This window comes from Phaenicophaeus curvirostris, chromosome 32 (genome assembly GCF_032191515.1).
Source record: "Phaenicophaeus curvirostris isolate KB17595 chromosome 32, BPBGC_Pcur_1.0, whole genome shotgun sequence".
Classification (NCBI taxonomy): domain Eukaryota; kingdom Metazoa; phylum Chordata; class Aves; order Cuculiformes; family Cuculidae; genus Phaenicophaeus; species Phaenicophaeus curvirostris.
The window spans coordinates 1342283-1630640 of NC_091423.1; positions in this window are offsets into that span (position 1 = coordinate 1342283).

Genomic DNA, 288358 nt, shown 5'->3' on the forward strand with positions numbered 1-288358 from the left:
AGCATGTTGCTAGTTACTTGTGTGCTTGTCTGATGTGTTCCCGAGCTCCTGTGCAGTCCAGGGCAATCCTTAACCAATTGTAACAGGTCTTTCACCGGCAATTTTCTGCTCAAGAGCCCACCTCAGTCATCGACACGTTTGGACACTGAGCAGTCATGTGAGAAAAGCAGATTTAAACATATATCTGAGAAACCATTGATCAGGATAAAGCACATCCACTCCGCTCTGCCCAGGGCGATTCCCCCATAGAGCTGGCAGCATCCCGCAGGCTGCAAACATAACACCCTTCTGAGGCTCCCACACGTTGTTCCAACCCAAAACACTCATGCAATTGGTTTTGTTAAATCTTAAGCAATTATCACAGGGCCTACAGCCTTCAGAGGCTGTGAAGGTTTTTGCAGGCCGAAGGACACAGGGAAATGGAGGCTGTCCTTGAAAAGACTTTGGTTGAGAGAAGGAGAAGCAAAGTAACAAGAAGAAATACCACAGCGCATTAACAGTTAATCTTAGCCAATAATATTCCTGACCTAGGTGGGGGAACAAGTAGCAAAACCCAATCACTGTAAAGAATACATCGCCTGTTCTCACCAGTTAACATATGTAAAGGAGCCATTAAGCCTAAATAAAGGTCTTTGCTCATCAGGCAGTAGTCCTTGCAGCAATCCCCTCAAGAGGCCAGTGCTACTCCCCCTGAGGGAGTCCTGACTCCAGGCATTTCACAGGTTCAGCAGGAGCATGGAAGCTGGCAGGGTCCTCATGCCCTTGTGTTCTGCCCCGGTCTTCCCCCAGCACTGTGGTTACCCGTGGTAACTGGGATGGAAGCTGACTCCAGCAAGATCCACCACCTTCAGCAAAGGTTATTTATATCAGCCTACTGCAGATCAGGACTGCAATGTCCCACTGGCAAAATATGCTTTCTTCTTCCCCTAGCAGAAGGAAACCACTGCCCCCCCCGCAGCCTGAAAGGACCACAGAGCCCAGTCACCAAGGGGTCTGGAGGAGGTGGAGGCAAGCCTGTTACAAGCAGGCACCTTCTGCAAACGTCACATCAAAAAGCAAAGAGAAGGGCAGGAAAAGGCTACCTTGTGATAAGAGGCTTCACTCATGTCTCGAAGCTGGGTAATCCGGGGCAGCTTCGCCTCCTGAGTACGGGCCGGCCTCTGCTTGGTGGTGAGAGACTTCTCCTTCATGACGGCAGAAGGAGTGGGCTGAAACACAAAACAGCAGCTCAGCAAGAGCTACAGAAATTGGTCCAGAAAGGCTTTACTTGTTCAAATGCCACCGATAGATAAGTTTGGAACCTCTTCTATCTGGGACCAGTCATGTCTCCAAGTCTTCAGCCAGAGTTGGAGCAGCCCACCACACGCCCAGCTCCTGGAGGTCTGGTACAGCTGGAGCAGCACTGGCCTGTGTGCCAGCAGGGCAGCAGATATCACTGCCCACCCACAGAGGATGGAAAGAAGTACACTCTCATGCTCCAGCTGGTTCAGCTGAACACCCAGGAAAATCATTTAACTCGGCTCCAGTGGCACATTCAGGCAAGACTCTGGACTTGCCCTGAAGCAGCTCACAACCCAAACCTCACTGCACCACGAGAGCCACCTCCGACAAGCACAGTGGCACAGATATGGGAGCCCACGTCCAGCTTCCCAGTGCTGCTGGACAACAGGAGAAGAGGGCAGAGGAGGGACACAGGGGAACTTCGCAGCCCAAACACAGCTCTTACCTGGTCTGTACTGACAGTCAGAGGCTTCTCTGCCCCTCTGCCCCGCTTCCCATCACGAGATGCTGCCACTTCGCTCTGGAATCCATCAGCCCTCTTGGGAAGCCCCACAGGCTGGTGGCTCCTGCCAGCGGCCATGACTCAGTCACCTGGAAAAAGCAACAACGGGACTTTGAAAATCTAGAATCTCATTTGTGGCAGATAGGATACCCCTGTGTCTCCAGGCTTTGGCATCCTTCCTATGTGAACAGGGGGCCTCCCCACCCTGTTTCATGAGCAGACTACGTTAAAGCTGCGGAGTTGAGATTCATAGAAGGAAAACCCTGAGTTATTTCCCCGCTTCAGCCAAGCAGCAAGGCTGGACAACCTGTGACAAGCGATCTGTGCGCTCCTGAAGCAGTCTGAGATGTTCCCACTCCGCACGGGACACGGTTTGGGACACACAAAGCAGCTCCACTGTCAGTGGGCTACTGCCCTTGTCCCCTGGCAACGGGGACTCCTAGCCTGCCCTGACCCACCCGGCATCGTGAGGTCACAGAGAGGGAGGCAGGGCTGTGGAATGTGATGCCAGACACGGAGGGGTGCTCAGCGCCCACCAGGTCCCCGCAGAGGGGTGGTGCCTGCCCACAGCCCCCCTGATCCAGAGCAGTGTCTGTCAGCTCAGGGGAGGGGAGGGAGATCGCAAACACGTCCCAAGAGCCCAGGCCTCCCAAAAGGCTGCTAATGCCCACACAGCTCCGGCAGGGAGTTCCCATCCACCTACTGCAAATTGTGAAATAACTCTCTCCAAGAAGATGACATCTGTTCATCTTCCCCACACCTCCCTTAGGTCAGAACCGCTCATGAGTCAAATAGGTAAACTGAGGCACACATCTTATGAAGCACCATTATTTCTTCATTTATTCGTGATTGCAATTGCAGGAGCAGCTCCCTCTGGCAAGCAGGAAAGTCCTCAACCTTTATGGAAAACTGAAGAAGTTTATAGACCGTATCTTTTCAGGGCAACACCACCCTCTCCCCAAATGTACAGCCTATCACAAAGCTATTACAAGGCAGTTACTCGGCTGCTTTTAATATATTAGATTTCTCTACCCAATCTGTTGTATATAAGTTCTTAAATTCCTAAGCATATCTTGTACTGTGCCAGAAAGGTACCAGGAGATAACATTTCTCTTCTCCAAAATACTTGCTCAGCCATTTCTTGGTGAAAAACAGCTCATGCAATCATATTTTGCAGGAATATTACAAGTTCAGTTCAGCAAGGCCCTCCATCTTAATGCTAAAACTTCCATTTTGTAAAAACACAAGTAGCCAAACTCTCACACATACCAAGGCCCTGAAGTCTCTTTTTGATTGCCCTTGGGCTGTGTGTTGCAGCTCCATGAGATCCCACATGGACGAGCAGGAATGGGCAATAGCACAGGGCTGTACCAGGCTAGGAACATCCTAGGGATGCCCCTAACCTGGGACCCAAGGCGGCAGCAGACTTCCCGAAGGGGAGGGTCTGTCTGGCATATCAGACCCTCTGTTCTGCTCGGAATGGAGTCCTCTGCAACTATAACCTGTCTTTTCTTCCCCATAGAGGTGGCTATAATATGGAGGTAGGGTCTGTCTGACCGTGGCCACATCTCTGGGGTAGATGAGCTGCCATCCACATCTATTGCCTGACCTTCCATCTCCAGAGCCTCCCAGCTGCTGTGCAGAGGAAGCTGGGAAAGCGAGGCGGGCAAGGAGGGGCTTGCCCTGCCACCCTGACTGTGGACTGGCCCCCACTCACTCCTCAGTGAGGGGGAGGGTGTAGGATCCTCTTCATCCTGGCTTTGTGTTGGGGGCTGCTCCTCTTGATGTCCTGGGGAGGGCAGAGCAGGGCTCCATGGCCCGTCCCTCAGATTCCCTGGTTCTAAAACTATCTCCTTCCTCAGGCTGCTCTGCCACCAGCACCTCATCCTGTTGCCATCTCTCTCCCAGCCGCTCTGTCTGCTGCTGTCACTTCTCAGGGACAGGCTCTGGCATTCCCTGCAGCCTGGGACCTGGGTGGCTGCACTCAGTGTGGTGAGCACAGAGGATGCAGCTCTCTGCCGGGTGGACGCTCCAGCCCAGCTCCTTCCGAGAGGGCGATGATTCCCCCTGGACTCACTCCCTGGCTGTACGGTGAAGCCACCCGCCCTGCACTTCCTCTCCTGGCTGAGCCAACACCACAGGGTTGTAGCCAGCACTAATGATCTGCACCCTGAGCGTCCAAAGGGCCTCTTGAGCACAAACACAGGCTTATGGTCCTCTAAAACCAAGAGTCACCAGTGGAAGGGCTGTGTTTATACACACAGGCTCAGCTTCTGAAGATGCACGCTGACTTTGTTTCTCTTCTGCCTGGAGCAAAGCGAGTCACGTTCCAGTTGAAATCAAATAATCCGAGAAAATCCGTGAAACTTTAGACTTTCTGGAAGAGTTTTGGAATATCCACAAAGGCAAATAGAGAGATTTTGAGAAGCATTCCAGTAGTCATATGAAAATGATTTGGGGGAAATACACACAATGCAAACCACTCTAGGGAATATGAGTCTTCCAGCAAATAATTCTTTCAGTTTTGCATTTCTTGGATAAAAGACTACAAAAATAGGGAAGTATTATAATCCCATTTGAGGGTTATTCGTTCTGACTGAGAGGGGTCATGTAGGACAGGACGTGCTGGAGCTTGTCAGTCGGAGACCCTGGGAGGAGTGAGATAGGGTTTTTGTTTAGAGAGGAATGGAGACTGCTGGCTCCGTGCGGATGAGCACGGGCGTCTGTGGTTGCGAGGCAGTGGCCTTGATGAGAGGAGCTGCTGCTGCTATTGCTGAAAGCAAGCAGATAAGAGAAACTGCTGTTGTTGCTAAAAGCAAGTAGATGCTTAAAAAAGGCTCATTTGTATTAACCAATCCGTGATTACTTAGTGTATTGTAAGAACCAATTAGTTTGAAACACGCTTCTTGTAATCACTATAAAAATGTGTTTTAAACGCAATAAATCTGACACTTTTGCTTGTATCAGGCTGTTGTCCCGTCTCTCAATCGCGGCAAATTGGTGACCCCGACGTGATACGGATGAGATTACCAAAGGGTTGGAGAACCACGAGGCTCAGTGGCAGGCTGCGAGTCCCACACAACGTTGAATGAGCTGCTGAAAGGAAACAGAAACCGGCCGGTGAAAATCCCTCTGAAGCATAGAGGTGAGCTGTGGGAAACTATAAGATGGGGAATCAGGTGTGTTCCCCTGAAAGAGACGTATATGAACTTATGAAAGCCCTCCTTCAAAAGCATGGGAAAAATATTTCTGGGCATGATCTCAAAGTAATACTTAAATGGGTACAGGCGAAAATACCCACTGTAACTGCGTCCACTATCTTTACGCGGGAACTCTGGGATGAAGTGGGGGTGAAACTGTGGGATGCAGCAACTACAGGGAATGCCGAAGCACAGCGCATGCTTCCGTGGTGGAGAAGTATTTTTGAGACTTTGAAAGTGCAAGAAAAAAGTCACCAAGATAAGGCAGAAGGAGAGGAAGACTCTCCTGCAAAGCCTTCACTTTTGTCAGAGAATGGGAAACCTACTATGCCGCTGGGGGTGTGCGCTGCTGGCTATCCTCCTGACGAGGATTTCTTTGATCCAGGACCGGAGGATCCTGAAAAGGAACCAGACCTCTACCCCCCCAATCCACATGATGTGTGGACTAACATAAAGCGCCAAGCCTTAAAAGAAGGGGAATTAGAAATCGCAAAAACCATAGTGGCCCCTGTTATCTATCAAGGTCGGGGGGCTCAGTGGGAGGCTCTTTCTTTCTCAGTTGTTAAGGAGTTGCGCCGTACGGTAACCGAACATGGACTTTCTTCTCCGTATTTTGCGAGTTTATTATCTTCTGGTTTTGATACCTATGTAATGACTCCACATGATTTAAAATCTCTGGCACAATTGTTACTAACGCCTACACAGTATTCTTTGTGGGAAGCTCACTGGAGGAGGGGATTACAGGCACTTCTTTTGACTTATGGGGGTCATGATAATGCTGATATAGCCACGCTAACTATAGAACATCTCACAGGCACAGGCCAACATGCTAATCCTGCGGATCAGGTTCGGATCCCACGGGAGGCCCTTCAGGCAACCCGTGAAGAGGCTAAAAAGGCTTTCTTGAAAGTCCCTGATTCTCAGAAACCGCAAAAGGCATTTACTACTATTACCCAGGAACCCCAAGAGCCTTATATGCAATTTATAGACAGATTAAAACAGGCTCTTGAACGACAAGTAGATAATGTACAGGCTCGGGAAATTTTATTGTTGAAATTAGCCATTGAAAATGCTAATGCGGATTGTAAGAAACTGTTAAAGTCTCTCCCGAACCCGAATCCTACATTAGTTGAAATGGTAGAGGCTTGTAATAGAATTGGCACTATGGATCATAAATATGAAACTATGGCTGCAGCTTTCGCAGCCATGCGTACCCCGAAAAATCAAACAGAACCAGGGAATTGTTATGGTTGTGGTAAACCTGGTCACTTGAAAAGAGATTGTTTAAGTACTAATGCTGGAACTCGATTCCAAGCACCTGAAATTTGTCCCTTATGTCGGAAAGGGCGTCATTATGCTAATCAATGTCGCTCCAAGTATGATTTTCAGGGACGACCGATACAGGGAAACCGACCACGAAGCGTGGGGCAGCGACGCGTGCGGACACAAATACCGCGGCCAACTTTTCGAAACCCCCGGAGGGCGACAGCACCACCTCAAGTCTTCACCCAGCAACAGCAGGTAGTGCCGGATTGGACTTGGCAACCTCACACACAATAACATTATTAGATTCCTCAGTTCACTTATTATCGACAAATGTTTCAGGACCTTTAGCCCCCAGGACACAGGCACTGTTGCTAGGAAGGTCATCCACTACTTTGTCAGGACTTTTTGTATTACCAGGGGTCATTGACTCTGACAGCGTTAATGAAATTAAAATTATGGCATGGACCCCATTTCCTCCCTGTACAGTACCAAAAGATAGCTGTATAGCACAATTGGTGTTGATTCCCATGGGAACGGATCCCCCTGACTCTTACCAACCCAATCAAAGGAAGGGAGGGTTCGGATCTACAGGGGATCCACAAATTTTGTGGGTGCAATCTATCTCTCAAAAACGACCCCTATATCAATGTACTCTCATTCATGGGAAACAACAAATAGTGCTCACTGGGATTATCGACACTGGAGCTGATGTTACTGTAATATCACAGGCCAAATGGCCACCACAATGGCCTTTAACCAATGTTTCCCAAACATTAGCTGGAATCGGTGGGACTGGTAGCAGTCACCAGAGTCTAGAATTAATCCAAATTCAAGGTCCAGAGGGACACATAGCCACCATTAAGCCTTTTGTATTGCCTGTCCCCATGATTTTGTGGGGGCACGATGTGTTGTCCCAGTGGGGAATGTCTATTCGAACCCATTTTTAGATGGGGCCATTGAAGTGCGCAACACCCTGAAAATAACCTGGAAAACTGATACCCCCATTTGGGTGGATCAATGGCCCCTTCCACTGGAAAAGCTTCGTGCCCTTCAAGAATTAGTTGCTGAACAATTGCTGAAAGGACATATTGTGCCTTCTACCAGTCCTTGGAATTCACCTATTTTTGTCATCAAAAAACAATCTGGCAAATGGCGCTTGCTCCATGATCTTAGAAAAATTAATGACGCTATGGAAGACATGGGGGCCCTACAACCCGGCCTTCCGTCCCCTACTATGATACCTCAGGATTGGCATTTGACTGTTATCGATCTCAAAGATTGTTTTTTCAATATCTCCCTGCATCCAAGTGATGCTCCTAAATTTGCTTTTTCTGTTCCATGCGTTAACATGCAAGCTCCGTTGCAAAGGTATCAGTGGGTTGTGCTACCACAAGGTATGAAAAATAGTCCTACAGTCTGTCAGTGGTATGTGGCTAAAGTGCTTAGCCCTGTCAGGGCTGCTGTGCCCAATGCTTTACTGTATCATTATATGGATGATATCCTAGTGGCTGCACAACACCACGAGGTCATGGAGAAAGCCGTAGCCCTTGTCATGACTGCCGTCGATTCGGCAGGTCTTTGTATTGCGCCGGAAAAAATTCAAAAAACACCACCATGGAAATATTTGGGCTGGCGTATAAGGGCTCAATCCATAATTCCGCAACCTTTACAGATACGAACAGACGTAAAAAATTTACATGATGTACAGAAACTATTAGGCACAATCAATTGGGTCCAGCCACTGTTGGGAATTTCTAACACGGATTTAGGCCCCTTGTTCAAACTGCTCAAGGGAGATACTGACTTGTGTTCCCACCGCAGTCTTGGCCCTGAAGCCATTAACTCCTTACAAAAGGTTGCTACGGCAATCAGCTTTAAACAAGCATATCGGTGGGCTCCTGAGTTACCTTTTTACCAGATCATTTTAAATCCCACTCAACAGCCTCATGCCCTGATATTTCAATGGGATTTTAAAAAATCAGACCCACTGTTAATTATTGAATGGATTTTTTTGCCGAATCAATCGTCAAAAACTATTTTGACTCAGCACGAAATGTTTGCCTGTTTGATAATCAAGGCCAGACAACGTTTGCTAGTATTATCAGGAGTAGACTTTACTTGTATTTGCTTACCTGTAACAAATATGTATTTACAGTGGCTCTATCAACAATCAGATGCCTTTGTTATGGCACTAGCTGACTATGCAGGCCAACTTACATCCCATCCACCATCACATAAGTTACTTAATGCAGATTTTCATTTAATGCCTAAGCCAAAAAGGAGTGATCAGCCATTACAGGCCCTTACCGTGTTTACAGATGGGTCTGGAAAAACGCATAAGTCAGTCATTTTATGGTGGGATGTCCAACATGAACGATGGAACTCAGACATAGACACCGTTCTTGGATCCCCTCAAATAGTAGAACTGACTGCAGTAGTTCGAGTTTTCTGGAGGTGGACCACACCACTTAATCTTGTCACTGATTCTGCTTATGTTGCAGGGATCGTAGAGAGAGCTGAAGCATCTTTATTGCGTGACCTCTCACATCCTAACTTATTTGCCTTGTTACAGGAGCTTATTTTTCTTTTGGACTCTCGCCCTCACCCCTATTTTGTTATGCATGTTAGGTCACACACTTCTCTACCTGGCTTTATTGCAGAAGGGAATCGACGGGCCGATTTATTGACATTACCAGTACAGGTATTGCCTGATCGCATAGCACAGGCTAGACTTAGCCATTCTTTTTTTCACCAGAATGCTGGAGGTCTCAAACGACAGTTTGGCCTCACCTCTCAGCAAGCATCTAATATCATTGCTGTATGCCCTGACTGCCAAAGGCATTCTTTTCCATCAATAGCAGGAGGAGTTAATCCCAGAGGACTACAAAGTTTACAGTTATGGCAAACAGATGTAACTCACTTTCCGGAGTTTGGCAAACTGAAATATATTCACTCTTCTATAGACACCTTTTCCGGCGCCTTATTTGCTTCTTGTCACACAGGAGAAAAAGCACGTGACGTCCGTAAACATTTGATGCGTGCCTTTGCCACTTTGGGTATACCCTCTCAAATAAAAATGGATAATGGACTTACTGCACTGTTAATTGCATCATCATCTGTTACAAAGATTGCTTGTTTTACCAGAATTGACTGATGCCAACTTTACGAGAGTGATGCAAGTAATAGTTTGGATGCTTATGCCTTCTGACTTTATATCAAAGGGCACTAGAATCACTCATCTGATTTGTTTTTTAGCAATTGTACCCCAAGAAGAGACAGAGGCTGTGGTTCAACTGACCAGTTCGTGATTCTATCAATGCAGAAACTACAAAAGACTACCATAAGTGAAATATTTGTTAGACAATTGATATAAGCCTTATTAGATAATGCATGTACATATTTTAAGTGTTGTATGTTCCCGGTACTGTGTGTAATTTAAATATCCGTAACATGGAAGAATTTTGGATCCAATAGTAATAACCAACATTGTATGAATGTATTCAGCTAGCTGAGAAATGAGTGGTTGTGTGTGTGTGTGTGTTTGAAGTACTTCAAACGTTTGTAAGACTGAAAAATTGGTTTTAATCAATCTTGAAAATACATTTCTGGGACCTTTCAATCTCAAATGTCCACTAAGCCGGCAAACAGGTAAATTTACCTGGGGATCTTTGGAATGAAAGGCTCCAGAAGGAAAAGTTTTAAAATACCTAGCAAAACATGCAGCTGTATGTGTGTGAATGCACTCCCCCCACCTCCTTTTTTCTCCTTCCTTTCTAAGTCTTTTTTTTTCTTCCTTTCAGCTTTGCAGCATTCTAAAGGAGTTAATGGTGTTATCTTTCTAGGAAAATGTTGTGAGAACACTCTGCATTCCAATGTTACTCGTCAGCAATTGCTGGGTCCTAGTGCAGACAACCTTTAGGGATAATTGAGGCAATAATAGAGGAAAATTCAAAAGCTTCATTACGAATTATTGAGTGGATATTTTACCACACTAACCCCCCAAAAAACCATACTCACTAAATTTGAAATGATTACAATGATAATCACCGAGAGAAGAAAAAGAGGTCAACAATCATTTATATCCCAATGACAAAAGAATGTGCTAAGTGGTGCATGGTAAATATTTTGAATTTACAAGTAGATCTAATAGATTATCCAGAAAGTATATCCATTCACCAAGTCATGTCATTATTGAACGTACCCATCAAGTAATAAAAACATTGTTAGCAAAACAGAAAAAGGGGGGAATCAGGAGAAACACCAAGGAGCAATGGAGCAATATGCAATGAATTTTTTGCAATTAGCAGGAGATAATCAAATTGTGTCGAAGTTGAAGCATGTACAAACTATGTCATCAAAATTAGAGCAAGTATAAGACAATGTGAAAGTGCTATTGAAAAACAGATATTATGGGCAATGGACAGGTCCGTATAAGCTACTAACATGGGGACGAGGTTCTGCTTGTGTTTTAACAGATACAGGACCATTTTGGGCACCTGCGAGGCAGATCAAGCCCGCATTGCTGCGTGACAACTGTTGAGCCCCAGCCACGAAAGCAGTCGACAAGAATGAGGAGGACGTTAACATTATGGATGCTTTTAATCTTATGGGTGGTAGTTAAAGGATGTCCCTGGGTGATCGATTCTCGAAAGAATAGGTGGATAAGATTCTTGTTGTGCAACAGGAAGGGGGAGATGTAGGACAGGACGTGCTGGAGCTTGTCAGTCGGAGACCCTGGGAGGAGTGAGATAGGGTTTTTGTTTAGAGAGGAATGGAGACTGCTGGCTCCGTGCGGATGAGCACGGGCGTCTGTGGTTGCGAGGCAGTGGCCTTGATGAGAGGAGCTGCTGCTGCCATTGCTGAAAGCAAGCAGATAAGAGAAACTGCTGTTGTTGCTAAAAGCAAGTAGATGCTTAAAAAAGGCTCATTTGTATTAACCAATCCGTGATTGCTTAGTGTATTGTAAGAACCAATTAGTTTGAAACACGCTTCTTGTAATCACTATAAAAATGTGTTTTAAACGCAATAAATCTGACACTTTTGCTTGTATCAGGCTGTTGTCCCATCTCTCAACCATGGCAGGGTCGCAATGCACTGACAGGTGAGGTAAGTGCTATGTGGTCTGTTCACAAGCAGAGAACGGAGCATAGGCTTCTACATTTCTGTTATGTACATTCATGCCTCTTTCTTTTCCCTCCATGTGTCACTATTCAGCTACCTAACCAGCAACCCACTTGGTTCTCCCCTCAAAAATAGCAATATAAATAGGGAATAATCATAGTGAAATCACTAACTTAAGCCAGTTTAAGCAGAGAATCAGGCCTCAAAAAGTAATAGTGAGTTTTGAATTTGCTTTTCCAGTCACAAGGCAAATTCAAAGGTCATGCAATGTACTGTTGGATCAGAGGAGTCTGAAAGCCTCTTTTCACTGCAAGTAAGTAATATGCAGAAAAATCAGACCCCAGCATCCTCACAAAAGGGAAGAGTGTCTTGATGTGGCCTTATAAGAATCTTCCTGTCCAACTACAGAGCTCTTACACACATTAAACCGGAAGTGTTAACAAAATGGGGTGCGTTCTTAGTGAATTTGTTGCAGGCAAACAACATCCGAACGTGGAAGTGAGCCAAGAATTCTTTGGTGGCCCATGTGAAATGAGCTCTTAGTTTCATTCTGTTTTCTAAGTTGATACGTGTCCACATTAATGACATGCAAAATATTCATGCAGAAAGGGGTGTAGGCTCACAGTTCCAGGATTTTTCTTTTTCTTTTGGTTACAATTTTGAAAACCAGTTCAGTTTGGCAAAAAACAATCCATTCTGTATAAAAATCTGTTTAGCAGAAGTGGATTTCTTTCACAGAAAAACCTGTGACTCACATAGGCCAACTATGTATCACAAAGTGACCTTCATCACTAGGCTAACTGGTCTTTAATCCTAATTTACTCGGAAGCTAGAAGTTTTAAACAGTATTTGGGAGATAACTGAAGCTAAACAATGACATGCTCCCTAGATTAGACCATGCATGGTCTTTCTGCAAAGCACCTTATCTAAAATAATTATTCTTTTGGAGGGAAAGACAATACACCATGGCTTTTAGTTTCTAATTTACTCTTTGTCTCATTCCTTCCTGTGCACTAAATAATGGAGACTTCATCTCTTCTGTACTGAAAGGAGAAAACCTTGCAACTTTAAATCTCACTTCTGTTCCCAAATTGCATTTTTAAGCAGTCTGAACATCAGAGCTTTCACTTCTGGTGACACTGCCTGAAAAAAGAGGCTATTCCACAAAAGAGGAGCAAGGAACTTTTACTTTGATTCTGCTTGAATCTGTTCCACCTTGCAGACAACATTTACAGTTCTTCAGTTACACAAATGAGCGGGTGAGGATGACCTGTTGCCCTGTGACTAGAGAAGGAAATCAGATCTTGATGGCTCTGCCTACTAGAGAAGATGACAAAAAAGAGCAACAGCTCATATAGAAAAGACCCTTTTTCCAAGGTTTTGAAGAGAGTGAGATATAAAACACAGCCTGTCCCCAGCATTTCCTGACTTATTGGAGGTGATAGTTTCCTGCACAGAGCTTCCCTGCCCTCGTCTCTATTCTGGACAACCAAAGTCTTTCCCTGCAGTGTACAAACATCACTTAATTCTGCATTCTCAACCCTTCTGGAATTTGGGTCATGATACCTACTGACAGAAAGGACTTTAGAGGACACAGCTGGGAGAAAGATTGCAAGAAGCAGAGGTAAGCTGCCTTTCAAGTGTAACCAGAGTTCTTATGATGTAACTAAAAGTCTGCTCTGGCTCCCAAAACTCATGAAACACTTCATCCTCACAGTGTTGAGACATGACACACATTAGCCAAGGTCTCATTTAATCAGCTTAGGGACCTGAATAATGCTGACAGTAAAAACAGCTCATGGCAGTCTGCTCTCCAGAGTTGTAGCTTTCTAAGCAAACCAGAAAAGTTCTTCCCCAAAACCTCATAATCTGGCAAGAAGGATTTATCAAACACACAATTTTAAAACTGTACTTCTCAGTGGTAAGTGCAGCAGTTTTAGCCCCTTCATTTCAATGGACACCTCTTCAGGATATTCTAGGTCATTCAGAATTTACCTTCTATGCCTCTAGGGCCAGCAGAGCAGGAGCCTCACCAGCCACTGAGTAAGGTAAGCAGGATAGGAGAGGTTCAACCAAGAGTCCTAGTCACCAGTAAGCTCCTAGTGATGAATCAGGTTTAAGGAGAAGCCAGGAGCAAGTACAACCTAGAATTAATTTTTCTGATGGCAAACATGGTCAGACACAGCCCAGCGACGGCAGATGGGTCCATAGTGACAATGCAGAATTGAGGCCAACCCAGGCACTCAGTGGATGGTTCAGGATCCACATCAAAGAGATCCATGGCTGAGCTACAAACCACCAATGCTACAGCAGAGCTTGAACTAGGAGCAAGGTCTCAAGACTGAGTTTAAATCCCACAGACAGGGTGGAGGCCTCAGGTGAGGCTGGTCAGGGCCATTAAGGCTATTAGTGCTCTCTGGCCTCTCACACCCTCCCAATTCACACTCATATTTCTTCCTTTTTATTTCTCTGTTTTTCTTCTTTTTCTTTGCGAGGGGAGTGTACAGTGCTTATAGAGGGACATTGTTCTGGTAAGACCTTCTCAAACAGGTGGGTGGATCTTGCATTGAGAAATGAAAGGGGCCAAAATTAGACACTAGCTGATCTCCACAGGGAATAGTCTCAGTGGTGGTGGCCTGACACCATCACACTTTGCTCCTGGGGCTCAAGGGCTGGAGTCAGAGCTAGTCAGTGGAGTAGAACACAGCCTTTGAGGAAATCCAGGCCCAGGCTTTTGGATATCTTGGTTCAAGAACAGAACAGAGTCTTCTGAGCATCAGCTGTGGCATTGCTGAGTTACTCTGTTCAGTAAGCAGGCTACAGTCTGCTTCATCAACAACAGTTCCCCAGGGTCAATCTGTCCAAGGCAGCCTGCTTGGTTTTGCTGCAGCATCACTGTCGTGTGGGGTGGTGGAAGGAAGCAAGTGAGGTTCAATGATGCGAAAGGAGCACCACAGCAAAGCCCTTCTCAGCTTGTGTGAGAAACACCTTAAAATTTTGTGGGGTTAGCATATTGATCACACGTTACTATGCAATTTGTACGCTAAATGCAACACAACAAGCTTTCACACTGCGCCAGAGCAGAAGTCAAGTATGCACATCTGCACAAGCTCATGTTTCCTCAGCAGTGACAAGTAGGGGCTGTGCGTATGTGCTGAAGAGCAAAGGTGACTGTAATAGGGTTTGTTTACCAAACAGGCCATGGAAGTAGCGTAACCAAGACCCAGTGAATCCTCATGGAATTAGGGCCCTAATTCCTTTATGCTTTTTTGAGGACACCGAACATTAACAAATTATGCGAGATGACAGCAGCAGCATTCTTAATCAGTGAGTATTCCCACTGTGTTTTTCTATTCTCGCAGATAAATTTTGTCTAGGATGTCACCCGTGCTTTAATTCACTCATGTATTTCCCTCTGGAAAAAAATACTTCATTAACGTTCTGCATTCTTAAAAACTCCAAAATGAACATCTAGGTGTTTTAAAGCTGATCCCTAAACCAAAACAGACAGACCACAAAGACAGGACATTTGTAACCAGGGTTTTCCTACACAGTGCAATCCATCCTTCCCAAGGAAAGCTCTCTGGCTGGCTTAGTACAGCTGTGTCAGCCAGCCCTGGTGAAGGAACACAAGTAGAATCATACTAGCGTGGCAACCTCTTACTAAGCTCTTTGCACACCTCTGCAGTGTGCCGTTTAGATAGCCAGCATTTGTCTTTAGCTCATAAACTTAGATCTTGGGAAGAAATGCTTTCCTGTGAGGGTGGGGAGACACTGGCCCAGGTTGCCCAGAGCAGTGGTGGCTGCCCCATCCCTAGATGGGTTCAAGGCCAGGTTGGATGGGGCTTTGAGCCCCCTGACCCAGTGGGAGGTGTCCCTGACCATAGCAGGGGGTTGCTACTGGATGAGCTTTAATGTCCTTTCCAACACAAACCATTTTCTGATAGTTCTGTGATAAAGGTACAACTCCAGCCTCAGGAGATTCCTCTGTAGTCACACAGGCTGTGGTTATAGCACCAAATGGAACAGGATGAGTCAAAGGGTTCGAGCTCTGGTGGTTACAGTCAATACCATGCCAGTCTTTGCTGTCTCCCATGCATAGTTGTGACCTATGCTCCCTAGCAGTCTTCAGAGCAACATCTAGACCCGGTTCTGGGATAAACAAGTTCCAGGGCTTATGGGTAACATAGGAAAGAGTGCACCAGCATGGTTTCTTTACCTTACACTGTCCAGGAGACTTTACATCCTGAGAAATTCCCAGTACACATTCATGGTACGTCCCAAGGCATGCAGCATCTTTGTACTCATAACATGAAACCACCATTTTGATGGGCTACAATACAGATCTTGCACTATTTCCAGCATCTTGAACTGAGAAAAAACAAGAATGAGAAAACTAATAACTGTGTGTTAAGAGTCACACAAACAGCGCAGAAAACACAGCTCCGTGAATGTAGCCAGCCTGCATCCTTTGGCATGTGGATGAGAAAGCTGTCCACGATTTATTTAGCAAGGAAGAACAGGCCCAAAATCCAGGAGTTTACACTCATACATAGCCTGAACCTACAGCCTGGTACTATAGCAAGGTATTCAGGACCCCAGAACAACAGGTAAGATTCTGTCCACATGTCCAGCCCCTGTGTCGCTATCCCATGGCTTAGGGAAACAGGCTTAGTCAAACAGTAAATATAAATATATATATGTGTGTGGGTGTGTATTTACACTGACAGCATATGTTCGTATCTAAAAATGCACTCAGACTATCCAACATGTAGCTGTCAACAGACTTCTTACTACAAATGTATGACTAACAAATCCCCACGCAGACATCCCAGACTCGTATGATGATACTGAAATCCCATTAGGAGCAGCTTAACACATTGACAAGAACCACAAGGAGAGCAATGTTCTTCGCACATGTAAAACCAGAATGTATGTGGGATGAAAGGAGGAGAGGGGAATAAAAGAACTTTTTCAATGCATATGAACCCACTAATAATAGTAATATTACTTCACAGGAAAGAATACTTATGATATCAGAAACCACCAAGACATCTGTTTATTTTAATATTAAAGAAGATCTTCCCTAAAGGACATGCAATTGTGTTGCAAGGACTCCCAGACCAACTTCAGTGGCAGCAAGATACGGTTACTCAACCACAGATCGCCTGCAGACAGTGAATCAGACTGCAGAGATTCCCAGTCAGCAATCCAAAGAGCGATGAGCATCAGATCCGCTAGCTACAGTCAAACCGTGCATATGGGAAACATTCTGGGTCTCCGAGGACTCGATATGTCTGGGCTGTGACCTAGACAGAGTGTGGAGCCATGCATACTAGTTCTGATGCCAGAATCTTTGTTGCTAATGCTAAACGAGGATAAATGGATGGTAATTGTAGATTATACGGCTGCAAGCTGGTGATAACTGCCACCCGCACAGATCTATGCTCTGCTGTAGTCTGAAGTGCTCAGAGGGGATCCAGCAGGGCATAGTCCCACTCAATCTTATGGTACATTAACATCCACATGTCTCTAATCTGTTCATTCATCTAGCAAAAGGCATAAATAGGACAGTTTATTCCTAGTATGACTTGAATTCAGTCCGGTCATTCCATGAATGAATTTAGCCCTGACCTGCAACAGACACTGGTGCAAACACTCCCTTCAGATACTTAGACAGAACTTCCGCTAAAGCCCTCACATCACTGGTATTTAATAAAACAGCTGGTAACAGAAAGATTTTAAATCCTTGTCTTTTAGGCAGAAAGTCAGTCCTTAAACTATAAATCTGCCTGTGCTGGCAGTGAATAGTTTTCATGGCCACACGGCCAGGTTAAGTGAAAACTGTGCAGCTCTGAATGTGCAAAACTTGTATGGCACGAGGACAACGACTTAGTGCTTCAAACAGACAGCGATGACAAGCTGTAGCCAGAAGGCACTTTCTCTGTACAGGATGTTACAAAAACATCTTTCTTGTGATCCTAAACAAGAGAATAGTTTAAAAAGAGAGATGCTACTAGCAGCATCAATTATTGTTCCTCCTTCACTCCCTGGACATTTAGAAATAACTGTGGTCACGCCTGTGCTCCGAGGCAGACTGACAGAACACAGTCAGACACCCGCTCTGGTGCCTAGCACAGCTCCACTGGCAGCTGTGGATAGAAAAGGAAGAAAATCTTAAGAAAGTTTTGCTGATTTATGCACGAACTGGAATGGGAAGTAAATATTTAATGGGTAAAGATAGAGAAGAGAAGCAATGCTTTGGTCACTGCTGTTCTGTTCTGCTGTTATTGCACTTTCATTTTACAAAACAGTTATTTAAAATAAAACCCACTAAAAGGATTATAATTTGGGGTTTGTTCTTTGAAAATTGTGAAAATTTACTTTGGAAAGAAGAGACAAAACAGATGAAAGAACACACCACAGATATTAGTCAAATTGGTTAATACTACGGCTATGAGCATGACACAGGAGAGTCTGTGATCTCCAGGCTAAGTTCATTAGCTTCGATGTCTCCCGAGGGCAAATAAGCAGAACAAGGCTCACCGTTGATATAACTTGAATTCAGGATGTTAATCTGTTGGATTCTGGAAATACATTTATTTTTGCATGAAACGATGCACACACCACAGTCAGCTGTGGTGTGATGTGCAAGATTAAAGTTTGCAAAAAAGTACTTTTTAATTAAAAATGTATTGCCAATATCCTCAGAATTTCCCAGTGGAGAACACTAGACAAATACAGTCATAGGTCTCTGGCAAATGCCTGAGAATTTACATATCCCTTTTGAATTAGACAGCATCCAGGATTCGCATTATTTTACACAGAGGATTTTTTTTTGTCCAATATTTCTTATATTTACAGCACTTCAAAACACCCTGTACTGTGCAGATAGAGAGCAGGGCCACACAAACAGCAGGTGTTCTCTTGGCCCCTTCATATACATTCAGCTTCCTCTTGTGCAGGAGGAATCCAGCCAGGTTTATGCTTTCTATAGGCCACAGTTTTTCCATTTGGTCAGCTTAAATATGCAGCTGAGGTTTTTGTTTCTTTGACTGTTTTTCAGAAGCATGCAGAACCTGAGCTCAAAAGATGGACAGTTGCATGGTTTTGAATACTAAAGTCTTATTAATCTATACCTGTCAGGCAGCTGTTGTCTCCCTACAATCTCTTTTTGTACTGTAAGAGCTCCACTTCATTCTCGTAGCTTGGTGTTTTAAGTTAACAGATTCAATTTTTCCATAGTGCCACTTGCCATACACACATTTGAGCCTATTAACTGTACAATGGTCATGAAGGCTGAGAGGATAAAGTCATCGTTTATGAGATGCTACTGTGATGAAGGCAACCAACCCAAGGAACCATGAGTGGTTATAAACTGGAGAGGAGCAGATTTAGACTAGACATAAGGAGGAGTTTCTTCATGATGAGAGTGGTGAGGTCCTGGAACAGGTTGCCCAGGGAAGCTGTGGATGACCCATCCCTGCAGGTGTTCCAATATGATGCAACTTTGGGGTTGCTTTTTTTTTTTACTTTTTGTGGTTTGTCTTCTCTAAAGTGAGCAAGACTGGGAGAACCCTGAGGGTTTTGATTTCAAAAGTCAAAGTTATTCTTTTTATGGTGGCTTGTAGGTCAGCAGGAGGAGAGAGGACACTTCCATTTAGCCTTACGACCCTTCTTTCTGAAGGACACAAGCATAACCATTTCACAGCTGAATGTCTAACTCTATGCATGCAGATTCGAGGTACAATGTCCACACAGGTCTGCAAGAGCCAGCAATTGTTGTTTTCAAACATAGGTGTATAATTTAGTATTAATCATTTTGATATGCCTGTCTAGTTAATAGAGATCATCCTTTTCCATAAGGGAAATAATAACTTGGAATCCAGAGACATGCTAATGTCTTAATTATCTTCATAGAATCATAGAACGGTTTGGGTTGGGAGGGACCTTAAAGCCCATCCAGTTCCAAATCCCCTGCCATGGGCAGGGACACCTCCCACTCAATCACATTCCTCAAAGCCCCATCCAACCTGGCCTTGAACATCTTTTCAATCTATTTTGTATCAGCCTTGTTCCCTGGTGATGCCGGTCTCCCTGGTATTTTGAAAGACCTTACCAAGACAACCTGTGGACTCCGGGAAAACAGCTTCTTGTTTCCAAGACAGCAGAAACATGTCCCAGGAGTGTGAAAAAATAAACTCACCTACAAAAAATATCAAACCCAGGTGGAACACGTTTTACTTTAAATGGGGATAATTAAGGCAGGAGTGAAAAGACTACACACTGGGCTGAGAGTGCTCTGTGTTTTTCTATTGCATCAAAGATGTAGTAACATTTTCGTTTGCTGAAATAATCTAGAAGATCAAAACCCTCACTGAATTCACAGATCTATGACAGATGAGCTGCTGGGACAGCACTGAACTCTGACACCAAAGACTTGCAATCACGTCATTAAAATTGAAGAGGAAGCCGTTATGGGGCAAACCTGTCCATTGCATAATATCCTAAGAAAGAGCTATTCATTATCTTGGAGTCTAGAATCACCTGAAATAAAGGTATTTGTGCCGAAAACATTCAGACATGTAACTATGTCACAGCATTTTTTAGAAGCAACATCAGCTCATTGAGCCTATCCTTATTTTCATTGATAAAAACCGTCAAATGTATTATGAAGGCTAAAAAGCCTTGTGTTGCAAGGACAAGAGTCATGGTACGTGCAGTGAAAGCTTGGGAATGAGGGGGATTTGGACTTAGTGGGGAAAAATGTCAAGAGACAAAAACTGACAATGAAGTGTTGGATAAGAAATGGCACGAGAAGGAGATAGCGGGGGACAAGGGGAGGAAACTGTAAGGAAATATCTCCACATAAACTTTATAGAAGGTTTTAACTAGCAGAAAATATGAAGCATAAATGAGCACAGCTCCTCTCTGACTTCAGTGACCTCCTGACACACTACCTGGATTTCATAAATGAAAATGAGGTAAAATGACATGAAATCCTGGCTTCACTCACATCAGTAGAAGTTTTTACATTATCTTCTCCTCAGAGCAGGACTTTTAAGTTTCTTGGTTTTGCATTCACCAGGAGAAAGGGAAATCTGGCAGCAGAACGCACGGCCTTAGTACCCCATAGCCAGATAAATCATCTACGTCCTGTAAAGAATTGACAGATAAGCTTATTCCCAGTGGAGAGGACATGTTGGAATAGAGTTAATAAGCACAAGATTTTAGGCATTGCTTAAGCAGGTAATAAACCCTCTGGGACTTGTTGAAGATGTTGCCAGGTAGAGCACAACAAATATCATCTGCAGAGGCTGTTCAGGATGTTGCTTTGTGAAGAAACATGGTCTGTTCTGAGGGTTATATCTACCAAGTGTGAAAACAAGCAGAGGCATACTGTAAAGAAAATGTGGTTGTTGAATATATATCCAGGGTAGCAGGTAAGTTGTTACGGCTGTCACTGTTACAGCTTTTTCGTTTGGATTCCACTAACTAATTGGATTATAGCTAGATGAATCGTGTTTCTCTGTTCATGTTGCAGTTGAATCTCCCAGGTGCCATGTCCTACAGCCAAGCTTACACTGGCTTCATAAAGATGAGAGCAGGAGAGGCTTATCAAGCTTCACTTTCAATTGAAAATGGACTTCTTATAACAGGAATTAACAGAAAAACAAGTGAACAAGAATGTAGTAAACAAGCAAGAGCACATAGTTCATCACAGCAACCTGAAGCGAGCACTGAGCAGGGCTCACACACTGAGCTCTGGAACACAAAGCTGCAAGAGCACAAAGACCAGAAAAGCAGGGTTATTTTCTAAAGACACAAGGTGAAACATTGCCTTTTATTTGGCTACCAGCTTTACTACTTCCTAAAGGCAGTTCTTTGCTAGCCTGGCTTGGTCAAAAAAAAGTATCTCTCTAGACAGAGAGATCATCCAAGACTTTATGCACCAAGTGAGGACAGTATGTCCCAGAACTACCACAAAAATATTATTGTTTACAATACTACAGTGAAAGGGAATGCAAAGGAAGAAATCTGTGGGCAACTCTCCCACTTTCCAGCCCCAGCAAATTTTCGCAGACCTGTGTTGTGTGTCTCATTCACCTCAGACTGCTTCGCTTTAAAGGTTCTTATGAAAAACACCTTCTGCAGAGGCTGCTCAGGATGCTGCTTCTGGATATGTGATACTGCCTAGACAAGCAGGGCTGCTGTGAGTGACTGCTGTATCAGATTTAATTAAAAACTCAAGGCTAGCACACACAAAACAGCAATGAGGAATTCTCCCAACTGCAGACACCAAGTTTGGCATGTCAAGATTTGTTACCAAATCTTATAATCATTCTAGGCTGGTAAATAGTTTCCTTTCCAATCTATATTCGGGAATTACTGCAGAGAATTCAAAGACAATGGAGAGATGGGGTAAGGAAAGCAGATGGCAATTAGTTTTGTGTTAAATAAGAATGTGTTTTGAAAGGTATAAGAATAAATGGTCTTCAGATGCAGCTTTAGAAATTGCAATACCAGTAGAAAAATAATCTCTTAAATGTTATTTTCCCTCCAGAAAAGTGAGCATTCATGCTGGCTGCTTCATTTCATTCCTTCTCCTGACTTCCAAGCTGAAATGTCAGCTCAAACTCTATTTACAGTCCCTCACTTTAGACTTTGCTATGTCACTGTTGAGGTAACATTTGATTTTCCATTTCAACAGCTCAAAGAAAAACAACTCCAAACTTTGGATATACAAGATACAGGGATTAAAACTGTAGACTGCTTACATGTCTCCCAGTTGTTTTGTCTGAAACAAAAGGGTTGGTTGGGTCCATAATTCTGTTGTGTGTAATATCTAAGCTATAAAGTAACACTGAGACTGGACCATACTCAGAAAAGTTAATCAAGGATGTTTGCCTGTAGGATATTTACCTGAAATCATGTCACTGCCCTTACCTGCTCTACTTCTTTCTGACTATGGTATAAGTCACTTAGTGAGGCTACAGCACCAAAAGAAACATTTTGTAGCTTCTCTGCACAAATACTCTAGGTGTATACGTTCATCTTCTACCGCAATATTTTTAAAAGTTTACAACCTCCTCCTAGTTTTTGTGCTGGCATCCATGCTCTAAAGCAAATAAAAGAAATCATCTGGGTTAAGAGCATCTTTGATAGCTTTTATCTAAAGTCTGGTCACTTCCCTGATCCACTTCCCTCATAACCTGCAGCAAAGGCACATCTGAGAGGTGGCAAATTCTGAACTTTAAATAGAGTTGAAAGTATCCCAAGATTTGAGGCAGATAGTTTTAAAAACAAGCACAGAAGTTCCTAAGTTGCTCTAGTTTCATTGGAGAGCAGATCACCACTGCTCTTAGGATACCTCGGTTTAAACTCAGAGCCATCCAACTCCACCTTGAAAATGTGTCCAAATCTTTTTCAGGAGTTAGTCTGGTGGTCCTAAGATATTAGGACGTATGCGTAGCAACTCTCAGCTTAGAGTGAGATGGAGTTAGTCTTGTCCTGTGACTCTCAGTGTACTTGTCTAAGTCGGGATGGCATCAAGAAAACTGTAAAACATCTGTATCAACTGGTAAGCCAATGGCTTTTAATTTAGACTCCAGGCTGTACTGATAATGCTGAATAGGGAGGACCAGGAACTAATACCTAGTTCTAACACCAGATTTTACTTACCAGCTCACACCCGCACTGCCTGCAGCTGGCATTTTGTAGAGCAAACTTATCTTAGACACTGTTGAAGTGGTTGAAACGAGAGTCCAAAGAAACTGAACAAAAAAAGCATTATGGACAACCAGGAGTCCTACTTTAATTTTTCTCCCTTATTTCCTGGACCTCTTTTATTTGTCAGGACAGACCTGCTGACAGTGTACTCATGATACTCATATGATTTCAGGTGTTACTGAAACAAATCAGTAGCCAGCTCTTCTTAGTGAATCATTAGACACCAAACCTTGTCACATTCGTAGCAACAGTACCTAAACTAACATTTCCTGTAATCAGAATGGCTCTCATTACACTTTCTGGAAAGTATGGCACTAAAGGACGACCTTTACTTGTCAAGCCATTCCCAAAGAAACACATGAAGGTGTTTATTGGAGCTGAGGTCAATTAAAGGGAAGCTCAAGCTTCTAAAACAGCTAAAGCATTAGGACTGAGTCTCTGAAATATGCCAGTGCAGAGTAGTTTAAAAATAAACAAGTACTCAAAAAAATTAAAATACCCATGTTTCTCATAGCAACACTAAATTACAGCAATCACTATGCACTAACGAGAACCGCTAAAGCAGCATTTCATCATTCTTGTAGATTTTACCACCAAGGATGGCCACTACACAATCAAGACCATTTTGTTTTCCACTAAGGGCCAAACTCTTGACTCTTTGGATTGTGTCTTGGGAGCAAGGATTCCACTGGCAAGAATTAAAGCATCCTTCCTGAGTTTCGTTTGCCTGCTAGTAAGGTGGCGGTGAAAGCCCTGCAGGGTTGGGATGTAAAGGCACTTAAGGGGTTAGTCCCTGAATTTGGACTCGAGATTAGAGTCCCCGGCTTTGGCATATCATCAGGATTTTGGGGTCACAGTCTCCAGTTTCAGCATATAATCATGATTTTGTTTCAGTTTGCCTGCGATTCATAACTGTCTGTGTGATTGTCTGTGTGAGCAGTCAAGAGTTCCAATTTGTTTAAGTTTGGGAAACTGACTTTGGCATGATTTGTTTTGTCTAATGTCTTGACACTGCAGGGGTAATTGCAATTTATTTTGGTTGGTCTGTCCATAATTGACTGTTTATAATATGGGTGTGGGATCATTGCAGAGAAATCCCTTTTGGTGTGTGTTTTAATGCATTGGAGACAACTCAGTGGACCTCCAAATCAGGTGGTAGCTAGAGAAAATCTTATTCAGTATTTCAATACGACTTTAGATTCTAATACTTTGCTGCAGATGATGTTTTTGTGAAGGGAACAGAAGTGGCATGAGGCAATATATGCTGATATGGTTTTCACTTTGCAGAATCGCCCAGAGCGGCCAAAAGAATGGGATCTTAGCACCTGGTAATCCCTTTCTCTTAGCCTTGGAAAAAGATAAGGGAAAGACTTTGAAAAGATATTGCTCTGCTTGTAGTATTGGACAAAGATGTTTGGAAGTTTATGAACAACAAAAAGTGGTGGACCTGAGGACAAAACTGATTTATTGATCATTTCTGGACACCACCTTAGAGGGTCTCACAATGAGGGATGAGAAGTAGATGAATGAGAGAATGATGCTCAGGGTGGCTGATCATTAATGGGAGCAGAAGGCTTCAGTCCGATAGCGGGACGAATGAGAGGTAAACAAGGAGAAGTTATACAAACTCCCTTATATCAGGCTGTGGGAAATGAAGAACAAGTGATTATAAAAGTCCCTTTTCTTATTACTGATTTGAACAATTGGAAGTTAACAGTGGGAAATCATAGAAATAATCCAGATCGGACAGTTAGCACTTTTGAGATAATGATTAAAATGCAAGACACTGACTGGGAAGACATTATGGTGATTAAGCAAGTAATGTTTGATGGTACAGAGAAGGAGCGGATTCATAAAGCAGGCATTGGGAGTTTTATGGGGAATAGTGGCTCCGTTGTTTTACAAGGAGCTGAGCACGAGACTCAGGAAAATTACTGGATGTTGCTTGAGTGGCATACAGAAATAGGGAGAGAAAGAGATTATTAGCAGTGCTGGAAGGGAATGCTTGTGGAAAAGGAGGGTATAAGGGAAGACACAGGGGAAGAGGCCAAGGCTCAAATAAGATTTGGGCAACAGGAAACTGAGGTCTATATATCAGAATCCAAATATATCAAACGACAGCTTTGTTATTACAGGATGTCAGCTTTCAAGGAAAAGTAATCCCTTGAGAGGCTGAAGATGCTGTGGTCCTGGCAGTGCGGGCTAGAGAGACAGCTGGAAGGTCCAAGTAAACAGAAACTGTAAGGAGGCGATTTGAGACCAGGATTGGTCCCAACAAGAATTAAAAAATATCCTACAAAACTGGAAGCTAGCTTGGGTTAGCATCAGTAATTCAGAAATTCTTGAAATATAAGTTGTTAGTGGAATGTGAGTCACAATAGAATACTCTGATTTTACCAGTTTAAAGGCAAATGGTAAGTGTCACCATTTAGTATAGGATACATCCAATGGTTGTGAATCCATACACTCTTTTAACAGGTTTAACTGAAACACAGGGTTGGTTTACACTACTAGACTTCTAAGATGCCTTTTTCTGCACTTCCCTTGAAAAGGGAAGCAAAGCGCTTTTTGCTTTTGAATGGGAAAGCCCCGAAACTGGCAGAAAACCTCAGTATGCATGGACTGTTCTACTCCAAGGCTTTAAAAACAGTACAATTCTGGGGAATCAATTAGCTGAAAAACTAGAAACATGGAAAAAAGAAAAAGATGGGGGAACAATATTACAATATGTGGATGATATCCTCATTGCTACAACTGCTAGAGAGGATTGTTTGCAACTGATCATAAGTCTTAAACTTTTTGGGTCTACGTGGTTACAGAGTTCCTAGAGAGAAGGCTCTGCTGGCACGATGAACTGTGACTTAGCTTGGATCTGAGAACAAGAACAGCGGCAATTGGGAACAGAAAGAAAGGAAGCTATTTATCAACTCCCAGAGCCCCGTACATTCCACAAGTTGAGAGCCTTTCTTGGGATAGTGGACAGTGTTGGCTTTGGATTTCAAATTACAGACTTTTAGTAAAGCCTTGGTACGAGGCATTAAAGATATCTCCCCCTGAGCATTTGGACTGGACTGATAACAGCAGAGCAGCCTACAAATATTTAAAATTGCCTCTAATTAAAGTACCAGCACTCAGGCTACTGGACTTAATAAAGCCTTTTGAGCTTTTTCACGCATAAAAGACGTGGGGCGGCCCTGGGAGTACTATCTCAGTTTCTGGGAGAACAGTGACACGTAATGTCCTGTGTCTCAAAAGAACTGGATAACATCAGCCAAGGATGGCTGGGCTGCCTGAAAGCAGTTGCCACTACAGTTATGTCAATCCAGGAAGCTCGCAGATTTACAACCCCCAGAAAATGTCAGTGTATGTACCACACACGGTTATCGCTGTCCTGGAACAAAAAGGACGACATTGGCTCTCTCCTACTTGAATGTTAAAGTACCAGGTGGTATTTTTGGAGCAGGGTGATGTCCTGCTTAAGATCACTTCAGCTGTTAACTCAGCAGTGTTTCTTTCTACTGACCATGTAGAAGGGACTCCTGAGCATGATTGTTGGCAGACGACTGAAGAAGTATATTCCAGCCACCTGGACCTTAACAATCAACCACTTCAGAGTGCAAATTAGGGATTATTTACAGACAGGAGCAGCTCTGTGCAAGGAGGAAAGAGGTTGTCAGGGTATGCAGCTACCACAATAAGCTCAGTAGTGGAAGCTTGTGCTTTGCCATCAACCACCTCTGCTCAGAAAACCAAATTAGTGGCCCTAACCAGGGCCTTGGATTTAAGTCGAGACAAGAAAGTAGATATCTGGACAGACTCCAAACATGGGAGTTGTGCACACCCCTGGAGCCACGTGGAAGGAGAGGGAGCTTAACAGAACAAGGGACTGGAATTAAGTATACAGAACAAATGAAAAAATTACCAGCCAGCATTCAGCAACCTACAGAAGTGGGTACTATGCATGGTAAGGCACATCAGCTGGAGAAATCTAATACCATATTGTGAAATCAATTAGCTAATAAAGCTGCAAAAGAGGTTGCAGAAACAGGCATCGTGGCCTTAGCACCAGATAAGGGCATAAAATTGCCAGAAACAGTTCCTAGATATGATGCTTGAATTGATTAGGACACAACAGGCGAAGGAGCAGGCGAAGGACTTTGTCATACCCCCTGGTGGTAATGCCTCCTATTCCTTTAAGGGAATTGGCCAAATAGAGCATTATAAAGTACACTGAGGAACAGAAAATCTTTTAGAACACTTAAAGAAAGTAGTTACAGGAAAAGCCATGACAAAAGTTGTTCCTTCTGTGTGGAAAAGTGTGGGGTATGCCAAAGAAACAATCCCGATCTCAATAATCGAGTAATACTTGGGAATGTTAAGGCAGGAAATTCCCCTGGAGAGTGGCAAATAGATTTTACTGAGTTAGTCCAAAAATAAGGATATAGACACATTCTAGTTTTAGTAGAAACCTTTTTGGGCCAGACAGAGGCTTTCCCATCTCACACCGCTAAGGCAAGAGAAATGGTAAAAATTTTACTTAAATAAATTATTGCAGGGTTTGGGGTGCCTTAAGAAAGGTCTTCAGACAGAAGTCCTCATTTTGTGGCAGAAGTAATCAAACAAATAAGCAGTGTCCTAGGAATATCTTGGGATTTGCATATGCCTTACAGGCCTCAGTTTAGTGGGAAAGCAGAGAGAATGAATTATACTTTGAAGTTGCAGTTGGGTAAAACATGTCAGGAGACTTCTATGACCTGAGTAGAAGCTCTACCTTTAACATTATTAAGAATTTTAATTCAACCTTGGATTGGATAAGGAGGCCTTATCCCATGAGTTATTTTACATGGAGATGCCACATACCCCAGGAGATATCACCACTCAAGGGAACTTGGACATTAATAACTATTTGCTGTCTTTAGGAAGGACTCTCTAGGAGTTGCAGAAATTAGTGACTGCTAACAAATTCCAGGCCTTGATACGCCAGCACATCCATTCCAGCTTGGAGACTTGGTGTATATCAAGTCCTGGGCCTCCGAACCCAGGTGGAAAGGACCGTACAAAGTACTTTTGACTATATACAGAGCTGTGAAGTAAGCTGGAAAAGGACCTCGGATTCATTATTCACCGACTAAGAAGGTTGCTGCTACATGGACTGCAGAACAGCAATCCCCAACTGCTCACCACATGGGAATCAAGGAGGTACAGAGGCCTGAGGGGAAAGCCCAGCTGGGCTAACAATGTTAGTGTCATTCTGCTTTGCTTGTTATCTTGTGGGGAGAAAGGTGTGGACCTTTAGATGAGAATCAACGGGTCCAAAAGAAAAGGAGGGATATGATGCAAGAAGTAGCAACTGTTGCAAAACTGGGATATTCTGGTTTGAGCTAATGTAGAATCAGTTTTCTAACTTCATTTAAGACTCATCCAAGTAACTATTTTGTTGAAAGCCAGCTGCTGCTTTTCAGACAGCGTGTCTCCCAGCATGTTTGTCAGACACTGTTTTCGCTAGGAATAACACCTTGTGTTAGGTATATTACGTGCTGGACAGATGTGTCTTATGTTATCATTTCCATTTGTTTATAGGTTCTCCTTACCTAAAGAATACACAGTTGAACAGACAAGGGAACTGGTACAAATTAGGGGAGATTTGCCTTTTGTGAAGTTCATAATGATATTAAAATTAATTCTTGGAAGTAACAGAATATGCATGAGATTACTGGGAAATGTTATACATATGCAGGCAGATGGGAAATCAATTCTGCAACAAGCTTGCGTCGTTAGGCACAATCGATGGAATTATTCCTCCATGCATCCAACACTGTAATCAAGGATGCTTGCTTTCTAAAACTCCATAATGAGTCTTAGAGAGTTTATTTGCCAGCATTTTCAGTATCATTCCTAGTAAGAAATAACAAATGTAGCTGGAAGGACTCACAGTGGATAACAGAGGAGGTTGAGAGCTACTAAGACAGCAAAAGGGCACTCCAGGAGAGAAATACAAAGGAGTAATGACCAAGAATCCCTCCTCCTGGAACTAAAGTGGGGTGGTTGTTTCCCAGTAACAAACCCAGAGTGATGGTCACATAAAAGAACAGCCACCCTCTTCCAACAATTGCATGGAAACCTACAGCAGCACATAAGCCTCCAGCTTATCAAGGTTCTCAAAGGTTCCATTCTGCAACGTCATTAGGTTTATAGTCAGTAACCTCTCATAAAGGCAAGTTGTTTGCTCCCCAGAGCTGTTTCACAGCCTGTGAACCCATTACAGAACAGCTGTGCCTCAGCTGGCACTTCAGATCCACTCTTGTGTCAGAAATACCTAGATAATTTTAGCTGAAAAGTGCCAGTTCCACATGGATAGGAGTCCCTCCACTGGTAACATCCTGCTACATCCAAGTCTGCCAGGTCACACGCAAACTAATATACAATAGCCCTCCTTCCACTTGCACTTTGAAAGCCTTTACAAGAGATACATTAGAATCATAGAATCACCAGGTTGGAAGAGACCCACCGGATCATCAAGTCCAACCATTCCTATCAAACACTAAACCACATCCCTCAGCACCTCGTCCACCCGTCCCTTAAACCCCTCCAGGGAAGGTGACTCAACCCCCTCCCTGGGCAGCCTCTGCCAGTGCCCAATGACCCTTTCTGGGAAAAATTTTTTCCTGATGTCCAGCCTGACCCTCCCCTGGTGGAGCCTGAGGCCATTCCCTCTCGTCCTGTCCCCTGTCACTTGGGAGAAGAGCCCAGCTCGCTCCTCTCCACAACCTCCTTTCAGGTAGCTGCAGAGAGCAATGAGGTCTCCCCTCAGCCTCCTCTTCTCGAGACTAAACAACCCCAGCTCTCTCAGCCATTAGCATTCTTCTTTTTCATAAGACTCACAGAAGCATAAGCTACATAATATCAGTCAACATGAACACATGAGCAGAACTATTAAACATTCTGAGGGCCTGAAATGGTCAAAAACAGAATAATGAAAGCCAAAAGCCTGGAGAGCAATATTCTGTCTGGCCTGAAAGGGTCAGGAACAGAATATCATGCCAACAACAAAAGCTGCTCCTCCTGAAAGGGAGGATGTGGACTATCAGGGCTCTTGGCAACACGCTTAGTTTCTCATCGTTCCAGGGCCCAAGTTAATAAATATATTTCAAGAACACCTGCAGGTCTAAGATAAGACCAGCACAAACAGAATAATGTGTGAATCCTTGGACAGACACGTAGTCCCTCACTTGTAGAACTTGCAGAACTTGTATTCTCACGGTAAGAATAGCAGTAATGTAAACAGTGCACTCAAGCTTGGTAGGAACTGACAAGTTCTCACAGGAGAGTATAAAAACTCTGGTTGAGAAATAAAGAATTGCTACTTGCCACCAGAGCAGTAGTCCGTCTGTCTCTCTAAGACGTCCCTGTGAGCTGGTCTCCGTCAAACACATCCAGACAGGCTTGAACAGAGACACGGCATTAGCCCCGATAAGATATACATTCACTAAAGAAATTAAATCCCAGGTTTAGCAATGCTATTCCATGTTATAGAATATAAGAAGTGTCCCACCAGAAAAAAAAAACAAAAACAAACAATAAAAAAAGTCTTTACTGCAATGAATTCTATCAGCATTCCTCAGCAGCAAGGCAAAACAATGTCAGAACAATTATTACTTTAATGGGAGAAAGTTAGTTCTAAGTACCATTCTTGTTGTGTAATATGGAACTGCTAAGGAATACTATTGTAGACTTTATATTTATACTTATATTTTACCTTTATTTTCAGGTTTTTCTTTTCTTCCAACACAGCTTCATATTTTAATTGCATCTCTGCCACTTCCAAGCAAAGTGTCTCTATTTCTGGATTCTCAGGAACTGAAGCTCCCAGATGATGCTTCAGAAAGCTGATGTTCAGATGTTAAGTATTTCTTCAGTTAGACAGCAGAACTGCATTTTAGTTTTCACACTTACAATGAAGTCAGTGCTGCAATATGCATGACCAAAATTGCATTAAACTGCTCAAGATTACTACATTTTTTTTATTCTCCAGGAAGAAGTTACAAAAATAAGAAAGCTTTTCAAGTTCATTGGTCCCTAAGGAAAAAAAAAGAACAAAAACAGGACATCAGTTGACACAGCAGAAATTCTCATGTTTCACTACACCCTCCTCCTCTTTTCCTCTCTTAAATGTAGAAGTTTTGAAGTTACAAGGAATAAACAAGAAATAGAAGCGAGAGCCAAAAAGGGATGCTGCTTAAAACCAGCAAGAAACACAAGATGTTCCTTTCTTGTCCCTCTTGTATCATTAAAGACTTCAGAAGCCACAGATACTGTAAATACTCAAATCTAATGCTACAAGTCATTCTGTAACGGCCTATAACTTAACATTGTAATTGCTGGCGCACACACAGTTCTCTTGCATTCTGTCAAACTTTGTTAGCTTGTAAGAATGCAATTATTGGCTAAAAGACATCCATAAAAGCCATATTCTCAGCATACGTCTTCTAAATCAGCCTCTTCAGCTCTTCTACGAGTCAGTAGCAGTATTGCTGTTTGGCGTGAGATCTCTATGAACCATTCACAAGGATAAAAAGGATACTCCGGTGCATTACTTGGTTCCTCTGGTTCTTCATATAATGCTACCAACCCTGCAAACAGAAAATATTCAACAATTGCAAGAAGTTCATGCAACTCCAAAGTTTTTAAAACATTTACCAGCAGTCAAAAGGCATACATGTTGCATGCCACATTTGTAGCACAATTTCCTGTTTAACAAGTTTCTCCTGTCTACTTTAGCAGGAAAAAAAGAGGTCTGGAACAGAGCATCCCAGCCAGTAACAGGCAGACAAAAGCTTTGCTCCCTCCTAACCACACCCTCTGGCTATTCTAGCACAGAACACCAAACAACCGGGATAATTTTCACGTATTCCACACGCAACCCTAGTCCTGCCTTTTGTCAGAAAAATTGAAATGCAACTATTTTGGATTCTCCCTTCATAAACTATTACTTCCACTTATGCTCCATCTTTGAACTGCAGCACTTCCATAACTTTCAGCATAAAAGCAAACCTCCTTCGAGCACTCGTCTTTATGGATGGGCTCCAGTGGCCAACAGAGAGCCAGAGAGGTCAGGCACAAGCAACAACACCCTGAGAGCTTAACTGAAACGAGCTGTACACACCCCAACTCTAGATCTGGAGAACTCAGCCACATGATTAGTCAGAAAGCTCCCAAACTTCACCACTACCTGCTCCCCCCAGGGGCACACACAGGACTATAGAAGACATCTGCTTCCACAAATACTCAGATGGCCTTCTCCCACTTTCAGATGTTCAAACTGCACAGAGGAATTGGTTTCAAGCTGAACACCTCAGTCCAATTTGCTCACAGGGGTTACAACCGCACAGGTGTAAAAATTCAAATCAATCTGCAGGCTTTCTGGTGGATGAAGTCATTCAGGGGATGAAGGCCTTCAGGTGAGCTGTTGGAGAAGTGGGAAGGTTCAGTTAAACATTTTACTTTCCATAAGGCTAGGAAACCCCAGGCAGCTCCTGGTGGAGCTCCAGGAATAGCTGCGTCTGCATGAGCTACATTACATCTAGTGATCCTCCTGCAGTTCTGCACCCTCGGGTTTTACAGTCCCATTTTAGTCAGTTCCCATTCTGCAAGCTTTGCACTTCACTTAGATTACAGATTTAATCTTTAACTCTGGTGCTGCTAGCCATCAAGGAAAATCACATCCAAATTTCATCCATTTCTGTTGTAAATTCCTGTAATGTTAGGCCAAGTCTTAATTAACTTGGAAAATTAAATAATACTGTCAGGGCACTCCAGAAAGATAAATATTTTGCTGTGTGTAAGAATCAAATCCAAAGAAATTGAAATAAAATCCTTCTTGGAGAAGAAGAGAGACTGAACTTGAGGAGGCTAGAAAACCTGAGGGAAACTACATTTGTTCAGGAGTCCTGAATTAATTCCTCATCCTCCAGCTGGTTATGTCCCACTCACAGTTTTGTTCGAATACCTCTCTTTCTCCAGGGATGCTCAAACGCCTGAAATTCAGTAGAAAACTACCACCAGATGGCAGTGGAGAATGAGAGACGCTGAGGTCACACTGGAGGTCAATTCAAGGCAAGCATCCACAATTAGGAGACCTGGAAGTGAGAAAGGTAAAGGGTGAAGATCCTGCCTCCTGGGCACAGGCTGAGGACAGAGACTCGGTGTGTGGAGGCTCATTTCTTCCCTTTGGTTGCACCACAAAGCCCTCTCCTCTTACTCACAGTTTTCCCAAAGCTTATAGAAAGCAAAACAACGTAATTTTTGCAGTAACCCTTTAAATGCAACGAATAACTGAGTGAAGACTTAAATATTTCATTCAGTGGCAAAACGATGCATTCTGTATATTTATGAACACTTTTACACAAGCTCAGTTTAATTTCCACAATGTTTTGATCCAGTAGCTTACCATTTGTAGGACTTTGCTCTCTTTAGATCTCATGGGACCATTTCACAGAAGGAACATGCCAGAATTTGCCTACACAGTAACTATGTTTTAGAGGAAAACTTGTTTTGTGACTGCAACATTCAATAGTTCACATCTTACATCCCTGCTAACACCATCTATCTAGAACCACATCTTGTTTTGTGCTATCTTCACAATGAATGAATGAAACCAAGAGAGAAATCTTGGGTCAAGTTGAGTTTGTTGTCCATACAGCATACCTAATCCCACCAAAACAGTTTTCATAGAACCCTCTTTAAATTAGTCAAAAGAACAGGTTATTAATAAAAATGACAGCACTGAACAAAGAAGACCTTTTAAAAGGCAATGAAGACTTTACTACCTCACATACCTTAGGCTGAACATTAGGAAGGAAAAAATGTTTCATGGAAAGGGTCATTGGGCACAGGCAGAGGCTGCCCAGGGAGGGGGTTGAGTCATCTTCCCCGGAGGCGTTTAAGGGACGGGTGGGCGAGGCACTGAGGGACGTGGTGTAGTATTTGATAGGAATGGTTGGACTTGATGATCCAGTGGGTATTTTCCAACCTGGTGATTCTATGATTCTATGATACTTTCTAAAAACTTTTGTTTAAACTGATCATATCTACCACTGCACTTTCTAGCCTCCCTGACCACATAAACATCCATACCTCTTAAAAGGCATATTGTGAGACAATAAGTATAGGAACAGAAACTGTGCAACCAAGAGTGATTTTTGAGGTACATGAGAACACGGTAATAAGCATAGTAGAAAAAATCCAGTCGCCAGGTGGTTTGCTGAGTAATTAAGAGCCATCCAATTATTCAGACACAAATTGTATAAAAATGGGACTAACAGTTTTTTTCTCTTTTACAAGAGAATATAAATATATGCTGGAATATAAATAAATTGCTTATGAGGTGGCTCCTACAGTACAGTAAGGAGAGGGGGAAAAGTATTAAAACTAGGAAGCTGAGAGAGAAACACTTTTAGCAGTGGTGCCAATCTTTTGGCACTTGTGAAAGTATAACAAGCAAAGTCCTTTTTTTAATCAGTAGGAAGGCTTATGGTTTCTGCAATTCAAAGAATAAAAAGCCTCACAGCTCGTTTGCAATAGCAGTTTCATATTTTTTAATTTCTCTTAAAAGGAGTACTATGCAGCATTTTAATTTTGATGCTACTGTGAAAAATGCTCAAGTTCTAGGTTTTCTAGACTTCAAATACAGAAGCACACTTCTGGTTCTAACCACGTGGTTTGTATTTTTTGAGTATGTCACTGCAGCTGAGGACAGCCTTAGCCCCGGCAAAGTGACAGGGGACAGGACAAGAGGAAATGGCCTCAAGCTCCGCCAGGGGAGGCATCCTAAATACCACACCTGCGTACACCCTATCTATGACACAGAGGGGAGCAAACCACGTGAATGCAGTGGACGTCATGCCTACACTAACCGTGGGCAGCTGTGCTACAGCCCAGTCCCTATCCCACTGTCTGGGCACCCTCTGCCATGCTCCCTGTGAAGGTATGTTTGCTAATGTAGGATGGCTGTCACAGAATCACTGGGTTGGAAAAGACCTCTAGGATCATCGAGTTGTGGGGGAAGATGGGTAGGCAGAAGAAGGATCAAATCAAATCTCATCTTCTTTAACAGAGTGAGAATGTGTTAAAAAGGAAGATGATCAGAACATCATTTAAATGTCTTCATGGCTGCTGTGTTTGCAATGAACCATTTCTGAAGGAAAAGCAGAAAAAGTCCAGAAGGGAGAGGGGAATTTGGGAAAAAAAGTGAAAAATAAACCAAAAAATAGCAACTCAAAACCCCCACCACCTGCTCTTCTGGTTGGCAAAATAAAATATTTTCTTTCTTAGGTAGCAGCTACCACAGACAGCAAGAATAAACAAAAGTAACATAAAATCCAACAAACACTTCTGACTAACAATAGAGGTGGCAGATCAGCAAATCTCTTCTGCATTCAAAATCGTTCCACTGCTTCAGGGATCTTTTCCCACTTTGCCCTGAATCCCTTATTCTATTGCTTTGCAATCTAGTCAGGCCATAAAGCCGCACACACAATTCCTTTCTTAAATCTCAAAAAGGGATGTATGCACTAGTTCTTAACAGACAGATGAGTATGCTCTATTACTTTGTTCCCACAAATGCTGGCTTATATTTATCCAGCTACTTTGTATACTTTTACAAGCATTTAATATCGCTGATACATAATCAAATAGCAATTACCAAATATATTGTGGAATTGCCTTCTAAAGAACATCATAGGCATCAATGGGGGTTTTTTGCAATACTCCGTTTTTGTATAATTTTTTTACCTAAAAGAGCTTTAAATACATTCTATATAGGACCAGATTAAAAAAAAATTCACTCTAAAAATAATAATAAAAAAAGGGGCTAGGGGTGCAACCGTGACTTTCTGTGTCATTGTCCTCACAGGTTGATATCTCTCACATCTGCGGGAGTGCTGGCCTGGTCCAGTTCATCCTTTGTCTTAGGAGGAGTGCTTTGCTGTTCCTGCTGCCCACCTTGCCTGTGGCACCTCAGTCTGTTCTTGACAAGCTGTAAGGTGGTCCTAGAAGACAGAAAGCAAATTGAACTATTAGTGGAGATCCTAGAATCATAGACTCATAGAATCACTAGGTTGGAAAGGACCCACTGGATCATCCAGTCCAACCATTCCTATCAATCACTAAACCATGTCCCTCAGCACCTCATCCCCGATGATAGGGTTTCTTCCTTACTGAACTAGTAGAACTAAGAACATCATTCTGGTACTCCCAAGGAGTGTCTGCTGTGACAGAAAATTACCTTGAATTCTCACAGGTAATCCTTCTTCTCTTCTTCTTGCATGCTCATTCTGATTACTGTGATACATCACCACTGTTTCTCCTCACTTATAACACAGACGCAAAAGAGCAATTACGTGTGTCAAATTTTAATTTACACTGAAATAAATGTATGTTAAATTACTGCATCTAGTAGATTTACATTATAAGCACTCAGAATGAGAGATGTTCTTTTTTCTGTGCAAAACCCAACTCCTATCTAAAGAAATGTGAAGCCCCAGAGCTGCACTTGCAAATTAAGGTCAATTTGATTAAAAGAAAAAAACAGAAATAGCAGAATTCTTCCCTTTTTGTTAAACTGGACTATATTCCTTTTTAACGGAAACACAGAATATTTGTTGGAAAAAACAAACCTTCTCTTGGCAATGTTATCACAGATCTAATAATTGTACTGTGTATTTATTTACTCTGCAAAATAAAAGTAATAAAAAGCTTTATAGATAGCATATGTTAAGAATGATACATTGGAAACTGATACTCCTACAGTAAAAAAAAAAAAAAAAAAGCATTATCTTATTAGCGACCCGCATTTCAGAAAGCCTCATGCATTTTCTTTCCATTTGGGTGAATTTCATCACAGCAAAACCTAGCCTGGAGAAGAGGAGGCTGAGGGGAGACCTCATTGCTCTCTGCAACTACCTGAAAGGAGGTTGTAGAGAGGAGGGAGCTGGGCTCTTCTCCCTAGTGACAGGGGACAGGACGAGAGGGAATGGCCTCAAGCTCCCCCAGGGGAGGTTTAGGCTGGACATTAGGAAAAATTTTTTCACAGAAAGGGTCATTGGGCACTGGCAGAGGCTGCCCAGGGAGGTGGTTGAGTCACCTTCCCTGGAGGGGTTTAAGGGACGGGTGGACGAGGTGCTGAGGGACATGGTTCAGTGCTTGATTGGAATGGTTGGACTCGATGATCCGGTGGGTCTCTTCCAACCTAGTGATTCTATGATTCTATGATTTTATGAAGATGCCACTGCTCTCATCGAGACTCCAGCTCTGTGCACAGCACTTGGATCCACCCCACTGCTGCCTCTCAGCTAAGCAACCTCAGCCCTCTCTTGCTCTCTTCCAGCTCCAGAGATCCAGGGCACAACCAGGATCTTCTGCCCTGCTGAAAGGCAAATGCTGGAACCCAACCACCGTGCAGGGAGGGAAACCAACCTCTTACCCCAGATGCACCTACCACAGGGCACTCAGCCTTTAGTTACCAAATAGGGACTGAGTCATTTTAGTAACTATTCATCCAAGAACATCAGGGTGATTCAGTAAGTCCTAAAGCATTGCAGAGTTGGGGTCCAGACCATTTCCCATCCCTCCAAGTGTTAATCAATAACATGGATGCTCATGTCCCATGTCTCCATCCTCTCAGGAAGCTCTGAGTCTCTCCTACACTTGCTCAGTGGGTGTAAAGAGCATTTTCTCTGTTTTATAGGGTTTTATGCCCTGAGGCTTAAGAAAAGTCAGATGATCAGAGGAACTTTGTGCCTGTATACGTGATATTATCATAATAGATGACAGATGGCCAATTTAGCTAACAGAAACCGAACTCCTGTAATTTCATTTAAAGTTCTGAATGCCAGTCTGAAGCAGTGTGTATTTACTATGGGCATGTAGGAAATTACCTATTTAAATGTACCTTGTGAGCAACCCACAGGAGGCAAGCTGGAGGATATGCCTCCAGGAGCACAAAGGTTCACTGCAAGAATGAGAATAATTTCTAAAGAGTAAGCTTATCCTAAATTAGAAATCAAGCTCTTGACCATTGCACAAGCTGGACTAGAATGTTTTTCAAACTATTTCTTAGAGAGTGTAATATTACAACAGAACTTTTTAAGAGAATGGAAAGAGGATCATGTTGTAGGAATAATGACCTTACCAGAACAAGGAAAGAAACAAGGAATATTTCAAAACTCATAGAATCAAATGTAAATTAAGTGCTGTAACACTGATGATAGCAGAATATTTAGAAGTTAAAATTATAAATATAGAATCATGGAATCACAGAATGGTTTGGATTGCAAAGGACCTCACAGCCCATCCAGTCCCACCCCCTGCCATGGGCAGGGACACTTCCCACTGCATCAGGGGCTCCAAGACCCATCCAACCTGGCCCTGAACCCCTCCAGGGATGGGGCAGCCACCACTGCTCTGGGCAACCTGGACCAGGGCCTCCCCACCCTCAGAACAAAACATTTCTCTCTAAGATCTCATCTCAGTCTCCCCTCTTTCAGCTCAAAACCATTCACCTCATCCTATTTCTGCATTCCCTGATCAAGAGTTCCTCCCCAGCTTTCCTGGAGCCCCTTTCAGCTCTGGAAGCTGCTCTATGTTCTCCCCACAGCCTTCTCTTCTCCAGCCTGAACAACCCTGCCTCTCTCACGCTGTCTTTGTATGGGTGGTGCTTCAGCCCTTGGATCATCTCCTTGGCCTCCTCTGGACTCGCTCCAACAGCTCCATGTCCTTCCTGGGCTGAGGACTCCAGAACTGGACACAGGCTCCAGGTGGGCTCTCCCCAAAGCAGAGCAGAGGGGAAGAATCCCCTCCCTCCCCTGTTGGCCACGTTGCTTTGGATGCAGTTGGTTTTCTGGGCTGCAAGTACACATTGTCGGCTCATGTTGAGCTTCTCATCCACCAACACCCCCAATTTCACATGAGTATCATTTATATCCAAATTAATAAAAAGTGTATTATAAAATGTTTTCCTAGAAATCCACTTGCAAAAATTCCCCAGTTTTACTGACACCAGGTGTTTTGTGGTAACTTCAAGTCTCTACTTATTAAATGGAAAGTACAGCTGGAGAGGCTTCAATAATAAACATCATTTGGTTCATTTCCAACTACACCATTAGCACAGCAAAAAAAGATTCCTTCATCTGGCTTTTGATGATTGGGGAAATTTCTCTTTTGAAGGGAAAGGATTTACGTGGTTGGCAAGAATCTGGTTTCCTCACCTCATCTAAGGCTCACCAACAGTTAATTAAACACTATAACAACACCTGGTCAACTTTGTGCTCCCCACACATTAAGGACAATAATTCTCCAAAGAGGGACTACTACGGGATAAGCCAATGTTCTCATGCCAGCTTGCGATATTGAATTATGCTGTTTCTGTACCTAAGCAGTGATTCATGACATCTCATTCCAAACACGCAGCAGTAGGGAAAGTTTATGCACTCTTTGTTACCTGTACATTCCTGAAGAAATTCAAAATACCATGAACAACATCATCCATTTTCACATGTTGCAAACAACAGAGCAGTATAGCCAGAAATTTAGCTTTTACGCTCAAAAATAGCTGCTGTTGCACAACACTTGGGTTCATATTCTTCACAGTAACACAGGTTCTCCATGCACCTCTGCTCAGCTACACTTTATCACTGCCAAGATGCAGAAGTTTAGGACACCACATAACACACACAGTGCTGGAAGAGCCAATATTGAGGAAAGAGCTCCTCAAAGATAAGCAAGACCAAGAAACACATAAGCCAAGATCATAGAATCATAGAACAGTTTTGGTTCAAAAGGACCCTCACTGCCCAATTGGCCCCCCAAATCCTGCCTCTTGCCCCCCAGTTACCCGCCAGGAACCCTAATTGCCCCTCCAAATTCCCTCCAGGAACACCAATTTCCCCTCAGTTGCCCCCCAGCATCTCCCAAACGCCCTTCCTCCCCCCAGTTGTCTGCAATTGTCACCCAGTTGCCTCTCAAGAACCCCAGTTTTTGCCCCCCCAAGTCCCCCCTGGGGAACCCCAGTTGCTCCCCAATTGCCTCCCAGTTGCCCCTCAAGAATCTCAATTCCCCCCCAGACCCCAACCAGGAACCCCAATTCCTCCACTAATTGCCCCCTAGCCCCCCCAAAATGCTCCCCTAATCCACCAATTGCACCTCAGGAACCCCAATTCCCCCCCAGCTGCCTCTCAGTTGCCCCTCAAGGACCCCAATTGTCTCCCCAGATCCCACCCAGGAACCTAAATTCCCCCCAGGTTGCCCCCCAGCTACCCCAATCCCCCTCCCCAATTGCCCTCAGCCCCCCCAAATGCCCTTGCCCCGCCCCAATTGCCCCCCAGGAACCCCAGTTGCCCCCCTTGCCCCTGAATTGCCCCTCAGGAACCTCAATTGTCCCCCCAAATCCCCACCAGGAACTTTAATTCCCCCCCAATTGTACGCCAGCCCCTCCTAAATGCCCTTGCCCCCCCCAGTCACCCCCCTAATTGCCCCCCAGGCACTCTAATGACCCCCCAGTTGCCCCTCTCATCCCCCAATTGCCCCCCAAGAACCCCAACTGCCCTCCAGTTGCCCCTGAGGCCCCCTCCAATTGCCTCCCTCACCCCTCAATTGCCCCCCAATTTCAAGGGGACCATGAAAAAGAAAACAGATCAATAAGTTTTCCAGACAACAGACTAGAAAAATAAAAGTCCCCTTGATAATCAAATGCAATTTCCAAATAACCAGGAACGTGTTGCTGGTTATTTGTCCTCATGGGTCGAGATCTGTGACTTAAACGAGGTAACAGTAAAGGTAGAGAGAGATTTGGATAAAACCTTTCCATAACAGCAAGAGGTTTTTGAGGAAATCAAGAAATCTTTATCCAATCCTAAATTAGCAACAAAAAAATAAGAAAATCTATGAAAACCAAATAATCTAAAATTCTATGGAAGTTGGTGCAGGCAGCCTGGTTGAAAAATCTGTTTTTCTGTATATGAATGAGGGCAGTTAATATTTCCCCAAAGTTTCACGAATGTGAAAGCCTGAAAAGAGGAAAAGGGGAATCCTGTTTCAGGCTTGTTGGCATTTTCAGAGGCACCCGAGATCACTAACAATCATTCTGCTTCTGTTTTCGCAGTTTGTATCTTTCTATGCCAACACTCAATTTCATAAGTAAATTGTGCACACAGAGTAGTTATTCAAATAATGAGATAGAGATAACAAAACACACAGTTAATATTCAAATACTAGGATAGAGGTACCAGAGGTTCAAAATGAAAGGTTAAAAAAAAAAAATCCCCAAATGTGTCAAAGCACTGAAATTTTGCAATTCATTTTTTCAAAAGCAAAGAGCAGATGAAAAGAAGATTTAAAGAAAATCTCCCTTCAATTGGGATGAAATATTTCATTCTACTGAAGTGGTTTGGAGCCGTTTAGGTCCAGATCCCCACTTGGACACTGCATTCTCACCAAAATCAATTTGGATACCAAAATAATGCTCAATTGAGGTAATAATAATAATTAAAAAAAAAGATTTATTCCCATCAGAAACAATTTCTGGAGCTGCTAGGATGTAGATTTGCCCACAAAGTCACTCATGAGCTGTTCCAGAAGAACAGGTACCGGCCAGCATCCTATTGAGATGACACAAAGGTAATAATCTATTTCTTGGCACAGATTATTTATCTTTAACACAAGGCTGTGAGGCACAGACATTGGGACCACTCAGAAAAATCCCTGAGAAAGATTTTTAGACAGAGAAGGTATCTAAGAAATAAAGAGTTCCAGTCCTCTCTGAGCATCCCAGCTAGACACTATTCAGACTACTTGCCAACCTACGTGTAGCATCCTTTTATCCTACCAGCTCTACTGCAAGGGATTTCTGGTTTCCATAGCTCAGGAGAGCAGAAGCACTGATTCAGACTGGCATTAAAAAATAAACTAAGAAAAAAATGGAAGAAGAGATTCACACACAGAATAAGAAACACGCAAAGAACTTACTTTAGGAAATTACTACAGTGAAATGCTAATCTGTATACAGTGCTACAGTAAGATAAAATTATACACCGTGGGCTTTTTTAGATAAATCATTGTTTTGAAAATTGTTATATTTCTTTTGAAGAAAAAGAAAAGTGGCTGAAAAGCCTATAAAAACCCCCAAGGAAACAGCTTTTGAGCTACAAGCCACCTCCAGTGTTGATTCCGGATGGCGACTCTTGCTTATTAGTTGCCTCTTATCCCATCAAGCTGCCCGTGGAGCCTCTTTGAAAAGGAGTTGGGGACCTCTGAGAGAAAACATGTGTTGCAGTTAAGCAGTTAATTATTTTTGTTATGAGTTGTTGGGAGCCTGCATCTACTCTCAGTGATCCAGATGAGATCTTGTCCATAGATTCCCTCAGTGGGGATGGGAGATCACATTGTCGATTAAAAACAGCTGGGTTAGGGGCATAAGAAAAAGATACAATATGAAAATCAAGTAAGGCAATCAAGACATCATTGTAATTTATTATTGTTGTAATAAAAATTAATTAGCAAACTCATGTGACCAAAACCAGGGAGATGCAAGAACAAACCTTCAAAAGGGCTCAGGATATTTGCCATTTTCCAGCAGTGACCAACAGGAGGAAAATGTAGGAGTTTTCATTCTCCTTTAGGTGTTCGCTGGGACAGAGCATCTTCAAGTCTGCCCAGGGAAAGGGAGGAGTGAAATTTGGGTCTTCAATAAGCCAATTCAATTTATTTTTAAATCACAGTCGTGCATCAGAGACACTGAAGATGCTCATGATGGAAAGCAGCCAAAGTGAAGCAGCAGATGGGATCAGCCGTGGTCACAAAAGACCAAAAGGGATGGTTTGGCCATTTTGCTCATGAGAAAATCAAGTAGTAAGATGATGCAGGTTGGAGAAGATAAATTAAAGCATTTACTCTCTATACACACTCAGAAAAGGAGAAATGACAACAAGGGGTGGAGGAACAAGGTCAAAAGCTGCTGCACTCTCTCCTGTTGATGTTCTTACAGGAGTTTTTTCAGTCCAAAGCCAACTTTAGGGGAGAAAATTAAAATGACAACATTACACTTTTTCAGCTCTCTCTGCCTCTGAGTGAGGTGCCCAGGATCCAGTCGCATGTTATTCCGTAGGGTATCTCCAAGAAACTTTTGTTGATTTTGGCTCTTACACTCAAAATGCAGACACAGACGAATCCAAAAGAAAAACTTGGGTCTGAAAGCCATAGCAAACCAATTTCTGTGTGAGAAATGAAGCAAATTAACCCCAAACCAAGAAGAAGCCAAAGCAGCCATACAATTATCACAACATTTTTAACTCATAAACGACTGAGAAGGATTGAGAAGAGGAGCAAACACACCCTAGAACAGCTCCTGCAATAGCAGCTGGTAACCCAGGGCCCTGTTTCCAGTAGGAACTCGAGGTGAGCATGAAATGATCCTCAGGAGGTAGTTGTACACCTGTAACTTAGATCCTGTTAAAAATTTCCAACAGTATCAGTTTTAAATAATGATAATATAAAAATATCAAAATTCAGATAAGATAAACAGATAATTTGCTTGTAGCCAAAATTTAAAAATACCAATAGGAACAACTTGAGTAATTCTTGATATAAATCACTTCGATGAAAGTTCACAGTGCGCATTGCAGCTAAATGAAAAGAACATGAAGAAGCTCTGTAACCTCACTTTTATTAATAGTCTTGCACTATAGGTCTATGGGATCGAAGTAGAGTAAATATATTAAGCTGTTCTCTTTCAGATATGTGAAGAATGCTTATTCATTAGGAAAAAAGGATGAACTGAGCCAGGAGACACACGGTGACATTTTTTGAGGCTGGATCAAGAGCAAAGAGAGTAAAGAAATTACCTGTGAAGCTTAACTGCCCCCTTGTGATTGAACATTGTAATTCAGGTAGGATTTAGGGGTACAAAAGCGTTTCTATTAGTCTCCCACTCCCAAAGCTTCTTCAACCTTTGCAGAAAAGATTTGAAGGCAAAGAATGATTTTCCTTGGACCTTCATGAAACCCAAATGAAACCGAGAACCCCATAAACATTTCTGGTCCTTAGGAATCTTCCATTTGATCAAATTTCTGAACAAGGACTGCACTTTCTACTTCATTATTCGCACTTCACTGTTCTGTTATTCACCTACCAACCATGAATTACCATAACTAATTTTTTTTTCCAGAATATTCCTTTCCCTAAGGAATTTCTCTCATTGTCCACAAATACGACACGGTTATGTGTAGGAGCGAACAGTCCTTCTGCTCACAAATAAAAGCACTAAGAGGATAATGTTTAATGGGTTCAAATACAGAATTGATAAACTATTATATTCCTAGCACGCATTATGAAAAATGTTACTAAAAGTTCAGGGAAATCTCTGTCTGTTACTGTGCATTTTATTGGAAATTCTCTTTTCACGCGAAGACAGTGAAACCCCAGAGACGCATTAAATTATTGTGAACGAAGTCCTGGAGGATTTCTAATTTAACCACCCTTTCTGCTAAATCCTCCTGTGAGAATAGGACCAGGACACCTGGATTTCACACTGTTGGGGCACATGGAGCCAGCGGCTCTGGGGCCAAACTTCAAGTACCCGGGGGCGATTGATCAACACAAACACCTTCCCCCCCGAGGCACTCACGAGGCCCCAAAATGGCCGCTCGGGGTCCCCCCCGAGGCGCAGCTGACCCGTTCCCAGCCCCGGCGGGTCCCGGGCGCGGGGGGGGCGGTTGGAGCCGTTGCCCCGTTGGGCGGTTCCAGCGGCCCCAGTGTCCGCGACCGGTTGGGCGCTTATCGGGCTGCGGGAGCGGCGGCGCCGGGCAGCGCTCGGTGAGCGCCGGGAGCGGGGAGGGCGGGGAGCGGCGGCGCCGGGGAGCGGGGGGAGCGGCCCCCGGGGGAGCTCGGACCCGCCCGGCTCCTGCCCGCAGCCCCCTCTGCGTCCCGGGGCTCCCGGGGCCGGGGAGGAGGAGGGAGCGGAGCGGGCGGCGCGAGGGCCGGGGCCGGGGGAGCGACCGGGGCTGGAGCTGGAGGGAGGGGGCGGGGGCGGCGGCCGCAGGCGGGGGAGGAGGGGCGGGGAGCGGCCAGATATCATAGAATCATAGAATCGCCAGGTTGGAAGGGACCCACCGGATCATCCAGTCCAACCATTCCTATCAAACACTAAACCATGTCCCTTAGCACCTCGTCCACCCGTGCCTTAAACACCTCCAGGGAAGGTGAATCAACCCCCTCCCTGGGCAGCCTCTGCCAGTGACCAATGACCCTTTCTGTGAAAAATTTTTTCCTAATGTCCAGCCTAAATCTCCCCTGGCGGAGCTTGAGGCCATTCCCTCTTGTCCTGTCCCCTGTCACTTTCTTCATATATAATTTAGTTTTTTTTAACTCTCTCACTTGTATATCTGTTTGGGGGTTGAAATGAATCACGAGTTATGTACAAGGCTTATAAATAATTAAAGAAAATGATAAAATATTAAAACTTTTACAGTACAAGCTGATTGCAGCCCTAGAAAATAAGAAAATAAATGCAATGTTGGTGGGACACAATAGACAGCTAATTACCGTAGATATAGCCATAAAGACACACAGAAACAGGACTGAGTATCAGTAGAGGAAACAACTCTGAAATGCACATTTTCCAAGTGTTCCATACTGACACAATGCAACTGGCTGGTTTTAAGGGTCCTTTTTCATTTTGTGTTTTCATTCTTTTAACTCTTACCTGGCTTTGTTTTGGTTTGGCTTGTTTTGTTTACATTTTAAAACCTGTAATACAGCATCGTGAACTACAATATTTAAACATAATGTCTTATTGTTCAAAGTCAGCTCCAGGTCAGCGAATAGTTCTTTTCTGGGAAAAACCCTGGGGCTGGAAAAAATACCAAGTTTTATGAATCCAGTTTTGGTAGCCCTATTTTTATCCTTTTTGTTATCTTAAGAGACACTTTATGTAGATTAGTGTGAAAATTCGATTTGAAGTTATAAGTTTCCTTATAGTGAAGGTGGGAAGGAAATAAAAATAAGAGACCCCTCTCTATAAGTATAAATCAATAAGTATTGACTTTATTAATCTAGACATTCGTAACTTTGTTGTTACACCTGTTCTTTTTAACAAGACTGAATTACACCATGAAATAAGCAAACCTTTAAGAATCCCCTACGGGATTAGAAAGTTACAGTCAAAAGAACAGCATTTTCTCCGTCTTTACCCACAAAATTGTTGATAATAAACACCTCCGTGCTTGTGTGGACACAGTGAATTAAACACTGCCAGACCGTGGCCTGTGGTTTTTCTTTTAGATCAAAATGGATTGAGTAAGTGGGCAAAATACGAGGTGTGTATTGTCCCTCGGTCGATATTGTCCCCTCCCGTAGTCTGACAGTGCAGACAAGGACTTCAACTCCCCACTGAGCTTCTCGGATGTGGTCCCTCAGTCTCCCAGTAGCTTTGCACGTATGTAGCTCAGTGCACTTGCCCTGATTATAGCAATCGGTAATTTATTCAGGTCACACAAGCTTGGCCACTGTCTGTGCTCCATCGCCCCTACGGTCCCTCAGGCTCCTGGTGGGTTAAGTTAAGCAGCACTTTGCCGTCTCTTCCACCTGCTCCTAACATGTTGTCTTTGAAATCTGCTAGTCCTTTAAATTAATTAATGCTGCTAGAAACTTACTCGCTGCCATCAAATCGTGGAAGTTCACTATGTACTGCATGAAGAAGTCGTCGTTTTCATCTCTTTGAAATCCACATTCTTAATTGATTAATGAAACATCTAGTTTCATTAAGTGCCCTTTGCTCTAACAGTACTGGTTTGATGAATAGTTTTGCAAGCTTGCTCTCCAATACCTTCATGATTTTGTAAACTTCAATCATATCCCTTCTCAGCCTTCTCTTGTCCAAACTGAGTCTCTGCTTCTAAAACGTAAACCCCTCAACAATTGCCTGTGTCTGTGATTTCTACAGCCCTGCTCTGTTCTTCCACACTTGCACAGACAGAAAACTCAAGAAATGGGCACTAAAAGGCAATAAACAGAGGCAAAGAAATGCCCACTGTTTTGTTTTTAAACCTCATTCCTCTACAAACTCTCGTATTTCAGGGCTAAATCATCTTTAGGACTAATTGTCAATTTTGTTTGTACACGTGTGAATTGATGTTTTCTCCTTCATACAAGGTCATGTATTTTTCTTCTTCAGCAATTTATCACAAGTCACTATTGCATTCCTTCTCCATTTTGTTTTTTAATTTTTTTTGCAAAGAAAGTAGCCTTTAAATATCAGTTAGGAAAAAGGAAAATGTCTTATGGACTACAGCGCCTAGTTTTTCAGCAAGAACGAGTTCACTCTCAACTGACATAACATAATCCTCCCCTCCCTTTTGGGAGAGCTGTGGGCTTCTGAAGTTTTCTTCCTTACCTATTTGTATCCTAAATATGAGCAAAATATGTTATAAGCCCCAGTTTTCTGTCTTGTGTCTGCACAGGGGAAAGTCCCAAGATGACCTTGCAGGCAACTTGCAAGGGATGCACTAAGGATGCAGAATATTTATAAAACCTCTGCTGAAATGCAGGGCATTTTCCCACCTTATTCTGTTTTTAAAGAAAATAGGTACATACGTCGTTCCACATTGGGTGCAGGTGCCCAGCCTTCCACAGGGGGTGGTTGAGCCCCATAGCCAAGGTGGTGGTGCCTTGGGAAAAGGGGATTTGTAAAAGGGCAAAAAATGCTGTGCAAGAGTGTGTGAGAAAGAGGAGTGAAGGAAAGAAGCGTGAGGAAAGAATCTTGATAACGCCAAGGTCAACTCAACATGAATGTCTTATGGTGTATATAATATCGCTATTAGTTTGAGACTGGAGCACTAAGAATTCCATGAGGATGTAATTAAGAGATTTTGGAATATATATAGGAAGGTGCATAAAAATGTCAGGAGGCTATACAGGAATTATCCCTCAAACCATAAAAGCTTTTAAAATACATTTCCCTTTGTGATGATTTTATGCCATTAAAATCTCTGCAATCAAAGAAAATTGAAATGTTTATTTGTAAGTAATTTCTCTTTACTGTCAGAATGAGAAACTGGAATTGAAGAAAATCCAGCCAGCCTTTCCCTCTCCTTCAGGGGAGTGTCTGATTTTATATTCTCACAGCAGATGCCGATAAATTAGCACCGTTACTACCTCAGGAATAATTGCAGCACTGTCCTCGTGCCTACATATTTTAATCCCAGCAGTAGAGCAAGCACTTCCCTTTCAATTCATCAAAAATAACATTTGCAAGGGTGTTTCTGACCTCAGTAGGAATGTGAGGGGGAGTCAAAACTCATGTTTTCAAGGAGAATTCACGCAGGTTAATGACTGAGTAGCAGGCAAAGTTTTCTGCAGCTGTGGCAAAGTCTGAACTTGAATTAGCAGGGAAGAAATCTGAACTCAAGTAAAGAAATAGAAACAGAATCACCATTTTGAGGCATATGGCAAAACTGAGGACCTGGATTATCTGTTTATTTTAAACCTTATCCTTTCTCATCACTAACACTTCAGTTTCCCGATCTCCCTGCTGTAACTCCCACTCAAAATTTCATAATTCTTTAAAGTGGCCACTTACAGTGAAATCTTTATAATGCAATCGCTGTGAATTTGTCACAGGTAAGAGGAAAACCAGGATGTTATTCCATGTCTTTCATCTATTTGGCCATATAGACCTTCTCTTTGTGGTCATGACAGAGAAAAAGTAATCGTAACATGTGAATGTCAAATGGATCCTCCTAAATGAGTTAAAAATGTGTGATCTAATAGTGATAAAGTCTAGATGAATGTGTTAAATGTGTTCTCTAATTGTCTAATTTTCTTTCCCAGGGGTGATTCAAGCTAGTTATCAGTTTAGTCCACGGAGATTCAATGCAATATTATTTCAATTACTAGACTAGACATGTACCTACTTCTATCTGTAATGTTAACAACAACTGGATAAGTGTCCCCAGTTAAAAATTGTTAGGTTTTTTTGCATCTACTGTCATATGATACGTCTTATCTCATTTTTACTTCATCAAACAATGTTTTCATTTGTGTCTGGATTCATCTTGAGAGATGCAGTGTTAGAAAACTGTTGGAAGAGGATGTCTAAGGAACAGTGTTAGTCATCGGCTGATTTTCGGTTTTTGTCTTTTCTATTTTAAGGTAAAGAAAAATCACATTTTTAACATAGTTGTGATACATTATTAATGACTACTAAAAATAGATTATTCCATCCCTCAATCCAAGTAAATTTTCTCTGTGTTTTTGCATAATATGTGTGACCAGGATGTTATTAAATAATAAATCTTATGATGAACAAATGCTTATTTATTTTGTACAGTGGATTTACATTTCTGATAAATAAAGTGTAATCAATCCATGAAAGATCTGTAGTTCTGGCCTAGGACAATGGTAGAAGCTTGGAAGCATTTTTTCAGATGCTCTTAGCACAGCTTAAAGTCATATTTCTGCCTACAGGTAGGCATTAAATACGTGTTACTGCTTGCACAAATCTTAAATACAATCGATTGTCTCTTCTGAGAGCTCTTCCATGTGGCCTGATACAAGACAATCTTTCCTTAGTAATAAAGACAGAATGCATTGTTCTATTAATGGCTAGCATCATGTATTATTTTTCAAAAGATTCTTTTATGGAAGGTAGTTATTTATATTTGTTTATGTTAATTAAACTAAATTTAGGCTTTTAGCTTAAAAAATCTCTGTGCATGCTGGCTTTATTAGTTTATTTTGCTAGTGTCAGCACTTGAAATGAATTAAGAGCTTAAGATACTTACTGTAGTTGTGTCTTTGATACTAGTTATCTGCAGTCACTCTCGCATGTATGACATCAGGGTAAATTATCTTTTATTTCATATTAGAAGAAAGCTGTTCAGACTGATTATTTGCTTTTCCATAAGCATTCCCATGATGCATGGTATATGCTTGGAATTATGAAACACACTTCATATTTGTTTATTTTTCCATGATAAAGTACAGGTGATTTATTTAATTTAAAGAAGAAGTTATCTTTTTTTTTTAATTCATTTTGATTTCAAAAACAAAAACCAAACCCAAACAAACAGAAAAACCCATAGAGGACTGTTTCGGTTCTTTATGGCTTTCAAGGTTTTGCAATAAGGAAAAATAAATTGTCAAGCCCTAGCCAATTCTTTGTGCTTGTCCTGTTCTGGTGAACAATCTAAAGAACATTCTTATTCATTCTGTGACTGGAGGTTAATAGTGTTGATTTTGTCTCTCATTGAAAGTTTTTAATAAAATAACATAAGTAAAGAAGATCATCTCTACACTTAGGCTGGAAATAGACTCAAACCTTTATTAAGACCTTTCTTTCTTTATTAAAACCTTTAGTAAGACAAAAAGTTGCTGTAGGTTTAGAATCTGAAATAAGCAGTGACAGATTGACTTTAACACGTCTCCCTCAGTTCTGATGTTAATATCTCCGGACACTAGAAAATAGAGCAGTTTACTTACTTCAGTGGTGATTTCAGAGGTCATGCTTCTGTCAGCCTTTGTGACTAATGAAAAATAATCTGATTTTATGAAACCTCAGAAGGGAGGCTTGCTTATAAATACTAATTCCATTCAAAATGACCTCACAAAACTGAAAAGGAAATAAGACTGAAAAACATCTTAACAGTGACAGAATATTTTATATTTCACTGAACTGCGTAACCAAGCCGTATGTACCTGACACAATGGAAACCGTGATGCTTTTGGAGAAACTATTGGCCATACAGAGCCGACTTTGGAAGTGTTGTATAAGGATAAACTCATATTTTTCAGATATTTAGATAAGGTGTCCAGTTCAATGCTATTATTTGTTTTCCACAAGGTGTATGATGGAAAAGACAGTTCTGCGCACTCTCTGGGAGCCTTCACCAAAAGTGACTTGATGGGAGTTATCCTGAATAGCACCTCTAACCATTTGTGGATAGAGAATACCAACAGATCTGATACTGCCCAAGGATCTCAGCTCACTTACACAAGTAAGTAGCTCACAAAAATATTCTGATCGACTGTTAAGTGGGGAAACGTGTATTTCCAGCTGCAGTGATTTCTCATGGAATGGTAAAGATAATATCCTAGAACGTACTGAAGTTCAGAGTCTGAATTTTACTTGTCTACACGTGTGGATAAGTTTCAGTAATTAGAGAGCATTACTAAAAGAAAAATTGTAACCTTTCAAATATAGAAAGCGTTGTTATTTTGAGGATTTAGCAGTGGGGTTTGAATAAGAGTGAATCGTGACATCTGTGGGTTGAATATATTAGTGTTGTACTGTAGCAGATGCAGAGCCAGGTATTAAAAATATAACGTTTAATTCCTGCAGACAAATTTAAAAATATAAAAGAACAAATGAGAATAAAAAGAATGCAGTGTGCTTGAGTGAACACTCTACATGTCTGCTTGTCAGGATCAAGGTGAAGTTTGCTGGAAGAAGAGCTGAGTAAAAAAGTTTTGACAAAGGGTGCACTTGTCCTACAGCTTGGATGTAATTAATTTAAGTACTTAAGCTGGCAAAACAATGAGTCTTTTGGAAAGGAAAACTATGGGGAGAGCTAGTTTGTTTCCAACACACATAACAAAATTTTGTCCACCTTTCAAGGAATCTTCAAGTTCCCTTTGCCTTCAATTTGTCGTCTTTGATATCAGTTTCCGTGAACCTCTACTAAATCCTTCAGAGCAGAGCAGCACATCATAATGTGACATAGAAATGGAATCACGGCTGTTTCTAATACATCTGCTGATTTCCCTTTGGATTGGAGCCAGCTGTGGAATAAGCAGAAATATTTTAATAATGTGGAATAAGCAGAAATAATAAGCAGTGTGCCCAGGTGGCCCAGAAGGCCAAAGGCATCTTGGCCTGTATCAGAAGCGGCGTGGCCAGCAGGTCCAGGGAGGTTCTTCTCCCTCTGGACTCAGCACTGGGGAGACCGCTCCTCGAACCCTGTGTTCAGTTCTGGGCCCCTCACCACAAGAAGGATGTTGAGGCTCTGGAGCGAGTCCAGAGAAGAGCAACAAAGCTGGTGACGGGGCTGGAGAACAGGCCTTATGAGGAGCGGCTGAGAGTTTTGGTGTTGTTTAGCCTGGAGAAGAGGAGGCTGAGGGGAGACCTCATTGCTCTCTACAACTACCTGAGAGGAGGTTGTAGAGAGGAGGGTGCTGGCCTCTTCTCCCAAGTGACAGGGGACAGGACAAGAGGGAATGGCCTCAAGCTCCACCAGTGGAGATTTAGGCTGGACATTAGGAAAAAATTTTTCCCAGAAAGGGTCATTGGGCCCTGGAACAGGCTGCCCAGGGAGGTGGTTGATTCACCTTCCCTGGTGGTGTTTAAGGCATGGGTGGATGAGGTGCTGAGGGACATGGGTTAGTGATTGATGGGAATGGTTGGACTCAATGATCCGGTGGGTCTCTTCCAACCTGGTTATTCTATGATTCTAAGAATGATTTTTAATGGTATTATAAGCTTCTCTACAGCCATATCTCCACTGAATTGTACTAGTTTCCTTGTCTGCCCAACTATACATTCCTCAGAGAAGGAAAAACTATAAACAAAGAGGAAAGGATAACAGGAGACCCGTCTGCTCAGCACATACTATAGCTGGCACAAGATGTTCACTTTCCTAGTGAGAAGACTGGCCGAAAAACAGAGGTGTCAGGGAGGTCCAGCCCAAAGCCAGGCTCCAGAACCTGCTTCTGTCTCACAAGAGCCAGCAGAGAAGTGTCCTCTTTCTGCCAGGGCTCCCTTAGGGGAGGGTTGGGCCCTGCAGCTGTGGGAAGCACCATACCAGGGACAATGCCAGAGTGGCCAAGGGGGATGTTGCTCCTACATGGGTGCCAGGATCCCTTTTATCCCTTCCCACAAGGGTCTCACATGGCAGAAGTCGCCTTCCCCATCTCTTGCTGCCTTGTGCCTGGATGCTGGCTGGGCGGCACAGGGAAGCAAAACCTCACACGCTTCTGCAGCTTCTTAGGAGCCCTCGATCTGTCTATAACAATGAGCTGGAACCTAGAATGTAAACAATGACACGGGAGTGAGGAAGGGTGACCCCTGCCCTCTGCAGCTTCCCACCACTAATCCTCCTTTTCCTTTTCCTGTGTGGCCATGCACAGGTTTTATCGGGAAGCTCCCCCAACCAGATGTTGGAGCTTAAAGTCCTCTCTGTGCGAGTTCTCTGTGAGAATTCTCTCTGATGGGAGTGGTGATGGGCTGGGCATCAGCTCAGAGACACAGTCGGCGTAAAACTGCATGCAGAGGCCATTGCCTTCACAGCAGAGAATGCCCATGTCCCGGAAGGGGAAGGCAACGTGCTGCCTGTTCCTCAGCTGGAAATGGTACAGAAGGATGGTCTTTCACATGCAGCTCTCCAAGATGCTTGTCGGGGAGGAGGTGGCTTGCAGGAGCCACCAGAAGTCCAGCAGCTTGATCCTGACATCGACCGGCGAGGAGGAGGAACATCACCAGCACCTCAGCAGCCACGGTTCCATCTAAGATTCACAGAATCACAGAATAACAGAATCAGTAGGTTGGAAGAGACTCACAGGATCATCGAGTCCAACCATTCCTATCAATCACTAATTCCTAACACAATGTCACAGTGAAGGTTGTTTGCAGAAAGAGTTGTTAGGGGTGGGGTTTGTTTGGGGGAAGCTCAAGCCCTGCCACGACCTTTGAAGGCAATTTTTGACTCTAGCATTTTCCAAGGAGCAGAGAGCAGACATCCCCCAAGAGGTGGAGGGGGAAAGCGGAGGGTGGCCGCTGCCTTCTCACGAGGGATGAGCACTGTGGGGCACGCCATCTCCCACAGGCAGAAGTTACCCATGTCCAGCTGGTCGTCAAAGCACATGCACCTTTTCTTTTATGTAGAATTGCTCCTGGAGCACAACGAAGGTGCCGAGTCCTGCGACCTGGACCCCTTGCCCAGGAAAAAGACAAACCGGCCACTGGGGAATACACTGGTTGTTACTGGTGCTTATTATTGTTAGGGTCCAGAATCTAAGAACGAGACGGCATGGCAAGCTGGTACAAAAATAAAGTACAGAATTTATTCTCTTGCGCAAGAGGTTAAAAAAACAGACTGGCCGCCAGGGACACTCTTCAAGGGGAGCGACCCCGGCTGTACCTGTGGAGTTACATTTATAGTAAAAGTAGGCACATACAAAATTGTTAGTTGCAACCTTCTTGGCTGGTCTAAGGGTACATTCAGTGTATTCGTGTTACATTCTGATGGATTCCAGCAATCTCTTATTGTCTGTGTATTCTTACCCCAGGGGGTGTATGCAGCACCCTCCCATCCGAGCATCATCTCAGGGGGCAGAGATGTGCCAGCAGCTGCCAGCCCGGCCGCCCCCTGCCAGAATGGCTTTCACATTCCTTCCTTTTCTTTGCTTAAGGACCCTCACAATTATTTCTCACGGGCTGCAGGGAATGCCAGAGCCTGTCCCTGAGAAGTGACAGCAGCAGACAGAGCAGCTGGGAGAGAGATGGAAACAGGGTGAGGGGCTGGTGGCAGAGCAGCCTGAGGAAGGAGATAAAGCCTGGAGACACAGGGGTGTCCTGTCTGCCACAAATGGGATTCTAGATTTTCACAGTCCCGTTGTTCTTTTTCCAGGTGACTGAGTCATGGCCGGATTACCCAGCTTCGAGACGTGAGTGAAGCCTCTTATCACAAGGTAGCCTTTTCCTGCCCTTCTCTTTGCTTTTTGATGTGACGTTTGCAGAAGGTGCCTGCTTGTGACAGGCTTGCCTCCAGCTCCTCCAGACCCCTTGGTGACTGGGCTCTGTGGTCCTTTCAGGCTGCGGGGGGGGCAGTGGTTTCCTTCTGCTAGGGGAAGAAGAAAGCATATTTTGCCAGTGGGACATTGCAGTCCTGATCTGCAGTAGGCTGATATAAATAACCTTTGCTGAAGGTGGTGGATCTTGCTGGAGTCAGCTCCCATCCCAGTTACCGTGGGTAAAGCGCAGTGCTGGGGGAAGACCGGGGCAGAACACAAGGGCATGAGGACCCTGCCAGTTTCCATCCTCCTGCTGAACCTGTGAAATGCCTGGAGTCAGGACTCCCTCAGGGGGAGTAGCACTGGCCTCTTGAGGGGATTGCTGCAAGGACTACTCCCTGATGAGCAAAGGCCTTTATTTAGGCTTAATGGCTCCTTTACATATGTTAACTGGTGAGAACAGGCGATGTATTCTTTACAGTGATTGGGTTTTGCTACTTGTTCCCCCACCTAGGTCAGGAATATTATTGGCTAAGATTAACTGTTAATGCGCTGTGGTATTTCTTCTTGTTACTTTGCTTCTCCTTCTCTCAACCAAAGTCTTTTCAAGGACAGCCTCCATTTCCCTGTGTCCTTCGGCCTGCAAAAACCTCCACAGCCTCTGAAGGCTGTAGGCCCTGTGATAATTGCTTAAGATTTAACAAAACCAATTGCATGAGTGTTTTGGGTTGGAACAACGTGTGGGAGCCTTAGAAGGGTGTTATGTTTGCAGCCTGCGGGATGCTGCCAGCTCTATGGGGGAATCGCCCTGGGCAGAGCGGAGTGGATGTGCTTTATCATGATCAGTGGTTTCTCAGATATATGTTTAAATCTGCTTTTCTCACATGACTGCTCAGTGTCCAAACGTGTCAATGACTGAGGTGGGCTCTTGAGCAGAAAATTGCCGGTGAAAGACCTGTTACAATTGGTTAAGGATTGCCCTGGACTGCACAGGAGCTCGGGAACACATCAGACAAGCACACAAGTAACTAGCAACATGCTGCAGCCACTGGCTTCAGCATGACCAGGTTCTCTGTGGAGGAGCAGGGCACCCACCTGTGCCTTTAGAGTGGCGACAACGCAGCTGCAAGTGGGGAGAAAAAGCAGGGAGGAATATTCTGATGAATGCCTCTGTCAACACTTGGTGTTAGTGTATGTCTTCAGACATGCTTCTGCAGTGGCATTAAAGAAAACAGCAGTCATAGAATAAAAATAAATCATCCATTTAAAGTTTATGGAAAAGGAGATGCCAAGCCCACTCTTACTCGTAGCTTAGGTGCAAAGAGCTGAATCTTACCACCATCCAGCATTCACCTCACCTCTCTTTTCCCTGCCGTGAGTGTTACCTCCTGGGGTGCTGGTTTCTAGGCTCTGTATCAAAAGAAATACTGAGGGCCATGTGGGGCTTGGTGCCTCGGTCTCACAGTAAAGATCATCCCAAAGTTGTCTGCCGTGGAGCAACTTTGACTTGCTCCATGAGTGCTTGTGGCTGTTTCAGTAAGTGCTCTGGAGCTGTGTGACCACATCAGTAGAGGGCTCAGCTGGAGGTAGGCTCTGCTTTGCCTTTTTGAGAAGGAAGCCTCTTGGAGAAATGCCTACTAAGGAGATTCTTAGTTTGAGCCTGCTTGAAGTGGTCCAGAAATTATTGATCAGCTCAGAACATGGATGAGGAAGCTCCTGTTTCCCCAGAGTGAGCCAGGCAAATGTGCTTCCCAAGGGGCACTATACTTCTGTGGAGACCAGTCTTGGATTCTCATTCATGAATCTTCTTCCCAGCAGCTGAACCACTCACCACTGTCTGTCTTGTGTCTCCAGTTCTCAGCAGCTGACCGGCAAAAGAGCTTCTTCCAGCCTTTCCCGGCGGAGTTGGTATTTCAGAACTTCGTCGCCCCTGAGGTCTATGAAAAGGCGGTGGTTCTGAGAAACAATGACAAGGTAAGTGCTGAGACATGAAGGTTTGATCACAGAATCCCAGAATGCTTTTGCTTGGAGAAGACCTTTAAGATCATTGAGTCCAATCATCGATCTAGCCCTGCTAAGTCTGACAGTAGACCGTGTCCCCAAGTACGACATCTACTCGTGTCTCTGTTTTCCTGTGTTCCTCCTTTTTCTCTTCTTAAGCTTGCTTTTATTCCCAGTAAGGCCATGGTGTCTGTGGTCTCCTTCTCTTGCTGCTCTGCCTGCGTGGCTGTGTGGCACCGCGGCTTGACTGCCTCACTCACGCCCGGTCTGTTACAAGGGACTTTTTTCCTTCCTCCAGGATAAGAGATACTGTTTGACCTTCAGAGAACGCATTCCCCCTTTGGAGGTGTGACTGCATGGATGTGTGTAGGCAGAAGCAAGCAGGGTCTTTGGGCTGGTTGATGGTGTGACTGTAACTCCGTACTGCTGGTGTCTTCCCTGCTTGGCGCTTCCTTCCCAGAGAGGTGTTGCCCGTCTGCCTCTGGCCTAGAGCTGTTTGCCCAGGCAGAAGGGATTTGAGCCCACCCTTGTGTGGTCTGCACACTTACCTCTGGAGTGAAAGGTGCTCTGGCAGGGAGGCTGAGGAAGGATTTTGCCAGGGTGTGTCCGGGTCTCTTCTTGTGTTTCCATGAGTGGCAAAATTATAGTTTCATGTCTTTCCTTCAGGTTCCTCGGCTGGTGAAGGTCACCACGGAGATCTCACCATATTTCAAGTTGGTCAATCACGATCTTGCCTGGCACAAGGTACCACCTGGCAGGACTGCAACTTTCCACATCCTTTTCATCCCTGAGGAGAACAAGGTGAGAGTGGAGGTCCCAGGAGGGTCGTGCCTTCAGTGGAAGATGAACCTCCAGGGCTGGCTTTGGAACAGGGCATCTGGTTTTGAGGAACTGCGCTGGTTTTAGTGGGGTGGTACTGGATGTAGGACTGGGGGAACCTCTGTCCGTGTCGTGAAGAGGATGCTCTCGCAGTCTGAAGGCTCTTCAATGTTTCAGATTGCTTTTATCCTTCAGTGCTGGGCCATGTCCTTAGCTCCAACGAGGTTGCTGTGCTGCTGATGGCTTTGAGATGCCTGCCAGGAAGAGCGTGTATAGGAATAAGTAGGCAGACACATCACCCCAGAGCCTGAGGGCAGCTGTCTTGCTGTGCCTGTGTCTTCATGCACGTAATTGGGGTTGCTCTGCCTACAGGCCCCTATTCCATGCCAAATGCGCATTGCTTTTGCTCAGAGGTTTGACTGTCAGTGCTGTGAACCTTGCGTGTCTGAATCTCAGTGCTGTGACGTGAGGGGTCAATGCTGTTCTCTTGGCCAGTTACCGGAGGAGGATTTAGTACAGGGCATGGAAGGGAGGAAGCATTGCAGGGGAACAAAACCAGGCAACATCCTGCTACCTCTTAGCATGGCTCTGTTGGATAACTTTGAGCCAGCAGATGTTTCTGCACCAGGCCACAGGGGCAAGATCTCTTTGGGCATACCTGTTTTCTCATCTTTCATTTGGTGTTTAGATTTAGTTTTGCAACTTGTGCTACCCTCAAACAGCATGGATATGGAAAACTAAAGAGAAAGTACCCTGTGATCTCTAGCTCCCCATGCTTCTGGCATTATCTGTTTCTTTGGAGAGACTGAGAAATGATTGAACATCATTAATATTTAGGGTAAAAATTATGCTGGCTTAAGGGAGTTCTGCAAGCAACCAAGTGACACGAGCTTCATCTCACTGAGACAAGCTTTGCCAAATACACTGGTGCCTTTAAAATATGATTTATTAGTAACAAATAGTGTTCATTTTTGGGGTGGAAGAGAGAAATCGGTGTCCAGGAAAGGCAAAGTGCCGCTCTTCAAGTTTAGAAAGGCAGCAGAGCAACATATGAACATCGCCACAAACAGAAGCAGGGCGAGGCAACCCCAGAGAGCACTGATGTCCAATACTTTGTCCCTTATCTTACCCTTGAGCGGGTGAGTGTGTGGAGTAGGGAGCTCTGCCAGTGAGAGCTCCTCTGCACAGCTTCCGCCACACTAGGCGGTTTCTGCTGAGGAGCACGAGGGAACTGACAGTGGAATAGAAATGTTGGATAAATTGAATACAGTTTTGTCTTGTTCTTGGTGGAGTGTGAGTCACTGCAGTACCAGGGTGCTGCAGCTCGGCTGGAAGTGCATCAGCAGCGCGGTCAGGAGGGGCACAGCGCCTGCAAAGCCTCCTGTGCTGTGCATGCAGTTGCCTGTGTGCAGAATACCTGCTTTTCTTTGTGGGAGGTGTCCGAGTGCTGCCTTTGAGCTTTCTCTGCCTCTCTGCTGTTGTATCATCCCCAGGGACTGTGGATATCCCCATGAACTGGGATGAAGGTACAAACTCCTCCATCATGGCTGGAGTCCTCCTGCTGTGGGGTTGATTTACAGAATTCTCTTGCTTTGAATTTGTTCTTCCCTCGGGTAAATCTGACTTCAGCTGCCGGCTGCAAGGACTTGAGAGAAGTATTTAGGACTGGTTATGCAGCAAAATGGATGGCAGTTTGCTGGTGTACTGGGCAGCTGTAAGGGTCCCAAGCCGAAGCCCGGAGGGTTTTGTTTGGAATCCCCCAGATGATATAAAAACGAGGTCAATTGCTGTAAATCAAAAGGGTTTTCTTTATTGCAAAAAAGGCGGAAGATGAAAGGCAAGGTAACATGAGCAGTGATAGGAAAGTGAGGAACAAAGATAGAAACTCAAGCAAGAGTTCAGAATAGGATTGCAAAAATAGTTACCACCATGGGTCTTCAAGGGTCCATGTCTCAGCAGCCTGGTGAAAAGTCAGGGCTCCCGCGAAGAGTTAGTGGTAGGCAGAGGTGAGCGTGCGAGTTTTTTGGATGCTTTTATAGCTTCGTCAGTCCAAGTTGTCGTGTCTCCACAGCTTCACCCATCTGGGCCTGGGCATTGTCACGCAGTGTCTCCAGCTCAAGTCTGCGTCAGCTTAGCAACAGCAGCAATCCTTGAGGCAATGATGTTTTAATCTGGCTTTCTCACAGCAGTTAAGGTTGTTGTCGCTGTGACAATTATTATTGTTAGCCTGTGTTTGCAAAGAGCCGGAAATGACATGTTTTTTCAGTGGGTGCTCATTCAAATGTCAGTGGTGTCACTTGGAAAGCCAGAGCTCATAAGTGACTGCTTATCAGATGTGAATAAGAGAAGAGGAGCCTTGTCCCTGTAATGCTGTGGGGAATACGCGTGTGCCTGACACTCAGCTGACATTAAAACAGTTACCGTGTGCAGCTTTTTCAGTATTACCAGGGCCTGAGTGTTGATTGTGCACGTGAGAAAGTCTTTTTGAAAATGAACCTGAGCATCCCCTGCCAAGCTTCAGTGATGCTGCTGCATTTCTGGGATAGGATCCAGTGCTGTGCACAGCTAGGTTCTTAATGGTGCCTCTGATAGTCTGCAGTGGGGATCGAAGCTGGTTTTGTTACTGCTGTAATCTCCCACATGAAATGACTCTGGTTTGGTGCCTCAGAATCGAAGTATCGGTTTTGTCTGGTTCTGTCAGCTTGCTTCCAGAGCAGGTGGATGGACGGGGTTGTTTCTTCCTTGTGAGCTCACAGCCCTGTGCAAGTCCTGCTGCTGGAATGAAACGTCATTAAGGTAAAAAGTACCATTGCGCTACGCGGATGGTACCAAATGCCAAGTGCTGAGACTGTTTCTTTCCCTGCAGGATTATTTGCACGAGCTCATCTGCATCACAGAAAGGGGAGAGTTTATTGTGCCAATTCGAGCTATTGGTGCTCGAGCTGTCCTGGACTTCCCTGCCCACCTGGACTTTTCCGTCTGTCCAGTCAACTACAGCACTCGGAAGACACTGCTGATTTGCAATGTTGGTAGTCGGGAGGCCCGCTACCGCATCAGCCCTCGGAGGTAACAGAGCTTGTTTCTTCTGTGCAAACTACTGTTGTGTGATAAACAGTAAACAGAAACCAAAAGGAACCAGAGCGTGGGAGCTGCTCTGTTGCCATAGCTGGAAGTGGGCAGGATGGGGGTTCTGCAGTTCCTTACAGTGTTTGAAGCATGATGCACCTCCTGACAAAACTCTGCAAGCTGCAGTGATGTCTCCAACACAGCATGCAGCAAGACTGATTCTGTTAGATTGAAAGGGAAAACATAGGAAGGCACCTCGGCTGCCTTTGGGCTGTCTGAGATGCTGCATGGCAGCAGCAGCTCTGGGAGCTCGGCTCAGGCAGACCAAATGCCGTGTTCAGAAGCAGGTAAGCTCCGAGCTACTGAAAGAGACATTTAAGACGGTGTCATCAGCTATGTCTGTGTAAGCAAGTGCAACCAGAGATGGGCAATCAAAGTAATTGGCATTGAGGCCCTGACAATAACGCTTAGTGGTCTAGGAACTTTGTTTTGCAAACAGAATAAATAGTGCCTTTGATTTTTACCCTGGGAGTGATCTTATTAGCCTCTGGATTGCCACACAGCTAAATGAATCCACTTCCCCCACCCCGAGTCAGGCCTGGATGTGAGCGTGTGGCTCCGGGGCCCAGGGTGTGACAGTTGGTCTGGCCCCTGGGACCAAATATTCTTAAGCAGAATGAGCTCGAAAGTGGAGCTGAGCGGGCACTGGCTTCAAAACTGCACTGCAGCCTGAGAGCAGAGTGCTAACGTGGGCGCAGGCAGAATCATAGAATCATAGAATAACCAGGTTGGAAGAGACCCACCGGATCACCGAGTCCAACCATTCCTATCAAACACTAAACCATGCCCCTTAGCACCTCGTCCACCCATGCCTTAAACACCTCCAGGGAAGGTGAATCAACCACCTCCCTGGGTAGCCTGTTCCAGTGCCCAATGACCCTTTCCGTGAAAATTTTTTTCCTAATGTCCAGCCTAAATCTCCCCTGGTGGAACTTGAGGCCATTCCCTCTTGTCCTGTCCCCTGTCACTTGGGAGAAGAGGCCAGCACCCTCCTCTCTACAGAAGATGCAGCAAATGCCTGGTGCACAGGTTGATGGCCTTTTCTTCCAGAGCTTTGTCTCTCCCAGATTTCCTGGAGAGTGCTGGAATATGCTAGTAGCTGGCTTGCAACCTCCTGTCCATAAGTACCTCCAGAAATGCTTACAAACCTCTGCCAGCCAAACATGCCCATTCTCTGGGGTCACATGCACATGGTTTCCCCACGGTCCCCTCATCAAATGCCTGGCGTGGGCTGTGTTGTGGGCAGCCTGTGTTGCTCCTTTTGGTCTCAGAAGGCAGTCACCAGTTTTCCAGTTTGCTGGCCTGGAAATGGTAATGCTTTGTTGACACCACATCTGCAAGGAAACCAGTTCAGCTGGCTGGTGATGAGTGGAGAGTTGCTTAGTCCCAGAGGTCTTGGTGTCAGAGCCAAGGTCAAGACTGCAGCAAAGACCCTACGGTCTGACTGGGGCTGCCTGAGTTACCACAGTTTCTTCTCCATCAAAACAAGGCTCAGAAGAGGATTTGACTTTTCTTCTGTGAATTGTGAGGGTCCAAGAGAAGCTTCCCCCAAAGCCTGGCAAGGCAGTTGAAGCAAACTTCTAGGATGCTCTTTGAGCAGGCTGCTGCTTTTCACTGTGGGAAATACATAGGCAGGAACCTGTCAATCACTCCACAGTTTTCCTCTGGGATTTCCGGATCTCCTTGTCACCACCAAACTAAATACCCAGGACATGTTTTTAAGGTGTTTTGCTGTAGCCTCAGTACTGGTTCCCGTGGGAAGGAAAGCTGGTGGGGAAAGCTACTTTCTCAGACCTTTGTAGCCTGAGGTAAACACCACCCTGGTGAGGGGAGTTTCTACCTGTGAAACTGCATCGCTGTTCATCCATCCCTGTGCAGGGAAGGTCACCCGGGAAAAACCTTGTTCCTGCACGTGGCTGCAGGAAGGACAAGTCACGTGTGACCTCTTGGGGGGCAGAGTAGAGCCTCTAAATCCAGAAATGAGAACCAGCCTTAAGTAAAAAGCTACAAAGCTAAAGATAAATATTCATTTAGGATCATATCCTTAAAGGCAAAATTCCCAGCTGGGAATGAGGCATCCGGGTTGCTCTAACAAGCCTGCCTTGTTTGTCTCTGGGGGAAGCCTTGCAAGTGGGGACAGTGACAGCAGGTGTGGTTTGAGTGTGTCTTCCATGTGGCTTTAGAAACACCAACAGACTTACTGTGAGCACGTCTGAAGTTTAAAGCCTGGAATGTAATCGGAGTCACCTGGGGATGTTTGTAGATGTTAAGCTCCATGCTTTTTACTGATAGATGTTGGTCAAACTATAAACTCAGCTCTCCTTGGCAAAACGAGCCGCTGAGCTGCTCTCCTGAATCATTTGCCAAACTGGTGTCTTCATGGTAGTGGGAGATGGGGCAGGTTCTTCAAAGGGCATCATTGGTGAAGCTTTGCAGTTGTCATTTAGGTCAGCACAGAGAAACGCTTACAGCTGGGCGAGTGAGTTAGAAATTACACACAAAAGCTTGGGTGACTTGTGACATTCTTGTGTGACTTCTCAGCCTTGGGTGGATTTAGGTCTCTAGGAGTTAGTCTGAACCCATCATGGTTAGGAAACTGTCCTAAACTTGCGTGATATTTTTCAGGGCTTCTGAGCAAATAAGGTTCAGTGTAATTAGGTCAGAAATGCCTTGAAGGCCAAAACAAGTTTTCCACTGCTCTTTATTTTTAATTACCCAGTGCATGGCTTCCGTGGAATCTCAGTGTGTTAAAAGAAAACCTCTTGAACTTCTCTTGATACTTCCCCGGGCCATTCCTTTTCCATCTCTTCCTACCTGCCTATGTCTCAGAGTGGACCCTGAGTGATCCTCTTTCCCCTCAAGAGCAACCAGGTTTCCCCACAGTAGACATTGACCCTTGTTGTTTTTTTTCTAGTTACATTTGATCTTGCGCCAGTTTGTCCCCTCAACACTGACCAGGAGGTTTTGTTCTTCCTTACTTGCAATCTTAGGGATGTCCATAGCTCCAGGGTGACTGTCCTGCTCTAAGAGAAACTTTTGAGGTCTTGGAGCAGGGCGGAGGCAGTGTGGGACTCTGCACTAGGATGTGACCCAAAATGACCTGGATTGTTATGAGGTCTGCCCAGGGATTTGCTCTGTCTCCCTCCTGCAGGACTTTCTGGCATGTAAAGGTGGAATTATTGTCTGTGGATGGGTTGAGTTGAGGGTTGTCCATCTCAGTGACTGGAAGCCCTCCCCATGCACAGCATCGTCTGTCAGCCCTGGAGAAACGTTTCCCATTGCACTGCCTGGGAGTGAGCCAAAGTGAGGGGTTTTGGTGTTGGTGACAGCATTTGCCCGTGGCTCTGTGTGCAGCTCCATGGCTGCGGTTCCTTTCTATCTGTGTTTGAATTCAGCTGGGTAGCGATCGCTATCCTGTTCTTACTGCTGCGCCTCCATCTGCTGCACATGCAGCCTTCCAGTTATCCCTCAGAGATGTCTCCTGCTGGTTATTCACGGCCAGGGGACGGGCGTGGGAAGGGAGGACAGCAGTATGCCAGCTGCGCTGCAGCAGTGGTCCCTTCTCTTCTCTTGGTTGTGAATGATTTCTGCTACAACTAGCAAGTGTGGGAGAGATCATCTGCATCAAAGCTCTGCGTTGAAGGCCAAAAAGGAAAAAGAAAAGGTGGTTTAAGGCTAGAATGAAGTGTCTGAATTCAGAGGTGATGCCCCTTCCTTTCTCAGGGCCTCTGTTTTCATGCATATAACCCCATTAAATTTCACCAAGTCGTTGCGATACCTGAATACATTCATTTGCTTTTCGAGTGTTCTGGGATCCTGTGCTGGAAGGCAGAACTTGTAAGTGTGGAGTAAAACTGCCTGCCGTGCCAGAGGGCAGCAAGTGGCAGTTGGATCCCTTGGGACCCCGTGGCACAGGGTCAGCCCCTTGCTGAGCTGCTGCTGTTCCTCCTCGAGTGCGTCGCTGCCCTTGTGCTTACCTGATGGTCACTGCAAAGATGTTGCTTATTAAATGATCTGCTTGGTTTGTCTCTCCCTGCAGGCTGTGCCGCGGCTTCCAGAAGCAGAGGGAGAAAGTGCAAGGAGACTCCCTGCTTTTCTCCAATGATGTTTTCACCATTGACCCAGTGGTAAGTGATAGCTGAGAAGCTCCCTTCCTTCTCCTTCTCCTCCTCCCCCTTCTCCCTGACAAGGTCGCTTGGCAGATCCCACATCAGCTGTTTGGATGTGCTGAGAAAGAAGACTCCGGGTTTCTCTCATGGGGCTGGGAGAACTTATTGCAAAAACCATTTCTGAACTGCGGGCATCTGGCAGGCGGTCAGAGCTGCCTAAAGCTGATCTCTGTTGCGAGGGCTATAAATTGAGGGCACTTAAGTGTCCTTACAGCCTTCAGAGGTATCAGGGTGCATTATGTACTTCTAGGTATCTGTGCAGGGGCAGGGTGTCAGTGCAGCACCTTTGCAACCTAGAATGGAAAAATACATTTGATTTGCTCGATCTTTTCTCATCTAAGTCAAAGCGTTTGTGTAGCCATAGTGGCACAGGGATACAGTGGAAGATTTGGAGGAGAGAGGTCCCTTAGACTGCCTGGTACTTCTGAAGAAATCCTGCCTGATTTGCTGGAGTATGAGTCAGTTTGGTTCCTTCTCTATAGCCTGAATTTAACCAAATGCTTCTCCCAGGTGCTGGTAAAGGTGGGGGACTTAGAAAGTTTATTTTGCAGCTTATTCCAAATGCTGTTATAAATTTTGGTGACAGGTGTTGTTGGCTACTTTCTCTGCACTGATGCTCTGAGTAAGTGCTCCAGGTGCGGAGCTGAAAACAAGAAATGTAATATTTGAAGATGCATGATTTGTCTTGTGTTTTAGGAGGGAGATGTCTTGCCAGATTCTTCGGTTGAAATTAACGTGATCTTTAAACCCCAAGAAGCCAGAGTCTATGAACAAACAGTCTACTGCAACATCTCAGGTATGGCTCCTTCGTCTTCTGTCAGGCACAGGGAAGGCGAGGCACAGTCTTCCAGCTCACTCTGCTCTTGTGTAATTGCTAGGAAGGGTCAGCGACCAGCAGGGTTGTGCTGGCACGTGCCCACTGTCCCTGTGGTTTCCAGGTAGCCTTCTGTCCAAGACCAGCCCTCAGGATGCCTGGCTCTAAGCTTGGATCACTGATCCCAGAACCATCAAAGCATGAATTTGCCAGGGCTTTGCCAGCATTTGCTCTCCTGTGAGGTGTCTGTGAAGGCCAAAGAACTACAGAGCAGAAGAGCTTTAATGGACAAGTACGATGCTCCTGTAGCCCATTTCCTTCCACGATGAGTCTTTATTACGCAGATGCATCATCAGACTACTGAGGTGGTAGGAGCTGAGTTACCACTGTGCTCCCAGGGCCCAGATCACCTCCCACTGCCCAGACGCTGCCAGACCTAAGGTGTCTGAGCCCTGCTGAGCACAGGGTGTCTGTGAAAGGACCTCCTCTGGCCAGCACATGCTTCTCTCCCTGTGTGGGCGTTGTCACCTTGTAGCTCTGAGTCCATGGTGCGTATGGGTAGCATTGCACAGGGCTGGCTGTGAACAGCAGGGTGAGCACCCTTCCTGGAAATCAGAGTTCAGGTAGTCTGGTAGACAAGCTTTATGTTCATCCCATCTTTCAGAAGTGCTGTCAAGTCTTTTTCTGGGAGCAGTTGTCATTGCCCTACCCAGCTTCGCCCCTCACAGCAAGCTGTGTGATTCAGGTTACTTTGTCCTTCCCCTGCATCTCTGCATGGTGCTCCTATGGGTGGTTTTCAAGAGCGGGGCATGGCTGTCTAACTTCCATCCAGGGAACGTGATGGTTTTCCCCATCTGAGAGGAAGAGGTAAGAGGCCCGTGATCCTCAGCTCCCATTCTGGAAGGTGAAGAAATTACTGACCCAGCTGCTTTGTTTCTTTCCTGACTGCTCCAAGCTGACAGATACAAATGTGATGGAGCAGCTTTAAACAGTAACTGTGCAGGGTTTACTGGGCAAAAGCTCCCTGTGGTAATTACACAGGGCTTGTGTCAACAAGAAGTCTTCCTGCCCACCAGCTGCAGTTGTTGGGGCTGTGGAAGGAAAGGGTTGATTTGAAAAGATGCTCCCAGGCGTTCCTCACTCAGTGCTGTGCTCCTGGCTCTGAGGTTCTTGTACTGGTGATAGCGGTGTCCCTCACATTGCTGCAGGGCTCTCTAGGGGTTGTGGCAGGAAAGCTTTTTTGTTGCAGAGAAACAGGAAAACTACTTGTGTGCAAGCTTATAACTGGTCTGGGAGTCACAAGAAATAGAGCTGGGTAACTGATGTGTGTTTAGCAAGAGGAGCCTGTTCTTGAGAAACCCTGATGGGCCCTGGGGAGAGGTGAACTCTTCCACTGGCTCCTTGGAAGAGGACCTCTAGCTGGTCATTTAAACGACGTGCCTGCCCCTATCCCTTACAAAATAGAGCTGATCCACTCGATTGTCAGGCTGGAAACTGTCCTAGAGCCGAGGTGCCTGGTACAAAGAGTTTAAAGAAGAAAATGATGATCTTTAACTAGAGGATCAATTAATTCTGCTTCTTGGCTTCTCTCACTGCCTTGTTCATGCATTTGGGTGCCAGTCACAAATCCCTTTGGAGCATGATGTGCGGGTGGCATGCATGCCTCTTGCTGGGATTATCTGGCAGCTTTGCTGCAGTTGCAGTACTGTGAATTTTGCAGCTGGATCTCCTGCCTCACTGGAAAGGGACTTTGCTGGCCTCAGCTTTTTTTGCAGGTCCTGCGCTAATGACTTAGCAGATGCTTCTGGATTGGTTCTTTACAGAACTGATCAGCACTGGTCACTTGGCAAAACTGGCAGTTAGGCAGTGGTCTGAAATTTGCTCTTGGAAAATATTTAAGCTCAAAATGAACTTTCTTAATTATTCATGCAAATAAAGCCGTGGCTCTTGGGCGCTGGGAGGGAGCAGGCGATGTGGGGCTCAGCTTCTGAAAATTCATTTTTGTGTTCGTCTGTACACAGAACTGCAATTGGTTAAACTTTTAACTGATTGGTTAAAAATTAGGCAGCAGCCCAAGGGCGTACCTCCTGCGGGTCCTGTATCTTCTCCTGGAGCATCTAGAGCTGGTCCCTTCCAGCCTGGAGTCAGGGACTAGCGTGGAGGCAGCGTGGAAAATCCAGGATGACAGAGGGAAATATTGTACTGAAATAGAAATCTCTCCCCAGGCCGTGAAGCCAGGCTGCCTCTCCACATCAAAGCTGAGGGCATTGGGCCCCAGCTCTGGTTCAGCTACAAGCAACTGGACATTGGGGACGTTTCTGTTGGATCGGCCCGCAGTTGTGAGGTGAGCAGTAGGGGTACACAGGAATTGGGGTGGATCCTGATGGCTTTCTGGGCAACTGTGAGCCTTGTGGACCCACGGGATTTCTGGCAACACAGGCAGTTGTGGTCAGGGAATATTGACATAACAGTCAAATGGTGGTGGTGGGGGGGGTGGTGTCAGAGAATGTGGATGCTTTTTGATGGAGACCAAAATGTGCATGTGTTGTTCATGAAGCCCTAATCCCTGCCTTTGGGCAACCTCCCTTTGAAGTCAGCTGGGAGGCTTCATGCAAAAAAAACCCAGCACCTTGACACAAAAGCAACAGTGGACCAAAAAGCCACTTGAGTCTTGGGACATCTCTGGCTCTAAAGAGAGCAAAACATTTCTGGAAAGAAGCAGAGAACTGTCTACATATTTGCAAATTTGCCCCTCCTCCCCCCACTGTCAAGACTTTTGCAAAAAAACCAAGATAGAGCAAAGAAAAGAGGTAGAAAATGAGGTGATACACCATGCCAGATGCTTTCAAAAGATGGACTCTGGCTGGCGAGGACACATTAAGGTGTTTTCTTACCAAAACATTGTGCTCTCTGCATTTTTAATGCTGGTACTTTATTGACTCTCTCTGTATCAATTTATCAGTATCATTAACTGAGAAAATATGAATAAGTAGGTGATGTTGTTAGTGCCACACTGAGCAGCAAGTGGCAGGGCTTGCCCCTGAAGCAATTAGGAACATTCCAGCTCGGTTCTGTGTGGGCTTCTTGGTGACAGCATGCAGGCAGATGTGGGCACTCCTTCCCTGACATGGAAAGAAGTTCATCTTAGCAAATGCTGCGGGATTGTGTCAGTTGTTCAAGGCAGCTGATCTACTGAGTGTTCAAGAAAATAGGCGTGGTTCTGAATTTGCAGTTATTCTCGCAATGGTAAATTCATTTGCGGTGGCTGTATTTAGGGAGGAGAAATTCTTTGGAGTAGATGGAGCAGCTCTGCGCCTCCCGCTCCTCCTTTCCTGATGTATCAGTCTAAACAAGGATGGAGAAACTGTCACATTGAAGTTAAAATTAAAAAAAAAACCCTGACTGATGTCCTGTAGCAGAGCTGGAGAGCTTTCCTGAGGTTGGTTTTAGTGCAGCCCCAAGGTATCTGCTGCAGGCAGTGACCTTGTCGGCTGCAGTGGAAGCTGAACGTATTCTGCCTTTGGCAGGACCAGACTCACCTGGGGCAGAAGCTGTTGTGGGTGAGTCACACACGAGGCTGCAGTTGGCCTTCAGGGTTCTTAGGGACAGGGCTGCATTGACGGGGTGATACTGTGCAGCTCCTCTGCACTGCAAGTCGAAGCAGACTGCTCTGTGTCAGTGGGCTAAACCCAGAGTGATTCTGTTCATGTGAAGTTATCACTGCTTTGCTTGAGAAAAAACAAAGGCAGAACTTGTCTTGTTTGTATTTTCTTTGGCTTCAGCGAAGCACAGCCCATCAGCCTTCTGAGAAATGGAAGATTTCTTAATGTATTTCTGTTTTGCATTCTTACTGCTGCAGGTGTTCCTGTTTAACGAAGGAGACATCGATGGTGCCTTCAGCCTGATACCTCCAAGTACAGCTCTGGGCTCCTGCTTCACCTTTCGTCCCCAGAAGGGCATTGTTTCACCGCATGGGTTCCAAGTCATCAAGATCTCCTTCAGTTCCACCACCCTGGGGAAGTTCACGGAAGAGTTCAGGTTCCGGGTGAATGGATCTGCTGAGCCTCTGAATTTGACTATTGGGTAAGGAGGGGTGTAGGAGCTCTTTGGGCACATCTGTAGCCACCTCTGGATAATCATCTCCCACCAACCTCATTTTGTGATGAAGCAGAGGTGTTGTCTAAGGTCTTAGTGTGGGGCGTCTAGGATCAAGACGAAGACGAAGAGCCAAGGCTTTTTAACCTTCACTCCAGTTTGAATCCCGCAATTCCAGCAGCAAATGAAGTGCGGTTCTTTATAAGGGGAAGTGACTGTGCCTCTGATGCTCTCAATACCCAGTGTAGCTCTGAAAGCCGTGAGTCCCTGTGGGAAGCAACTTTGCCTTCCTGGTGGGTTGCTCTGCAATTTTCCGAGATGCTGTGTGCATGGAATTTGGCAGCAGCGGGTTCTTTCTGTGACCCTTTGCTACCCCTGTGTGAGACCCCCAGGGCTTGAAGTGATTTCCGTGATGGGAAAGAGTTTGCCTGAAGGGGAAAGGTGTGGAGTTGCCTGCTGCCCAGCCCGGGCTCCAAGGACCTGGAGTGATTCCTTCCTACAGGGAGCTCATTCCCCCGGGGGCCCTGGCAGACAGTGGGATGGTATCAGCTCTGGGCAGCGATGGTCAGAGACGTCCCACCTGAACACACAGCAAGGCCAGCAGGGCCTGGGAGGTGGCTGAAGGCTGGGCCAGCCTGGGGCGATTCTGCAGCCAGAAGCAGTGGTTTTAAAATCCTCTGTTAAAAATCCATACAAAATGGGAAGCAGCAGCCTCGGCTTCATCTCTCATGCTATAAGCTGTCTTCCCAGCGCTTGTGCAGCGAGAGCTCCGGAGCCTCCTTTCTGCAGACAGAAAAGTGCTGATGTGGGAGTTGGGAAGCCCAGCAGCAAATGCTGTCCCAAGGACTTGGGTATCATCCCATGGGCTGGTGCCATTGCAAAAGAAAACCCTCGCCAAACAAGGGGGAGAAGGGGAAAAGAACAACTGATGATAGGAGTGGCAAAGCTCCTTTCTCGGGATCCAGGCAGCCTGCGAGCTTGTCACAGTCAGTCTTAAGCATGGGCTGGGGGACAAAGTGGTGTTGGCAGGAAAGCTGGTGCTGGATGCTCTGGAGCTCTGGGGCTGCCTGCGCCTCCTCAGCATCCAGGCTGCCGGGCTGCTGCTGTTGGGAGGCACTAGATCAAAACAGTAAAGAAATTAAGGGACTCCATGGTTGATATGCAGTGCTATAGACCTATGCAGTGCTACAGGCTAGAAGTCTGGCTTGAGAGCTGCCTGGAGGAGAAAGACCGGGGGGTGTTGCTTGACAGCCGACTGAACATGAGCCAGCAGTGGCCCAGGTGGCCAAGAAGGCCAATGGCATCCTGGCTTGTATCAGAAACCGCGTGACCAGCAGGTCCAGGGAGGTTATTCTCCCTCTGGACTCAGCACTGGTGAGACCGCTCCTCGAATCCTGTGTTCAATTCTGGGCCCCTCACCACAAGAAGGATGTTGAGGCTCTGGAGCGAGTCCAGAGAAGAGCAACAAAGCTGGTGAGGGGGCTGGAGAACAGGTCAGCACCCTCCTCTCCACAACTTCCTTTTAGGTAGTTGTAGAGAGCAATGAGGTCTCCCATCAGCCTCCTCTTCTCCAGGCTAAACACCCCCAGCTCACTCAGCCGTTCCTCATAAGGCACAGAGCCATCATTTGTTCAGGGTCCTTCATGGGGCCAGCAGCGACCTGAGGGCCAACCCTGCCTAGCACAGAGCTCTGAGTCGCATCGGTGGCTCTCAGATGCTTTGCCTGGGCTGCCTCCTGTCCACGTGGATGTCATGCTGAGCATGACGGTGACTGGTTGATTTGAAACTCACCGTGGTCCTGAGACCAGATTTTGCTGATCTGAGTGGTAATGCAAGCTGAAAGCTTAGCACGTCCCTAACCAAGCTAACACTTGTCTTTCTCCTCACAGGGGCTGTGTCTTTGCACCAGCTGTTCATTTTGCTGTACCTTCCCTCGATTTTGGTGATGTCCCCTTTGGTGAGTGCACCCCGGGCTGGGACCTTGAGTTGAGAGGTCTGTGTGTGGCCAACATGGAGCACTGCAGCATGAGAACATCCATCACTTGTGTTCCTCCTCAGCGGCCTTTGGGGTGTTAAACCAGGGCTGCTGGTTGCTTAGGCAGTATTCAGCCGCCATGAGATCAAAGGGGACCAAAGGAGTAGAAAGTCAGTGTGTCCTGATATCCCTCGTATCTGTCCAGCCCCAACCTCGTGATCCTTGGTGGGAGAATGACTGTGCAAGCCCATGTCCCAGAAGGGCCCAGGGCGTGGGACTGCAGGAGAAAGGAATTTACGCCACATACGAGCCTGTAGCTGCTCTGGGTGAATGTTCCTGATGCAAAGCAAGGCCACAATTTCCCACCTGACCTTCAGCGTGAGATGTTATGCAGCACTGCAAGGGCACCTTGATATCACCAGCCATCAAATATGCCCAAACGATGGCTCTTCATCAGGCACTGATGTCCTTGGAGATGTGGGCTCCTTCCCTGCTGACAGAGCCGATGGCTGAGCAACCAGAGCATCTCCACTGAAATGCAGATTCTGGTTTTGCATCTCAGTCTCAGAAAAGGCTTTTTACTGAGATGATCTCCAGTTTAGGTGCAAAATCACTTGTGGATTGATTGAAGGGCCGTTATCATTCTGTGCCCAGGGTGCTTCTGTTCATGGACCATTTAACAAATCGAAGGTCAAGTGGCTTCTTGTGGAGTGGCCTGCAAGTTGTCCCGTGCTCGGTCTGGTTGACAAAAACATGAGATGCCTTAAGGATCCTGCCTAAGGAAACCGCATTGGAATGCTTTTCATCATGCTGTAGTTCCCAAGCTCCTCCATCCTTTGTCTTCCTGTAGCTTCTCCTCAATGCCAATACGCTACTTGTTCACAGAGTTAAGAGGGGATTTTATGGATTCAATGTTCAGAATAAGTGGTCTGTCTGGGTGCGCACTCATAAGTGAAATATAATTCCTGCTGTTTTGGGTGGGGGTGTGAGAGAGCTCCTCAGTTAAAGAGAAAGAAACTTCTTGTGTTCAGCATTGCTAAGAGCAGGCATTACCAAGGAAGCAAGCTCTGTGATCAGTATCAAAGGGAACTTCAGGGACAATTAATTACTTGCCTAGTTTCTCAAACTGGCTGTAATTCAGATAGAAAAGAGCTGAACTCCAAGCACAGTTTTATCATAACAGGGTATTCACACTAGGATTCCTTGGATAGTTGGGTACATAAATTCATACTTGGGTTGTTTTCCTAGGCTTCCCTTGCACATTGTCCTGTCGCCTCATTAACACCACCTTGAGGCCCATGACCTTCAACCTTCGCATTCCTGGGGACGGCTACGGAGCGTCCAGTGTCACCAGTTATGCTCTGATGTCGGACGACACTTGCCTGTCCTGGAGAAGTGGAGCTCAAGTGAATATGAGGCCAACTGAATTTACCATAACTCCCTGCAGAGGGACCATCCATCCCCAGGAATTCTTGGATATCCAGGTATGGGAACAGTCTAGCCGTACGTGCTGGAGCAGGTGGAGCTGAAGCTTTGCTGTTGTATGAGAGGGTTTTGGTGCTGCTAGCATACACAAGTCAGATATGTGCACTAGTGTTAGGCTTTTCTTGGCTGGGTTACTCTGGGGCATTTCTGCAGGAGCACCATTTTCTCTCCAAAATCATAAGCTGAAGGTCTTGTACTGTATTGTCAAGGAGAGAAGCCATTCGTGTTTTGAGAACTGCTTAGAGCAGTTTCTTTGATTTACTGTGGGCAGAGGAAAGATGAGGACAGAAGGTGGCTGTTATAAAAAGAGAGATGTCATTGCATGAAACAGTTTGTTTTTCTGCTTGGTCTGATTTTGCATCTCCTGTTGAGCAGAAGGAGCTGTATTCACTGCAGAGATCTCCAGAGCAGGCGGAAAAAGCTCTGGGACCTGTGAACTGCACAGTGTAGCTGGGCCACGTTTTGCCCTCAGCTTCCCACTGTAAAACTGAGCTCATTTTGGTGATGTCAACAGTTTTCCTCTGGTTTTACGTTATTGTAGTTGAGATTAAAAATTGGTCCCTTAATTTTAATGCAGTATTGAGTAGAGCAGTAGCCCAACTGTGTTTTGATTTAGCTCATATGTGCTCTGATAACTGCACGGTATATTTAATGAAGTAGCTATTGTCAGAAGACTGTTATCACTCCTTTAGACTGTGCTCTACGCATGGACCAGTAGAAGAATTAGGGCAAAATCCTCCCTTTCCTTACCATGGAAGGAGAACTGGAGGACACCATGCATAGCCAATGGCTTTTGGGAGTGATGAAGCATTTGCTGCTCTTCTCTTCTACCAGGTCACTCTGTGTTCCAACACTGTGAAGAGTTACAAACTGGCACTGATGGTGGACGTGGAGGGCTTTGGCAGGAAGGTGTCATCATTGCTCATCACTGCCAGGTATCTTTACTTTCTTTGCAGCTCATTGTCTCTCTTTGTGTGTTCACCACCAGCACGCTGCCTTGCACAAGCTTTGCTGACTGCAGCTTCCAAGAAGCAGCACTGCCTAGCTAGCCAGCTCTGCTCAGCCAGATGTGAGAGCATCAGTGCTTTGAAAGCAGCCCATGTTGTGAAGCACCTGGGCTCCAGTGGGCAGGCACGGCCCTGAGCCTTCTCCTAAATGGAACAGTAATTATAGTCATTATTGGCCTGGATTTTGGTGCTTGAGGTGTAACAAATTTCCAAAGGGCCACCTCTCCTCCTTTGTGCAAGTGCTAGAGTTGTGCTGGGTTGCAATCAAAATGCAAGTATTGTTTGGGATGCAGTGAGCCTGCTGAAAGCTGCTGTCTGGTTCAGTTAATGAAGGTGCATGCAGGTGGGGAAGGGGCTTGTGGCAGGGCTGGTGAGGGAAAAATCGAGGTAAGATCTCATGAAGGGGGAAGTAGTCCTTGTTGTGGAAAGTGAGCTCAGGTTTTTCTGCTTCCCTCTGGTTCTTTTGAGCATTACCATACTCGGACTTAAGCTGAACCTGCAGCCAGGTTCAGTCCTGTTGTGCTGCAGTGATTATCTTTTTGATTACAAGAGGGATTAGTTTTCCTCTCCCAGACATAGCCATTCAGTCAGTATCTGGGCTGCAATTTTGTAAAAGTAGTGCGGATGGGAAGAGACGGTGTATGGGCCCATGGGGGTGGAATTAGGAGACGGCGATCACCCACTGCATAAGGGCAGGTGGTGGCAGGTGCCCTGGAACCCTTCAAGGTGCTAAGCCCATGCTGGTTTTGTATTTGCTTTTGTGCCTTTCTGCTTTGTCCTAGAGGTTTTTTAATATGTGTTAATTGCTGCTGTGGTAGTTGTCAAGAAGTTTAGTTTCCTCTGAAGCTGAGTTTGATTCTGTCCCTTACAGGAATACAAGGATGCTGCTGCTGTACAGTACTCCAGCCTCATGCCATGTGGGATTATCCAGCCACACAGCTGGGTGCAAATCCCATTTACACTGCAAACACGGGTGATGGGAGAGCAGGACACTGTTGCTCGTGTCATGATGATTGGGAGGGAAGGATCTCCACTGGTGAGTGCTAGGGGAGATGCATGGGCACTTGTGCTGGGGGGGCCTAAAGGGTACAGAGATTCTTCCTGAGGAAACAAGGACTTGTAACACATGGCTGGTGTGGACAGGGACCAAGAGGATTCACAGCATGAGCAACAGCCAGTACCTCGAGAAGAGGAAAGATGGCATCCTTTTAGATGATGAACTGAGTGTCTGACACAGCATTTAATGATGGATCTATGAGAAGGGATAGCAAGCCCAGTCTGAAAATCAGCAGAGTCCCTGGGTCTCACACTCTGCTGCATTATTCGATAGAGCAACTGCTGCTTCCTTGGGACTTTGGTTGAGGAGCACACAGGGAAATCCCTGAAGCCTGCTAAAGCAAGCATTGTGTAAGAAACTGTGCTGATAGTCACATCTGAGAAATATCCATCACATCTCTCTGTCAATGCCCCAGCCAAGGCCACGGGCCCGGAGCGGTGGAAAAGCAAGCGTGAGAAACCGGGCTTGTTCATCTGCTGCTGATGGGAGCCTGTGGCTTTCAGACGGATTCACTCTAGGTCCCACACTTGCTCCAGGCTTTCTTTTTCGGTCTGTCAACACTGCAAGCTTCAAAGAGCTGTAATTATCCCTCAGGCTTGGAGCACTCAGAGCTGTCTGACCTTTTTAAACTTTCCCTGGTTTTTTTTTTGATCTTTCCTACCTGCTTCCTGGAGCAGGAAATCCATCTGGTGAACTTTGGAGAAGGACCAGTTGTCTGCGTGCATCCAAGCAAGATAGATTTCGGCAGTATCCAGGTCCTACAAGATGTTTCCCAAACTCTCCACCTGTCCAACCAGTCTCGCACCCCTGCATCCTTCTGGGCAGAGATGGTAGGTATCTGTGGGGCTAATTTCCAACAAAAGTGACTGGTCCATAGCAGCCTGTGAATTAATTTTTATATACAACATTTTCTGTCAGAGAGAAAGCAAGCTGTTCCACCACAGTGCAGCAAGAGGAGCCTGGCTCTGGGGGCAATTTTACCTGGAGCAGTCCTCAATAAAATAGGGAGTTTGCATGGCTGTTTGAGCAGAAATGAGCCTGGATCATTTTGACAAGTTCTTCCTTTATTTTGTGGAAAGGGCTTAGCTCTGACAATCATGCTTTTGGAGCTCCAGGAGCTCAAGAGAACCCTGTAGCCCATTGCTGCTGAGAGGGCATGGGTTCCCCTCTGGTTTCCCTGTTCTGTCTGCTTTTGCTTTGTGTCACATTCCTGTTAATGACAGAGACCAGGGTGTGGATGCTCTCTGAGGAGAGGTATGGCTTGGCAAAGTACAGCTGCACTTTTAATGCTGAGTTCTGCCTCCTCTTTCACTTGTGCAAGGCCAGAATGACCCAATCATTTTAATTAACCAACCCTAAGTAATTTCAAGAAAATGGAATGTGGTGGCTTGTCAGCCGTCCCTTAGGTCAGCATCCGTCCATCTCTCAGATGCTGCTGGTGTCTATTGTAAGCAAACTGTGGTAGCTCTTATTCCCAATGCTAATCTGTCCTGGTTTCCCTCCTCAGCTAGTGTCTGGCTTGTCTTACAGGCTGGCAAATGCTCATGCTGGAGGATTGAACCCAGTAAAGGAGTGATCCCCCCCAACGCCGAGCTGTCTGTGGCTGTCACAGCAAACTTGGATGACACTGAAATATTTAATGATGAAGTGAAGGTGTTCATTGAGAACAGCTGTAGCTACGTCATCCCCGTCCAGGCTGTTGGCACCGGCATCACAATTGGCACCGACAAACCCATTGTTCCGGAGCTCGACTTGGGGCCCCACTTCAGGTAGAGTATGTCTCAGCTCCTGCTCCTCCCGTGGGCTCAGCAAGGAGGCGTTTTGCCATAGTCCTTCAGCTCGTTCTCCTTCTGCACTCAGGGTCCCAGCGCCATTTCACTGACACTACAGGAATTCTTTTAGAAACATTTTATGGCCACGTGAATGTGGGTTGAGATCCTCAAAAGGCACCAAAATGGAAACCAGTTGCTAAATCATCTCTCAGTTACCCTTAATTTTAATGCTCTGTCCACTGTGACTGAGATGATGTTCTTCAAAAAGCTTTCCCTTGCTGTCCACACACAGACCAGCTGCTGGACGGGGATAAGCTTAGGGGCAGCCAAGGTCTGGCTCTTGCTGCAGGTTGGTGCTAGGTTGCTAGGTCAGCCTTTTGGGAGGTGGCTTTCTTGCCAAATGCACAGTCAGATAATGGCTTTGGGGCATTGAAGCTGGGTGACTGCTGTGAAATAGCAGGTCCCATGACATTTTCGATCTGTGCTTCTCTTCTAGCAAAATTCCATTCTGTTACCGCTTCAAGGTAACGAACAAAGGAAGAAAGACCCATTTGCTCTATTGGACAACCGAAGGGTTTTCCACATTTCAGCAGCATCATTGTCTCGATGCCCTCAGTACCACCGAGGGCGAGGATTCCTCCCAGAACCCCAAATCTGCCTGCCCCATGTTAAAGCTTCGACCGCTGAGCATGGAGCTGATGCCGGGCAAGAGTATGGAGATGGTGGTGGAAGGCTTCTCCAGCACTCCACAGGTGAGGTCCCCCATGAGGGCTGAGTCCTTCCCATTGGATCACCTCCGCTGGGACTTTTTCAGCGGCCCCTTGATATTTGCCTGAGAAGAGAGGCAAGTGCTTTCAACAAACTGTATAAGTGCCAGAAGTTACCACGGCAGCACCAGTTGCTTTCCTTGCTGGCCACCATCAATTGCTAAGGCTTTTCCATGTTTCTGTAGCTACCGTAAACCCAACTTGTTGATACCCAAATTTGATCTGAAGGAAGCATCAGTGCTTCAGGGGCAGACAACGGGTTACGAGGTGTCCTGTGCTGAGGCAGAAATGAAGGGCAGAGAGTTACGCTTAGACTAGGAGTGCAGGCAGAAAGTGAATTAACAAAAGCAAGGTAATTATCTGGGGGAAGCAGTGAGTGGACCAAAATCCCTTGGGAAGGAAGGGGAGTGTACGGGAGCAGCATTGATTTTCCTCTGTAGACAAAGACAAGCAGCGGGCTTGTCTAGCACTGAGTCCTGGAGGAGAAAATCCAGCACAGTGTGTCAGCTTTAATGATCAATGTGATGTTCTCCCTGTGGGAAACTGTTGCCAAGGATCATTATAATTGACAGCTTGATAGCTCAGCCCAGCCTCTCAACCAGCCCTGCTGTCCTAAGGGCAGCCAGGTCTCGCAGCGCCCCTGGGTGGCAGCTCAGAGGAGGAGAGTTCAGCACGGTCACTGGGTGTCCTCCTCCCTGGACCCTTCTTCCCAGGGGAAACGCAATGCTGTGGAGAAGCTGCCAGCTAAGCCTGGTGTGCATTCCCTGTCTCTGGAATCACTGGGCACAGATGTTTAAGCGAATGTAAGATAGGTATGCATTAAGCTCCTGCTGATAGGAGTGTTTTGGAAGGTGTTTTAAAGGGTTGCCTCAGTGGTAGTTTGAGGAAGACTTGACTGTGATGGGACTGTCCCTGTGCATTTCTGAGCTCCAAGGGTTTGCTGAAGAGGAGAACAAGATTCCAGAAAGGAAATAAAATGGTCTGGGCTCTGGTGAGGGTGTCTTGCCTGGAAAGCCAAAAGGGTGTCTGTGAGTACAGCTGGCTCCCGCAGTGAAAATCTGGAGGACTTCATGCTCTTCAGGCTGGTCAGAAGCCCAGCTCCCTGCACTGCACGTGCAACACAGATGACTTTGAAGACTGTAGGCTCTGATGAGGAGCTGGGTTGTGGCACTGTACCAGAAGGAAGAATGAGAAATGAAGGGAGGAATTTGGGGAAGTAAAACCATGAGAAATTGGGAAAAGGTGTTGAATAGAAGAGCCTCCAGCTTAAGCAGAGAGTTTCCCTCTGAAGTGCAAGACAACCTTTTCCTAGGGAGATTTTTCTTAAAACCATCTCCAGGAGGGCACAATTCACCCTTGGAATGAGTGCTGCCACTTTACTGGAAGGCAGGCTGGCTGTTTGGAGTTTTCCCATGTACCTTTTCCACTAAGCTTCCAAGAGAGGGTTTGCTGGCATTGGTCCTTCTGCCACCTATGTCCTTTAATATGGTTACATATTTTTAAATTGGTTCCTGCAGCTTTCTGTAAGCATTATGTTAGCAGCGGGGTACATCAAAGCATTAGTCATTTGGGGCAGTAGTTATTAGAGCTGTAGACAGCACCTGGCTCACAAGTGAATTTGTGGCTGTTAGGGTGTAGCGGTGTGGGCATTTGAGTGCAAAATAAATAGGATGCGGTATAAAAGGAAGCAGGGCTGCTGAGGAAAGCAATGGCCGTAACTTTAGGGCAGTACTACCTGCTGGTGGTTGATGGCCAAGTTCCCATGACACAATTTCATGCAGGCTATCAGAATCCGTTATGCCTCCAGTCAGGTGGTGAGCACATGCCGTGTGTTTTCTGGGTGCCCTGGTCACACCTGCTGGGTAACGTGCAGCTCTCGCACACGGGTGGTGAAGGAGCGGCTGCTGTGGCACGCCGTCGTGGGGAGCAAGGAAGAAAAGGTGCAGGTGATGCAGGTGGATGTCACGTGTGAGTTCATTGCTCCTGTTCTGCAACTGTCCTCCACGGAACTCATTTTCCGGGTCGAGAAGGTAAGGCTCTGGATTGCATGCTGGCAGTTAATTGTGTGGCTGATGACTGAAAGCCTGTGCGGGGTGTGTGAGACTGTGTTCAAAGGAGGAAGCTAAACAGCTTCTGCCAGTCTCTGGGGCTTTGCTGATTGATTTGAGTGGGACCAAGCTTTTGCCATTAGCACAGAGATGGGGCTGGGGACAGTCTTGCCAGGTCAGTTCTACTTTTCTTGATGCGGAGACAGAATTGAGCTGCTGAGCCAAGGGCATGAGGTGAGATGTGTGGGACCCACAAGAACATTGTGGGCTTTGCACAGGCAGTGACTGTGGGCAGGAGAGCAGATCGCTGCAGCTCAGCGACACTAAACCCATCCTGAGGTGCTTTGTAAACTCATTGAGCTTGTTTTTGGAGATGCGACTGCTTTTTAACTTCATCTTGGTTTTATTTCGGTGACAGCTGATCTGTCAAAGGGGATCATGGCCACCTCTAGAGAGACACACTCATAGAGGGACATTTGCAAGGATGCTTCAAGGCCCAGTGAAGTCTGAACACCAATCACGCAGGGCAGCTGAGAAAAACTAGTCAGCTCTGGATTCCTGTCAGCTCCCCAGGCTGATGAGGAAAACCTGCCATCTCTTGTCTCTCTTTGCCTTCTCTGCATTAATGTGGATGCAAGCTTTTTGCATTTCCCTCAGCCTTGCTTTCTTCAAAGGACCTGCAGGAGTCCTTCTGCAGCAGTGGGAACACCAACGCAGAAGCCCTTCAGTCTGTGGATCCTGACTCCTGCATTATCACCCTCTTCCTCGAGGTGTCTAAAAGAAGAGAGGCTACTTCATTGTTTAGTTTCTGTGTTTTCAGGTCTCTCCTTTAGTTCTTAGGCGTCCAGAGAAGCACAAAATGCCATGAGCAGGCAGTTCAGGTTTAATTAGAAGGTTTTCAGCTATCCCTGATGTCTGCCTGTGGTCTCTTTGGTGTCGTGCACTCTGATTTATTGAGTGCTATAACACTGCAGCTGTTTGATACCAATACATGCAGAACTAGTTTTGCAAGCACTCTCTAATTTATAGAAACCATGCAGGAAGCCCAGAGCAGCGCATAACCAAGAAGAAACAGCTTATGCTTTGCTTAGCTTTGAAGCCACAGACGCGCTGTCATTGCAGCAGGGGCATCAGGAGTCATGTTGCAGCTGGACTGCCGAGGTTTCTAGCTGGCTGTACATGCATGTAGAAGTTCAAAACTAACCTTCAGCTACTACAGGCTCTCCTGTCTCCTCTGACCAGCTTCACTGCTTTTGATGAGGCTACGAAAGATAATGAGGTTGCAAGAAATTGTTGTATGGGAGTGAAAAACATCTTGTGCCATTCTACCCAAGAGAAGATAAAAACTGCAGACAGATGATCTGGGTTCACTTTCTGGGTTTGATATTGTTCAAGCAGCTGCCTCTGCTCAGGGTCCCTTTCTCTGATCTGTGCATGAAACTGTTGTCCTGTTCCCCCAAGGGATACTGTAGTTTCTAATCATGAAAAGCATCTGATATATTTAGACTTTTAGAAGCGTACAAACTAATAGAAATAGTAAATAGAGATGAAAATTCAAAATACATCAGAAAGGGAACGAGGTCCATGGCCGGTTCAGGCTGTTTTCTCTCATTTTCTGTTTCTGTAGCAACCGAGTGACGTCTTGACTCTTCAGTATAAGCCCTTTTCTTTAAAAAAACACCTGCCTCCTGCCACTCAGCGTGTTCTTGGCCTTAGAGGAACCCTTCTCAATCTTCCATGCGGACCGGCAGCCCTTCCCTGCAGATACTGAGGTGAGCAGCTCTGGAGCTTCCTGCTGGTGGGGACTGAAGAGGAGACGCGTGGTGGTGTGTTTCTGTTGGGAGGCCCTCCAGGAGAGAATTTTTCTCTTTGGAGTCAGCAGGAGACTGGCCTGGACTAAATGACTGAATCATAGAATAGTTTGGGTCAGAAGGGGCCTTAAATCCCATCCAGTTCCACCCCTCTGCCATGGCAGGGCCACCTTCCTGTGGATCAGGTTGTGTAGAGCCTCATACAACCTGGTCTTGGACAGTAGATTTGAAGCTGCTGAAGGTCCTCTGAACTGGGGAAACGCATCTTGGCTCTAAGACATGAAGAGAAAGGAGCAGGCTGCTGGGTCTGGGCAAGCCATGTGGTAAAGGTGTCTCTTGGAAGCAGTCCTAGTGCTCCAGCAGCCATCGTCAGATAACCGCAAGAGCTGCTTGGTCTCTTTGAGGGCAGGCCTTCCTTCAAGAAGGCTGACGAGCCTGGCACCTGCTCTATTGCTAGTGGAAGGCGTTGGACACCGTCTCTGCTAAACGTGTTGTTGTCGGCACAGCCACCGCTTCTGTGCTGTGCCTGTAATTGGCCCCAGCAAGAGTGGGGATGCAATGCCACGGGGCTTGTGTTGAGCATGAGGGTAAAGGAGTTCCTCTGGGGTCAGGGCAAAAGGCCCTGGCTTGCCAGGGTGCCAATTTGGTTCTGTATCTAGCACACAGCTTTTGTAGGTCCAGAACTCAGTAGAACAAGATTTATTTCCCTCTTGTACTGATGAAGAGCACAGAGGTATTAGCCTAAGATGGTGTCAGACGCTAGTCTCGTGGTGCTTGCGGGCAGGCACACACTGTAAAGGATGTGAAGGATGAACTGAGAAGCCCACATGGAGGGCCAGCTTTGAGCATTAAGATATTTTGTGCCATCAGACCTTGGGGCTTCATCACACAGTGGTTAATACCCTTCCATCTCCTTGCAGCCTGTGAAGCTGGAGGCAGGGGAGGAACGTCATCTCTCCATCAGATTTAATCCTGCTTATGAAGAGGGTTTGACTAGCAGGGAGGTGGAGAAGGTTCTGAAGATACATGTTCTTGAGCACCCTCATAAGGAACAGGTCACTGTTCGGGGAGAAGTCTACTTTCCGAACCTCCATATCCAGACCACGGCCCTGGACTTTGGCTGCCTCTTGAATGACACTGAAGAGATTGAGAGTTCCATTGAGATAACCAACTGCAGCCCAATTCCTGTGCAGCACCGCTGGTTCCTGACAGAGAGCCCGGCAAGCCAGATGAGGTATGTGCACCTTTGCCCTTTCCTTGAAGCTCCTCTTCCTGATGTGGTTTTTTCTTTGGAAAGGCTTAGTCTCTTTTCCTGGGATCTGACAAACTGCTTTCAACTTTTGCTTGTGGAAAGATTGCCTCCCATCTATGGTCAGTGTAGATGCTTAGGGAGCAGGTGATCTCCACCAGTTTGATGCTAGGAAGGAGGAGCTCTGGAGCTTTAAAGCCCCTTTTAGGCACCTGGAAGGCAGATCTATAGTGACTTCTTCTCCTTCCCTGCCAACCCAGTTTGTTGTCATCTCATCCTAAGAGCCTACTCAGGCACTGCCACCGGAATGATTTGCTGCTGTCTCGGCTTCTTGCTGCTGTTTTGCTGTAGCCTCAGTACTGGTTCCCGTGGGAGGGAAAGCTGGTGGGGAAAGCTACTTTCTCAGACCTTTGTAGCCTGAGGTAAACACCACCCTGGTGAGGGGAGTTTCTACCTGTGAAACTGCATCGCTGTTCATCCATCCCTGTGCAGGGAAGGTCACCCGGGAAAAACCTTGTTCCTGCACGTGGCTGCAGGAAGGACAAGTCACGTGTGACCTCTTGGGGGGCAGAGTAGAGCCTCTAAATCCAGAAATGAGAACCAGCCTTAAGTAAAAAGCTACAAAGCTAAAGATAAATATTCATTTAGGATCATATCCTTAAAGGCAAAATTCCCAGCTGGGAATGAGGCATCCGGGTTGCTCTAACAAGCCTGCCTTGTTTGTCTCTGGGGGAAGCCTTGCAAGTGGGGACAGTGACAGCAGGTGTGGTTTGAGTGTGTCTTCCATGTGGCTTTAGAAACACCAACAGACTTACTGTGAGCACGTCTGAAGTTTAAAGCCTGGAATGTAATCGGAGTCACCTGGGGATGTTTGTAGATGTTAAGCTCCATGCTTTTTACTGATAGATGTTGGTCAAACTATAAACTCAGCTCTCCTTGGCAAAACGAGCCGCTGAGCTGCTCTCCTGAATCATTTGCCAAACTGGTCTTCAGACAGTTTGGATTTGGAGACATCTGGGGAGGTGATCATGCCATCAGCAAGTGCCACATCAGTTATAACCTTGCTCCAGCAGAGCTGCTGCCCTTTTAGCATGAAGTGCTGTTGGAGCTGTTGTTTTGCAGCCAGGGAATATCTGTAGCACAGCAGGGAGCTGGATCTTATCGTGATCTGCAGTGTATTGGTTAAAAGCGGCCAAAGCTTCCTTCCCCAGAGTATGCGTCACCGCTGCTTTGGCGCCTACCAGGGCTTGATGGGCTGCTTAATTGTGAGTCTCTGCCTGGAGCTGCTTGACATGTCTTTCTGTGTTGCTGGTGGCCTTGCATGTGTGAGGGTGTCCCATGTTGGGCTCTGCGGGTGCCCTTGAGTGGTGCTGGGCTCTCTCTGGCCAGGGCACAGCCGTCTGGGACTCCATTGTGGCTCCTGCCTGATCACCCTTGGAGAAAGCCACCATCACTGCCACTTGCTTGTGCTGACCTGCAGGTGCAGGGAACTGTCAAGGGAAACATTCGGGATAAATATCCAGCACAGCTTCAGAATTACTTACTTTGGCCCTCTGGGTGAGGGAAGGGAAGTTCCACGGATGTGGGTGTTTTCAGGAGGATACTTACAGGTGGGTCTGTACTAGCTCATCTGTCTGGATCTGCCCTGGATGTCTCAGTCTCACTATCTTGCACAAGCTGTGTCTCTTTTCCTTTCCTGCTGCACTTTTGACCTCCCCACATGGTGTTCACCTCTGTCCTCTTCTATTTCTGGTTGCAATCAGTTGCCAGATTCCTGCACCACCACTATAGCAGCATTGTCCTTGGGCAGGAGCCCCAGGCGCTGACCTGCTCCATCCTGGTTTTGGAGCTGCTGGCTCAGACCCACTGCTGAGCTCCAGTGCCCACCCAGGAGCCACGTCCTGCTGAGGAGCAGCTCGTGCAAGCTTCTCTCCTTCCCACTGCAGGTCTGTGATCAAAGTCAAAGTTAAGCTATTTTCCAGGTTCAGCCCTCCTGGAAGTCAGCGTTTCATCACACCCCAAGCACCACAGGAGATCACAGCCCAGTCACAACACTCAGCATCTGCAGAGAGCAGCCCCAGGGAGGAGGCTGTGGAGGAGCCAGCCAAAGGCCTTGGAGCAGCAGGAGATCGTCTCCAAAAGCCAGCAGATGCAGATGATTCTCTGGAAGCAAAGGTAGATTTTCTTCTATAGCCACAAGAGTGCTAGGCAGCAGGGCCAGTGACTGGACATGGGGCTTCTGCAGGGGCGGAACACGAAGCTTAGGGACAAGCTTCCTTTTGAAAGGTGGCACCTCTGAGGTTAAACATGTGTACTCAGCTGCTGCAAGACAGAAAAAAATATCTCAGCTGCCTTCATCAGGAATGTGCCTTTTGAGAGGAATGCCCAAGCAGAGACCCTCAGCTGTCCTGCACAGCTGGGTGCGTGAGATGAAACCTCACCACCATCTGAAATGGAAGGGTCATCTCAAGCGCCTTCAAAGACCTTACTTGCCTGGTTTTAATACATTTCCCTTGCAGCTACGTTTCTCTTTTTGTCACGGAGAACCGAACCTCTCCTGGCATCAGGTTCCTAGCATGTTCCTTGGGCAGGGGTGTGTGAAGCCAGGCTGGTATGAGGGTGCAAAATGTCCTTGAGATCTCTGCCGGGACTGAGTGCTGGGTGCATCCAAGTTGCCTGGGAAGCTTGAGAATAGGAAGTGCAGACGGCCCCTGCGGCTCATCTGTGGGTGGGCTTGGACCCACACTCAGCTGAAGGTGCAGACAGACCCCTGCTTGAATTGCACCCAGGTCCCATCTTATCTCTTCCTGGCTTGATAGGTGATGGCACCTGCAGCAGAGCAGTGTTGCCCAGACCAGCCAGCTGCTTGCTGCAGCCCACGATCCTTGTTTTCCAGCCACCCTGTGGCTCCAAGGGCTTTCACCTCCAGGTCTCGTGTTTCTCTAGAGGAAGCAAAGGGTGTCTTTAAAGGCAAGTTTTGCAGCAGAGAGAATCCTCTGCTGTCCAAATTGGGCAGTGCCAGGAAGAAACTGTCCAGTTGCACAGTCAGCTGCAGGTTCCCATCAGTGAGCCTGTGGAGAAGGTAAAGCACAGACAACGTGTAACATGTAACTTCTTGGTTGCATTTTCTGTGGCTCTTTTGCCTTTTGTGCCCCTGTGATTGCTTGAGCACTTGGCCTATAGCTTGTTCAAGGATGCTTTTGAGGGTCCAGAGCAAGGCTGGTTCACCTGGACCTGTTCATGAGGTGATCCTTTGCTTCTCTGCCACCTTCCCCTGTTGCTCGTCTTCTAAGAGCAGTGCCTTCCCAGCTGCTCGCCCTGCATACGTGTTTGCTGTCCGGTTCCAGGCCAGTGGTGTCCATGGCTGCTTTGAATATGGATGCTCTTGGCACCGTGACAGCATTTCAGAGTGACGCAGGAATGAGGGTCTGTCCTCCCAGACCAAGGAGACCTGACACCGTTGGTTTTTCTGCTCAGGTGGACAAACGTGTGACAAGGAACGTGGAAGAGAAGCTGCTCCAGGACTTGACTAGCAAGCTCCATGTTTTCACTGCGCTGCCCTTGGCTGGAGCCCTCTCGCCAGGACAGCGATGCAACGTGCAAGTCGGGTTTTCACCCACAGAAGAGGTGAGATTGGCGATTGTCATTTTGGGAGGTCTGGCAGGGCAGGGTGGTAGTGAGAGCCCAGTCTGGGGAGCAGGAGAAGAGGTCTGCTGCCCCGTGGAGCTTTCTGCAAGCCCCATACCCACGGTGCCTCAGTTTCCCCTGCAGCACCCTCTTCTGAGAGGCGTTTTGAAATCCCCTTGGGGAGCTTGCACAGAGAGCATCAGGGCACTGCAGTGTGGCTCCCTCTCTGCACGCGGGGGGAAGTCAGGCTGTTTTCTCTCCTCTTCCTCCTTGTGTGGGTGCATTTGCAGGCTGTAAGCCCCTCGTGCAGAGCAGCTGGTATGCTCCCAGGGGATGGTAACCTTGGGAGGGCTGTGCTCGGCTAATCCTGCTGCTGGTACCCACAGACACAACGGCCACCAGACACTGTTCTGGGCATGGCAGAAGAGTCACCCGCAGTGGTGCGCTGCCAGCAGCCCCTGTGGCGATGGCCCAGCCCACCTGCACACTCCCAGGCAGTTCAGGAGTCAGCAGAAATGATAGAGCAAGTGTTCCCAAAGGCACTTTGCATGTGGCCACAATGACTTGGAAAGTGGCAGCATGTAACAGTGTGGACACAAGTGTTTCCATGCCTTGGAGAAGTCCCAGGGATGTTTTAACTGCTGGCAGAGATGTAAACATCTTGTCTCTGGCTTTGACCAGGGATGGGGCATCTACCTCATCCCCGGGCAACCTGTTCCAGTCTTTCACCACCCTCAGCGTGCAAAACACACAAAACCCCGTGCTCCAGCAGAGCTCTCCTGGGCCTTACAGGTTGTTGACACAGTGCAGTCCTGGCTAGCATGGCTGCAGGATGCTGCACCGGGGGCTTACAAGCTTGTGTCCGTGATGGCCAAGGGATGTGACCCCCAGAGCTGTCCCCTGGCGCTGCTGGCCTGCAGGTCTGGTCTGGTCTGGTCTCCCACTAGTGAGATACCGCCAGGCCTTAGGTACTCATTGGCAACCAGACTTCCCAAAGAACCAGCCCCCCACAGGAATGCTCCGCACACCGGAAAGCTGTGAGCCTTCATGAGAGGCCTTTCTACCTGCATTGCCATGCCCAGGCCCTTAGCAACAAGGGACTCTCACTGCAGGATAACAGCAACCCATGAGATAAACAGGGTAGGAAAGCTTGGGAATCCACAAACGCTTGCCAAGCAGGGGAAGCCATGGTGCAAACAGCTGGCAGAGACAAGGACTCATGTGTTGTCTGCCAAAAGGGTTTAGGAGAATGGTCTAAGTAGTGTTTGTTTCTCCCTGCCCCAGGTTTCAGATGCAGAAAAACTCCTGGGCACTGCTTCCAAAGTAGAGCTGGAAACTGGCTCTGGAGGAGGCTGATGGGGACCTGGGATGGGGGCAGGGGACAGAGACAGAGGTTGGCCTCTTTGCAGTATTTAACAACCCTTCCCCCGGCTACAGGTGATTGATCACAGCATCTCTGAAGGAGACAAGATCACCTCTGTCATCCCGATCCAAGAGTCAGCAAAACCTGCATTCAGCGAGTACAGAATTTCCCCCGCCTCCTTCATCAACTTTGGTTCCATGCTGAGGGGCACCAAGAAAACCTGCACCTTCACCCTGGAGAACAAAGGCGTCCAGGCCTTTAAATTCCACATCTGCCGAGTGCCGCCAAAGCCGAGGTGAGAGAATACCTGCGCCCCCCTTCCTGCTGAGGAGGCCCTGTAGCATGGCTGCGTGGGAGAGGCAGCCAGGAGACCTAGGTTATTGTCCGCTCGTGTCACTGGCTTGTGAGCAGAACACCTCACATGTGAAGGACAGAGCTGGCGATACTGCTGACCTCTCTGTAAGCTACAGCAATGGGTGCTGCAGGCAGTCTGGGAGCCGTCAGGAGCAGGAAGGCTTTCCTCTGTGGGGAGGAAGGCCAGCTTTGTCCTTAGAGAAAGGCAGGGCGAACTCAGCATGACGGATGTTTCCTGCTTTCTCCTCTCAGTGCACATCAGTTGAAACCTGCCCACCCCTGCAAGAGTAAAGACACAAGGACTGTCTTTGGCAAGAGAAGCAAGCCCTTGCTGAAACAGGATGCAGGCCCTGTCATGGAGGTAGGTGGCTCCTGCTCCCCAGCGTGTGCTGCTGCAGGTGGCGTGAGAGGACGCTGCTGTGCGCAGGCTGGGGGCTCATGACCATGGGGTGGGACGACGTCTGCATGACGGACGTGCTCTGGCTCGGACCTGGAGTTGTGGGGTCAAGGGAAGGGAGCAGGTCCTGTGTTTGGTAGCTGCTAGCCAAAATAGGTCTGTGAATGCCACAGATGAGAATGTCCCTGTTTGAACTCCCAGTCCATAGGTATCAGGAGACTTGGCTTTTTCTTATTTCCAATCCCCTCTCTCCTCTCCCATCGTTTCTGACAGCTCTTTCCGCTCTCCTGTATTACCCATAGAGTCTGAAGGATCCTAGCTACCGCCTTCACCCTTTACACCCAAAGTCTTTCCTCTATGCCACTCAGAACAGGCCTGGAGCTCCTCCTGGCTTGTTCTTCCTGTTCTGAGGCTGCCACTGGGCTATGGAGTCATCTGTCCCTGCCCTGGAACTGGGCTTGGGCCCAGCCGGAGGGCCAGGAGCGGCATGCTCCTTGCTGAGGATGCTCAAGGTAAGGCTGTTGGACATCAGTCTCTCCTGGGACTCTTTCTGCAGACTCGCGTCACTGTCGGCATGTTCACCGTGTACCCTGGCTTTGGATCCATCCCTCCTGGGGGCCAGAAGACAATCACGGTCGAGTGCTATGCAGGGATGCTGGGGAAATGCAAGGGGCAGCTCTCCATCGATATCCAAGGCAGAGCCCCCACGGACAATCCCCATGGCATTCCCTATACCCTGTTTGCTGAGTCCTGCCTCCCAGGTAAGCCTCATCCACAGGTTCCGGTAGCCAGACCTTCTGCTGATCAGACCTGAACTTTGATAGAGAGGTGCCCTGACCCTAAATTCCTCTCTTGAAATGCTCAGAGGTTCCAGTTACTTCCAAGTCCGCCAGTGGGGGGAGGCTCGGGGAGGATGCTTGGAAGGACAAAAGGAAAATCATGCCCTTTAAGGCTGAGGGTGACTGAGCCTCCATCCTCACAGCCAATTCCCTTACCCAACGCTGGGCTTTGCAGTGACTTGGGCAGAAAGGGCTTACTGAGCCTTCTGAGAGGCCAGCGGGGCTCCCTCTGACTTTCTGGAAGAGGCTTTTGTGGGAATGTCTGCTGGTCTAACGATGTGGCCTTATCAGGTTTCTAGGGATAAGTATGGAATACATCAAGGTCAAGAAGCAGCTGCAGCGTGACCACAAGAAGGCCGTCTACATGCAAGATTATTTCTACAAAATCTACTAGGGGAAACTTTGGGCTTTAGACAAGATGTCAGAAAAGTACAAAAGGCTTGCTCGCTTGCTAATAAAGGACTTGATTTCCAGTCATATTGATTGTCTGTGATCTTGTCCGGGTTACGTGCACGGGTTCAGTCTCCCACAAATGGTGACCAGCGACGTGATAGGAGCGCCGTGGTAGGTCGGCAGTGTGGAGCTACACTGTCCAAATTGGAGATCAACAAGGCAGGTGGAAGGGCTGCTGTAGTATTTAGTAGGAAGAGGAAGAGGAAGAGGAAGAGGAAGAGGAAGAGGAAGAGGAAGAGGAGGGCCAGCGAGATCGAAGGGCCGGTGGTGAGCAGCCATGGGAATCGCAGTATCCACGGAAGAAAAGTCGGTCCAAGACATCTTGATGAAGCTTGCGACTCAACAGGGCGTGAAATTGAGCCCAGTAGCACTGTCCTGACTTTTAATACGGTGCAGGGACTTTTTTGTGTGTCCTAATAACATTTTCAATTTCATAGAATCATAGAATAACCAGGTTGGAAGAGACCCACCGGATCATCGAGTCCAACCATTCCAATCAAGCACTGAACCATGCCCCTCAGCACCTCGTCCACCCGTCCCTTAAACCCCTCCAGGGAAGGTGACTCAACCACCTCCCTGGGCAGCCTCTGCCAGTGCCCAATGACCCTTTCTGTGAAAAATTTTTTCCTAATGTCCAGCCTAAACCTCCCCTGGGGGAGCTTGAGGCCATTCCCTCTCGTCCTGTCCACCCAGGAGAGTGTGCGCCTCTCCAGGCCAGAGGTGACAGTTTCTCAAGCAGAATGCTGTGAGAAACTGTGTCAAAGGCTTTACTCAAGTCCAGGAAGATCCATCCACAGCCTTTCCCTCATCCAGCAGCCGAGTCACTTTGTCATAGAAGGCGATCAGGTTAGTTTGGCAAGACCTGCCTTTTGTGAACCCGTGTTGACTGGGCCCGATCACCCGGTTCTCTTGCATGTGCTTCATGATAGCATTCAAGATCACCTGCTCCATGACTTTCCCTGGCACTGAGGTCAGACTGACAGGCCTGGAGTTTCCTGGGTCCTCCCTGCGACCCTTCTTGTAGATGGGCACAACATCAGCCTCCAGTCCAGTGGAACTTCCCCAGTCAGCCAGGACAGTTGGAAGATGATGGAAAGGGGTTTGGCCAGCACATCCGCCAGCTCCTTCAATACCCTTGGGTGAATCCCATCCGGCCCCATAGACTTGTGGGTGTCTAGTCGGGCTAGCAAGGCTCTGACCACCTTCTCTTGGATCATGGGAGCCTCATTTGGCTCCTCTAGCTCCTGGGTTTGTATACAGACGGAACGACTTTCTTTACAATTAAAGACTGAGGCAAAGAAGGCATTAAGTACCTTGACGGAGACCAGCTCACAGGGACGTCTTAGAGAGACAGACGGACTACTGCTCTGGTGGCAAGTAGCAATTCTTTATTTCTCAACCAGAGTTTTTATACTCTCCTGTGAGAACTTGTCAGTTCCTACCAAGCTTGAGTGCATTGTTTACATTACTGCTATCCTTACCGTGAGAATACAAGTTATGCAAGTTCTACAAGTGAGGGACTACGTGTCTGTCCAAGGATTCACACATTATTCTGTTTGTGCTGGTCTTATCTTAGACCTGCAGGTGTTCTTGAAATATATTTATTAACTTGGGCCCTGGAATGATGAGAAACTAAGCGTGTTGCCAAGAGCCCTGATAGTCCACATCCTCCCTTTCAGGAGGAGCAGCTTTTGTTGTTGGCATGATATTCTGTTCCTGACCCTTTCAGGCCAGACAGAATATTGCTCTCCAGGCTTTTGGCTTTCATTATTCTGTTTTTGACCCTTCCAGGCCCTCAGAATGTTTAATAGTTCTCCTCAGTACCTCAGCCTTTTCCTTATCCCCTGTCACTGTTGTTCCTTCTGCGTCCAATAGGGACTGTATGGTCTCCCTAGTCCTCCTTTTATTATTTATATATTAATAGAAGGATTTTTTGTTATCTTTCACAGACTTTGCCAATCTGATTTCTAGCTGAGCCTTAGCCCTTCTGATTTTTTCTCTACACAATCTCACTTCCCTCCTGTAGTCTACCCAAGAGGCCTGTCCCCTCTTCCAGACCCCATAAACATTTCTCTTCTTCTTGATATCACTCAAGATCTCTCTGTTCAACCAAGCTGGTTTTCTCCCCTGCCGGCTTTTTTTCCGGACCACGGGGATGGCTTTCTCCTGAGCTGCTAGGATTTCCTTTTTGAAGAGCTCCCAGCCCTCATGGGCTCCCATGCCCTTAAGGACTGTCTCCCATGAGACTTTGTGCCAACCAGCCTTCTGAGGAGTTCAGAGTCTGCCCTCTGGAAATTTAGTGCTACTGTCCTACTAACCACCCTCTTCACTTCACCTAGAACAGAAAACCCTATCATCTCATGATCACTTTGTCCTAGACATGTCACACACCATGTCTATGTTACGTAAATGCCACGTACACACCATGCATACACCATGCACAAGCCTTGCACACAGAAGCAACGTGCCACACTCGTGCCTTGGACACAGAAGCAACATGCCACACCGTGTTCATGTTATGTACATGCTGTGTACACACCATCCACATGCCTTGCACACGCTAGCACACGCCAATAAGATGACGCACCAGCCATGCACACACCATGCACATGCCATGCATACACCACTGTGCCCATGCACACGCTGTGCACATGCCAGGCTTGTGCCACAACCACGCCATCCACATGACACGCACACGCCTTGCACACACAAGCAACGTCACACATGCCATGTGCTTGTTATGTTTCTGCCTCGTACATGCTTACACACACCACAGACACGGCAGCACGCTGCCCTCCCGCCGGCTGCAGCCAATGGGATGCAGGCTGGGACTGGGAGAGGGACAGTGCCCCGTGTCCCTCCCGTCCCCCCGAAACCCTCCTGTCCCTGCCCGGGGTGCTGCGCGAGGCCGGGGGGAGGGCCTTTCCTCTTATGGCTGCTCACTTTTTTAGTTTCTCTATGACAGCTTTATTGGACTTGACTTTTAGCCTCATGACTGTGCGTAAGACGTGGCTGAATGTGACGGGAAGACTGCTGGGGAAATGGCAGAAGAGGATCGACAAGAAACAGTGGAACATGCCCTTTAGAGTTTGCTGCTTGTCCCGCTGCTGAGAAATGAGAGTGTCTCTGAATTTGCTACTGCGTGAGACATATTAAAGACGTTTAATAAAAGTTCAGTTCTATCTAAATGGTAGATGGGACTATGCTTATGTAAAGCATATTGTATGTAACTGTAACCCATACGCTTCAAAGCACTGTATCTCAGCAGCTAGAACATGGAAGGAATCTTCTAATCTCTACAGGTTTTTAACAGTGATAATTGACATTTAGGGTCTTAATAACATCTATAATTTTATATCATTTCAATCAAGCCTGGCTGTCATACATTGAAATTTCAGTAAAGCCCCAACATTTTATACTTAGGAGTAATAACAGAATAACAGAATAACCAGGTTGGAAGAGACCCACCGGATCGAGTCCAACCGTTCCCATCAAACACTAAACCATATCTCTCAGCACCTCATCCACCCGTGCCTTAAACACCTCCAGGGAAGGTGACTCAACCACCTCCCTGGGCAGCCTGTTCCAGTGCCCAATGACCCTTTCTGTAAAGAATTTTTTCCTAACGTCTAGCCTAAACCTCCCCTGGCGGAGCTTGAGGCCATTCCCTCTTGTCCTGTCCCCTGTCACTTGGGAGAAGAGGCCAGCACCCTCCTCTCTACAACGTCCTTTCAGGTAGTTGTAGAAAGCAATGAGGTCACCCCTCAGCCTCCTCTTCTCCAGGCTAAACAACCACAACTCTCTCAGCCGCTCCTCATAAGGCCTGTTCTCCAGCCCTTCCACCAGCTTTGTTGCTCTTCTCTGGACTCTCTCCAGAGCCTCAACATCCTTCTTATGGTGAGGGGCCCAGAACTGAACACAGTATTCGAGGAGCGGTCTCACCAGTGCCGAGTCCAGAGGGAGGACAACCTCCCTGGACCTGCTGGTCACGCCGTTTCTGATACAAGCCAAGATGCCATTGGCCTTCTTGGCCACCTGGGCACACTGCAAATTTCTTATTACTCATCCTAAGTGGGATGCTATAGTTTTGCTGTTAAAAGGGTGGGTCTTGTTCAGAAACCTCTGCAGGTCATAGTTGGGTTGGTTAAGTCTGTGCCACACCTGTGGTCAGCAACTAGGTACAGGTGAAGAGTTTGCCCCTTAAAAGGCCTCTTGATTTAGAGCTTCCTCTCACCTGCAGCTCGAGCATTCAGTGAAGGAAGGGGCTACAGAAGCCTGCCTTTCTTCCTTTCTTTGCTGGGTTTTGAGCAGTCGTGTGGTTTTCTTTGTGGGGTATTTGAGCCTACTGTCATCGTTTCTTCTGTGAGTTTCAGGTAATGATTTTGCTTGTGGGTTTGCTTTTTAGTCTTAGAGTAAAATTGGTTTGCAATGTGTCAGCTTCAGAAAAATGTTACCACAAACCTTTGCAGTCAATGTCATCTTTCTTTGTTCTTGTTTTATTAGTAGAAGTAGGGTTTTTTTTTTTAATCTGTTGGGGCTCTAAGGAGTTAGGCTCAGCCTAAATAAGGTTTCCAGTGTAGTTTTAGCGATAGCTGCTACTGTTTTTCCCAGAGGTGGTTTGTTTAATTTGGGGTTTGTGTCGTAAGCAGTGGAAAATTATATTTGCCCAGAGCTTTTTGACGAAATGCCCAAGAAAACTGTTAGCTTGCCTGTATTGCCAGGATTTTTTTTTTTCTTAATCTGCATCAGTACCAGAGGACTCATAGGAGGTGAATATGAGAGCAGAATTAAGAACACTTTCTAGGGGAGAGTTAGTAAACTATTCACCAGTAAGGCTGTGACAACTGTGCTAGCAAGTTATTGGAAATTGTAACTAAGAATGGAATTAGAGGGTTATGGCTAAGTGTGGGGTTTGGGGTTATCCTACCGCATGCACCTGTCAGAGTTTTTTGAGGAAAACTGCAATCATGTTAATTAGGATGATTTGGTTGACGCTGCTTTATCTACTGTTTAGATGATGTTTTCTCAAGAGGAGGAAGAAAAAGCTATTCCTGTCCACTAGCTAAAGCTACGTATGGATTTTTTTTGCCGGCAGATAGAACTGCTGAGTTCTGTTGACTTACTGAATGAGAGTATTGGGTGTGTGGGTGTGTGTGTTGAATTTCTGCCCTCTTTTGTGCTTTTCTGTTGTTGCTTAACTCCTGCTCAGAACTGAAAATGTTTTGAGTAGAGAGAAGTAAGAGGTTTTAGATGTAGTGCCTACTTACACAAGAATTGTACTGTTATCATGTTTTTAGAAAATGTTTTCATCTATGCGATGACTGTTCCAAGTAGTTTTATGTAGAAAGCCTTGTTTAAAAAGCAATGAATAGTGAGCTCTTGCAGGGGAGTTAAGGTTGTTCAGACAGGGTAGATGAATGTGGTCCAGAAACACTGCTTTTTGGTCAAGTGAGTAAAATAGAAACTGAACGATGCTCTTCCTTGCCAAGCTGTGTGCGGCTGTGCCATCATGGAATTTCCTGTTGTGTGTTTTCACTTTAGGAAAACAGATAATTTGGTTTACGCTTTGATAAAATACTTTGCTGCGCTGCTTTTCTGATAGTACTCTCGGGATAACAATTGCGAGGTTTTATTTTTCATATTTTATGTGTTTTATTACATGACATTTCAGACTGCAGTGCCAAACAAAACTGCTGCGATTTTACTGTTAATATAGCTCAGCCCTAACTCGGTCTCTGCCATTTCTAGAAGTTGTTCCAAAACCATCACGTGGCTTGGCACGGTTAAATACAATTGGCAGTCTCTGTTCCGTAAAGGTACTTAATGGAGCCATTGTGCAGGGTGAACTGGTTTTCACAGTGGGATGCAGTGAGGTTTATGCAAGTTAGCGCAGAGGGCACTGCCAGCCCTGTCCGCGTTGGGTCTCTCTCAGCTGGAGTTGCTGTGTGTTGCCTGGAAAACGCCCTCGGTTTGGTTCTGGCTTCTGCAGTACATCCTCACGTAAAATTTCACACAGGGAGTAACCGAAACAATTGTATAACTGGAGGGAAGGGATAATGCAAGCGCCTTCCCATGGAGCTAGGGAACTCCCTCTGTTAACCAGGCTCTGTTTTCCTCCCCTGCATAGTGGGGAGGCCTTGCTTCTGTGCCTGACTCCTTTATTGATGTGAGGCCGGAGATTATCATAAGATCAGAATGTGGCTGTCTGCAGAAGCAAGAATGATAATTAAGGCCAGATATTGATCATCTGCCCATGTCTTGTGTCTTTAGTCACTGAGGAAATGCCAATCTAAAAATTCCTACTTGCCAGTCCATAGGAAGAATGTTTTCTCCGCAGTGGCTGTATTAATATCAAGTGCATCTTTTTTTTCTTCTTTGATTTTTAAGGCAAAGCTTCTGGAATCCATACAAACAGGTGGGAGGGGAAGGAGCCCTCTGTCTGACCAGATATATGCATCTGCATGACCTAGGCATGTTTCAAACTCCTTTTCCCCTCGAAGTGCATAAAGGCTCTGTGCGTTTCATGTCATTTCTCAGTATCCCTTTTATCAGTACAGCTTTTTACTGTTTGAGCATTTGTCAGTTTGGCTTAAATTGCAGGCATTGAAGGGCTTAGGCTGGAAGTTCTCTTTTGGAAGCTTAGTGTAGGGCATCCCATAGTCCTGTAAGTGCAGTACAGCTCAAAGGAATGATTATCTGAGTGATGAATGCTGTACAAGGCAGTTATTCTGACAGTGCTTCCCTGGAATGCCACCCGCCTCTGGCTTAGGTAAGCAAAGCCCCAACCGTGACTTGCTTTTGTCTTTCTCACTAAGTGCCGTCTTGAAGATGATTCAAAAAATTAATCTTGAGGGGAAAAACCATCTACTGCTATTGATGTTGTTTATGAAATGTTTATGATGCTGAAAAGGCAGCACACGTGAGCGTTAGGCATACCTGAATACTCTAAGCAGTCACTACGGAAGCTTAAAACATTTGAATGCATAAAAGTAGTAGGAGCCACTGGGAAAGGTCTATTTTTTTATTGTGTGTTTAGATTTGTAAGACTTGTTTTATGGATTTAATGGTTCTGTACAGTTCAATAGATCTTTGTCTTATAATGACTTTTGAATGGTGCAAGGTATAGCCCATGTGATTTAAAGAAAGAAGAGGGGAGGGAGAATACATCCACAAAAACCCTAGCACTGAAACATGAACCCATTAAAACTGTTTTTGTGAATTAGTCCTTTCTGCTGTGCTTTCTTCGACGGTACTTCTCTAAGGAATGTAATTCATATTATTCCACAGAGAATTAAAGGTCCATCTGATTATTTCTGACCTGATGAACTGTTTTCTGAAGCAATGCTCGCTCGGGGGTCGAGGTTCACAACTTGAAATATGTTAGTAACTCCAATGGAAAGACAGACTTTATGGTTGTGCACTTCTAGCTGTATAGCATGTTTTATAAACAAAATACTCGCAAATACTGTGGCCTTAACTCTAGTGTGACTAAATGCAGGGAGGAATATGACCTTGCAATTTCAGTCGTGGTATTGCTTGTTTAAACAAACCAATTATGTCACATCAAATAAATATTTTGTCTGTACTTTCCATGTCTTTATTTTTACTTTATAAAGTAATCTTTATACTCTAACTTACTTCAACATACACAGGAAAAAAAACACTTAAGCACTTATGAAAAGCAAATAAAAAGCTTCTTTCAAAAGCTTTTCAAAGGGAAGTCTTAACTGACTTAGAAGGTTCAAAATTCATTACTGTGTTTTTTCTCATTGTTACTGACATAATGAAAATAAAATAATTGAATTTATATCATAGAATCATTTGGTTGGAAAAACCTTTGAGATCAGAGTCCAACTGTATCTGTCCACCACCGTATCCCTCAGCACCTCATTTTCCCTGAGTGGCTTCTTCTGGTGCCTGATACCCCTTTCCGTGAAAGGGGTTTTCCCAATATCTAATCTGAAACTCCCCTGGTGCAACTCAAGGCCATTTCCTCCTGTCCTATTGCTAGGTACATCTGCCTTGCTCCAACCTCCTTTCAGGGATCTGCCGAGCACAATGAGGTCTCCCCTCAGCCTTCTTTTCTCTAGGCTAAAGAAGTTCCCTTGGCTGCCTCTCATAAGGCTGATTCTCCAGCCCCTTCACCAGCCTCAGTGCCCTGTTCTTGATACGCTCCAGCTTCTCAAAGCCTGTCTTGTAGCCAGAGGCCCAAAACTGACTCTAAGCCCAAGCATGCCCAATAAGGCCAATGGCTTCCTGACCTCTATCAGAAACTGCTTGGCCAGCAGGACCAGGGAAGTGATTATGCCCCTCTACTCAGCACTGGTGAGGCTGCACCTCAAACACTTTGTTCAGTTTTGAGACCCAGGAGGGTTGAAGAACCTTAAACAGGAACCATGTGCTACAAAAACTTAATTTATATCTTTTATTTTTGTTTAAAAAGTTCTGCAGGTTCTATAAATTACAGAGCACCTCACTACTACTTAGCAATTCAGAGGTATGGATGTAGTAAGATGGATGAGGTAGGAGCTCATCAGTGACATTGAGATCGGGGGCAGCCTGGACTGTGGTGGTCGCTCACTGGTGCAGTTCAAAGTGCTGAGGGTTATGTTTTAGGTTCATGAAACAATTACTATACCTTGAGATAAATGAGCTCAAATGCCGAAGGTCAAGGAGTTGATTATCCCTGGATAAAGGTATTACCGTATTTAAGAGAACACTGGTAGGGTTTTTTTCCAAAAGATTACACTTGCACTCGCCATCTTCCCCTGTTAGCTACTAAAACTTTTCTGCTCTGTGGGTGGACAGGTTTTCAAAAACTGCTCATCCATATTTCTTCAAATACAGCTTTAGCAAATTTTACCTTGTCGTTCTGCCTTGTCAGTTCAGCTAATAGATACACTTATTTTGTTACCTTTAAATCCTTTTTTTTCACAGAGTAAAATAAATTGCTGTTTCTTCACTTTGAGAACTTAAAGTCAATGAAGATTTCAATGGCTTTTGTACCTCAAGAAAGGTAATTTCCATATGCTCTCAATATGGCTAGGATGACACCTTGACTGCTTGTATGAAGCTTTAGTGCAACTGTTTGGACTTAGACTAACTTCTCTATGCTTTTCAGGTAATGTGATTTTTGTCCCTTGGGAATATAGCAGAGTTGACTGAAAGAAGCCACTCGATAGCTTAGCGGAAGAGAAAATAGAAAGCCTTGTCTTGCTGTAAGCCAAGCATCCTCTGACAGCAGAGGAAGAATTCTTCTGCAATAGCTAAGTAACTAATGGGGCAATAACATAGTCTCTCAAATACATGCAGAGAAATGTTTTCTTCAGTCAATTTGTGCCACAAGATTTTTCTTTCATAGCTTATGATTTGGATCTAAACAAAAAGATTAACAAAACCCCCTCCAGCTGCTCTGAATTCTCTTGTGATGGTAGATCTCCTGCCTAGAAATCCACTCTCAAGCCTTGCAGTGTATGACACTTGGTTTCCCATCAGTCTCAAAGCTTTCTGAAATCTCTAGAACATTTTGGGCAGCAGCTGTAGGCCTGGAGCAGTGGAGGTAATCATACCAAGTCACAGCTTGCAGTTTTCAATTCCTTGTCAGTCTGTTTTCCCAGCAGGAAAGATCTCATTGGCTGCTCTTTTTCTTCTCTCTTTTCCCCCCTTCAGCTGTTAACTGATGCACTACTTGAACAATCTTTTGCTGCTCGTAGCCCTGAAATGTGCGTGTATTATTGACTTATTTGTATGTGGCATCAAGATTCAGTCTGCACTCTGAAATAAATAAATCTATTGTGTTAGTAGGGTATTAAGTCCACGTACTGAGGGATCCGTACTTTTCCACTTGGCAAATTGCAAATAGCTGTAGCGTTAGACAGGTCCTCGGTACTGGTACTTTGGTTCTTGGCCCAAAGATGTATCGGTTGCAATTCTGGAGCTCAGTTGGTTCTGGAACAAGTCCTAGTGACTTGGATGCAAGGACCCACTCTGTGAAGCCACGTGGATTCAGCAGCAGTTTGTGTGACTGTACCAGTCGACTACTGGAGCCCTTTTGTTTACTACTACAGATGTCAACTAGTGAAGGTTTACTCCAAGTTTGGGCTAAAGCCCATTTCTTTCTCTCTCTTTGCAGAGACAGCTTCAGCTCTGTCTCTGTTGCTAGGCTTAAGAAATCTAATCATTAGATTCACAGCCAAGCAGTTGCATGAAGGGGGAAGTTCAGGCAACGTATTAGTAATATTGGGGTAAGAATTCCTCCAGATTGCTGGCAGATGATGCAAAGAGGTTTGGCAAGCCCCTCCACCAGCTCTCAATACCCTTGGGCGAATCCCTTCTGGCCCCACAGACTTATGAATATTGAATTTGCCTAGCAGGTCTCTAGCCCTTTCCTCTTGGAACCTTGTTCTGTTCTTCCTCCCTACCTGCAGCCTCATCAGGTGGAGTATCCAGGGTACATCTTGCCTTACTACTAAAGGCTGAGGCAAAGGCGGCCTTAAGCACCTTATCCATCCTCATCCTTGGTCACTGTTGTTCCCCCCTGCATCCAGTGAAGGAGGGAGATTCTCCTTGGTTCCTTCCTTCATTATCAATATATTTTAAGAAGGTTTGTTTTATTATCTTTCAGAGAATGGGCCAATCTGAGTTCTAATTGGTCTTTAGTCCTTCAGATTTTCTCTACACGATCCCACTCTGTCTTTGTAGTCCTCAGGAGTTACCTGCCCCTTCTGCCAGAGTTTGTATATTTTCCTCTTTTTTTCCTGGTTTCCAGCCAGAGCTCTTTACTCAGCCAGGCCTACAATTAATACAGCGCGTGTGGGGGACACCTGCACAGGGAGCACAAAAATAGGAGTAGAGACACAAAGAAAGAGCACAGACACCCACAAAACAAGCCCAGAGACAACAAAAATGGGCACAGAAATCCCAAAACCAAGTCTGGAGACCCAAACCCCAAACCTAAGGCCCCCCAAATGGGCTCAGAGATCCAAAAAACCAATTCCCACAAATGGGCTCAGACTCAAACAATGGGCACAGACTCCCAAAAAATGGGACCACAGCCCCTCCAGGTGCACAAAGACACCCTAGAAGAAGTACAGTGGTCCCCAAAATGGGAACAGAGACACAAAAAGCAAGTACAGAGACCCCTAAAATTGGCCCAGAGACCTCAACACAAGCCGTGTGACCCCTAAAACAAGCCCGGAGTGTGTGTGTTCACTTCAGCACTGTCTGTAGAAGCATTTTGAGTGATAAATTCTGAAAGAATTGTTCTTCTTGATGCCCCTTTCTATACACATTGCTAGAAATAGTGTATTTTAATACTAAGAGGGTGCCTCGGCTTCTTTTCTATGCCAAACTTTCACAGGAACGATTGAGAACAGCTTAGCACATGGCGTTTGTATTTGGTGAGACAAGAGTTTGGTTTAAATAACTGTTAATCATGTACTAATAACATGGTTAATTGTTTAGTAATGTAATGACTGTTTATCATGTACAAATAATAGAGCACTGAATTAAATTGGGTTCTCCCTGGTTATTTGTAGATCTTAGTGCAGTGATGCTGTTTACAGCCTTGCAAGTCCTAACTTTCCTTGTGGTTTCTGCTCAGGTGCACAAGTGAAAACGTTTGCCCCTAATTTGAAGGAGCTTCTCTTATCTTTGTTTGGATGTGGGAGTTTGAAGGGCAGAGAAGGAAAAATCGGTGGAGGGAAGCGCAGCCGGAATTGATGAACCCGTCTCTCTGCTGCTCCCGGGTGACCGAAGCGCTGTACTGCAGCCCGGGTGCCGCACGTGCAGTGGAGCGAGAGCTGAGCTCTCTGCTGCCCCGGGGAGGCTGAAGGGAGATGTGTTGGGGGTTAATGAAAGGGTTTTATGTAAGTAGCATGGCCAGGCTTGATTTCAATGATATAAGTTAACTGCATATACATTATTTATCCATAAAGTATCAATAATCCTTGTTAAAAACTTGTCCAGAGTACAGTGTATATTTTACACTGAGACACGATTTTAAGAAGCAGATCAATAAGTTCCATACAACACGGGTTTATGAAAGGCAGGTCTTGCCAAATAAACATGATCGTCTTCTGTGATAAAGTGACTCGGCTGCTGGATGAGGGAAAGGCTGTGGATGGATCTTCCTGGACTTGAGTAAAGCCTTTGACACAGTTTCTCAGAGCATCCTGCTTGAGAAACTGTCAGCCTCTGGCCTGGACAGGTGCACACTCTCCTGGGTGGATAACTGGTTGGATGGCTGGGCCCAGAGAGTGGTGGGAAATGGAGTTAACTCCAGCTGGAGGCCAGTTCCAAGTGAGGATCCCCAGGGCTCAGTGCTGGGTCCAGCCCTATTCAATGTCTTCATCAATGACCTGGATGAAGGCATCGAGTGCACCCTTAGCAAGTTTGAGGGTGACACTAAACTGGGTGGAAGCGTGGATCTGAACAGGCTGGACCGCTGGGCTGAGTCCAATGGGATGAGGTTTAACAAGGCCAAATGCCGGGTCCTGCACTTGGGGCACAGCAACCCTGTGCAGTGCTAGAGACTGGGAGAAGTCTGGCTGGAAAGCTGCCTGGAGGAGAAGGACCTGGGTGTGTTGGTTGACAGCCAACTGAACATGAGCCAGCAGTGGCCCAGGTGGCCAAGAAGGCCAATGGCATCCTGGCTTGGATCAGAAACGGTGTGACCAGCAGATCCAGGGAGGTTATTCTCCCTCCGTACTCTGCACTGGAGAGACTGCTCCTCGAATCCTGTGTTCATTTCTGGGCCCCTCACCACAAGAAGGATGTTGATGCTCTGAAGCGAGTCCAGAGAAGAGCAATGAAGCTGGGGAAGGGGCTGGAGAACAGGCCTTACAAGGAACAGCTGAGAGAGTTGTGGTTGTTTAGCCTGGAGAAGAGGAGGCTGAGGGGAGACCTCATTGCTCTCTACAACTACCTAAAAGGAAGTTGGGGAGGGGAGGGTGGTGGCCTCTTCTCCCAAGTGACAGGGGACAGGACAAGAGGGAATGGCCTCAAGCTCTGCCAGGGGAGGTTTAGGCTGAACATTAGGAAAAAAAATTTCCAGGAAAGGGTCATTGGGCACTGGCAGAGTCTGCCCAGGGAGGTGGTTGATTCACCTTCCCTGGAGGTGTTTAAAGGATGGGTGGATGAGGTTTAGTTAGGGGCATGATTTAGTATTTGATAGCAATGGTTGGATTTGATGATCCAGTGTGTCTTTTCCAACCTGGTCTCATAGAGTAGCAAAACCACAGACACTGCTATTTCTCAGCAGCCGATGAAGTAGCAAATTCTAAAGGGCATTTTCAACTCTTTGTTATTGATCCTCTCCTTGCCCTTCTCCCAACAGCCTTACCATGCATATAGCCACATCTTTTATGTAGTCATCAGGCCAAAATGTCCAGGCTGAGAAAAACAATAAAGCTGTCACAGAGAAGCTAACCGTAATAGCAGACCCTAGACATAAGAGGAAAGGCTGTGAAACTCCTATATTTACATCAAGGACAGAGACATCCTGTGTTTTTATCAACTGAGCTGTGGCCCTTCCTCTCACAGAACTGACTCAATACAGTCACTGCTGCAACATCATTAGTCAGGCTCCAGTTGCAGGGGCCTGTGAATCCCAGGCACATACAAAAAGCAAGTCAGCTAGGGTCCCATCCCTCTGAGTTACAGAGCGCTGGGGTGGGGAGGGGGAGAGGGGAAGAAAATGCCCTAAAGCTCTACTACTTCAGACATCTGGAAGATATCAACACACGGATCTTTTCAGCAGTAGAAGCTTAGAGGAACATTTCAGCCTAGGGGTCTTATAAAGCCACGTGTGTACATAAAAAAGAGCTTGACTTGTTTGAGAGGAAGTAGGAGCCCTACAGACTGACAGAGGATTATAAAAAAGGGCAGGGACTAGCCCAAAGATTCAGAAACAGCAAGAGGAGCAAAGAGGAGTGTCAAGATACAGAGTGAATTTAAAAGCTGGAACAGCAACAGTGAGCAGTGCAAAGAGATAGAGGAAGAAAGAAAGAGATGGAAAGAGAGAAAGAAAAGCAAGGCATTTGCAGGTACAGAGGAAGAACAAACTGCAAGGATCAAGCCAGTGAAATTCTGGGGGAAAAGAATGAGGAATGCAGATTAGAACAAAGATGGAAAAGGAAAAAAAAAAAAAATGGGATGATTTGGTTTTGTTCCTCATTCTGTGTGGGATGATGCGTTGGCCCTAGGGCTCTGCAGTTTGTAACAGGCACCTCGTGGGTGATAATAATCTGGAATTAAGTTTGTTGGCCTAGGGTAGGAAGTAGAGTCTGTGGGCTGGTGGAAGATAGAAGGGGCCAGGGGAAGCTTGGGAAGGGCTCAGAAGCACAGCTCCCAAGGAACAGCAACACAGAAGGCTCAGGGGGGTTAAAATATAGGGCAGGTCCTGTTAGGAAGGAGCAGGGTTCCTTCTCTGACACTTCAGGGGTGGAGAAGGGCTTTAATGGTTTGGGGAAAAGGAAATGGGTTCATCAGTCTTTCTTGGGTCAGTTTGGTGGTCAGATGCAAGTGCCATTCAGGTGTCAGTTGTTCTAGTCTGTCTGTAGCCAATGAGGTAAGGATGAGGTTGAGACACAAGTTGAAAAGTATCAGTTACCGTGAAAAATGTAATCTCTAGGGCTCTGAGATCTCTGCTCCCTATACCTTCCACTTATTGTGTTCCTCAACTAACTTTGTGTCCATCCTGTCTCCATCCATCTGAATGTCCAAAGAAGAGCTGGTGAGGGGGCTGGTGAACAAGCCTTATGAGGGGTGGCTGAGAGAGCTGGGGGTGTTTAGCCTGGAGAAGGGGAGGCTGAGGGGAGACCTCATTGCTCTCTACAACTATCTAAAAGGAAGTTATGGAGGGGGAGGGACCTGGCCTCTTCTCCCAAGTGACAGGGGACAGGACAAGAGGGAATGGCCTCAAGCTCCGCTAGGGGAGGTTCAGGCTGAACATTAGGAAAAAATTTTTCACTGAAAGGGTTATTGAGGACTGGCAAAGGCTGCCCAAGGAAGGGGTTGAGTCGCCTTCCCTGGAGGTGTTTAAAGGATGGGTGCATGAGGTGCTGAGGGGCATGGTTTAGTGATTGATAGAAATGCTTGGACTCGATGATCCAGTGGGTCTTCTCCAACCTGGTGATTCTTTGAATATCAGAGACCTTGCTACTTAAAGGTACGGACTCACTGCCTATCTACAGTGCAGGATTCTGCCCCTTGTTTCACTTGCATTTCTTAGGGAAGAGATTGGATATTATTTTGGCTTGTAACAGTTAGCAGCTGAGCAACTCTTCTTCATCTGGTCTGTGGGCATGCAAGCCTCCCTTATTTAGTAGAGTTTTGGATTTTTCCTGAACTTACCAGTGAGGTTTGCTCTATTATTGCTCACAGCAGTTGTTACCTTGTCCATGTTATCCATTGTGTTTTTTTACGGTCATTGAGTTTCCAATTTAGGTCTTAGAGCAGTCAAATCCCACTGTTGTGAGTTTTTCATTGGCTGACTGCCTCTGTAATTCCAGTCTCCATTGCTGTGTGGTGAGTGTCCTGTGTTTTTTAGGTCTTCTGTGTTAATAACCTTTACTGGTTTTCGATAAGAATGTTTTTTCAAGGTCTTTTTGTTCACTCCTGTGACTAAAGTCTGGTAGCTTCCTAGAATTTGGATCTCCATGGCTCATCTTCCTTTTGTCCTGGGTATCACCCACTACTGGTCCTACAACTTAAGTGGTGAGGAGGAGAGGAGAAGTAAGCAGACAGCACAGAATTTTGGGGCGCTGGTGGGGTAGTCAGGCTTATTCTCATCATTGTGGGGCTGATGGTGAGGAGGAAGTTGAGTATGTCTAGAAGAGCAAAGTATTATTTGGCAACATAGTATTTACTTTTGGTTTGGCAGGCACTGTGCAGGCCACCTTGGGAATGGGAAGAGCATTTGAGATGAGCTGGGTAGTAGGGAGAAGGAGCATGGGGCAGACTTCTCAGAGGTGTGAGAGTAATTCTCTTAATTTAATTACCCTGGGTGATAACAGCTGCAGCATCTGACATTAGAACTGCTGTGGAGCAAGTGAGTGGAAGAACATGGCAGTTAGGCAGAGCAAGTTGTCATGTAAGGTGCTGACATTGATCAGTGCAATGCTGGCTGTTGGCACTATTTTAGTTTTCCCTTTGGTTTTCTTGCAGATGGCAAAGCGGAACCTGGCAACTGTGGGATCATCCCAGGGAGCTGATGCTCTTGGAGGTTTTTTTCTGCTGAGGAAGCCTCCTGGTGGTCTGAAAGTTAAGTTGAGGGGTGGGGTGTGACAGAGGGGAGAAGGCTGGGGATGGCAGGGAGGGGTTTTAAAAGTAGCCTAGGGGAGAGGGCTGTGTGGGAAGTGTCCCCTTTGGGCAGGGAGAGCTGGAGGGTGTTACTTCTCAGCCCAAAGCTAGCATGTTCCAGGCAGGGCCGTTCCAGCTTGTCTGTGCCGTGTGCTTTATATTCTGTTTCATGTTTCTTAAGCCTTGATGTCCCCTTTGCTTTGAAGGAATGCAGCATATGACTTGAGCAGCATCTCGAGGGACTTGAATGCCTGTACTCATGGGTACAATACCAATTAGGCACCATTCTTCTTGCATCATAACCTAAGGGTGGATTGGCTTCACATTTTCAGAGTTTCTAGTCAGCCATCTTTTCCTGTGGCCTTGCAGCCTGTGTTGGCGGCCACAATTGCTAGTCATATATTTTCAAGGATCCCTGTTGACCCGAGACTTCTTCCATGCATCTTATACCCTTAGGCATTTAAACGGTGATTCTTTCACGTACATCCTCCCAGTCTTGGCCACATGCCGTTGTAATGAGGGATCCTTTACAGCATGCCGGACATGCCTCGAACACCATATCTAGGGTCCTGAATGCTCGTACCCATCAATGCACTGTCAATCAGGCGCTGCTTTTCTTGAATCATGCTCCTAAAGCCGGGATCAGTCTCGTTTTGGCACTGTGTATTTCTGTTTGTTTTCCTTGCAGATGCTGAAGAGGAACCCAGTGACTGCAGGATTATTTCTGTTAGTTGATGTGATTTGAGCTTCTTTGGCCAAGGACAGATTCAGTTGTGGCCCTCTGAAAGCTAAGTTGGGGGACCAGAGGTGGGTTGGGGATAGCAGGAGGGGTTTTGAAGGTAGCCTAGGCTGTGCAGGGAGAGTCCCCTTTGGGCAGGTGAAGGCAGAGGGGCCTACTTCTCAGCCCAAACCCTGCATGGGCAGGGCAGTTCCACCCTGTATCTGTTGTTGTCTAGTTTGTGTAGTCACCGTGCCGTGTCTGAAATTTTCTGCAGGTCTTGATGTCCTCTTTTGTGCTCAAGGCATGGCGGTTATGCATTGGGCACCATGTCTAGGGTCCCAAATGCTCGTACTCATCAAGGCAGTGTCGATGGGGCACTGCATTTCTTTCTTTGCATTTCTAAAGCATGGAAGCACCCGGTCAGTTGTCTTTTGCTGCGGCCTTGCAGCCTGCCTCGCCAACCGGGATAGTTAGTCTTCCGTTTTCTTGGATCTCTGTTCTGGGACTTGTTCCATGCATCCACTGCATCTTTAGAACTTTAAAAGGGCTTCTTGCCCGTTGTTCTTGCCAGTTGCGGCCGCATCTCTTTGGAACCATGCACGGTTCTTCATTTTTCCAGGGCTGCTGTAGGTTCTTCCTCAGGGCCCTGTCCATTCCCTTGCCCATTGGCATGTGTGGTCCAGGAATCCTCCTTGTTGCCGCTACTCTTCTTTTGTCCCCGGTTCACGACATCGGTCTTGTGTGTTGGTGTTCTGTGTGTATTTGTGTCTGGTTGGAGCTGCTCTGCCAGGTGTGTAGAGGAGGTGATAAGAGTCAGCTGAGGTATAGTGGCCTGATTGTGACCTTAAAGATTTAACATGACTAGATGTTGAAGTCTAGGGGCATCCATTACCTTGCAGGACTAGCAGCCCTAGGTGTGGCAGTTTCTGCTAGTCTCTGGAACCATGGAGGGGACGCAGGGAAGTACCCCAGGGAAGCTGCTAAGATCAAATGCTAGCTCTGGTTGGAGTCTTCTCTGGATGCGCTTTCACTGCAAGCTGCATAAACGCAACTAACAGAAAGTTTTAGTATAGGGTACTGAATTGTGATTTATCTGTGCTTATTAATGTGCTTAAGGAAAAGTGAGAATCTCCTGCAGGGAAGATGCTAGCATGGAATGCTGCTGCTTCTGAATGTCTTCTTTTAGAGCGCTTTCACTGCAAAGCAAGACTTGTGGAGCTTTCAGTCTAGGCTTGTGTACTGTAACATCAGAATGTCTATTGAAGCGTCATTCAAAATTTCAGGTCATTCAGCACAAGTACCACAGGGAAGCTGCTACGATCAAATTCTGGCTCTCATTAGAGTCTTCTCTGGAAGCGCTTTCACTGCAAGCTGCAAAGCATGACTAACAGAAGGTTTTAGTATAGGGTACTGAATTGTGACGTAACTGCACCTATTAAGGCACTTTAGGAAAATCTAATAACTCCCGCAGGGAAGATGCTATCATGGAATGCTCCTGATTCTGAATGTCTTCTCTAATAGCGCTTTCACTGCGAAGCAAGATTGTAGAAATTTCAGCCTAGGCTTGTGTACTGTAACATTAGAATGGCTATTAAAGCGTCACTTCAAAATTTCAGATTGTTCAGCACAAGTACCACAGGGAAGCTGGTATGATCTAATGCTGGCTTTCATTAGAGTCTTCTCTGGAAGCGCTTTCACTGCAAGCTGCATGAGCATGACTAAGAGAATGTTTTAGTATAGGGTACTGAATTTATATACTAAAATGTTCTGTTAGTCGTCCTTATGGATGGAGAAGACGTACAGAAGCAGCAGCATTCCATGGTACCATCTTCCCTGTGGGAGATACTCACTTTTCCTAAAGCTCATTAATATCATCTGTTAAGCCACAATTCAGTGCCCTATACTAAAATGTTCTGTTAGTCGTGCTTATGAAGCTTGCAGTGAGTGCACGTGTGGACAAGACTGAGAGCCAGCTTTGATTTTAGCTGCTTCCCTGGGGTACTTCCCTGTGTCCCCTTCATGGTTCCAGAGACTAGTAGAAACCACCAAACCTAGGACTGCTAGTTCTGCAAGATAACTACACAATAGGCACAGATGACACAGGCATTGTAAATTACAATAATGTAACAATAGGCACAAGCATTGTAAATGATGATGATGTCACAAAAGGCACAAGCATTGTAAATGAAGATGATGTCACAATAGGCACAGGCATTGTAAATGTAGATGATGAGACAATAGGCACAGGCGTTGTAAATGACGATGATGTCACAATAGGCACAAGCATTTTAAATGACGATGATGTCACAATGGCCACAGGCATCATTTTAAATGAAGATGATGTCACAATAGGCACGGACAACACAGGCACTGTAAATGACAATGATGTCACAATTGGAACAGGCATAATTGTAAATGATGATGATGTCACAGTAGGCACAGGCATCGTAAATGACGATGATGTCACAGTAGGCACAGGCATCGTAAATGACGATGATGTCACAGTAGGCACAGGCATCGTAAATGACGATGATGTCACAGTAGGCACAGGCATCGTAAATGACGATGATGTCACAATAGGCACATGCATCGTAAATGACGATGATGTCACAATAGGCACATGCATTGTAAATGACGATGTCACAATAGGCACATGCATTGTAAATGATGATGATGTCACAATTGGAACAGGCATTCTAAATGGCGATGATGTCACAATAGGCACAGGCATTGTAATTGATGATGATGTCACAATTGGAACAGACATAATTTTAAATGACGAGGACGTCACAATAGCCACAGGCATTGTAAATGGCGATGATGTCACAATAGGCATGTGCATTGTAAATGGCGATGATGTCACAATAGGCACGTGCATTGTAAATGGCGATGATGTCACAATAGGCACGTGCATTGTAAATGGCGATGATGTCACAATAGGCACGTGCATTGTAAATGGCGATGATGTCACAATAGGCACGTGCATTGTAAATGGCGATGATGTCACAATAGGCACGTGCATTGTAAATGGCGATGATGTCACAATAGGCACGTGCATTGTAAATGGCGATGATGTCACAATAGGCACGTGCATCGTAAATGACGATGATGTCACAATAGGCACGTGCACCGTAAATGACGATGATGTCACAATAGGCACGTGCACCGTAAATGACGATGATGTCACAATAGGCACGTGCACCGTAAATGACGATGATGTCACAATAGGCACGTGCATCGTAAATGACGATGATGTCACAATAGGCACGTGCATCGTAAATGACGATGATGTCACAATAGGCACGTGCATCGTAAATGACGATGATGTCACAGTAGGCACGTGCATCGTAAATGACGATGATGTCACAGTAGGCACGTGCATCGTAAATGACGATGATGTCACAGTAGGCTCAGGCATCGTAAATGACGATGATGTCACAGTAGGCTCAGGCATCGTAAATGACGATGATGTCACAGTAGGCACAGGCATCGTAAATGACGATGATGTCACAGTAGGTACTTAATGCCTTCTTTGCCTGAGGTACTTAATGCCTTCTTTGCCTCAGTTTTTAATTGTAAAGAAAGTCGTTCTGTCTGTGTACACACCCAGGGAAGAGGAGCATAATGAGGCTCCCGTGATCCAAGAGGAGGTGGTCAGAGACTTGCTAGCCCAACTAGACAGCCACAAGTCTATGGGGCCGGACAGGATTCACCCTAGGGTATTGAAGGAGCTGGTGGATGTGCTGGCCAAACCCCTTTCCGTCATCTTCCAACAGTCCTGGAAGACTGGGGAAGTCCCACTGGACTGGAGGCTGGCTGATGTTGTGCCCATCTACAAGAAGGGTCGCAGGGAGGACCCAGGGAACTACAGGCCTGTCAGTCTGACCTCAGTGCCAGGGAAAGTCTTGGAGCAGGTGATCTTGAGTGCTATCATGAAGCTCATGCAACAGAACCGGGTGATCAGGCCCAGTCAACATGGGTTCACAAAAGGCAGGTCTTGCCAGACTAACCTGATCGCCTTCTATGACAAAGTGACTCGGCTGCTGGATGAGGGAAAGGCTGTGGATGTGGTCCTCCTGGGCTTCAGTAAAGCCTTTGACAGAGTTTCTCCCAGCATTCTGCTTGAGAAACTGTCAGCCTCTGGGCTGGACAGGCGCTCACTCTCCTGGGTGGAAAACTGGCTGGATGGCCGGGCCCAGAGAGTGGTGGTAAATGGTGCAAAATCCAGCTGGAGGCCAGTGACAAGTGGGGTTCTCCAGGGCTCAGTGCTGGGTCCAGCCCTGTTCAGTGTCTTTATTAATGACCTGGATGAAGGCATCGAGTGCACCCTGAGCAAGTTTGCGGACGACACTAAGCTGGGTGGAAGTGTCGATCTGCTGGAGGGTAGGGAGGCTCTGCAAAGGGATCTGAACAGGCTGGACCGCTGGGCTGAGTCCAATGGCATGAGGTTTACCAAGGCCAAATGCCGGGTCCTGCACTTGGGGCACAACAACCCTATGCAGTGCTACAGGCTAGGAGAAGTCTGTCTAGAAAGCTGCCTGGAGGAGAGGGACCTGGGGGTGTTGGTTGACAGCTGACTGAACATGAGCCAGCAGTGTGCCCAGGTGGCCAAAAAGGCCAATGGCATCTTGGCTTGTATCTGAAATGGTGTGACCAGCAGGTCCAGGGAGGTTATCCTCCCTCTGTACTCGGCACTGGTGAGACCGCTCCTCGAATCCTGTGTTCGGTTCTGGGCCCCTCACCACAAGAAGGATGTTGAGGCTCTGGAGAGAGTCCAGAGAAGAGGAACAAAGCTGGTGAGGGGGCTGGAGAACAGGCCTTATGAGGAGCGGCTGAGAGAGCTGGGGTTGTTTAGCCTGGAGAAGAGGAGGCTGAGGGGAGACCTCATTGCTCTCTACAACTACCTGAGAGGAGGTTGTAGAGAGGAGGGTGCTGGCCTCTTCTCCCAAGTGACAGGGGACAGGACAAGAGGGAATGGCCTCAAGCTCTGCCAGGGGAGCTTTAGGCTGGACTTTAGGAAAAAATTCTTTACAGAAAGGGTCATTGGGCACTGGCGGAGTCTGCCCAGGGAGGTGGTTGAGTCACCTTCCCTGGAGGTGTTTAAGGCACAGGTGGATGAGGTGCTGAGGGGCATGGTTTAGCGTTTGATAGGAACGGTTGGACTTGATGATCCGGTGGGTCTCTTCCAACCTGGTTATTCTATGATTCAATAGGCACAGGCATTTTAAATGACGATGGTGTCACAATAGGCAAGGGCATTGTAAATGACGATGATGTCACAATAGGTGCAGATGATATAGGCATTGTAAATGATGATGAATTCAAAAGAGGCACAGACGACACAGGCATTATCAATGACAATGATGTCACAATAGGAACAGATGACACAGGCATTGTATATGATGATGATGTCACCATAGGCACAGGCATTTTCCATGACAATGATGTCACAAGAGTCACAGGCATTGTAAATGAAAATCATGTCACAATAGGTGGGGACAACACAGGCAGTGTAAATGACGATGTCACAATTGGCACAGGCATAACTGTAAATGACTATGATGTCACAATGGGCAGAGATGACACAGGCATGGTACATGACGATGTCACAATGGGCGCTGACTAGAAAGGCATTGTACATGATGACGATGTCACAACGGGCCAGATGACACAGGAGTTGTACATGACGGTGATGTCAAAATTGGCACAGACGACAAAGGCATTGTAAATGACGATAATTTCATAATGTGCACAGACGACACAGGGATTGTACATGACGATGATTTCACAAAGCGAACAGAGGATGTAGGCATTCTACGCGACGATGATGTCAGAATGGGCACAGAAGTCATAGGTATTGCAAAGGATGATGATGTCACAATAGGCGCAGGCATTGTAAATGACGATGATGTCACTATAGGCACAGACGGCACAGGCATTGGAAATAATGGTGGTGTCACAATAGGCGCAGACATTGTAAATGACGACGATGTCACAATAGGAACAGGAATTGTGAATGATGATGATGTCATAACAGGCACAGAAGACATAGGCAGTGTAAATGACGATGATGTCACAAATGGCACGGACATATATGTAAATAGCGATGATGTCTCCATGGGCATAGACGACACAGGCATTGCAAATGATGATGATGTCACAATGGGATCAGGCATTGTAAATGACGATGATGTAAAAATAGGCACGGAAGACACAGGCTTGGTAAATGAAAAAGATGTCACAATAGGCACGGACGACACAGGCACTGTTAATGACGATGATGTCATAATTGGAACATGCATAATTGTAAATGACTATTATGTCACAAAAGACACAGGCATTGTCCATGACAATGATGTCAGAATGGGCACAGGCCACACAGGCATTGTTAATGACGCTGATATCTCAATAAGCACAGACAGCAGAGGCATTGTGAATGATGATCATGTCACAATAGGCACTGGCATTGTAAATGATGATGATGTCACAATAGGCACAGGCATTGTAAATGACGATGATGTCATAATATGCACAGGCTTTTTAAATGATGATGATGTCACAATAGGTGCAGGCATTGTAAAAGATGATGATGTCACAATAGGCACAGATGACAGTCATTGAAAATGACGATGATGTCATAATAGGCACAGATATTGTAAATGAGGATAATGTCACAATAGGTAGAGGCATTGTAAATGACGATGTCACAATAGGCACAGGCATTGTAAGTGAAGATGATGTCACAATATGCACAGGCATACTAAATGAAGATGATGTAACAGTAGGCTCAGGCATTGTAAATGACGATGATGTCACAATAGGCACTGGTATTGTAAATGAAGATGATGTCACAATAGGCACAGGCAATGTACATGACGATGATGTCACAATAGACACAGAAGACACTGGCATTGTGAATGACGATGATGTCACAACAGGTACAGACGACAAAGGTACTGTAAATGACGATGATGTAACAATAGGTAGAGGCATTGTAAATCGATATAATGACACAATAGGGACATGAATTGTAAATGATGATGATGACACAATAGGCTCAGGCATTGTGAATGAAGATGATGTCACAATAGGCACAGGCATTGTAAATGTCCATGTTGTCACAATAGGCACAGGCATTGTATATGTCGATGATGTAACAATAGGCACAGGAATTATAAATGACAATCATGTCACAATGGGCTCAGGCATCTGTGTGAATGACGATGATGTCACAATTGGCACAGACGACACAGGCATTGTACATAACGAAGATGTCACAAAGGGAACAGACAACGAAGGCATTGAAAATGACGATGATGTCAGAATAGGCACAGGCGACATAGGTACTGTATATCACGAAGATGTCACAATAGGCACAAGTATTGCAAATGACGATGTTACAATACGTACATACGACACAGGCATTGCAAATGACGATGATGTCACAATAGGCAAAGGCTTTTTAAATGACGATGATGTCACAATGGGGACAAGCAATATTGTAAATGATGGTGATGTCAAAATAGGCATGGAAGACACAGGCATAGTGAATGAAGATAATGCCACAATAGGCACGGACGACACAGGCACTGTAAATGACGATGATGTCTCCATGGACACAGATGACACAGGCATTGTACATGAAGATGATGTCACAATGGGCACAGATGACACAGGCATTGTAAATGACAATGATGTCACAATAGGCACCTACGATACAGGCAATGTAAATGATGATGATGTCAAAATAGGCAAAGGCATTGTAAATGACAATGATGTCACAATAGCCACCTACGACACAGGCATTGTAAATGACGATGATGTCTCAATAGGCACAGGCAATGTAAATGACGATGATGTCAGAATAGGCACAGGCATTTTAAATGACAATGATGTCAAAACATGCACAGGAATTGTAAATGATGATGATGTCACAATAGGCACAGGCATTGTAAATGATGATGATGTCAAAAAAGGCACCGACGAAAGGCATTGTAAATGATGATGATGCCATTAGAGGCACACAAGACAGAGGCATTGCAAATGTCGATGATGTCATAACATGCACAGAGGACATAGGCATTTCACAGCATCACAGAATAACCAGGTTGGAAGAGACCCACCGGATCACCGAGTCCAACCGTTCCTACCAAACACTAAACCATATCCCTCAGCACCTCGTCCACCCGTGCCTTAAACACCTACAGGGAACGTGACTCAACCACCTCCCTGGGCAGCCTGTTCCAGTGCCCAATGACCCTTTCTGTAAAGAATTTTTTCCTAACGTCTAGCCTAAACCTCCCCTGGCGGAGCTTGAGGCCATTCCCTCTTGTCCTGTCCCCTGTCACTTGGGAGAAGAGGCCAGCACCCTCCTCTCTACAACCTCCTTTCAGGTAGTTGTAGAGAGCAATGAGGTCACCCCTCAGCCTCCTCTTCTCCAGGCTAAACAACCCCAGCTCTCTCAGCCGCTCCTCATAAGGCCTGTTCTCCAGCCCTTTCACCAGCTTTGTTGCTCTTCTCTGGACTCTCTCCAGAGCCTCAACATCCTTCTTGTGGTGAGGGGCCCAGAACTGAACACAGGATTCGAGGAGCGGTCTCACCAGTGCCGAGTACAGAGGGAGGATAACCTCCCTGGACCTGCTGGCCACACTGTTTCTGATACAAGCCAAGATGCCGTTGGCCTTCTTGGCCACCTGGGCACACTGCTGGCTCATATTCAGTCGGCTGTCAACCAACACCCCCAGGTCCCTCTCCTCCAGGCAGCTTTCTAGACAGACTTCTCCTAGTCTGTAGCACTGCATAGGGTTGTTGTGCCCCAAGTGCAGGACCTGGCATTTGGCCTTGGTAAACCTCATGCCATTGGACTCTGCCCAGTGGTCCAGCCTGTTCAGATCCCTTTGCAGAGCCTCCCTACCCTCCAGCAGATCGACACTTCCACCCAGCTTAGTGTCATCCGCAAACTTGCTAAGGGTGCACTCGATGCCTTCATCCAGGTCATTGATGAAGTCATTGAACAGGACTGGACCCAGCACCGAGCCCTGGGGAACCCCACTTGTCACTGGCCTCCAGCTGGATTTCACACCATTTACCACCACTCTCTGGGCCCGGCCATCCAACCAATTTTCCACCCAGGAGAGTGAGCGCCTGTCCAGCCCAGAGGCTGACAGTTTCTCAAGCAGAACGCTGGGAGAAACTCTGTCAAAGGCTTTGCTGAAGTCCAGGAAGACCACATCCACAGCCTTTCCCTCATCCAGCAGCCGAGTCACTTTGTCATAGAAGGCGATCAGGTTAGTCTGGCAAGACCTGCCTTTTGTGAACCCATGTTGACTGGGCCTGATCACCCGGTTCTCTTGCATGTGCTTCATGATAGCACTCAAGATCACCTGCTCCATGACTTTCCCTGGCACTGAGGTCAGACTGACAGGCCTGTAGTTTCCTGGGTCCTCCCTGCGACCCTTCTTGTAGATGGGCACAACATCAGCCAGCCTCCAGTCCAGTGGGACTTCCCCAGTCTTCCAGGACTGTTGGAAGATGATGGAAAGGGGTTTGGCCAGCACATCCGCCAGCTCCTTCAGTACCCTAGGGTGAATCCTGTCCGGCCCCATAGACTTGTGGCTGTCTAGTTGGGCTAGCAAGTCTCTGACCACCTCCTCTTGGATCACGGGAGCCTCATTATGCTCCTCTAGCTCCTGGGTTAGTACACAGATGGAACGACCCTCCTTACGACTAAAGACTGAGGCAAAGAAGGCATTAAGTACCTCAGCCTTTTCCTCATCCCCTGTTTCTGTTGTCCCTTCTGTGTCCAATAGGGACTGTATGGTCTCCCTAGTCCTCCTTTTATTATTTATATATTTGTAGAAAGATTTTTTGTTATCTTTCACAGACTTGGCCAATCCAATTTCTAGCTGAGCCTTAGCCCTTCTGTTTTTTTCCCTAATTAAATTACATTTAATTAATTTAAATTACACTGATATCACAATACGCACAGACAACAAAATCCTTGTAAGTGACGACAATATATGAATTCGCATAGACATTGTAAATGACGATCATGTGACAATAGGCACAGACGACACAGGTATTTTAAGTGACGATGATGTCAAATTAGGCACAGACAACAAAGGAATTGTAAGTGATGAAGATGTCACAATAGGCACAGGCAATTTAAATTATAATGATGTCACAATTGGCAGAGGCATAATTGTAAATGACGATGATTTTTCCATGGGTACAGATGACAGAGGAATTGTATATGATAATGATGTCACAATGGGCACAGAAGATGCCGGCAATGTACGTGATGATGATGTCACAAATGGCACTGGCAACACAGGCATTGTACATGATGATAATATCATAATGGGCACAGAAGACACAGGCATTGGACATGATGATGATGTGACAAAGGTAACAGACGACACAGGCATTGAAAATGACGCTGATGTCACAATAGGCACAGAAAACACAGGTATTGTAAAAGATGATGATGTCAGAATAGGCACAGGCTTTTTAAATGACGATGATGTCACAATAGGAACCTACGACACAGGCATTGTAAATGATGATGAAGTCACAATAGGAACAGGCATTGTACATGACGATGTTGTCACAAAGGGAGCAGACGGCACAGGCATTGTAAACGACGATGACATCACAATAGGCACAGACATTTTAAATGAAGATGGTGTCACAATAGGCACAGGCATTGTAAATTATGATGATGTCAGAATAGGCACAGGCATAGCAAATGACAATGATGTCACAATGGGCACAGGCATCATTGTAAATGACGATGATGTCAAAATAGGAACGGAAAACACAGGCATTGTAAATGAAGATGATGTTAAAATAGGCGCAGACGACACAGGCACTGTAAATGAGGATGATGTCACAATTGGTAAAGGCATAATTGTAAATTACGATGATTTCTCCATGGGCATAGAAGACACAGGAATTTTACATGATGATGATGTCACAATGGGCAGAGACGACACAGGCATTATATATGATGAAGAAGTCGCAATGGACACAGACGGCACAGGAATTTTAAATGACGATGATGTCACAATTTGCACTGAAGACACAGTCATTGTACATGACGATGATGTCAAAAAGGCAACAGATGACACAGGCATTGTGAATGACGATGATGTCCCAATAGGCACAGGCATTGTAGATGACAATGATGTCACAATAGGCACAAGCACTGTAAAAGCCACTGGAAATGATGATTATGTCACGAAAGGCTGAGGCATTGTAAATTACGATGACATCACAATAGGCACAGGCATTGTAAATGACGACAATACCACAATAGGCACAGTCTTTGTAAATGTAGATAATGTCACAAGAGGCACAGGCATTGTAATTGTAGACGTTAACACAATTGGCACAGGTATTGTAAATGACGATGATGTTACAATAGGCACTGGTGTTGTAAATGACAATGATGTCACAATAGGCACCTACGACATAGGCATTGTAAGAGACGATGATATCACATTAGGCACAGGCATTGTACATGACGATGATGTCACAACAGGCACGGGAATTTTAAACCACGATTATATCAGAGTAGGCCCAGATATTTTAAATGACGATGATGTCACAATAGGCACAGGCATTGTAAATGATGATGATGTCACAATGGGAATAGGCATCACAGTAAATGACGATGATGTTACAATAGGCAAAGGCATTTTAAATGATGGTGATGTCACAATAGGCAGAGGCACTCTAAATGACGATGATATCACAATAAGTACGGGCATTGTAAATGACGATGATGTCACAACAGGCACAGGCATTGTAAATGGCGATGATTTCACAATAGGCACAGCCATTATAGTAAATGATGATGATGTCACAAAAAGCACACATGACACAATCATTGTATATGAAGATGATGTCACAATAGGCACAGACAATGTAAATGACGATGACATCACAATAGGCACAGGCATTGTAAATGACAGTGATGTAACAATAGGCACAGGCATTGTAAATGACTATGATTTCACAATAGGCACAGGCATTTTAAATGATGATGAGGTCAAAATAGGCACAGATGAAAGGCATTGTAAATGACGATGATGTCATAAGAGTCACAGAAGGGCACAGGCATTGCAAATGTCAATGATGTCATAACATGCACAGAGGACATAGGCATTTTAAATTACGTTGATATCACAATAGGCACAGACAACAAAATCATTGTAAATGACGACGATGTCACAATAGGCACAGACATTGTTAATGACGTTGATGGCATAAAAGGCAGAGAAGATACAGGAATTGTAAATGACGATGATGTGACAATAGGCACAGGCATAGTAAATGACGATGATGTCACAATAGGCACAGGCATTTTAAATGACGATGATATCAAAATAGTCATCGAAGACACAGGCATTGTACATGAAGATTATGTCACAGTACGTACGGAAGACAAAGGCACTGTAAATTACGATGAGGTCACAATTGGCACAGGCATAATTGTAAGTGACGATGATTTCTCCATGGGCAATGAAGACATAGGAATTGTACATAACGATGATGTCACAATGGGCACAGATGACACAGGCACTGTACATGACGATGATGTCACATTTGGCACTGGTGACACAGGCATTGTACATGACGATAATATCATAAAGGGCACAGAAGACACAGGCATTGTATATGACGATGATGTCACAATATGCACCTACGACATAGGCATTGGAAATGAAGATGATGTCACACTAGACACAGTCATTGTAAATGACGATGATGTCACAACAGGCACAGGCATTGTAAAACACGATGACATCACAGTCGGCCCAGACATTTTAAATTACGATGATGTCACAATAGGAACAGGAATTGTAAATAATGATGATGTGAAACTAGGCACAGACGAAAGGCATTTTAAATGACTATGATGTCATAACAGGCACAGGTATAGTAAATGACCTTGATGTATCTGTAGACGCAGGCATTGTACGTGGGAATGATGTCACAATGGGCACAGGCATCATTGTAAATGACGATAATCTCAAAATAGGCACGGACAACACAGGCACTGTAAATGACTATGATGTCGCAATTGACACAGGCATAATTGCGATGATGAATCCATGGGCAGAGACGACACGGGAATTGTACATGACGGTGATGTCACAATGGACAAAGATGACACAGGAATTTTACGTGACGATGATGTCACAATTGGCACTGGCGACACAGGCATTGTACATGACGATAATATCATAATGAGCACAGAAGACACAGACGTTGTATATGACGATGATATCACAAAGGGAAGAGACGGCACAGGCATTGTAAATGACGATGATGTCAAAATAGGCACAGGCATTGTAAATGACGATGATGTCACAAGAGGCACAGGCATTTTAAATGATGATGATGTCACAATAGGCACACGCATTGTAAATGACGATGATGTCACAATAGGCACAGGCATTGTAAATATAGATGTTGACAAATTTGGTACAGGCATTGTAAATGACGATGATACCACAATAGGCACAGTCATTGTAAATGACGATGATGTCATAATAGGCACAGGCATTGTAAATGACGATGATGTCACAATAGGCGCAGGCATTGTAAATGTAGATGTTGACACAATTGGTACAGGCAATGTAAATGACGATGATGTCAAAATAGGTACAGACGTCACAGGAATTATAAATATAGATGTTGACGCAATTGGTGCAGGCATTGTAAATGATGATGATGTCACAATAGTCACTGGCATTGTAAATCACGATGATGTCACAAAAGGCTCGGATGTCACAGGCATTGTAAATAACGATGATGTCACATTAGGCACAGGCGACACAGGTATTGTAAATTACGGTGATGTCAAAATAGACACAGGCATTGTATATGACGATGATGTCAAAATAGGCACAGAAGACAGGCATTGTAAATGACGATGATGTTACAATAGGCACAGGCACTGTAAATGATGACGATGTCACAATGGGAACAGACATCAAAGTAAATGACGATGATGTCACAATAGGCAAAGGCATTTTAAATGATGGTGATGTCACAATGGGGACAGGCACTCTAAATGACGATGATATCACAATAAGTACAGGCATTGTAAATGACGATGATGTCACAATAGGCACAGGCATTTTAAAAGATAATGATATCACAATAGGCACAGGCATTAGAAATGACGATGATGTCACAATAGGCACATGGATTGTAAATGTAGATGTTGACACAATTAGTACGGGTACTGTAAATTACGATGATATCACAATGGGCACAGGCATTGTAAATGACGATGATGTCACAATAGGCACAGACGACAATGGCATTGTAAATGACAATGTTGGCACAATAGGCACAGGAGATACAGACATTGTAAATGACGATGACGTCACAATAGTAACTGAATGCACAGGCATTGGAAATGAGGATGATATTAGAATAGGCACAGAAGGCAATGGTATTGCAAATGACGGTGATATCACAACAGGCACAGGCATTGTAAATGAAGATGATGTCACAATAGGCACAGGCATTGTAGAAGATGATTGTGTCACAGTAGGCATAAACATTTTAAATGAAGATAATGTGAAAATAGGCACTGACGGCACAGGCATTGTAAATGACGATTATGTCACAATAGGTACAGACGGCACAAGCACTGTAAATGATGATGATGTCACAATAGGCTCAGGCATTGTATATGACGATGATGTCACAATAGGCACAGATGACACAAGCATTGTAAATGACAATGATGTCACAATAGGCAAAGGCATTGTAAATGTTGATGATGTCAGAATAGCAATAGGCATTATAGAAGACGATGATGTCAAAATATGCATAACCATTGGAAAAGACGATAATGTCACAATAGGCACAGGCGAAACAGGCATTGTAAATGATGATGATGTCAAAATAGGCATTTATGGCAAAGGCATTATAAATGACGATGATGTAAAAATTGGCTCAGGCTTTCCAAATGATGATGATGTCACCACAGGCACAGGCATTGTAACTGGCCATGATGTCACAATGGGAATAGATGACTCAGGCATTGTAAATTACGATGATGTCACGATAGGTAAAGACGACTCAGGCATTGCAAATGATGGTTATGTCACAATAGGCACAGGCATTGTAACTGACGAAGATGTCACAGTAGGCACAGTTATTGTAAATGATGATGATGTTAAAATAGCTACAGGCATTGTAGTAGATGACTGTATCAGAGTAGGCATAGGCATATTAAATGACGATGATGTCACAATATGCACAGGTATTGTAATTGATGATGATGTCACAGTAGGCACAGAAGACAGGCATTGTAAATGACGATGATGTCAAAATAGGCACAGATGACACAGGCATTGTAAATGAAGGTGGTGTCACAATAGGCTCAGGCTTTGTAAATGACGATGGTGTCACAACAAGCACAGGCATTGTAACTGGCGATGATGTCACAATATGCACAGGCATGTTAAATGACGATGATGTCACAATAGCCATAGACATTGTAGAAGATGATTGTGTCACACTAGGCATAGGCATATTAAATGACGATGATATCACAATGGGTACAGGCTTTGTAATTGATGATGATGTCACAGTAGGCACAGAAGACACAGGCATTGAAAATGACGATGATGTCACAGTAGGCTCACACTTTGTAAATGACGATGATGTCACAGTAGGCACAGGCATTGTAACTGGCGATGATGTCATAATAGCCACAGGCACTGTAAAAGATGATGATCTCACAGTAGGCATAATCATTGTAAATGACGATGATGGCACAATAGGCACAGACCACATAGGCATTGTAAGTGACGCTGATGTAAAAATAGTCACCGGCGACAAAGATATTGTAAATGATTATGATGTCTCAATAGGCAAAGGCATTGTAAATGACGATGATGTCACAATAGCCCCAGGCATTTTAAAAGATGATGATATCAAAATAGGCATAGGCATTGTATATGACGATGATGTCACAGTAGGCACAGGCATTGTAAATGACGATAATGTCAAAATAGGCAGAGACGATGAAGGCATTGCAAATGATGATGATGTCACAATTAGCACAGTCGAACCAGGCATTGTAAATGATGATGATGTTACAATAGGCAGATGCATTGTAAATGTTGATGATGTTAAATTACGCACAGGCATTGTAGATCACGATGGTGTCGCAATAGGCTCAGGCATTATAAATGACGATGATGTCAGAATAGCCACAGGCATTATAGAAGACGATGATGTCAAAATATGCATAACCATTGGAAACGACGATAATGTCACAATAGGCACAGGCGACACAGGCATTGTAAATGATGATGATGTCAAAATAGGCACTTATTGCAAAGGCATTGTAAATGACGATGATGTCAAATTTGGCACAGGCATTGTTAATGACAATGAGGTGAGATTAGGCACAGGCGTTGTAAAAGACAATGATGTCACAATAGGCACAGTGTACAAAGGCATTGTAAATGACGGAGATGTCACCATAGGCACAGAGTACAAAGGCATTGTAAATGACGGAGATGGCATTATACGCAAAGGCATTGTAAATGACGATGCTGTAAAAATATGCACAGATGACACAGGCATTGTAAATGACGATGATGTCACTATAGGCACAGAAGACACAGGCATTGTAAAAGACAATGATGTCAAAATAGGCAAAGATGACTCAGGCATTGTAAATAACAATGATGTCACAATAGGCACAGACGAAAGACATTTTATATGACGATGATGTCACAATAGGCACAGGCATTGTAGAAGATGATTGTGTCACAGTAGGCATAAACATTTTAAATGACGATTATGTCACAATAGGTACAGACGGCACAAGCACTGTAAATGACGATGATGTCACAATAGGCACAGGCATTGTAAAAGACGATGATGTCACAATAGGCTCACAATTTGTAAATGACTATGATGTCACAGTAGGGACAGGATTCAAAGATATTGTAAATGACGATGATGTCAAAATAGGCACAGTCTACGAAGCATTGTAAGTGATGATGATGTCACAATAGGCATAGACGACACAGGTATTGTATATGACGATGATGTCACAATAGGCACAGGCATTGTAAATTACTATAATGTCACTACGGGAACAGGCATTGTAAATTACAATGATGTCACATTAGGCACAAACGGTGTAGGCATTGTAAATGATGAAGATGTCACAATATGCACAGGAGTTGTAAATAGCGATGATGTCACAATAAGAAAAGAAAACAGTCATCTTAATTTACGATTACGTCACAATAGGCACAGACGACACAGGGATTTTTATTGACAATGATGTCACAATAGTCACAGACGACACGCATTCTAAACGACGATGATGACACAATAGGCACTGGAATTGTAAATGATGACGATGTCACAATAGGCACAGGCTTTGTAAATGATGATGATGTCACAATAGGCACAGACGGCAAAGGCATTGTAAATGACGGTGATGTCACAATAGCCAAAGGCATTGTAAATGAAGATTATGTCACAATAGGCACAGGAATTGTAAAAGAAGACGATGTCCCATTAGGCACAGACAGTAATTGTAAAAGACCATGATGACAAAATAGGCACAGGCATTCTAAATGACGATTACGTCACAATAGGAACATTCATTGTAAATTACGATGATGTCACAATAGGAACAGATGGCACATACAGTGACACAAGCATTGTAATTTATTATGATGTCATAATAGGCAGAGACAACACAGTCATTGTAAATGATGATGTTGTCACAATAGGCACAAACGACACAGATATTGTAAAAGACGATGCTGTCACAATATTCACAAACATTGTAAATGAAGATTATGTCACAATATGCAAAAGAATTTTAAATGACGTTGATGTCACCATAGGCACAGGCATTGTAAATGATGATGATGTCATATTAGGCACAGAGGAGAAAGGAATTGTAAATGACGATGATGTCACAATAGGCACAGCATTGTAAATAACGATGATTTCAGAACAGGCACAGACAGCAAATATATTGTAAATGACGATGATATCACAGTAGGCACAGACGAGACAGGAATTGTAAATGACGATGATGTAACAATAGGCACAGGCATTCTAAATTACGATGATGTCACAATAGGGACAGGCGACACAGGCATTGTAAAAGACAATGATGTCACAATAGGCTCAGACGACACAGGTATTATAAATGATGGTGATGTCACAATAGGGACAGAAAACAGAGGCATAGTAAATGAAGATGATGTCACAATAGGGACAGGGGACACAGGCATTGTAAATGATGATGATGTTACAAGAGGCACAGGCGACACAGGCATTGTATAAAAGGATGATATCATAAGTGGCAAAGATGGTACAGGCATTGTAAGTTACATTGAGTTTAATAGGCACAGGCATTGTAAACGGCAATGAATTCAAAATAGGCACAAAAACCACAGTCATTTTAATTGACGATGATGTCACAATAGGCACAGATGACAAAGGTATTGTAAATAACGATGAAGTCAAAATAGGCACACGCATTGTAAATGATGATGATGTCAAAATAGGCACAGGCATTGTAAATGACGATGATGTCCCAATACGCACAAACAACACAAGCATTGTAAATGATGATGATGTCACAATAGGCACAGGTATTGTAAATGACGATGATGTCAAATTTGGCACAGGCATTGTTAATGACGATGAGGTGAGATTAGGCACAGGCGTTGTAAAAGACAATGATGTCACAATAGGCACAGAAGACACTGGCATTGTAAATGATGATGATGTCACGATAGGGACAGCTGACACATTTATTGTAAATGACGATATCACAAAAGGCACAGAAGACACTGGCATTGTAAATGACGATGATGTCACAATAGGAAAAGTCATTCTAAATGACGATGATTTCACAATAGACACAGGCATTTTAAATGGCGATGATGTCACAATAGCCAGAGGAATTGTAAATGAGGATGATGTCACAGTAAGCACAGGAATTGTAAATGACGATCATGTCACTATAGGCAAAGAAGGCATAGGCATTGTAAATGCCTATGTTGTCACAATAGGTGCAGGCATTGTAACAGACGATGACGTCACATGAGGCACAGACGACGCATTCTAAATCATGATGATGATACAATAGGCTCAGTCTTTGTAAATGACTATGATGTCAAAATAAGCACAGTCATTGTAAATGACGTTGATGTCACAATAGGCAGAGGCGGCACAGGCTTTTAAATGATGATGATGTCACAGTAGGCACAGATGACACAGGCATTGTAAATGATGATGATGTCACAATAGGGACAGGCGACAGAGTTATTGTAAATGACAATGAGGTCACAAAAGGCATAGATGACACTGACATTGTAAATGAAGGTGATGTCACAATATTCAAAGGCGGCACGGGCATTGTCAATGACGATGATGTCACAATAGCCAAAGGAATTGTAAATAACGATGATGTCACAGTGAGGTATGGCATTTTAAATGACGATGATGTCACAATAGGCAAAGGCATTATAGATGACGATGATGTCACAATAGTCACAGAAGACACAGGCATTGTAAATGAGAATGATGTCACTATAGGCACAGACGACACTAGCATTGTAAATGACAATGATTTCACAATAGGCACAGACGACGCATTCTAAATCACGATGATGACAAAATAGACGTAGTCTTTGTATATAACGATGTTGTCACAGTAGGAACAGTCATTGTAAATGACGATGATGTTACAATCGGCAGAGGCAGCAAACGCATTGAAATGACGGTGATGTCACAAGAGTCACAGATGACAAAGGCATTGTAAATGAAGATGATATCACCATAGGGACAGGAGACACTGTTATTGTAAATGAAGATTATGTCACAAAAGCCACAGATGACACTGGCATTGTAAATGATGATTAGGTCATAATATGCACAGACGGCAAAGGCATTGTAAATGAAAATGATGTCACAATAGCCACCGAAGTCACAGGCATTTTAAATGAGGATGATGTCACAATAGACACAGGCATTGTAAAAGGCGATGATGTCACAATAGGCACAGGCAACAAAGGCATTGCAAATGACGATAATGTCACAATAGGCACAGGCACTGTATATGACGAGGATGTCAAAATAGGCACTGACAACACAGACATTGTAAATGATGATGGTGTTACAATAGGCACCGATGACAAAGGCATTGCAAATGATGGTGATGTCAGAATAGGGACAGACGACCCAGGCTTTGTAAAAGACTATGATGTCACAATAGGCACAGAAGACAAAGGCATATTAAATGATGATGATGTCACAGTTTGCGCAGACTACACAGGCATTCTAAATGGCGAAGTTGACACAATAGGCAGAGTATTTGTAAATGACGTTGATGTCACAATAGATAGAGGCCTTGTAACTGACGAGGATGTCACAATAGGCACAGGCATTGTAAGTGAAGGTGATGTCTCAACTGGCAAAATCATTTTAAATGACGATGATGTCACTATTGGCAAAATCATTCTAAATGATGATGATGTCACAATAGCTACAGGAATTGTAAATGACGATGATGTCACAATAGCCAGAAGAATTGTAAATGATGATGATGCCACAGTAGGCACAGGCATTGTAAATGTTGATGATGTCACTATTGGCAAAGGCATTGTAAACGATGATGATGTCACAATAGTCACAGACGAAACAGGCATTGTAAAGGACGATGATATCAGAATAGGCACAGGTATTGTAAATGACGATGATGTCACAATAGGCACAGGCATTGTAAATGACGATGATGTCACAAGAGGCACAGGTATAAAAATGACGGTGACATCACAATAGCCACAGGCATTGTAAATGAAGATGATTTCACAGTAGACACAGGCATTGTAAAAGACGATGATGTCACAATAGGCACAGGCATTGTAAATGACAATGATATCACAATAGGCACAGGCATTGTAAATGACTACGATGTCAAAATAGGCAAAGACAACACAGGCATTGTAAAAGACGATGGTGTCACAATAGCCACAGGCATTGTAAAAGACGATGATGTCAAACCAGGCACAGAGGACACAGGCATTGTAAATGACGACGATGGCACAATCGGCAAAGACTACACAGGCTGTGCAAATGATGAAGAAGTAACAATAGGCACAGGCATTGTAAATGACGATGATGTAGCAACAGGCACAGGCTTTGAAAATTGCGATGATATCATAATAGGCAGAGGCATTGTAAAGGATGATGATGTCTCAATAGGCACAGATGATACAGGTAATTTAAATGACGATGATGTCACAGTAGGCATAGGAGTAATTGAATTTGTAAATTACGATGATGTCACTATAGGCAAAGGCATTGTAAATTACGATGATGTCACAATAGGCACAAATGACACTGGAATTGTAAATGACGATGATGTCACAATAAGGAGAGGTGACAGGCATTTTAAATGGCAGTGATGTCACAAAAGGAACAGGCATTGTAAATGACGATGTCACAATAGGCACAGGCATTGTCACTGTCGATGATGTCACAAAAGGCACAGGCATTGTAAATGACGATGATGTCACATAAGGCACAGGCATTGTAAATGATGATGATGTCACAATAGGCACAGGCATTGTAAATGACAATGATCTCACAGTAGGTACAGGCATTGTAAATGGCGATCATGTGACAATAAGCACAGACATTTTAAATGACAATCAGGTCAAAATAGGAAAACACGGCCTAGGCATTGTAATTGAACATAATGTCACAATAGGCGCAGGCATTGTAACCGACGATGACGTCACAATAGTAACATACGTCACAGGCACTGTATATGATGATGATGACACAGTAGGCACAGACGACAAAGGCATTGTAAATGACAATGATGTCACAATAGGCACAGGCACTGTAAATGATGATGATGTTGCAATACGCAAAGACGACACAGGCATTGTGTATGATGATGATGTCACAATAGGCACAGGCATTGTAAATGACGATGATGTCACAATAGGCAGAGACGAGACAGGTAAATTAAATGACGATGATGTCACAATAGGCATAGGCGACACTGGCTTTGGAAATGATGATGATGTCACTATACGCAAAGGAATTGCAAATGAGAATGATGTAACATTTGGCACAGAAGACACTGGCATAGGAAATGGTGATGATGTCACAATAAGGACAGGCGGCACAGGCATTGTAAATGATGATGGTGTTACAATAGGCACAGGCATTGTACATGACGAAGATGTCAAAATAGGCACTGGCATTTAAATGACGATGATGTCACAATAGGCACAGGCATTGTAAATGACGATGATATCACAATATCAACAGGCATTGTTAATGAGGATGATGTCAAAATAGGCACTACCATTGTAAAGGACGATGATGTCACAATAGGCGCAGGAATTGTAAATGACGGTGATGCCAAAATAGCCTCAGGCATTGTAAAGAAAGGTGATAACACAGTTATCACATTGTAAATGCCTGTCACATTGTAAATTTCCTGTCACAAAGGGAAAAGACGTCATAGGTATTGTAAATGACGATGATGTCACAATAGGCACAGCAGGCACAGGCATTGAAATGACGATGATGTCACAATAGGCAGAGGCATTGTAAATGACGTTGATGTCACAATAAGCACAGGCATAGTAAATGATGATGATGTCACAATAGGCACAGGCTTTGTAAATGACGATGATGTCAAAGTAGCCCCAGGCATTTTAACCGACGATGACGTGACAAAAGGCACAGACGACACAGGCATTGTAAATGCCTATGATTTCACTATAGACACAGATGACAAAGGCATTTAAATGATGATGATGTCACAAAAGGCACAGATGACAAAGGCATTGTATATGACGATGATGTCACAATAGAGACAGGCGACACAGTTATTGCAAATGAGGATGATGGCACAATAGGCACAGATGACACTGGCATTGTAAATGACGATGATATCACTATATGCACAGACGACAGGCATTCTAAATGACGAAGTTGACAATATAGGCAGAGTCTTTGTAAATGATGTCACAACAGATACAGGCATTGTAAATGATGATGATGTCAAAATAGGCACAGGCATTGTAAATGACGATGATGTCAAAATAGGCACAGGCATTGTGAATGAAGATGATGTCACAGTAGTCAAAGGCATTGTAAATTACGATGATTTTGCAATAGGAACAGACATTGTAAATGTCTATGATGTCACAATAGGAACAGGAATTGTAAATGACAATGATATCACAATAGGCACAGACAACACAGGTATTGTAAATGACGATGATGGCAAAATCAGTACAGACTAACAAGGCGTTGTATATCACGATGATGTCACAATAGGCACAGGCATTGTAAATGATGATGATGTCAAAATAGGCACATGCATTGGAAATGACGTTGATGGCATTATAGGCACAGACGACACAGTCTTTGTATATGAAAATGATGTCACAATAGGCACAGAAGACAAAAGCATTTTACATGACGATGATGTCACAATTTTCACAGACGACACAGGCATTCTAAATGACACAATAGGCACAGGCTTTGTAAATGATGATGATGTCAAAATAGGCACAGACGACAAGGCATTTTAAATGATAATGAGGTCACAATAGGCACAGACGACACAGCGCATTGTAAATGACGACGATGTTACAATAGGCACAGGCATTGTAAGTGACGATGATGTCACAATATGCACAGGCATTGTAAATGACGTTGTTGTCACAATGCCAAAAGCATCATTGTAAATGATTATGATGTCACAATTGGCACAGGCATAATTGTAAATGACGATGATGTCACAATGTGCACAGACTACACAGGCATTGTAAGTGACAATGATGTCACAATAGGCACAGATATTGTAAGTGACAATGATGTCACAATAGGCACATGCATTGTAAATCTCGATGATGTCACCATAGGCACAGGCACTGTAAATGACGATGATGTCACAATAGGCACAGACATTGTAAATGACGATTATTTCACAATAGGCACAGGCATTATAAATGACGATGATGTTGCAATAGACACAGGCATTGGAAATGATGATGATGTCAAAATAGGAACAGAAGAAACAGGATTTGTAAATGAAAAAGATGTCTCAATAGGCGCAGACGACACAATCATTGAAAATGCCAATGATATCATTACAGTCACAGAAGATACAGGCATTGTAAATGACGATGATATCACAATATGCACAGGCATTGTAAATGATGATGGTGTTACAAGAGGCGCAGGCATTGTAAATGGCAAAGTTGTCACAATACCCACAGGCATTGGAAATGACGATGATGTCATAATAGGAACAGATGACACAGGCATTTTAAATGACAACGATGTCACGATAGGCACAGGCATTGTAAATGATGATGATGTCACAATAGGCACATGCCTTGTAAATGACGATGATGTCACAATAGGCACAGATGACCCACGCAGTGTAAACGGCGATGATGTTACAATAGGGAAAGGTACTGTAAATGATAATGATGTAAGAATAGGCACAGACGACACAGCCACTGTAAAAAGAGGATGATGTCACAATACGCACAGGCATTGTAAATGACAGTGATGTCACAATAGGCATAGGCATTGTAAATGACGATGATGGCACAATAGGCACAGGCGTTGTAAATGACGAAGGTGTCATAATAGGCACAGGCATTGTAAATGACGATGATGTCACAATAGGCACAGGCATTGTAAATTATGATGATGTCACGATAGGCAGAGGCATTGTAAATGACGATAATGTAACAATAGTCACAGGATGTAAATGATGTTGATGTCAGAATAATCACAGATGATAGAGCCATTGTAAAAAGAGGATGATGCCACAATAGGCACAGAACAAACTGGTGTTGAAAATCAAGATGATGTCAAAATAGGCACATATGACAAAGGAATTTAAATGACGATGATGACACAATAGGCAAAGATGACACAGGCATTGTAAATGATGGTGATGTCACTATAGGCACAGACAACACAGGCGTTGTAAATGACGATGATGTCAGAATATGCACAGACGACACAGGCATTGTAAATGACGATGATGTCAAAATAGGCAGAGATGACACAGGCATTGCAAATGACGATGATGTCACAATAGGCACATATGACAGGAATTGTAAACGCCGATGATGTCACAGTAGGCACAGACGACAAAAGAAGTATAAATGACGATGATGTCACAGTAGGCATATGCATCTTTAATGACGATTGTGTCACAATAGGCATAGGCGAGACAGGCATTGTAAATGACGATGATGTCACAATAGGCGTATTCATCTTTAATGACGATGATGTCAAAATAGGCACAGATGACACAGGCATTGTAATTGACAATGATGTCACAAAAGGCAAAGGCAGAGTAAACTCCGATGATGTCAAAATAGTCACAGGCACTGTAAATGACGATGATGTCACAATAGGCACAGGCATTGTAAATGAAGATGATGTCACAATAGGCACAGGGATTGTAAATGACGATGATGTCACAATTACCACAGGCAACACAGGCATTCTAAATGTTACAAAAGGAACCTACAACACAGGCATTCTAAATCACGATGATGTCACAATAGGGACAGGCATTGTAAATTACGATGATGTCAGAATAGTCACAGACGACACAGGCATTGTAAATTACGATGATGTCAAAATAGGCACAATCTTTATAAAAGACGATGATGTCACAATACGCAAATGCATTGTAAATTACGATGATGTCACAATAGGCGCAAGCGACAGGCAAAGTAAATTACGATAATGTCGCAATACACAGAGATGACAGAGACGTTATAAATGACGATGATGTCACAATAGGCATAGACGACACAGGCATTGTAAATGACGATGGTGTCACAAAAGGCACAGACGACACAGGCATTGTAAAAGATGTTTGTGTCACAGTAGGCATAGACATAGTAAAAGAAGATGATGTCAGAATAGGCACAGGCATTGTAAATGACGACGACGTCACTGTATTGACAGGAGACAGATATTTTAAATGATAATGATGTCTAAATAGGCACAGGCAACAAAGCATTGTAAGTGACGATTATGTTACAATAGGCACAGATGGAATAGGCATTGTAAATGATGATGATGTCACAATAGGCACAGGCATTGTAAATGACGATTATGTCACTACGGGAACAGGCATTGTAAATGACGATGATGTCAAATTTGGCACAGGCATTGTAAATGACGATGATGTCACAAGTGTCACAGGCATTGTAAATGAAGATGATGTCACAATAGGCACAGAAGACAGGAATTGTAAATGAAGATGATGTCACAATAGGCACAGAAAACAGTCATTTTAATTTACGATTGTGTCACAATAGGCACAGACAACAAAGTTATTGTAAATAACTATGAAGTCACAATAGAGACAGGCATTGTAAATGACGATGATGTCACTACGGGAACAGGCATTGTAAATAACGATGATGTCACATTAGGCACAGAGGGCATAGGCATTGTAAATAACGATGATGTCAAAATAGGCACAACCATTGTAAAGGACGATGATGTCACAATAGGCGCAGGAATTGTAAATGACGGTGATGCCAAAATAGCCTCAGGCATTGTAAAGAAAGGTGATAACAAAGTAGGCTCAGGCATTGTAAATGATGATGATGTCACAATAGGCAAAGACAACACAGGCATTGTAAAAGACGATGATAACACAATAGTCACAGATGACACAGACATTGTAAATGACGATGATGGCACAATCGGAACAGACTACACAGGCATTGTAAATTACGATGATGTCACAATAGGCACAGGCATTGTAAATAACAATGATGTCACAATAGGCATAGACGAGACAGGTAACTTAAATGACGATGATGTCACAATAGGCATAGGCGAGACTAGCTTTGTAAATGACGGTGATGTCACAATAGGCAAAGGCATTGTACATAACGATGTCAGAACAGGCACTGGCATTGTAAATGACGGTGATGTCACAATATGCATAGGCTACACAGGCTTTGTAAATGATGATGATGTCACTATAAGCACAGGCATTGTAAATGACGATGATGTCACAAGAGGCACAGGCATTGTAAATGACGACGATGTCACAATAGGAACAGACGACACAGGCTTTTTAAATGACTATGATGTGACAATAGGCAAAGATGACAAAGGCATTTTAAATGACGATGATGTCACAATTTGCGCAGATGACACAGGCATTCTAAATGGTGAAGTTGACACAATAGGCAGAGTCTTTGTAAATGACGTTGATGTCACAATAGGCACAGGCCTTGTGAATGACGATGATGTCAAAATCGGCACAGACGGCACAGGCATTGTAATGACAATGATGTCACAATAGGGACAGGCGACAGAGTTATTGTAAATGACGATGAGGTCACAAAAGGCACAGAAGACACTGGCATTGTAAATGATGATGATGTCAAAATAGGGACAGGTGACACAGGCATTGTAAATGACGATGATAGCACAAAAGGCACAGAAGACACTGGCATTGTAAATGACGATGATGTCACAAAAGGCACAGATGACACTGGCATTGTAATTGACGATGATGTCACAATAGGAAAAGTCATTCTAAATGACGATGATTTCACAATAGACACAGGCATTTTAAATGGCGATGATGTCACAATAGCCAGAGGAATTGTAAATGAGGATGATGTCACAGTAAGCACAAGCATTGTAAATGACGATAATGTAACAATAGGCACAGGCACTGTATATGACGATGATGTCAAAATATGCACTGAGAACACAGACATTGTAAATGATGATGGTGCTACAATAGGCACCGATGACAAAGGCATTGCAAATGATGATGTCACAAGAGACACAGGCACTGCAAATGATGATGATGTCGAAAGAGGAACAGGCATTGCAAATGAAGATGATGTCAGAATAGGGACAGACGACCCAGAGTTTGTAAAAGACTATGATGTCACAATAGGCACAGAAGACAAAGGCATATTAAATGACGATGATGTCACAGTTTGCACAGACTACACAGGCATTCTAAATGGCAAAGTTGACACAATAGGCAGAGTCTTTGTAAATGACGTTGATGTCACAATAGGCACAGGCATTGTAAGTGAAGATGATGTCTCAACTGGCAAAATCATTCTAAATGACTATGATGTCACTATTGGCAAAATCATTCTAAATGATGATGATGTCACAATAGCTACAGGAATTGTAAATGACGATGATGTCACGATAGCCAGAGGAATTGTAAATGATGATGATGCCACAGTAGGCACAGGCATTGTAAATGTTGATGATGTCACAATAGGCACAGGAATTGTAAATGACGATGATATCACAATAGGCACAGGCATTTTACATGTTTATGAAGTCACAAAAGGCAAAGGCATTGTAAAGGACTACGATGTCAAAATAGGCAAAGACAACACAGGCATTGTAAAAGACGATGATGTCAAACCAGGCACAGAGGACACAGGCATTGTAAATGACGATGATAGCACAATCGGCAAAGACTACACAGGCAGTGCAAATAATGATGAAGTAACAATAGGCACAGGCATTGTAAATGACGATGATGTAGTAACAGGCACAAGCTTTGGAAATTGCGATGATATCATAATAGGCAGAGGCATTGTAAAGGATGATGATGTCTCAATAGGCACAGATGATATAGGTAATTTAAATGACGATGATGTCACAGTAGGCATAGGAGTAATTGAAATTCTAAATTACGATGATGTCACTATAGGCAAAGGCATTGTAAAATACAATGATGTCACAATAGGCACAAACGACACTGGAATTGTAAATGACGATGATGTCACAATAAGGAGAGGCGACAGGCATTTTAAAAGGCAATGATGTCACAAAAGGCACAGGCATTGTAAATGACGATGTCACAATAGGCACAGGCATTGTAACTGTCGATGATGTCACAAAAGGTACAAGCATTGTAAATGATGATGATGTCACAGTAGGCACAGGCATTGTAACTGTAGATGATGTCAGAGTACGCATTGGCATATTAAATGACGATGATGTCACAATAGGCACAGGCATTATAAATGACGATGATGTCACATCAGGCACTGGCATTGTAAATGACGATGATGTCACAATAGTCACAGATGACAAAAGCATTGTAAATGACGATGATGTCACAATAGGCTCAAGCATTGTACATGACGATGATGTCACAATAGGCACAGGCATTAAAAAAGACGATGATGTCACAATAGCCACAGGTATTGTAAATGAAGATGATGACACCATAGGCACAGGCATTGCAAATGACGATGATATCACAAAAGGCACAGGCTTTGTAAAACCTGTCACATTGTAAATTTCCTGTCACAATATGAAAAGACGTCATAGGCATTGTAAATGACGATGATGTCACAATAGGCACAGACGATACAGGATTTGTAAATGACGAAGAAGTCAGAAGAGGCACAGGCATTGTAAATGACGATGATGTCACAATTGCCCCAAGCATTGTAAATGATGATGAAGTCATGATTGGCAAACGCATTGTAAATGACGATGATGTCACAATAAGCCAGGAATTGTAAATGACGATGATGTCACAAAAGGCACAGATGACACAGGCATTGTAAAAGATGATTGTTTCGCAGTAGGCATAGACATAGTAAAAGACGATGATGTCAGAATAGGCACAGGCATTGTAAATGATGATGATGCCATAATAGGCACAGATGACACAAGCATTGTAAATGATGACGATGTCACAATAGGCTCAGGCTTTGTAAATGACGATGATGTCACAACAGGCACAGGCATTGTAACTGGCGATGATGTCACAAAATGCACAGGCATGTTAAATGACGATGATGTCACAATAAGCCAGGGATTGTAAATGACGATGATGTCACAATAGCCACAGGCATTGTAAATGACGATGATGTCAAAATAGGCACAGACAGCAGAGTATTTTAAAAGACAATAATGTCACAATAGGCACAGACATCACATGCGCTGTAAATGACAATGATGTCACATCACAGGCACAGTCATTGTAAATGACGACGATGTCACTATTGACAGGAGACACATAATTTAATTGATAATGATGTCTAAATAGGCACAGGCAACAAAGCATTGTAAGTGACGATTATGTTACAATAGGCACAGATGGAATAGGCATTGTAAATGATGATGATGTCACAATAGGCACAGGCATTGTAAATGACGATTATGTCACTACGGGAACAGGCATTGAAAATGACGATGATGTCAAATTTGGAACAGGCATTGTAAATGACGATGATATCACAAGTGTCACAGGCATTGTAAATGAAGATGATGTCACAATAGGCACAGAAAACAGTCATATTAATTTACGATTGTGTCACAATAGGCGCAGGCACTGTATATGACGATGATATCACAATAGGCACTGACAAAACAGGCATTGTAAATGGCGAAGTAACTCTTTCCACAGAAGATGCAGGCATTGTAAATGACGATGATTTCACAATAGGCATAAAATTTGCAAATGACGATGATGTCAGAATAGGCACAGGCATTGCAAATGATAATGATGTCACAATAGGAACAGGCATTGTAAATGACGATGATGTCACAAAAGGCACCGGCATTTTAAATGACTATTATGTCACAATAGGCACAGGCATTGTATATAACGATGATGTCATAATCGGTGCAGACGAAACAGGTATTGTATATGACGATGATGTCTAAATGGGCACGTAAGAAACAGGCATTGTAAATGACGATGATGTCACAATAGGCGCAGGTATGGTAAATGTAGATGATGTCAAAATAGGCGCAGACGACACAGGCAGTCTACATGACGATGACGTCACAATAGGCGCAGATGACACTGGCAGTCTACATGACGATGACGTCACAGAGGGCACAGACGACAGGCATTGTACATGACAATGATGTCACAATGGGTACAGACGACAGGCATTGTAAATGACGATGATGTCAAAATAGGCACAGAAGACAAAGGCATTGTAAATGACGATGATTTCACAATAGGCACAAGCATTGTAAATGACGATGATATCACAGTAGGTACTGGCATTGCAAAGGACGACGATGTCACAATAGGCACAGATGACAGAGGCATTGTAAATGAAGATGATGTCACCATAGGCACAGGAATTGCAAATTACGGTGATGTCACAATAGGCACTGACGTCACAGGCATTGTAAATGATGATGATGTCACAATAGGCACAGGCAACAGAGGAAGTGTAAATGATGCTGATATCACAGGAGGCACAGGCAGTGTAAATTACGATGATGTCACAATAGGCACAGGCATATTAAAAGGCGATGATGTCACAACAGGCACAGGCATTGTAAATTACGATGATATCATAATAGCCACAGACAACCAAGGCATTGTAAGTGACGATGATGTCACAATAGGCACAGTCATTGTAAATGACAGTGATGTCACAATAGGCACAGGCATTGTAAATGACGATGACGTTACAATAGGCACAGGCATTGTAAATGAACATGATGTCACAATAGGCACGGATAACACAGGCACTGTAAATGACGATGATGTCACAATTGGCACAGGCATGGTAAATGACGATGATGTTACAATAGGCAAAACCGATAGATGTATTTTAAATGAAGATTAAGTCACAATAGAAACATGCATTGTAAATGACGACGATGTCACAGTAGGCAATGGTATTGTAAATGACGGTGATGTCACAATAGGCACAGGCATTGTATATGACGATGATGTCACAATATGCACAGGCATTGTAATTGACCATGATATCAAAATAGGCAGAGACAACACAGGCATTTTAAATGACAATGTCAAAAAAAGCACATGCGACACAGGCCATGTGATTTATGATGGTGTCACAATAAGCAAACAGGACACAGACATTGTAATATACGATGATGTCAAAATAGGCAAAGATGACACAGGCATTGTAAATAACTTTGATGTCACAATAATCACAGAGGACACAGGCATTGTAAAGTATGATGATGTCACAATAAGCACAGACGACACAGACATTGTAAATGACGATGATGTCACAATAGGCACAGGCATTGTAAATGACGGTGATGTCACAACAGGCATAGATATTGTAATTGACGATGTTGTCGTGACAGGCACAGGCATTGAAAATTACGATGATGACACAATAGGCACGGGCACTGTAAATGACGATGATGTCAAAGTAGGCACAGATGACACAGGAATTGTAAATGACTTAGATGTCACAATAGGCACAGGCATTGTAAATGACGATGATGTTACAATAGGCACAGGCATTGTAAATGAAAATGACGTCACAATAGGCACCGGCATTGTCCATGACGATGATGTCATAATAGGCACAGGAATTTTAAATGACGGTGATATCGCAATAGGCACAGGCATTGTAGATGACGATAATGTCACAATAAGATCTGGCATTGCAAATGACAGTGATGTCAAAATAGGCACAGATGGCATAGGCATTGTAAATGACGATGATGTCACAATAGGCACAGTTATTGTAAATTACGATGTTTTCCTAATAGGCAGAGACGACACAGACAATGTAAATGAAAACGATGTCACAATAGGCACAGGCATTTTTAATGACAAGGATGTCACAATAGGCCCAGGAATTGTAAATGATGATGATGTCACTATAGGCACAGACAATGTAAATTACGATGATGTCACAATAGGAACAGACGACACAGGCGATGTAAATAACGATGATGGCACAATAAGGAGAGGTGACACAGGCATTGTAAATGACGATTATTTCAAAATAGGCACCGGCATTGTAAATAATGATGATGTCACAATATGAACCGGCATTTAAAATGACGACGATATCACAAAGTCACAGGTATTGTAAATGAAAATGATGTCACAATAGGCACAGGCATTGTAAGTGACAATGATGTCACAATAGTCACTTGCATTTTAAATGACGGTGATGTCACAATAGCCGCAGGAATTGTAGATGACGATGTTGTCACAATAAGCATAGGCATTGAAAGTGACGATGATGTCAAAATAGGCACAGACGACAAAGGCATTTTGTATGATGATGATGTCACAATAGGCAGAGATGACACAGGCTTTGTAAATGACGATGATGACACAGGAGGCACAGGCAATGTAAATGATGATGATGTCACAATAGGCACAGGCATTGTAAATGACGATAATGTCACAATAGGCACAGGCATTGTAAAGGACGATGATCACAGAATCACAGAATAACCAGGTTGGAAGAGACCCACCGGATCATCGAGTCCAACCGTTCCCATCAAACACTAAACCATATCCCTCAGCACCTCATCCACCCGTGCCTTAAACACCTCCAGGGAAGGTGACTCAACCACCTCCCTGGGCAGCCTGTTCCAGTGCCCAATGACCCTTTCTGTAAAGAATTTTTTCCTAACGTCTAGCCTAAACCTCCCCTGGCGGAGCTTGAGGCCATTCCCTCTTGTCCTGTCCCCTGTCACTTGGGAGAAGAGGCCAGCACCCTCCTCTCTACAACCTCCTTTCAGGTAGTTGTAGAGAGCAATGAGGTCTCCCCTCAGCCTCCTCTTCTCCAGGCTAAACAACCCCAGCTCTCTCAGCCGCTCCTCATAAGGCCTGTTCTCCAGCCCTTTCACCAGCTTTGTTGCTCTTCTCTGGACTCTCTCCAGAGCCTCAACATCCTTCTTATGGTGAGGGGCCCAGAAATGAACACAGGATTCGAGGAGCCGTCTCACCAGTGCCGAGTACAGAGGGAGGATAACCTCCCTGGACCTGCTGGTCACACCGTTTCTGATACAAGCCAAGATGCCATTGGCCTTCTTGGCCACCTGGGCACACTGCTGGCTCATATTCAGTCCGTTGTCAACCAACACCCCCAGGTCCCTCTCCTCCAGGCAGCTTTCTAGACAGACTTCTCCTAGTCTGTAGCACTGCATAGGGTTGTTGTGCCCCAAGTGCAGGACCCGGCATTTGGCCTTGTTAAACCTCATGCCATTGGACTCTGCCCAGTGGTCCAGCCTGTTCAGATCCCTTTGCAGAGCCTCCCGACCCTCCAGCAGATCAACACTTCCACCCAGCTTAGTGTCGTCCGCAAACTTGCTCAGGGTGAACTCAATGCCTTCATCCAGATCATTGATGAAGACATTAAACAGGGCTGGACCCAGCACTGAGCCCTGGGGAACCCCACTTGTCACTGGCCTCCAGCTGGATTTCACACCATTTACCACCACTCTCTGGGCCCGGCCATCCAACCAATTTTCCACCCAGGAGAGCGTGCGCCTGTCCAGGCCAGAGGCTGACAGTTTCTCAAGCAGAATGCTGTGAGAAACTGTGTCAAAGGCTTTGCTGAAGTCCAGGAAGACCACATCCACAGCCTTTCCCTCATCCAGCAGCCGAGTCACTTTGTCATAGAAGGCGATCAGGTTAGTCTGGCAAGACCTGCCTTTTGTGAACCCATGTTGACTGGGCCTGATCACCCGGTTCTCTTGCATGTGCTTCATGATAGCACTCAAGATCACCTGCTCCATGACTTTCCCTGGCACTGAGGTCAGACTGACAGGCCTGTAGTTTCCTGGGTCCTCCCTGCGGCCCTTCTTGTAGATGGGCACAACATCAGCCAGCCTCCAGTCCAGTGGGACTTCCCCAGTCTTCCAGGACTGTTGGAAGATGATGGAAAGGGGTTTGGCCAGCACATCCGCCAGCTCCTTCAGTACCCTAGGGTGAATCCCGTCCGGCCCCATAGACTTGTGGGTGTCCAGTCGGGCTAGCAAGGCTCTGACCACCTCCTCTTGGATCATGGCCTTTTCCTCATCCCCTGTTACTGTTGTTCCTTCTGTGTCCAATAGGGACTGTATGGTCTCCCTAGTCCGCCTTTTATTATTTATATATTTGTAGAAAGATTTTTTGTTATCTTTCACTGACTTGGCCAATCCAATTTCTAGCTGAGCCTTAGCCCTTCTGATTTTTTCCCTACACAATCTCACTTCCCTCCTGTAGTCCACCCAAGAGGCCTGTCCCTTCTTCCAGAGGCCATAAACATTTCTCTTCCTCTTGATATCCCTCAAGATCTCTCTCTTCAACCAAGCTGGCTTTCTCCCCTGCCGGCTTTTTTTCCGGACCACGGGGATGGCTTTCTCCTGAGCTGCTAGGACCACCCTTTTGAAGAGCTCCCAGCCCTCCTGGGCTCCCTTGCCCTTGAGTACTGTCTCCCATGAGACTTCACCAACCAGCCTTCTGAAGAGATCAAAGTCTGCCCTCTGGAAATTTAATGCTACCGTCTTGCTAACCACCCTCTTCACTTCACCTAGAACAGAAAATTTTATCATCTCATGGTCGCTTAGTCCTAGGCGTCCACCTACCGCCACATCCCCTACAAGGCCTTCTCTGTTCACCAACAGCAGGTCCAGGAGGGCACCCTCCCTTGTTGGTTCATTCACCAGCTGTGCGAGGAAGTTGTCTCCCACGCACTCCAGGAACCTCCTAGACTGCTTCCTTTCTGCTGTGTTGTACACCCAGCAGATATCAGGCAGATTGAAGTCTCCCACCAGAACGAGAGGCATCGATCTAGAGATTGACCACAGCTGTTCATAGAAGAGCTCATCAGCTGCTTCTCCTTGGTTGGGTGGTCTGTAACAGACTCCCATCACAAAATGTACCTTCTGGTGGGCTCCTCTGATTTTGACCCACAGGCACTCAACCTCCTCATCTCCACAATCCATCTCAATGGAGTCCAAGTCCTCCCTTACAAAGAGGGCTACCCCGCCTCCTCTCCTACACTTCCTGTCCCGCCTGAAAAGCTTATACCCCACCATAGCTGTACTCCAGTTATATGAGTCATCCCACCACGTTTCCGTGATGGCAACGACATCATAGGCCCCTTGCCCTACGACAGCTTCCAGCTTTTCCTTCTTATTTCCCATGCTGCGTGCATTGGTGTAAATGCACTTCAGCTGAGCTGCCGAGCCTTCAGCCCTCCTAGAGGGAACATGGTTCGTTCCCAACTGCCTGGTAACTGGAGTAGTTGACACCAGAGTGCCTGCATCTCCCTTAGCACCCCGAGGTGTGTTCTCCCCCACTTTCTGTGCGGTGAGGTACTGGTGGTCTTCACCCGGGCACCCTCTCCCAATCACCAATTCCCCACGTCCAGGCTCGTTCCTGTCTAGCCTGGGCTCAACCCCCTCCCCCTTCACATCTAGTTTAAAGCTCGATTTATGAGCTTGGCTAGGTTTCTAGCAAGGGCTTTAGCCCCGCCAGGAGACCCATGTTTCCCGCCCTTAGCAAGAAAGCCTGGGGGTGCGTGAGCCCCCCCATGATCAAAAAAGCCAAAGCCCCTCTCCTCGCACCAGGCTCGGAGCCAGGTATTAATCGAATTCTTCATCCTGGCTTCCCGCTCCTCTCTATTTAGCATTGGGATGGAGCAGAATACTACTTGTGCCCCAGAGCCCTCCATCATTCTCCCAATTGCCCTGAAGCCATTCTTGATGGCTTTGTAGTCACAGGCCTCGTAAATGACAATGATGTCACAATAGGCAGAGACAACACAGGCATTGTAAATGACGATGATGTCATAATAGTCACCGGAATTGTAAAAGACGATGATGGCACAATCGGCACAGACTACAGAGGCATTGTAAATTAAGATGATGTCACAATAGGCATAGGCACTGTAAATGACGATGATGTCACACTAGGCACAGGCATTGTAAATGACGATGATGTCACAATAGGCAAAGGCATTTTAAATGAAGATGATGTCACAATAGCCACAGGTATTGTAAGTGACGATGATGTCACAATAGGCACAGACTTTGTAAATGACGATGATGTCATAATAGGCACAGGCATTGTAAATAACGATGATGTCAAAATACCCACAGGCGACAAAGACATTTTAAATTATGATGATGTCACAGTAGGGGCAGATGACACAGGCATTGTAAATGACGATGATGTCACATTAGGCACAGGCATTGTAAATGACGGTGATGTCACCACAAGTACAGGCAGTGTAAAAGATGATGATGTCACAATAGGCACAGACGACACAGGCATTGTAAATGCCGATGATGTTACAATAGGGATGGACGACACAGGCATTTTAAATGACGACGATGTCACAGTAGGCACAGACGACACAGGCATTCTATATGACGATGATGTCACAATAGGAACAGACGACACAGGCATTGTTAATGACGATGATGTCACAATAGGCACAGATGGCACATGCATTGTTAATGACAATGATGTCAAAATAGGCACAGATGGCACATGCATTGTTAATGACGATGATGTCACAATAGGCACAGATGGCACATGCATTTTAAAGGACGATGATGTCACAATAGGCACAGATGGCACATGCATTTTAAAGGACGATGATGTCACAATAGGCACAGATGGCACATGCATTGTAAAAGACGATGATGTCACAATTGGCACAGAAGACACAGGCATTGTAAATGATGGTGATGTCACAATAGGGACAGACAACAGAGGCATTGTATAAAACGACGATTTCACAAGAGGCACAGACGGTAAAGGCATTGTAAATGATGATGATGTTAATAGGCACAGGCATTGTAAAAGACGATGATTTCACATTTTGCACAGGCGACAAAGGCATTGTAAGTGACGATGAAGTCACAATAGGCATAGGCATTGGAAATGGCGATGATGTCACAATAGGCGCAGGGATTTTAAATGACGATGATGTCACAGTAGGAACAGATAACACAGGAATTGTAAATGACGATGATGTCACAATAGGCACAGGCATGGTATATGACGATGATGTCACAGTAGTCACAGGCATTGCAAATGACGATGATGTCACAATAGGCACAGATGACAGAGTCATTGAAAATGACGATGATGTCATAATAGGCACAGACATTGTATATGATGATGATGTCACAATAGGTACAGGCACTGTAAATGACGATGATGTCACAATAGGCACAGGCATTTTAAATGACGATTAAGTCACAACAAGCACAGCCGACACAGGAATTGTAAATGACGATGGAGTTTAAATAGGGAGAGAGGACACTGGCATTGTAAATTACGAAGATGTTACAGTAGGCTCAGGTATTGTAAATGACGATGATGTAAAAATAGGCAAATAAGACAGGTATTTTAAATGACGATGATATCACAATAGGCACAGCCGAAACAGGCTTTGTATATGAAGATGATGTCACAAGAAGCACAGACGACACAGGCATTGTAAATGACGATGATGTCACAATAGGGAGAGGTGACACAGTCATTGTAAATGACGATGACGTCAAAAAAGGCACAGGCATTGTAAAAGACTACGATGTCACATTAGGCACAGACGACGCAGGCATGGTAAATATGGATGATGTCACAATAGAAACAGATAACACAGGAATTGTAAATGACGATGATGTCACAACAGGAGTAGAACAACAGGTGTTGTACATGATGATGATGTCACAGTAGGTACAGGAGACACAGGCATTTTATATGACAATGATGTCACAAAAGGCACAGTGGACACAGGCATTGTAAATGACGATGATGTCACAACAGGCAGAGACGGCAAAGGTATTGTAAATGACGATGATATCACATTAAGGCACAGGCACTGTAAATGAAGATGATGTCACACTAGGAACAGACAGCTCAGGAATTGTAAATTACGATGATGTCATAATAGGTGAAGGCATTGTAAATAACGATGATGTCACATTAGGCACAGACGACACAGCAATAGTAAATGACGATGATGTCACAACAGGCACAGGCATTGTAAAAGACGATGATGTCACATTAGGCACAGACGAGAGGCATTATAAATGACGATGACGTCACAATAGGCACAGACGACGCAGGCATTGTTATGACGATGAAGTCACAGTAGGGACAGGAGACAGATATTGTAAATGACGATGATGTGAAAATATGCACAGGAAACAAAGGCATTGTAAATGACGATGATGACACAATAGGCACAGATGGCCCAGGCATTGTAAAAGATGATGTTGTCGCAATAGGCACAGGCGGCACTGGCATTGTAAATGACAATGTCACAATATTCACAGGCATTGTAAGTGACGATGATGTCACAATAGGCACAGTCATTGTAAATGACGATGATGTCACAACAGGCACAGATGATGCAGGCATTGTAAATAAGGATGACGTCACAACAGAAACAGATGACACAGGAATTGTGAATGACGATGATGTCACAATAGGCACAGAGTACAAAGGCATTATAATTGACTATGTTGTCAAAATAGGCAGAGAAGAAAGCCATTGTCAATGAAGATGATGTCACTATAGGCACAGACGACACAGGATTTGTAAAAGATGATGATTTCACAATACGCAGAGACGACAGCCATTGTCAATGGCGATGATGTCACAATAGGCACAGGCATTGTAAATGACGATGATTTCACAATAGGCAGAGACGACAGCCATTGTCAATGACGATGATGTCACAATAGGCACAGGCATTGTAAATGACGATGATGTCACAATAGGCACAGACGACACAGGCATTCTAAATTACGATGATGTCACAATAGGCAGAGGCATAGTAAATTACGATGATGTCATAATAGGCGCAGAGGACACAGGCAATGTTAATTACGATGGTGTTGCAATAGGCACAGACAACACAGGCATTGCAAATGACGATGATGTCACAAAAGGGAGAGGCGACACAGTCATTATAAATGACGATGATGTCACAATATGCACAGAAGATTCAGGCATTGTAAATAAGGATGATGTCACAGTAAGCACAGACGACACTGACATTTTAAATGACGATGGTGTTATAATAGGGAGAGAAGACACAGGCATTGTAAGTGACGAAGATGTCAAAGTAGGCTCAGGTATTGTAAATGACGATGATGTCAAAATAGGCAAAGAAGACAGGCATTTTAAATGACGATGATATCACAATAGGCACAGACGAAAAAGGCTTTGTATATAAAGATGATGTCACAAGAGGCACAGACAACACAGGCATTGCAAATGACGATGATGTGACAAAAGGGACGGGCAACACAGGCATTGAATATGACGATGAAGTCAAAATAGGCACAGGCAAAACAGGCATTGTAAATGACGATTATGTCACAACAGGCACAGACGACACAGGAATTGAAAAAGATGATGATATCAGAATAGGCACAGACGACAGGCATTGTCAAGGACGATGATTTCACAATAGGCACAGGCATTGTAAATGACGATGATGTCACAATAGGAACAGACGACAGGCATTCTAAATGACGATGATGTCACAATAGTCACAAGCATTGTAAATGACGATGATGTCATAATAGGCACAGGCATTGTAAATGACGATGATGTCAAAATAGGCACAGGCAGTGTAAATGAAGATGATGTCAAAATTGACACAGAAGACACAGATATTGTAAATGACACTGATGTCAAAATAGGCACAGGCAACAAAGCATTGTAAGTGATGATGATGTCACAATAGGCACAGACGGCACAGGCATTGTAAAAGACGATGATGGCAAAATAGGAACAGAGGCAAAGGCATTGGAAATGACGATGATGTCATATTAGGCACAGATGGCACAGGCATTGTAAATGACGATGATGTCACAATAGGCACAGGCATTGTTAATGAAGATGATGTCACAATAGGCACAGGCACTGTAAAAGACTAAGTTGTCACATTAGGCACAGACAAGACAGGCATTGTAAATTTCGATGATGCCACAATAGGTACAGACGACGCAGGCATTGTAAATATGGATGAAGTCACATTAGAAACAGATAACACAGGAATTGTAAATGACGATGATGTCACAACAGGCGTAGAAAAAACAGGTATTGTACATGATGATGATGTCACAGTAGGGACAGGAGACACAGGCATTGTAAATGACAATGATGTCACAAAAGGCACAGTGGACACAGGCATTGTAAATGATGATGATGTCACAATAGGAACAGACGGCAATGGTATTGTAATTGACTGATGACACAATGTGCACAGGCATTGTAAATGACGATGATGTCACAATAGGCACAGATGAGACAGGCATTGTAAATAAGGATGACGTCACAATAGAAACAAAAGACACAGGAATTGTGAATGAGGATGATGTCTAAAATTAGCACAGACAACCCGGCCATTGTTAATGACGATGATGTCACAATAGGGACAGGCCACACAGAAATTGTAAATGACGATGATGTCACAATAGGCACAGTCGAAACTGGCATTGCATATAGCGATGATGTCACAATAGGCACAGATGGCAAAGACATTGTAAATGACATTGATTTCACAATAGGCACAGGTAAAAGAGGTTGATATCACATTAGGCAGAGGCGACACAGGCATTATAAATGAAGTTGATGTCACAACAGGCACAGGCACTGTAAAAGACTATGATGTCACAATATGCACAGGAATTGTAAATGACGACGATGTGACAATAAGCACAGGCGTTGTAAATGACAATGATATCACAATATGCGCAGGCATTTTAAATGACGATGTTGTCACAACATGCACAGGAATTGTAAATGGCGATGATAACACAATAGGCACGGGCGACAAAGGTATTGTAAATTACAATGATGTCACAATAGGCATAGGCATTATAAAATACGTCAAAATATTAATAGCCATTGTAAATGACGATGATGTCACAACAGGCACAGACGATGCAGGCATTGTAAATAAGGATGACGTCACAACAGAAACAGATGACACAGGAATTGTGAATGACGATGATGTCACAATAGGCACAGAGTACAAAGGCATTATAATTGACTATGTTGTCAAAATAGGCAGAGAAGAAAGCCATTGTCAATGAAGATGATTTCACTATAGGCACAGACGACACAGGATTTGTAAAAGATGATGATTTCACAATACGCAGAGACGACAGCCATTGTCAATGGCGATGATGTCACAATAGGCACAGGCATTGTAAATGACGATGATTTCACAATAGGCAGAGACGACAGCCATTGTCAATGACGATGATGTCACAATAGGCACAGGCATTGTAAATGACGATGATGTCACAATAGGCACAGGCAGTGTAAATGAAGATGATGTCAAAATTGACACAGAAGACACAGATATTGTAAATGACACTGATGTCAAAATAGGCACAGGCAACAAAGCATTGTAAGTGATGATGATGTCACAATAGGCACTGGCATTGCCAATAAAGATGATGTCACAATAGGCACAGGCAATGTAAATGACGATGATGTCACAACAGGCACAGACGACAGGCATTTTAAATGACGATGATATCACTATACGCACAGACAAAAGAAGCTTTGTATATGAAGATGACGTCACAAGAGGCACAGACGACACAGGCATTGTAAATGACGATGATGTTACAAAAGGCAAAGAATACAAAGGCATTTTAAATGACGATGTCACAGTAGGCACAGAAAAACATGCATTGTAAATGACGATGATGTCACAGGCGACACAGGTATTGTAAATGACGATGATGTCACAATAGCCAAAGGCATTATAAAAGACCATGATGTCAAAATAGGCACAGACGACACAGGAATTGAAAAAGACGATGATGTCACAATAGGCACAGACGAGAGGCATTGCCAATGACGATGATGTCACAATAAGCACAGGTACTGTAAATGACGATGATGTCACATTAGGCAAGGACGAAGAAGGCATTGTACATGATGATGTAGTCACAGTAGGGACAGGAGACAATGGCATTGTAAAAGATGATGATGTCAAAAATGCACAGGCGACACAGGCATTGTAAGTGACGATTGTGTCACATTAGGCAGAGGCATTGTAAATGATGATGATGTCACAAAAGCACAGACAGCACAGGCACTGTAAATGACGATGATTTCACAATCGGCACAGACGGCACAGGAACTATAAATTAACATGATGTCATAATCGGCGTAGCCATTGTAAATGATGATGATGTCAATATAGACACAGGTATTGTATTTGAGAATGATGTCACAATAGGCACAGGCATTGTAAATGACGATGATGTCAAAATAGACCCAGGCATAGTAAAAAAGAATAATGTCAAAATATGCATAGCAATTTTAAATGATGATGATGTCACAATAGGAACAGACGACACAAGAATTGTAAATGACTATGATGTCGAAGTAGGCTAGGCATAGTCAATGACGATGATGTCACAATAGGCACAGAAGACACAGGCATTGTAAATGACGATGATGTCACAATAGGCACAGACGACAAAGGCATTCTAAGTGACGATGATGTCACAATAGGCACAGGCATTGTAAATGACGATGATGTCAAAATAGGCACAGAAGACACAGGCATTGTAAATGACGATGATGTCACAATAGGCACAGGCATAGTAAATTACGATGATGTCACAATAGGCATAGACGACACAGGCATTGTAAATTACGATGATGTCACAATAGTCATAGGCATTATAAAAGACGATGATGTCAAAATATTAATAGCATTGTAATTGACTATGATGTCACAGTAGGCACAGGCATTGTAAATGACAATGATTTCACAACAAGTACAGGCATTGTAAATGACGATGATGTCACAATAGGCACAGACCACACAGGCATTGTAAATGATGTTGATGTCACAACAGGCACAGGCATTATAAATGACGATGTTTTCACATTAGGCACAGATGGTAAAGGCATTGTAAATGACGATGATGTCACAATATTCACAGGCATTGTAAATGACGATGATGTCACAATAGGAACTGGCATTGTAAAGGGCAATGTTGTCACAATAGGCACAGACGACACAGACATTGTAAATGACGATGATGTCACAATAGGCGCAGGCACTGTAAATAATGATGATGTCGCAAGAGCCACAGGCACTGTAAATGAAAATGAAGTCACAATAGGCACAGATCACACAGGCCTTGTAAATGCCGATGATATTACAAAAGGGACTTATGACACAGGCACTGTAAATGACGAAGATGTCACAATAGGCACAGAAATTGTAAATGACGATGATGTCAAATTAGGCACAGACAAAAGAGGATTTGTTTTTGAAGATGATGTCATAAGAGGCACACATGACACAGGTATGTATATGACTATGATGTCACAATAGGGAGAGGCGACACAGTCATTGTAAATGACGATTATGTGACAAAAAGGACCAGCAACACAGGCATTGAACGTGACACAGGTATTGTAAATGATGAAGATGTCACAATAGGCACAGGCATTGTAAATGACGATGATGCCACAATAGGCACAGGCATTGTAAATGACGATGACGTTACAAAAGGCACAGAATACACAGGCATTTTAAATGATGATGATGTCACATTAGGCACAGAAAAACATGCATTGTAAATGACGATGATGTCACAGTCGGCAAAGACAACAAGGCACTGTAAATGATGATTATGTCAAAATAGGCACAGGGATTGTAAATGATGCAGATATCAAATAGGGACAGAAGACACAGGCATTGTAAATGATGAAGATGTAAAAATAGGCACAGACGACACTGTCATTTTAAATGATAATGATGTCTAAATAGGCACAGATGACACAGGCATTGTAAATGCAGATGATATCACAATAGGGAGAGGTGACACAGGCATTGTAGATGACGATGATGTCACAGTAGGCACAGGCGACACAGGCATTGTAAAGGACGATGATGTCAGAATAGGCAGAGACAGCACAGGCATTGTAAATGATGATGATGTCAAAGTAGGCACCGGCATGGTAAATGACGATGATGTCACAATAGGCACAGGCATTGTTAATGACGATGTCACAATAGGCACAGGAAATGTATATGACGATGATGTAACATTAGGCGCAGGCATTTTATATGACGATGATGTCAAAATAGCCACAGGCATTGTAAATGAAGATGATGTCACAATAGCCACAGTCATCCTATTGTGACATCATCGTCATTTACCATGCCGGTGCCTACTTTGACATCATCATCATTTATAATGCCTGAGGCTACTATGACATCATCGTCAGTTATAATGCCTGGGCCTAATGTGACAGCATCGTCATTTACTATGCCTGCGACGATTGTGACATCATCGTTATTTACAATGACTATGGCTCTTGTCAGATGATGTCACAATAGGCACAGATATTGTAAATGACGATGATGTCACAATAGGCACCGGCATTGTAACTGACGATGGTTTCACAATAGGCACAGGCACTGTATATGACGATGATGTCACAATAAGCAGAGGCATTGAAAATAACGATGATGTCACAGTAGGCACAGGAATTGTTAATGATAATGATGTCACAATAAGCACAGCCATTGTAACTGACGATGGTGTCACAATAGGCACAGGCATTGTAAACCACGAGATGTCACAATAGGCACAAGCACTGTAAAAAACGATAACAGTAGGCACAGGCATTGTAAATGGCGATGATGTCACAATAGCCACAGGCATGGCAATGACGATGATGTCACAATAGGCATAGAAAACACAGGCACTGTAAATTATGATGATGTTACAATATGTACAGGCATTGTAAAATACGGTGATGTCACAATAGACACCAGCATTGTACCTGACGATGATGTCACAACAGGCACAGCCATTGCAAATGACGATTATGTCACAATATGCGCAGGTAGTGTATATTACTATGATGTCACAATAGGCACAGGCCACACAGGCATTGTAAATGAAGATGATGTCACAATAAGGACAGGCATTGTAAATAAAGATGATGTCGCTATAGGCAAAGGCATAATAAATGACGATGATGTCACAAAAGGCACAGGCATTGTAAATGACGATGATGTCACAATAGGCAACGGCATTGTAAATATCGGTGGTGTCACAATAGGCACAGGCATTGAAAATTACGATGATGTCACAATAGGCACAGGCATTGTAAATGACGATGATGTCACAATAGGCACAGACGAGACAGGTAATTTAAATGACGATGGTTTCACAATAGACATAAGTGACACTGGCTTTTTAAATGACGATGATGTCAATAGGCACAGGCATTGTAAATGACGATGATGTCACAATAGGCACAGGCGGCATAGGCATTGTAAATGACGATTATGTCACAAAAGGCAAATATGACACTGGCATTGTAAATGACGATGATGTCACAATAGGCATAGGCGACACAGGCATTGTAACTGACGATGATGTCACTATAGGTAAAGGCATTGTTAATTACAATGATGTCAAATAGGCACAGGCGATATCGGCATTGTAAATGACACAGATGACATCACATTAGGAACAGGCATTGTAAATGACAGTGATGTCACAATAGGCACAAGCATTGTAAATGACGGTGATGTCACAACATGCACAGTCGACAGGCATATTAAATGACGATGATGTCAAAATATGCACGTGTCAAAATATGCTTCTAGAGCCCCTCTGGACCCATCTACAGGCCCCCAGACCATTCTAGAGACCCCCAGGATCGTTCTAAAGGCCTCCAGACTCTTCTACATCCTCCCTGAGCCCTTCTAAAGGCCCCCAGACCATTCTAGAGCCCCCAAGACCCTTCTATAGGCCCCCAGACCATTCTAGAGCCCCCAAGGCCCCTTCTAAAGGCACCCAGACCTTTCTAGAACGCCTACTTAACCTTCTTTAGGCCCCCAGACCCTTCTAGAGCCACTCATGTCCCTTCAAAATGGATCTAGACAATTCTAGAGCCTCTCATGTCCCTTCTGAAAGCCCCCAGACCATTCTAGAGACCCCTACGGCTCTTCAAAAGACTCTCAACCATTCTAGAGCCTCTCGGGACGCTTCTAAAGGCCCCCAGACCCTTCTAGAGGACCTCTGGACCCTTTTGAAGGAGCGCAAATCCATCTAGAGACCCCGCGAGCCATCTAAAATCACCCAGACCCTTCTAGAGCCCCTCTGGACAGTTCTAAAGGCATCCAGACACCTCTAGAGCCCCCCAGAGCCCTTCTAAAGGCCCTCAGACCCTTCTAGAGCCTCCCAGGGCCATTCTAAAGGCCCCCAGACCCTTTTAGAACCCCTCAAGACCCTTCTAAAGGCCCCCAGACCCTTCTAGAGCCCCCATGAACCCTTCTAAAGGCCCCCAGACCCTTCTAGGGCGCCTCTGAACACATCTTAATGCCCCCAGACCCTACTAGAGGCCCTCAGATACCTTCTAAAAGCCCCCAGACAATTCTAGAGCCCCCTAGAGCCATTCTAAAGGCGCCCAGACCCCTCTAGAGACCCCCAGAGCCCATCTAAATGCCCCTGGACCCTTCTAGAGCTCCCCATGGCCCTTCTAATAGCGCCAAGACCCTTCTAGAGCCCATCTGGACCATTCTAAAGGCCCCCAGACCTCTCTAGAGCCCCCCCCGAGCCCTTCTAAAGGCCCCTGGACCCTTCTAGAGCCCCCCAGGGCCCTTCTAATAGCGCTAAGACCCTTCTAGAGCCCATCTGGACCATTCTAAAGGCCCCCAGACCCCTCTAGATCCCCCCAGAGCCTTTCTAAAGGCCCCTGGACCGTTCTAGAGCTTCTCACGTCCCTTCTAAAAGCCCCCAGACCCTTCTAGAGCCCCCCAGGGCCATTCTGAAATACCCCAAACCATTCCAGACCCAATAAGGTCTCTCCTAAATGCCCTCAGACCTTTTTAGACCTCCTCTGGACCCTTTTCAAAACCCCCAGACCCTTCTAGAGCCACTCATGTTTCTTCTAAAGGCCCTCAGACCGTTCTAGAGCCCCTTATGTCCTTTCTAAAAGCCCCCAGACCCTTCTAGACCCTCCCCCCAGGGCCATTCTAAATACCCCCAGGCCCTCCTAGAGCCCCCAGGGCCTTTTTAAAGGACTCCAGACCATTCTAGAGCATCCCAGGGCACTTCTAAAGACCCGAGACCCTTCTAGAGCCCCCAAGGCCCCATCTAAAGGCACCCAGACCGTTCTAGAATGCCTTCTTAACCTTCTTTAGGCCCCCAGACCCTTCTAGAGCCGCTCATGTCCCTTCTAAATGCATCTAGACCATTCTAGAGCCCCCAAGGCCCCTTCTGAAAGCCCCCAGACTATTCTAGGGCTCCTCGGGACGCTTCTAAAGGCCCCCAGACCCTTCTAGAGACACTCTGGACAGTTCTAAAGGCACCCAGACCCTTCTAGAGCCCCCCAGAAACCTTCTAAAGGCCCCCAGACCCTTGTATAGTCCCCCAGGGCATTTCTAAATGTCCCCAAACCATTCTAGAGCCAATAAGGTCCCTTCTAAATGCCCTCAGACCCTTTTAGAGCGCATCTGGACGCTTTTTAAAACACCCAGACCCTTCTAGAGCCTTCCAGAGCTATTCTAAAGGCCCCCAGACCCTTCTAGAGCCCCCACGGGCCCTTCAAAAGGCCCCCAGACCCCTCTAAAGCCCTTTCGAGCCCTTCTAAAGGCCCTCAGGCCCTTCTAGTGGCCTTCTGGACCCCTTTTAAGGCCCCCAGGCCCTTTTAGAGCCCCCCCCAATCCATTCAAAAGGCCCCCAGACCCTTCTAGAGACCCCCAGGATCATTCTAAAGGCCTCCAGACCCTTCTAGAGCCCCCAAGGCCCCTTCGAAAGGCCCCCAGACCCTTCTAGAACGCCTACTTAACATTCTTTAGGCCCCCAGACCCTTCTAGAGCCCCTCATGTCCCTTTGAAATGCATCTAGACCATTCTAGAGCCCCTCATGTCCCTTCTGAAAGCCCCCAGACCCTTCTAGAGGCCCTCTGGACTCTTTTGAAGGAGCCAAATCCATTTATAGCCCTAACGAGCCCTTCTAAAAGCTCCCAGACCCTTCTAGAATCCCTCTACACAGTTCTAAAGGCCCCCAGACCCTTCTAGAGAACCTCTGGACAGTTCTGAAGGCCCTCAGACCCTTCTAGAGGCCCCCAGAATCCTTTTAAAGACCCCCAGACCCTTCTAGAACATCTCAAGACCCTTCTAAAGGCCCCCAGACCCTTCTAGGGCGCCTCTGAACACATCTTAATGCCCCCAGACCCTACTAGAGGCCCTCAGAGCCCTTCTAAAACCCCCAGACAATTCTAGAACCCCCTAGAGCCATTCTAAAGGTGCCCAGACCCCTCCAGAGCCCCCCAGAGCCCTTCTAATGGACCCCAGACCCTTCTAGAGCTTCTCACGTCCCTTCTAAAAGCCCCCAGACCCTTCTAGATCCCTCCCAGGGGACTTCTAAAAGTGGCAAGACCCTTCTAGAGCCTCCCAGGGCGCTTCTAAAGGCCACCAGACCATTCTAAAGCCCCTTTGAACCACTCAAAAGGCCCCCAGACCATCCTAGAGACACCCTGGGCCATTCTAAAGGCCCCCAGACCATTCTAGAGCCCCTCTGGACCCATCTAAAGGACCCCAGACACTTCTAGAGACACCCAGGATCGTTCTAAAGGTCTCCAGACTCTTCTACATCTCCCCTGAGCCTTTCTAAATGTCCCCAGACCTTTCTAGAGCCCCCAAAGGCCCTTCTAAAGGCCCTCAGACCCTTCTAGAATGCCTTCTTAAACTTCTTTAGGCCCCCAGACCCTTCTAGAGCCCCTCATGTCCCTTCTAAATGCATCTACACCATACTAGAGCCCCTCATGTCCCTTCTGAAAGCCCCCAGACTATTCTAGGGCCCCTCAGGACGCTTCTAAAGGCCCCCAGACCCTTCTAGAGGCCCTCTGGACCCTTTTGAAGGACCCCAAATCCATCTAGAGCCCCCATGAGCCCTTCTAAAGGCACCCAGACCCTTCTAGAGACACTCTGGAGAGTTCTAAAGGCCTCCAGACCCTTCTAGAGCCCCCCAGGGCCCTTCTAAAGGCCCTCAGACCCTTCTAGAGACCCTCTGGACAGTTCTAAAGGCCCTCAGACCGTTCTAGAGCCTCCCAGGGTCCTTCTAAAAGCCCCCGGACCATTCTAGAACCCCTCTGGACAGTTCTAAAGGCACCCAGACCCTTCTAGAGACACTCTGGAGAGTTCTAAAGGCCTCCAGACCCTTCTAGAGCCCCCCAGGGCCCTTCTAAAGGCCCCCAGACCCTTCTAGAGAATCCCAGGGCCCTTCTAAAGGCCTCCACCCCCTTCTAGAGACCCTCTGGACAGTTCTAAAGGCCCTCAGACCGTTCTAGAGCCTCCCAGGGCCCTTCTAAAAGCCCCCGGACAATTCTAGAACCCCTCAAGACCCTTCTAAATGCCCCCAGACCCTTCTAGAGCCCCCATGAACCCTTCTAAAGGCCCCCAGACCCTTCTAGGGTGCCTCTGAACGCTTCTTAATTCCCCCAGACCCTACTAGAGGCCCTCAGAGCCCTTCTAAAAGTGCCAAGACAATTCTAGAGCCCCCTAGAGCCATTCTAAAGCCACCCAGACCCCTCTAGATCACCCCAGAGCCATTCTAAAGGCTTCCAGACCCTTCTAGAGCTTCCCATGTCCCTTCTAAAAGCCCCCAGACCCTTCTAGAGCCCCCCAGGGCCCTTCTAATAGCGCTAAGACCCTTCTAGAGCCCATCTGGACCATTCTAAAGGCCCCCAGACCCCTCTAGAGCCCCCCAGAGCCTTTCTAAAGGCCCCTGGACCGTTCTAGAGCTTCTCACGTCCCTTCTAAAAGCCCCCAGACCCTTCTAGAATCCGACAGAGCCCTTCTAAAACCGCCAAGACCCTTGTATAGTCCCCCAGGGCCCTTCTAAAAGTCCCCAAACCATTCTAGAGACCATAAGGTCCCTTCTAAATGCCCTCAGACCGTTTTAGAGCTCCTCTGGACCCTTTTCAAAACCCCCAGACCCTTCTAGAGCCCCTCATGTTTCTCCTAAGGGCCCTCAGACCGTTCTAGCACCCCTCATGTCCTCCCTAAAAGCCCCCAGACCCTTCTAGAGCCCCCCCAGGGCCATTCTAAATTCCCCCAGGCCCTCCTAGAGCCCCCAGGGCCTTTTTAAAGGACTCCAGACCCTTCTAGAGCCTCCCAGGGCCCTTCTAAAACCCCCAGACCCTTCTAGAGCCCCCACGGGCCCTTCTAAAGGCCCCCAGACCCCTCTAGAGCCCTTTAGAGCCTTTCTAAAGGCCCTCAGGCCCTTCTAGTGGCCCTCTAGACCCCTTTTAAGAGCCCCAGACCGTTTTAGAGCCACCGCGAGCCACTTAAAAGGCATCCAGACCCTTCTAGAGCCACCCCCGGGCCATTCTAAAGGCCCCCAGACCCTTCTAGAGACCCCCAGGATCGTTCTAAAGGCCTCCAGACCCTTCTAGATCCTCCCTGAGCTCTTCTAAAGGCCCCCAGACCCTTCTAGAACGCCTACTTAACATTCTTTAGGCCCCCAGACCCCTCTAGAATGCCTTCTTAACCTTCTTTAGGCCCCAAGACCCTTCTAGAGCCCCTCATGTCCCTTCTAAATGCATCTAGACCATTCTAGAGCCCCTCATGTCCCTTCAGAAAGCCCCCAGACTATTCTAGGGCCCCTCGGGATGCTTCTAAAGGCCCCCAGTCCCTTCTAGAGGCCCTCTGGACAGTTCTAAAAGCCCCCAGACCCTTCCAGAGACCCTCAGGATAGTTCGAAAGGCCTCCAGACCCTTCTAGAGCCCCCCTGAGCCCTTCTAAAGACACCCAGACCCTTCTAGGGTGCCTCTGAACACTTCTTAATGCCCCCAGACCCTACTAGAGGCCATCAGAGCCCTTCTAAAAGACCCCAGACAATTCTAGAGCCCCCTAGAACCATTCTAAAGGCGCCCAGACCCCTCTAGAGCCCCCCAGAGTGCTTCTAAAGGCCCCCAGACACTTCTAGAGCGTCTCACAACTTCTCTAAAAGCGCCCAGACCCTTCTAAAGCCCATCTGGACCATTCTAAAGGCCTCCAGACCCTTCTAGAGCTCCCCGGAGACCTTCTAAACGCACCCAGACCCTTCTAGAGCTTCTCACGTCCCTTCTAAAAGCCCCCAGACCCTTCTAGAGCCCCCCAGGGCCCTTCTAAAAGTCCCCAAACAATTCTAGAGCACATAAGGTCCCTTCTAAATGCCCTCAGACCCTTTTAGAGCGCCTCTGGAACCTTTTTAAAACACCCAGACACTTCTAGAGTCCATCACGTTTCTTCTAAGGGCCCTCAGACCGTTCTAGAGCCCCTCATGTCCTTTCTAAAAGACCCCAGACCCTTCTAGAGCCCCCCCAGGGCCATTCTAAATTCCCCCAGGCCCTCCTAGAGCCCCCAGAGCCTTTTCAAAGGACTCCAGACCCTTGTAGAGCCTCCCAGGGCCCTTTTAAAGGGCCCCAGACCCTTCTAGAGCCCCCACGGGCCCTTCTAAAGGGCCCCAGACTACTCTAGAGCCCTTTAGAGCCTTTCTAAAGGCCCTCAGGCCCTTCTAGTGGCCCTCTGGACCCCTTTTAAGAGCCCCAGACCGTTTTAGAGCCCCCCCGAGCCACTCAAAAGGCCCCCAGATCCTCCTAGACACTCCCAGGGCCCTTCAAAAGGCCCCCAGACCATTCTAGAGCCCCTCTGGACCCATCTAAAGGCCCCCAGACCCTTCTAGAGACCCCCATGATCGTTCTAAAGGCCTCCAGACCCTTCTAGATCCTCCCTGAGCCCTTCTAAAGGCCCCCAGACCCTTCTAGAGCCCCCAAGGCCCCTTCGAAAGGCACACAGACCCTTCCAGAACGCCTACTTAACCTTCTTTAGGTTCCCAGACCCTTCTAGAGCCCCTCATGTTCCTTTGAAATGCATCTAGGCCATTCTAGAGCCCCTCATGTCCCTTCTGAAAGCCCCCAGGCCATTCTAGAGACCCCTACGGCTCTTTAAAAGCTCCCCGATCATTCTAGAGCCCCTCGGGATGCTTTTAAAGGCCCCCAGACCCTTCCAGAGGCCCTCTGGACCCTTTTGAATGAGCCCAAATCCATCTAGAGCCCCCACGAACCCTTCTAAAAGCTCCCAGACGTACTAGAGCCCCTCTGGACAGTTCTTAAGGCCCCCAGACCCTTCTAGAGACCCTCTAGACAGTTCTAAATGCCTCCAGACCCTTCTAGAGCCCCCCAGAGTCCTTCTAAAAGCCCCTGGACCCTTCTAGAGCCTTTCACATCCCTTCTAAATGCCCCCAGACCCTTCTAGAGAGTCCTAGAGCCTTCTAAAAGCGCCAAGACACTTCTAGAGCCCCCGGGGCCCTTCTAAAAGTCCCCAAACCATTCTAGAGCCCATAAGGTCCCTTCTAAATGCCCTAAGACCCTTCTAGAGCCCCTCACGTTTTTCTAAGGGCCCTCAGACCCTTCTAGAGCCCCTCATGTTTTTCTAAGGGCCCACAGACCGTTCTAGAGCCCCTCATGTCCTTTCTAAAAGCCCACAGACACTTCTAGAGCCCCCCCAGGGCCATTCTAAATTCCCCCAGACCCTTCTAGAGCCTCCCAGGGCCCTTCTAAAGGCTCCCAGGCCCTTCTAGAGCCCCCCAGGGCCCTTTAAACGGCCTCCATACCCTTCTAGAGACCTCCAGGATCATTCTGAAGGAGTCCAGACCCTTCTAGATCCTCCCTGAGCCCTTCTAAAGTTCCCCAGACCCTTCTAGAGCCCACAGAGACTTTCTAAAGGCTCCTGGTCCCTTCTAGAGCTTCTTACGTCCCTTCAAAAAGCCCTCAGACCCTTCTAGAGCCCCCCAGGGCCCTTCTAAAGGCCCCTGGACACTTCTAGAGCTTCTCACATCCCTTCTGAAAGCCCCCAGACCCTTCTGGAGCCCCCCCAGAGACCTTCTAAAGGTCCCCTGACCATTCTTGAGCTTCTCACGTCCCTTCTAAAGACCCCTGGAGCCTTCCAGGACTATTCTAAAAGTCCCCAAACCATTCTAGAGCCCATAAGGTCCATCTAAATGGTCTCAGACCCTTTTAGGGCGCCTCTGGACCCTTCTAGAGAACCTCTGGACAGTTCTAAAGGCCCTCAGACCCTTCTAGAGCCACCCAGGGCCCTTCTAAAGGCCCCCAGACCCTTCAAGGGCATCTCTGAACAATTCTTAATGCCCCCAGACCCTACTAGAGGCCCTCAGAGCCCTTCTAAACGCCCCCAGACAATTCAAGAGCCCCCTAGAGCCATTTTAAAGGACCCTGGACCCTTCTAGAGCTTCTCACGTCCCTTCTAAAAGCCCCCAGACCCTTCTAGAGCCCCCCAGAGACATTCTAAAGGCCCCTGGACCCTTCTAGATCTTCTCACGTCCCTTCTAATGGCCCCCAGACCCTTCTAGAGCCCCCCAGGGCCCTTCTAAAAGCGCCAAGACCCTTCTAGTGCCCATCTGGACCATTCTAAAGGCCCCCAGACCCTACTAAAGCCCCCCAGAGACATTCTAAAGGCCCCTGGACCATTCTAGATCTTCTCACGTCCCTTCTAATGGCCCCCAGACCCTTCTAGAGCCCCCAGAGCCCTTATAAAGGCCCCCAGACCCTTCTCAAATGCCTACTTAACCTTCTTTAGGCCCCCAGACCTATCTAGAGCCCCTCATGTGCCTTCTAAATGCATCTAGACCATTCTAGGGACCCTCATGTCCCTTCTAAGGGCCCCCAGAACCCTCTAGAGCCCTTTAGAGCCCTTCTAAAGGCCCTCAGGCCCTTCTAGTGTCCCTCTGGACCCCTTTTAAAGGCCCCCAGACCGTTTTAGAGCCCCCCGAGCCATTCAAAAGGTCCCCAGACCCCTCTAGAGCCCCCAAGGGCCCATCAAAAGGTCCCCAGACCCTTCTAGGGCGCCTCTGAACACTTCTTAATGCTCCCAGACCCTACTAGAGGCCCTCAGAGCCCTTTTAAAGCCCCCAGACAAATCTAGAGTCCCTAGAGCCATTCTAAAGGTGCCCAGACCCTTCTAGAACACCCCAGAAACCTTCTAAAAGCCCCCAGACCCTTCTAGAGCCCCCCAGGGACCTTCTAAAAGTCCCCAAACCATTCTAGAGCCCATAAGGTCCCTTCTAAATGCCCTCAGACCCTTTTAGAGCACCTCTGGATGCTTTTTAAAACACCCAGACACTTCTAGAATCCATCATGTTTCTTCTAAGGGCCCTCAGACCGTTCTAGAGCCCCTCATGTCCTTTCTAAAAGCCCCCAAACTCTTCTAGACACCCCCAGGGCCCTTCAAAAGGCCCCCAGACCATTCTAGAGCCCCTCTGGACCCATCTAAAGGCCCCCAGACCCTTCTAGAGACCCCCAGGATCGTTCTAAAGGCCTCCAGACCCTTCTAGATCGTCCCTGAGCCCTTCTAAAGGCCCCCAGACCTCTCTAGAGCCCCCAAGGTCCCTTCTAAAGGCACCCAGTCCCTTCCAGAACGTCTACTTAACCTTCTTTAGGCCCTTTAGAGCCCTTCTAGAGCCCTTCTAGAGCCCCTCATGTCCCTTCAAAATGCATCTAGACCATTCTAGAGACCCTCATGTCCCTTCTGAAAGCCCCCAGACCCCTCTAGAGCCCTTTAGAGCCTGTCTAAAGGCCCTCAGGCCCTTCTAGTGGCCCTCTGGACCCATTTTAAGGCCCCCAGACCGTTTCAGAGCCCCCCCGAGCCACTCAAAAGGCCCCCAGACCCTCCTAGACGCTCCCAGGGCCCTTCTAAAGGCCCCCAGACCCTTCTAGAGCCCCTCATGTCCCTTCTGAAAGCCCCCAGACCATTCTAGAGACCCCTATGGCTCTTAAAAAGCTCCCCGATCATTCTAGAGCCCCTCGGGATGCTTTTAAAGGCCCCCAGACCCTTCTAGAGGCCCTCTGGACCCTTTTGAAAGAGCCCAAATCTATCTAGAGCCCCCACGAGCCCTTCGAAAAGCTCCCAGACCCTTCTAGAGACCCTCTGGACAGTTCTCAAGGCCCCCAGACCTTTCTAAAACCACTCAAGATCCCTCTAAAGGCACCCAGACCCTTCTAGAGCTTCTCACGTCCCTTCTAAAAGCCCCCACGCACTTCTAGAGCCCCTCGGGATGCTTTTAAAGGCCCCCAGACCCTTCTAGAGACACTCTGGACAGTTCTAAAGGCCCCCAGAGCCCTTCTAAAGGCCCCTGGACCCTTCTAGAGACCCCTAGAGCCCTTCTAAAAGCCCCCAGACCCATCTAGAGCTCCCCAGGGCCCTTCTAAAAGTCCCCAAACCATTCTAGAGCACATAAGGTCCCTTCTAAATGCCCTCAGACCCTTTTAGAGCGCCTCTGCACCCTTCTTAAAACACCCAGACCCTTCTAGAGCCCCTCATGTTTCTTCTAAGAGCCCTCAGACCGTTCTAGAGCCCCTCATGATTTTTCTAAAAGCCCCCAGACCCTTCTAGACCCCCCCCAGGGCCATTCTAAATTCCCCCAGACCCTCCTAGAGAACCCAGGGCCATTCAAACGGCCTCCAGACCCTTCTAGAGACCCCCAGGATCGTTCTAAAGGCCTCCAGACCCTTCTAGATCCTCCCTGAGCCCTTCTAAAGGCCCCCAGACCCTTCTAGAGCCCTTTAAAGCCCTTTTAAAGGCCCCCAGACCCTTCTAGAACGCCTACTTAACCTTCTTTTGGCCCCAGACCCTTCTAGAGCCCCTCATGTCCCTTCTAAATGCATCTAGACCCTTCTAGAGCCCCTCATGTCCCTTCTGAAAGCCCCCAGACCCTTCTAGAGTCCCCACGGGCCCTTCTAAAGGCCCCCAGACCCCTCTAGAGCCCTTCTAAAGGCCCTCAGGCCCTTCTAGTGGCTATCTGGACCCTTTTAAGAGCCCCAGACCGTTTTAGAGCCCCCCCCAGCCACTTAAAAGGCCCCCAGACCCTCCTAGAGACCGCCAGGATTGTTCTAAAGGCCTCCAGACCCTTTTAGATCCTCCCGTAGCCCTTCTAAAGGCCCCCAGACCCTTCTAGAATGCCTACTGAACCTTCTTTATGCCCCCAGACTATTCTAGAGCCCCTCATGTCCCTTCTGAAAGCCCCCAGACTATTCTAGGGCACCTCGCCTTCTAGAAGCCCTCTGGACAGTTCTAAAAGCCCCCAGACCCTTGTAGAGACTCTCAGAACAGTTCTAAAGGCCCTCAGACCCTTCTAGAGCCTCCCAGGGCCGTTCTAAAGGCCCCCAGACCCTTTTAGAACACCTCAAGACCCTTCTAAAGGCCCCCAGATTCTTCTAGAACCCCCCTGAGCCCTTCTAACGTCCCCCAGACCATTCTAGGGCGCCTCTGAACAATTCTTAATGTCCCCAGACCCTACTAGAGGCCCTCAGAGCCCTTCTGAAAGCCCCCAGACAATTCTAGAGCCCGCTAGAGCCACTCTAAAGGTACCCAGACCCCTCTAGAGCCCCCCAGAGCCCTTTTAAAGGCCGCCAGACCCTTCTAGAGCTTCTCAAGTCCCTTCTAAAAGCCCCCAGACCCTTCTAGATCACCCCAGGGCCCTTCTAAAAGCACCAAGACCCTTCTAGAGCACATCTGGACCATTCTAAAAGCCCCCAGACCCCTCTGGAGACCCCAAGACCCCTTCTAAAGGCCCCTAGACCGTTCTAGAGCCCCAAAGGCCCCTACTAAAGGCCCCCAGACCCTTCTAGAACGTCTACTTAACCTTCTTTAGGCCCCCAGACCCTTCTAGAGCCCCTCATGTCCCTTCTAAATGCATCTAGACTATTCTAGAGCCCCACATGTCCCTTCCGAAATCCCCCAGACTATTCTAGAGCCCCTCAGGATTCTTTTAAAGGCCCCCAGACCCTTCTAGAGGCCCTCTGGACAGTTCTAAAGGCCCCCAGACCCTTCTAGAGCCTCCCAGGGCCCTTCTTAAGTCCCCCAGACCCTTCTAGAAACCCTCAAGACCCTTCTAAAAGCACCAAGACAATTCTAGAGCCCCCTAGAGCCATTCTAAAGGCGCCCAGACCACTCTATAGCACCTCAGAGCGCTTCTAAAAGCGCCAAGACCCTTCTAGAGCCCATCTGGACCCTTCTAAAGGTGCCCAGACCCTTCTAGAGCACCTCAGAGCCCTTCTAAAAGCGCCAAGACCCTTCTAGAGCCCATCTGGACCATTCTAAAGGCCCCCAGACCCTTCTAGAGCCCCCCAGACACCTTCTAAAAGCCCCCAGACCCTTCTAGAGAACCCCAGGGCCCTTCTAAATGTCCCCAAACCATTCTAGAGCCCATAAGGTCCCTTCTAAATGCTCTCAGACCCTTTTAGAGCGCCTCTGGACCCTTTTTAAAACCCCCAGACCCTTCTAGAGCCCCTCATGTTTCTTTTAAGGGCCCTCAGACCGTTCTAGAACCCCTCATGTCCCTTCTGGGGGACCCAGAACGGCCTGGGGGCCTTTAGAAGGACTCTGGAGTGCTCTAGAAGAGTCTGGAAACTTTAAGAAGGGACATAAGGAGCTCTGGAATGGTCTGGGTGCTTTTAGAAAGGCTCTGCAGGGCTCTAGAAGGGTCTGGGTGCCCTTAGAAGGAACGTGAGGGGCTCTAGAATGGTCTGGGGGCATTAAGAAGGGTCAAGAGGCAATCTAGATGGGTCTGGGGGCCTTTAGAAGGGCTCGTGGGGGCTCTAGAGGGGATGTGGGGGGCTGAAAAAGGGTCCAGAGAACATGTAGAAGCGTCAGGGGGCCTTTTGAAGGACTCTGGGGGCCTCTAGAATGGGCCTGGGGAGCTCTAGAAAGGTCTAGGGGCCTTTAGAATGGTCCAGAAGGGCTCTAGAAGGGTCTGGGGGCCTTTAGAAGAACTCTGGGGGGTTTTAGAAGCGACTGGGGGCCTTTAGAAGGGCTCTGGAGGGCTCTAGAAGGGTCTTGGAGCCTTCAGATAGGCCTTCTTGGGCTCCAGAATGGTTTGGGGGCCTTAAGAAAGGCATTGAGGAGCTCTAGAAGGATCTGGGAGGCTTTAGAAGGGCCCTATGTGGCTCTAGAAGGGTCTGGGGGCTTTAAGGAGGGACATGAGGGGCTCAAGAACAGTCTGGGGGCCTTTAAAATGGTCCAGAGGGGATCTAGAGCCCCCCAGAGTCCTTTTTAAGGCCCCCAGACCTTTCTATAGGCCCTCTGGACAATTCTAAAGGACCCCAGAGCCTTAAAGACCCGAACCCAAACCCTAACACTAACCTTTACACTAACCCCTAATCCTAACTGTAACCCTAACCCCCTAACGCTAATTCTAACCCTAACCCAAACCATTCTAGAGCCCCTCAGGTTTTTTCTAAAAGCCCCCAGACTCATCTAGAGCCCCCCAGGGCCCTTCTAAAGGCCCCTAGACCCTCCTAGATCCCCCACAGGCCCTTCTAAAGGCCTCCAGACCCCTTTAGAGCCCTTCTAAGGGCCTTCTAGTGGCCCTCCAGACCCCTTTTAAGGCCCCCAGGCCGTTTTAGAGGCGCCCGAGCCACTCAAAAGGCCCCCAGACCCTTCTAGAGACCTCCAGGGCCCTTCAAAAGGCCTCCAGACCGTTCTAGAGCCCCTCTGGAACAATCTAAAGGCCTAAAAATCTAAAGGTCTAGAGACCCTTCTAGAGACCCCCAGAATCGTCCTAAAGGCCTCCAGACTCTTCTAGATGCCCCCTCAGCCCTTCCAAAGGCCCCCAGACCCTTCTAGAACACCTACTTAACATCCTTTAGGCCCCCAGGCCCTTCTCGACCCCCTCATGTCCCTTCGAAATGCATCTAGACCATTCTAAAGCCGCTCATGTCCCTCCTGAAAGTCCCCAGACAATTCTAGACAATCCTACGGCTCTTCAAAAGCCCCCCGACCATTCTAGAGCCACTCAGGATGCTTCTAAAAGCCCCCAGACCCTTATAGAGTCCCTGTGGATCATTTAGAAGGACTCTAAACCCATCTAGAGTCCCCACGAGCCTTCTAAAAGTTCCCAGACCATTCTAGAGCCCCTCTGGACTGTTCTAAAGGCACAGACATTGTAAATGATTTTGATGTCATAATACGCACAGGTGACACAGACATTTTAAATGAGGACAAGATCACAACAGGCACAGGCATTTCAAATGACAATGATGTCACAACAGGCACAAGCATTGTAAATGAATATGATGATACAATAGTCACAGACAACACAGGCATTGTAAATGAAGATGATGACACAAGAGGCACAGGCATAGTAAATGATGATGATGTCACAATAGGCAAAGGAATTGTAAATGACGATGATGTCACAATATGCACGGGTGACACAGGCATTGAAAATGATGATGATGTCACAAGAGGCACAGGCATTGTAAATGACGATGATGTCACAATAGGTACAAGCATTGTAAATGACGAAGATGCCAAAATAGGTACAGGCCTTTTAAATGACAAACATGTCATGACAGGCACAGGCCTTGTAACTGATGATGATGTAACAATATGCACAGGCATTGTAAATGACGATGATGTCACAATAGGCACAGGCCTTGTAACTGACGATGATGTCACAATAGGCACAGGCCATTGTAAATGATGATGATGTCACAATAGGCACAGGCATTGTAAATGACGATGATGTCACAATCGGCACAGGCATTGTAAATGACGACGATGTCAAAATAGACACAGAAGGCATAGGCATTGCAAATGACGATGATGTCACAATAGGCGCAGACGACACAGGCATTGAAAAGGACAATGTCACAATAGGCACAGGAATCGTTACTGACGATGATGTCACAATAGGCACAGGCATAGTAAATGACGATGATGTTCACAATAGGCACAGGCATCGTAAATGAGGATGATGTCAAAATACGCACAGAAGACACAGGCATTGTAAATCACGATGTTGTCACAATAGGCACAGACTACACAGGCGTTATAAATGACGATGATGTCGCAACAGGCACAGGCCTAGTAAATGAAGATGATGTCACAATAAGCACAGATGAAACAGGCATCGTAAATTACAATGATGTCTAATTACGCACAGAGAGACTTAGGTCTAGTAAATGATGATGATGTCACAGTAGGCACAGTCATTGTAAATGACGATGATGTCACAAAATGCACAGGCATTGTAAATGATGATGAAGACACAATAGGCACAGGAATTTTAAACGACGATGAGGACACAGTAGACAGCCATTCTAAATGACATTAATGTCACACTAGTCACAGGCATTGTAAATCACGATGATGTCACAATAGACACAGACGACACAGACATTATAAATGACATTGATGTCACAATAGACACAGACGACACAGGCTTAATAAATGACAAGGATGTCAAAATAGACACAGACTACACAGAAATTATAAAAGACTATTATGTCACAATAGACACAGACGAAACAGACACAGACGACAGATTACACAGACATTATAAATGACAATGATGACAAAATAGACACAGAAGACACAGAAATTATAAATGACAATGATGTCACGACAGAGATGGCACAGATGACACTGATAGTATAAATGACAGTGATGTCGCAATAGACAAAGACAACACAGACTACATAGACTGCAAAGATGACTCAGACTAAAAAGAGAGTATAAATGAAAATGATTTCACAAGAGACGCAGACGACAGACATATATGACAATGATGTCACAATAGACAAAGACGACGCAGACGACAGACATTACATATGACAATGATGTCACAAAAGACACAGATGACAGACATTATAAATGACAAGGATGTCAAATATATACAGACAACACAAACGACACAGATATTATAAATGACAATGATGTCACGATAGACACAGACGACAGACATTATAAATGACAATTATGTCACAATAGACAGATGACAGGCGACACAGACATTATAAGTGAAAATGATGTTACAATAGGCACTGAAGACAAAACGACATTGACAACACAGACAAAACAGACAACAGAAACATTATAAATGACAATGTTGTCAAAATAGACACAGAACACAAAGACGACAGTGACATTATAAATGACAATTATGTCACAATAGACATAGACAACACAGACATTATAAATGACAAAGATGCCACAATAGATACAGACGACAGACAATATAAATGACAATGATGTCATAATAGGCATAGACAACACAGGCAATATACATGATACTGATGTCACAATAGACACAGACTAAAAAGACGACACATAAGAAACACATTATTAATGACAATGATGTCACAATAGACACAGAAGACAAAGGAAACACAGGTGTCACAGACGACACTGACATAAATGAAAATAATGTCACAATATTCACAGATGACACAAACGACACAGACATTATAAATGAGAGAGATGTCACTAGAGAAAGAGACGACAGACAACAAAGACATTATATATGACAACGGTGTCAAAATAGACACAGACGACAAAGAAATAATAAATGACAAAGAAGACACAGATGACACAAACATTATAAATAACAATGATGTCACAATAAACACAGATGACACAGACATTACCAAAGAAAAAGATGTCAATATAGACACAGACGACAAAGACTTTATAAATGACAATGATGTCACAATAGACAGACGACACTGACGACACAGACATTATAAATGACAATGTTGTCACAATAGACACAGACGAAACAGACATCATAAATAACAATGTTGTCAAAATAGACACAGACTACACAGACGACAGACATTATAAATGACAATGTTATCACAATAGACACAGACGAGAGAGATGACACAGATCACAGAGACATTATAAATACAATGATATCAAAATAGACACAGACAACACAGACATTATAAATGACAATGATGTCACAATAGACACAGACGACACAAACATTATAAATGACAATGATGTAACAATAAACACAGACTACAGACACAGACAACACAGACATTATATATGACAATGATGTCACAATAGACAGAGACGACACCGATGACACAGACATTATTAATAACAATTATGTCTTAATAGACACAGATAACACAACACAGACATTATAAATGACAATGATTTCACAATAGACATGGACGACAGAGACATTATAAATGACAATGATGTCACAATAAACACAGACGACAGACTACAGAGACGACACAGATGACACACACATTGTAAATGAAAATGATGTCACAAAAGACAAAGACGACACAGACATTATAAACTACAATGATGTCACAACAGACGCAGATATTATAAATGACAATGATACCACAATAGAAACAGATGACACAGATATTATAAATGAAAAAGATGTCACAATAGACATAAACGACACAGACAACAGACAACAAAGAAGACACAGACGTTGTAAATGACAATGCTGTCACAATAGACAGAGACGACACAGAAGACACAGACATTATAAATTACAATGATGTCAAAATAGACACAGACCAAACAGATGACAGACATTATAATTGACAAAGATTTCACAGTAGACAGAGATAACACAGACTACACAGACATTATAAATGACAATGATGTCACAAAAGACACAGAAGACACAGACTACACAGACATTATAAATGACAACGATGTCACAATAGACAGACTACACAGACGATACTGACAACACAGACGAAACTGACGACACAGACATTATAAATGACAATGATGTCACAATAGACACAAACGAGAGAGACTACACAGACGACAGAAATATTATAAATGACAATGATATAATAGACACAGACGACAAAGACATTATAAATGACAATTATGTCGCAATATACACAGACGACAGACATTATAAATGACAATGATGCACAAGAGACACAGACGACACAGACATTATAAATTATAATGATGTAAAAATAGACACAGACAACACAGACTTTGTAAATGAAGATGATGTCACAATAGACACAGACGACAAAGACATTATAATTGCAATGATGTCACAATAGACACAGACGACAAAGATGACATAGGCATTATAAATGACAACAAAGTGATAATGGGCACAGACGACACAGACATAGTAAATGAAATTGATGTCACAATAGAAACAGACGACAGACGACACAGACATCACAGACTATAAATGACAATGTCACAATAAACAAAGACGACAGAGATGACAGACGACAAAGACGACAGAAGACACAGACATTATAAATGAAAATGATGACTCAATAGACACAGAAGAAACAGACGTTGGTAATGACAAAGATGTCAAAATAGACACAGACGACACAGACTTTATAAATTACTATGATGTCACAATAGACAGACGACACAGATGTCACAGACAACATAAATGACAATGATGTAACAATACACATAGACGACACAGACGACATAGGCTTTATAAATTACAATAATGTGACAATAGGAAAAGGCGACAGAGATGACACAGACATTATAAATGACAATGATATCAAAAAAGAGACAACACAGACATTATAAATGACAATGATTTCAGAATAGACACAGACAACAGACATTATAAATGACAATGATGTCACAATACACATAGACGACACAGACGACATAGGCTTTATAAAGTACAATAATGTGACAATAGGAACAGGCGACAGAGATGACACAGACATTATAAATGACAATGATATCAAAAAAGAGACAACACAGACATTATAAATGACAATGATTTCAGAATAGACACAGACGACAGACATTATAAATGACAATGATGTCACAATACACATAGACGACACAGACGACATAGGCTTTATAAATTACAATAATGTGACAATAGGAACAGGCGACAGAGATGACACAGACATTATAAATGACACTGATATCAAAAAAGAGACAACACAGACATTATAAATGACAATGATTTCAGAATAGACACAGACGACACATTATAAATGACAATGATGTCACAATACAAAAGACGACACAAACATTATAAATGACAATGATGTCACAATAGACACAGAAGACACAGATATATATGACAATGATGTCACAATAGACACAGAAGACACAGATATTATATATGACAATGATGCCACAATGTACACAGACGACACAGACAATATAAATGACAAAGACGTAACAATACACATAGATGACACAGACGACATAGGATTTATAAATGACAATAATGTGACAATAGGAACAGGCGACAGAGATGACAGACATTATAAATGAAAATGATATCAAAATAGACAGAGACAACACTGACATTATAAATGACAATGATGTCACAATAGACACAGTCATTATAAAGGAAAATGATGTCATAATAGACACAGACATAATAAATGACAAAGATGTCACAATAGACACAGACATTATAAATGACAAGGATGCCACAATAGACACAGATGACACAGACGACAGAGACATTATAAATGACAATGATTTAACAATAGAAATAGATGACACAAACGACAGAGAGGACACAGACATTATAAATGAAAATGATGTCACAATAGACACAGACGACACAGATATTATAAATGACAACGATGTCACAACAGACACAGACGAGACAGACGACAGAGACATTATAAATGACAATGATCATAGAATCATAGAATAACCAGGTTGGAAGAGACCCACCGGATCATCGAGTCCAACCATTCCTATCAAACACTAAACCATGCCCCTTAGCACCTCATCCCCCCGTGCCTTAAACACCTCCAGGGAAGGTGACTCAACCACCTCCCTGGGCAGCCTGTTCCAGTGCCCAAAGGCCCTTTCTGTGAAAAATTTTTTCGTAATGTCCAGCCTAAACCTCCCCTGGCGGAGCTTGAGGCCATTCCCTCTTGTCTTGTCCCCTGTCACTTGGGAGAAGAGGCCACCACCCTCCTCTCTACAACCTCCTTTCAGGTAGTTGTAGAGAGCAATGAGGACTCCCCTCAGCCTCCTCTTCTCCAGGCTAAACAACCCCAGCTCTCTCAGCCGCTCCTCATAAGGCCTGTTCTGCAGCCCCCTCACCAGCTTTGTTCCTCTTCTTTGGACTCGCTCCAGAGCCTCAACATCCTTCTTGTGGTGAGGGGCCCAGAAATGAACACAGGATTCGAGGAGCAGTCTCACCAGTGCCGAGTACAGAGGAAGAAGAACCTCCCTGGACCTGCTGGCCACGCCATGTCTGATCCAAGCCAAGATGCCATTGGCCTTTTTGGCCACCTGGGCACACTGCTGGCTCATGTTCACTCGGCTGTCAACCAACACACCCAGGTCCCTCTCCTCCAGGCAGCTTTCTAGACAGACTTCTCCTAGCCTGTAGCACTGCACAGGGTTGTTGTGCCCCATGTGCAGAACCCGGCATTTGGCCTTGTTAAACCTCATGCCATTGGACTCAGCCCAGCGGTCCAGCCTGTTCAGATCCCTTTGCAGAGCCTCCCGACCCTCCAGCAGATCGACACTTCCACCCAGCTTAGTGTCATCCGCAAACTTGCTAAGGGTGCACTCGATGCCTTCATCCAGGTCATTGATAAAGACATTGAACAGGGCTGGACCCAGCACCGAGCCCTGGGGAACCCCACTTGTCACTGGCCTCCAGCTGGATTTCGCACCATTTACCACCACTCTCTGGGCCCGGCCATCCAACCAGTTTTCCTCCCAGGAGAGCGTGCGCCTGTCCAGGCCAGAGGCTGACAGTTTCTCAAGCAGAACGCTGTGAGAAACTGCGTCAAATGCTTTACTGAAGTCCAGGAAGACCACATCCACAGCCTTTCCCTCATCCAGCAGCCGAGTCACTTTGTCATAGAAGGCGATTAGATTAGTCTGGCAAGACCTGCCTTTTGTGAACCCATGTTGACTGGGCCTGATCACCTGGTTCTCTTGCATGTGCTTCATGACAGCACTCAAGATCACCTTCTCCATGGATTTTCCATGCCAATGGCATCTTGGCTTGTATCAGAAATGGTGTGACCAGCAGGTCCACGGAGGTTATTCTTCGTCTGTACTCGGCACTGGTGAGACCGCTCCTCGAATCCTGTGTTCAGTTCTGGGCCCCTCACCACAAGAAGGATGTTGAGGCTCTGGAGCGAGTCCAAAGAAGAGGAACAAAGCTGGTGAAAGGGCTGGAGAACAGGCCTTATGAGGAGCGGCTGAGAGAGCTGGGGTTGTTTAGCCTGGAGAAGAGGAGGCTGAGGGGTGACCTCATTGCTCTCTACAACTACCTGAAAAGAGGTTGTGGAGAGGAGGGTGCTGGCCTCTTCTCCCAAGTGACAGGGGACAGGACAAGAGGGAATGGCCTCAAGCTCCACCAAGGGAGGTTTAGGCTAGACGTTAGGAAAAAATTCTTTGCAGAAAGGGTCATTGGGCACTGGAACAGGCTGCCCAGGGAGGTGGTTGAGTCACCTTCCCTGGAGGTGTTTAAGGCACGGGTGGACGAGGTGCTGAGGGATATGGTTTAGTGTTTGATAGGAACGGTTGGAGTTGATGATCCGGTGGGTCTCTTCCAACCTTGTTATTCTGTGATTCTGTGAATAGAGAGAGCCGACAGATATTATAAATGACAATGATGTCACAACAGACACACAGGACACAAACATTATTAATGACAATGATGTCACAATGTACACAGACGACACAGACCACAAAGTCATTATAAATGACAATGATGTCATAATAGACACAGACGACACAGACATGATAAATGACAATGATGTCACAACAGACACAGACGACAGAAACATTATAAATGACAATGATATCGAAATAGACACAGACGACACAGAAGACAGACATTATAAATGACAATGATGTCACAATATACACAGACGACACAGACAATATAAATGACAATGATGTAAAAATAGACACAGATGACAGACATTATAAATTATAATGATGTAAAAATAGACAGACGACATGCATTATAAAATACAAGAATGTGACAATAGGCACAGACAACACAGACTTTGTAAATGAAGATGATGTCACAATAGACACAGACGACAAAGATAACATAGGCATTATAAATGACAAAAAAGTGATAATAGGCACAGACGACACAGGCGACACACATTGTAAATGAAATTGATGTCACAATAGACACGGACAACACAGACTATAGAGACGACACAGATGTCACTGATGTTATAAATGACAATGTCACAATAAACAAAGACGAGAGAGATGACAGATGACAGACGTCACAGCCATTATAAATGAAAATGATGTCACAATAGACACAGACGACACAGACATTACAAAAGACAATGATGACAATGAAAGAGATGACAAAGACGTCAGAAGACACAGACATTATAAATCAAAATGATGACTCAATTGACACAAAAGAAACAGACATTGGGAATGACAATGATGTCAAAATACACACAGACGACACAGACATAAATGACAATGATGTCACAATAAAGACGACACAGACGACAGAAATAATAAATGAAAATGAAGTCACAATAGACACAGATAACACAATACACAGACTTTATAAATTACAATGATGTCACAATAGACACAGACGACAGATATAAATGACAATGATGTCAGAGCAGACAGACAACAGAGGATACAGACATTTAAATGACAATGATGTCACAACAGACAGACGACAAAAGGAAACAGATGACACAGGCATAATTAATGACAATGATGTCACAATAGACACAGACGACAGACATCATAAATGACAAAGATGTCATCATCGACGCAGGCATTATAAATGACAATGACATCACAATAGACACAGACGACACTGACTATAGAGACGACAGACAATATAAATGAATATGACGTCAAAAAAGACAGATGACAGACAACACAGACATTATAAATGACAACGATGTCACAATAGACACAGATGACAGAGACATTATAAATGACAATGATGTCACAATAGACTCAGACGACACAGACATTATAAATAACAATGATATAAAAATAGACACAGAGGACACAGATAAATTACATTGATGTCACAATGGACACAGATGACAGACGACAGACATTAAAATGACAATGATTTAACAATAGAGAGACAACACAAACGACAGAGAGGACACAGACATTATAAATGACACTGACGTCACAATAGACACAGATATAAATGACAATGACGTCACCATCGACACAGACGACAGAGGCATTATAAATGACAATGATGTCACCATCGACACAGACATTGTAAATGAAAATGATTTCACAATAGACACAGATGACAGACGACAGAGACATAAAAATGACAATGATTTAACAATAGAGAGACAACACAAACGACACAGAGGACACAGACATTATAAATGACACTGACATCACAATAGACACAGACGACAGACATAAATGACACTGACGTCACCATCGACAGACAACAGAGGCATTATAAATGACAATGATGTCACCATCGACAGACGACACAGACATTGTAAATGAAAATGATTTCACAATAGATACAGATGACAGACATTATAAATGACAACGATGTCACAATAGACACAGATGACACAGAGGACACAGACATTGTAAATGAAAAATATATTAAAAATGACAACGATGTCACAACAGACACGACAGAAATTGTAAATGAAAACTGTCACAATAGACACAGATGACAGAGATATTATAAATGACAATGACGTCACCATCGACACAGACATTATAAATGACACTGACGTCACAATAGACACAGACGACACAGACTACAGAGATGACACAGACGACACAGACATTATAAATGACAACGATGTCACCATAGACAGAGACGACACAGACATTATAAATGACAACGATGTCACCATAGACAGAGACGACACATGCATTATAAATGACAATAATGTCACCATAGACAGAGACGACACAGACGACACATGCATTATAAATGACAATAATGTCACCATAAACACAGACGACACATGCATTATAAATGACAATAATGTCACCATATACACAGACAGAATACAGAGACGACACAGACATTATAAATGAAAAAAAGTCACAATAGACAAAGACTACACAGATGACAGATATTATAAATGACAATCATGTCACAATAGACACAGACGACTCAGACATTACAAATGGCAATGATGTCACAATAGACACAAACATTACAAATGACAATCATGTCACAATAGACACAGACGACACAGACATTACAAATGACAATGTCACAATAAACAAAGACGAAAGAGATGACAGATGACACAGATGTCACAGCCATTATAAATGAAAATGATGTCACAATAGACACAGACGACACAGACATTATAAATGACAACGATGTCACCATAGACACAGATGACACAGACATTATAAATGGCAACGATGCCACAATAGACACAGACATTAGAAATGATAATGATATCACAATATACACAGATGACAGAGACATTATAAATGACCATGATGTCACAATAGACACAGACGACATGGACATTATAGATGGCAGAGACGGCATTGACATTATAGACGGCACAATAGTAACATACTTTACAGGTATCACTGATGTCAGAATAGTCACAGATGTCACTTATATCAGAATGGTAAAAGAGGTCACAAATTTCTCTAATGTCAAAATAGTCACTGACATCACAGACATAACCGATATCACTGATGTGACAAAAGTCACAGACAACAGAGATGTCACCTATGTTACAATAGTCACAGACGTACAAAAATGTCACTGATGTCACAATCCTCACAGTTGTCACAGATGTCAGTGATGTCAAAAGTGTGAATGACATCACAGATGTCTCTGATGTCACAATTGTCACAGACATCACAGATTACACTGATGTCACAGTTGTCAAAGACGTTACAGATATCACTGATGTCACAATAGTGACCGACATCACAGATGTCACTGATGTCACAATTGTCACAGATCCTCAGAAATTACAAACGTCACTGATGTCACAATAGTCACTGACATCACAGACTTCACAGATGTCACTGATGTCAAAATAGCCAAAGACGGAACATAGTACACTGTTGTCACAACGGTCACAGATATCACTAACATCAAAAGAGTCATAGACGACAGAGATGTCACTGATGTTACAATAGTCAGAGATGACACAAATATCACTGATGACACAATATCCACAGATGTCACAGATTTCACAGATCTCACTGGTGTCACAGTAGTGACAGGCGTGACAGATGTCACTGAGATCACAATAGTCACTAACATCACAGATGTCATATGGCACTGATGTCACAATCGTCACAAACTTAAGATATGTCAGTGATGTCACAATGGTCAATGACGTCACAGATGTCTCTGATGTCAGAACCGTCACTGATGCTACAGTGGTAACCAATGTCACTGATGTCACAATCCTCATATACATCACAGATTACACTGTTATCGCAGATATCACTGCCGTCACAATAGTAACAGATCCACAGAAATCACAAGTGTCACTGTTGTAACAGTAGTCACTGGTGTGACACATGTTCCTAACGTCAAAATAGTCACAGATGACATAGATGTCACCGATGTGACAATAGTCACTGACATCAAAGACGTAAGAGATGTCACTGATGTCACAATAGTCAAAGACATAACAAATGTCACTGATTCCACATAAGCCACAGACATCACAGACATTCACAAATGTCATTAATGTCACTATATACATAGATACCACAAACATCACAAATATCACTGATGTCACAATATCCAGAGATGTCACAGACGCCTCAGATGTCAGTGATGTCACAATAGTCAATGACATCACTGATGTCACAAACGTCACAGATGTCACAATCGTCAAAAAAGTCACAGACTACACTGATCACAGAATCACAGAATCACAGAATAACCAGGTTGGAAGAGACCCACCGGATCACCGAGTCCAACCGTTCCTACCAAACACTAAACCATATCCCTCAGCACCTCGTCCACCCGTGCCTTAAACACCTCCAGGGAAGGTGACTCAACCACCTCCCTGGGCAGCCTGTTCCAGTGCCCAATGACCCTTTCTGTAAAGAATTTTTTCCTAACGTCTAGCCTAAACCTCCCCTGTCGGAGCTTGAGGCCATTCCCTCTTGTCCTGTCCCCTGTCACTTGGGAGAAGAGGCCAGCACCCTCCTCTCTACAACGTCCTTTCAGGTAGTTGTAGAGAGCAATGAGGTCACCCCTCAGCCTCCTCTTCTCCAGGCTAAACAACCCCAGCTCTCTCAGCCGCTCCTCATAAGGCCTGTTCTCCAGCCCTTTCACCAGCTTTGTTGCTCTTCTCTGGACTCTCTCCAGAGCCTCAACATCCTTCTTGTGGTGAGGGGCCCAGAACTGAACACAGTATTCGAGGAGCGGTCTCACCAGTGCCGAGTACAGAGGGAGGATAACCTCCCTGGACCTGCTGGTCACGCCGTTTCTGATACAAGCCAAGATGCCATTGGCCTTCTTGGCCACCTGGGCACACTGCTGGCTCATATTCAGTCGGCTGTCAACCAACACCCCCAGGTCCCTCTCCTCCAGGCAGCTTTCTAGACAGACTTCTCCCAGTCTGTAGCACTGCATAGGGTTGTTGTGCCCCAAGTGCAGGACCCGGCATTTGGCCTTGTTAAACCTCATGCCATTGGACTCTGCCCAGCGGTCCAGCCTGTTCAGATCCCTTTGCAGAGCCTCCCGACCCTCCAGCAGATCGACACTTCCACCCAGCTTAGTGTCATCCGCAAACTTGCTAAGGGTACATCGATGACGATGTAACAGTCATCACAGACTTACATCAGTGTCACCTGTAACCAACAGTAGAAGACCTCACAGATGTAACTGATGTTATGTAAGACACAGAGGACACATCTACAACTAATGTCACAATAGTCACAGATTCCAAAGATCTCACTGATGTCACAATAGTCAGAGGCGTGAGAGGCGACACCGATTACACAATAGTAACAGACGTCACAGATGTCACTGATGTCAGAATAGTCACAGACATCACAGATTTGACTGATGTCAAAAAAGTCACAAAGGACATAGATGTCACTGATGTCACAATAGTCAAAGACAACATAGAAGACCCCAGTGTCACCATCGTCACAGATGCCACAGTTTTCACAAAAGTCACTGATGTCACCATCATCAAAGATGTTACAGATGACACTGATGTAAACAATAGTGACAGACGTCATCAATATCACTGATGTCGCAATACACACAGACATCTCTGCTTTCAAAATCGTCGCAGATGAAATAAATATCACCAATGTCACAATAGTCCTGATGTAACAATAACCCTAACACTAACCCTAACACTAAACCTAACCCTAACCCCCTAACCCTGACCCTAACCATAACCGTAACCCCTAAGCCCTAAACCTAATCTTAACTCTAACCCCTAAAACCTAACCCTAACCCAAACCTTAAACCTAACCCCAACCCTAACTCTAACCTTAACCCTAATGACCCTAAGCCTAAACCTAACCCTGACACTCAAGTGAAACTGATATCACAATCATCACAGTTGTCACATATTTCAGATTATCACAATCATTACAGACATTAACAGACATTACATATGACACTGATGTCACATTAGTCACAGATGACACAGATGTCACAAAAGTCACTGACGTCACAACATTCTCACATGACACAGATTTCACAGATGTCAATTTTGACACAGTAGTTACAGGCGTGACAAATGACAGTGATGTCACAAGAGTAACAGATGACCCAGAGGTGACTTATGTCTCAGCAGTCACAGATGGCACAGATGTTACTGATGTCACAACAGTCAGAAATGTCACAGACGTCACTGATGTCATAAAAGTCAGAGAGGACAGAGATGTCACTGATGTTACAATAGTCACAGACATCATAGATGTCACAAATGTCAGTGATGTCAAAATAGAGATGTCACAAATTACATTAATGTCAAAATCGTCAAAGATTTTTCAGATGACACTGATATCATGGATGTCACAGATGTCACTGATGTCACAATAGTAAAGGCATGACAGGAGTCACTGATTTCACAATGTCAATGATGTCAGAAGAGTCACAGACTTCACAGCTGTCACTGATGTTACAATAGTCACAGATGACAGATGTCACTGATGTTACAATAGTCACAGGTGTCACAAATTTCACTGATGACAAAATATTCACAGATGCCACAAACATCACAAATTCCACTGTTGTCAAAATATTTACAGAAGTCACAGATTTCACATATTTCACTGATATCACAATAGGTCAAAAAGACTTAAAATTTCCCTATTATAACAATCGTCAGAGACTTCACAAATGTCACTGATGCCACAGTAGTCACTAACATCACAGATGTCAAAGATGTCACTGATGTCAAAATCATCACAAACATCGCAGATGTCACAAATGTCACTGACGTAACAATCGTCAAAGACATAAGAGATGCCAGTGATGTCAGATGTCACTGATGTCTCAGTAGTCAATAATTTCAAAGATGCCTCAGATGACACTGACCCTACAATAGTAACAGATGTCAAAAATGTAACTCGTCACAATCGTCACAGAAGTCACAGATTTCACTGATGTCACAATAGGCACAGACGTCACAGATGTCACTGATGTCACAATAGTCAGACGTCACATATGATACCGATGTCACACTAGTCATACTCGTGACAGATATCACAGTAATAAAAGACATCACCACTATCAGGTATGTAACAATCATCACAATCTTCACAGATGTCACTAATATCACAATAGTCACAGGCATCAGACACATCACAGATGTCACTGATGTCACAATAGTCACAGGCGTGACTGATTTCAGTGATTTCAAAATAGTAACAGCCATCACAAATGTCACTCATGTCACAATAGTCACAGATGCCACAGACGTCACAAACATCACTGATGTCACAATAGTCAAAGACATCACAGATGTCACTGATGTCATGAACTTCACAGATGTTATAGGCTACACTGATGTCAATCATCACAGATGTTGCAGATGAAGCTGATGTAACAACAGTAAAAGACCTCAAAGATGTAACTGATGTCAGAAAAGTCACAGAGGACATAGATGTCACTGATGTCACAATAGTCACACACAACAAACATGTCACTTATGTCACAATAGACACAGATGCCACAGCTAATACATGTCACTGATTTCACAAGTCACAAATGTAACAGATTACACTAGTGTGAAAATTGTCACAGATCTTACAGAAGACAATGTTGCCACAATACTCACAGATGTCACAGATGTCACAGATGTCACTGATGTCACAAGTAAAAGACGTCACAAATTTCACTAATGTCTAAATCGCCACAGACTTCACAAATGTCACTGATGTCACAATCGTCACTGACATCACAGACGTCAGAGATATCACTGATGTCACAATAATCACAGACGACATAGATGTCACCGATGTCACAATAGTCAGAGATGCCACAGTCGCCACAAATGTCACTGATGTCACAATCGTCACAGATTTCAAAGGTCAATAATGTCACAATGATAAAACACGTCACAAATTTCACTAATGTCAAAACAATCACAGATTTCAAAAATGTCATTGATGTCACAATAGTCACAGACGTCATGGATGTCACTGTTGTAAGAACATTCACAGATGAAACAAACATCACATATATCACTGATGTCACAATAATCAAAGATGTCAGATTTCACAGATGTCATCAATGTCATGATTGTCACAGGCGTGACATATCACTGATGTAGCAATAGTTAAAACGTCAAATAATTCCATAATTTCACAATCAGAGACATCACAAATGTCACTGATGTCACAATAGTCACTAACATCACAGACGTCACAGAGGTCACTGATGTCACAATCGTCACAGATGTCAGAGATGTAACAATTGTCAGTGACATCACAGATGTCTCTGATGTCACAGTCATCACAGACTGTACAGATGACACATATCACAATAGTAAAAGACCTCACAGATGTAACTGATGAGACGCATAGAGGACATATATGTCAATGATGTCGCAATAGTCACAGACAACATAGATGTCACTTATGCCACTGTAGTCACAGCTGCCACAGACATTACAACAGTCACTGATGTCACAATAGTCATAGATGTCACAATCATCGCAGTCGTTACAGATGACATTGATGTCAAAGTCGTGACGGACATTACAGACGTCACTTACGTCACAATAGTCACAGATATCACAGATGACACTGAATTCACAATAGTATATGACCTCACAGATGTACCTGATGTTACATAAGTCACAGAGGACACATCTGCAACTCATGTCACAATAGTCACAGATGTCACAGATTACACTAATGTCACAATCCTCACAGGTGTTACAGATGACACTGATGTTAAAATAGTGACCAACATCACAGATCCACAGTAATCACCATTGTCACTGATGTGACTATTGTCACAGGCATGACAGACATCCCTAATGTGAAAATAGTCACAGAAGACATAGATGTCACTGATGTCACAGACGTCACAGACGACATATATGTCACTGATGTCACAATCATCACAGACGTCACATGTTACACTGATGTCACAATTGCCACAGATGTTACAGATGACACTGATGTCACAATAGTAAGTGACTTCACAGATGTAACTGGTATCAAAGTCGCAGAGGACATAGATGTCACTGATGTCACAATCATCACACACAACATAGATGTCTCTTATGTGACAATATTCACAGATATCACAGACATTAATCACGTCACTGATGTCACAATAGTCATGGACATCTCATATGTCACTGATGTCACAACAGTCACAGACGTCACAAATTTCAAAATAGTCATAGATGACAGATGTCACTAATGTCAATGTAGTTACAGACAACAAATATCACTGATGTAAAAATAATTACAGAAATCACAGACATCAGAGATGTCACTGAGGTCACAATATTCAAAGATGTCATACTTGTCACTAATGTCACAAAAGTCACAGACATCACAGATGTGACTGATGTCACAATAGTCAGAGAAGACATAGATGACCCAGATGTCAAAATAGTCACCAATGCCACAAATGTGACTGATGTCACCATCATCAAAGATGCCAACATTGTCACAAATGTCAGTGATATCACCATAGTCAAAGACGTTACAGGTGACACTCATGTCACAATAGTGACGGATGTCATCGATATCACTGTAACATAACAATAGACACAGACAACACAGATGTCACTGCTTTCAAAATAGTCACAGACAAAATAAAAGTCACTGATTTCACAGTAACCCTAAACCTAACCCTAACCCCTAACCCTATACCCTTACCCTCAACCTAGTCCTAACCCTAAACCCTACCCCTAACACTAAACTTAACCCTAACTATAACCTTAAATCCTAACACCTATACCCTAAACCTAACCCTAACCATAACCCTATCCCCTAACCCTATACCAAACCCTATCCATGATGTCTCTGATGTCACAATATACAAAGACATCAAAAATGTCATTGATATCATAACAGTGCCAGATGTCACGTCACTGATGTCAGAACAGTAGCAGACATCACAGATGTCTCTAATGTCACAATAGTCAGAGACATCACAGACGCCTCAGATGTAACTGATGTAGAAATTGTCACAGACATCACAGATATCACAAATGACACTGATGTCACAATTGTCATAGATGTCACTGATGTCAGTGATGTTACAATAGTCAATGACATCACAGATGTCACAAATGTCTCTGACATCACAATCGTCAAAAAAGTCACAGACTACACTGATGACATAGTCATCACCGACATTACAGATGACACTGAATTCACCATAGTAAAAGACCTCACAGATGTAACTGATGTTATATATGTCACAGAGGACATAGTTGTCACTGATGTAAAAATTGTCACAGACATCACAGATGTCAAATATGTCACTGATGTCACAATCATCACAAGCGTCACTGATGACAGTGATGTCACAATAGTCAATGACATCACAGATGTCACAAATGTCACTGATGTCACAGACATTACAGATGACACCAATGTCAAAATAGTAAAAGACCTCACAGATGTAACTGATGTTATTATAAGTCACAGAGGACACATCTGCAACTGATGTCACAATAGTAACGGATGTCACAGACATTACAAAAGTCACTGATGTCACAATATTCACAGCCAACATAGATGACCCTGATGTCACAATAGACACAGATGTCACAAATGTGACTGATGTCGCCATCGTCAAAGATGGTACAGATGACACTGATGTCACAATAGTGACAGATGTCATCAATATCACTGATGTCAAAATAGACACAATGCCATAGATGTCACTGCTTTCAAATTAGTCAGAGATGAAATAAATGTCACTGTTGTCACAACAGCCCTGATGTCACAAAAAACCTAACCCTAAACCTAACCCTAACCCAAAGTATACTAATCCTAACCCTAACACTGATCTAACCCTAACCCCTAACCATAACCCTAACTTCGAACGTTAATCTGAACCCTAAACCTAACCCTAACCCTTACTATAACACTAAATCTAACCCTAACCCTAAGCCTAACCTTAACCCCCTAACCATAAGCCTAACCCCAACCCCTAACCTTAAACCTAACCTCAATGACCCTAAACCAAACCATAACCCTAACCACCAACTCTACTCTAACCTTAACCCTCAACCTAACCCTAACCCTTACCCTAAAAATAATCCTAACCCCTAACCCTAATCTAGCCCTAACCATAACCGTAACCCCTAAGCATAAGCCTAACCCTAACGACCCTAAACAAAACCCTAACCACTAACTCTACTCTAAACTTAAACCTAACCCTAAACCTAACCTTAACACTAACACTAACCCTAACCCTAAACCCCACCCTTACTCTAAGCATAACCCTAACCCTAAACCCAACCCTAACACCTAACCCTATACCTAACCCCTTTCCAGGATGTCACAAAATTCAGACATCAAAAATGTCATTGATATCATAACAGTGCCAGATGTCACGTATGTCACTGATGTCAGAATAGTCACAGACATCATAGATGTCACTGATTTCACAATCATCAGAGACAAAGCAGGTTTCACTAATGTAAAAATCATCACAGATATCTCAAATGTCACTGATGTCATAATCATAACAGACATCACAGATGTCACAAAAGTCTGACATGACAATCGTCACAAAAGTCACAGACTACTCTGATGTCACAGTCACCACAGACATCACAGATGACACTGATGTCAAAATAATATAATATCAGTTACATCTGTGAGGTCTTTTATAAGTCACAGAGGACACATCTGCAACTGATGTCACACTAGTAACAGATGTCACAGATTACACTAATGTCACAATCCTCACAGGCATTACAGATGACACTGATGTTAAAATAGTGACTGACATCACAGATGTCACTGCTGTAACAATTGTCACAGATCCACAGTAATCACAATTTTCACTGATGTGACAATAGTCACAGACTTCACAGACGGCACTGATGTCACAATAGAAAAGACATCACTGATGTAACTGATGTCACAATAATAACAGATGACATAGATATCACTGATGTCAAAATATTCAGAGATGCCACAATCGTCACAGGTTACACTGATGTCATAATCCTCACAGATGTTACAGATGAAACAGATGTCACAACAGTAAAAGACCTCATAGATGTAACTGATGCCAGAAAAGTCACAGAGCACAGATGTCACTGATGTCACAATAGTCACAGATGCGACACACATCACAAACAGCACTCATGTCAAAATAGTCAAAGACATCGCAGATTTCACAAGAGTCACTGATGTCACAATTGAGACAGATGCCACAGTTGTAACAATTGTCACTGATTTCAGAATTGTCAAAGACATCACAGGCTACACTGATGGCACAATCGTCACAAATATTACAGATGACACTGATGTCACAATACTAAAAGACTGACATATGTAACTGATGTTATAAAAGTCAAAGATTACATAGATTTCACTGATATCACAACAGTCACAGAAAATATATGTCACATATGTCACAATAATCACAGATGCCACAGACATTACAAATTTCACTGATGTCACTATAGTCATAGATGTCAGATCACACTAATGTGACAATTGTCACAGATGTTAAAGATGACACTGACGTCACAGATTCCAAAGATCTCACTGATGTCACAATAGTCAGGTGTGACAGGCGACACTGATTACACAGTAGTAACAGACATCACAGATGTCACTGATGTCAGATTAGTCACAGGCATCACAGATGTCACTGATGTTATAAAAGTCACAGAAGACATAGATGTCACAGACATCGCAGATGTCAAGAATGTCACTGATGTCACAATTGTCACAGGCGTAACAGATGTCAGTGATGTCACAATAGTCAATGACATCACAGATGTCTCTGACGTCACAATCGTCACTGATGCCACAGTCATCATCAATGTGACTGATGTCACAATTGTCACATATGTCACAGATTACACCGGTATTGCAGTCATCGCAGATGTTATAGATGACACTGATTTCACAATAATGACCATCATCATAGATGCCACTGCTGTCACAATAGTCACAGGCGTGACAGATGTCCCTAATGTAAAAATAGTAACAGACAACGTAGATGTCACTGATGTTACAATAGTCACGGACATCACAGGTGGCACTGATACCACAAGAGTAAAGACATCACTGATGTAATTGATGGCACAAAAACCACAGATGACAGATGTCACTGATGTCAACTTAGTCACAACTTAGATGCCACAGTCGTCATATATGTCACTGGTGTCACAACAGTCACAGGTTACACTAATGGCAGAATCCTGCACTGTAGATGGGCAGCAAGTCCATACCTATAAGCAGCAAGGTCTCTGATATTCATAGAATCACCAGGTTGGAAAAGACCCACTGCATCATCAAGTCCAACCATTTCTATAAAATACTAAACAATGCCCCTCACCATCTCATCCACCCATCCTTTAAACACCTCCAGGGAAGGTGACTCAACCCCCTCCCAGGGCAGCCTTTGCCACTCCCCAATAACCCTTTCTGTGAAATATTTTGTCCTAATGTTCAGCCTAAACCTCCCCTGGCAGAGCTTGAGGCCATTCCCTCTTGTCCTGTCCCCTGTCACTTGGAAGAAGAGGCCAGCTCCCTCCTCTCCACAACCTCCTTTCAGGTAGTTGTAGAGAGCAATGAGGTCTCCCCTCAGCCTCCTCTTCTCCAGGCTAAACAACCCCAGCTCTCTCAGCCGCTCCTCATAAGGCCTGTTCTCCAGCCCCCTCACCAGCTTTGTTGCTCTTCTCTGGACTCTCTCCAGAGCCTCAACATCCTTCTTGTGGTGAGGGGCCCAGAACCGAACACAGGATTCGAGGAGCGGTCTCACCAGTGCCGAGTACAGAGGGAGAAGAACCTCCCTGGACCTGCTGGTCACACCGTTTCTGATACAAGCCAAGATGCCATTGGCCTTCTTGGCCAGCTGGGCACACTTCTGGCTCATATTCAGTCAGTTGTAAACCAACACCCCCAGGTCCCTCTCCTCCAGGCAGCTTTCTAGACAGACTTCTCCTAGTCTGTAGCACTGCATAGGGTTGTTGTGCCCCAAGTGCAGGACCCGTGTCAAAGGCTTTACTCAAGTCCAGGAAGATCCATCCACAGCCTTTCCCTCATCCAGCAGCCGAGTCACTTTGTCATAGAAGGCAATCATGTTTATTTGGCAAGACCTGCCTTTCATAAACCCGTGTTGTATGGAACTTATTGATCTGCTTCTTAAAATCGCGTCTCAGAGTAAAATATTCACTGTACTCTGGACAAGTTTTTAACAAGGATTATTGATACTTTATGGATAAATAATGTATATGCAGTTAACTTATATCATTCAAATCAAGCCCGGCCGTGCTACTTACATAAAAATCTTTCATTAAACCACCAACACATCCCCCTTCAGCCTCCCCGGGGCAGCAGAGAGCTCGGCTCTCACTCCACTGCGCGTGCGGCACCCGGGCTGCAGTACCGCGCTTCGGCCACCCGGGGGCAGCAGAGAGACGGGTTCATCAATTCCAGCTGCGCTTCCCTCCACCGATTTTTCCTTCTCTGCCCTTCAAACTCCCACATCCAAACAAAGATAAGAGAAGCTCCTTCAAATTAGGGGCAAACGTTTTCACTTGTGCACCTGAGCAGAAACCACAAGGAAAGTTAGGACTTGCAAGGCTGTAAACAGCATCACTGCACTAAGATTTACAAAGAACCAGGGAGAATCCAATTTATTTCAGTTCTCTATTATTTGTACATGATAAACAGTCATTACATTACTAAACAATTAATCATGTTATTAGTACATGATTAACAGTTATTTAAACCAAACTCTTGTCTCACCAAATACAAACGCCATGTGCTAAGCTGTTCTCAATCGTTCCTGTGAAAGTTTGGCATAGAAAAGAAGCCGAGGCACCCTCTTAGTATTAAAATACACTATTTCTAGCAATGTGTACAGAAAGGGGCATCAAGAGGAACAATTCTTTCAGAATTTATCACTCAAAACGCTTCTACAGACAGTGCTGAAGTGAACACACACACTCTGGGCTTGTTTTAGGGGTCACAGGGCTTGTGTTGAGGCCTCTGGGCCAATTTTAGGGGTCTCTGTACTTGCTTTTTTGTGTCTCTGTTCCCATTTTGGGGACCACTGTACTTCTTCTAGGGTGTCTTTGTGCATCTGGAGGGGCTGTGGTCCCATTTTTGGGAGTCTCTGTGCCCATTGTTTGAGTCTGAGCCCATTTGTGGGACTTGGTTTTTTGGATCTCTGAGCCCATTTGGGGGGCCTTAGGTTTGGGGTTTGGGTCTCCAGACTTGGTTTTGGCATTTCTGTGCCCATTTTTGTTGTCTCTGGGCTTGTTTTGTGGGTGTCTGTGCTCTTTCTTTGTGTCTCTACTCCTATTTTTGTGCTCCCTGTGCAGGTGTCCCCCCGCATGCTGTATTAATTGTAGGCCTGGCTGAGTAAAGAGCTCTGGCTGGAAACCAGGAAAAAAAGAGGAAAATATACAAACTCTGGCAGAAGGGGCAGGTAACTCCTGAGGACTACAAAGACAGAGTGGGATCGTGTAGAGAAAATCTGAAGGACTAAAGACCAATTAGAACTCAGATTGGCCCATTCTCTGAAAAATAAAACAAACCTTCTTAAAATATATTGATAATGAAGGAAGGAACCAAGGAGAATCTCCCTCCTTCACTGGATGCAGGGGGGAACAACAGTGACCAAGGATGAGGATGGATAAGGTGCTTAAGGCCGCCTTTGCCTCAGCCTTTAGTAGTAAGGCAAGATGTACCCTGGATACTCCACCTGATGAGGCTGCAGGTAGGGAGGAAGAACAGAACAAGGTTCCAAGAGGAAAGGGCTAGAGACCTGCTAGGCAAATTCAATATTCATAAGTCTGTGGGGCCAGAAGGGATTCGCCCAAGGGTATTGAGAGCTGGTGGAGGGGCTTGCCAAACCTCTTTGCATCATCTGCCAGCAATCTGGAGGAATTCTTACCCCAATATTACTAATATGTTGCCTGAACTTCCCCCTTCATGCAACTGCTTGGCTGTGAATCCAATGATTAGATTTCTTAAGCCTAGCAACAGAGACAGAGCTGAAGCTGTCTCTGCAAAGAGAAAGAAATGGGCTTTAGCCCAAACTTGGAGTAAACCTTCACTAGTTGACATCTGTAGTAGTAAACAAAAGGGCTCCAGTAGTCGACTGGTACAGTCACACAAACTGCTGCTGAATCCACGTGGCTTCACAGAGTGGGTCCTTGCATCCAAGTCACTAGGACTTGTTCCAGAACCAACTGAGCTCCAGAATTGCAACTGATAGATCTTTGGGCCAAGAACCAAAGTACCAGTACCAAGGACCTGTCTAACGCTACAGCTATTTGCGATTTGCCAAGTGGAAAAGTACGGATCCCTCAGTACGTGGACTTAATACCCTACTAACACAATAGATTTATTTATTTCAGAGTGCAGACTGAATCTTGATGCCACATACAAATAAGTCAATAATACACGCACATTTCAGGGCTACGAGCAGCAAAAGATTGTTCAAGTAGTGCATCAGTTAACAGCTGAAGGGGGGAAAAGAGAGAAGAAAAAGAGCAGCCAATGAGATCTTTCCTGCTGGGAAAACAGACTGACAAGGAATTGAAAACTGCAAGCTGTGACTTGGTATGATTACCTTCACTGCTCCAGGCCTACAGCTCCTGCCCAAAATGTTCTAGAGATTTCAGAAAGCTTTGAGACTGATGGGAAACCAAGTGCCATACACTGCAAGGCTTGAGAGTGGATTTCTAGGCAGGAGATCTACCATCACAAGAGAATTCAGAGCAGCTGGAGGGGGTTTTGTTAATCTTTTTGTTTAGATCCAAATCATAAGCTATGAAAGAAAAATCTTGTGGCACAAATTGACTGAAGAAAACATTTCTCTGCATGTATTTGAGAGACTATGTTATTGCCCCATTAGTTACTTAGCTATTGCAGAAGAATTCTTCCTCTGCTGTCAGAGGATGCTTTGCTTACAGCAAGACAAGGCTTTCTATTTTCTCTTCCGCTAAGCTATCGAGTGGCTTCTTTCAGTCAACTCTGCTATATTCCCAAGGGACAAAAATCACATTACCTGAAAAGCATAGAGAAGTTAGTCTAAGTCCAAACAGTTGCACTAAAGCTTCATACAAGCAGTCAGTCTGTCAACGCTAACAAATAAGGGGGCATCCTACCCATATTGAGAGCATATGGAAATTATCTTTCTTGAGGTACAAAAGCCATTGAAATCTTCATTGACTTTAAGTTCTCAAAGTGAAGAAACAGCAATTTTTTTTACTCCATGAAAAAATGGATTAAAAGGTAAGAAAATAAGTGTATCTATTAGCTGAACTGACAAGGCAGAACGACAAGGTAAACTTCGCTAAAGCTGTATTTGAAGAAATATGGATGAGCAGTTTTTGAAAACCTGTCCACCCACAGAGCAGAAAAGTTCTAGCAGCTAACGGGGGAAGATGTCGAGTGCAAGTATAATCTTTTGGAAAAAAACCCTACCAGTGTTCTCTTAAATATGGTAATACCTTTATCCAGGGATAATCAACTCCTTGACCTTTGGCATTTGAGCTCATTTATCTCAAGGTATAGTAATTGTTTCATGAACCTAAAACATAATCCTCAGCACTTCGAACTGCACCAGTGAGCGACCACCACAGTCCAGGCTGCCCCCGATCTCAATGTCACTGATGAGCTCCTACCTCATCCATCTTACTACGCCCACACCTCTGAATTTTAAGTAGTAGTGAGAAGGTGCTCTGTAATTTATAGAACCTGCAGAACTTTTTAAACAAAAATAAAAGTTATAAATTAAGTTTTTGTAGCACATGGTTCCTGTTTAAGGTTCTTCAACCCTCCTGGGTCTCAAAACTGAACAAAGTATTTGAGGTGCAGCCTCACCAGTGCTGAGTAGAGGGGCATAATCGCTTCCCTGGTCCTGCTGGCCAAGCAGTTTCTGATAGAGGTCAGGAGGCCATTGGCCTTCTTGGGCACGCTTGGGCTTAGAGTCAGTTTTGGGCCTCTCGCTACAAGACAGGCTTTGAGGAGCTGGAGTGTATCAAGAACAGGGCACTGAGGCTGGTGAAGGGGCTGGAGAACCAGCCTTATGAGAGGCGGCCCAGGGAACTTCTTTAGCCTAGAGAAAAGAAGGCTGAGGGGAGACCTCATTGTGCTCGGCAGATCCCTGAAAGGAGGTTGGAGCAAGGCAGATGTACCTAGCGATAGGACAGGAGGAAATGGCCTTGAGTTGCACCAGGGGAGTTTCAGATTAGATATCGGGAAAACCCCTTTCATGGAAAGGGTTATCGGGCACCAGAAGAAGCCACTCAGGGAAAATGAGGTGCTGAGTGATACAGTTTAGTGGTGGACAGATACAGTTGGACTCTGATCTCAAAGGTTTTTCCAACCAAATGATTCTATGATATAAATTCAATTATTTTATTTTCATTAGGTCAGTAACTATGAGAAAAAACACAGTAATGAATTTTGAAGCTTGTCAGTCAGTTAAGACTTTCCTTTGAAAAGCTTTCGGAAGAAGCTTTTTATTTGCTTTTCATAAGTGCTTAAGTGTTTTTTTTCCTGTGTATGTTGAAGTAAGTTAGAGTATAAAGTAAAAAGTAAAAATAAAGACATGGAAAGTACAGACAGAAGACAAAAAATAAATATTTATTTGATGGTGACATAATTGTTTTTTTTAAACAAGCAATACCACGACTGAAATTGCAAGGTCATATTCCTCCCTGCATTTAGTCACACTAGAGTTAAGGCCACAGTATTTGCGAGTATTTTGTTTATAAAACATGCTATACAGCTAGAAGTGCACAACCATAAAGTCTGTCTTTCCATTGGAGTTACTAACATATTTCAAGTTGTGAACCTCGAACCCCAAGCGAGCATTGCTTCAGAAAACAGTTCATCAGGTCAGAAATAATCAGATGGACCTTTAATTCTCTGTGGAATAATATGAATTACATCCCTTAGAGAAGTACCGTCGAAGAAAGCACAGCAGAAAGGACTAATTCACAAAAACAGTTTTAATGGGTTCATGTTTCAGTGCTAGGGTTTTTGTGGATGTATTCTCCCTCCCCTCTTCTTTCTTTAAATCACATGGGCTATACCTTGCACCATTCAAAAGTCATTATAAGACTAAGATCTATTGAACTGTACAGAATCATTAAATCCATAAAACAAGTTTAACAAATCTAAACACACAATAAAAAAATAGACCTTTCCCAGTGGCTCCTACTACTTTTATGCATTCAAATATTTTTAGCTTCCGTAGTGACTGCTTAGAGTATTCAGGTATGCCTAACGCTCACGTGTGCTGCCTTTTCAGCATCATAAACATTTCATAAACAACATCAATAGCAGTAGATGGCTTTTCCCCTCAAGATTAATTTTTTGATTCATTTTCAAGACGGCACTTAGTGAGAAAGACAAAAGCAAGTCACAGTTGGGGCTTTGCTTACCTAAGCCAGAGGCGGGTGGCATTCCAGGGACAGGGAAGCACTGTCAGAATAACTGCCTTGTACAGCATTCATCACTCAGATAATCATTCCTTTGAGCTGTACTGCACTTACAGGACTATGGGATGCCCTACACTAAGCTTCCAAAAGAGAACTTCTGGCCTATGCCCTTTAATGCCTGCAATTTAAGCCAAACTGACAAATGCTCAAACAGTAAAAAGCTGTACTGATAAAAGGGATACTGAGAAATGACATGAAACGCACAGAGCCTTTATGCACTTCGAGGGGAAAAGGAGTTTGAAACATGCCTAGATCATGCAGATGCATATATCTGGTCAGACAGAGGGCTCCTTCCCCTCCCACCTGCTTGTATGGATTCCAGAAGCTTTGCCTTAAAATTCAATTAAGAAAAAAAAGACGCACTTGATATTAATACAGCCACTGAATTCCAGACTTGACAATTTGTCATCATTACGGAGAAAATATTCTTCTTCCTATGGACTGGCAAGTAGGAATTTTTGGATTGGCATTTCCTCAGTGACTAAAGACACAAGACATGGGCAGATGATCAATAGCTGGCCTTAATTATCATTCTTGCTTCTGCAGACAGCCACTTTCTGATCTTATGATAATCTCCGGCCTCACATCAATAAAGGAGTCAGGCACAGTAGCAAGGCCTCCCCACTATGGAGGGGAGGAAAACAGAGCCTGGTTAACAGAGGGAGTTCCCTAGCTCCATGGGAAGGCGCTTGCATTATCCCTTCCCTCCAGTTATACAATTGTTTCGGTTACTCCCTGTGTGAAATTTTACGTGAGGATGTACTGCAGAAGCCAGAACCAAACTGAGGGAGTTTTCCAGGCAACACCCAGCAACTCCAGCTGAGAGAGACACAACGTGGACAGGGCTGGCAGTGCCCTCTGCGCTAACTTGCATAAACCTCACTGCATCCCACTGTGAAAACCAGTTCACCCTGCACAATGGCTCCATTAAGTACCTTTACGGAACAGAGACTGCCAATTGTATTTAACCGTGCCAAGCCACGTGATGGTTTTGGAACAACTTCTAGAAATGGCAGAGACCGAGTTAGGGCTGAGCTATATTTACAGTAAAATCGCAGCAGTTTTGTTCAGCACTGCAGTCTGAAATGTCACGTAATAAAACACATAAAATAGGAAAAAAAAAACCCCTCACAATTGTTATCCCAAGAGTACTATCAGAAAAGCAGCGCAGCAAAGTAATTTGATCAAAGCGTAAACCAAATTATCTGTTTTCCTAAAGTGAAAACACACAACAGGAAATTCCATGATGGCACAGCCGCACACAGCTTGGCAAGGAAGAGCATCATTCAGCTTCTGTTATACTCACTTGACCAAAAAGCAGTGTTTCTGGACCACATTCATCTACCCTGTCTGAACAACCTTAACTCCTCTGCAAGAGCTCAGCATTCACTGCTTCTTAAACAAGGCTTTCTACATAAAACTACTTGGAACAGTCACCACATAAATGAAAACATTTTCTAAAAACATGATAACAGTACAATTCTTGTGTAAGTAGGCACTACATCTAAAACCTCTTACTTCTCTCTACTCAAAACATTTTCAATTCTGAGCAGGAGTTAAGCAACAACAGAAAAGCACAAAAGAGGGCAGAAATTCAACACACACTCACCCCCCTCCAATACTCTCACTCAGTAAGTCAACAGAACTCAGCAGTTCTATCTGCCGGCAAAAAAAATCCATACGTAGCTTTAGCTAGTGCATAGGAATAGCTTTTTTCTTGCTGCTCTTGAGAAAACATCATCTAAACAGTAGATAAAGCAGCATCAACCAAATCATCCTAATTTACATGATTGCAGTTTTCCTCAAAAAACTCAGACAGGTGCATACGGTAGGATAACCCCAAACACCACACTTAGCCATACCCTCTAATTCCATTCTTAGTTACCATTTCCAATAACTTGCCTGGCACAGTTGTCACAGCCTTACCAGTGAATAGTTTACTAACTCTCCCCTAGAAAGTGCTTTTAATACTGCTCTCGTATTTACCTCTTTTGAGTCCTCTGGTACTGATGCAGATTAAGAAAAAAAAAAAATCCTGGCAATACAGGCAAGCTAACAGTTTTCTTGGGCATTTCATCAAAAAGCTCTGGGCAAATATAATATTCAACTGCTTACAACACAAACCCCAAATTAAACAAACCACCTCTGGGAAAAACAGTAGCAGCTATCGCTAAAACTACACTGGAAATGTTATTTAGGCTGAGCCTAACTCCTTAGGGCCCCAATAGATTAAAAAAAAAAAAAAAGCTAAAAAAAAAATCCCTACTTCTACTAATAAAACAAAAACAAAGAAAGATGACATCGACTACAAAGGTTTGTGGTAACATCTCTCTGAAGCTGACACATTGCAAACCAATTTTACTCTAAGACTAAAAAGCAAACCCACAAGCAAAATCATTACCTGAAACTCACAGAAGAAACGAAGACAGTAGGCTCAAATGCCCCACAAAGAAGACCACACGACTGTTCAAAACCCAGCAAAGAAAGGAAGAAATGCAGGCTTCTGTAGCCCCTTCCTTCACTGAATGCTCGAGCTGCAGGTGAGAGGCAGCTCACAATCAAGAGGCCTTTCAAGGGGCAAACACTTCACCTGTACCTAGTTGCTGACCACAGGTGTGGCACAGACTTAACCAACCCAACTATGACCTTCAGAGGTTTCTGAACAAGACCCACCCTTTTAACAGCAAAACTATAGCATCCCACTTAGGATGGGTAATAAGAAATTACTCCTAAGTATAAAATGTTGGGGCTTTACTGAAATTTCAATGTATGACAGCCAGGCTTGATTGAAATGATATAAAATTATAGATGTTATTAAGACCCTAAATGTCAATTATCATTGTTAAAAACCTGTACAGATTAGAAGATTCCTTCCATGTTCTAGCTGCTGAGATACAGTGCTTTGAAGCGTATGGGTTACAGTTACATACAATATGCTTTATATAAGCATAGTCCCACCTACCATTTAGATAGAACTGAACTTTTATTAAACGTCTTTAATCTGTCTCACGCAGTAGCAAATTCAGAGACACTCCCATTTCTCAGAAGTGGGATGAGCACCAAACTCTAAAGGGCGTGTTCCACTGTTTCTTGTCGATCCCCTTCTTGCCATTTCCCCAGAGGTCTTCCCATCAAATTCAGCCACGTCTTACGCACAGTCATGAGACTAAAAGTCAAGTCCAATAAAGCTGTAACAGAGAAACTAAAAAAGTGAGCAGCCATAAGAGGAAAGGCCCTCCCCCCGGCCTCACGCAGCACCCCGGGCAGGGACAGGAGGGTTTCGGCGGGACGGGAGGGACACGGGGTGCTGTCCCTCTCCCAGTCCCAGCCTGCATCCCATTGGCCGCAGCCGGCGGGAGGGCAGCGTGCTGCCGTGTCACAGAATCACAGAATAACCAGGTTGGAAGAGACCCACCGGATCATCGAGTCCAACCATTCCTATCAAACACTAAACCATATCTCTCAGCACCTCATCCACCCGTGCCTTAAACACCTCCAGGGAAGGTGACTCAACCACCTCCCTGGGCAGCCTGTTCCAGCGCCCAATGACCCTTTCTGTAAAGAATTTTTTCCTAACGTCTAGCCTAAACCTCCCCTGGCGGAGCTTGAGGCCATTCCCTCTTGTCCTGTCCCCTGTCACTTGGGAGAAGAGGCCAGCACCCTCCTCTCTACAACGTCCTTTCAGGTAGTTGTAGAGAGCAATGAGGTCTCCACTCAGCCTCCTCTTTTCCAGGCTAAACAACCCCAGCTCTCTCAGCCGCTCCTCATAAGGCCTGTTCTCCAGCCCCTTCACCAGCCTTGTTGCTCTTCTCTGGACTCGCTCCAGAGCCTCAACATCCTTCTTGTGGTGAGGGGCCCAGAAATGAACACAGGATTCGAGGAGCGGTCTCACCAGTGCCGAGTACAGACGAAGAATAACCTCCCTGGACCTGCTGGTCACGCTGTTTCTGATACAAGCCAAGATGCCATTGGCCTTCTTGGCCAGCTGGGCACACTTCTGGCTCATATTCAGTCAGTTGTAAACCAACACACCCAGGTCCCTCTCCTCCAGGCAGCTTTCTAGACAGACTTCTCCTAGTCTGTAGCACTGCATAGGGTTGTTGTGCCCCAAGTGCAGGACCCGGCATTTGGCCTTGTTAAACCTCATGCCATTGGACTCAGCCCAGCGGTCCAGCCTGTCCAGATCCCTTTGCAGAGCTTCTTTACCCTCCAGCAGATCCACACTTCCACCCAGCTTAGTGTCATCCGCAAACTTGCTAAGGGTGCACTCGATGCCTTCAACCAGGTCATTGATGAAGACATTGAACAGGGCTGGACCCAGCACTGAGCCCTGGGGAACCCCACTTGTCACTGGCCTCCAGCTGGATTTCGCACCATTTACCACCACTCTCTGGGCCCGGCCATCCAACCAGTTTTCCACCCAGGAGAGTGTGCGCCTGTCCAGGCCAGAAGCTGACAGTTTCTCAAGCAGAATGCTGTGAGAAAATGTGTCAAAGGCTTTACTGAAGTCCAGGAAGACCACATCCACAGCCTTCCCCTCATCCAGCAGCCGAGTCACTTTGTCATAGAAGGCGATCAGGTTAGTCTGGCAAGACCTGCCTTTTGTGAACCCATGTTGACTGGGCCTGATCACCCGGTTCTCTTGCATGTGCTTCATGATAGCACTCAAGATCACCTGCTCCATAACTTTCCCTGGCACTGAGGTCAGACTGACAGGCCTGTAGTTTCCTGGGTCCTCCCTGCGACCCTTCTTGTAGATGGGCACAACATCAGCCAGCCTCCAGTCCAGTGGGACTTCCCCAGTCTTCCAGGACTGTTGGAAGATGATGGAAAGGGGTTTGGCCAGCACATCCGCCAGCTCCTTCAGTACCCTAGGGTGAATCCCATCCGGCCCCATAGACTTGTGGGTGTCTAGCTGGGCTAGCAAGGCTCTGACCACCTCCTCTTGGATCACAGGAGCCTCATTATGCTCCTCTAGCTCCTGGGTTTGTACACAGACGGAACGACCCTCCTTACAACTAAAGACTGAGGCAAAGAAGGCATTAAGTACCTCAGCCTTTTCCTCATCCCCTGTCACTGTTGTTCCTTCTGTGTCCAATAGGGACTGTATGGTCTCCCTAGTCCTCCTTTTATTATTTATATATTTGTAGAAAGATTTTTTGTTATCTTTCACAGACTTGGCCAATCCAATTTCTAGCTGAGCCTTAGCCCTTCTGATTTTTTCCCTACACAATCTCACTTCCCTCCTGTAGTCCACCCAAGAGGCCTGTCCCTTCTTCCAGAGCCCATAAACATTTCTCTTCTTGATATCCCTCAAGATCTCTCTATTCAACCAAGTTGTGGTTGAGCGCGATCATGAAGCACATGTAAGAGAACCAGGTGATCAGGCCCAGTCAACATGGGGTCACAAAAGGCAGGTCTTGCCAAACTAACCTGATCGCCTTCTATGACAAAGTGACTCGGCTGCTGGATGAGGGAAAGGCTGTGGATGTATCTTCCTGGACTTCAGTAAAGCCTTTGACACAGTTTCTCACAGCATTCTGCTTGAGAAACTGTCAGCCTCTGGCCTGGACAGGCGCACACTCTCCTGGGTGGAAAACTGGTTGGATGGCCGGGCCCAGAGAGTGGTGGTAAATGGTGCGAAATCCAGCTGGAGGCCAGTGACAAGTGGGGTTCCCCAGGGCTCAGTGCTGGGTCCAGCCCTGTTCAATGTCTTTATCAATGACCTCGATGAAGGCATCGAGTGCACCCTTAGCAAGTTTGAGGACGACACTAAGCTGCGTGGAAGTGTGGATCTGCTGGAGGGTCGGGAGGCTCCAAAGGGATCTGAACAGGCTGGACCGCTGGGCTGAGACCAACGGGATGAGGTTTAACAAGGCCAAATGCCAGGTCCTGCACTTGGGGCACAACAACCCTGGGCACCTCCAGGCTAGGAGAAGTCTGTCTAGAAAGCTGCCTGGAGGAGAGGGACCTGGGGGTGTTGGTTGACAGCGACTGAACATGATCCAGCAGTGGCCCAGGTGGCCAAGAAGGCCAATGGCATCTTGGCTTGGATCAGAAACAGTGTGGCCAGAAGGTCCAGGGAGGTTCTTCTCCCTCTGTACTCGGCACTGGGGAGACCGCTCCTCGAATCCTGTGTTCAGTTCTGGGCCCCTCACCACAAGAAGGATGTTGAGGCTCTGGAGCGAGTCCAGAGAAGAGCAACAAAGCTGGTGAGGGGGCTGGAGAACAGGCCTTATGGTGGACTCGGCACTGAGGGACGTGGTTTAGTGATTGATAGGAGTGGTTGGATTTGATGATCCGGTGGGTCTTTTCCAACCGGGTGATTCTATGATTCTATCATTCTCAGTTCCTAGGGAATGGAACAGTCTAGGTAGAGGGCAAGATGAAATACTACGCAAGTAATAACACTAAACCCCTAAACTCCTGCTTGTTATAAAACTGAGAACACACGGGGGAAAAAAATGTTCTAAATTTGGACCCCTGATTTTATATCAAAAGCAGAAAAGCGTGGAGTCCTTTCAACCATCAAAGCAATATTGTATATTTTAGCAAACTGAAGAGAAGTGCAAAACGCTACTGAAAGCAGCGAATGTGATTTTCCCCTCTACTTATTCTCCACTGGGATTATATGAAATTTTGTCTGTGAAAAACTGCAGACGGAAGAACCTCCTATGTCACATGTGATTAGGAACTGGGGAATGCACAGATCTCATGGTGCTAATAAACCCCCATGGTGCTAATAAACCCTTCTACTGCTGCTCTATAGAAAAGTGTTAATCATCAGGAGATACTGCTTAGGGTCAGAACTGTGTAAGTGAAACTATGGCTTAAAAGACTGTATTGGCAGTACCTCAAGATTAGGAGGAGCTGCAAGGACTTCTACAAATCAGGAGCCGATTAAGCTAGAGAAGTACAACCTACTGCCTAGGAGACTTTCTTACATGATACAGAAATGGTTAAAGAGAGTATGCAATCAGAAATTTGCTCAAGTAAGTGCTGTCAGGGATATCCCTGGTAGTTTGGAATAATAAAGATGAAAGTGCGTTTCAGTCTGGATGAGGATTTTTCAACAGTCCCACATCTGAAAACAGGTCTGTTTATTTTTCCTTCTAAACAATATAACATCCATCCTCTATTAATTCCAGTTGCGTATTTAACACTGCTGAAAGGCAGAAGATTTCCTTTGCAGTTCACAGCAGCTCTCCTTCAGTATTGCTCCCAACGCGGATGATATTTCAAGTACTTGGCGAAGTGAACTCATCTTTCCTTCAGCTCTTCGATCCTTCCATGTTCTCGTTGCTGGAGCTGCTGACACTTTCTGCAGAGATTCCTCCAGCTCGTGCCCATGCTCGTCTGCCCAATTTGCCAAATTTCTGTCTGAGAATTAATACAATTCAATCTTTGTATCTGTGCTACAAGCCTTTCTCCTTTCCTTGCCTTGGATGATTTTTTGAATGCTTTCTGAAGAATATACAAGCTGCACACATCACATGAGCCGTTTCTTCTTTCTCTATGTGATTGTTTCCCTGTATTTTTATAAGGCAGGAGAACAGGAGCTGCAAAGCCATGTCAGTATAGGCTTATGTGCATTATTAAATTATCATTATCCCATCCCATAGCTAAGCACCACAAGAACTGAGGAGACATGGTAGCTGCTTAACAGCTGTAGGAATTCCAGCCCTAGAGACCTCGGTGAATGCAAGATTACTGTGTACTTGATGTCCTTTTCCACAGTGATTATTTATGTAACTAGGATTAACAGAGGAACAAAAAAAAAAAGCTCTTGACAAATAATATACCTGCAAAATAACAAACTGCAGTGCTGTTCGACACTAGGATTCCTCCCTGCTGAGCCACTACTTACACAGAAGCTTGCAATAAGAAATTTCCTCTCCTTGTACTCCTTTCCTAGGTGAGCAAGAGGAGTGCGCAATGATGCCTTTCACAGACTCCTCTTGCTCTTGTCTTCTCCCTGCGCACACCAGCGTTCAGCAGAGTTGCACCCCGGGCTCTGCCAGGCTCTTGGATGCAGGCAGAGGAGTAAGTTGAAAGGTTTAAATCACGGTTTAAAGGATTAATAATTTGTTGTGGCTGTGTTTGTTCTTCCCAGACTGCCTTGGCTGATACAACTCTAAGGATAAAAAAAACAACCTGAAAACCAACTAAACCAAAAATCTAGGGTCCCCATTGCTCTGGTTAGCCACGTGGAGTCTCTGCAGATGGGAGCAGGAGCAAACAATCGTCCTTTTTCTCTTCTCTCCAGGACTGATCACACTGTAGTCTGAATTTTGAAGCATTTGCTTCTCTCTCCTAGGAGCCATAGGAAATCATACAGTCTGCAAAGGGGACTGAGAGAACTCCATGCAGGGAGGTTTAAGTTAACAGAGCATAGCCTAGAGAAGAAAGGCTTGTTTTCCCTCTTTCCATCCAGAAAAATCCCCTAAGGACAAAAATCACTAAATCAAAACTGGATTTACAAGAGACTTGAAGTGAAAGCACTAGGATTCAGAGAAGAAAGGTAATCCACAGTTGGCTCTGCCCAAGGCAAAGCTGACATGGTCACATCTGAGAAGAAGGAATTAACACCCTGTGGTCTCTTAAAACAAGATGGGGAGAAAACAAGGTGAGGGATGCTTTGGAGGACCAACAGGAGACCCACAGCAGCAGCTCCTGTTTCTCTGCTGAGGAAGCTTGAGCTGGAAGCAGAGAGGCGTAGACAGGACCCCTCACCAGCTGCTGCCACCAGCTCTTCTCCATCCTGAGTCCACATTCAGGGAATGCGTGAGCAGCTGCAGCACAACCGAACGGCCAGTGCTGGAGCAACACGCCACATCCCAGGGAATCTGCAAAGGGTCACCAAGAATTGTTTCCTCTTGGTCTTGTTTTTGTTTAAGGGGAAGGCTGGTGAAGTGCTGGGAGTGGGGGCAATACTGCGCTGCTTTCCTGCAGATTTCACTAAGATGATGCAGCTTGCATTTTGTTGATGGGAGCATCGCGGAATCAAACACAGAGGCCAATATGATCAGCAAGTGTTCACTTTATTGAGCTTAGCTATTTCTTTATAAACCCTTTTCGGTTACATAACTGGGTGCCCACGAGGGTATCTACAGTTTATTACTGGTTAAAGGTAGCTGTCCATAAGGCTATTACTAACATATTATTGGCTAAACTACTGCACATGCTAAGAAACCAAGTTACACTAAAATTAACTATGTTGATAGTTCTCTTTAGTTGTTTTTCTTTCAGCTGGTGCTCATTCCCACTGAACTAGCTGCTGCATTCCTCCCAGCTGGCCCCTGTTTATCTTTTGGCTCTCTGTTTCAAGGCCTTGTTAGAGTTGTTCAGTATTAAACAATCTCACAGCATCCAGGCCTTGTTCTCTGTAGAATGTTCCCACGGTGTTTCAATTGATTTATGAGTGCAAACACACACAGAGGTCTGCACCAGCTCAACCAAGGCAATTAAAAACCTGATGTTAGCTTAATAGGTTCGAGGTTCACTACAAGCAAAACTTAAATGCATCTCCAGAAGAGTGGCCCACTGAGCTTTGTCTGGTGCTTCAAAGGCACACGTCCAGGCCAACGTCCTTGCTCCCTGCCGTGCAGACCACTAGAGCAACCAACCCAGAAGGACACCTATGTGACAACTGAGGTCTCTTCACAGAGTGTTCAAAGTCTGTAATACTGAATTTAGGGTTTTCAAATGTGATCCATTTGCCCCAGCTGGAATCACTTGACCTGCAAAGTACCTTTCTATATTAAAACCTCATATAGCAAAAAAACAGTGTCAAAGTCACATACAACTTGGCTCCTGCAAATAGAAAGCCAGGAGATGGTTAAGATCCAAGTTCATCATTACCCACAGTCCTTATGTACAGAGGCTTCAATAAAAGCTTTTGATTTAGCCCATCTTACTTGGTAACTTGATTTTCTTGTTCTTAATAAATTCTTTCTGACCTGAAAACAACTTTCCTTCCCCACTAGTATAACATAAGTACCTTAATTAAATGGATGTGAGCTGAGCCTCATACCTGCTAGCAGGGGTGAGCACACCAAACTGGGAAAAATAACATCTCGTTCCACTGATCTCATGCTCATTTGCAGCCTGGATAGGAGCCAAGACTTTCACAAACGTGCCCTCACTGCTATTTCACAGAAATTGCTGTGTAGTAGCATACTAAGTGAAATCACTAAGCAGGCAGTTCTCAAGTACAACAAAGTATCCTTTGCCTTAAAACATTTTTATCTGTGTAGCTAACGTATAGTCGGTAAGTGAGACCATCTCCCATCATGGAGCACCTTTCTTTGTTAATAAGAAGTGTTTTCCTGATTAAAGAAAAAAATAAGGAGGGTAGAAAGAAATTCTTAGTTTTGGTCAAGTAAAACCAAGGCTAAAGAAAATTTCATTAAAGACAAATTTCATCCGACGTCTTTAAAAGTTCCTCCATAACCACTGTCTTATGACTATTTCCCTGGTACGCATTTCCATTTCATATCAGGCTCATCTCATTTAATACTACTTGGCAAGACAACGGCAGCATGCTAGTGAAAACAGGGCTTTGCTGACATCCAGACACGCTGAAAAATGAAATAGCTCTTAAGGAGTCACTTCTTGAAATACTTCTAGAAGTCCTTAAAAATATTCAGCTCTTGCAAGATTGCCCATTGAAATTGTACTTTCTCAAGTAACTCAGAAAGGAACTTGATTTTTCATAGAACCACAGAACAGTTTCAGGTGCAAGGGACCTTAAAGCCCATCCAGTTCCAGCCCTGCCATGGGCAGGGATACCTCCCACTGGATCAGTTGCTCCAAGCCCCATCCAGCCTGGCCTGGAACCCTCCAGGGATGGGGCAGCCACCTCTGCTCTGGGCAACCTGGGCCAGGGCCTCCCCACCCTCACAGCAAAACACTTCTCCCTAAGATCTCACCTCAATCTCCCCTCTTTCAGCTGAAAACCATTCGCCCTTGTCCTGTCCCTGCCCTCCCTGATCCAGAGCCCCTGCCCAGCTTTCCTGGAGCCCCTTTCAGCACTGGAAGCTGCTCTAAGGTCTCCCTGGAGCCTTTTCTTCTCCAGGCTGAACAACCCCAACTCTCTCAGTGTGTCCTTGCACAGGAGGTGCTCCAGCCCTCAGATCATCTCTGTGGCCTCCTCTGGCCTCGCTCCAACAGATCCACGCCCTTCAATATCCTTTTTCATGTCCTGATCTATACCATCCATCTACCTAGGAATCTTATATGCATACACATACTCATCCTCTGAGTACTCCTTAAACCAAGCTGCATACTCAGCAGGAGCCAACACATTTGCCTCAGTTCCACCTATCTTCTAGCAACCAGGAGCATTAATTAAGCACCAGTGACATCAACACATGCACTTTGCTGAACCAATTTGTGAACACTGATACAAGCAAGTAGAAAAAAAAAGAACTAAAGCAGCCAAGGAAGAGGAAGAGCTGATTACACAGGTGAACAAGCAGCCCAGGGATGTGAGGATACAACCATTCACCACCATGCATAGGACCAGGATGGCAAAACATACCTGTCCATAACAAAGAAGTTCTGACATTGCTTCACATTTTCTCATAGAAAAGCAGAAATATGGCTCATACTCAAATAATCATCACCAGTAACTGTTTTTGCAATTGCCATTTCAGCTTTTGCACTGAGGCTCGGTCTCACATGGCGAGCCAGCTCACACCAAAACACTCAGAAAGCTCTCCTTACCCTAAGCTTGCATTGAGGGTTTACTGTTTCTATCCCACTGAAGTATTATTAGACCTCATCAACCTTGCGTTTTTCTTTATCCTAGTTATTTAAGGGAACTTTTTCCACCTGATCCAGACAAAAGCCTTTCATTTAGCAGCCAGAGATCAAAGTTAATTTGCTTAGATCCAAGGGCTTCAGAAAAAAACACGATTAAAAATATATCCTCCCAATTATACTCGCATTCTCAGAACTGTGAACAGGCGAGACAGAAACATGGCAAATACCCCCTACACCAGACCCCTGCCTGATGCCTGTTCAAGATTGGGATCCTGCCTCCTGCCAAGGTCAGCACTCAGAAAAAAACACAGAGGAGACTTCTGTGGGGGTGGGAAAAAAGCAATGGAGACCATCTCTTAATAACATCCTGCATGAACCTTCAGTCACCTTGGATTTGTATTCCCAGGTGTGATGTTTCAGAGCCACATTTCCAAAAGGATCATCAGGCTCCTCCTCCTTCCCTTGCCAGGAAGCTGTCGACTGCGATGAGGTCTCCCCTCACTCTCCTTTTCTCCAGGCTGAACAGACCAAGTGACTTCAGCCGCTCCTCCTACAGTTTCCCCCCCCAAACCCTTCACCAACTTTGTGGCCTCGTCTGGATGCTCTCCAGTAGCTTTAGATCTTTTTTTTTTATCATTTGGAACCCAAAATTGCACACAGGGCCCAAGGTGGGGCCACACCAGTGTGGAATAGAGCAGGATAACCATCTCCCTTTACCAGCTGGCAGCTGGATGCACACCAGGACACAGTTGTCCCTCTTGGCTGAGAAGATTTCACAGATTTCTTCATCCTTCACGGTTGGGAATGACCTCATGGTAGCTTTTAATTTTTCCCTGGGGTAACCAACGAAATATTTTCCACTTTATCCTTTAAAAGAGACTTTGAGGTCTTTAATTTTTAAAGCTACTTTCTGATTTGTTCCGAATACTTCATCTAGCAGCCAAGGGAAGAAGAGCACTCAGCACACATTTTACTTAAAACCTGTCTGCTCAAAAAAATATTTCATGAGTCCAGCTTGATACTTAATGTTAAAAAACTGTGCACACTTGGAAGCGTGCAAATCAAAGGAGGAACTGTAGACTAGGACATGGGAACAGAAAGAAAACACACCCAGTGTCAATAGGATGTCCCTAAATCCATGATACTCCACCAAGAGAGACTTTGTCAACTCAGCTTTTGCCAAGGTACACCATGAAATTCCCTTCAGATGTTTCCAAGAAAGAATATTTAATTGCTGTCCAAGAATGCAGACTTTGCACTGATGAACTCTCAGCGTCTTTCTGGGACAATTCTAGCCCGGTTTCCAGAGAAAAATGGATTTATTTAGCTGCACTGCCTATGTTGGTCCTCCCAGACCAATTTTCCCAAGATTTTTTGCAACAGGTGGCTAAATTTTAGCCGAGTTTGACAAAGTAGTAGGTGTTTTGTGGGTATGTAATTATCTCTTCCCAAAAATCACATATAGGGCTGAGGAAAGAGACCTAGACTAGCACTCAGAGAAAAAGCTTGAACACCTTGTTATCCTTCTGACTTCAGCAGTTGACCACCTAAACCTCACTCAAAAGCAGTGCTAATAATTGGTTTGCTAATAGCTGCAGGGTGAAGGACAGCAGTAGAGGTGTCAGGAGGGAGAAAAGAGTGAATAGGGTGGAGACTCACATAGAAACCAGCCTTGATAGGCATCAGGGTTTCTACTATCGCGGCCTCTCTTTAATGAACTAAAGGGTTTGTACAGTTGCCTTCCCTCCAGGACCTGTGTAACGTCAGGAATCACAGGGCTCTCACCAAGACAAATGACAAGCACTAACTAGACACATCTGCTTATCTGCACTTGCTTTCCTCCTTCTGGGCCTTAAAAAATAGAACTAAAAATGCAGTTGGCTCCTTTGTATTAGCTTCAGAAGAAGAGCAAGCAGTTTAACAGCACTGAAATGAAGCTTTGAAAGCATTTTCTTCATTAAGGAGCATGAGGCATGTTGCAGGGGAAAGTACCAGATACACTTCAGCTTGCAGGGCTGCCAGTCCAGCCATCAAATTCTCCTCCAAATATCAGAATACAGACATATGGTAGATACCGAGCTTTACTAACCCTTAAGAGCTGTCCATTAGCATGCTCTAACAACCAATAGGTTGCAAGTGCGCTCCAGCTTTGTGAAACACCGTGTACGAGAGAGCTGGAGCACTGACCCAGGGTACATTCAGCCTGTGGGAGCTATGTTTTTGTCATGGAATAACCCCAAGCAAGTCACACCACTTCTGCATGCCTCAGTTTCCCTACGGGTAACTAGAAGCTGTTGGGAAGATCTCCTGATCCTTGGGGAACGTTGGAGGAAACCTGCTCCAGTTCCCTCCAAAAATTAGACCCCGCTTGCAGTTAAGCAGCATATGGACTACTAGCATAAACTACTTGAATGGCATCGCGGATGGTCTTGCCAGTCACCAACCCAGCTGGTATGACAGGTATGTCATTCTGGGAAGCATCTCAAGAAAAGAGGTCTTTCCGTTCCACTGTATTTGCACATACCATCAGCAAGTATTTCTGTGCTCCTCAGCTCCCGGAGGAAGTCCCATCATTGGGAATAGCAAAGCCAAAGCACAGATGTCTTCCCTTTTCCTCCAGAGTAAGAACACTTGGATTGGTACTTCTACTTGTTCCTGGGCACTTCCACAGTTTTCCAGAGGATGGTACCTGATGGAAGTGAGGTCCCCCTTTGCTGCACTGCTCCCCTAAGAAGAACAGCTGTTCCCATGGGGCAGTACAGGCATTTGCCTTGCTAACATCACGGCACATCAGGAGAGTCCCTGCCCCGGATCAACCACTGATGGACAACATCTAGTCGAGAACATTGGCCTGCAGGAGAAGAGGAGGACACGGGAGGTCTGACCTACAGCTCCCAAGAGACACAGGGCTTGTGGACAGGTTTGGAGCTGGGATGGTTCTAAACCATCCCCTCATCCTTCCTCACACTTCAGTTTTCAACTAAGTCCCAGCAGGCTGTATGCACCCACTTCTCCCTCATAAAAACAAAAGTGCTTTATGAACATTTTTCATAATCAATACAATTTGCTGTTGCTTTCCAAAAGACTTGACCAGCATCATAGTGAGAAATTGAGGTCAGTTCACCAAGTTCACCATCTGTAGCAGAAAGTATTAGTGTACAGTGACTGCATTGGCAACCTCTGTTGAACTGCGTGGAATTTACAGCATATATTTAATTTGGAGGTTTGTCTATTTTCCCATAAGGCTTTTTAAATAGGTATCTAACATAGGTATCTGCATATACAGTACTTTGCTGGAAGTGCTTAGGCATTTATAATGAGATAACAATAAAATGCATTTACTTTATTTGGTGTACTAACTATTTCATTATGAATAATTGAGTATGTATTGTAATTTGTGTTTATAAAAACACTAGGAGTTTCCACAAAAGGCTTGTTCATTAGTTACAGCACGTTATCAGCAGGTATAAACAGGGAATTCTGAATACACTCCCTTTGTGCGGTAAAGAGAAGGAACAAGGTTAAGATACCTTGGCAGGGCTTCTTCTGGAAAAAAATATGTTGGTTTATTAAAGTCATAATCCGTGCTGTGAATTTGTATCAGCACAGCTCTTCAGACACACTAGCTCTTGAGCAAAACTAAAATGCCCCTTGCCATGAACTCAGTGCCGTGTGCACAAACATTTGTGCGCATCAGCATTAGATTAGTTCTGGCCACTTCAGGGGCAGAGGTGGCAAATCTCACCCTGCAGATATTTTTGTTGATAATGCGTTCTCAAAGCCAGAGAACAGGTTGAAGCCATGTGACTCACCAGGTCACCGCATGAAACCATGGCACAAATTGTGCCTACTGCTTGCCACCAAGCCGTTGAGTAAACATCTGAAGAGAGACTAAAATAGCAGGAGAAAAATGAATGAAGGGGAGACAGGACGCAAGGCTTCCAGATGCACTGGTATTAGTCACTGGTGGTTTTATCTCACAGAAGAGAAACAGATAAGAAACTAACAGATAACGAACTAATGATGTTCTACGCAAATTATGTTAAAATCCTACATGATAAGAGTTAGCCAACTGTATCCTGGGATGCATCAGAAGCGTGACCAGCAGGTCACGGGGAGCATTCCACTGCTCTGCTCAGATGAATCCTCATCTGGAGTTCTGGAGACCTCTGGACAGGAAGGAGTCCAGAGGAGGCCACAATTATGGTGCCAGGAGGGCACCACAAGGCAAAAACAGGACAGAAGGAAATGCCTTCTGGTATTGACAGACACAGAAATGTGAGAAGAGCATTGAGGGGGGAGAAGTTTACCAAGACAGCTAAAGGCAGGTGTGTATTGCCCCCATAAAAGGTAACCTACAGAACTGGAAGCAAATGTTATTGGAGAATCTAGTCCAAGACCCAGGTTTATTTACGCCCTGTGGAGTTTTCCTGCTATTTGCTATGACGTGACAGCATCAGGGAGGAATTGCAAGCCAAGTCACACTTGCACAATTCACCCCAGTCACACCCCACCAGCAAATATACCACGCGTGGCTGAACTGCCGCTCAGCCTGGGATCTGCTCTAAAACCTACCTGGGGACAGTTCTGCCCTTTCCAGTCTCTGACTCATTGTTTGGATGGTAACTGCGTTACACAAGCACATATGAAAACACAGTAACCGCCACTGCAGTAAGTGCTGACGTAAGATAACTGCTTTGTTCATGCTTTATGAGGCTATCTGCCCAGGAGTTGTTCTTCTAAATAAAGGACCCTTAGGAGCAAGGCTTCAGCAACATATGGTCAGTGTAAAGCATTAGATTTTAGTTTTTGCTGAAACATGGATAACGATTACCTTCTTCTGTCCCAAAAGCCAGCTTAGCCCAGTTACTCCTGTCCTGACAGAAATATTAATTTTGAAATGCATGGCAAGGGAAGAGGTTTATACAGGCAACCTGAAGTAAAGAAGCAGTTAACACTGCTTCTTTGGGATTAACACTGCTTCTTGGGCAGCACCCGGCAGCAGGACGGTGAGTTCTGAGGTGGGGTGGAATACTTGAGGCGGTGGGAGCTTCCTGGAGCCGGGAAAATCCCAGAAAAAACAGGAGGAGGCGGGGGTCCTGCCAGCCCACACACGCTGCTCCCGCGCGGAGCCTGACGGGAGGGGGCGGACCCATGGGCTACCGCAGGAGATTTAAACAGTTTTCCTGGGAGCACCACGAGGATGAGCAGGCGAACAGCAGCAGGCGAAGGCGAGCGCGGTGAAGGGGAGCAGGCGAAGGGGAGCAGGCAAGGAAGAGCGCGCGAAGAGGAGCAGGCAAGGAAGAGCACGGCGAAGAGGAGCAGGCAAGGAAGAGCACGGCGAAGGGCAGCGTGGCGAAGTGCAGCGCGGTGAAGAGGAGCAGGCGAGAAAGAGCGCGCAAAGTGAAGCAGGCGAGAAAGAGCGCGGCGAAGGGGAGGCGACGAAGGGGAGGCGGAGAAGGGGAGCAGGCGGCGAAGAGTGCGCGAAGAGGAGCAGGCAATGAAGAGCGCGGCGAAGGGCAGCGCGGCAAAGGGCAGCGCAGCGAAGGGGAGCAGACGAGGAAGAGCGCGCGAAGGGGAGCAGGCGAGAAAGAGCGCGGCGAAGGGGAGCGCGGCGAAGGGGAGCAGGCGACTAAGAGCGCGCGAAGAGGAGCAGGCGAGGAAGAGCGCGGCGAAGGGCAGCACGGAAAAGGGCAGCATGGCAAAGGGCAGCGCGGCGAGAAAGAGCACGCAAAGGGGAGCAGGTGAGAAAGAGCGCGGCGAAGGGGAGCGCAGCGAAGAGGAGCGCGGCAAAGGGGAGCACGGCAAAGGAGATCGCGGCAAAGGGGAGCAGGCGATGAAGAGCGCGTGAAGAGGAGCAGGCGACGAAGAGCGCACAAAGAGGAGCAGGCGAGGAAGAGCGTGGCGAAGAGCAGTACGGCAAAAGGGAGCGCGGCAAAGGGGAGCAGGCGAGAAAGAGCACGCGAAGAGCAGTACGGCGAAGGGGAGGCGGCAAAGGGCAGCGCGGTGAAGGGGAGGCGGCGAGGAAGAGCGCGTGAAGAGGAGCAGGCGACAAAGAGCACGGCGAAGGGCAGCGTGGCAAAGGGGAGCAGATGAGGAAGAGCGCGCGAAGGGGAGCAGGCGAGGAAGAGTGCGCGAAGAGCAGTACGGCGAAGGGGAGCACGGCAAAGGGGAGCAGGCGAGGAAGAGTGCATGAAGAGGAGCGCGGCGAAGGGGAGGCGGCGAAGGGGAGGCGGCGAAGTGGAACGCGGCGAAGGGGAGCAGGCGAGGAAGAGCGCGGTGAAGGGCAGCGCGGCGAGGGGGAGCAGGCGAAGAAGAGTGCGCGAAGAGCAGTATGGCGAAGGGGAGCACGGCGAAGGGGAGCGCAGCAAAGGGGAGGCGGCGAAGGGGAGCGCGGTGAAGGGGAGGCGGCAAAGGGGAGCAGACGAGGAAGAGCGCGCGAAGGGGAGCAGGCAAGGAAGAGCGCAGCGAAGGGCAGCGCAGCGAAGGGGAGCAGGCAAGAAAGAGTGCAGCGAAGGGGAGGCGGCGAAGGGGAGTGCGGCGAAGGGGACCGTGGCGAAGGGGAGGCGGCGAGGAAGAGTGCACGAAGAGGAGCGCGGCAAAGAGGAGCACGCGAAGGGGAGGCGCCGAAGGGGAGCGTGGCGAAGGGGACCGTGGCGAAGGGGAGGCGGCGAGGAAGAGTGCACGAAGAGGAGCGCGGCAAAGAGGAGCACGCGAAGGGGAGGCGCCGAAGGGGAGCGTGGCAAACGGAAGCAGGCGAGGAAGAGTGCGGGAAGAGGAGCAAGCGAGGAAGAGCACGGCGAAGGGCAGCGCGGCGAAGGGGAGCAAGAGAGGAAGAGCGCGTGAAGAGCAGTACAGCGAAGGGGAAGCGGCGAAGGGGAGCGCGGCGAAGGGGAGGCAGCAAAGGGGAGCGCACTGAAGGGGAGGCAGCGAAGGGGAGCGCAGCTAAGGGGAGGCTTCGAAGGGGAGCACAGCAAAGGGGAGGCGGCAAGGAAGAGCGCGCAAAGAGCAGTACAGCAAAGGAGAGGCAGTGAAGGGGAGCGCTGTGAAGGGGAGCGGGGCGAAGGGCAGCGCGGCAAAGGGGAGCAGGCGAGGAAGAGCACGGCTAAGGGGAGCAGGCGACGAAGAGCGCGCGAAGAGCAGTACGGCAAAAGGGAGGCGGCGAAGGGCAGCGCGGCGAAAGGGAGAACGGCTAAGGGGAACGCGGCTAAGGGGAGGTGGTGAAGGGGAGCGCGGCAAAAGGAACCGCGGAGAAGGGGAGCATGCAAGGAAGAGCGCACGAAGAGGAGCAGGCAATGAAGAGCACGGCGAAGGGCAGCGGGGCGAGAAAGAGCGCGGCGAAGGGCAGCGCGGCGAAGAGGAGCAGGCGAGGAAGAGCGCGCGAAGAGGAGGCGGTGAAGGGGAGCGCGGCAAAGAGAAAACCATCTTGGTTGAACAGAGAGATCTTGAGTGATATCAAGAAGAAGAGAAATGTTTATGGGCTATGGAAGAGGGGACAGGCCTCTTGGGTGGACTACAGGAGGGAAGTGAGATTGTGTAGAGAAAAAATCAGAAGGGCTAAGGTTCAATTAGAAATCAGATTGGCAAAGTCTGTGAAAGATAACAGAAAATCCTTCTATAAATATATAAATAATAAAAGGAGGACTAGGGAGACCATACAGTCCCTATTGGACGCAGAAGGAACAACAGTGACAGGGGATGAGGAAAAGGCTGAGGTAATTAATGAGGTACTTCTTTGTCTCAGCCTTTAATTGTTAAAGGAAGTTGTTCCCTCTGCGTACAAACCCAAGAGCTAGAGGAGCAGAATGAGGCTCCCGTGATCCAAGAGGAGGTGGTCAGAGCCTTGCTATCCTGACTAGACACCCACAAGTCTATGGGGCCGGATGGGATTCACCCAAGGGTATTGAAGGAGCTGGCGGATGTGCTGGCCAAACCCCTTCCCATCATCTTCCATCAGTCCTGGAATGACGGAGACCAGCTCACAGGGACGTCTTAGAGAGACTAGACGGACTACTGCTCTGGTGGCAAGTAGCAATTCTTTATTCCTCAACCAGAGTTTTTATACTCTCCTGGGAGAGCTTGTCAGTTTCTACCAAGCTTGAGTGCACTGTTTACATTACGGCTATTCTTACCGTGAGAATACAAGTTCTGCAAGTTCTACAAGTGAGGGACTACGTGTCTGTTCAAGGATTCACACATTATTCTGTTTGTGCTGGTCTTATCTCAGACCTGCAGGTGTTCTTGAAATATATTTAACTTGGGCCCTGGAATGATGAGAAACTAAGCATGTTGCCAAGAGCCCTGATAGTCCACATCCTCCCTGTCAGGAGGAGCAGCTTTGTTGTTGGCATGATATTCTGTTCCTGACCCTTTCAGGCCAGACAGAATATTGCTCTCCAGGCTCTTGGCTTTCATTATTCTGTCTTTGACCCTTTCAGGCCCCCAGAATGTCTAATAGTTCTCCTCATTCCACCCTTTCTTATTTGTTAAATTGAAAGTGGTATTGGCTTGTCCTTAATATGTTCCAATTTAATTTTTCTCAAATCTATTATTACTTGTCGGAATTGTTTTATGATAAGTCTTAGTACATATGGACAGACAAGTAGTCCCAACAAGATTACAACAGCAATTATTATCAGGCCATAAATCCCTTGTTTGAAAGATTCAAAAGACGGAAAAGCAGATTTTAAAGCATTGACAAAAGTTTCTGTCTGTTCAGCTACAGATAGACCTATCTTATGAGAATTTAACATATCTTGAATATGTTGCCTCAATTCACCCAGGTCCAAGGAAGTATTGGCATTATCCCAAATGCCTTGTAAGTGACTTTGGATTTTCTGCCAAGAGAATACAGTGCAATTATATTTCACTGGAGTTACACAAATAGTACGATACTTTGCATGGCACAAAAGGGATTCTCGAGTTGCTAAGATCTGCAATTGTCTCCCCATAATATCAACAGTGTCTTTAAGCGAATTCAAACGTAGTTCAATTTTCTCATCCCAATTGACTTGATTTTGGAATGCCTTTGATATGTTTATTGATAGCTCATTGACATACGTGGCTGTTTGAATACTTGTGGTCAAAGAAATGGAGGCTACTGTTGTTACAGTAATAGCAGTAATTAAGGCTGCAATTCCTGCTATTATTAGTCCAATCATTCTCTTATGTCGGTGCATGAGTTGCTGCGTTGCCTTTTCTAATATTTCTGATCCTCTATTCGCATACCAGTTTTGTGATAGATTGACAGGTAAATACACATAATCAGGCTGTTTTACCAATAAAAAGGAATCACTAGTGCTGTTTATGCAATTGGAAATTTGACAGTTGGTACAATTAATTGTATTATTAATAATGGTCAACATTCCATTTAAGAACGCATAAGGTTCTGGAACACAAGCCCGCATATAAAACTCAGTGACATTTTGTGTCTCTCTCATTGCCCATACCGATCCTATTTGAGTCCATGCAATATTCAGTTTTTTTTTTGGTTTGTTTTTTTTTTTTTGCCTTAACTTTTCCCATGGCAGCAACAGCCTTCCATAAATTAGAATAGAATGTACGATTATTTTTTGTCCATATTCCAGAAACTATATTTATTGGCCGCAATTGTTTATTAATTATATTCCAGTCACATAGAGATGTATTTGAACACGTTGTTTCATTAGCGTGACACACTCTCCAAGATGGTGCAAAATTCATCTGTGGAGGAGATAAATTTCGACATGGGGGAATATGCGGTGGGGGTACTCCAGAACCTTTACTTCCATTCTTAAGATTTGGATAATAAAAATCTAAAGCCCAATGAATCCCTGCCGACACATTATTGTCCCAGTCATGCTGAACTATCACTTCTTCACACAATAATTCAGTATGATTAGTTTGAAAACACATTGGATTTCCATCTATTTTTCCAGAAAAGTTAAAGTTTGCTGAAAAGGCCATAATATGTTTATCAGAATATTGTCCCATAAATATAGTCTGATTATTGTATACAGGTATGTCCACTGGTTCTTCCCATGTGACTGGATGGATAACAGGAGGATTGGGGACAAAAGCCCAATAGGTTTCTGCCTTACATCCGTGTTGTATCAGCCATAGGGTGCTCAGCAGCATTGCTACCAACCGGATCCTCGTCTCCCAGTCTCTGCTCAACGACAGTCTTTTCATTCGTCTCCGCAGTTTTCCCATTTTTGTTTTTGGCATGTCGGACGCACTGTTCTGGAATCCACCGGGGTGAGGTTTCATCTGTTGGAAAAACACAAACATACCCTCTGCCCCAGATTAGTACCGGATCAGGACCACGTATTTTTCCATCCATTGGATCTTTCCAATATATCTCAGGCTTATTGTTATTTTTATCTAAAAGCAAATCTCTGGCAATCATCGGGATTTAACAATATTGTATAAAACCAGTCCTTTAAATCAATTATTATTTTCTGATAATTCGGTGGTATTGCCATAGGGCTAGGTAGCCCAGGTTGCAGAGCACCCATAGGATGCATGGCCTTATTTACTGCCCGAAGATCTTGCAATAATCTCCATTTACCTGTTTTCTTTTTCACTACAAATATAGGAGAATTCCATGGAGAAGTAGATGGTTCAATAATGCCATGACTGGGTAAATGGATGTCAATACTTTCTGGATAATCTATTAGATCTACTTATAAATTCAAAATATTTGCTATGCAGCACTTAGCATATTCATTTATCATTGGGATATAAATGATTGTTGAGCCTTGGCCTAATAACTGAACACTTCTTTTTCTTCCTTTAGTGATTATCATTATAATCATTTCAATTTTAGTGAATATAGTTTTTGGGGTTAATGTGGCAAAATATCCACTCAATAATTTGTAATGAAGCTTTTGAATTTTCCTCTATTATTGCCTCAATTATCTCTAAAGGTTGTCTGCACTAGGACCCAGCAATTGCTGACAAGCAACAGTGGAATGCAGAGCGTTCTCACAACATTTTCCTAGAAAGATAACATGGTTAACTCCTTTAGACTGCTGCAAAGCTGAAAGAAAAAAAAACTTAGAAAGGAAAGGGAAGGGTGGGAGGGCGGGGGGTGGGGGGGGCACTCGCACACATACAGCTGCATGTTTTGCTAGGCATTTTAAAACTTTTTTCTTTTACTAGGTATTTTAAAACTTTTCCTTCTGAAGCCTTTCATTCCAAAGATCTCCAGGTAAATCTACCTGTTTGCCGGCTTAGTGGACATTTGAGATTGAAAGGTCCCAGAGATATATTTTCAAGGTTAATCAAAAACAATTTTTAAGTCTTACAAACGTTTGAAGCACTTCAAACACACACACGCACACCCACTCATTTCTCAGCTAGCCGAATACAGTCATACAATGTTGGTTATTACTATTGGATCCACAATTTTTCCATGTTACGGATGTTTAAATTACACACGGTACCGGGAACATACAACACTTAAATTACGTAGATGCATTATCTAATAAGGCTTATGTCGATTATCTAACAAATATTTCACTTATGGTAATCTTTTGTAGTTTCTGTATTGATAGAATCACGGACTGGTCAGTTGAACCACAGCCTCTGTCTCTTCATGGGGTACAACTGCTGAAAAACAAATCAGTTGAATGATTCTAGTGCCCTTTGATATAAAGTCAGGAGGCATAGGCATTCAAGCTATTACTTGCATCGCTCTCATAAAGTCGGCATCAGTCAATTCTGGTAAAACAAGCAATCTTTGTAACAGGTGATCATGCAATTAACAATGCACTAAGTCCATCTTTGCATTCTTTTAGGCTGATTGTTTAAGCAACACTTATCTAGCGGTGATATTGTCTGCTTGCTTATCTAGGGTCTCTTGTAGTTTGTCTAGAAAAGTCATGTAATAAATGCCATTTTCTCGATTTCTTTTTTATTACAAATACGGGTATGTTCCAAGGACTATTAAATGGGACTGTATGCCCGTGATCTATTTGCTCTTCCACTAAATTTTGAAATGTACCCAATTTTTCACTCGTTCATGATTCCAATGTCTATTTCCATTGTATTTAACACATCTCTCCCCCACAAGATTAGTGGAACGTGCACAACTAAGGGTTACACTACATTTCAACATAAGAGGCTGAGTTTATAGGGACTAAGCCAAATGTATTTCAGGGATTCTAATGGACTCAAATCTTTGTGAGTCATGCTCTACAGAGTCAGCTTGGAACACAATTGCTTTGAATAAAATTAAATACACTATTCGGCTATCTGTTGGTATTAATACTAGTGGAAATGGTGTTCATAACACTAGAGGAGACAGCATCCATACTCTTGCTTAAATCGTTCCAGTACAGCCTGCATTAATGACCCCAGGTAAAACAAAGATTCCCAATCGAATTATTGACAATCATTCTAATTACAAGTTAGTAAAGCCACCCCCCAATGGTCCGTTTACATTCCGTGGTATTGTGTGAAGTGCAGACGATTGCAGCACCACTTGGTTTCGTGGCGGCAGTGGTGGTGGTGAGCGGCTGGAGCAGAGCTCCGGGACCCCCGGGGGGGGTGTGTGTGGAAAAGCATCCAGAGACTTAGAATGGGGAAGCGAAGGATACAGTCGTTTAATGGAGGAGCGTGTTTCTCTTACCCACTTTTCATCACCTGTGTCCCCTCTTAAACATTCTTTAACCAGAGACCACAAGGTGAAAGCATCAATAGGGACCTTTTCAGGCCCATGAATAGTATAATAGCTTTGAATCTTATCTCCTACCTTATTCCAAGTTTCAATATTAATTGTACCGTCTTTAGGAAACCATGGAGAAACTTCTTGTACGAAATCTAAAAAATGATCAACTTGTTTTCTTGTAACTTTTACCCCCCTAGCACAAAGCAGGGACTTTAACATACTTGCAAAAATGTTATGTTCATTACTCAAAGAAATTCCCTTTTTTTTTTTTTCTATTCTTCTCTCTCTCTTTTTTTTTCCCTTTTCTCTTTCTTTCTATTATTCTTCTCTTTTTTTCCTTTTCTCTTTCTTTCTATTCTTCTCTCTCTTTCTCTTTTCCTTTTTTTTTTTTTTTTTCTTTCGTCTGCCTCAAAATCCCTTGTCCTCGCCCTCGATTCCAACTTACCAACCGCGGCTCGTGAAGGCGAGCGACGTCCTGTCCTTTAGCAACCGAGTATCCCGGGTTTCGGCACCAAATGACGGAGACCAGCTCACAGGGACGTCTTAGAGAGACTAGACGGACTACTGCTCTGGTGGCAAGTAGCAATTCTTTATTCCTCAACCAGAGTTTTTATACTCTCCTGGGAGAGCTTGTCAGTTTCTACCAAGCTTGAGTGCACTGTTTACATTACGGCTATTCTTACCGTGAGAATACAAGTTCTGCAAGTTCTACAAGTGAGGGACTACGTGTCTGTTCAAGGATTCACACATTATTCTGTTTGTGCTGGTCTTATCTCAGACCTGCAGGTGTTCTTGAAATATATTTAACTTGGGCCCTGGAATGATGAGAAACTAAGCATGTTGCCAAGAGCCCTGATAGTCCACAACCTCCCTGTCAGGAGGAGCAGCTTTGTTGTTGGCATGATATTCCGTTCCTGACCCTTTCAGGCCAGACAGAATATTGCTCTCCAGGCTCTTGGCTTTCATTATTCTGTCTTTGACCCTTTCAGGCCCCCAGAATGTCTAATAGTTCTCCTCACTGGAAGACAAAGGGATGGAGGTGATGATTGTCAACTGTTTATGAGACAGGAGATACAAATGCTTGATTAGTGGCTCCAACTCCATACACATCAGATAACCTGCAGTTAAATACCAGAATCCCACAAGACATCAGCTGGAGATGGGCTTATGATGCCTCTGTGCAGTCTCCAAATTTGCCTTTCTGTGATTTAAAAAACACACTTTTTCATAACTACTACTCAGCTTTTAAAAAGGAGCAGAGCTCACCGAGTATGGGAAGGGGAATAGACCAAATATTTTCTGTAATCTAAGTTTCCAAAGAACAATTCTCTTTTTCATGTGCTTATCAAGTCATTTTGCAAATCAACATTTTTTTCAAATTTACCAGTGGGAAAAAAAACCCTCAACAACTAATCATTTGAGTAAAAACAACACAAGTGTTACAAATAGCAACAGCAACTCCCTCTCCTACCCAAATCTCCAAAGGAAACTAGGAACGGACAGAAAAAGGAAGGGCGAAAATGGTAGCACAAACACTTCAGGCACAGAAAAGACTTGATGAGGTTAAGGCACTGCAGAGACAAAAATGTTTAAAGAAAATGGCTACAGAATATATAAAGACAGAAAGAAGCAATGTTCTCTTTTTCATCTACGCTTAGAGAAAAGCTGTAGGATGCTGAGAAAAGGAAACATCCTCCATTTGGTCACTCAAAGGGAGGTATTACAGGATTCAGCTCCTGGAGCCATGTGATTACAAATGCTGTGGCTGCCAACAGTAATTTTCCAGTGCCTGCAACTGCAAAGAAACCTTCAAAAAGCACTTCATTTTTTTTACCAGAATACTACGTCTGCCCCGTTGCAAGTCCACAATGAATTGGAAAAAAACTGTTGTGTGCCAACAGGAATGATGCATGAGTATTTATTTATGTGTGGTCAGATTTGTCTGGAGCCTGTAAGCATCCATCCTACCCACGAAGCTTGGAGATCCTTCCAGATGAGAAGTATTAATAAAGCAAGGTATAGTAGCATTCTCATTTTCTCCGCTTGATTTCTTTAATTTCATTTCATGCTTCACTTTTGTTTTCTTGGTGTTTTGTGTGCTGTAACATTTGTTATCATTCATTATTCTGGTTGATAGAGAATGCATAATGTTTTAGGACTGATATGACATTTACATTCACTTATGAGTTATTAGATGCCGTCTCATAAGTGATGAGGAATGTCAGACCTTGACATCTTGTGTTTTGCATATCAACTGAGTTTCCTTTGCAGCATCCTCTCAGTTATTCACTATCAATACTCTTACCCTGGAATAGAAGCAAGCACCCTAACTTCCTAACATGTACAGAAATAATAATTACAGCCTCCATCTGATGACTTACATGCTGCACACACAATACAGATGTCAGATGAGATTCTGCATCTTTGTTCATGCAAACACTGCCTTTAGAGTCAAGAAACTTACTCCTCTGAGAAAGTACCACTCCAAGTTGCAAAAGAAGGTCTTGAACGTATCGTGAAGTAGAATTATAGTACTATTTAACTCTAAGCTGGAGCATACAGAGTAATGAAATGGGGAGCTTTCTCACTTAATAAAATATTACTGCCTGAAGATGGCCATTAAAAACCTCAGGCACCCGCAGCCGGCTGCTCCCTGCACCTCCCACCCAGGGAGTCCCAGTAACCCAGTGCACTCTGAGACCTGGCAGTGCACTCTCCAGTGAGGGGTTAACCCCAACACAAGTCAGTGTCAGGTACTGCAGGGGCATCAGCCATTTCCCACTTGAAGTACTGACCCCATTCATACAAGAGCAAATAATGAGGGACTAGAGATCCCTACAGATATGTGCATGCCAACCTCCCATCCCAAAGTCTGGGAAGTGACATCCAAACATTTCTAGACAGCATCTCTTAACTCCTCCAAGAAACTTACTTCTTAAACAAAGTGATTTCTCTTTTGGCCCCAAGTTCTTTCAACTGTGCAAATGCCCACACTGAAAAACTCACCTATGACCTGCCTCTACAGCATCTGCCTTCTCCAATGAGTGAAACCACTCAAGATTTTCATCAGAAGCATTTAAACACAGAGTGGCAGGAAGTAAAACTGCACATGAATGTGACTGTTCCCTCTATCGCTGTCTCTGCCCCTGAGTGGTAGATGAAGGGAGAGGCAGCATTTCAAGTCTAGCTGTGTATTGGCTCTTAGTGAGACTGATGAACCAGCTCTATCCACATGCTTGCTCCAGAGCGCCAGGAGACAAGCAACACGCAGACACAAGCCATTTTTCCATGTCAAGCAATTTTCTACCAGCTCTTCAGCTGCTACATGTCTTTGATTTAAGCCACTGCTCCTTCTAAAAGAAGCATCAGAACATCCTTTTTCACAGCTGCGGGATGCTGCAAGGGGTTTCATGTTGCATTCATCAGACACAAACATGATGAATAATGGTATGAAAGCTGCTAGTGGAAACTACAGACAAATCAAGAACCGACAAAAGGAAGGACTGCACAAAGGAGGCAGAAAGAAAAGCAGCTACATGGGATAACATTCTTGTCAAGCAATGCACGCTCAGGTAATCCCTTTTCACTGCTGTTTAGATATTGAAAAGGCTTTTTTTCTCCAAGTCAGTGTTGGCAACAGCTCTCCCTAATTTTCTACCAAAAGGTGGCAGCACTCTAACCACCTTTAACATGATTGTCCCCATTCCTGCTATTATTTCCCAAGGCACTGTGGAGAGAAGGACCCATGGACCACAGCTTTCAGAATCAAGAAAATATTTCCAAATGTCCCCATGAACTTAGACCCCGTTATATTAACTTTTGCCTTGTCATAGTTTGGTTAGAGTGAGGAGGTTATTATTCTTTTGAGAGGTGCTTTAGATGCAACCCTACTCAACCAGAAGCTACACCACATCTGTAGGCAGCAAATTTGGAGCCTGCAGGTTCAGGGAATACAAGAACACAATAAAGCAGCAGAAACAGGAACGTGGATAAGCTATTAGCACTCCTTCAAAATAAAAAGAAACTGTTTCAAACAGTTTGTGTTTAAATATGAACAAGAGGTCAAGGGCAAGCACCTTTTAAAACAAACAACAAGAGAAAAAAAAGTCACAAAACCAAAAGGAACAAAACCAAGCAAACCTGCACCACCAGCCCCTAACTCTTCCAAAAAACTTCAGAAATTATTTGCACTGATCCAAAACAAGAGAGCAGCCCATGCTGGTTAAGCAGAGATCTCACTAAACATTCACGTCTAATTCAAATTTAGCTAGAAGCCCAGAAGTAACCATAAACAAAACCAAAACTTATAGTAAAGGTATTGGTAGCACCCAGATTAGTAGCAGATGCACTAACAGCACCTCAGCCAGCATCAGGATTATCACACGCTGCCTACGTGGGAGATGGAGGGGGATGAAACAGAAATCACAACCTCTTGGTCTCAGGCCATCCCAGGTGTGTATTCAAACAAAACAATAACACAATCCTGAATTCTAAACAGCTGATTTTTTACTCTTATTAATACATCTCTCTCTCCATTCGGAGAGCTGCAGCTTTGCCCTGTTTGTTGTTGGTTCATTTTCTACTTGAAAGCAGCAGTCCCAGGCCCCAGTATAAGACTTTGCACAGTTGCTCAGTCACAGGTTTAACTAATAAATTCAGCTCTATTTTGCTCACAAATTCAGTTCACAACTTGTGCTTGGAGAGCCTAAGGTGAAAACCTGACCTCGTTGAGGTCAGAAGGTGTTTTCTCCACTCCCTACTCTAACAGATCAGTAAAATATGTTTATATTTATTTCTGAACTTAATGTTGTAGGCAAGAGACTAAACCAAGGACTTCACTAGAGTTCATTTAGTGTGACTATCAGCTATTTGTTGCCTGTGGGGCTTGATCAGACACTTAATGCTACGTTTGCACCCACATTTGCTACCAGAGATGCTGCAAAACTGTGCAAAATCTGCCGAGAGCACATGATGGGCACCCAGGTGCTTCTCACACAGATTTTGCAGAGTTGCATGTCATTTCTTGTAATTCTCATTAATATTCACACACTTCTTTTCTCACAGAAGTTCTCATAAATAATATCTCCTTCTATGAATGCTGATGAGGAATGGACAGAAAGGATCAGAGATAACTTGCTGGAAAATTTGTTGTTCTGATTGGAATAAGTGTTCCCACACATCTCTCCACTCTCTTCATTCAGGCATACGCTTGCAGAAGTCGTCCTTTTCATTATTAACTGGGTTTAGTTTCCTTTATTTACAGAAACTACCTTTCTGCCTAGCACTACAAGAGCAAGTCAACATGACACCATTAGGAATAATTACATCTCAGTTTTTGCACAGAAATAACTTATTACCCCGGCTGCTGAAGCAAAATATGTCAGTCACAGACAGTTTTCCTTCCAAGACACTGCGACTTCCTTCATCAGAAATATAACAAGCAGGATCCGATTGCTGCCTGCAATCTATAACTGGCAAGGGATTCATGTTAGCACTTCAGGAACAACTGATGTTACACTGCAAACTATCTCACCCTATTCTATATCCCTCCGAGATCATCACCCAGCCACTTTGAGGGAAGTCGCTTCTCTCAGGTTGCTAAACACACCATCAAAGGCTTCCAAGAGATTATTCCAGACTAAAAAATCCTGTGCAGCAAGATCATTGGTAACAAGAAATTAGCTGCTGATTAAGAAAGATCATCAGCACTTTTGGAAAGGGCTCTAACCCATGCGCTAGGCAGGCTTACATTACGTGTGCTGTTGCAACAGAGGCTTTTCAATCATCTCTTGAACAGCTATAATTTGTATCATCTATTTTGGTCACAATGGAGAACGTTAAGTTGCTTGCACCCTCTGAGGCTCCTAGGCCTTGGGACATGATTCCCAAACACATTTTAGCACATGCTGAAATAGTTGCCTGTCAAGGAAAGGTGCCTTGAATCACAGTTAATCACCCATGCAACTTGCTGTTACCCAGCCACAAAGAAAACAGGTGATCACCAAACACCTGCAGGGGCGATGCTGCCAGGAGCACAAGGAGGCAGGAAAAGCAGGTGCAGGTTAACTCTTGCACATGAACAGCTCATTAAAATGAATTACATCCCACAGACTCACAGAGGCAAATTCAGGATGCAATGACAGTGCCTGACTTTCAAGATCTTGACTTTGCCAACTTACTAATGTCCCCAGCTCATGGATTCCTAAAAAATTAAAAGCCAAGAAGAAAAACTATCCTACAGTCCAGCAGTGCTGATTTCTTACGCATTTAATCAGCAGGATTTGGATGTTCAGATCCACAGCAAGACCCTCAGTTAACCGACAACGAGGAGCAGTACAAAGCTGTTAAAGCTCTCACTGACCTCCAATACAAAAGGATGGAGGTGATGATTGTCAACTGTTTATGAGACAGGAGATACAAATGCTTGATTAGTGGCTCCAACTCCATACACATCAGATGCACCTTGCCATCCCCAGCCTCATCCTAATGTCCTCATCCTTCTCTGTCACCCTCAGCAGCTCCTCCCAGATCACCTCCCACCTCCGATACCTGCTATTTCACCCACAGCTCTTCCCGATTCTCCCTTGTTGTCTACTCTTCCTCAATAATCAAAACCCAAGAGGCTGCTTTTTTTTTTCAGGCAGCTTCCTCCACTATCTGGAACAAAAGGTGTTTCCAGCCACCTAGAAGCTCTAAGACTAAAACAGCACATCTATAATCTATTCCTTGGGCTTTGTATAACGCAAATATAGCCTCTTTGAGAATGTATCACTTCTCATGCACCTGTCACATTTAAGCACAGGCTTCCACTCAGTTCATGCTGCATTTTAATGCTACATTTGGACATTTCCCAGCCTGCACATTCTCCTCCTGTACCACCCCAGGGGTCTTGTACCAACTTCCACTAGGCCTTTGATGGAGAGCAGCCAGACTGCTCATTAGCCCGTTATGAAGCTGCTCATCAGTCCCACTCCCAAGTTCCCCATTACTTCAGTGGTAGAGCTGCAGTAATTGGGCTGCGTACTTTTCAGGCCACGATTAGCATTGCTTCAGCCAAGCGCTAACGGCCTGTCCTGCGGCGTATCCCACCACATCTCCTCAACGCCAATGCAGTTGCAGTTTTATCACCGCTTTCGGGTTCATCCTGTCTATTTGACAGGCAAATGGGAGAGTCTTAACAACTTGCTCAGTGACCTTTGTTCTCAGCACTGCTTCTTGCCTCACCTGCCTGGAAAAGGGTGAGAACGGACATGTTATGTCACCCAATGGCTGCTATAAAGGCCTAGACAACTACCTAAGAGCATGATTCAAAAGCATGATTCAAACCTGGCCAGCAAATATTTAAAAGCTTCAAATAGCCATTTTACAAACATTTTAATATGGACGGCATGCCCTGATCCTGCCATTGAAAGAATCATAGAATGGCTTGGGTCAGAAGGGACCCTAAAGACCATCCAGTTCCACCCCTGCCATGGGCAGGGACACCTCCCACTGAATCCGGTTGCTCCAAGCCCCATCCAAGCTGGCCTGGAACCCCTCCAGGGATGGGGCAGCCGCCACTGCTCTGGGAAACCTGGGCCAGGGCCTCCCCACCCTCACAGAAAACGATTTCTTCCTAAGATGTCACCTAGATCTCCCCTCTCTCACCTTAAAAACATCCTCTCCTTGTCCTATCCCTGCACTCCCTGATCCAGAGCCCCTCCCCAACTTTCCTGGAGCCCCTTTCAGTACTGGAAGTTGCTCTAAGGTCTCCCCACAGCCTTCTCTTCTCCAGGCTGAGCAACCCCAAATCTCTCAGCCTCCAGAACTGGATGCAGGGCTCCAGGCGGGGTCTCACCAAAGGGGCAGAATCCTCTCCCACATCTGCTGGTCCCACTGCTTTGGATGCAGCCTAGGACACTGCTGGTTTCTGGGCTGCAAGCGCACATTGCAAGCTCACATTGAGTTTCTCATCTCTCAGCACCCTCAATTCTTTCTTTTCAGGGCTGCTCTCAATTCACTCTCTGCCCAGTCTGTAGGTGTGCTTCTCTCTGCTTTGGCTTTTAACAGCTCAAAGGTAGCACTGGGAAGGTGGACTTTTGCCCAAGCTCGGTGCGCACTGAGGGAAAGCCCTGCCTTGCCTTCTCCTGCCACAGCTAGGGCCACAGCTGATGGAGACCCTATGCCAGGGCTTGATATGAAGTCGCACGGCCTCCTCCTCCCCAGAGCCACGCTGCCAGAGCATTCTGTGAGCACCAGAACCACATCTCGTCCAAAAGCAGCTGGGATCCATGAAGCAGGTGAGGCTCAGCAGGAGGTGGGCAGGACAACCGTGGGCACAGCAGGACAGGGTCAGGCTCATCAGTGAGACAGGACAGCCAGGGACAGACCTAAGTCTATCTGCAGGAACAGGGCTGCCACAGACACCCCTGTCCATCCTGGTGCCCACAGTCTTCGCGTGGGTCAACTTCTTCCAAAGGCAAACGAGCAGTAACCAGGTGCTCTTCATGCTGTTTCTAGCCCATGGTGGGCTTCCTCATCCCTGTATCCCAACTGTATTCCCTACTTTCCAGGTGGTCAGGGTGACTGGAGAGCAAGCTTAGTGCCACCTGCGCTGGCCCCTACCCTGCAGAGTACAACCCAGTAAGAAAATCTCCCCTAAAACCACTAAAATCAGAGGTTTCAGCCCTCACCTCCGGTCCATTTTGTGCCAACGCTGACTGCTCACCACACTCTGCAAAACCTATCCGGTCACTTGGACTGCAAACAGTAAGATGGAAACAACTTGCTCCTGGCTGGTTTGATAACAAAAACTACAGATCCAGCACAGCAAACCGGCCACCACAGGGATGCAGGTGGACTCCAAGTATTCAGGGCAGTTTTACATTGGCCAAACTTTGTTGCTAACAAAGAAAAAAAGACACCATCTTCCACAAATGCTTGGAAAGTAAGTGGAAAAGCTTTGAAGCCCAGCTCGAGGAATATGCAGAGCTGGTTCAAAAGAATATTCATGAGTTTTTCTCATGAAATTTTCTTGAATATTTCTTCATGCCTCAGATACCCAGCTCAAAAACTTACAAGAGAGATTCAGCCAAGTATCTTCCTATGTAGTGAGGAGAAGCAGCAAATGCTTTTGCATTCCATGAGCTCAGAGGGTCACAAATTCTGAACCACTGAAAATGAAATTCTAAAACCCACCAAGCTAAAATAAAATTCCATGCAGGGGTGCTGGAGAGCTTGTTACAGGCAAAGATCAGAACAGCGGGATTTGCCACTTCCCCTCCAACTGCACTAACAATAGGTCAGAAAATAAGGAAATAACTTCCAGCTCCTATTCCATAATATTTTCATCCGTCACTGAACACCCTCTGGGCTTTCAAGCTTGCACTCAGCTTGCGAGCTGCTCAAGGCTGCTCAGACTTGCCAGCTGCACCAGCAAGTCCCCAGGCAGAGAGCTCAAACCTCCTCCTTCAGAGGAGACTCCCCACTGTACCCAAGAGTGTGGTGAGAGAGGATAAAGCAGCCTCAGAGCTGGGATGGAACTGTACCTGTCATGGGCCCAGGAAGCAGACTGGAAAGGTCCAATTCTTAGGTCTAATCCCCATTGAGCAAGTTACTTCTTTCTTTAGTAGGAAATACGCTGATTGCACTAAAGTTTTTCAGACTATGGAGAGAAACTGAGTTTGCTGAGCTGGGACTTTGCTAAAGGGAGGTGTGTAAGAATATAACAAATATAGCAGAGATAATTTCCATACATAGTTGGTAAAAACAAACAAACAAACAAGAAGCCTCATGTAGATTAAAGATACAGTGACAGAGCAGAACCACACACTACAGCTCACCTTCAGAGCTGGGGGGGTGCCAACAGAGAGAAGTGACAAATCTCTACAGAACACATTCCTCTGGCAAACTGCTCCTAAAGAATGGAGGCAACTCCAAGCAGGTGAAAGGAGATGAATTGACAGTCAAAGTCCAGAGAAGACTGTCAAAGGAACTTGATAAATAGAACCCATCCTAGCATCAGGGGCATACAAATGAATGATGTAAAAACACATTAAGGGTCACCTATCTTGAATGCAGCCAGAGAACTTGTGGCAGTTCCTTCATCACATTTTCCACCTGCTCTGTTTCCTAGTTTGTCCAGTGGAGAAAGCAAGGCAGATGTTCCTCTTCAGATGCTTCCCTTATCCTAACAAGACTCTTTTCAAGCATCATCTGCTTTCCTGCTCTGTCTAAGGAGCAAAAGGGTCAAACTTTTTCACTCTCTGCTTGTTATCCCACCAGAGGGCTCACTGGAAATGTGCCCAAAATGGCCCTGGGCAGCTGCACCACCTGTCTCAGGGTAAACATTGTCATTAATCTCAGCTGACCCAAATAATTAAGAGTGCCCTGTATGGGAATGCTTTCCACCTGTCTCCTCCACATAATCTGAGAAGGTCCCAGTAAGAAGAGGGTCTGTGTGTGTCTGCAGGGGACAAATGATGAAACTGTTTCTTCATAGTCCCTGGACAAAGACATCTTGCCAAAGTGGTGGAGTAGCCAGGCAGGAAGGAAAAGGTTTGATTCTGTTGTCCTCCCTGCCAGCACCTGGAGTAGTGACTGCCCATTCTCTGATATGATATTAAATTGGAGACAGTGCTGAGAACAAGAGGGCAGGTGAAGAAGATGAAGACTCACCAGCAGAGCTGGGAGATGCCTGGGGAGGTGCCTGGCCTGATAGCCCAGAAGCAGAGATGACAGACAGAAAAAGACCCACAAGGAACTTGTTTAAGCTCAGAAAGTCAGGCCGAATCTGAAAGTAAGAAGTAGTGTGCCCAGGAGGCCAAGACAACTAACAGCATCCTGGCTGGGATCAAACATGCTGTGGCCAGCAGGAGAAAGGAAGTGATTGTGCCCCTGTATTTGGTGCCAATGAGGCCACACCTCAAATCCTGTGTTCAGTCTGGGGCCTCTCACTACAAGGTATTGAGCTGCTGGACTGTGTCCAGAGAACACCAACGAAACTAGTGAAGTGTATAAAGCACAAGCCTTATGAGGAGCAGCTGAAGGAACTGGGACTGTTGAACCTAGAGAGGAAGACCTGGCAAGGGGCAGTGCTGACTGCTGCAGAGGAAGGTAAAAAAAACCCCCAGGGACACTTGCCAATCCACCCTGGGGGAAAAAAAGCCTTCCTCCCTGCAGCTGCAGGGCATGAGAAACCATCTTCATGGGGCAGGAGCAGCAGGCAGTAACCTAGCCAAACTGGGCTAAAGAAATCCTGACTAGTGGTCCTGCTCGATGCTGCAGAGGAAGGCAAAAAACCCCTGGGGACCAGTGCCAATCTGCCCCAGGGGAAAATTCCTTCCTGACCCCAAAGCTGGCGATCGGCTGTTCCCTGAGCATGTGAGCAAGACCTGACTCCTCATCCCACAAGCTGTTCATGCCTCCCAGAAGATGCTGGACCTCTCTTCTCCCTCAACCTGAAGCCATCCCAGGGGCTTCCAAGAGTGGCAAACTGCTCCCAGTCTGATGGGCCTTCGGGGCAAGAACCCTTCTCCTGTCCTGTATGGCACCAGTGGGTGCTCCAAAGCACTGAAACCCCTAGCTTCATGCTGTTACTGACCTTCAATCTGCAAGAGAAAAACACAGGGAGCACTCCAGTGCTCCTCAAGAAGGAAATCCCTTGTCTTACCACTCCTATCCAGCTGAAAAGACCTCGTAGCCTCCAGCACCTCCTGGGCTTGGTGGCTCTTCTCATCTCCTGAGGAGCTGGCAGCTTTGTCCAGCCTCCAGCCTTCCTCCCTTATCTCCCTCCAGTAATTCCACGGGCTCCGTAAGGGCTTCCTCGTGGATGTCTCAGAGCTGTCCCCAGCCCAGCTGTCCTGGTGGCGAGGCTGGGCAGACTGACAGAGGGAAGGGGACGCTGCCCCTGGTTACCTGCCTGGGGCATGGTGACTGTGTGGTGCCAGGCACTGGCACTGTGACACAGGGGGGACGGGCACTGCCCGCCCACCCACCCCCTCTGCCCAGCATCCAGGAGCCCATGGGGACCGTCCCTACCCTTGGTGGCCTTGATCTGGCTGGGCACAAACCACTTTCTGGGGCTGTAAAGGTGCTAATTTAAGCAGCCACAGCCTGGAAGAAAGTCAAAGCATAACCACAGCAATAGGTTGCGATGGATGGTGCCAACAGAGCACCGCAGGCTCACAAACCACGTGAGCAAGGATTACACTGCTGTGGTGGACACGTTGGTCATTTTCAGATCTGGAACGCTTGGTTCTCTGCTCAAACCACAACTAGTCAAACGATATCTCATCCTAACTGTAAAAACAGCCCAGCACTCTTATCAGCATCGCATCCCCTTTTCCCACTGAGACCAAGCTACACAGTTGGCCATGTTTATGTAGGATGTGAATTATGCTTCAGCCACAGGTGAAGCTTTCACAGAATCATAGAATAACCAGGTTGGAAGAAACGCACTGGATCATCGAGTCCAACCATTCTGACCAAACACTTAACCATGCCCCTTAGCACCTCATCCACCCGTGCTTGAAACACCTCCAGGAAGGTGACTCAACCACCTCCCTGTGACTTTAAGCTTTCTGAAACTTCTTTGCTTACCTCGATTTGTGGGAAGATGTACAGATCTTATCTAAAACCCTGGAAAATCTCTTCTTCCTCTAGGATTTAGTATTTTGAGTACTGAAAGCATAAGCAAGGCACTATTCTTGTCATTTTGTACATCAGTACCACAATTGCTACGTACTTTCAGCCTACAGAAATAAGGCCCTTTGTACCCTTACAATCATTTGGTTGTGGTGATGCCAGAGGTGAAAGAAAAGGGATTTGTTTCTCTCGGCATGAACCTTGCAGAGGTGTAGAGAGGATGCACAATTTCCTCACCATTCCTTATCAGTGTGTCAAGTGACATTTGTTTTGTACTGCTGTGTAACATTATGAATGGCAACATTGGCATGTGACACATTAAATCAGAGTTATGAAAGTTCAATTGGCAGACTCTGTGTAACAGGTGAGTTTTCTTTCTTTGTGAATTTAAAAGAAGAGAAGAAAAACTTTAGGTAATGCAACCTGTCATTTCGTGAAAACTGTTCAGTCGTGTGGTGCTTGACTTACATGTCTTCCTCATCTGCTTTTGGCTCATGTCTGCCCTCATCAACAGCAACGGCACAGAATGATCCTGAATCCTTCTCCTTCTTTTCTTTTGGAAGCAACAGAGTTAATCTCCCTTCCGGAGAGGAAGGAAAACATTCTTGCAGTTGTATGTTAGCTAGCTATCAAAGTGTATGTAAAGTGATAGCAACAGTAGCAAACATCCTCCCACGTTCAATCAATAAAACCCAAATCTTTCTTACCAACTTTCTCTCCAGCCAGAGCAGGACCTACTGAAGCGATGTCACTGTCAGCTGAGACATTCAGCAGTCCCAGAGGGACTTCAGCTTGCCAATCCTTTCTCTTTTCCTTGGTGTCGTCAGTACCATTGGACCCTAAGTGGAAGTAAAAGGCAAAGCAATGTTCTCATAGGATGAGATGCTACAACATGAGGGAGCTGGGGGTGTTTAGCCTGGAGAAGAGGAGCCTGAGGGGAGACCTCATTGCTCTCTCCAACTACCTGAAAGGAGGTTGTGGAGAGGAGGGAGCTGGCCTCTTCTCCCAAGTGACAGGGGACAGGATGAGAGGGAATGGCCTCAAGCTCCGCCAGGGGAGCTTTAGACTGGATATTAGGAAAAAAACTTTCACAGAAAGGGTGATTGGTCCCTGGCAGAGGCTGCCCAGGGAGGGGGTTGAGTCCCCTTCCCTGGAGGGGTTTAAGGGACGGGTGGGCGAGGTGCTGAGGGACATGGGTTAGTGTTTGATAGGAATGGTTGGACTTGATGATCCTGTGGGTCTCTTCCAACCTGGTTGTTCTATGACTCGATGATTCGATGAGAGCTCAGCAGATAAACCTGCTATGGCCTAGACTTAGCTGAATTTACTGAACGCCAATTGGCGCTGGCCCCAGCACCGGCTCGAGTGCCTTCAGAGACGGTGCTGTGGCTGCACCGTCTGGCACTGGCAAGAGTCAAGCTCTCGACCAGCAGCACTGCTCAGCTAAAACATCTTTGTTGAGTGCCTTGCTTTGGCTGTTTGCTGCTCTCTTGAGCATCAATCAGTCCCACACGGACCTTCGGTGGCCTTGATGGGATGGGCCAGCTAAACTGCTGAGCAGGGACACCCACGGAGCCCTGTCCATTGCGGGGGGATGGTGGAGCAGAGCCGCTGGGCTCGGCCACCTCCAGATCGCTCCGTGCCGCCCCTCTCTGCAGCCGTGGCAGCGCCCCACGCATGAAGCTCTGCCTGGCCCTGGGCCAGTTGCAGGTGCTGATCGGCGAGAAGCAGGCAGCCGGGGACCCTGCTGAAGAGGAGGAAGGCGAGGCCACCGACTGGCTCGGCCTCGTCTGGCCCCGCGGCTCCTGCGCGGGCACTTTCCCTTGAGTGCCGGTGCCACGTCCCACAGCAAGGACTGGGCAGCGGCTCTGTCCTGCCCCACGGGGCTCCATGCTGCCTCTGGGGCACTTTCCATGGGCAGGGCTGCGCTCGCCCCCGTCTCTGCCCGCAGGCTGTGCAGAGCGGGGGCGCTCAGGTTGTTTCCCCTCTCTTCCTGCAGCTCGCGCCAGGAGATGGAGCCGTGGGTCAGCGCACTCCTTGGGTGAGCCCTGCCTGGCAACACAGCCATGGGGGCGATGCTCCCAGCATGGGGGGATGCTCCATGGGCAGCTGTCTGATGCGGAAACAGCGCTCCAGAGCTGTTATTTCTAGCAGAAAGTTATTACAGATGGGATCAGTGCTAGATGGAAAGGGCCCCTGGAAGTCCTCTATGCCACTACTCTCTCTACTCTCTCCCAGGGCCAAGATCCACTCCCTGTGACGCCTCCCAGGCCTGCACTGCCCTCCTAGGGAACAAATTCTCCCCAATACCCAGTCAGAGCCCACCGACCTGCAAGTTCTGGCCTCTGCCTTTCTCTTTTACACCCTCTGCCACAACTGAGAGGAGTTTGGCTCCACAGTCCTTGCAAGGGCCCTTTAAGTAGGTGTAAGCTAGTATCAGATCACTTCTCAGGCTCCACAAGCCCAAGTACCTCAACTTATCCTCAATAAAAGGCACTGATCTGAAAAATATTCAGGGTATCAGAGCCCAGAAATTAACAGCAACCCTAGCATTTCTACTTATTTTAAATAAATGTAGATTAAGGGCTTGGTTGAGAAAATACAGAAAAACCTCCTGCAGTTTATTATTCTAAAACATACAACACAACTGAAATGACAAATGAAACTACACATCTCCCTTCCCCTTTGGTAAATTACTTTAAAACAGAGATACTTGAGCATACCTGCGAAGTAAGTATTTTGGCAATTGCTCCACTACAGCAACAAGAAACTCTGAAACTGAAGCCGAATTCCTCATTTGCAACAGGTTCCTCTTTGCTGCTTTTGGAAGGGTCTTCTAAGGAAGCCTGGCTTTCAGTCCCACAGTTCTGGTCGCTCTTTCTCTTGGGTACCATATAACTCTCTCCATCTTCTGCCTGACATTCCTCAGACTCTCTCACTTGTTCTGCTTTCTGCCTTTTAGTTACAATATTTGTCTCTTCTTCTGATTTTCTCTTAAGAGGCCATCTGTTTTCTTGAAACACATCTTTTTTCCCCTCGCACCCACGAAGGTTTCTCCAAGTAGAGATTACATCCAGCCAAGACTTTGGTTCCTCAGTGACAAGGCTTTTAACCTCATGCAGCGTTTTCCCTGGAAGAAAAAGTTGTTTCAGCATAAGTACTACAGTCTCAGAATTTGATTTTCCTACAGATTGAGAACAGCTGTTAACAGACGGCATTCAAATTTTGTTTGTGTGTGAATCCAGGAACCACAGCAGCAGGCATCACTGCCATCACAGGCACAACTGAGCTCTCAGTACCCACACATGCCACCAGCAGAGACCAAGGCATCCCTCTGATTATAAGCTCTGCAGAACCAAGACGAAATTGTGCAAGGATTGTATTCTGCAGAAGAACTCAGCAGCTCTAAAAACCTGGACCATTCCCAGGGACAGAGGACCAACCAACCATGCCATCCTCCCCAGAAAGCACTTGGTCCAGGATTAGAGATGTGAGACACTTGCCAAGAAGCAAAGACACACATTGATTCAGCTCAGAATAAAGTCCACAAGTTTATTCTTTCTGAATGGAAATATCTCTTCGCTACTATCGACCTGACTTCAGTCCGGCAAAGTCTCCGACACACGCCTGTTCTTACACCTGGAGATAATCCTCCTGACCTAGCTATGACAAGGGACACACAAGGAATATAGAGGCCAATTCACTGCAAAACCTCAAAACTGGTCAAGGCACAGGGGACTGGGAGAAAGGGACTTCTTTTCTCTGTTAGAATCGTGCTTAAATTTGATCCTCAAAGCCCAGGGCCACCTGTGATCTCCCAAATGAAATCCAACCTGCATGCAGATTTCCATCCATCTTGTTCTTATTCAATACTGGCAGAGAATGTGACTCGAGTAGCTGAGATTTACCAGAAATCTGTGTACTTAACAGCTAAGCGACACAGGAGATACGCCTGGATCCACTTTGCCTAAAAGAAAACAACTCAACCTTAAAAATGCACACAAACTGTCCAGAACTGGACTCGTTTCGTTAATCTTATTTTGGTGTGGCCGTGGTGTTACTCACACACATCTAGGTAAAGTGCCAGCACTGCAGAGGCTGGTAAGGTATCTACTGGAACTATTTTTAAAACCATTTTGAGCACAAAGTAGTCCCGCATTGAGAACACACCAGGGCAAAAGATACTTCAGAATTTATTACTGTGAATTAGAACTACAGCTGTTGGAATCAACATAAATCCTGTTAATCAATAAAATATTAATTTCCATGCCAGCAAAACACAAGCTGGTATCTACTGAAAACATTTTCAAAGGCATTTTCACAATATCAAAAAAAAAAAAGCATTCGGAACACACCTAGGCCAAAGATACCTCAGAGCTGATCACTGTGCATCAGAACCACAGCTGTCAGCACATAAATAACAGACTAACTTCACAGACAGGACTTCTAGGAACCTTCCACTACCTGAAAGAAGCCGACAAGAAAGCTGGGGAGGGACTGTTCACAAAGGCTTGTAATGACAGGATGAGGGGAAATGGGGATGAACTGGAGAGGTGCAGATTTGGGCTAGACGTGAGAAAGAATTTCTTCACCATGGGAGCGGTGGAACACTGGAACAGGCTGCCCAGGGAAGTTGTGGAAGCCCCATCCCTGGAGGTGTTCAAGGCCAGATTGCACGGGGCCTTGGGCAGCCTGATCTGGTGAGAGGTATCCCTGACCATGGCATGGGGGTTGGAACTAGATGATCTTTAAGGTCCCTTCCAACCCATATTGTTTTATGATTCTATGACTTCCCCCAGGGTTCACAATTCCAAGTACACCCGAGAGAAGGTGCTGGTGCCAGCCTTACCTTTCTCCCTAGAAATGGTGAGCGGGGGCTGTTTGTGAAGCCGCAGGAACAGCCGCTCTCCAGACCGGAGCTCCCTCAGCTCATCCAGCTTTGCCTCTGTGCTGAAGAAGACCTTTCCAGGGACGCTGACCACCTCCAGGGAAACACAAGCTGCGATCATGGCAGGAAGATGTGCAGCTGGCCACCCCAAACAAACGCACATTTGGGGCGAGCAGCAGCCCCTCCACCCCGGGTCCCCCCTCCTCCTGGGTCCCTTCTCACCCCCGGCCCCTCTGGGTCCAGGATTAGAGACAGGGGACACTTTCCAAGAATCAAAGATGCACATCGATTAAGCCCAGAATAAAGTTCACAAGTTTGTTCTTTTAGAATGGAAATTTGCACTTGGGGCACAACAACCCTGAGCAGTGCTACAGACTAGGAGAAGTCTGTCTAGAAAGCTGCCTGGAGGAGAGGGACCTGGGGGTGTTGGTTGACAGTGACTGAACAAGAGCCAGCAGTGGTCCAGGTGGCCAAGAAGGCCAATGGCATCTTGGCTTGGATCAGAAACGGCGTGACCAGCAGGTCCAGGTAGGTTCTCCTTCTGGACTCGGCACTGGTGAGACCGCTCCTCGAATCCTGTGTTCATTTCTGGGCCCCTCACCACAAGAAGGATGTTGAGGCTCTGGAGCAAGTCCAGAGAAGAGCAATGAAGCTGGTGAGGGGGCTGGAGAACAGGCCTTATGAGGAACGGCTGAGAGAGCTGGGGGTGTTTAGACTGGAGAAGAGGAGGCTGAGGGGAGACCTCATTGATCTCTTCAACTACCTGAAAGGAGGTTGTGGAGAGGAGGGAGCTGGGCTCTTCTCCCAAGGGACAGGGGACAGGACGAGAGGGAATGGCCTCAAGCTCCACCAGGGGAGGTTCAGGCTGGACATTAGGAAAAAGTTTTTCACAGGAAGTGTCATTGGGCACTGGCAGAGGCTGCCCAGGGAGGGGGTTGTGTCACCTTCCCTGGACGTGTTTAAGGGACGGGGGGATGAGGTGCTAAGGGGCATGGTTTAGTGTTTGACAGGAATGGTTGGACTCAATGATCCGGTGGGTCTCTTCCAACCTGGTTATTCTATGATTCTATGATTCTATGTTGCTTACATGTGCAAGGCACATGCGTGGTGTGTGCATGGGGTGAGCATAGCGTGAGCCTAGAATGTGTATGACGTGTGTATGGCTGGTGTGTCATCCTGATTACATGTGCTAGCGTTTTTGATGCATATGTATAGCATGTACACAGAATGTACGTAACATGCACATGGCATATGTGGCATGTTGCTTGTGTGTGCAAGGTATGTGCGTAGCATGTGCAAGAAATGTGCATGGCTGGTGTGTCACCTTCATGGTGTGTGCGTGGCATGTCCATGGCTGGATGTCATCTTGATGGCGTGTGCGTGTGTGTTGGATGCATGTGTATGGCATGTACACGGCATGTACATAACATGCACATGGCATGTGTGGCATGTTGCTTGTGTGTGCAAGGAATGTGCGTGGCATGTGCTTCACCTTCTTTGAATGTGCTAATGTGTGAGTGGCATGTGGATGGCATGTAAACAGCACATACATAACATGTGCATGGTGTGCGTGCAGTGTGTGGAATGTTGCTTGCATGTGCAAGGCATGTGCATGGATGGTGGGTCACCTTCATGGTGTGTTTGAGCACGTGCGTGGCTTGTGCGTGGTCTGTCCATGGCTGATGTGACATCTTGATGGCATGTGCCAGCATGTGCGTGGCATGTGTATGGTATGTACACAGCATGCACATAGAATCATAGAATCATAGAATAACCAGGTTGGAAGAGACCCACCGGATCATCGAGTCCAACCATTCCTATCAAAACATAACATGCACATGGCATGTGTATAGCATGTGGCATGTTGCTCACATGTGCATGGTGTGCATGTGGCCTGTTCATGGATGGTGTGTCACAATCATGGTGTGTGCTAGTGCATGTGGCATGTGGATGATGTGTACACAGCATATACATAACATGCGCATGGCATGTTTGCCATGTTGCTTGCATGTGCAAGGTGTGTGCATGGGTGGTGTGTCATCTTCATGGTGTGTGCTAGCATGTTTATGATATGTGGATGGCGTGTAAAAGGCACGTACATAACATGCGCATGGAGTGTGTGGCATGTTGCTTGCAGGTGCAAGGTGTGTGCATGGGATGTGCATGAGTTGTGGTGTGAGCCTAGCATGTACGTGGCATGTGCATGAGAGCAGTGGCATGTGTGGCATGTGTGTGGTGTGTGCCTAGCATGTGTGTGGCATGTTTATGGCATGTGGCATGCACATGTTTGGCTGGCCATGGCACCCTAGTATTGTTGTCTTGATCCGGCATTCAGTAAGCGCGATGCTGTCATGTGCTAGCCCTAAGCGGATAACGCTGCGGCTCACGCCATCAACTTGATCGACGGTGATCAGCAAAGACGAGTCCCGAGAAAGCCACGTACCCGAATGCTGCTGGTCTGCAGGGCACCGCCACGTCGCTTTTCCCTCTCTCCCTGTGGAGGGGTCGGGATCCTGCAGGGGCTCTTGTTGACAGTACTCCGGTCAGATTATCCCTGCTGACAAAGCAAAAGCAAGGAGCTGTTATGACAAAAAACTCCAAGGAACCGTGCTTTAAATGAACCACTCCCCTCCCCCACAGCTCTCACCACTGCGAGCGACACCCCAATGCCCAGCAAGCTCTAAGCTGTGCCAGACTGGCCCGAGCCTGCCATGGGATCAGACAGAGCTCCTCTAGCTCTCCCTGCCACGCTGAGGCCGTCGGAGGGAGGACAAGCGACCGAGTTTTCCAAACGGAGGCTTCCCTCGAGGGAGGCAGGCGTACTGCGGTTCACCCGGGTAGAGCAGCCTCTGAAAGGCCGCATGTCCATCTCCTGACCCTGAGCTCAGCACCACGGGATACCTTAGCACTAAAGCTAACGGGAGAAATATTTTAGTGACCGCTCTTTCCCACCCGACAACCTCCTGAGGCACTGGTTCAGCCACGCTTGAAGTAGAGGACAGACACTGAGGAGGCAGAAAGAAGCATGAGAAACTCGAGCTTATTTCACTCACCTTTGCCTCGAGGCAGAGCCCTGCCTTCAGGTCTCACAGCCCTTTCTTCTCCTTCACCAAACCAAGATTGGGAATCGGGTTTCGATCACCTCCCATGACAGAACCCTCCGGCCATGTGCAAGTTCTCCCCAGAGAAATGGTTCTAGTTCCCTTGCCAGCCCCAAACAGAAGGACGCTCGTGATGTCCGTTCTCATCCCTTTCAGCAGTGGAAACTCCCTTGTTCACCAGGCATCAGCGTTTCTCCCCACTTTGTGTCTAGCTGACCGCTTGTCTCGCTCAGGTTTTCTCGGCCTTGCAGCCCATCCTCTGCCTGCTCTAGAGGGGAAGAGAAAGCGGAGGTCGGCTTTCACACGGCTCTGAGGAGACACACCGCCCGCAGGACACTGTTTACATCAGCATGTCACCCGTCTCCCACGTGGCCCCTCCCTGCGCGAAGGGTGTCTTCAGCGCAACAACCCACAGGCAGCAGCAGGGGTTACTGCAGTCGGGGAATCCAAAGACTTCCCTTTCTATGGGACCTGGGAGCATACGCAGCCTTCTGCGTTCGCTTGAAGGATGAGATCTGCCCAATTTGGGCAGAGAGAGGCAAAAGAAGCCACTTCAGCTGCAGATACCCTCACGCTACGGAGGCTCCTGGTGCTGCCGGCTCTCGTGCGGCAAGGATGCCCAACACCACGTCACCTTTCCATCCCTAGAGCTCGTCCCTCTGGCTTAGCAAGCAGATCAGCAGTCCCAGCACAGGGCCTCTGCACTGGAAAAATTCAGACCCATGGGACGACCCCACAACAGCTTCCAGCTGCAGATCCCGACAGCGAAGCTACCCGCTTAGTTGCGCTGTCGTCCGTCTCCACGCCAAGCAAACACGAGCGTTTCACCCTTGCGGGGCCCTGAGGCGCCTCTGTGGGCTCATCGGGGATCTGAGCGCTTTCTGAGGAGTCGCGTCGGCCGGCCTGCGCGCGTTCCACTTGGCCATCACCTTCCCCATCGCTTTCACCCGACAGCCGTGACGCAACATCAACTCGTGTGTAAGCACACACGTACACACGTGCAAAGGAACGCTAAAACAGCAACAACACGAGGCCTCGCTCAGCCACAGTGCCGTTAAAACGGTCCCAAAGAAGCCAGACCGAGGCCCTTTCATTTAGCCGATGGAGAACAGGTAAAGTTCACCCTCCTCCTCCCTGCCCCGTGCCATGCCAGCTCGCTCACCGTTACTCCTCACAATGGGACAGAACAATACCAGGCTGTGAAAAAGCAGGGCAGTTCTGAGAGACTTTTGCCAGGTTTTCTGCAGCAAGGACATTCTCCTGACTGCCTTTTTGGGCTGCGAGGAAAGAGACACGTGCACAATATGTTAAGGAATTTTTAACGCCACCTCGAATACCCTCATGATGCTAACAGAGTCATTTGTCCAGTTACAGGTGACAATTGGAGCTTAAGTACGAAAACAGACAAAGCCCCCCCCGCCCCGCACAATGAACGACAATGTGGTCAACGACATGACCACACCACTGGCGCAGAAGCCGGGCCGATACATCGAGCCCTTATCCACAGAGGAACAAACGAAGGATCCGGAAGCTGCTTCCTGAACCAGGAGTCGGCATCACGAATGTCACCCATGCTCAGAGCTGCAAATGGGAGGTTTCTCCTCTCACCTGAATGGCAACCGCTTCCATTTCACCCATGGGCGCCCTTCTCTTCTTCCGCCGCGAGCATATGAGAGAGATGGGAAGGCTCCATAGCGCTCTGCAAAGATGAAGGATGTCTAAGAGGTGCGTCTGCATATCCCCAAGGCACTTGAGATACCTTAACTCTACAGTTACTGTTAAGAACGTGACAACTCCCCTTCCGTACCGCTGTTATGGGACATAGTTTAACACAAATACTAAAAAGAAGTCTAAAAAGATGTTAAGCCTCAGAATAGAAGAGAAGGCTAAACAGGTGTTCTGTGTAACAGGAAACAGAAATGTCTGAACCAAGAGGATCTGCAGCAAGCGTAACGGATGTTGCACCGTTGTAAAACGCTGTAACACAGAAGGGTTTTAAATGCAAAGACACCTGGTTATAGAAGGGAATCAAAGCAGCAACCTCTCTCCTGGCTCTCTCTACGCTAACAACACAAAAGTACTTTCCAAATCTCCCCTTGCCCTCTCAGTGTGTGTGAGGCGTGCTTGCAGTGTGTCTGGCGTGTGCGTGGCGTGTGCCTGGCTGGCGTGTCATCTTCATGGCATGTGCTAGCATGTCCATGGCGTGTGTACGGTATGTACATGGCCCATACATAACATATGCATGGAGTGTGTGGCGTGCATGGCATGTTGCCTGCATGTGGAAGGCATGTGCGAGACACGTTCTTGACTCTTGTGGCATGAGCCTGGAATGTGCATGGGAGCAGTGGCGTGTGTGTGGTGTGTGTATGGCATGTACATAACACGTGCTTGGCATGCGTGGCATGTTGCTTGTGTGTGCAATACATGTGTGTGGTGTGTAGTATGTTGCTTACGTGTAAAAGGCATGTGTGTGGCACGTGCATGGGGCAGTGGCATGTGCATGGCATGTGCATGGCTGGTGTGTCATCCTCATGGTGTGTGCTAGCGTATGCCTTGTGTGTGGATGGCATGTACACAGCATGTACATAACGTGTGTGGCCTGTGTGACATGTTGTGATGTGTACAAGGGCTCTATGGTGTGTGTGTCATGCTGCTTGCATGTTAAAAGCATGTGCATGGGGTGGTTGTGGCGCTAGCCTGGCATGTGCACGGCATGTGCATGGGTGCAGCACAATGTGCGGGGGGGGTGAATTGCATGTGTGTGGCATGGGCCTGGCGTGTGGCATGTTTATGGCGTGTGGCATGCACAGGTTCAGCTGGCGAAGCCCCTGGCACCCTAGTATTGTTGTCTCGATCCAGCGTTCACTAAACGCGATGCCATCACATGCTAACCCAAAGCGGAGAACGCTCCGGCTCGTGCCGTCAACACAATCGACGGTGATTAGCAAAGAGGAGTAAGTCCCGAGAAAGCCACGTACCAGAATGCTGCTGGATTTGAGGGCACCGCCGCGTCGCTTCTTCCTCTCTCCCTGAGGAGGCGTTGGGATCCCACAGGAGCTCTCTCATCATCCATACTTCTGTCAGATTCTCTCTGCTGACAAAGCAAAAAGAATCATAGAATCATAGAATCCATAGGCTGGAAAGGACCCACTGGATCATTGAGTCCAACCATTCCTATCAATCACTAAACGATGCCCCTCAGCACCTCATCCACGCGTCCTTTAAACACCTCCAGGGAAGGCGACTCAACCACATCCCTGGGCAGCCTGTTCCAGTGCCCAGTGACCATTTCCATGTAATATTTTTTCCTGATGTTCAGCCTGAACTTCCCCTAGCAGAGCTTGAGGCCATTCCCTCTCATCCTGTCCCCTGTCCCTTGGGAGAAGAGCCCAGCTCCCTCCTCTCCACAACCTTCTTTCAGGTAGCTGCAGAGAGCAATGAGGTCTCCCCTCAGCCTCCTCTTCTCCAGGATAAACACCCCCAGCTCTCTCAGCTGCTCCTCATAAGGCCTGTTCTCCAGCCCCCTCACCAGCTTTGTTGCTCTTCTCTGGACTCTCTCCAGAGCCTCAACATCCTTCCTGTGGTGAGGGGCCCAGAACTGAACACAGGATTTGAGGAGCGGTCTCACCAGTGCCGAGTCCAGAGGGAGAAGAACTTCCCTGGACCTTCTGGCCACACCGCTTGTGATACAAGCCAAGATGCCATTGGCCTTCTGGGCCACCTGGGCACACTGCTTATTATTTCTGCTTATTCCACATTATTAAAATAGTTCTGCTTATTCCACAGCTGGCTCCAATCCAGAGGGAAATCAGCAGATGTATTAGAAACAGCCGTGATTCCATTTCTATGTCACATTATGATGTGCTGCTCTGCTCTGAAGGATTTAGTAGAGGATCACGGAAACTGATATCAAAGACGACAAATTGAAGGCAAAGGGAACTTGAAGACTCCTTGAAAGTGGACAAAATTTCGTTATGTGTGTTGGAAACAAACTAGCTCTCCCCATAGTTTTCCTTTCCAAAAGACTCATTGTTTTGCCAGCTTAAGTACTTAAATTAATTACATCCAAGCTGTAGGACAAGTGCACCCTTTGTCAAAACTTTTTTACTCAGCTCTTCTTCCAGCAAACTTCACCTTGATCCTGACAAGCAGACATGTAGAGTGTTCACTCAAGCACACTGCATTCTTTTTATTCTCATTTGTTCTTTTATATTTTTAAATTTGTCTGCAGGAATTAAATGTTATATTTTTAATACCTGGCTCTGCATCTGCTACAGTACAACACTAATATATTCAACCCACAGATGTCACAACTCACTCTTATTCAAACCCCACTGCTAAATCCTCAAAATAACAACGCTTTCTATATTTGAAAGGTTACAATTTTTCTTTTAGTAATGCTCTCTAATTACTGAAACTTATCCACACGTATAGACAAGTAAAATTCAGACTCTGAACTTCAGTACGTTCTAGGATATTATCTTTACCATTCCCTGAGAAATCACTGCAGCTGGAAATACACGTTTCCCCACTTAACAGTTGATCAGAAAATTTTTGTGAGCTACTTACTTGTGTAAGTGAGCTGAGATCCTTGGTCAGTATCAGATCTGTTGGTATTCTCTATCCACAAATGGTTAGAGGTGCTATTCAGGATAACTCCCATCAAGTCACTTTTGGTGAAGGCTCCCAGAGAGTGCGCAGAACTGTCTTTTCCATCATACACCTTGTGGAAAACAAATAATAGCATTGAACTGGACATCTTATCTAAATATCTGAAAACTATTAGTTTATCCTTATACAACACTTCCAAAGTCGGCTCTGTATGGCCAATGGGAGACGTATTAAAGTCAGTCTGTCACTGCTTATTTCAGATTCTAAACCTACAGCAACTTTTTGTCTTACTAAAGGTTTTAATAAAGAAAGAAAGGTCTTAATAAAGGTTTGAGTCTATTTCCAGCCTAAGTGTGGAGATGATCTTCTTTACTTATGTTATTTTATTAAAAACATTCAATGAGAGACAAAATCAACACTATTAACCTCCAGTCACAGAATGAATAAGAGTGTTCTTTAGATTGTTCACCAGAACAGGACAAGCACAAAGAATTGGCTAGGGCTTGACAATTTATTTTTCCTTATTGCAAAACCTTGAAAGCCATAAAGAACTGAAACAGTCCTCTATGGGTTTTTCTGTTTGTTTGGGTTTGGTTTTTGTTTTTTTTAATCAAAATGAATTAAAAAAAAAAGATAACTTCTTCTTTAAATTAAATAAATCACCTGTACTTTATCATGGAAAAATAAACAAATACGAAGTGTGTTTCATAATTCCAAGCATATACCATGCATCATGGGAATGCTTATGGAAAAGCAAATAATCAGTCTGAACAGCTTTCTTCTAATATGAAATAAAAGATAATTTACCCTGATGTCATACATGCGAGAGGGACTGCAGATAACTAGTATAAAAGACACAACTACAGTAAGTATCTTAAGCTCTTAATTCATTTCAAGTGCCGAGACTAGCAAAATAAACTAATAAAGCCAGCATGCACAGAGATTTTTTAAGCTAAAAGCCTAAATTTAGTTTAATTAACATAAACAAATATAAATAATTACCTGCCATAAAAGAATCTTTTGAAAAATAATACATGATGCTAGCCATTAATAGAACAATGCATTCTGTCTTTATTACTAAGGAAAGATTGTCTTGTATCAGGCCACATGGAAGAGCTCTCAGAAGAGACAATCAATTGTATTTAAGATTTGTGCGAGCAGTAACATGTATTTAATGTCTACCTGTAGGCAGAAATATGACTTTAAGCTGTGCTAAGAGCATCTGAAAAAATGCTTCCAAGCTTCTACCATTGTCCTAGGCCAGAACTACAGATCTTTCATGGATTGATTACACTTTATTTATCAGAACTGTAAATCCACTGTACAAAATAAATAAGAATTTGTTCATCATAAGATTTATTGTTTAATAACATCCTGGTCACACGTATTATGCAAAAACACAGAGAAAATTTACTTGGATTGAGGGATGGAATAATCTATTTTTAGTAGTCATTAATAAAGTATCACAAGTATGTTAAAAATGTGATTTTTCTTCACCTTAAAATAGAAAAGACAAAAACCGAAAATCAGCCGATGACTAACACTGTTCCTTAGACATCCTCTTCCAAAAGTTTTCTAACACTGCATCTCTCAAGATGAATCCAGGCACAAATGAAAACATTGTTTGATGAAGGAAAAATGAGATAAGACGTATCGTATGACAGTAGATGCAAAAAAACCTAACAATTTTTAACTGGGGACACTTATCCAGTTGTTGCTAACATTACAGATATAAGTAGGTACATGTCTAGTCTAGTAATTGAAATAATATTGCATTGAATCTCCGTGGACTAAACTGATAACTAGCTTGAATCACCCCTGGGAAAGAAAATTAGACAATTAGAGAACACATTTAACACATTCATCTAGACTTTATCACTATTAGATCACACATTTTTAACTCATTTAGGAGGATCCATTTGACATTCTCATGTTACGATTACTATTTTCTCTGTCATGACCACAAAGAGAAGGTCTATATGGCCAAATAGATGAAAGACATGGAATAACATCCTGGTTTTCCTCTTACCTGTGACAAATTCACAGCGATTGCATTATAAAGATTTCACTGTAAGTGGCCACTTTAAAGAATTATGAAATTTCGAGTGGGAGTTACAGCAGGGAGATCGGGAAACTGAAGTGTTAGTGATGAGAAAGGATAAGGTTTAAAATAAACAGATAATCCAGGTCCTCAGTTTTGCCATATGCCTCAAAATGGTGATTCTGTTTCTATTTCTTTACTTGAGTTCAGATTTCTTCCCTGCTAATTCAAGTTCAGACTTTGCCACAGCTGCAGAAAACTTTGCCTGCTACTCAGTCATTAACCTGCGTGAATTCTCCTTGAAAACATGAGTTTTGACTCCCCCTCACATTCCTACTGAGGTCAGAAACACCCTTGCAAATGTTATTTTTGATGAATTGAAAGGGAAGTGCTTGCTCTACTGCTGGGATTAAAATATGTAGGCACGAGACAGTGCTACAATTATTCCTGAGGTAGTAACGGTGCTAATTTATCGGCATCTGCTGTGAGAATATAAAATCAGACACTCACCTGAAGGAGAGGGAAAGGCTGGCTGGATTTTCTTCAATTCCAGTTTCTCATTCTGACGGTAAAGAGAAATTACTTACAAATAAACTTTTCAATTTTCTTTGATTGCAGAGATTTTAATGGCATATAATCATCCCAAAGGGAAATGTATTTTAAAAGCTTTTATGGTTTGAGGGATAATTCCTGTATAGCCTCCTGACATTTTTATGCACCTTCCTATATATATTTCAAAATCTCTTAATTACATCCTCACGGAATTCTTAGTGCTCCTGTCTCAAACTAATAGCGATATTATATACACCATAAGACATTCATGTTGAGTTGACCTTGGCGTTATCAAGATTCTTTCCTCACGCTTCTTTCCTTCACTCCTCTTTCTCATACACTCTTGCACAGCATTTTTTGCCCTTTTACAAATCCCCTTTTCCCAAGGCACCACCACTTTGGCTATGGGGCTCAGCCACCCCCTGTGGAAGGCTGGGCACCTGCACCCAATGTGGAATGACGTATGTACCTATTCTCTTTAAAAACAGAGTAAGGTGGGAAAATGCCCTGCATTTCAGCAGAGGTTTTATAAATATTCTGCATCCTTAGTGCATCCCTTGCAAGTTGCCTGCAAGGTCATCTTGGGACTTTCCCCTGTGCAGACACAAGACAGAAAACTGGGGCTTATAACATATTTTGCTCATATTTAGGATACAAATAGGTAAGGAAGAAAACTTCAGAAGCCCACAGCTCTCCCAAAAGGGAGGGGAGGATTATGTTATGTCAGTTGAGAGTGAACTCATTCTTGCTGAAAAACTAGGTGCTGTAGTCCATAAGACATTTTCCTTTTTCCTAACTGATATTTAAAAGGCTACTTTCTTTGCAAAAAAAAAAAAATTAAAAAACAAAATGGAGAAGGAATGCAATAGTGACTTGTGATAAATTGCTGAAGAAGAAAAATACATGACCTTGTATGAAGGAGAAAACATCAATTCACACGTGTACAAACAAAATTGACAATTAGTCCTAAAGATGATTTAGCCCTGAAATACGAGAGTTTGTAGAGGAATGAGGTTTAAAAACAAAACAGTGGGCATTTCTTTGCCTCTGTTTATTGCCTTTTAGTGCCCATTTCTTGAGTTTTCTGTCTGTGCAAGTGTGGAAGAACAGAGCAGAGCTGTAGAAATCACAGACACAGGCAATTATTGAGGGGTTTACGTTTTAGAAGCAGAGACTCAGTTTGGACAAGAGAAGGCTGAGAAGGGATATGATTGAAGTTTACAAAATCATGAAGGTGTTGGAGAGCAAGCTTGCAAAACTATTCATCAAACCAGTACTGTTAGAGCAAAGGGCACTTAATGAAACTAGATGTTTCATTAATCAATTGAGAATGTGGGTTTCAAAGAGATGAAAATGACAACTTCTTCATGCAGTACATAGTGAACTTCCACGATTTGATGGCAGCGAGTAAGTTTCTAGCAGCATTAATTAATTTAAAGGACTAGCAGATTTCAAAGACAACACGTTAGGAGCAGGTGGAAGAGACGGCAAAGTGCTGCTTAACTTAACCCACCAGGAGCCTGAGGGACCGTAGGGGCGATGGAGCACAGACAGTGGCCAAGCTTGTGTGACCTGAATAAATTACCTATTGCTATAATCAGGGCAAGTGCACTGAGCTACATACGTGCAAAGCTACTGGGAGACTGAGGGACCACATCCGAGAAGCTCAGTGGGGAGTTAAAGTCTTTGTCTGCACTGTCAGACCACGGGAGGGGACAATATCGACCGAGGGACAATACACACCTCGTATTTTGCCCACTTACTCAATTCATTTTGATCTAAAAGAAAAACCACAGGCCACGGTCTTGCAGTGTTTAATTCACTGTGTCCACACAAGCACGGAGGTGTTTATTATCAACAATTTTGTGGGTGAAGACGGAGAAAATGCTGTTCTTTTGACTGTAACTTTCTAATCCCGTAGGGGATTCTCAAAGGTTTGCTTATTTCATGGTGTAATTCAGTCTTGTTAAAAAGAACAGGTGTAACAACAAAGTTACGAATGTCTAGATTAATAAAGTCAATACTTATTGATTTATACTTATAGAGAGGGGTCTCATTTTTATTTCCTTCCCACCTTCACTATAAGGAAACTTATAACTTCAAATCGAATTTTCACACTAATCTACATAAAGTGTCTCTTAAGATAACAAAAAGGATAAAAATAGGGCTACCAAAACTGGATTCATAAAACTTGGTATTTTTTCCAGCCCCAGGGTTTTTCCCAGAAAAGAACTATTCGCTGACCTGGAGCTTACTTTGAACAACAAGACATTATGTTTAAATATTGTAGTTCATGATGCTGTATTACAGGTTTTAAAATGTAAACAAAACAAGCCAAACCAAAACAAAGCCAGGTAAGAGTTAAAAGAATGAAAACACAATATGAAAAAGGACCCTTAAAACCAGCCAGTTGCATTGTGTCAGTATGGAACACTTGGAAAATGTGCATTTCAGAGTTGTCTCCTCTACTGATACTCAGTCCTGTTTCTGTGTGTCTTTATGGCTATATCTACGGTAATTAGCTGTCTATTGTGTCCCACCAACATTGCATTTATTTTCTTATTTTCTAGGGCTGCAATCAGCTTGTACTGTAAAAGTTTTAATATTTTATCATTTTCTTTAATTATTTATAAGCCTTATACATAACTCGTGATTCATTTCAACCCCCAAACAGATTTACAAGTGAGAGAGTTAAAAAAAACTAAATTATATATGAAGAAAGTGACGGGGGACAGGACAAGAGGGAATGGCCTCAAGCTCCGCCAGGGGAGATTTAGGCTGGACATTAGGAAAAAATTTTTCACAGAAAGGGTCATTGGGCAGTGGCAGAGGCTGCCCAGGGAGGGGGTTGATTCACCTTCCTTGGAGGTGTTTAAGGCACGGGTGGACGAGGTGCTGAGGGACATGGGTTAGTGTTTGATAGGAATGGTTGGACTGGATGATCCGGTGGGTCCCTTCCAACCTGGTTATTCTAGGATTCTATGATATCTGGCCGCTCCCCGCCCCTCCTCCCCCGCCTGCGGCCCCCGCCCCCGCGCCCCCTCCCTCCAGCTCCAGCCCCGGTCGCTCTCCCGGCCCCAGCCCTCGCGCCGCCCGCTCCGCTCTCTCCTCCTCCCCGGCCCCGGGAGCCCCGGGACGCAGAGGGGGCTGCGGGCAGGAGCCGGCGGGGCCGCGGCGGGGGGCGGCCGGAGCGGGGCCGGGCGGGTCCGAGCTCCCCGGGGGCCGCTCTCCCCGCTCCCCGGCGCCGCCGCTCCCCGCCCTCCCCGCTCCCGGCACTCACCGAGCGCTGCCCGGCGCCGCCGCTCCTGCAGCCCGACGAGCACCCGACCGGCCGCGGCCACTGGGGTCGCTTGAACCGCCCGACGGGGCAACGGCTCCAACCGCCCCCCCCGCGCCCGGGACCCGCCGGGGCTGGGAACGGGGCAGCTGCGACTCGGGGGGGGACCCCGAGCGGCCGTTTGGGGCCTCGTGAGCGCCTCGGGGGAGACCCGGAGCGGCCATTTTGGGGCCTCATGAGCGCCTCGGGGGGGAAGGTATTTGTGTTGATCAATCGCCCCCGGGTACTTGAAGTTTGGCCCCAGAGCCGCCGGCTCCATGTGCCCCAACAGTGTGAAATCCAGGTGTCCTGGTCCTATTCTCACAGGAGGATTTAGCAGAAAGGGTGGTTAAATTAGAAATCCTCCAGGACTTCGTTCACAATAATTTAATGCGTCTCTGGGGTTTCACTGTCTTCCCGTGAAAAGAGAATTTCCAATAAAATGCACAGTAACAGACAGAAATTTCCCTAAACTTTTAGTAACATTTTTCATAATGTGTGCTAGGAATATCATAGTTTATAAATTCTCTATTTGAACCCATTAAACATTATCCTCTTAGTGCTTTTATTTGTGAGCAGAAGGACTGTTCGCTCCTACACATAACCGTGTCGTATTTGTGGACAATGAGAGAAATTCCTTAGGGAAAGGAATATTCTGGAATAAAAAAATTAGTTATGGTAATTCATGGTTGGTTGGTGAATAAGAGAACAGTAAAGTGCGAATAATGAAGTAGAAAGTGCAGTCCTTGTTCAGAAATTTGATCAAATGGAAGATTTTTAAGGACCAGAAATGTTTATGGGGTTCTTGGTTTCATTTGGGTTTCATGAAGGTCCAAGGAAAATCATTCTTTGCCTTCAAATCTTTTCTGCAAAGGTTGAAGAAGCTTTGGGAGTGGGAGACTAATAGAAACGCTTTTGTACCCCTAAATCCTACCTGAATTACAATGTTCAATCACAAGGGGGCAGTTAAGCTTCACAGGTAACTTCTTTACTCTCCTTTGCTTTTGATCCAGCCTCAAAAAATGTCACCGTGTGTCTCCTGGCTCAGTTCATCCTTTTTTCCTAATGAATAAGCATTCTTCACATATCTGAAAGAGGACGGCTTAATATATTTACTCTACTTCGATCCCGTAGACTTATAGTGCAAGACTATTAATAAAAGTGAGGTTACAGAGCTTCTTCATGTTCTTTTCATTTAGCTGCAATGCGCACTGTGAACTTTCATCAAAGTGATTATATCAAGAATTACTCAAGTTGTTCCTATTGGTATTTTTAAATTTTGGCTACAAGCAAATTATCTGTTTATCTTATCTGAATTTTGATATTTTTATATTATCATTACTTAAAACTGATACTGTTGGAAATTTTTAACAGGATCTAAGTTACAGGTGTACAACTACCTCCTGAGGATCATTTCATGCTCACCTCGAGTTCCTACTGGAAACAGGGCCCTGGGTTACCAGCTGCTATTGCAGGAGCTGTTCTAGGGTGTGTTTGCTCCTCTTCTCAATCCTTCTCAGTCGTTTATGAGTTAAAAATGTTGTGATAATTGTATGGCTGCTTTGGCTTCTTCTTGGTTTGGGCTTAATTTGCTTCATTTCTCACACAGAAATTAGTTTGCTATGGCTTTCAGACCCAAGTTTTTCATTTGGATTCGTCTGTGTCTGCATTTTGAGTGTAAGAGCCAAAATCAACAAAAGTTTCTTGGAGATACCCTACGGAATAACATGCGACTGGATCCTGGGCACCTCACTCAGGGGCAGAGAGAGCTGAAAAAGTGTAATGTTTTCCTTTTAATTTTCTCCCCTGAAGTTGGCTTTGGACTGAAAAAACTCCTGTAAGAACATCAACAGGAGAGAGTGCAGCAGCTTTTGACCTTGTTCCTCCACCCCTTGTTGTCATTTCTCCTTTTCTGAGTGTGTATAGAGAGTAAATGCTTTAATTTATCTTCTCCAACCTGCATCATCTTACTACTTGATTTTCTCATGAGCAAAATGGCCAAACCATCCCTTTTGGTCTTTTGTGACCACGGCTGATCCCATCTGCTGCTTCACTTTGGCTGCTTTCCATCATGAGCATCTTCAGTGTCTCTGATGCACGACTGTGATTTAAAAATAAATTGAATTGGCTTATTGAAGACCCAAATTTCACTCCTCCCTTTCCCTGGGCAGACTTGAAGATGCTCTGTCCCAGCGAACACCTAAAGGAGAATGAAAACTCCTACATTTTCCTCCTGTTGGTCACTGCTGGAAAATGGCAAATATCCTGAGCCCTTTTGAAGGTTTGTTCTTGCATCTCCCTGGTTTTGGTCACATGAGTTTGCTAATTAATTTTTATTACAACAATAATAAATTACAATGATGTCTTGATTGCCTTACTTGATTTTCATATTGTATCTTTTTCTTATGCCCCTAACCCAGCTGTTTTTAATCGACAATGTGATCTCCCATCCCCACTGAGGGAATCTATGGACAAGATCTCATCTGGATCACTGAGAGTAGATGCAGGCTCCCAACAACTCATAACAAAAATAATTAACTGCTTAACTGCAACACATGTTTTCTCTCAGAGGTCCCCAACTCCTTTTCAAAGAGGCTCCACGGGCAGCTTGATGGGATAAGAGGCAACTAATAAGCAAGAGTCGGCATCCGGAATCAACACTGGAGGTGGCTTGTAGCTCAAAAGCTGTTTCCTTGGGGGTTTTTATAGGCTTTTCAGCCACTTTTCTTTTTCTTCAAAAGAAATATAACAATTTTCAAAACAATGATTTATCTAAAAAAGCCCACGGTGTATAATTTTATCTTACTGTAGCACTGTATACAGATTAGCATTTCACTGTAGTAATTTCCTAAAGTAAGTTCTTTGCGTGTTTCTTATTCTGTGTGTGAATCTCTTCTTCCATTTTTTTCTTAGTTTATTTTTTAATGCCGGTCAGAATCAGTGCTTCTGCTCTCCTGAGCTATGGAAACCAGAAATCCCTTGCAGTAGAGCTGGTAGGATAAAAGGATGCTACACGTAGGTTGGCAAGTAGTCTGAATAGTGTCTAGCTGGGATGCTCAGAGAGGACTGGAGCTCTTTATTTCTTAGATACCTTCTCTGTCTAAAAATCTTTCTCAGGGATTTTTCTGAGTGGTCCCGATGTCTGTGCCTCACAGCCTTGTGTTAAAGATAAATAATCTGTGCCAAGAAATAGATTATTACCTTTGTGTCATCTCAATAGGATGCTGGCCAGTACCTGTTCTTCTGGAACAGCTCATGAGTGACTTTGTGGGCAAATCTACATCCTAGCAGCTCCAGAAATTGTTTCTGATGGGAATAAATCTTTTTTTTTTTATTATTATTATTACCTCAATTGAGCATTATTTTGGTATCCAAATTGATTTTGGTGAGAATGCAGTGTCCAAGTGGGGATCTGGACCTAAACGGCTCCAAACCACTTCAGTAGAATGAAATATTTCATCCCAATTGAAGGGAGATTTTCTTTAAATCTTCTTTTCATCTGCTCTTTGGTTTTGAAAAATGAATTGCAAAATTTCAGTGCTTTGATACATTTGGGGATTCTTTTTTAACCTTTCATTTTGAACCTCTGGTACCTCTATCCTAGTATTTGAATATTAACTGTGTGTTTTGTTATCTCTATCTCATTATTTGAATAACTACTCTGTGTGCACAATTTACTTATGAAATTGAGTGTTGGCATAGAAAGATACAAACTGCGAAAACAGAAGCAGAATGATTGTTAGTGATCTCGGGTGCCTCTGAAAATGCCAACAAGCCTGAAACAGGATTCCCCTTTTCCTCTTTTCAGGCTTTCACATTCGTGAAACTTTGGGGAAATACTAACTGCCCTCATTCATATACAAAAAACCAGATTTTTCAACCAGGCTGCCTGCACCAACTTCCATAGAATTTTAGATTATTTGGTTTTCATAGATTTTCTTATTTTTTTGTTGCTAATTTAGGATTGGATAAAGATTTCTTGATTTCCTCAAAAACCTCTTGCTGTTATGGAAAGGTTTTATCCAAATCTCTCTCTACCTTTACTGTTACCTCGTTTAAGTCACAGATCTCGACCCATGAGGACAAATAACCAGCAACACGTTCCTGGTTATTTGGAAATTGCATTTGATTATCAAGGGGACTTTTATTTTTCTAGTCTGTTGTCTGGAAAACTTATTGATCTGTTTTCTTTTTCATGGTCCCCTTGAAATTGGGGGGCAATTGAAGGGTGAGGGAGGCAATTGGAGGGGGCCTCGGGGGCAACTGGGGGGCAATTGGGGGATGAGAGGGGCAATTGGGGGGTCATTAGGGTTCCTGGGGGGCAATTAGCAGGGTGACTGGGGGGGGCAAGGGCATTTAGGAGGGGCTGGCGTACAATTGGGAGGGAATTAAAGTTCCTGGAGGGGATTTGGGGGGACAATTGGGGTTCCTGAGGGGCAATTCGGGGGCAAGGGGGGGCAACTGGGGTTCCTGGGGGGGAATTGGTGTGGGGCAAGGGCATTTGGGGGGGCTGAGGGCAATTGGGGAGGGGGATTGGGGTAGCTGGGGGGCAACCTGGGGGGAATTCAGGTTCCTGGGTGGGATCTGGGGAGACAATTGGGATCCTTGAGGGGCAACTGGGAGGCAACTGGGGGGGAATTGGGGTTCCTGAAGCGCAATTGGTGGATTAGAGGAGCATTTGGGGGGGCTAGGGGGCAATTAGTGGAGGAATTGGGGTTCCTGGTTGGGGTCTGGGGGGGAATTGAGATTCTTGAGGGGCAACTGGGAGGCAATTGGGGAGCAACTGGGGTTCCCGGGGGGGGGACTTGGGGGGGAGGGGGGGGAAACTGGGGTTCTTGAGAGGCAATTGGAGGACAATTGCAGACAACTGTGGGGGGCAAGGGCGTTTGGGAGATGCTGGGGGGAAACTGGGGGGAAATTGGTGTTCCTGGAGGGAATTTGGAGGGGCAATTGGGATTCCTGGCGGGTAACTGGGGGGCAAGAGGCAGGATTTGGGGGGCCAATTGGGCAGTGAGGGTCCTTTTGAACCAAAACTGTTCTATGATTCTATGATCTTGGCTTATGTGTTTCTTGGTCTTGCTTATCTTTGAGGAGCTCTTTCCTCAATATTGGCTCTTCCAGCACTGTGTGTGTTATGTGGTGTCCTAAACTTCTGCGTCTTGGCAGTGATAAAGTGTATCAGAGCAGAGGTGCATGGAGAACCTGTGTTACTGTGAAGAATATGAACCCAAGTGTTGTGCAATAGCAGCTATTTTTGAGCGTAAAAGCTAAATTTCTGGCTATACTGCTCTGTTGTTTGCAACATGTGAAAATGGATGATGTTGTTCATGGTATTTTGAATTTCTTCAGGAATGTACAGGTAACAAAGACTGCATAAACTTTCCCTACTGCTGCGTGTTTGGAATGAGATGTCATGAATCAATGCTTAGGTACAGAAACAGCATAATTCAATATCGCAAGCTGGCATGAGAACATTGGCTTATCCCATAGTAGTCCCTCTTTGGAGAATTATTATCCTTAATGTGTGGGGAGCACAAAGTTGACCAGGTGTTGTTATAGTGTTTAATTAACTGTTGGTGAGCCTTAGATGAGGTGAGGAAACCAGATTCTCGCCAACCACGTAAATCCTTTCCCTTCAAAAGAGAAATTTCCCCAATCATCAAAAGCCAGATGAAGGAATCTTTTTTTGCTGTGCTAATGGTGTAGTTGGAAATGAACCAAATGATGTTTATTATTGAAGCCTCTCCAGCTGTACTTTCCATTTAATAAGTAGAGACTTGAAGTTACCACAAAACACCTGGTGTCAGTAAAACTGGGGAATTTTTACAAGTGGATTTCTAGGAAAACATTTTATAATACACTTTTTATTAATTTGGATATAAATGATACTCATGTGAAATTGGGGGTGTTGGTGGATGAGAAGCTCAACATGAGCTGACAATGTGTACTTGCAGCCCAGAAAACCAACTGCATCCAAAGCAACGTGGCCAACAGGGGAGGGAGGGGATTCTTCCCCTCTGCTCTGCTTTGGGGAGAGCCCACCTGGAGCCTGTGTCCAGTTCTGGAGTCCTCAGCCCAGGAAGGACATGGAGCTGTTGGAGCGAGTCCAGAGGAGGCCACGGAGATGATCCAAGGGCTGAAGCACCACCCATACAAGGACAGCGTGAGAGAGGCAGGGTTGTTCAGGCTGGAGAAGAGAAGGCTGTGGGGAGAACATAGAGCAGCTTCCAGAGCTGAAAGGGGCTCCAGGAAAGCTGGGGAGGGGCTCTTGATCAGGGAGTGCAGAAATAGGATGAGGTGAATGGTTTTGAGCTGAAAGAGGGGAGACTGAGATGAGATCTTAGAGAGAAATGTTTTGTTCTGAGGGTGAGGCCTCCGCCCTGGTCCAGGTTGCCCAGAGCAGTGGTGGCTGCCCCATCCCTGGAGGGGTTCAGGGTCAGGTTGGATGGGTCTTGGAGCCCCTGATGCAGTGGGAGGTGTCCCTGCCCATGGCAGGGGGTGGGACTGGATGGGCTTTGAGGTCCTTTGCAATCCAAACCATTCTGTGATTCCATGATTCTATATTTATAATTTTAACTTCTAAATATTCTGCTATCATCAGTGTTACAGCACTTAATTTACATTTGATTCTATGAGTTTTGAAATATTCCTTGTTTCTTTCCTTGTTCTGGTAAGGTCATTATTCCTACAACATGATCCTCTTTCCATTCTCTTAAAAAGTTCTGTTGTAATATTACACTCTCTAAGAAATAGTTTGAAAAACATTCTAGTCCAGCTTGTGCAATGGTCAAGAGCTTGATTTCTAATTTAGGATAAGCTTACTGTTTAGAAATGATTCTCATTCTTGCAGTGAACCTTTGTGCTCCTGGAGGCATATCCTCCAGCTTGCCTCCTGTGGGTTGCTCACAAGGTACATTTAAATAGGTAATTTCCTACATGCCCATAGTAAATACACACTGCTTCAGACTGGCATTCAGAACTTTAAATGAAATTACAGGAGTTCGGTTTCTGTTAGCTAAATTGGCCATCTGTCATCTATTATGATAATATCACGTATACAGGCACAAAGTTCCTCTGATCATCTGACTTTTCTTAAGCCTCAGGGCATAAAACCCTATAAAACAGATAAAATGCTCTTTACACCCACTGAGCAAGTGTAGGAGAGACTCAGAGCTTCCTGAGAGGATGGAGACATGGGACATGAGCATCCATGTTATTGATTAACACTTGGAGGGATGGGAAATGGTCTGGACCCCAACTCTGCAATGCTTTAGGACTTACTGAATCACCCTGATGTTCTTGGATGAATATTTACTAAAATGACTCAGTCCCTATTTGGTAACTAAAGGCTGAGTGCCCTGTGGTAGGTGAATCTGGGGTAAGAGGTTGGTTTCCCTCCCTGCACGGTGGTTGGGTTCCAGCGTTTGCCTTTCAGCAGGGCAGAAGATCCTGGTTGTGCCCTGGATCTCTGGAGCTGGAAGAGAGCAAGAGAGGGCTGAGGTTGCTTAGCTGAGAGGCAGCAGTGGGGTGGATCCAAGTGCTGTGCACAGAGCTGGAGTCTCGATGAGAGCAGTGGCATCTTCATAAAATCATAGAATCATAGAATCACTAGGTTGGAAGAGACCCACCGGATCATCGAGTCCAACCATTCCAATCAAGCACTGAACCGTGTCCCTCAGCACCTCGTCCACCTGTCCCTTAAACACCTCCAGGGAAGGTGACTCAACCCCCTCCCTGGGCAGCCTCTGCCAGTGCCCAATGACCCTTTCTGTGAAAAAATTTTTCCTAATGTCCAGCCTGAACCTCCCCTGGCGGAGCTTGAGGCCATTCCCTCTCGTCCTGTCCCCTGTCCCTTGGGAGAAGAGCCCAGCTCCCTCCTCTCTACAACCTCCTTTCAGGTAGTTGCAGAGAGCAATGAGGTCTCCCCTCAGCCTCCTCTTCTCCAGGCTAGGTTTTGCTGTGATGAAATTCACCCAAATGGAAAGAAAATGCATGAGGCTTTCTGAAATGCGGGTCGCTAATAAGATAGTGCTTTTTTTTTTTTTTTTACTGTTGGAGTATCAGTTTCCAATGTGTCATTCTTAACATATGCTATCTATAAAGCTTTTTATTACTTTTATTTTGCAGAGTAAATAAATACACAGTACAATTATTAGATCTGTGATAACATTGCCAAGAGAAGGTTTGTTTTTTCCAACAAATATTCTGTGTTTCCGTTAAAAAGGAATATAGTCCAGTTTAACAAAAAGGGAAGAATTCTGCTATTTCTGTTTTTTTCTTTTAATCAAATTGACCTTAATTTGCAAGTGCAGCTCTGGGGCTTCACATTTCTTTAGATAGGAGTTGGGTTTTGCACAGAAAAAAGAACATCTCTCATTCTGAGTGCTTATAATGTAAATCAACTAGATGCAGTAATTTAACATACATTTATTTCAGTGTAAATTAAAATTTGACACACGTAATTGCTCTTTTGCGTCTGTGTTATAAGTGAGGAGAAACAGTGGTGATGTATCACAGTAATCAGAATGAGCATGCAAGAAGAAGAGAAGAAGGATTACCTGTGAGAATTCAAGGTAATTTTCTGTCACAGCAGACACTCCTTGGGAGTACCAGAATGATGTTCTTAGTTCTACTAGTTCAGTAAGGAAGAAACCCTATCATCGGGGATGAGGTGCTGAGGGACATGGTTTAGTGATTGATAGGAATGGTTGGACTGGATGATCCAGTGGGTCCTTTCCAACCTAGTGATTCTATGAGTCTATGATTCTAGGATCTCCACTAATAGTTCAGTTTGCTTTCTGTCTTCTAGGACCACCTTACAGCTTGTCAAGAACAGACTGAGGTGCCACAGGCAAGGTGGGCAGCAGGAACAGCAAAGCACTCCTCCTAAGACAAAGGATGAACTGGACCAGGCCAGCACTCCCGCAGATGTGAGAGATATCAACCTGTGAGGACGATGGCACAGAAAGTCACGGTTGCACCCCTAGCCCCTTTATTTTTTTTATTATTTTTAGAGTGATTTTTTTTTTTAATCTGGTCCTATATAGAATGTATTTAAAGCTCTTTTAGGTAAAAAAATTATACAAAAACTGAGTAATGCAAAAAACCCCCATTGATGCCTATGATGTTCTTTAGAAGGCAATTCCACAATATATTTGGTAATTGCTATTTGATTATGTATCAGCGATATTAAATGCTTGTAAAAGTATACAAAGTAGCTGGATAAATATAAGCCAGCATTTGTGGGAACAAAGTAATAGAGCATACTCGTCTGTCTGTTAAGAACTAGTGCATACATCCCTTTTTGAGATTTAAGAAAGGAATTGTGTGTGCGGCTTTATGGCCTGACTAGATTGCAAAGCAATAGAATAAGGGATTCAGGGCAAAGTGGGAAAAGATCCCTGAAGCAGTGGAACGATTTTGAATGCAGAAGAGATTTGCTGATCTGCCACCTCTATTGTTAGTCAGAAGTGTTTGTTGGATTGTATGTTACTCTTGTTTATTCTTGCTGTCTGTGGTAGCTGCTACCTAAGAAAGAAAATACTTTATTTTGCCAACCAGAAGAGCAGGTGGTGGGGGTTTTGAGTTGGTATTTTTTGGTTTATTTTTTGCTTTTTTTCCCAAATTCCCCTCTCCCTTCTGGACTTTTTCTGCTTTTCCTTCAGAAATGGTTCATTGCAAACACAGCAGCCATGAAGACATTTAAATGATGCTCTGATCATCTTCCTTTTTAACACATTCTCACTGTGTTAAAGAAGATGAGATTTGATTTGATCCTTCTTCTGCCTACCCATCTTCCCCCACAACTCGATGATCCTGGAGGTCTTTTCCAACCCAGTGATTCTGTGACAGCCATCCTACATTAGCAAACATACCTTCACAGGGAGCATGGCAGAGGGTGCCCAGACAGTGGGATAGGGACTGGGCTGTAGCACAGCTGCCCACGGTTAGTGTAGGCATGACGTCCACTGCATTCACACGGTTTGCTCCCCTCTGTGTCATAGATAGGGTGTACGCAGGCGTGGTATTTAGGATGCCTCCCCTGGCGGAGCTTGAGGCCATTTCCTCTTGTCCTGTCCCCTGTCACTTTGCCGGGGCTAAGGCTGTCCTCAGCTGCAGTGACATACTCAAAAAAAACAAACCACGTGGTTAGAACCAGAAGTGTGCTTCTGTATTTGAAGTCTAGAAAACCTAGTACTTGAGCATTTTTCACAGTAGCATCAAAATTAAAATGCTGCATAGTACTCCTTTTAAGAGAAATTAAAAAATATGAAACTGCTATTGCAAACGAGCTGTGAGGCTTTTTATTCTTTGAATTGCAGAAACCATAAGCCTTCCTACTGATTAAAAAAAGGACTCTGCTTGTTATACTTTCATAAGTGCCAAAAGATTGGCACCACTGCTAAAAGTGTTTCTCTCTCAGCTTCCTAGTTTTAATACTTTTCCCCCTCTCCTTACTGTACTGTGGGAGCACCTCATAAGCAATTTATTTATATTCCAGCATATATTTATATTCTCTTGTAAAAGAGAAAAAAACTGTTAGTCCCATTTTAATACAATTTGTGTCTGAATAATTGGATGGCTCTTAATTACTCAGCAAACCACCTGGCGACTGGATTTTTTCTACTATGCTTATTACCGTGTTCTCATGTACCTCAAAAATCACTCTTGGTTGCACAGTTTCTGTTCGTATCCTTATTGTCTCACAATATGCCTTTTAAGAGGTATGGATGTTTATGTGGTCAGGGAGGCTAGAAAGTGCAGTGGTACATATGATCAGTTTAAACAAAAGTCTTTAGAAAGTATCATAGAATCATAGAATCACCAGGTTGGAAAATACCCACTGGATCATCGAGTCCAACCATTCCTATCAAATACTACACCACGTCCCTCAGTGCCTCGTCCACCCGTCCTTTAAACCCCTCCAGGGAAGATGACTCAACCCCCTCCCTGGGCAGCCTCTGCCTGTGCCCAATGACCCTTTCCATGAAACACTTTTTCCTTCCTAATGTTCAGCCTAAGGTATGTGAGGTAGTAAAGTCTTCATTGCCTTTTAAAAGGTCTTCTTTGTTCAGTGCTGTCATTTTTATTAATAACCTGTTCTTTTGGCTAGTTTAAAGAGGGTTCTATGAAAACTGTTTTGGTGGGATTAGGTATGCTGTATGGACAACAAACTCAACTTGACCCAAGATTTCTCTCTTGGTTTCATTCATTCATTGTGAAGATAGCACAAAACAAGATGTGGTTCTAGATAGATGGTGTTAGCAGGGACTTAAAATGTGAACTATTGAATGTTGCAGTCACAAAACAAGTTTTCCTCTAAAACATAGTTACTGCGTAGGCAAATTCTGGCATGTTCCTTCTGTGAAATGGTCCCATGAGATCTAAAGAGAGCAAAGTCCTACAAATGGTAAGCTACTGGATCAAAACATTGTGGAAATTACACTGAGCTTGTGTAAAAGTGTTCATAAATATACAGAATGCATCGTTTTGTCACTGAATGAAATATTTAAGTCTTCACTCAGTTATTAGTTGCATTTAAAAGGTTACTGCAAAAATTACGTTGTTTTGCTTTCGATAAGCTTTGGGAAAACTGTGAGTAAGAGGAGAGGGCTTTGTGGTGCAACCAAAGGGAAGAAATGAGCCTCCACACACCGAGTCTCTGTCCTCAGCCTGTGCCCAGGAGGCAGGATCTTCACCCTTTACCTTTCTCACTTCCAGGTCTCCTAATTGTGGATGCTTGCCTTGAATTGACCTCCAGTGTGACCTCAGCATCTCTCATTCTCCACTGCCATCTGGTGGTAGTTTTCTACTGAATTTCAGGCGTTTGAGCATCCCTGGAGAAAGAGAGGTATTCGAACAAAACTGTGAGTGGGACATAACCAGCTGGAGGATGAGGAATTAATTCAGGACTCCTGAACAAAAGTAGTTTCCCTCAAGTTTTCTAGCCTCCTCAAGTTCAGTCTCTCTTCTTCTCCAAGAAGGATTTTATTTCAATTTCTTTGGATTTGATTCTTACACACAGCAAAATATTTATCTTTCTGGAGTGCCCTGACAGTATTTTCCAAGTTAATTAAGACTTGGCCTAACATTACAGGAATTTACAACAGAAATGGATGAAATTTGGATGTGATTTTCCTTGATGGCTAGCAGCACCAGAGTTAAAGATTAAATCTGTAATCTAAGTGAAGTGCAAAGCTTGCAGAATGGGAACTGACTAAAATGGGACTGTAAAACCCGAGGGTGCAGAACTGCAGGAGGATCACTAGATGTAATGTAGCTCATGCAGACGCAGCTATTCCTGGAGCTCCACCAGGAGCTGCCTGGGGTTTCCTAGCCTTATGGAAAGTAAAATGTTTAACTGAACCTTCCCACTTCTCCAACAGCTCACCTGAAGGCCTTCATCCCCTGAATGACTTCATCCACCAGAAAGCCTGCAGATTGATTTGAATTTTTACACCTGTGCGGTTGTAACCCCTGTGAGCAAATTGGACTGAGGTGTTCAGCTTGAAACCAATTCCTCTGTGCAGTTTGAACATCTGAAAGTGGGAGAAGGCCATCTGAGTATTTGTGGAAGCAGATGTCTTCTATAGTCCTGTGTGTGCCCCTGGGGGGAGCAGGTAGTGGTGAAGTTTGGGAGCTTTCTGACTAATCATGTGGCTGAGTTCTCCAGATCTAGAGTTGGGGTGTGTACAGCTCGTTTCAGTTAAGCTCTCAGGGTGTTGTTGCTTGTGCCTGACCTCTCTGGCTCTCTGTTGGCCACTGGAGCCCATCCATAAAGACGAGTGCTCGAAGGAGGTTTGCTTTTATGCTGAAAGTTATGGAAGTGCTGCAGTTCAAAGATGGAGCATAAGTGGAAGTAATAGTTTATGAAGGGAGAATCCAAAATAGTTGCATTTCAATTTTTCTGACAAAAGGCAGGACTAGGGTTGCGTGTGGAATATGTGAAAATTATCCCGGTTGTTTGGTGTTCTGTGCTAGAATAGCCAGAGGGTGTGGTTAGGAGGGAGCAAAGCTTTTGTCTGCCTGTTACTGGCTGGGATGCTCTGTTCCAGACCTCTTTTTTTCCTGCTAAAGTAGACAGGAGAAACTTGTTAAACAGGAAATTGTGCTACAAATGTGGCATGCAACATGTATGCCTTTTGACTGCTGGTAAATGTTTTAAAAACTTTGGAGTTGCATGAACTTCTTGCAATTGTTGAATATTTTCTGTTTGCAGGGTTGGTAGCATTATATGAAGAACCAGAGGAACCAAGTAGTGCACCGGAGTATCCTTTTTATCCTTGTGAATGGTTCATAGAGATCTCACGCCAAACAGCAATACTGCTACTGACTCGTAGAAGAGCTGAAGAGGCTGATTTAGAAGACGTATGCTGAGAATATGGCTTTTATGGATGCCTTTTAGCCAATAATTGCATTCTTACAAGCTAACAAAGTTTGACAGAATGCAAGAGAACTGTGTGTGCGCCAGCAATTACAATGTTAAGTTATAGGCCGTTACAGAATGACTTGTAGCATTAGATTTGAGTATTTACAGTATCTGTGGCTTCTGAAGTCTTTAATGATACAAGAGGGACAAGAAAGGAACATCTTTTGTTTCTTGCTGGTTTTAAGCAGCCTCCCCTTTTGGCTCTCACTTCTGTTTCTTGTTTATTCCTTGTAACTTCAAAACTTCTACATTTAAGAGAGGAAAAGAGGAGGAGGATGTAGTGAAACATGAGAATTTCTGCTGTGCCAACTGATGTCTTGTTTTTGTTCTTTTTTTTTTCCTTAGGGACTGTACCAATGAACTTGAAAAGCTTTCTTATTTTTGTAACTTCTTCCTGGAGAATAAAAAAATTGTAATAATCTTGAGCAGTTTAATACAATTTTGGTCATGCACATTGCAGCACTGACTTCATTGTAAGTGTGAAAACTAAAATGCAGTTCTGCTGTCTAACTGAAGAAATACTTAACATCTGAACATCAGCTTTCTGAAGCATCATCTGGGAGCTTCAGTTCCTGAGAATCCAGAAATAGAGACACTTTGCTTGGAAGTGGCAGAGATGCAATTAAAATATGAAGCTGTGTTGGAAGAAAATAAAAACCTGAAAATAAAGGTAAGATATGAGTATCAACCACAACAGGTTGTTTAGCCAGGAGAAGAGGAGGCTGAGGGGAGACCTCATTGCTCTCTACAACTACCTGAAAGGAGGTTGTGGAGAGGAGGGAGCTGGCCTCTTCTCCCAAGTGACAGGGGACAGGACGAGAGGGAATGGCCTCAAGCTTCACCAGGGGAGGTTCAGGCTGGACATCAGGAAAAAAATTTTCACAGAAAGGGTCATTGGGCACTGGCAGAGGCTGCCCAGGGAGGGGGTTGAGTCATCTTCCCTGGAGGTGTTTAAGGGACGGGTGGACGAGGTGCTGAGGGACATGGTTTACTGTTTGATAGGAATGGTTGGACATGATGATCCGATGGGTCTCTTCCAACCTGGTGATTCTATGGTTCTAATGTATCTCTTGTAAAGGCTTTCAAAAGGCAAATGGAAGGAGGGCTATTGTATATTAGTTTGCATGTGACCTGGCAGACTTGGATGTAGCAGGATGTTACCAGTGGAGGGACTCCTATCCATGTGGAACTGGCACTTTTCAGCTAAAATTATCTAGGTATTTCTGACACAAGAGTGGATCTGGAGTGCCAGCTGAGGCACAGCTGTTCTGTAATGGGTTCACAGGCTGTGAAACAGCTCTGGGGAGCAAACAACTTGCCTTTATGAGAGGTTACTGACTATAAACCTAATGACGTTGCAGAATGGAACCTTTGAGAACCTTGATAAGCTGGAGGCTTATGTGCTGCTGTAGGTTTCCATGCAATTATTGGAAGAGGGTGGCTGTTCTTTTATGTGACCATCACTCTGGGTTTGTTACTGGGAAACAACCACCCCACTTTAGTTCCAGGAGGAGGGGTTCTTGGTCATTTCTCTCCTGGAGTGCCCTTTTGCTGTCTTAGTAGCTCTCAACCTCCTCTGTTATCCACTGTGAGTCCTTCCAGCTACATTTGTTATTTCTTACTAGGAATGATACTGAAAATGCTGGCAAATAAACTCTCTAAGACTCATTATGGAGTTTTACAAAGCAAGCATCCTTTATTACAGTGTTGGATGCATGGAGGAATAACTCCATCAATTGTGCCTAACGACGCAAGCTTGTTGCAGAATTGATTTCCCATCTGCCTGCATATGTATAACATTTCCCAGTAATCTCATGTATATTCTGTTACTTCCAAGAACTAATTTTAATATCATTATGAACTTCACAAAAGGCAAATCTCCCCTAATTTGTACCAGTTCCCTTGTCTGTTCAACTGTGTATTCTTTAGGTAAGGAGAACCTATAAACAAATGGAAATGATAACATAAGACACATCTGTCCAGCATGTAATATACCTAACACAAAGTGTTATTCCTAGCGAAAACAGTGTCTGACAAACATGCTGGGAGACACGCTGTCTGAAAAGCAGCAGCTGGCTTTCAACAAAATAGTTACTTGGATGAGTCTTAAATGAAGTTAGAAAACTGATTCTACTTTAGCTCAAACCAGAATATCCCAGTTTTGCAACAGTTGCTACTTCTTGCATCATATCCCTCCTTTTCTTTTGGACCCGTTGATTCTCATCTAAAGGTCCACACCTTTCTCCCCACAAGATAACAAGCAAAGCAGAATGACACTAACATTGTTAGCCCAGCTGGGCTTTCCCCTCAGGCCTCTGTACCCCCTTGATTCCCATGTGGTGAGCAGTTGGGGACTGCTGTTCTGCAGTCCATGTAGCAGCAGCCTTCTTAGTCGGTGAATAATGAATCCGAGGTCCTTTTCCAGCTTACTTCACAGCTCTGTATATAGTCAAAAGTACTTTGTACGGTCCTTTCCACCTGGGTTCAGAGGCCCAGGACTTGATATACACTCAGTCTCCAAGCTGGAATGGATGTGCTGGCGTATCAAGGCCTGGAATTTGTTAGCAGTCACTAATTTCTGCAACTCCTAGAGAGTCCTTCCTAAAGACAGCAAATAGTTATTAATGTCCAAGTTCCCTTGAGTGGTGATATCTCCTGGGATATGTGGCATCTCCATGTAGCAGGTAAAATAACTCATGGGATAAGGCCTCCTTATCCAATCCAAGGTTGAATTAAAATTCTTAATAATGTTAAAGGTAGAGCTTCTACTCAGGTCATAGAAGTTTCCTGACATGTTTTACCCAACTGCAACTTCAAAGTATAATTTTCATTCTCTCTGCTTTCCCACTAAAGCGAGGCCTGTAAGGCATATGCAAATCCCAAGATATTCCTAGAACACTGCTTATTTGTTTGATTACTTCTGCCACAAAATGAGGACTTCTGTCTGAAGACCTTTCTTAAGGCACCCCAAACCCTGCAATAATTTATTTAAGTAAAATTTTTACCATTTCTCTTGCCTTAGCGGTGCGAGATGGGAAAGCCTCTGTCTGGCCCAAAAAGGTTTCTACTAAAACTAGAATGTGTCTATATCCTTATTTTTGGACTAACTTAGTAAAATCTATTTGCCACTCTCCAGGGGAATTTCCTGCCTTAACATTCCCAAGTATTACTCGATTATTGAGATCAGGATTGTTTCTTTGGCATACCCCACACTTTTCCACACAGAAGGAACAACTTTTGTCATGGCTTTTCCTGTAACTACTTTCTTTAAGTGTTCTAAAAGATTTTCTGTTCCTCGGTGTACTTTATAATGCTCTACTTGGCCAATTCCCTTAAAGGAATAGGAGACATTACCACCAGGGGGTATGACAAAGTCCTTCGCCTGCTCCTTCGCCTGTTGTGTCCTAATCAATTCAAGCATCATATCTAGGAACTGTTTCTTGCAATTTTATGCCCTTATCTGGTGCTAAGGCCACAATGCCTGTTTCTGCAACCTCTTTTGCAGCTTTATTAGCTAATTGATTTCACAATATGGTATTAGATTTCTCCAGCTGATGTGCCTTACCATGCATAGTACCCACTTCTGTAGGTTGCTGAATGCTGGCTGGTAATTTTTTCATTTGTTCTGTATACTTGATTCCAGTCCCTTGTTCTGTTAAGCTCCCTCTCCTTCCATGTGGCTCCAGGGGTGTGCACAACTCCCGTGTTTGGAGTCTGTCCAGATATCTACTTTCTTGTCTCGACTTAAATCCAAGGCCCTGGTTAGGGCCACTAATTTGGTTTTCTGAGCAGAGGTGGTTGATGGCAAAGCACAAGCTTCCACTACTGAGCTTATTGTGGTAGCTGCATACCCTGACAACCTCTTTCCTCCTTGCACAGAGCTGCTCCTGTCTGTAAATAATCCCTAATTTGCGCTCTGAAGTGGTTGATCTTTAAGGTCCAGGTGGCTGGAATATACTTCTTCAGTCGTCTGCCAACTATCATGCTCAGGAGCCCCTTCTACACGGTCAGTAGAAAGAAACACTGCTGAGTTAACAGCTGAAGTGATCTTAAGCAGGACATCACCCTGCTCCAAAAATACCACCTGGTACTTTAACATTCAAGTAGGAGAGAGCCAATGTCGTCCTTTTTGTTCCAGGACAGCGATAACCGTGTGTGGTACATACACTGACATTTTCTGGGGGTTGTAAATCTGCGAGCGTCCTGGATCGACATAACTGTAGTGGCAACTGCTTTCAGGCAGCCCAGCCATCCTTGGCTGACGTTATCCAGTTCTTTTGAGACAAAGGACATTACATGTCACTGTTCTCCCAGAAGCTGAGATAGTACTCCCAGGGCCGCCCCACGTCTTTTATGCGTGAAAAAGCTCAAAAGGCTTTATTAAGTCCAGTAGCCTGAGTGCTGGTACTTTAATTAGAGGCAATTTAAAATATTTGTAGGCTGCCTTGTTGTTATAGGTCCAGTCCACATGCTCAAGGGGAGATATCTTTAATGCCTCGTACCAAGGCTTTACTAACAGTCTATAATTTGAAATCCAAAGCCAACACTGTCCACTATCCCAAGAAAGGCTCTCAACTCGTGGACTGTACGGGGCTCTGGGAGTTGATAAATAGCTTCCTTTCTTTCTGTTCCCAATTGCCGCTGTTCTTGTTCTCAGATCCAAGCTAAGTCACAGTTCATCGTGCCAGCAGAGCCTTCTCTCTAGGAACTCTGTAACCACGTAGACCCAAAAAGTTTAAGACTTATGATCAGTTGCAAACAATCCTCTCTAGCAGTTGTAGCAACGAGGATATCATCCACATATTGTAATATTGTTCCCCCATCTTTTTCTTTTTTCCATGTTTCTAGTTTTTCAGCTAATTGATTCCCCAAAATTGTACTGTTTTTAAAGCCTTGGAGTAGAACAGTCCATGTATACTGAGGTTTTCTGCCAGTTTCGGGGCTTTCCCATTCAAAAGCAAAAAGCTCTTTGCTTCCCTTTTCAAGAGAAGTGCAGAAAAAGGCATCTTAGAAGTCTAGCAGTGTAAACCAACCCTGTGTTTCAGTTAAACCTGTTAAAAGAGTGTATGGATTCACAACCATTGGATGTATCCTATACTAAATGGTGACACTTACCATTTGCCTTTAAACTGGTAAAATCAGAGTATTCTATTGTGACTCACATTCCACTAACAACTTATATTTCAAGAATTTCTGAATTACTGATGCTAACCCAAGCTAGCTTCCAGTTTTGTAGGATATTTTTTAATTCTTGTTGGGACCAATCCTGGTCTGAAATCGCCTCCTTACAGTTTCTGTTTACTTGGACCTTCCAGCTGGCTCTCTAGCCCGCACTGCCAGGACCACAGCATCTTCAGCCTCTCAAGGGATTACTTTTCCTTGAAAGCTGACATCCTGTAATAACAAAGCTGTCGTTTGATATATTTGGATTCTGATATATAGACCTCGGTTTCCTGTTGCCCAAATCTTATTTGAGCCTTGGCCTCTTCTCCTGTGTCTTCCCCTATACCCTCCTTTTCCACAAGCATTCCCTTCCAGCACTGCTAATAATCTCTTTCTCTCCCTATTTCTGTATGCCACTCAAGCAACATCCAGTAATTTTCCTGAGTCTCGTGCTCAGCTCCTTGTAAAACAACGGAGCCACTATTCCCCATAAAACTCCCAGTGCCTGCTTTATGAATCCGCTCCTTCTCTGTACCATCAAACATTACTTGCTTAATCACCATAATGTCTTCCCAGTCAGTGTCTTGCATTTTAATCATTATCTCAAAAGTGCTAACTGTCTGATCTGGATTATTTCTATAATTTCCCACTGTTAACTTCCAATTGTTCAAATCAGTAATAAGAAAAGGGACTTTTATAATCACTTGTTCTTCATTTCCCACAGCCTGATATAAGGGAGTTTGTATAACTTCTCCTTGTTTACCTCTCATTCGTCCCACTATCGGACTGAAGCCTTCTGCTCCCATTAATGATCAGCCACCCTGAGCGTCATTCTCTCATTCATCTACTTCTCATCCCTCATTGTGAGACCCTCTAAGGTGGTGTCCAGAAACGATCAATAAATCAGTTGTGTCCTCAGGTCCACCACCTTTTTGTTGTTCATAAACTTCCAAACATCTTTGTCCAATACTACAAGCAGAGCAATATCTTTTCAAAGTCTTTCCCTTATCTTTTTCCAAGGCTAAGAGAAAGGGATTGCCAGGTGCTAAGATCCCGTTCTTTTGGCCGCTCTGGGCGATTCTGCAAAGTGAAAACCATATCAGCATATATTGCCTCATGCCACTTCTGTTCCCTTCACAAAAACATCATCTGCAGCAAAGTATTAGAATCTAAAGTCGTATTGAAATACTGAATAAGATTTTCTCTAGCTACCACCTGATTTGGAGGTCCACTGAGTTGTCTCCAATGCATTAAAACACATACCAAAAGGGATTTCTTTGCAATGATCCCACACCCATATTATAAACAGTCAATTATGGACAGACCAACCAAAATAAATTGCAATTACCCCTGCAGTGTCAAGACATTAGACAAAACAAATGATGCCAAAGTCAGTTTCCCAAACTTAAACAAATTGGAACTCTTGACTGCTCACACAGACAATCACACAGACAGTTATGAATCGCAGGCAAACTGAAACAAAATCATGATTATATGCTGAAACTGGAGACTGTAACCCCAAAATCCTGATGATATGCCAAAGCCGGGGACTCTAATCTCAAGTCCAAATTCAGGGACTAACCCCTTAAGTGCCTTTACATCCCAACCCTGCAGGGCTTTCACCGCCACCTTACTAGCAGGCAAACGAAACTCAGAAAGGATGCTTTAATTCTTGCCAGTGGAATCCTTGCTCCCAAGACACAATCCAAAGAGTCAAGAGTTTGGCCCTTAGTGGAAAACAAAATGGTCTTGACTGTGTAGTGGCCATCCTTTGTGGTAAAATCTACAAGAATGATGAAATGCTGCTTTAGCGGTTCTCGTTAGTGCATAGTGATTGCTGTAATTTAGTGTTGCTATGAGAAACATGGGTATTTTAATTTTTTTGAGTACTTATTTATTTTTAAACTACTCTGCACTGGCATATTTCAGAGACTCGGTCCTAATGCTTTAGCTGTTTTAGAAGCTTGAGCTTCCCTTTAATTGACCTCAGCTCCAATAAACACCTTCATGTGTTTCTTTGGGAATGGCTTGACAAGTAAAGGTCATCCTTTAGTGCCATACTTTCCAGAAAGTGTAATGAGAGCCAGACTGATTACAGGAAATGTTAGTTTAGGTACTGTTGCTACGAATGTGACAAGGTTTGGTGTCTAATGATTCACTAAGAAGAGCTGGCTACTGATTTGTTTCAGTAACACCTGAAATCATATGAGTATCATGAGTACACTGTCAGCAGGTCTGTCCTGACAAATAAAAGAGGTCCAGGAAATAAGGGAGAAAAATTAAAGTAGGACTCCTGGTTGTCCATAATGCTTTTTTTGTTCAGTTTCTTTGGACTCTCGTTTCAACCGCTTCAACAGGCTCTAAGATAAGTTTGCTCTACAAAAGGCCAGCTGCAGGCAGTGCGGGTGTGAGCTGGTAAGTAAAATCTGGTGTTAGAACTAGGTATTAGTTCCTGGTCCTCCCTATTCAGCATTATCAGTACAGCCTGGAGTCTAAATTAAAAGCCATTGGCTTACCAGTTGATACAGATGTTTTACAGTTTTCTTGATGCCATCCTGACTTAGACAAGTACACTGAGAGTCACAGGACAAGACTAACTCCATCTCACTCTAAGCTGAGAGTTGATACGCATACGTCCTAATATCTTAGGACCACCAGACTAACTCCTGAAAAAGATTTGGACACATTTTCAAGGTGGAGTTGGATGGCTCTGAGTTTAAACCGAGGTATCCTAAGAGCAGTGGTGATCTGCTCTCCAATGAAACTAGAGCGACTTAGGAACTTCTGTGCTTGTTTTTAAAACTATCTGCCTCAAATCTTGGGACGCTTTCAACTCTATTTAAAGTTCAGAATTTGCCACCTCTCAGATGTGCCTTTGCTGCAGGTTATGAGGGAAGTGGATCGGGGAAGTGACCAGACTTTAGGTAAAAGCTATCAAAGATACTCTTAACCCAGATGATTTCTTTTATTTGCTTTAGAGCACGGCTGCCAGCACAAAAACTAGGAGGAGGTTGTAAACTTTTAAAAATATTGCGGTAGAAGATGAATGTATACACCTAGAATATTTGTGCAGAGAAGCTACAAAATGTTTCTTTCGGTGCTGTAGCCTCACTAAGTGACTTATACCATAGTCAGAAAGAAGTAGAGCAGGTAAGGGCAGTGACATGATTTCAGGTAAATATCCTACAGGCAAACATCCTTGATTAACTTTTCTGAGTATGGTCCAGTCTCAGTGTTACTTTATAGCTTAGATATTACACACAACAGAATTATGGACCCAACCAACCCTTTTGTTTCAGACAAAACAACTGGGAGACATGTAAGCAGTCTACAGTTTTAATCCCTGTATCTTGTATATCCAAAGTTTGGAGTTGTTTTTCTTTGAGCTGTTGAAATGGAAATTCAAATGTTACTTCAACAGTGACATAGCAAAGTCTAAAGTGAGGGACTGTTAATAGAGTTTGAGCTGACATTTCAGCTTGGAAGTCAGGAGAAGGAATGAAATGAAGCAGCCAGCATGAATGCTCACTTTTCTGGAGGGAAAATAACATTTAAGAGATTATTTTTCTACTGATATTTCAATTTCTAAAGCTGCATCTGAAGACCATTTATTCTTATACCATTCAAAACACATTCTTATTTAACACAAAACTAATTGCCATCTGCTTTCCTTACCCCATCTCTCCATTGTCTTTGAATTCTCTGCAGTAATTCCCGAATATGGATTGGAAAGGAAATTATTTACCAGCCTAGAATGATTATAAGATTGGGTAAGACATGCCAAACTTGGTGTCTGCAGTTGAGAGAATTCCTCATTGCTGTTTTGTGTGTGCTACCCTGGAGTTTTTGATTAAATCTGATACAGCAGTCACTCACAGCAGCCCTGCTTGTCTAGGCAGTATCACATATCCAGAAGCAGCATCCTGAGCAGCCTCTGCAGAAGGTGTTTTTTATAAGAACCTTTAAAGCAAAGCAGTCTGAGGTGAATGAGACACACAACACAGTGAAAATTTGCTGGGGCTGGAAAGTGGGAGAGTTGCCCACAGATTTCTTCCTTTGCATTCCCTTTCACTGTAGTATTGTAAACAATAATTAATATTTTTGTGGTAGTTCTGGGACATACTGTCCTCACTTGGTGCATAAAGTCTTGGATGATCCCTCTGTCTAGAGAGATACCTTTTTTTGACCAAGCCAGGCTAGCAAAGAACTGCCTTTGGGAAGTAGTAAAGCTGGTAGCCAAATAAAAGGCAATGTTTCACCTTGTGTCTTTAGAAAATAACCCTGCTTTTCTGGTCTTTGTGCTCTTGCAGCTTTGTGTTCCAGAGCTCGTGTGTGAGCCCTGCTCAGTGCTTGCTTCAGGTTGCTGTGATGAACTGACTATGTGCTCTTGCTTGTTTACTACATTCTTGTTCACTTGTTTTTCTGTTAATTCCTGTTATAAGAAGTCCATTTTCAATTGAAAGTGAAGCTTGATAAGCCTCTCCTGCTCTCATCTTTATGAAGCCAGTGTAAGCTTGGCTGTAGGATGTGGCACCTGGGAGATTCAACTGCAACATGAACAGAGAAACACGATTAATCTAGCTATAATCCAATTAGTTAGTGGAATCCAAACTAAAAAGCTGTAACAGTGACAGCCATAACATCTTACCTGCTACCCTGGATATATATTCAACAACCACATTTTCTTTACAGTATGCCTCTGCTTGTTTTCCCACTTGGTAGATATAACCCTCAGAACAGACCATATTTCTTCACAAAGCAACATCCTGAACAGCCTCTGCAGATGATGGCAACATCTTCAACAAGTCCCAGAGGGTTTATTACCTGCTTAAGCAATGCCTAAAATCTTGTGCTTATTAACTCTATTCCAACATGTCCTCTCCACTGGGAATAAGCTTATCTGTCAATTCTTTACAGGATGTAGATGATTTATCTGGCTATGGGGTACTCAGGCCGTGCGTTCTGCTGCCAGATTTCCCTTTCTCCTGGTGAATGCAAAACCAAGAAACTTAAAAGTCCTGCTCTGAGGAGAAGATAATGTAAAAACTTCTACTGATGTGAGTGAAGCCAGGATTTCATGTCATTTTACCTCATTTTCATTTATGAAATCCAGGTAGTGTGTCAGGAGGTCCCAGAAGTCAGAGGAGCTGTGCTCATTTATGCTTCACATTTTCTGCTAGTTAAAACCTTCTATAAAGTTTATGTGGAGATATTTCCTTACAGTTTCCTCCCCTTGTGCCCCGCTATCTCCTTCTCGTGCCATTTCTTATCCAACACTTCATTGTCAGTTTTTGTCTCTTGACATTTTTCCCCACTAAGTCCAAAGCAACCCTCATTCCCAAGCTTTCACTGCATGTACCATGACTCTTGTCCTTGCAACACAAGGCTTTTTAGCCTTCATAATAAATGTGATGGTTTTTATCAAGGAAAAGAAGGATAGGCTCAATGAGCTGATGTTGCTTCTAAAAAATGCTGTGACATAGTTACATGTCTGAATGTTTTTGGCACAAATACCTTTATTTCAGGTGATTCTAGACTCCAAGATAATGAATAGCTCTTTCTTAGGATATTATGCAATGGACTGGTTTGCCCCATAACGGCTTCCTCTTCAATTTTAATGACGTGATTGCAAGTCTTTGGTGTCAGAGTTCAGTGCTGTCCCAGCAGCTCATCTGTCATAGATCTGTGAATTCAGTGAGGGTTTTGATCTTCTAGATTATTTCAGCAAACGAAAATGTTACTACATCTTTGATGCAATAGAAAAACACAGAGCACTCTCAGCCCAGTGTGTAGTCTTTTCACTCCTGCCTTAATTATCCCCATTTAAAGTAAAACGTGTTCCACCTGGGTTTGATATTTTTTGTAGGTGAGTTTATTTTTTCACACTCCTGGGACATGTTTCTGCTGTCTTGGAAACAAGAAGCTGTTTTCCCGGAGTCCACAGGTTGTCTTGGTAAGGTATTTCAAAATACCAGGGAGACCGGCATCACCAGGGAACAAGGCTGATACAAAATAGATTGAAAAGATGTTCAAGGCCAGGTTGGATGGGGCTTTGAGGAATGTGATTGAGTGGGAGGTGTCCCTGCCCATGGCAGGGGGGTTGGAACTGGATGGGCTTTAAGGTCCCTCCCAACCCAAACCGTTCTATGATTCTATGAAGATAATTAAGATGTTATCATGTCTCTGGATTCCAAGTTATTATTTCCCTTATGGAAAAGGATGATCTCTATTAACTAGACAGGCATATCAAAATGATTAATACTAAATTATACACCTATGTTTGAAAACAACAATTGCTGGCTCTTGCAGACCTGTGTGGACATTGTACCTCGAATCTGCACGCATAGAGTTAGACATTCAGCTGTGAAATGGTTATGCTTGTGTCCTTCAGAAAGAAGGGCCGTAAGGCTAAATGGAAGTGTCCTCTCTCCTCCTGCTGACCTACAAGCCACCGTAAAAAGAATAACTTTGACTTTTGAAATCAAAACCCTCAGGGTTCTCCCACTCTTGCTCACTTTAGAGAAGACAAACCACAAAAAGTAAAAAATAAAGCAACCCCAAAGTTGCATCATATTGGAACACCTGCAGGGATGGGTCATCCACAGCTTCCCTGGGCAACCTGTTCCAGGACCTCACCACTCTCATCATGAAGAAACTCCTCCTTATGTCTAGTCTAAATCTGCTCCTCTCCAGTTTGTAACCACTCATGGTTCCTTGGGTTGGTTGCCTTCATCACAGTAGCATCTCATAAACGATGACTTTATCTTCTCAGCCTTCATGACCATTGTACAGTTAATAGGCTCAAATGTGTGTATGGAAAGTGGCACTATGGAAGAATTGAATCTGTTAACTTAAAACACCAAGCTACGAGAATGAAGTGGAGCTCTTACAGTACAAAAAGAGATTGTAGGGAGTCAACAGCTGCCTGACAGGTATAGATTAATAAGACTTTAGTATTCAAAACCATGCAACTGTCCATCTTTTGAGCTCAGGTTCTGCATGCTTCTGAAAAACAGTCTAAGAAACAAAACCCTCAGCTGCATATTTAAGCTGACCAAATGGAAAAAACATGGCCTATAGAAAGCATAAACCTGGCTGGATTCCTCCTGCACAAGAGGAAGCTGAATGTATATGAAGGGGCCAAGAGAACACCTGCTGTTTGTGTGGCCTTACTCTCTCTCTGCACAGTACAGGGTGTTTTGAAGTGCTGTAAATATAAGAAATATTGGACAAAAAAAAAAATCCTCTGTGTAAAATAATGCGAATCCTGGATGCTGGCTAATTCAAAAGAGATATGTAAATTCTCAGGTATTTGCCGGAGAGCTACGACTGTATTTGTCTAGTGTTCTCCACTGGGAAATTCTGAGGATATTGGCAATACATTTTTAATTAAAAAGTACTTTTTTGCAAACTTTCATCTTGCACATCGCACCACAGCTGACTGTGGTGTGTGCATCGTCTCATGCAAAAATAAATGTATTTCCAGAATCCAACAGATTAACATCCTGAATTCAAGTTATATCAACGGTGAACCTTGTTCTGCTTATTTGCCCTCGGGAGACATCGAAGCTAATGAACTTAGCCTGGAGATCACAGACTCTCCTGTGTCATGCTCATAGCCGTAGTATTAACCAACTTGACTAATATCTGTGGTGTGACGTGTTCTTTCATCTGTTTTGTCTCTTCTTTCCAAAGTAAATTTTCACAATTTTCAAAGAACAAACCCCAAATTATAATCCTTTTAGTGGGTTTTATTTTAAATAACTGTTTTGTAAAATGAAAGTGCAATAACAGCAGAACAGAACAGCAGTGACCAAAGCATTGCTTCTCTTCTCTATCTTTACCCATTAAATATTTACTTCCCATTCCAGTTCATGCATGAATCAGCAAAACTTTCTTAAGATTTTCTTCCTTTTCTATCCACAGCTGCCAGTGGAGCTGTGCTAGGCACCAGAGCGGGTGTCTGACTGTGTTCTGTCAGTCTGCCTCGGAGCACAGGCGTGACCACAGTTATTTCTAAATGTCCAGGGAGTGAAGGAGGAACAATAATTGATGCTGCTAGTAGCATCTCTCTTTTTAAACTATTCTCTTGTTTAGGATCACAAGAAAGATGTTTTTGTAATGTCCTGTACAGAGAAAGTGCCTTCTGGCTACAGCTTGTCTTCACTGTCTGTTTGAAGCACTAAGTCGTTGTCCTCGTGCCATACAAGTTTTGCACATTCAGAGCTGCACAGTTTTCACTTAACCTGGCCGTGTGGCCATGAAAACTATTCACTGCCAGCACAGGCAGATTTATAGTTTAAGGACTGACTTTCTGCCTAAAAGACAAGGATTTAAAATCTTTCTGTTACCAGCTGTTTTATTAAATACCAGTGATGTGAGGGCTTTAGCGGAAGTTCTGTCTAAGTATCTGAAGGGAGTGTTTGCACCAGTGTCTGTTGCAGGTCAGGGCTAAATTCATTCATGGAATGACCAGACTGAATTCAAGTCATACTAGGAATAAACTGTCCTATTTATGCCTTTTGCTAGATGAATGAACAGATTAGAGACATGTGGATGTTAATGTACCATAAGATTGAGTGGGACTACGCCCTGCTGGATCCCCTCTGATCCCTCTAAATGTATCTGAGCACTTCAGACTACAGCAGAGCATAGATCTGTGCGGGTGGCAGTTATCACCAGCTTGCAGCCATATAATCTACAATTACCATCCATTTATCCTCGTTTAGCATTAGCAACAAAGATTCTGGCATCAGAACTAGTATGCATGGCTCCACACTCTGTCTAGGTCACAGCCCAGACATATCGAGTCCTCGGAGACCCAGAATGTTTCCCATATGCACGGTTTGACTGTAGCCAGCGGATCTGATGCTCATCGCTCTTTGGATTGCTGACTGGGAATCTCTGCAGTCTGATTCACTGTCTGCAGGCGATCTGTGGTTGAGTAACCGTATCTTGCTGCCACTGAAGTTGGTCTGGGAGTCCTTGCAACACAATTGCATGTCCTTTAGGGAAGATCTTCTTTAATATTAAAATAAACAGATGTCTTGGTGGTTTCTGATATCATAAGTATTCTTTCCTGTGAAGTAATACTACTATTATTAGTGGGTTCATATGCATTCAAAAAGTTCTTTTATTCCCCTCTCCTTCTTTCATCCCACATACATTCTGGTTTTACATGTGCAAAGAACATTGCTCTCCTTGTGGTTCTTGTCAATGTGTTAAGCTGCTCCTAATGGGATTTCAGTATCATCATATGAGTCTGGGATGTCTGCGTGGGGATTTGTTAGTCATACATTTGTAGTAAGAAGTCTGTTGACAACTACGGGTTGGAGAGTCTGAGTGCATTTTTAGATACGAACATGTGCCGTCAGTATAAATACACACACACCCACACACACATATATATTTATATTTACTGTTTGACTAAGCCTGATGGATTGCACTGTGTAGGAAAACCCTGGTTACAGATGTCCTGTCTTTGTGGTCTGTCTGTTTTGGTTTAGGGATCAGCTTTAAAACACCTAGATGTTCATTTTGGAGTTTTTAAGAATGCAGAATGTTAATGAAGTATTTTGTTCCAGAGGAAAATACATGAGTGAATTAAGGCACGGGTAACATCCTAGACAAAATATATCTGCGAGAATAGAAAAACACAGTGGGAATACTCACTGATTAAGAATGCTGCTGCTGTCATCTCGCATAATTTGTTAATGTTCGGTGTCCTCAAAAAAGCATAAAGGAATTAGGGCCCTAATTCCATGAGGATTCACTGGGTCTTGGTTATGCTACTTCCATGGCCTTTTTGGTAAACAAACCCTAAGTCACCTTTGCTCTTCAGCACATACGCACAGCCCCTACTTGTCACTGCTGAGGAAACATGAGCTTGTGCAGATGTGCATACTTGACTTCTGCTCTGGAGCAGTGTGAAAGCTTGTTGTGTTGCATTTAGCATACAAATTGCATAGTAACGTGTGATCAATATGCTAATCCCACAAAATTTTAAGGTGTTTCTCACACAAGCTGAGAAGGGCTTTGCTGTGGTGCTCCTTTCGCATCATTGAACCTCACTTGCTTCCTTCCACCACCCCACATGACAGTGATGCTGCAGCAAAACCAAGCAAGCTGCCTTGGACAGATTGACCCTGGGGAACTGTTGTTGATGAAGCAGACTGTAGCCTGCTTACTGAACAGAGTAACTCAGCAATGCCACAGCTGATGCTCAGAAGACTCTGTTCTTGAACCAAGATATCCAAAAGCCTGGGCCTGGATTTCCTCAAAGGCTGTGTTCTACTCCACTGACTAGCTCTGACTCCAGCCTTTGAGCCCCAGGAGCAAAGTGTGATGGTGTCAGGCCACCACCACTGAGACTATTCCCTGTGGAGATCAGCTAGTGTCTAATTTTGGCCCCTTTCATTTCTCAATGCAAGATCCACCCACCTGTTTGAGAAGGTCTTACCAGAACAATGTCCCTCTATAAGCACTGTACACTCCCCTCGCAAAGAAAAAGAAAAAAACCAGAGAAATAAAGAGGAAGAAATATGAGTGTGAGTTGGGAGGGTGTGAGAGGCCAGAGAGCACTAATAGCCTTAATGGCCCTGACCAGCCTCACCTGAGGCCTCCACCCTGTCTGTGGGATTTAAACTCAGTCTTGAGACTTTGCTCCTAGTTCAAGCTCTGCTGTAGCATTGGTGGTTTGTAGCTCAGCCATGGATCTCTTTGATGTGGATCCTGAACCATCCACTGAGTGCCTGGGTTGGCCTCAATTCTGCATTGTCACTATGGACCCATCTGCCATCACTGGGCTGTGTCTGACCATGTTTGCCATCAGAAAAATTAATTCTAGGTTGTACTTGCTCCTGGCTTCTCCTTAAATCTGATTCATCACTAGGAGCTTACTGGTGACTAGGACTCTTGGTTGAACCTCTCCTATCCTGCTTACCTTACTCAGTGGCTGGTGAGGCTCCTGCTCTGCTGGCCCTAGAGGCATAGAAGGTAAATTCTGAATGACCTAGAATATCCTGAAGAGGTGTCCATTGAAATGAAGGGGCTAAAACTGCTGCACTTACCACTGAGAAGTACAGTTTTAAAATTGTGTGTTTGATAAATCCTTCTTGCCAGATTATGAGGTTTTGGGGAAGAACTTTTCTGGTTTGCTTAGAAAGCTACAACTCTGGAGAGCAGACTGCCATGAGCTGTTTTTACTGTCAGCATTATTCAGGTCCCTAAGCTGATTAAATGAGACCTTGGCTAATGTGTGTCATGTCTCAACACTGTGAGGATGAAGTGTTTCATGAGTTTTGGGAGCCAGAGCAGACTTTTAGTTACATCGTAAGAACTCTGGTTACACTTGAAAGGCAGCTTACCTCTGCTTCTTGCAATCTTTCTCCCAGCTGTGTCCTCTAAAGTCCTTTCTGTCAGTAGGTATCATGACCCAAATTCCAGAAGGGTTGAGAATGCAGAATTAAGTGATGTGCGTACACTGCAGGGAAAGACTTTGGTTGTCCAGAATAGAGACGAGGGCAGGGAAGCTCTGTGCAGGAAACTATCACCTCCAATAAGTCAGGAAATGCTGGGGACAGGCTGTGTTTTACATCTCACTCTCTTCAAAACCTTGGGAAAAGGGTCTTTTCTATATGAGCTGTTGCTCTTTTTTGTCATCTTCTCTAGTAGGCAGAGCCATCAAGATCTGATTTCCTTCTCTAGTCACAAGGCAACAGGTCATCCTCACCCGCTCATTTGTGTAACTGAAGAACTGTAAATGTTGTCTGCAAGGTGGAACAGCTTCAAGCAGAATCAAAGTAAAAGTTCCTTGCCCCTCTATTGTGGAATAGCCTCCTTTTTCAGGCAGTGTCACCAGAAGTGAAAGCTCTGATGTTCAGACTGCTTAAAAATGCAATTTGGGAACAGAAGTGAGATTTAAAGTTGCAAAGTTTTCTCCTTTCAGTACAGAAGAGATGAAGTCTCCATTATTTAGTGCACAGGAAGGAATGAGACAAAGAGTAAATTAGAAACTAAAAGCCATGATGTATTGTCTTTCCCTCCAAAAGAATAATTATTTTAGGTAAGGCGCTTGGCAGGAAGACCATGCATGGTCTAATCTAGGAAGCATGTCGTTATTTAGCTTCAGTTATCTCCCAAATGCTGTTTAAAACTTCTAGCTTCCTAGTAAATTAGGATTAAAGACCAGTTAGCCTAGTGATGAAGGTCACTTTGTGATACATAGTTGGCCTATGTGAGAGTCACAGGTTTTTCTGTGAAAGAAATCCACTTCTGCTAAACAGATTTTTATACAGAATGGATTGGTTTTGCCAAACTGAACTGGTTTTCAAAATTGTAACCAAAAGAAAAAGAAAAATCCTGGAACCGTGAGCCTACACCCCTTTCTGCATGAATATTTTGCATGTCATTAATGTGGACACGTATCAACTTAGAAAACAGAATGAAACTTAGAGCTCATTTCACATGGGCCACCAAAGAATTCTTGGCTCACTTCCACGTTCGGATGTTGTTTGCCTGCAACAAATTCACTAAGAACGCACCCCATTTTGTTAACACTTCCGGTTTAATGTGTGTAAGAGCTCTGTAGTTGGACAGGAAGATTCTTATAAGGCCACATCAAGACACTCTTCCCTTTTGTGAGGATGCTGGGGTCTGATTTTTCTGCATATTACTTACTTGCAGTGAAAAGAGGCTTTCAGACTCCTCTGATCCAACAGTACATTGCATGACCTTTGAATTTGCCTTGTGACTGGAAAAGCAAATTCAAAACTCACTATTACTTTTTGAGGCCTGATTCTCTGCTTAAACTGGCTTAAGTTAGTGATTTCACTATGATTATTCCCTATTTATATTGCTATTTTTGAGGGGAGAACCAAGTGGGTTGCTGGTTAGGTAGCTGAATAGTGACACATGGAGGGAAAAGAAAGAGGCATGAATGTACATAACAGAAATGTAGAAGCCTATGCTCCGTTCTCTGCTTGTGAACAGACCACGTAGCACTTACCTCACCTGTCAGTGCATTGCGACCCCTCTCAGTCAGAACGAATAACCCTCAAATGGGATTATAATACTTTCCTATTTTTGTAGTCTTTTATCCAAGAAATGCAAACCTGAAAGAATTATTTGCTGGAAGACTCATATTCCCTAGAGTGGTTTGCATTGTGTGTATTTCCCCCAAATCATTTTCATATGACTACTGGAATGCTTCTCAAAATCTCTCTATTTGCCTTTGTGGATATTCCAAAACTCTTCCAGAAAGTCTGAAGTTTCACGGATTTTCTGGGATTATTTGATTTCAACTGGAACGTGACTCGCTTTACTCCAGGCAGAAGAGAAACAAAGTCAGCGTGCATCTTCAGAAGCTGAGCCTGTGTGTATAAACACAGCCCTTCCACTGGTGACTCTTGGTTGTAGAGGACCATAAGCCTGTGTTTGTGCTCAGGAGGCCCTTTGGACGCTCAGGGTGCAGATCATTAGTGCTGGCTACAACCCTGTGGTGTTGGCTCAGCCAGGAGAGGAGGTGCAGGGCGGGTGGCTTCACCGTACAGCCAGGGAGTGAGTCCAGGGGGAATCATCGCCCTCTCGGAAGGAGCTGGGCTGGAGCGTCCACCCGGCAGAGAGCTGCATCCTCTGTGCTCACCACACTGAGTGCAGCCACCCAGGTCCCAGGCTGCAGGGAATGACAGAGCCTGTCCCTGAGAAGTGACAGCAGCAGACAGAGCGGCTGGGAGAGAGATGGCAACAGGATGAGGTGCTGGTGGCAGAGCAGCCTGAGGAAGGAGATAGTTTTAGAACCAGGGAATCTGAGGGACAGGCCATGGAGCCCTGCTCTGCCCTCCCCAGGACATCAAGAGGAGCAGCCCCCAACACAAAGCCAGGATGAGGAGGATCCTACACCCTCCCCCTCACTAAGGAGTGAGTGGGGGCCAGTCCACAGTCAGGGTGGCAGGGCAAGCCCCTCCTTGCCCGCCTCGCTTTCCCAGCTTCCTCTGCACAGCAGCTGGGAGGCTCTGGAGATGGAAGGTCAGGCAATAGATGTGGATGGCAGCTCATCTACCCCAGAGATGTGGCCACGGTCAGACAGACCCTACCTCCATATTATAGCCACCTCTATGGGGAAGAAAAGACAGGTTATAGTTGCAGAGGACTCCATTCCGAGCGGAACAGAGGGTCTGATATGCCAGACAGACCCTCCCCTTCGGGAAGTCTGCTGCTGCCCTGGGTCCCAGGTTAGGGGCATCCCTAGGATGTTCCTAGCCTGGTACAGCCCTGTGCTATTGCCCATTCCTGCTCGTCCATGTGGGATCTCACGGAGCTGCAACGCACAGCCCAAGGGCAATCAAAAAGAGACTTCAGGGCCTTGGTATGTGCGAGAGTTTGGCTACTTGTGTTTTTACAAAATGGAAGTTTTAGCATTAAGATGGAGGGCCTTGCTGAACTGAACTTGTAATATTCCTGCAAAATATGATTGCATGAGCTGTTTTTCACCAAGAAATGGCTGAGCAAGTATTTTGGAGAAGAGAAATGTTATCTCCTGGTACCTTTCTGGCACAGTACAAGATATGCTTAGGAATTTAAGAACTTATATACAACAGATTGGGTAGAGAAATCTAATATATTAAAAGCAGCCGAGTAACTGCCTTGTAATAGCTTTGTGATAGGCTGTACATTTGGGGAGAGGGTGGTGTTGCCCTGAAAAGATACGGTCTATAAACTTCTTCAGTTTTCCATAAAGGTTGAGGACTTTCCTGCTTGCCAGAGGGAGCTGCTCCTGCAATTGCAATCACGATTAAATGAAGAAATAATGGTGCTTCATAAGATGTGTGCCTCAGTTTACCTATTTGACTCATGAGCGGTTCTGACCTAAGGGAGGTGTGGGGAAGATGAACAGATGTCATCTTCTTGGAGAGAGTTATTTCACAATTTGCAGTAGGTGGATGGGAACTCCCTGCCGGAGCTGTGTGGGCATTAGCAGCCTTTTGGGAGGCCTGGGCTCTCGGGACGTGTTCACGGTCTCCCTCCCCTCCCCTGAGCTGACAGACACTGCTCTGTATCAGGGGGGCTGCGGGTAGGCACCACCCCTCTGCGGGGACCTGGTGGGCGCTGAGCACCCCTCCGTGTCTGGCATCACATTCCACAGCCCTGCCTCCCTCTCTGTGACCTCACGATGCTGGGTGGGTCGGGGCAGGCTAGGAGTCCCCGTCGCCAGGGGACAAGGGCAGTAGCCCACTGATGGTGGAGCTGCTTTGTGTGTCCCAAACCGTGTCCTGTGCAGAGTGGGAACATCTCAGACTGCTTCAGGAGCGCACAGATCGCTTGTCACAGGTTGTCCAGCCTTGCTGCTTGGCTGAAGCGGGGAAATAACTCAGGGTTTTCCTTCTATGAATCTCAACTCCGCAGCTTTAACGTGGTCTGCTCATGAAACAGGGTGGGGAGGCCCCCTGTTCACATAGGAAGGATGCCAAAGCCTGGAGACACAGGGGTATCCTATCTGCCACAAATGAGATTCTAGATTTTCAAAGTCCCGTTGTTGCTTTTTCCAGGTGACTGAGTCATGGCCGCTGGCAGGAGCCACCAGCCTGTGGGGCTTCCCAAGAGGGCTGATGGATTCCAGAGCGAAGTGGCAGCATCTCGTGATGGGAAGCGGGGCAGAGGGGCAGAGAAGCCTCTGACTGTCAGTACAGACCAGGTAAGAGCTGTGTTTGGGCTGCGAAGTTCCCCTGTGTCCCTCCTCTGCCCACTTCTCCTGTTGTCCAGCAGCACTGGGAAGCTGGACGCGGGCTCCCGTATCTGTGCCACTGTGCTTGTCGGAGGTGGCTCTCGTGGTGCAGTGAGGTTTGGGTTGTGAGCTGCTTCAGGGCAAGTCCAGAGTCTTGCCTGAATGTGCCACTGGAGCCGAGTTAAACGATTTTCCTGGGTGTTCAGCTGAACCAGCTGGAGCGTGAGAGTGTACTTCTTTCCATCCTCTGTGGGTGGTCAGTGATATCTGCTGCCCTGCTGGCACACTGGCCAGTGCTGCTCCAGCTGTACCAGACCTCCAGGAGCTGGGCGTGTGGTGGGCTGCTCCAACTCTGGCTGAAGACTTGGAGACATGACTGGTCCCAGATAGAAGAGGTTCTAAACTTATCTATCGGTGGCATTTGAACAAGTAAAGCCTTTCTGGACCAATTTCTGTAGCTCTTGCTGAGCTGCTGTTTTGTGTTTCAGCCCACTCCTTCTGCCGTCATGAAGGAGAAGTCTCTCACCACCAAGCAGAGGCCGGCCCATACTCAGGAGGTGAAGCTGCCCCGGATTACCCAGCTTCGAGACATGAGTGAAGCCTCTTATCACAAGGTAACCTTTTCCTGCCCTTCTCTTTGCTTTTTGATGTGACGTTTGCAGAAGGTGCATGCTTGTAACAGGCTTGCCTCCAGCTCCTCCAGACCCCTTGGTGACTGGGCTCTGTGGTCCTTTCAAACTGCTGGCGGGCAGTGGTTTCCTTCTGCTAGGGGAAGAAGAAAGCATATTTTGCCAGTGGGACATTGCAGTCCTGATCTGCAGTAGGCTGATATAAATAACCTTTGCTGAAGGTGGTGGATCTTGCTGGAGTCAGCTTCCATCCCAGTTACCGTGGGTAAAGCGCAGTGCTGGGGGAAGACTGGGGCAGAACACAAGGCCATGAGGACCCTGCCAGTTTCCATCCTCCTGCTGAAACTGTGAAATGCCTGGAGTCAGGGCTCCCTCAGGGGTAGTAGCACTGGCCTCTTGAGGGGATTGCTGCAAGGACTACTGCCTGATGAGCAAAGACCGTTATTTAAGCTTAATGGCTCCTTTATATATGTTAACTGGTGAGAACAGGCGATGTATTCTTTACAGTGATTGGGTTTTGCTACTTGTTCCCCCACCTAGGTCAGGAATATTATTGGCTAAGATTAACTGTTAATGCGCTGTGGTATTTCTTCTTGTTACTTTGCTTCTCCTTCTCTCAGCCAAAGTCTTTTCAAGGACAGCCTCCATTTCCCTGTGTCCTTCGGCCTGCAAAAACCTCCACAGCCTCTGAAGGCTGTAGGCCCTGTGATAATTGCTTAAGATTTAACAAAACCAATTGCATGAATGTTTTGGGTTGGAGCAAGGTGTGGGAGCCTTAGAAGGGTGTTATGTTTGCAGCCTGCGGGATGCTGCCAGATATATGGGGGAATCGCCCTGGGCAGAGCGGAGTGGATGTGCTTTATCCTGATCAATGGTTTCTCAGATATATGTTTAAATCTGCTTTTCTCACATGACTGCTCAGTGTCCAAACGTGTTGATGACTGAGGTGGGCTCTTGAGCAGAAAATTGCCAGCGAAAGACCTGTTACAATTGGTTAAGGATTGCCCTGGACTGCACAGGAGCTCGGGAACACATCAGACAAGCACACAAGTAACTAGCAACATGCTGCAGCCACTGGCTTCAGCATGACCAGGTTCTCTGTGGAGGAGCAGGGCACCCACCTGTGCCTTTAGAGTGGAAACAACGCAGCTGCAAGTGGGGAGAAAAAGCAGGGAGGAATTTTCTGATGAATGCCTCTGTCAACACTTGGTGTTAGTGTATGTCTTCAGACATGCTTCTGCAGTGGCATTAAAGAAAACAGCGGTCATAGAATAAAAATAAAGTATCCATTTAAAGTTTATGGAAAAGGAGATGCCAAGCCCACTCTTACTCATAGCTTAGGTGCAAAGAGCTGAATCTTACCACCATCCAGCATTCACCTCACCTCTCTTTTCCCTGCCGTGAGTGTTACCTCCTGGGGTGCTGGTTTCTAGGCTCTGTATCAAAAGAAATACTGAGGGCCATGTGGGGCTTGGTGCCTCGGTCTCACAGTAAAGATCATCCCAAAGTTGTCTGCCGTGGAGCAACTTTGACTTGCTCCATGAGTGCTTGTGGCTGTTTCAGTAAGCGCTCTGGAGCTGTGTGACCACATCAGTAGAGGGCTCAGCTGGAGGTAGGCTCTGCTTTGCCTTTTTGAGAAGGAAGCCTCTTGGAGAAATGCCTACTAAGGAGATTCTTAGTTTGAGCCTGCTTAAAGTGGTCCAGAAATTATTGATCAGCTCAGAACATGGATGGGGAAGCTCCTGTTTCCCCAGAGTGAGCCAGGCAAATGTGCTTCCCAAGGGGCACTATACTTCTGTGGAGACCAGTCTTGGATTCTCATTCATGAATCTTCCTCCCAGCAGCTGAACCACTCACCACTGTCTGTCTTGTGTCTCCAGTTCTCAGCAGCTGACCGGCAAAAGAGCTTCTTCCAGCCTTTCCCGGCGGAGTTGGTATTTCAGAACTTCGTTGCCCCTGAGGTCTATGAAAAGGCGGTGGTTCTGAGAAACAATGACAAGGTAAGTGCTGGGACATGAAGGTTTGATCACAGAATCCCAGAATGGTTTTGCTTGGAGAAGACCTTTAAGATCATTGAGTCCAATCATCGATCTAGCCCTGCTAAGTCTGACAGTAGACCGTGTCCCCAAGTACGGCATCTACTCGTGTCTCTGTTTTCCTGTGTTCCTCCTTTTTCTCTTCTTAAGCTTGCTTTTATTCCCAGTAAGGCCATGGTGTCTGTGGTCTCCTTCTCTTGCTGCTCTGCCTGCGTGGCTGTGTGGCACCGCGGCTTGACTGCCTCACTCACGCCCGGTCTGTTACAAGGGACTTTTTTCCTTCCTCCAGGATAAGAGATACTGTTTGACCTTCAGAGAATGCATTCCCCCTTTGGAGGTGTGACTGCATGGATGTGTGTAGGCAGAAGCAAGCAGGGTCTTTGGGCTGGTTGATGGTGTGACTGTAACTCCGTACTGCTGGTGTCTTCCCTGCTTGGCGCTTCCTTCCCAGAGAGGTGTTGCCCGTCTGCCTCTGGCCTAGAGCTGTTTGCCCAGGCAGAAGGGATTTGAGCCCACCCTTGTGTGGTCTGCACACTTACATCTGGAGTGAAAGGTGCTCTGGCAGGGAGGCTGAGGAAGGATTTTGCCAGGGTGTGTCCAGGTCTCTTCTTGTGTTTCCATGAGTGGCAAAATTATAGTTTCATGTCTTTCCTTCAGGTTCCTCGGCTGGTGAAGGTCACCACGGAGATCTCACCATATTTCAAGTTGGTCAATCACGATCTTGCCTGGCACAAGGTACCACCTGGCAGGACTGCAACTTTCCACATCCTTTTCATCCCTGAGGAGAACAAGGTGAGAGTGGAGGCCCCAGGAGGGTCGTGCCTTCAGTGGAAGATGAACCTCCAGGGCTGGCTTTGGAACAGGGCATCTGGTTTTGAGGAACTGCGCTGGTTTTAGTGGGGTGGTACTGGATGTAGGACTGGGGGAACCTCTGTCCATGTCGTGAAGATGATGCTCTCGCAGTCTGAAGGCTCTTCAATGTTTCAGATTGCTTTTATCCTTCAGTGCTGGGCCATGTCCTTAGCTCCAACGAGGTTGCTGTGCTGCTGATGGCTTTGAGATGCCTGCCAGGAAGAGCGTGTATAGGAATAAGTAGGCAGACACATCACCCCAGAGCCTGAGGGCAGCTGTCTTGCTGTGCCTGTGTCTTCATGCACGTAATTGGGGTTGCTCTGCCTACAGGCCCCTATTCCATGCCAAATGCACATTGCTTTTGCTCAGAGGTTTGACTGTCAGTGCTGTGAACCTTGCGTGTCTGAATCTCAGTGCTGTGACGTGAGGGGTCAATGCTGTTCTCTTGGCCAGTTACCGGAGGAGGATTTAGTACAGGGCGTGGAAGGGAGGAAGCATTGCAGGGGAACAAAACCAGGCAACATCCTGCTACCTCTTAGCATGGCTCTGTTGGATAACTTTGAGCCAGCAGATGTTTCTGCACCAGGCCACAGGGGCAAGATCTCTTTGGGCATACCTGTTTTCTCATCTTTCATTTGGTGTTTAGATTTAGTTTTGCAACTTGTGCTACCCTCAAACAGCATGGATATGGAAAACTAAAGAGAAAGTACCCTGTGATCTCTAGCTCCCCATGCTTATGGCATTATCTGTTTCTTTGGAGAGACTGAGAAATGATTGAACATCATTAATATTTAGGGTAAAAATTATGCTGGCTTAAGGGAGTTCTGCAAGCAACCAAGTGACATGAGCTTCATCTCACTGAGACAAGCTTTGCCAAATACACTGGTGCCTTTAAAATATGATTTATTAGTAACAAATAGTGTTCATTTTTGGGGTGGAAGAGAGAAATCGGTGTCCAGGAAAGGCAAAGTGCCGCTCTTCAAGTTTAGAAAGGCAGCAGAGCAACATATGAACATCGCCACAAACAGAAGCAGGGCGAGGCAACCCCAGAGAGCACTGATGTCCAATACTTTGTCCCTTATCTTACCCTTGAGCGGG